The 224,987-nt window shown below is 36.3% G+C and overlaps 34 protein-coding genes, 3 long non-coding RNA genes, 1 other non-coding gene and 10 pseudogenes across 62 annotated transcripts; 34 read left to right on the top strand and 14 right to left on the bottom strand.

The window, feature by feature from the left end:
- Positions 1-7,887: 7,887 nt before the first annotated feature.
- On the bottom strand, positions 7,888-9,595 carry LOC148292571 (mogroside I-E synthase-like). The gene is made up of 2 exons (XM_088245373.1): positions 8,855-9,595; positions 7,888-8,742 (listed from the first exon to the last, which is right to left on the bottom strand). Exons 1-2 carry the CDS (start codon positions 9,512-9,514, stop codon positions 8,023-8,025), a joined length of 1,380 nt encoding a protein of 459 aa, XP_088101499.1. The 5' UTR covers positions 9,515-9,595; the 3' UTR covers positions 7,888-8,022.
- A 2,495-nt stretch (positions 9,596-12,090) lies between these two features.
- Positions 12,091-13,933, bottom strand: LOC110764605 (F-box protein SKIP22). The gene has a single exon (XM_021967612.2). It carries the CDS (start codon positions 13,786-13,788, stop codon positions 12,295-12,297), a length of 1,494 nt encoding a protein of 497 aa, XP_021823304.2. The 5' UTR covers positions 13,789-13,933; the 3' UTR covers positions 12,091-12,294.
- Positions 13,934-14,910: 977 nt separating this feature from the next.
- Positions 14,911-18,380, bottom strand: EGY3 (ethylene-dependent gravitropism-deficient and yellow-green-like 3). Its single transcript, XM_021967617.2, has 6 exons — positions 17,608-18,380; positions 17,117-17,314; positions 16,656-16,880; positions 16,155-16,393; positions 15,766-15,920; positions 14,911-15,465 (listed from the first exon to the last, which is right to left on the bottom strand). Exons 1-6 carry the CDS (start codon positions 18,187-18,189, stop codon positions 15,110-15,112), a joined length of 1,755 nt encoding a protein of 584 aa, XP_021823309.2. The 5' UTR covers positions 18,190-18,380; the 3' UTR covers positions 14,911-15,109.
- Positions 18,381-19,334: 954 nt separating this feature from the next.
- On the top strand, positions 19,335-31,222 carry LOC110764602 (pre-mRNA-processing protein 40B). 7 transcript variants are annotated; one of them, XM_021967610.2, is made up of 30 exons: positions 19,335-19,481; positions 19,994-20,101; positions 20,421-20,480; positions 21,233-21,298; positions 21,393-21,728; positions 21,804-21,965; positions 22,063-22,139; positions 22,270-22,339; positions 24,174-24,226; positions 24,330-24,387; positions 24,499-24,842; positions 24,945-25,017; positions 25,101-25,196; positions 25,335-25,403; positions 25,491-25,568; positions 25,928-26,014; positions 26,105-26,139; positions 26,227-26,332; positions 26,845-26,925; positions 27,011-27,103; positions 27,173-27,226; positions 27,316-27,432; positions 27,555-27,653; positions 27,947-27,994; positions 28,067-28,159; positions 28,979-29,086; positions 29,215-29,279; positions 29,721-29,823; positions 30,550-30,846; positions 30,939-31,222. In XM_021967610.2, the coding sequence occupies exons 3-30, from the start codon at positions 20,448-20,450 to the stop codon at positions 31,071-31,073; spliced, it is 3,036 nt and encodes a 1,011-aa protein (XP_021823302.2). In that variant the 5' UTR covers positions 19,335-19,481; positions 19,994-20,101; positions 20,421-20,447; the 3' UTR covers positions 31,074-31,222. The 7 variants fall into 7 exon arrangements, 6 of the variants coding, with proteins under 6 accessions (XP_021823302.2, XP_021823297.2, XP_021823300.2 ...); XM_021967605.2 differs by having other exon boundaries at positions 30,936-31,222; XM_021967608.2 differs by having other exon boundaries at positions 19,994-20,105; positions 30,936-31,222.
- A 2,512-nt stretch (positions 31,223-33,734) lies between these two features.
- LOC110764608 (phytosulfokines) lies at positions 33,735-34,337 on the top strand. The gene is made up of 2 exons (XM_021967616.2): positions 33,735-33,918; positions 34,052-34,337. Exons 1-2 carry the CDS (start codon positions 33,796-33,798, stop codon positions 34,181-34,183), a joined length of 255 nt encoding a protein of 84 aa, XP_021823308.1. The 5' UTR covers positions 33,735-33,795; the 3' UTR covers positions 34,184-34,337.
- A 3,818-nt stretch (positions 34,338-38,155) lies between these two features.
- LOC110764598 (IQ domain-containing protein IQM5-like) lies at positions 38,156-39,627 on the bottom strand. Its single transcript, XM_088245870.1, has 5 exons — positions 39,607-39,627; positions 39,185-39,406; positions 38,971-39,075; positions 38,592-38,870; positions 38,156-38,326 (listed from the first exon to the last, which is right to left on the bottom strand). Exons 1-5 carry the CDS (start codon positions 39,625-39,627, stop codon positions 38,156-38,158), a joined length of 798 nt encoding a protein of 265 aa, XP_088101996.1.
- A 7,616-nt stretch (positions 39,628-47,243) lies between these two features.
- LOC148292570 (uncharacterized) lies at positions 47,244-49,140 on the bottom strand. Its single transcript, XR_015826613.1, has 6 exons — positions 49,001-49,140; positions 48,803-48,881; positions 48,312-48,402; positions 47,992-48,036; positions 47,523-47,573; positions 47,244-47,407 (listed from the first exon to the last, which is right to left on the bottom strand). It is a non-coding gene; the product is annotated as an uncharacterized LOC148292570 (long non-coding RNA).
- A 1,121-nt stretch (positions 49,141-50,261) lies between these two features.
- LOC110764613 (uncharacterized) lies at positions 50,262-51,204 on the top strand. The gene has a single exon (XM_021967620.2). The coding sequence runs from the start codon at positions 50,429-50,431 to the stop codon at positions 50,909-50,911; it is 483 nt and encodes a 160-aa protein (XP_021823312.1). The 5' UTR covers positions 50,262-50,428; the 3' UTR covers positions 50,912-51,204.
- Positions 51,205-51,325: 121 nt separating this feature from the next.
- On the top strand, positions 51,326-53,209 carry LOC110764612 (non-functional pseudokinase ZED1-like). The gene is made up of 2 exons (XM_021967619.2): positions 51,326-51,726; positions 51,985-53,209. The coding sequence occupies exons 1-2, from the start codon at positions 51,704-51,706 to the stop codon at positions 53,045-53,047; spliced, it is 1,086 nt and encodes a 361-aa protein (XP_021823311.1). The 5' UTR covers positions 51,326-51,703; the 3' UTR covers positions 53,048-53,209.
- A 1,334-nt stretch (positions 53,210-54,543) lies between these two features.
- Positions 54,544-60,268, top strand: LOC110764610 (non-functional pseudokinase ZED1-like). Its single transcript, XM_021967618.2, has 3 exons — positions 54,544-55,294; positions 55,748-57,768; positions 59,570-60,268. Exons 1-2 carry the CDS (start codon positions 55,278-55,280, stop codon positions 56,772-56,774), a joined length of 1,044 nt encoding a protein of 347 aa, XP_021823310.1. The 5' UTR covers positions 54,544-55,277; the 3' UTR covers positions 56,775-57,768; positions 59,570-60,268.
- Positions 57,628-60,268, top strand: LOC110764594 (serine/threonine-protein kinase ZRK1-like). The gene is made up of 2 exons (XM_021967594.2): positions 57,628-57,768; positions 58,159-60,268. Exons 1-2 carry the CDS (start codon positions 57,650-57,652, stop codon positions 59,204-59,206), a joined length of 1,167 nt encoding a protein of 388 aa, XP_021823286.1. The 5' UTR covers positions 57,628-57,649; the 3' UTR covers positions 59,207-60,268.
- On the top strand, positions 60,221-61,413 carry LOC110764599 (non-functional pseudokinase ZED1-like). Its single transcript, XM_021967600.2, has 2 exons — positions 60,221-60,999; positions 61,330-61,413. The coding sequence occupies exons 1-2, from the start codon at positions 60,224-60,226 to the stop codon at positions 61,361-61,363; spliced, it is 810 nt and encodes a 269-aa protein (XP_021823292.2). The 5' UTR covers positions 60,221-60,223; the 3' UTR covers positions 61,364-61,413.
- Positions 61,406-64,224, top strand: LOC110764595 (uncharacterized; annotated as a pseudogene). The gene is made up of 9 exons (XR_015826601.1): positions 61,406-61,574; positions 61,668-61,741; positions 61,911-62,053; positions 62,155-62,201; positions 62,290-62,398; positions 62,515-62,576; positions 62,862-62,976; positions 63,574-63,738; positions 64,068-64,224. The product of XR_015826601.1 is annotated as an uncharacterized LOC110764595 (transcript).
- Positions 64,225-67,903: 3,679 nt separating this feature from the next.
- LOC148292569 (non-functional pseudokinase ZED1-like) lies at positions 67,904-72,919 on the top strand. The gene is made up of 2 exons (XM_088246172.1): positions 67,904-68,049; positions 71,904-72,919. Exons 1-2 carry the CDS (start codon positions 68,033-68,035, stop codon positions 72,700-72,702), a joined length of 816 nt encoding a protein of 271 aa, XP_088102298.1. The 5' UTR covers positions 67,904-68,032; the 3' UTR covers positions 72,703-72,919.
- Positions 72,920-73,510: 591 nt separating this feature from the next.
- On the top strand, positions 73,511-74,834 carry LOC110768105 (non-functional pseudokinase ZED1 pseudogene; annotated as a pseudogene).
- A 1,740-nt stretch (positions 74,835-76,574) lies between these two features.
- LOC110768103 (non-functional pseudokinase ZED1-like) lies at positions 76,575-78,519 on the top strand (annotated as a pseudogene). Its single transcript, XR_015826116.1, has 2 exons — positions 76,575-76,780; positions 77,127-78,519. The product of XR_015826116.1 is annotated as a non-functional pseudokinase ZED1-like (transcript).
- A 4,064-nt stretch (positions 78,520-82,583) lies between these two features.
- LOC110772822 (serine/threonine-protein kinase ZRK1-like) lies at positions 82,584-84,392 on the top strand. Its single transcript, XM_021977298.2, has 2 exons — positions 82,584-82,963; positions 83,278-84,392. The coding sequence occupies exons 1-2, from the start codon at positions 82,947-82,949 to the stop codon at positions 84,287-84,289; spliced, it is 1,029 nt and encodes a 342-aa protein (XP_021832990.2). The 5' UTR covers positions 82,584-82,946; the 3' UTR covers positions 84,290-84,392.
- A 323-nt stretch (positions 84,393-84,715) lies between these two features.
- Positions 84,716-87,329, top strand: LOC110768113 (uncharacterized). The gene is made up of 2 exons (XM_021971798.2): positions 84,716-86,125; positions 86,383-87,329. Exon 1 carries the CDS (start codon positions 84,847-84,849, stop codon positions 85,327-85,329), a length of 483 nt encoding a protein of 160 aa, XP_021827490.2. The 5' UTR covers positions 84,716-84,846; the 3' UTR covers positions 85,330-86,125; positions 86,383-87,329.
- LOC148292568 (serine/threonine-protein kinase ZRK1-like) lies at positions 86,390-87,424 on the top strand. Its single transcript, XM_088245869.1, has 2 exons — positions 86,390-86,825; positions 87,351-87,424. Exons 1-2 carry the CDS (start codon positions 86,390-86,392, stop codon positions 87,422-87,424), a joined length of 510 nt encoding a protein of 169 aa, XP_088101995.1.
- An 873-nt stretch (positions 87,425-88,297) lies between these two features.
- LOC110768112 (uncharacterized) lies at positions 88,298-90,696 on the top strand. The gene is made up of 8 exons (XM_088246310.1): positions 88,298-88,357; positions 88,455-88,528; positions 88,717-88,861; positions 88,963-89,007; positions 89,096-89,204; positions 89,321-89,382; positions 89,668-89,782; positions 90,375-90,696. The coding sequence occupies exons 2-8, from the start codon at positions 88,494-88,496 to the stop codon at positions 90,542-90,544; spliced, it is 681 nt and encodes a 226-aa protein (XP_088102436.1). The 5' UTR covers positions 88,298-88,357; positions 88,455-88,493; the 3' UTR covers positions 90,545-90,696.
- LOC148292567 (serine/threonine-protein kinase ZRK1-like) lies at positions 89,097-99,415 on the top strand (annotated as a pseudogene). Its single transcript, XR_015826599.1, has 3 exons — positions 89,097-89,204; positions 97,593-97,857; positions 98,311-99,415. The product of XR_015826599.1 is annotated as a serine/threonine-protein kinase ZRK1-like (transcript).
- LOC110768110 (serine/threonine-protein kinase ZRK1-like) lies at positions 90,904-93,504 on the top strand. The gene is made up of 2 exons (XM_088246305.1): positions 90,904-91,998; positions 92,405-93,504. Exons 1-2 carry the CDS (start codon positions 91,982-91,984, stop codon positions 93,420-93,422), a joined length of 1,035 nt encoding a protein of 344 aa, XP_088102431.1. The 5' UTR covers positions 90,904-91,981; the 3' UTR covers positions 93,423-93,504.
- LOC110768102 (serine/threonine-protein kinase ZRK1-like) lies at positions 94,018-95,273 on the top strand. Its single transcript, XM_088244927.1, has 2 exons — positions 94,018-94,034; positions 94,194-95,273. The coding sequence occupies exons 1-2, from the start codon at positions 94,018-94,020 to the stop codon at positions 95,233-95,235; spliced, it is 1,059 nt and encodes a 352-aa protein (XP_088101053.1). The 3' UTR covers positions 95,236-95,273.
- Positions 99,416-99,580: 165 nt separating the features above from the next.
- On the top strand, positions 99,581-104,694 carry LOC148292566 (uncharacterized). 3 transcript variants are annotated; one of them, XR_015826600.1, is made up of 10 exons: positions 99,581-99,842; positions 99,928-100,001; positions 100,190-100,332; positions 100,434-100,480; positions 100,569-100,677; positions 100,794-100,855; positions 101,141-101,255; positions 101,845-102,000; positions 102,330-102,450; positions 103,921-104,694. XR_015826600.1 is itself a non-coding variant. In XM_088246308.1 (9 exons), the coding sequence occupies exons 1-8, from the start codon at positions 99,663-99,665 to the stop codon at positions 101,985-101,987; spliced, it is 873 nt and encodes a 290-aa protein (XP_088102434.1). In that variant the 5' UTR covers positions 99,581-99,662; the 3' UTR covers positions 101,988-102,000; positions 102,330-102,486. The 3 variants fall into 3 exon arrangements, 2 of the variants coding, with proteins under 2 accessions (XP_088102434.1, XP_088102435.1); XM_088246308.1 differs by lacking the exon at positions 103,921-104,694 and having other exon boundaries at positions 102,330-102,486; XM_088246309.1 differs by lacking the exons at positions 102,330-102,450; positions 103,921-104,694 and having other exon boundaries at positions 99,658-99,798; positions 101,845-102,320.
- Positions 104,695-106,085: 1,391 nt separating this feature from the next.
- Positions 106,086-110,927, top strand: LOC148292565 (non-functional pseudokinase ZED1-like). The gene is made up of 2 exons (XM_088246217.1): positions 106,086-106,222; positions 110,076-110,927. The coding sequence occupies exons 1-2, from the start codon at positions 106,206-106,208 to the stop codon at positions 110,872-110,874; spliced, it is 816 nt and encodes a 271-aa protein (XP_088102343.1). The 5' UTR covers positions 106,086-106,205; the 3' UTR covers positions 110,875-110,927.
- Positions 110,928-113,142: 2,215 nt separating this feature from the next.
- Positions 113,143-115,101, top strand: LOC110768109 (serine/threonine-protein kinase ZRK1-like). The gene is made up of 2 exons (XM_021971794.2): positions 113,143-113,425; positions 113,835-115,101. Exons 1-2 carry the CDS (start codon positions 113,409-113,411, stop codon positions 114,874-114,876), a joined length of 1,059 nt encoding a protein of 352 aa, XP_021827486.1. The 5' UTR covers positions 113,143-113,408; the 3' UTR covers positions 114,877-115,101.
- Positions 115,102-116,596: 1,495 nt separating this feature from the next.
- LOC148292564 (uncharacterized) lies at positions 116,597-124,512 on the top strand. The gene is made up of 6 exons (XM_088245868.1): positions 116,597-117,709; positions 117,797-117,935; positions 118,041-118,114; positions 118,790-119,597; positions 119,886-120,137; positions 123,806-124,512. Exons 1-6 carry the CDS (start codon positions 116,597-116,599, stop codon positions 124,510-124,512), a joined length of 3,093 nt encoding a protein of 1,030 aa, XP_088101994.1.
- Positions 124,513-125,453: 941 nt separating this feature from the next.
- Positions 125,454-127,138, top strand: LOC148292563 (non-functional pseudokinase ZED1 pseudogene; annotated as a pseudogene).
- An 88-nt stretch (positions 127,139-127,226) lies between these two features.
- LOC110755671 (uncharacterized) lies at positions 127,227-129,720 on the top strand. 2 transcript variants are annotated; one of them, XM_088246306.1, is made up of 8 exons: positions 127,227-127,454; positions 127,556-127,629; positions 127,783-127,925; positions 128,027-128,073; positions 128,164-128,272; positions 128,389-128,450; positions 128,749-128,863; positions 129,456-129,720. In XM_088246306.1, the coding sequence occupies exons 1-8, from the start codon at positions 127,278-127,280 to the stop codon at positions 129,623-129,625; spliced, it is 897 nt and encodes a 298-aa protein (XP_088102432.1). In that variant the 5' UTR covers positions 127,227-127,277; the 3' UTR covers positions 129,626-129,720. The 2 variants fall into 2 exon arrangements, with proteins under 2 accessions (XP_088102432.1, XP_088102433.1); XM_088246307.1 differs by having other exon boundaries at positions 129,390-129,530.
- A 2,406-nt stretch (positions 129,721-132,126) lies between these two features.
- On the top strand, positions 132,127-132,712 carry LOC110768116 (uncharacterized). The gene has a single exon (XM_021971799.2). The coding sequence runs from the start codon at positions 132,283-132,285 to the stop codon at positions 132,481-132,483; it is 201 nt and encodes a 66-aa protein (XP_021827491.1). The 5' UTR covers positions 132,127-132,282; the 3' UTR covers positions 132,484-132,712.
- A 2,090-nt stretch (positions 132,713-134,802) lies between these two features.
- On the bottom strand, positions 134,803-137,638 carry LOC110768120 (F-box/FBD/LRR-repeat protein At1g13570-like). 2 transcript variants are annotated; one of them, XM_088246303.1, is made up of 6 exons: positions 137,459-137,638; positions 137,199-137,378; positions 136,943-137,030; positions 135,646-136,467; positions 135,383-135,538; positions 134,803-135,260 (listed from the first exon to the last, which is right to left on the bottom strand). In XM_088246303.1, the coding sequence occupies exons 3-6, from the start codon at positions 136,946-136,948 to the stop codon at positions 134,973-134,975; spliced, it is 1,272 nt and encodes a 423-aa protein (XP_088102429.1). In that variant the 5' UTR covers positions 136,949-137,030; positions 137,199-137,378; positions 137,459-137,638; the 3' UTR covers positions 134,803-134,972. The 2 variants fall into 2 exon arrangements, with proteins under 2 accessions (XP_088102429.1, XP_088102430.1); XM_088246304.1 differs by lacking the exon at positions 137,199-137,378.
- Positions 137,639-138,570: 932 nt separating this feature from the next.
- On the bottom strand, positions 138,571-140,112 carry LOC110768101 (F-box/FBD/LRR-repeat protein At1g13570-like; annotated as a pseudogene). The gene is made up of 3 exons (XR_015826364.1): positions 139,340-140,112; positions 139,073-139,227; positions 138,571-138,851 (listed from the first exon to the last, which is right to left on the bottom strand). The product of XR_015826364.1 is annotated as an F-box/FBD/LRR-repeat protein At1g13570-like (transcript).
- Positions 140,113-140,231: 119 nt separating this feature from the next.
- On the bottom strand, positions 140,232-145,205 carry LOC110768117 (F-box/FBD/LRR-repeat protein At1g13570-like; annotated as a pseudogene). Its single transcript, XR_015826405.1, has 6 exons — positions 145,071-145,205; positions 144,124-144,769; positions 141,474-141,646; positions 141,210-141,365; positions 141,037-141,069; positions 140,232-140,921 (listed from the first exon to the last, which is right to left on the bottom strand). The product of XR_015826405.1 is annotated as an F-box/FBD/LRR-repeat protein At1g13570-like (transcript).
- Positions 145,206-146,030: 825 nt separating this feature from the next.
- On the bottom strand, positions 146,031-149,443 carry LOC110768119 (F-box/FBD/LRR-repeat protein At1g13570-like). Of its 2 annotated transcripts, none has more exons than XM_088245226.1 (3): positions 148,634-149,443; positions 146,718-146,909; positions 146,031-146,475 (listed from the first exon to the last, which is right to left on the bottom strand). In XM_088245226.1, exons 1-3 carry the CDS (start codon positions 149,405-149,407, stop codon positions 146,200-146,202), a joined length of 1,242 nt encoding a protein of 413 aa, XP_088101352.1. In that variant the 5' UTR covers positions 149,408-149,443; the 3' UTR covers positions 146,031-146,199. The 2 variants fall into 2 exon arrangements, with proteins under 2 accessions (XP_088101352.1, XP_021827495.1); XM_021971803.2 differs by having other exon boundaries at positions 146,754-146,909.
- Positions 149,444-152,094: 2,651 nt separating this feature from the next.
- On the bottom strand, positions 152,095-155,014 carry LOC110768107 (F-box/FBD/LRR-repeat protein At1g13570). 3 transcript variants are annotated; one of them, XM_088245481.1, is made up of 6 exons: positions 154,814-154,951; positions 154,521-154,701; positions 153,108-153,926; positions 152,844-152,999; positions 152,671-152,703; positions 152,095-152,563 (listed from the first exon to the last, which is right to left on the bottom strand). In XM_088245481.1, exons 3-6 carry the CDS (start codon positions 153,885-153,887, stop codon positions 152,282-152,284), a joined length of 1,251 nt encoding a protein of 416 aa, XP_088101607.1. In that variant the 5' UTR covers positions 153,888-153,926; positions 154,521-154,701; positions 154,814-154,951; the 3' UTR covers positions 152,095-152,281. The 3 variants fall into 3 exon arrangements, with proteins under 3 accessions (XP_088101607.1, XP_021827483.2, XP_088101606.1); XM_021971791.2 differs by lacking the exon at positions 154,521-154,701 and having other exon boundaries at positions 154,814-155,014; XM_088245480.1 differs by lacking the exons at positions 154,521-154,701; positions 154,814-154,951 and adding an exon at positions 154,153-154,504.
- On the top strand, positions 154,894-156,007 carry LOC110768108 (uncharacterized). Its single transcript, XR_015826304.1, has 2 exons — positions 154,894-154,997; positions 155,103-156,007. It is a non-coding gene; the product is annotated as an uncharacterized LOC110768108 (long non-coding RNA).
- A 448-nt stretch (positions 156,008-156,455) lies between these two features.
- On the bottom strand, positions 156,456-158,508 carry LOC110768100 (F-box/FBD/LRR-repeat protein At1g13570 pseudogene; annotated as a pseudogene). Its single transcript, XR_015826303.1, has 3 exons — positions 157,297-158,508; positions 156,849-157,153; positions 156,456-156,682 (listed from the first exon to the last, which is right to left on the bottom strand). The product of XR_015826303.1 is annotated as an F-box/FBD/LRR-repeat protein At1g13570 pseudogene (transcript).
- Positions 158,509-160,073: 1,565 nt separating this feature from the next.
- LOC148292562 (uncharacterized) lies at positions 160,074-160,908 on the top strand. The gene has a single exon (XM_088245482.1). The coding sequence runs from the start codon at positions 160,184-160,186 to the stop codon at positions 160,718-160,720; it is 537 nt and encodes a 178-aa protein (XP_088101608.1). The 5' UTR covers positions 160,074-160,183; the 3' UTR covers positions 160,721-160,908.
- A 2,258-nt stretch (positions 160,909-163,166) lies between these two features.
- On the bottom strand, positions 163,167-166,641 carry LOC110768121 (F-box/FBD/LRR-repeat protein At1g13570-like; annotated as a pseudogene). Its single transcript, XR_015826363.1, has 4 exons — positions 166,575-166,641; positions 165,180-166,003; positions 164,906-165,061; positions 163,167-164,767 (listed from the first exon to the last, which is right to left on the bottom strand). The product of XR_015826363.1 is annotated as an F-box/FBD/LRR-repeat protein At1g13570-like (transcript).
- Positions 166,642-167,325: 684 nt separating this feature from the next.
- LOC110768118 (uncharacterized) lies at positions 167,326-168,250 on the top strand. The gene has a single exon (XM_021971801.2). It carries the CDS (start codon positions 167,423-167,425, stop codon positions 167,960-167,962), a length of 540 nt encoding a protein of 179 aa, XP_021827493.1. The 5' UTR covers positions 167,326-167,422; the 3' UTR covers positions 167,963-168,250.
- Positions 168,251-174,158: 5,908 nt separating this feature from the next.
- Positions 174,159-179,101, top strand: LOC110763700 (serine carboxypeptidase-like 17). The gene is made up of 14 exons (XM_021966546.2): positions 174,159-174,461; positions 174,614-174,759; positions 175,669-175,745; positions 175,863-175,985; positions 176,213-176,315; positions 176,408-176,445; positions 176,536-176,637; positions 176,869-176,955; positions 177,041-177,145; positions 177,505-177,576; positions 177,681-177,799; positions 178,355-178,468; positions 178,601-178,655; positions 178,740-179,101. Exons 1-14 carry the CDS (start codon positions 174,298-174,300, stop codon positions 178,821-178,823), a joined length of 1,389 nt encoding a protein of 462 aa, XP_021822238.1. The 5' UTR covers positions 174,159-174,297; the 3' UTR covers positions 178,824-179,101.
- A 1,097-nt stretch (positions 179,102-180,198) lies between these two features.
- Positions 180,199-180,848, bottom strand: LOC110763704 (uncharacterized). The gene is made up of 2 exons (XR_002527782.2): positions 180,686-180,848; positions 180,199-180,438 (listed from the first exon to the last, which is right to left on the bottom strand). It is a non-coding gene; the product is annotated as an uncharacterized LOC110763704 (long non-coding RNA).
- Positions 180,849-196,199: 15,351 nt separating this feature from the next.
- On the top strand, positions 196,200-200,262 carry LOC110763723 (serine carboxypeptidase-like 18). Its single transcript, XM_088245867.1, has 12 exons — positions 196,200-196,218; positions 196,440-196,516; positions 196,633-196,755; positions 196,867-196,969; positions 197,078-197,118; positions 198,053-198,154; positions 198,396-198,482; positions 198,693-198,839; positions 199,066-199,137; positions 199,568-199,701; positions 199,859-199,913; positions 200,179-200,262. The coding sequence occupies exons 1-12, from the start codon at positions 196,200-196,202 to the stop codon at positions 200,260-200,262; spliced, it is 1,044 nt and encodes a 347-aa protein (XP_088101993.1).
- LOC148292561 (U6 spliceosomal RNA) lies at positions 198,535-198,636 on the bottom strand. The gene has a single exon (XR_015827299.1). It is a non-coding gene; the product is annotated as a U6 spliceosomal RNA (small nuclear RNA).
- Positions 200,263-201,964: 1,702 nt separating the features above from the next.
- Positions 201,965-205,866, top strand: LOC110763695 (serine carboxypeptidase-like 17). 3 transcript variants are annotated; one of them, XM_021966539.2, is made up of 14 exons: positions 201,969-202,325; positions 202,442-202,587; positions 202,889-202,965; positions 203,047-203,169; positions 203,278-203,380; positions 203,561-203,598; positions 203,700-203,801; positions 203,979-204,065; positions 204,482-204,628; positions 204,724-204,795; positions 204,941-205,059; positions 205,240-205,353; positions 205,473-205,527; positions 205,626-205,866. In XM_021966539.2, the coding sequence occupies exons 1-14, from the start codon at positions 202,171-202,173 to the stop codon at positions 205,707-205,709; spliced, it is 1,422 nt and encodes a 473-aa protein (XP_021822231.1). In that variant the 5' UTR covers positions 201,969-202,170; the 3' UTR covers positions 205,710-205,866. The 3 variants fall into 3 exon arrangements, with proteins under 3 accessions (XP_088101211.1, XP_088101210.1, XP_021822231.1); XM_088245084.1 differs by having other exon boundaries at positions 201,967-202,325; positions 202,889-203,169; XM_088245085.1 differs by lacking the exon at positions 203,979-204,065 and having other exon boundaries at positions 201,965-202,325; positions 202,889-203,169.
- A 419-nt stretch (positions 205,867-206,285) lies between these two features.
- LOC110763698 (serine carboxypeptidase-like 7) lies at positions 206,286-210,675 on the top strand. Of its 2 annotated transcripts, none has more exons than XM_021966542.2 (14): positions 206,286-206,536; positions 207,027-207,175; positions 207,804-207,880; positions 207,980-208,102; positions 208,188-208,290; positions 208,454-208,491; positions 208,569-208,670; positions 209,197-209,283; positions 209,370-209,477; positions 209,555-209,626; positions 209,749-209,873; positions 210,047-210,160; positions 210,278-210,332; positions 210,425-210,675. In XM_021966542.2, the coding sequence occupies exons 1-14, from the start codon at positions 206,379-206,381 to the stop codon at positions 210,506-210,508; spliced, it is 1,395 nt and encodes a 464-aa protein (XP_021822234.1). In that variant the 5' UTR covers positions 206,286-206,378; the 3' UTR covers positions 210,509-210,675. The 2 variants fall into 2 exon arrangements, with proteins under 2 accessions (XP_021822234.1, XP_021822235.1); XM_021966543.2 differs by having other exon boundaries at positions 206,292-206,536; positions 209,373-209,477.
- Positions 210,676-211,002: 327 nt separating this feature from the next.
- LOC110763699 (serine carboxypeptidase-like 17) lies at positions 211,003-214,851 on the top strand. The gene is made up of 14 exons (XM_021966545.2): positions 211,003-211,428; positions 211,516-211,664; positions 212,241-212,317; positions 212,423-212,548; positions 212,661-212,763; positions 212,866-212,903; positions 212,978-213,079; positions 213,201-213,287; positions 213,378-213,509; positions 213,636-213,707; positions 213,820-213,944; positions 214,113-214,226; positions 214,320-214,374; positions 214,462-214,851. The coding sequence occupies exons 1-14, from the start codon at positions 211,304-211,306 to the stop codon at positions 214,543-214,545; spliced, it is 1,389 nt and encodes a 462-aa protein (XP_021822237.2). The 5' UTR covers positions 211,003-211,303; the 3' UTR covers positions 214,546-214,851.
- A 929-nt stretch (positions 214,852-215,780) lies between these two features.
- Positions 215,781-221,205, top strand: LOC110763702 (serine carboxypeptidase-like 14; annotated as a pseudogene). Its single transcript, XR_015826595.1, has 16 exons — positions 215,781-215,931; positions 216,094-216,196; positions 217,064-217,197; positions 217,463-217,611; positions 218,053-218,129; positions 218,213-218,335; positions 218,437-218,539; positions 218,656-218,693; positions 219,360-219,448; positions 219,649-219,735; positions 219,825-219,971; positions 220,192-220,263; positions 220,337-220,461; positions 220,606-220,719; positions 220,799-220,845; positions 220,946-221,205. The product of XR_015826595.1 is annotated as a serine carboxypeptidase-like 14 (transcript).
- The last annotated feature ends 3,782 nt before the right edge of the window (positions 221,206-224,987 follow it).

Genomic DNA, 224,987 nt, shown 5'->3' with positions numbered 1-224,987 from the left:
TTTGTTTGACAATCCTTTTAGCTATTATGGGTAGTTTTAAATTTGCTATCAATATATATGGTCCAATTCTTTTTATATAATTTTGTTCAAGACTTGTGACACCTAAAATCTCATAGCCGCCCCTACAGTGTAATATGAAGTGGAAAAGAAAGATGGGAAATTATTGTATAATCATCGTTTGGTTTTGAGGTCTTCTTATATACAGTGCATAAAAATGTAGAATAATTTCATATAATTCCACATATTTTTATATAATTTTGTTCAAGACTTATGAAACCTAAAATCTCATAGCCGCCCTTACAGTGTAATATAAAGTGGAAAAGAAAGACGGGAAATTATTGTATAATCACCGTTTGGTTTTGAGGTCTTCTTATACACAGTGCATAAAAATGTAGAATAATTTCATATAATAAGAGCTCTTGATTAATCTACATATTTTTTTGGGTTAATTATAATTAATAATTTGATAAACCACGGGTTTTTATTTTATTTTATGTTACTTGTTGAATTATTTGTTTGATGGCTATTGATGAGTAGTTTTAAATTTGCTATCAATATATATGGTCCAATTCTTTTTATATAATTTTGTTCAAGACTTGTGACACCTAAAATCTCAGAGCCGCCCTTATAGTGTAATATAAAGTGGAAAAGAAATATGGGAAATTATTGTATGATCACCATTTGGTCTTGAGGTCTTCTTATACATAGTGCATAATGTTGAGGCCCAAAAAATCTAGGGTTGGACCCAAATAAATTCTCGGCCCAGTGCGACACCTTATTAAGAAGAAACCCGGTTCGGAGCATGTGAAATTCGTCATGCACGCTTGCCCGAGCCACGATCCAAGTGCCATGCCAAATAAATGTGCAATCCGTCACGCTAAGAATTGAAATGAGCCTATAAAAGGCACTGGCTCTACAAGCCCATGCTAATTATCTCGTCAAGTATCATATCCCTTTTCAAAGGAGATAAAATTCAAGCACGCCAATCGACATGCCATGCCAAGCGAAAAATCATTATTTTACACCTAGACACGCTACAAGCTTAAGGGGGCTCAAGCCACGCAAATGCCTGGGGCTTACTGAGCGGGTTGTGGTATGAATGGTTACGAGCATTCACGAGGCCCATTGATGAGCCAAGAAGTGGAAGTTTTGGGCTACTTGGGACCACCAAAACTCAAGCTCATTTCTTGAGCCCAAACATATGGGTAAGCAAAAGAGAGAGAAAAATGACCCAACGCCTTAGGAGAATGTCCAATAGTCTGCAATACTTAGGAAAATCCTGCACCAGCTAAAACACCCAGTGCCTTGTCAAAAAAACAAAGCAAACAAGCTACTTCCAGCAACTTGACGAAACTATGAAGCCTTAGCAGGCCACTGGAAATAGAGTGCCAATGACCCAATACCTTAGAAGAAGCCCAGCCCAACGCCTTATAAAATATCTATAGCATCGTGTTCAACCTAGTCAAAGTTTTATGACAGAGTTAATGAGAAGCCATTGCAAGAACCAAAGGAAGTTCGTATGTGTATGAGGAATACCCATTGGACAAACGACTCTATCCATTCTCTTTTTCCTCTACGAGCTCTAATTTGAAAACCAAGGAAGAAAGCAAGTGGCGCCTCATCTCCATGGGGAGGTCCAGCCGCATAGAAAACTTTGGAACTCCAAAGAGCCTGTGACCCATGCGCTCTGGTTGAAGAGATTTCACCAAAAAGGAGTGAATGGAAAGAAGCAAAGGAAAAGTGGGAATGGAAGATCGATAGAATTAGGGTTCTAAATGCCTATAAAAGGGAGCTTCCTCTACCTAGCGAAACACCATCATCCAGAGCGCTACCAAGCTTTGTCAAGCGACTGGAAATTTACTCAAGACACCCCATTCTCTATTTCCATCTCTACCTCTCTTCCTTAGTCTTTCTCTTCAGATCTCTCTCCCCCTACCCTGAATATTTGTTTCCATAAGAAATTCAAGCTTTTGTCTCTCTCTCAGATTGCTAAACTTGTGAAGGCTTAGCTCCCATGCCACAAGCTCCTCAAGCCAAGCCATCCCATTGCTAATCTGTCACGTTTATTTGGTTGACTGGTGAAAGAATCCAAGGTGTTTTCTAAGGTTGTCACTACTCCTTTCAAAACTCTCTTGGAGCCCGGTCTTTGAACTCAGAAACAAGGGCAATCTCCTCCGCTCATCCTTTACAGCAGCCCAAGCCCATTCGTCTGGCTGCTGGAAGAAAAAAGACCCCAACACATAAAAATATAGAATAATTTCAAATTAAATAAGTAATGAAATAGCGTCAGGTAGGGGTGTGTATCGTTTCGAAACCAATGTAATTTAGCCCATTTGCATTCGATTCAATATATATTGAATTATGATTTTTTTTCAATCCAATCCAATCGAACTAGAGGTTTAAATCCAATATCCGATCCAATTGATATTGGATTGGATGATTGGTTTTCATAATTAAAAAACATAATAATGAAATATGAAATATTTATTGTTATGTTTAATCTAATCAAACATTTTAATATACATAAATGTAAAGTATAAATGAAATCCTAGAGAAAATTATTTTGATTCTATAATATATTAAATATAACTCCATCAAATGATTTAAAATGTTCATAACTTTCTCAATTACAAACAAAATAAGCATGAAACTAAGTAGATTGGATTGAATTTTCACAAGTAAATTCGTCATCCGATCCAATCATATTTGTTTCGGAAATCAGAGATCCAATCCAATTCGCCAAATTACCGAAACCAATTAAAATTGGATTAGATCGATCGATTTGGCCGGATTGAATTGAATCTTGCACAACCCAAGTCTCCTGGGCTGCATGTGCTGCTACATAGTCTCTGTTCTTCTTGATCTGATCTGGGTTGCCAGATCCCTAAATGTCACAAAAATTAAATTCTACGCCTCCTCCATCTCATCCCAATCCCACTTGGGCTACAACTTACAGGCCCAGTTTATATACAACTGAGAGATGTTGGTTTATAAGAAACAAAATTGTATTGACACCACAGAAAAAAAAGAGTATCCAAAGGATAATACGGCAAAGACAAACCAACCCAAAGAGAAAAATAAATCCTTGAAAGCAAGGCTGTCTTGTATTGTATGAGCAAAGAGATGGGCAAAGGCTGTGAGCCTGTGACAGAATTTGGCATAAGATTGCTACCAAGAAATAACAATTGGATTCTTTTCTTCCTAAACAATTGGAGGAGCCGAGCAGTCTTTTGGATGTTTAAGGTTGACAACACCATCATTATTAACAAGATTCCGCAGCTTCCTTACAAACACCACCTACTTTGGCGATGTCCACACCAGGCTGTGGCTCCAAAATCTTCATTTTGAGCTCCGGTGGGGCAGGCAAACCGGCCTTTGCGCAAAGAACAATCAGCGATGGCAATGTGATCCCATCCTTCACAATCTTCCAAAACTCAAAAACCTCTCTTTCTGAGACTAACCCATCTCTCTCATTCACATTTCTGTTTTCCCAAACAGCTCTGAAATTTCAACACAACCCCATTACCATTATTGCCACGATTTTGAGTTTCTTCTGCTCTCTTTCCCTCCCCTTGTCAAATTAAAGCTCTTTTGGGTGTTTAAGATTGAAGAACAAGGTAACAAAGAGATGTTTCAAGGGCTGTGACATAAGTTGAGACTAGAGAATAAGGGCGTTGGCAAGAAAAAAGCAATTGAGTTTTTGTTTTTTTGGTTGCTAAAACAGTTAGAGGTGAAATTTTTTGCCAACTAATGTTTGAGGTACAAGTGTTGGAGACTAGGACCAATAGATCACTCCATGAATTTAAAGTACAATATTGTTACATTTGAAGATATTTGGATAATTGAAGAACAGCTCTCTTCCTCTATAACACAATTTCTTAATTATTTTTTGGCAATTTTTTATTTAAAGAAGACAATGACAAAAACTAAACTCTCGAGTGTCTTGTAAAAGAAAAAGAAACGATAAATGTCAATTAACACTAATAATTCGGCTCTATCTAGGATGTCCAATGTTTAACAAAGACCGGACTATTATATGTTCTCAATCTAATTTTTAACTAAGATCGGACTATTGATATGTCATCAATGATACTATTATATGTTCTCAATCTAATTTTTAACTAAGATCGGACTATTGATATGTCATCAATGATGTGTCGATGTATACGAACAGTGTGGTCTTTAATAAAAGACAGAATTTTTGCCATTACTAAAGCTATAAATCGTCACTTTTGCAACACAAATTGTTTGGATGTGGTCTCCAAATCCAAGCTAAGTCAAGTGGTCTCCAAATCCATACTTCAGAAAAATGAAGGCAGGGGACACTACAATGGTTGGGTGATCTTCAATTTTGGATATGTTATAAGCAACACAATTTCGAGCAAATTTCGTGAAGCAATTACAATCATCCGAGGATCATATATTAAAATCAAATGCAGAAACCGAATCTGCAAAAACTCACCAGCCATGGATGAACACAAAATCTGCAAACCCGTTTTGAGGCATCAGGGAAATTCAGAAAAATCTACAAATTTCACAGACTTTAGTTCTCAAGTAGACGAACAATTTTCATAAAGGAAGTTTTCTGATCGAAGCTTCCGAAATATGACTTTTGGATTTCTGAATGATCGGTTCATAATTGTATATCATTTTGTACCATTCTAGCTTATGATTTGGTTATGTTATTGAGTTAAACTTGTGCTTTTAATTCATTTTCTATTTTGATAAGTCCATAATTTCATACACTTGCTTGCCTTATTTACTTAGTGATTTTGCTTAGTTTCTCTTTATTTTGAGTCACTTACCTATGTTTGTGTGTTTTGTAGGTTAAGATAACAAGAGATAACATTTGATGCAATCCATGCATGTTAAGGGCTGATTGGCATATGAGGAATATGAGCTTAAAGACAAACACATTTTGGCTACAACCCCTTTCCAGCCCAATTTCGTAGGTCAACGTCTTGGCCTTGGATCAGCATGCTATGGGGCTCGAATGAGGTGAAGATCTTCATGAAACTTGTTCCAATGGGTGTCTACTACAACATATCCAAATGTCAGCCCAATTGGACATTTGTGGAGTGCTCAGCCCGTCCAACACCCAACCATGCTCAGGAGGATTTGCAGCTGCCAGCTTTGAGCCTTGTCTCCTCCTTTAAGCCATGTGCCTCACCCATGCTGCAACTGACTTTGGATCCAACATAATGAGTGAAGTGGGGAGGCATTCCAGCTATGAAATTCTAAAGGAGCAAGTTGGTACATGCTGGAGTTATTATAGAGAAAGCATGTGCATGCATGTAAAGCAAAGAAATGAAATGAAGTCAATTCGAGTCTCTGTTCGGCTGCCAACTTGCAAGGCCCAAAACGCACACTTCTACTGCTCCGATGGGAATACATTCTTCATAGAAGTTGTTCCAATGGGTGTCTACTATAACATATCCAAATTTGAGCCCCATTGGATAAGTTTTTAAACCTCTGGTCTTCCTACACCAAGTCTGGTTCAGAAGACTCGTTTTTGTTCAACAACCAAAAGAAGACCACATGGGTTGGCAGCAAAAGGCAGCCACAATTGATCACCTTTGATCCCATGTGAAGAAAGCTTGAGGTGCAGCAAAAGAAGTATGGGATGAGATTGATTCCAACCACACTAACATAGACAAGATGAAGTGTGAGTTATGGGTTGTATTAAAAGAGGAATGGTGGTGTTGGATTTCATCATGTTGTTCCTCCCTCTTAGCCCTATAAATAGAGAAGCCTTCAAGCTTCAAAACACACCCCAAGGGGGGGAGCTCTCAAACACTTCTCCAGAGCTCCCTTTCCTTCTCTCCCTCAAATTCTCTTAGTTTCCTTTCAAGTTGTCAATTGTTGTAACAAAATGAGTTTACTAAATTTTCTTTCAAGTTTTCTTAGTTCCACTTTACTTTTATTGTAATGTACATTCTTTCTTAAGTATTCAAGTTTAATTAGTTTCCAAGTTTCAATTATGGTTTTTGTTCTTATTCATTATGCTTATAAGTTAATATGCTAGTTTGAATGATTGATCACCATTTAGGCTTGCATGTTAGCTATCTTGGTTTGAATTAAGAGTAGACACCATGCTTTAATTCGAATTGAACTATGGATAGGAAGAGTATGTATGGACATTCGACAACAGGGATTAGATACATACTTGGTTGTTTAAAATGTTCTTCTATGCTTAATGGGTTCCTAATGCTTAGTTTTAGGTTAGACAACAAATGATCAAATTAGGGAATTAGGAACACAAGGTTTTGACCACACACCATGGCTTAATCATACTTTAGCTAGAATCAATCCATTAATCTAATTGAACTTGGGAACTTATTTGCTTGAGTTATTTCATTCTTTCTTGTTTTATTTATTTTCTTTTTTCATTTCTATTTTGTGTAGGGGAAACAAATTGGATCATTCAATCACCAATCCTCGTGGGATCGACCTCGCACTTACATATGCTATACTACCAAACGGCTCGTGCACTTGCGAGTATCACAAGTTGAGGATGCAGTTGAAACCATTTTGGTGCAGCTGAATCGACGCAACACTGAACAGTACCCTCGGTTTTGGGTCTTGAAGAAGAAAATGAGGAAAAGAAATGCAGCCAGCACCAACTATATATATATTAGTGTAAACCAAAAAAGGAGGTTTTGAACTTGGCTGAAGGAGAGTTGGCCAAAAAAAATAGTGGCTGCGAAGATGGCCAAATAGTGGCTGCAAGGAGTTGGCCAAAGTGTTGGCTTGAGAAAGTTGGCCAAAGTATTGAGAAATTTGGCCAAAGTATTGGCTAGAGAAAGTTGGCCAAAGTATTGAGAAAGTTGGCCAAAGTGTTGGCTAGAGAAAGTTGGCCAAAGTATTGGCTAGAGAAAGTTGGCCAAAGTGTTGGCTGGAGAGAGAATTGGCCAAAGTGTTGGCTGAAAAGTTCTTTGTCTTGTTTTATTATATATATGCAGCTATCAACCATGTGGCCGATATCCAAATATTTGGAGTTCACATGCCACTTAATGTTGGTGGGAGTCTTAACCAAGTCAGAAGCTCCAAGTGCAAAACTTCTCACCAAATGTCAAATCAAGTCCAAAGCTCAGCCTACGGAACTAAGTTCAGAAGTTCCAGCAAATGTTTTCCTACAAGTGGCGGAGTTTAAAGACAGGAAGACATTAATATTGGGAAGATTTCCAAGACATCGGGTAGTTCATGCCTAGAGACAGGAGGACATTAATATTGGGAAGATTTCGAAGACATCGGGTAGTTCATGCCTAGAGCTCCGGAAGGCATTAACATCGGGAGGATTTTCAAGACAGAGTTAGTTGCATGGCCAAACCCATGAACTGAAGGAAGCTCTATAAATAGGTCAGCAGAAGAAGAGAAGAGGACCTCCGACTGAACACACAAAATCTATCTTTTTATCCTGTACTTTTCAATTCATAGTCTAGGATTTTATCTTTCAAGCTTTTCAGATTATCCAAGTTCTTCGTTTTCCTAATGTAAGCTTACTTTCTTGCAATTTAATTTCAATTGTCTTTACATTCAAGTTTAATTCAAGTCTTTATCGCTTTAATCTATTTAATCGCATTTACATTTCTGTCATTTCGTTTATTGCATTTACATTCATTGCACTTATCACAAAAATCCTAAAAATAGTTATACAAAGCTCAATCATCCTTGACCTCAAGGAAGAAAAAGAACCTAGACCAAGAGGAGGTTCCTTGCTTGGTCGATCAATCGTTTGATTAAAAGTCAGAAGCGCAAACACACTCACACGATCTTTCCATCCAAGCCATCAAGTGGCTTGGTAGTGGCACGCCTACGCATCTCAAGAGAAGAAGGACCAAAAACTCCTTCCATCAGCCTACTCGGCTGAAAAGAGGGAAACACAAATACGACGATGAAAAGAAATATTGATAAATTGACAACAGCTTGTTGACAAGATTTGGCATACAAATATTATTGGAACCACACATAGTGCTTAAAGCTGTTTTTACTTGTGTGGGCTTTTCTAACACATAGCTATCATCACTGAAACAGCTTTGAAATGAACTCATCAATGTTTTTGTCTGAACTTCCACCTTCATCCACTGCCTTTCTAGCCAACTCTTTCCATTTGAGGGCGTTGATTTTCATTTCTTTCCCTCTCTCTCCCTCCATTATTTCACTTATGCAATGTTCCACTACTTCTTCTCTCACCTTCCCTTTCTCATCAGATGGAGCTGTGATCCCTATTTTCCACACATCCATAATGAACTTGGCATTGGTTCTTTGGTCAGTCCATTGTGGCATTGCCAACATTGGAACCCCCAAACTCAAAGCCTCCAAAGTTGAGTTCCAACCACAATGTGTAACAAAGCATCCAACAGCCTCATGAACCAAAACCTCCATTTGGGAGCACCATGAGACCACCAAACCCTTCTCCGATGTCTCCTCGATGAACCCTTTTGGCACCTTAGCTGCTTCTGATGCTCTAACCACCCACAAGAAGTTACTTTTGCTCCTCCTCAAACCCCAAGCCAGCTCCTCCATTTGCTCATCGTCAAGTTTCGCTGCGCTGCCAAATGATACATAAGCAACAGACCCTTTTGGCCTTTCGTTAAGCCATTTGATGCAGGCATCATTGTCTGATTTAAAGAGGTTGACACCGTATTCTTTGTCATCTTCAAGTCGCTCATCTAAGTACTTGGATGGTATAGTAGGTCCAACGGTCCTCAATGGCCAAAACTTAGCCAGCCAATCCACCACCTAAGCAAAGAATTAATACCAATTAGTTTCATTGAAGCTTATAAAAATTAATCATATATCAAAGTTGAGAAAAAAAAGAAGGGAAAAAAAAAAAGCTTCCTTATGTACTCACTTGTTCTTCCAACTCATAAAATGTGTTGCAGAGGACCCAATCAGCTTTGTCAACATTGGAGAACTGACCCACAGCCACTCTGTAAAAAGCTGGGCAATACTCCAAATCGTATACAAACGATGGCAAGTCCAGAGGGTCAAGTGGTGGCAACCCGGGAAGGGAAATCAGAGACTGATCATCAGCAAGAGGAACTTTCAAAAGTCCTTTGTGGACATGGTAGTAGATGTTGCCAACAGCACAAGACTGGGTGAAGAAAGTAGCCCCAGCAATTCCAAACTTCCTCGCAACATCCAGAGGCCAAGGCATGAACGCATCATAAACAACACAATCAACTGGAGGCCCTGAGCTTGAAAGCTTCTCAAGTAGCTCAGCCAAAGTTTTTGACCCTTCTTTCCAAAAGCTCTCCAAATAGGCATCTATGCTTGCGTCTCCTTTCCCGGCTTCATCGTAGCCATCGGAGATGGTCTCCAGATCCAGCGCTATGCAGCTTGATGCTGACCCGTACATTGTCTTGTGGATATAGCGGGTAGTGACCAGTGTGACTTTAACTCCTTTGTGAGATAAAAGCTTGGCAAATTGGAGCATAGGATTAATATGGCCTTGGCTCGGATAGGGTAAGACCAAGCAATGAGCTTTGTAGGCTCTCTGACCTCTCTCCATTTCTCTGTTTACACTAAAATTATAAGGTAATTTGTGGAATTTGTGTGTTTAGGAAAAGTTGTGGTAGCAGAATATATACAAGAGGGGAAGATGAAGTGCGCAAACTTTCCATGAAACTACAGTTGTTGAATCCTCGTCAACCAAGTCATCTTTGCACATGGTCTGATGTGAAGTGAACCGAGACATTTCCTTACGTCTCTTTGTTGCATAGGTCCAAAAAATGAATGAGTTTTAAAAACTTATTCAAATAAAGCAAAAGGAAAACTACGGTTCCTATAAGCCCATCTAATATAAAATGGAAAGGGAAAGATGAGAAATTATTGTCTAATCATCCTTTTTTTTTTTGGTAAGCTGGGTGGGGACAAGCCCCCAAAGCAGAAGCAATTACAAAATAGAAACAAGACGCATCTTACAGACACCTAACAAGTCATCAAGTACAGTTGGAGTGATCCAAGCAGGGGGCTCGTCCAGTTCGCAGTAGTCTAAGTCCAAGTTATAGCTCCAGTTTGCCAGTCCATCAGCGACAGAGTTTTGTTCCCTATAGATGTGGTTGAGTTCAATATTCCCAATCTGCCTCATGAGGCTAAGACAACCAGAAAGTAAACCAGCAAGGGGGTTATCCTGAGGGAAGTCAGATTTCTTCAATAGATTAACAGCAACAGAGGAGTCCATCTCAATGGTGAGATGAGAGAGTCTTTTCTGTAGGGCCAATTTAATGCCAAAGAATAGCCCCCACAGTTCCGCTTCTAACACCTGGCCTGTTCCTAAGTTTATTGCAAAACCAGCAGTCCAATCTCCGTTTGAGTTTCTGATGACTCCCCCAGCACCAATAGTTCCTGAGGCAGTTCTCCTAGAACCATCAATGTTCAGTTTAAACCAACCATCTCTAGGAGGTACCCAAGACAGCATAAGATGCAATTTGGGAACCTTACTGGCGGTACAGGAGGCCTTGACCCACTCAGTAGCAGCAGTAATAATAGTTTCCTTTGGCAAAGAAGGCGCATCTTCGTTCGAGTTAAAAATGTGGATATTTCTCCATTTCCAGATAAACCAACAGGAGAAAACAAAAACAATATTCCAAGGCAAATTCCTATGCCAAAAGGCCCTGGAGCACAAATTATTTAAAATCCAAGTTTGAAGGTTCGTGGAGAAGAAAGAGATAGTCTGGTTAGGCTTCAAAAAGTAGCCCCAAACTTGTTTGGCCTTTGAACAGTCCCTGAGGATGTGGGTCACAGACTCAACCGTTTCACCGCAAGCCAGGCAGGCAGGATCACTAGCAAGGTGTCGTTTAACCCTCTGCTCATTAGTTAATATTTTTTCTTGGTAGGCCAGCCAAAAGAAATATTGCAGTTTAGGGGGGATTTTCATCTTCCACAGTACCTTCCACCAAGGATTACGCCAGTCAAGACCATTGAAGAGCAGATTGTAGGCAGAATTTACAGTGAAAGTCCCATCAGAAGTGCATCGCCAAATCTGGCGGTCCTGAAGGGTCCCACTAAAGCTCACAGAGAGACTGATAATTTTATGGACAATAGCCTCGGGTAGAGCATTGCGAAGCTTGTCCACATCCCACCAACCATCTTTGAAGAAGCTTGAAACAGTAGAGTCAACATCAGTGGGCGGTAGGACCGTCTCGTGGTGCATTAGGGGTGCCTCTGAAACCCAATTATCTTTCCAGAATTTCACTGTTTCACCTCTTCCAAGTCTCCACGTCTTGATCTTGACTCTTGAGTTCTTCTTATAAGTAGTGCATAAAAATATAAAATCATTTCAAATAAAATAAGTCACTGGCTGACCTGGGCTACATAGTCTCTGTTTTACCTGATCTGAGTGGGGTGCCAGATCCCCAAATGTTTTACTTGTCTTGGTTTTTTTCTTTTCTTTTTTTGGGGGGTCTAGCCCCAAGTTCACAAAAAATAAAAACAAGTATGGAGTTGCATGAAGGGTAGAAAAGTTGTGGCACCTCAGTTTGCTTAAATTGTACCTATAATTGCAGTTGCTCTCAATAGTCCTGTAAGGGCTGTGAGCCTGTGACAGAATTTGGGATAAGAGTGCAACCAAGAAATAACAATTGGATTCTTTTCTCCCTAAACAATTGGAGTTGTAAAAGTTTTCCAATTAAGGTTTGAATCTACAGGGGAGGAGACGAGCAATCTTTTGGATGTTTAAGGTTGTTAACGTGCTGATACTCCGGCAAAGTTGAACTACTCTTGCACTGAACACAATGCGAACGAACAAGAGTAACATATTATGGTATTAGAAGTTCAGGGAAATGTCTACTTTGCAACTAATTTGATATGAGAAGTTGTAAACCAATCAATCTATGACCATGACAGCCAAACGAAAGAAACAAACACAGTTGACAACACCATCTTTCTGATCTGCATTATTTTATTTAAACTCCCCAGCCAATTGAACTAAACAACAAGCAGCATGTGTATCGAACTAACCCAAACTCTTCATATATGAAAACCATGCCATCTCAGCGCACCAACAGATAACAGTAAGAAACTTAGACAATAAAGCAGTAGAGCAGCTTATATGCACATCAAGAATAGACAGACTCACACAAAAACTACGAAATCAAATTTAAATTATCTCCAAAAGAAAAAAGGCCATCGACACAAGTAACAACAATATACACATAAACAGAAACAAGAAACCAGCTATGACTGATGATGATTTAGTCTTTAATTCTAGCTGGATATCCACCAAGATGCTTATTATATATACTATGCATACGAAACATGAACCTGCAGCTTCAGTTCCAAGGCATCATACTAGCCAAGGAACCCTCCCAGATTGCAATTTGGTGAGAAATTACGGCGTGCTGGAAACCGACGGGGTGGTTGTAGAATAGGGTGTGGTTGTCCAGTAGGATCAAGGGCACCAAAGACCGGAAGGCGGTCATAATCTCCACCAATTATACCAGTAACTGGAGGTAAAAACAATGGGTTGGGGTCCCTCCTGATACGGTTGAAATAAGGCCTCTCATATGATCTCCAATGCCCTACTGCCTTCCTTTGTTGCTCCGCAGTCTCCCAACTTCTAGCAAACTTATGCTTCCAGTTAATCATTGTTCCTTCTCCTCCAGTACCACTACCAAACTCCTCAGCATACTTCTTCTTCCACAACTCATCTTTATTAGCAAGATTTCGCAGCTCCTTACAAACCCCACCCACTTTGGCAATGTCCACACCAGACAGTGGCTCCAAAATCTTCATTTTGAGCTCCGGTGGAAGGCGCATCAGGCTCGGTGGGGCGGGCAAACCGGCCTTTGCGCAAAGATCAATCAGCAATGGCAATGTGATCCCATCCTTCACAATCTTCCAAAACTCAAAAACCTCTCTTTCTGAGACTAACCCATCTCTCTCATTCACATTTCTGTTTTCCCAAACAGATTCAATGATGGGGGCAAATCTGCGTTCGTCCAAACATACCCGATAAAGCCCAGCCCCACCATTGGCCAAAGACCCATAAACATTAACAAAACGCCCCAAGCTCTGAAATTTCAACACAACCCCTTCAACTCCATTACCATTATTGCCACGATTTTTCAGAATCTCAGGCAAAGTATAGGAAAGCGACATCGTGATAGCTGTCCTTGGCCATTCATCAGGGAGATGAAACCGATTGGCCCCAATACCCGAAACGGAATCGAACCCGACGAAACCGGACTCCAAGACCGCAGCATTAACAGAAATCACCAATAGCTTGTGCTTGCTACGGTCTTCTCCCAACTCCTCCCTCAGTACCCTCTTCAAGAAAAAGGGCACCGAGTACTTTTTCAACCCTATCCCATCAGACCCATCATCAATTTCCATGCTTTCAGCACCAGAAGCCACTAGGGTTTCCGAATTCGAAACCAGAGACCTCTGTTCTTCAGCAATCGAATCACCCGCGGCAGACCCTTCGCCAATTAGGGTTTCAGGGTTTGGGAAATTCGAACCTTGAGGCACACCAGTGGTGAGGATTTGGTTATGGGATTGTACGGACGAATGTGAAATTGAATGCTGAGGTGGAGCCAGGGTTTGGGAGGAGGGGTCGAGGGTGTAGAAGATAAGATCACCGGAGGTGAGGCCGAGGGAGTGAAGCGAGTCGTCAGGAGAGGACGCGTGGAGCTCGTCGCGTCGGTTGAGGGAGAGGCGGAGAGAGGAAGGAGAGGCTGAGATCAATTGGGAGATGGTTTGCTTGAGCTGGTGGAGAGAGCAGAGATTGGGGACCTCGACTCGGAGGGTCTCTTTGGTTTCTATGGATCTCACTCTCAGTTTCATGGCTGCCTTTGTTTTGGTTGTGAGAATTCTCTATCTGCTTCTTTTGTTGCGAAATTGGAAGCTTTGAGTCGGCGTGGGAAGAAAGAAGAACGAATTTTTGCATGGACACAAGACTACTTTTTTTTATTTTACAGTTTCTTTATAAGTGTTATCCAACTTGTGTAACAGCCTTAACTTTTCAAATATGAGGCAAACACTCGACAACATTTATTAAACACGGGTGTTTTTTATATTGTCACACGGAAAGTTTTCCTTATATTTCAAATAAAAATAAACGAAACAAACAAAAACAAAATTGACCTGCACGACTACGACATACATAGTAATTGTGAATGATTCTCTGGTGTATGAGTATGACATTGTATAACCTGTGGCAAGGCATGTGTCACAACTGAAATTGGTATATAGCATGGTCTGATCTATAACATACAAGACAAGTGTAATTGGTGGTGTGTGATATAGTAGAATTTACGACATGTAGTTTGACTGTTAATTACTATCTTTCTATTTTCAAAGCCTCATATCTTTATTAAAATTGATAATGGGAAATGATTGGTGTGTGACGTGATAGAATTTACGACATGTATTATAATGGGAAATGATTGATTGGTTCTAGAATTCTATTCAATTATTTTTCGATGTAAACCTTAAATGCTAAAACCTAAGAGCATCCGCAATGGGCTCCTTAAACCACCTTCTTAGACAAATTTTAGGGAAGAATTGTAAAAATGCAACTCCAACCATGCTCCCTATCCACCTCCTAAAATAGGGAGTCCTCTAGGAGCTCCTAAATCTGAGGAGAGAGAAAGTACTCATAGTGGCTCCTTATAATTTAATGCTGCCTTATTTAATAAGTATTTCAAACCTTTATTTAATGCTAACTATTTTTTATTTTATTTTTTAATAGAGATGGACCAATCAAAAAAAAGTTATAGCATTTATGACTCTCCAAATTAGGGAGTATGGTTGGAGTTGAAATTTTTTAGAGAGCTCCTAAAATAGCTTTCTTATATTTTTAGCTAAATTTTAGCTAAGAAATAGAGAGCATCATTGCGGATGCTCTAAATCCAAAACGCTAAACCCTCAACCTCAAATGATATTGTTTTGGACATAAACACAACATTAGCACCAAAAAAAAAACATCAGGATTCATATTCATAAACGGATAAGGTAACTGAAATGAAACATTGAATATATACAATTCAAACCTAACTTGCATTATAGCTTGGAAGTATATACTGTTTCCCTTAGCATTTCTCTTCACGGTATTTATCAGTCAGAAGTGAGACTGTCAAAATACAGATTACAGTTATCGGCCTATTTACAAATCACCCCTGAAATATGGTGCACTGAAGAATGAGCTGGAGAACGTCCCTCCGCTGTTGGGGAAAAGCGTGAGGAAGCAGATGAGGCCAAGAACACAACCCCAAGCAAACCTGTCGTCTCCCAAGGGGGTGATTTCGTCTTTTGCAGGCATTTCTTCTCCACCCCGGAAGAAAGTTGCAAATAACCCCCATGCCAAGCAAAGGACACTTCCACTTAGGCCACCAATACCAAGTAAAAGTGATGTGGCAAAGGATAGCAGAGTAGCAGTGCCTCTTCCAAACATGGCTTGCGCAATGCGGCCTCCTTCGAGTCTTCCACATGGCAACAAGTTCAGAGAAGTCACCACCATGCCTGCCAAGAAATCTAGTCAATACCTTGTATACAGATTAGATACTAATATTTAAGCAAATACTGGATTTCGGCACAAAGTAATCATATAAACCTCTTTTTCCCTCAAAAAACAAATGTTCAATTATTTCACAGTTGTTCTGCAGAAACATTTGAGGTTAAAAGGCTAAAAGATCATACAAATTGTACAAAACAATTCTTTTATACCCCATAGCTCCACTTTTTTAGCCAACTCACAGTCGGTTGTTTGGGGAGAAGGACGACAGTAAACTGTAAATGGATTAAGAAGGCTGAGGAACTCACCTAGAAGTCCAGCAAAAGCAAGGGGATCAACAGGAACTCCAACACCTTCAACTGCATAGGGCAGCACATTTCCAAGGTCATCCGTATAAGGACCAATAACAAATTGGATAAAAGAAAGCAAGGGATTGTTATAGAAGAACTGAGGCCTTATATACCTGCCAACAAAAAAAGAAGAAATGATTGTTAAAACCAAATATTAAGTGTGGTATGACAGTTTAAAACAGTGATGCTAGAGTTTTTGTTGAAGAAATATTGCAATATACTGCTGAAACTATACTTAAAGTGAGCAACACCACCATTGGTATGCACAAAGAAGTATTGAGGATCTTTTCTAGGCATTTTAAAAGGCAATTTTTATGCTTCGGAGAAAGGGTCTGTGAAGAAATTACAATGCATTGTCACCCCCATTAAAGCTTCCATCAGCCACAAAAGCAGAAACCGTAAGCACCAGGGATGTAAGATATGCACTAGCTGTGCGTGCAACTGGAATGTCAAAAAGAGCTTTCTTATTTGGAAGCAGTGATTCATAGTTATTCATCACTCCCAAACACCCTGTCCAATTGGATGGCACAAGAAAAGATGGACTGAGTTTTACACCATGGCGAGCTGCTGTCACTCTAGTGGCTATCTGTGTAAAACAAACTTGTCAGAATGAAAAAGTGATAAGAAAATTGCATCACATACAACACGTAAAGAAATCAGGAATACATAATCTCATAACCATCACATCTGAACAAAGGAATGCAAAGTCTCCTCATAATAGGTATATCCAATTCTTATTTAAATAGCATCCTTTTCATGTTAGATTTACATCCTTGACAATTATGTGCCAGAGAATAATAGGAATTGCCTAGATTAATGATGCACAAGTCAAATGCAAAAAAAGATACCTCAGAAACGCCCAAAATGGATATGAAACCACCAAAGAGAGGCACAACATCAGCTAGGTAGTCATCCCATGTAGCATCAGGTTTGAGGAAGAAGCCACTCGTCAGAGCTATTGTTCCGAAAGTAGCAACGCACAAGGCTACTGCACTAACATAACCCAAAGGAGTGCTCAGGTTGGTTGACTCAAACTGTAGATCAATTTCCGCTTTGGGTTGCACCATACAGACCTTAAAGAATAAACATTGTAAAAAATCAGAAACAACAACAATTTTCTATTTCCCCTCAGGGTACTGGGCAAGTAAATAACAGGGAATCCATTAAGAAAGTTACAGAATTTTCAACTCCTAAACCTCCTAGAGCACAGACCATCAAACTAAGGATTTCAATCTCAATTTAACAGGCTAAGATCAATACAGGAAACAACTTAGCCTATAATTAATAGTCATAGAGTTGGTTTAAATACCTGTTTTCTGATGTCATTTGTGTTTTCTTCCATGAACCATAACACAACCTCCCTTCCTGCCGCGTCAGACAGTTTTTGCTCCAATTTGGGCATGACCTCTTCAATTGGTCTCCTCAAATTTCCAACAAAAATGCCCCCATCTCCAAATCTCCGAACATCAGTGGGAAAAAATGAATCAAATCCAAAACAACTTTTTAACTGCCACATGAAATAGACACAATAAGATGCAAAAGCTTGGTGCTTTTTGGCATAACTAATAAAATGCACCCTACAAAATGACTAAAGATATAAAAGATACCATACAATAAATGAATAGGTAGTAAATTATACTCTATATCAAGTCATCTTCTGGCATAAACAAGTATATTTAATCACATCCAAAGGTGCTTGCTTTTTCACTTATACTATAAAAAAAAATGAATCCCAGGCAAGGATTCTTTTCTAAAGAAAAGAACCATTCATGAAAACATAAACAGAAAGGAGAAAATTACCTTGTTAAGATCAATTGCCTTGAAGGCTTCTTCAGCTTTCTCCAGCCTCTCCTTCTCTCTAGTCAAACTATCACGCAGAATTTTATTAAAGAACCCTACAAGTGGGTTACCACTACTTTCCCTATCAAGATCCTTGAGCTTCCTATCTGCCCTCTTCTTCTCCAACTTTATTGCGGCTTCGATAGAGGGATTTCCCATGAACTTCTTGAACTCCTCATCTGTCTTCCAATCCATTTCTTGCTGTTTCTCCTTCTCCTCAGGCTCAGAGCCACTCTCCTTACCCGTTTCAACTTCTTCCGCTAGCAATTTACTCTTCTGGGTATCACTGTCATCACTTGGCTTCTCAGAAATTACAACAGCCGAAGAAGATGAAGAACTGGGTTCGTTTTCTTGATCATTTTTCATGGAAAATGAAAGACGACGTCTTTTTGAAGTGGGATTGGAGGACGGAGATAAAGAGAAGTACTGGGTCTTTTTACCAAATGGGATTTTGGTGAAAGATGAGACAACGGCTCTACTGTTGTTGGTCTTGGGAGGCCATGAAGAAGCGGAGTAACGTGAAGCAACAGAAACAGAAGCCATTGGAGAGCTTGGAGAATAGAGTGAGAGATGTGAAAGGCCATGGTGTGGTGGCTGGACATAAAAAGAGTGCTGGAAACAGAGAGAAGCCGGTCTAGAAAGTTGGAGAAGCTAGGAGAGGGGTCCTTCAGGACACCCGTCATGGGTGCTGAAGATTGTGACAAAAGGATGAGACCCCGTGAAAGCTCAGTGGGGACGTGGAGCTCCAATCGGCTTGTGGTTTTGGATTTTGATTGGAATTTACAGATAAATGGTGATCAGTGCAACCAATTAGCGTTTGTATGGTTTTTTTGTGCTCTGTTTTTCGGAATTTTAAGGAGGTTTGAATCTGAAATTTTATATTTTACTGATCTGATCACACGCCACTTCAGTTACAAATTGTGGACATCCTTTAGATTAAGTTTAAAATATTTGTGATTCAACTTTAAACTTTTTAAGTTTAATCAAGAATTTTAACTTTAATTACCAACTAACTCTTGTTCGTGGTACTTTTCTTTCTAATTTTAGAAAAGGTTAAAGTTCGAAAACAGGAAAAAAAAAATCAACTTTAATTGTATTAAAAAAGAATTTCAAATTTAATTAGAACCCTATTTGGTCTTTGCATTCAACTCAAATTCCTTCAGTTGCTCACGAAACCCCTTCTATATTTAATTAAATAATAGATAAGCTATTGTTGTTTTAAAATTCAAGTTGTTCATTTGACAATATTGCATCCAACACATTGTTGTTTAGTTAATGAAAATTTCCCTTAAAATATTTACTTTTTAGAGAAAGGGATAACGATACAGCAGGGTTAAAGGAAGTAAGGAAATGAGAAGGCGATCAAACCCGAGTACAAGAAAACATGCACATTGCATTAGTCAATTGCCTAACCCACGAATGCAGAATATTATTTTGATATACATCAAGATACAATTCACCTTATTATTTGAATACTCCAAAAGGGAAAAAAAATCACAATAGTACCTGTATTTACCATATCTTTGTTTTTGGGTGTATGTGAATTACAGAATTATTTTGACTACATATGGTAAAACATTATTTCTTACCCCTTTCATGGTCGGCAAACCCAACGGTCATCTAGTAGAGTGAGAAGTCTTGTTAAGTATACGACACACTTTGTTAATGTCCTTAAAAAACAAATAAAAGGTCCTATTAAGAAGGGTTTAATTAAAATTTAACGACGATATAAACCGCCCCATTGTAATTAAAGCTTCGAAAAAATAAACAGCGAAATCAAATTGAAGGCTTCAAGTTCTCACGTGTTTCACCGTCACAGCTTCTTCACTCAGCTGGTACGATTTTTCTCTCATTTTCATCTTAATTCTCAGTATCCTTTTCACTATCACGCGAAAATTTCAATACTATGTCCAAAGAATCAAACTTTTAATGCAGTTTCCAACATATATATTGCATGCATCTTCAACTTCAATTGTCCTCAGTGTGGTATGCAATTAATTAGGTCAGTTTTTGCTTCAATTGAGAATCTTAAATGTGAAATTAGGGCTTTAAATTTGATTTGGTTGACATTCTGGGTTAGTTTGGGATTGGGTAGTGGCACCGTCATAGCCTACATTTTGGCTTATGGAAAATATCGTGTATATATATCTATTCTGAGAATTTAAACTTGTCTGTTTGGGCAAGTTTTTCATATAAGTTTATATAAAGCTGTAGAAATAGTAATTGTCAGTAGTTCTATAATTTCTGAACAGAAACCTGAAAACAGGAAAATGGTTTACATAATTTTGACTACTTAGAATGAATTATTTAATTTTTTGGGTTACTCTGTTTTCTGTTTTGGTTGCAGATTTCATCCCTTCAATCTTGGTTGCAGATCACTCCTTTGTCTAATGCTTTTTAAATTTTGGTTGCGCATATGAACCGTCATAGAGGACTTTGAGCAATCAAATTATAAGTTGGTGCTGCCTCACCTTACCCTTCCTTTTCTTGTCTCATCTTTTCCTTGCATTGCCGCTTGAGTTGTCTTAATACCTCTCCTTAGCTGTGCTTGTTTTATGAACATGTTTCTAAATCTGCAACTCTCCATGCCATAAAAATTTAGGTTATATTTGCTTCGTAGACTAGATTTGATCATGTATTATCGTGTGTTTGTTGATGGAATCTATTTTTCCATTAAATGGAATTTTGATGTTACACTACTTGATTATAAAGCTTCCATCCTGACATGCTCTCTTGGATCTGTAAGATGCTAATGATGGTTGTTGACTTTGCAGTTGTTTTCAGAGGCATATCTTACTGAAATGGCCAATAACCCTCAGTTTTCAGGTCTACAGGTAATGTGTAAAGAAAACTGTATTTATATGTGTGTATCTTGTAAATCACTTATATTTAGAGATTTTTTTTAATGTTTTTCTATTTTCTTTGTACATGTTTTGCTTTAATCCTATTTTTCTCATCAATTTGATCTGAAGGGTTACATTTCTGGAGTCTTTTAGGCTATTACTTTTTATCTGCATTCCAAATAGATTAAGGAACTCATGGCGTCTTTGCTTCATGCATCAAGGCTTGTCTTTTATCTTCATAGGTTCTTATCCAGTGACCTGAATTGAACCTGGGCTTTGTAATTTAAGTTGACTTTTTTATTTTTTATCTTTAAACTATTTAATACTTTCCTTTTTGTTCTTTCTGTTTCTGGTTTTATAAGCGGTGAACTTTGTGGTATAAATAATTGACTAAGTTCATTATTTCTAATGTATTTAATATTTTGGTTTCCCTCCTTGCTTATTACCTTTTAGATGTTAGGGCTGTTCATTTTTCGGTTACCTTTCTATTTTCCAGCAACATGCAAGACCATTTGCACTTGAAAAAGGTGATGAGGCAATGTTTTCCTTTCTTATGGATCCATACCATCCATTATTTTAATGGTTATCCTTTCTCATGTATTTGACTTTTCCCTTCAAAAATATTTTACCTTTCAATAGTATGAAAGCTTCTGATTCCATAAAAAAAATTAAAAAATAGATGCTGGCCAATTATATTTTTATGCTTTGCTAATTATCTTCTCCTTTTTCTTTTTGTTGTATAGCCTCTTCGGCCTCCTATGGTTGGTTCTGTTGACCCTCCTCGAAGTTTGCCGCCCATGTCTTTTCAAGTAACACATTCCTTCTTAATGAATTTTTTTGTCACCTGTATATTTTTAATGATAACTAAAAACAGTCCCCTTCCAATTTAATTTTATGCTGCAGTTCCGGCCAGTAGTTCCAGCACCACATTCGCAGGAGTTCATTTCTGTGGCTTCTCAAAATTTTCAGCATGTTGGAAGGGGTGTTCCATTGATGAATGTTAGACTGCCTCCTCCAACTCACCAACCCCAGTTTTCGCAACCAATGCAGCAGTTACCTCCAAGATCTGGTCAGCCAGGTCATGGTATGCTGCCATCACAGGCCATTCCATTGCCAGTTAGTCAGCCCAACAGGAACTTTGCATCTGAATTGCCCCTACCTCAGCCTAATTCACAAGGTCCAAATAACGCCATGCCCAACTTAGGTGGCCCACGAACACCTCTCTCTTCATCATACACTGTAAGTCTCAGGAGTGCTGTTGGTTGACTTTTTATTTTACTTTAGGCCTTGAATTCATAAGTCGCACTTATGCAGTTTGCACCTTCTTCTTATGGTCAAATGCCAAGAAGTTTTAATGACTCCACCCAGTATCAGTCTATATCTCAATTGCATGCACCTAATGTTTCATCGGAGGGACAAGTTACACCTCTGCAGCACACCGGTGAACGGCCTGCTGTAATCACTTCCATTGCTCTGGTAAGAAGCCTCTTTTTTAAGCTCTGAGCCTATTTTCATGCTCCTCAGCTATCTATGCTGATTTCTTGGTAGCATTCATTATCTTTTAAAATTTCAGGAAACAGGTGTACGGCCTAACCCTGCAGGAGGGACCGTGGCAGAATGGAGAGAGCATACATCTGCTGAAGGAAGAAGGTGGTGATTCTTACTATTCCACCTAATTGTTTCTTAAGCTTCAGTTTGTTAGAACGTTGTACTTTAGTAGTTTTTATGGCTGATAATCTGTGCTAACCGAATATTGTTCTTTGATGTATGAACTATTCAGATTTTATTACAACAGGAGGACAGGATTATCTACTTGGGAGAAGCCTTTTGAATTGATGACACCACTGGAGGTTAGTCATGCACGTAACTTTCTTGTCCTGGTGCCCCTTTGTTAGTGATCATTTAACAGTTTTCATTTCCATGGAGTTGTGAGCTTGTCTGTGTTTCCTGGTTGGTGGTGTTCTGATTGGGTTAGATTTATCAAGTTCCCTGTTGTTCAAATGTCCGTTCTTTTTGTATCTTTTTGTTTTGGAAACATTGTTTATTTGTGTTGGTAACTGGAAAATCCTACATCTTTTGCTTGAAGAATCTTTAGTATGTACAGGATGCTTTTTTCTTCGAATTAATTGACAATATTTAGAATGTTAGGCTATTGACACATAATTAGTAAATTCGTTAAAATACACAAAATGAATCTCTCAACAATCATTATCTCATAACTTTCAATGAGTTCATGGAAATTGGCTTACCTAAGTTTATATATTCGATATACATGTTATGGTAATGCACTAAGATGTTTACTTGTTGTCATACTGCTAATATTATTCTTAATCATTTAACGTTTGATCCACTTCGAAGGTATTCTCTTTTGGTAACACTTCCAAGGTATTACGAGATTTGTTTTCTGCTGTTTTCTATTTGCATCAATCCTAGAAATAGTGTTAATGGTGTTTCAATTCGTTTAAGAGTTTTTTCATTTTTGTTTTCTTTGTTCATTTATGCATTGTGTGATTTCCATAGCTTTAAAGATGCTTACAGGTACATGGCGTGCCAATCTATTGAGAGGTAGGATATGCTGTGGGTCTTTGCTGCTTGCTCTACGTACTATATAGCTTGAATGTTAGTAAATCCTGTCATTTGTTTTACTTGATTTTACAATAACATTTGGGTGAAGTTGCATGTTTAATTCTTTAGTGCATACTATTTGAGATATTTGCATTTACACTGCTATAAGGAACTCGACAAAATCACCTCATAACTTACATCAGAAACATCTTTCTTCTCTACATACATGCATAGTGTTTTCAGTTTTAAATTTCTGGCTTTGATAGGTATCTCATCTCTTTATAATCGATTAAAACTTGTCTAATTTGTAGGGCAGAAATTGAGAGTTTTAAAATTTTACTTATTGTAGCTTGAAGGGTTTTGCCTCATATTATTTGGGGTTCATCTTTCAAGGCTTGCGCGTAATCTTTAGGGTCGTAGAGGACAAGAAAGTTGCAGTGCTTGATTCTTTGAATAGTTTTGGCAGCTATTATTATTGGGATTCCTAGTTAGAAGGGCCTTCAAGTAAGTTGCATGGTGGTTTAGTTTTTGCAAAGTTGCATTAGGTGAGGGTTTTAGGGGCAAGGGAGGGAATTATGGTTATTATTAGGAAGTTTTAGGTGAAATTCTTCCATTGATCTTAAGCAATTTTTTCTGCGTGCCTTCATGCTAGGATGGGTCACTAGAACAATGTTAGACTTAAGATCATATGATTTTCGAATTTCATCTTCTCCAGTGGCTCTTTCCCCTGACATGTGCTGCCTGTGAGAGAGAGAGAGAGAGAGAGAGAGGGAGAGAGAGAGAGAGAGAGAGAGTTTGACACAATTCACCATAAGAAATTCATTGTGCTGGATAGGAATAAAATTGATTGTGCCAAAATTGTTGTTAGGCAGGCGCTGTAGTGATATTAATGTTCTAGTTTTTCTGCCAGAACTTTGGTTTGTAATACTTGTCAATATTAGTTTTACTTTTATGTTCGACAATTCTTATTGTTCTATTTGTGCTTCTGGAGCTGGACTAAAATGTCACAGTTTTACTTTTCAACCTACCACGAGCTCCACTTTTCTCTATTATTCTAATTTGGGAGAAAGTATTGCTTAAGATAGAAATTCAACTTATTTAGTTTCTTCACTGGGACAGAGGGCAGATGCATCAACTAACTGGAAGGAATTCACCAGTCCTGATGGAAGAAAGTGAGTAATTGATATTGGTTCTGTAAAAATAGTCATCAATGCAAGTTTACAATTTTAAACTCGTTGGTACTTGTTTACTTCATCCTACATGTAAATGCTACAGGTATTACTACAACAAAGTCACAAAAGAATCAAGATGGATTATGCCTGAGGAACTGAAGGTTTTTCCCTGTTCCAACCCGTTTGCACCACCCATCTATGCCTCAAGTTTTTATAATCTTTCCCATTTTTAAAATTTTCTTATTATTCATCTGTGCAAATATTTCTTCAAGTTGGCTCGAGAGCTAGTAGAAAAGGCGCCTGTGAAGGAAATGCAACAAGAAATGCTTGTAAATCATCATGCCACAGTCACCGTTTCTCCCCCTGTAGCTGAAGCTGATACGCTAGTCAATGATGCCCAAGTAGCATCAAGTCCTGTTTCTGTGGCACCTGTTATTGCCACTGGTGATGGTGATGTTCAAACTGCTGCAGCATCAAGATCATCTACCTCACCTGTTGTGGCTTCTCCTGTAATAGAAAATCCCAATGGAGTTCAGACACCTGTTGTTGTACCATCTTCCGCTGTGTCAAGTGCTGAAGCTGCTGTTACAATCAACGATACTGTTGCAGAACCAATGTACTGTCATTTAACTGGTTTTAGGTGCTTTCATTTGCAATTGCAGGTGTTATGTTTAGTATGTATTCTGAAAATCTGAAATTTGTTGTGCTCATTTTGTAGGGAAAGTTCGAACAATTTATCAGCTCAGGATTTTGTTAGTTCTGCTGATGGAGTTCCGTTACAGGAGAATGAGGTATTTATTAGGTTTCTTCTGTAGTTGTGGTATTGAATTCTTGACGTGCTTTTCTAGAAACTTGATATAGCGAGGCCTTGCAGGAAGCTATGGATGATGTAACAGGAAAGAAAATTAATGATATTGCATCAGAAGAAAAACCAGTTGACCGGGAACCCATAAGTTATGAAAATAAATTGGTATGACCTAAAATTCTTACTTCAAGACATTGCGTCTCTTTCATTGTTAATTTCTCAAATTTCAACACATTGCAGTCTCTTTCATTGTTACTGTCCTGGCACTCCCTTTATTATTTTAACTTATATTTTCTTTTTTAGGAGGCTAAAGATGCATTTAAAGCACTCCTGGAGTCTACCAATATTGGTTCTGATTGGACTTGGGATCGGGTAATTTAATTATTTCATATAACTTCTCTTTTTTTATTTATTTGTTTTATATGGGAAAGTACCTGATATAACACTGAATATTATCAGGCCATGAGGGTGATAATTAATGACAAAAGATATGGTGCTCTGAAAACACTTGGAGAGCGTAAGCAAGCTTTTAATGAGGCAAGTCTTTACATTGTTGTGTGAATAAAAGAAATTATAGCATATACCTAATAATGGTTTCATGAGAGTGGGATTCTGAGAGGGAGATGTGGTGTTGTCTCAATCTACATCAATTTGGCATGAAGTAGCCCACTCTCAAACATTGGATCCATGCATTTGGTCTTTGGCAGACTGATGTTAATAATCATGACTACTGCCGTCTGGTATTCTTAATAACCCATCACTGTTAGAGCATATAATTTGTGTTTTTGAAAGCTGAAAATATTCTAGCAATTTGCTACACTTATATTGTTGTAGTTTCTTCTGATGATGATATCAATATGCCTATAAATAACCACTAAAATGAGATTATGTTTCAGTTCTTGGTACAAAGGAAAAAACAAGAGGCTGAGGAAAGACGTATCAAACAGAAAAAAGCACGGGAAGAATTCAAAAAAATGTTGGACGTAAGTTATATACTCCTTGAAAGATTCTTCTTTCTCTGAATAGAAATTTCCTTGCTTCCTTTTCTTATTTATGTCATGAAATCCTTGCAGGAATGCTCAGAGCTAACATCGTCCACAAGATGGGGGTTTGTTTTTCCTTATATCAATATTTGATATTCTGTTTATAATGTATGCAATGGTTGGTTAATGCTGATGGTTAAATTATTGTACAGAAAAGTAGAGAGCATATTTGAACACGATGAACGCTTCAAAGCTGTTGAACGAGATAGAGATCGCAGGGATATGTTTGAAAACTATGTAGAGGAACTCCAAAAGAAAGTAAGTTTCTGATATCTTGACTGTTCTCCCCTGTTTGTAACATTTCCATGCATGTTGCTGATATTTACACCCCTTAGTTAAAAAGATGTACATTGCATTGAGCAACTTTAAGCTGGGATTTTACTGAGGAATCCTTTCCTGATCTAACTATGGAACCTGAGTTTACCTCCATAACCTTATATTTGAGTCGACCTTCTCCAGTGTGCATATGAAGTCATGGATCTATTGAGTTTTGCTCATTTTAAAGCTTGTTTTTTAATGGCTATTCTTAGCTGACAATAAGAGCTTTACATAGACTGACCTCATAAATTAGGTGTTCCAACCTTAACCTTAACCATTTTTCTCTTTCATCCAAACTTCTTGACTATAACATCCTCATAGTGAAGGTAACAAATAACTTAATGCAGATGTAGTTTAGATTAGCATTTGATGCCCATTATCATTTGGTACTTTGAAGATCATGGATTTTAATTATATATGTTCTTACTGCTGTTAAACTGGATTTTGGTCAGGAACGAGCAAAGGCAATGGAGGAACGTAAGCACAATATAATGGAATACAGGCAATTCTTGGAATCTTGTGACTTCATCAAGGTTCTCTTTTAGCATGTTTCTTTTGTATTCATGGGTTTCTTTTGCCATCAAAACTTATACATCTTGGAATCACCTTCTCACTTAGGCAAGCAGCCAGTGGCGAAAAGTTCAAGATCGTTTAGAGGCTGATGAAAGATGTTCACGTCTTGAAAAAATTGATCGTTTGGAATTTTTCCAGGTAATTTCCTTATTTAGCTAGTGATACTTCAAACTGGACTTTGAAGCTTATTTTAAAATGTTGTCACAGGAATATCTGCGGGATCTAGAGAAGGAAGAGGAGGAGCAGAGGAGGATACAGAAGGTTCTTTATTGTTCGAATCTGTTGATATAGATCTTTGTGTTTATTTATAAATGGACAATTATTTTATCTGGGACTTTCTTGGGGCACAGGAAGAATTGAGAAAGACAGAGCGTAAAAACCGTGATGACTTCCGCAAATTGATGGAAGAGCATCTCGCTGCAGGCACTCTTACGGCCAAATCTCACTGGCGTGATTATTGCATGAAGGTTAAGAAACCTTTTTCTTTTGTACTTTTAAATGTTAATTTAGCTGATTCATGTTGTTCTCTAATGTACTTAACTCCCTGTTTTTCTTCTTTTCTTCTGTTTTTTTGCTTTTGTCCTTTTAGGTTAAAGACCTACCTACATATCTTGCAGTTGCATCAAACACCTCTGGTTCAACTCCGAAAGATTTGTTTGAAGATGTTGTTGAGGAACTACAGAAACAAGTACTTGAACTGTACCTTGCCATTTTGTACTTCTGATTTATATTAAATAGGTCTATAACTCTATCTTTGCAGTCCAAAGACCAACAATCTGTTGTCCTTTCCATATAAATTTATTGTGTTCAGGTTTCCAATGTTTTGGGTCCCTGTTTAAACTATGTAAAATTTGATTCTGTAATTACATTGCAATATAATTTTCTTCTTTCTTTTCCTGTAACAATATTTAATTTTTTCGTATTATTTTTAACATAAATTTTATACATTTTATGAACGATAAATCTGCCTGTTTTCTACAGTATCATGAGGACAAAACTCGAATCAAAGATGCCGTGAAGTTAGGAAAGGTTTGATTTGTCTGACTTTTCTTGTTTCCATTTTCTACTATTGTTAGATATCTAATGTGAGATTGTGTTTAGGTCATGCTTACATCAACCTGGAAGCTTGAAGACTTCAAAACTGTTATATCAAATGATATTGGCTCTCCACCCATATCAGATGCCAACTTAAAGGTACATATAGACTTCAAACAAAGATGATGACATTTGAACTCTAGAAGTCTTTAATGGACATCAGCTTTCACCTTGTGGTCATTGCTCTTAAGAATCATTTAAGTAAGCTTGATGAATCTCCTACAAATTATCTTGTGGTCCAACGATTTTGAATTTTTTTGGCATGAAAACTATGGAAACTTCCTTGGAACTGTTGCCACTACATGATTTTTAGGTAACAAGTATTTCTTTGTCAAAATTTCTAAATGGTTGTTCACGGAAAAGCCTACACTTCAGACAATGCGCTATTTTTTTCAGAAAATCCAAAGAAAGTATTGCAGAGAAGCTAGAACAAGGCTGCTAATTAACTGCATTTCCAACCTCAGATATAATTCCTTAGTCATGATGAAGCTACTATGTGCATTCTTAGTCTAAATTGATGCCATTGTTCCAAAGTTCCAGTCTTTGCCAGTCAAGTCGCCCCGGATATATGTTAGATGATGAACTGTGCAGTACTCTCTGGGATGAGGTAGTTATAACTTATAAGCATTCAAGAAGTTGCAATGAATAGGACACTAGGAAAACATCCTTGTGCAACCATATTTTTTTTTCATGTGTGATGTTTAAAGTGTCAATTAATGTAAGTGGCTTCACCAGGGAAGTTTCCATGTGGCAAGGAATGGGCTGATCTGTTGAAGGCTCTTTTCTGTTGATAAAATTCATTTATGGATTGGTTATTTTTATGTTTGGTTTTATCCTATACTGTAGCTTCTACATTAAGTTCTTTGTCATTGTACTATGTGTTACAATGATCTAGTGTGATTTTCAACTGCCTTGCAGCTAGTTTTTGATGAGTTATTGGAAAGAGTGAAGGAGAAGGAGGAGAAAGAAGCTAAAAAACGTAAACGTCTTGCAGATGACTTCTCTCATCTCTTATCTTCTATCAAGGTGTAGCATGCTGTGTGCCAACTTATGATATTATGATGTTCTCATTTTCCTAATGGTTTAGCAGTAACATAATTTTTCTCTATTTTGCTTAAATTTTTGTCATCTCTCTGATTCATTATTTGTTACAGGAGATAACTCCATCTTCTAAGTGGGAGGACTACAAATCACTTCTTGAAGGTAGTCAAGAGTGCAGGTATATTTTATTAATAACTTAAATCACCTTTGAATTATCTTTTCTGCTCATAATAATGTTATTTGTTGTTTTTCTTTTAATTTCATGTAGTGACTTCTGTTCCATAGAAGCATGATTTTATGACTCCTAAAGTATCTCTGACATTCACTTTTTGTGCCTGGAGTTTAATATCTGAGAGATCGCTACTGTCTGGCTGATGTTTAGGGCAGTAGTGGAGACACGTAGGCACTTGAGAAGTTTACATTATTTCTTACATTTTGGTATAAAAGAAAATTGTGGAAAATGAAGAAAACTTTAAAGGAACATAGAATTGAAATTTGAAAGTGAAGCTTAGAATAATTTATATTGAGCTGGACGAGTTTGTTTTAGTTTTCTTAGACTTTAACAAATAACATTGTTCTCTAACTGACTATTGCATGATTATTTTGGATGCTTGTGTAGTGCTATTGGTGAAGAGAGCTTCTGCAAGGAGATATTTGATAAGCATGTAATGCAACTGAAAGAACAAGCAAAAGAGAAAGAGAGAAAACGAAAGGAGGAAAAGGTACTAATTAGTTGGATCACAATTTTGTAAATCAGTTTCTATGTCTGATACATGAGCTATTATTCTCTTTTGAATGTGGAATATAACACCTGCAGGGTTTACATCTGGTATGCAGAGTACTTGTATTCATGTTTGAATTGTTGTTAAGCTTGCATTTGGCGTTGTTTTGACAGATTATAGTTGTATAAATAGAACTGAATAGTGAATACATATATGATTCTTTATGTTTATTTTTATACAAAGTATGATTATTTGCATGGCTAGACACACTTTTGTTGTCTAAACCATTTTTTAGATAACTTTATGATGAGTGTTTTTATTTCTAGAAGGGTGTTCACAAGGAATCCCAAAATTGTAAATGGAGGTTATGATTACATGATATAATAATATATGGCTAGATGCAATGTAATGATATGAGAGGATTATGTTCTCATTAATAGAACCTTTAGAGTTTAAATATGGGTTTGCTGAGTTGATTAATGTTTATTAGCTTAAATAAGGAGTTATAAAATAGCACAGGCTACTAATGAAGGAAAGTAAATAAAGTTAAAATAAGAGAGTAATAACTTAATGCTGTATCCTGTTGTATTGTTGATTACGTATGATTATTTTGAACTGAAAGCATGATACTTGCAAACTTCAGCCCCTTCTCATGTATTACTTGTCCATTAATATGAGACCTTGAATTTAACGCAATGAATTCCTATAATTTTCTACACCCTCTAGGAAAAGAAGGAAAAGGACAGAGATGATAGAGAAAGGAGACGGACGAAGCAGAGAAGAGAAAAAGAGGTAGAATATGAAAGAGAAAGAGAGGAACGCCTTAAGAAAGATGGTTTAGACAGTGAGATTGCTGATGTAACGGACATTCATGATTCCAAAGAGAAAAAGAGGTCCGGGAAAGATGATAATAAGAAACATAGGAAGCGCCATCATAGTGATGAAGATCATGCCAATGGAAATGAGAATGATCGGTCTAAAAGATCTCATGGATCTAGCAGTGACCACAAGAAATCAAGACGGGTATGTTGATAATAATTGTGACCTTTCATTTGATATATTATTTAAACACTGATATAAATTTTACCTCGTTTCCTATTGTTATTGCATAGCAGGCACCTGGTCATGAATCAGATACCGAAAGCAGACATAGAAGACATAAAAGAGATCACCGGAATGGTTCTCGTAGAAGTGGTGATCACGATGAGCTAGAAGATGGGGAATTTGGCGATGTTGGGGAAAGTCGGTAGTTGTTTCATCCTACAAATTGCTTATGCCCGTGTTTAAACTTTTTTCAATATTGCCAAAATATTTGTTTTCCATTGAACTTCTAGTGCTATGATATATATTTGTGGAAATATATATTTTCCTTTTCGTTTACTAAGAATTATCTGTATTATGCTGTACTGTTTCCACCTAGTTTTCCCCATTAACAGGCTTGCTTGTAGACTACTTTTCCAACCTCTCCCTAGCCTGAGAGTTCTTGAGTTGTTTCTTTTGCCTGCCCTTCCATTGTTGACACAATCATGCAGACGTTGCTTCTTTTTCTGCTAGAGCCTTTTGTTTCTCAGGGGGCTGAAAAGAATCACTTCCATTCTGTGGTTTTGCTCACAAATGGGAAGTTGAAGTTGGTCTGGGGGCTTCTCTTCAGCCTTCGAAGCGACGTGCTTCAAGTAAAAGAATGTTTCTAGTGACTGATAAACATATGACGGATATTTGTATGTTGTGTAACTCATCCATTGGACCAGGGAAAAACCTAGGAGACAAAAAAAACTTATGAATATTAGCTTTACTCACAAAGATGCAGCAAGCATGATTTCAAAGAATACAAATTGGGAAAATGATAGCTGCAACATGTCCCATGCAATTATGCCATGCATAGCATAGTAGTTTTGCTACTTATTTCAACAATGTACTAGAAGCGATTCTTCATACAATGGATCAGAAATTTGTCTAGTCAATGTTAATTCATTGTTTTTGACTTTTTTCGGAAGACTTTAGTAAAACCCATTACTTATGGTTTCTGCACTACTTTTCTAGGACGGTTCATAATTCACTCGCATATTGGAGAGCTTTTGTGAGCCACCAAAATTCAAAGTTAAGCTCATAACTAAATTATAATTTTCGCAAGAGACTTGTAGCTCAAGTAGTTAAGAGCAATTATTCTTGCACATGAGGTATTAGGTTCAATTCTCCTCTCCCCTAATATCGCTTGTATTTAAAAATAAAATTAAAAAGTTATAATTTCCACCTGCATACTTCATGACAGAGATGTTGAGGTCTGGATAGTGATCTAACAGCTTAGATTCGCCTAAAGCTAAAAGGCTGCTGCAAGCTTGAAAATATGACCAAAAGAAGCTTCTTTAATTACCACCAATTGTCATGCCTATTAGACTCTTTACTTTTCTCTTTATGCTTTCAATCCACCCAATCCCCAACCAACAGCCAACAAACTAATAATTAATGCCAAAAGAATGGTCTACATTTTTATTTGACAAAAATTGCCTACATTTTTTTAAGGAGACAATTTTTATTTGACTAAAAACCCCCCCCCATAATTTCTCATGGGTTCTATTCTATAGGCAAATGAGCATGCTGAGAGTTATCATAATAGTGCACATACATTTTGACTTCCACTTTTTAAGATAATCGATGAATACGTGTCAAATTATGATTTGTTCATCTCGACTTTTAAAAATCGAACATTTTTTGTTTCTTCCAATGGTATGCATGTCATATTAGTTTTTTTTTTCTTCTTCTTTTCAGTGTATTTTTACCTGTAATTAAATGGAAAAGTCTTTTTAATCCTTTAATTAAATATTCAGAAGGTGACAAAACAATGTCAGCTGGGAAGTTTCCTCCAGAATCCAGGTGACATTGGAGGGACAGGTACGCTAATTTTGGACTAATCCAATTTTGGCAATTTAGATTAAATGAAGACAAGATCCAAATTCTAGAGGCATTGTTTGCGTGTTTTTGGCTTTTGTCAACGCGTGAATGTTTAAACCGTGACACCCCGCGGAGAATATTTGTTTGTTCACATGCCAGGGTGCTACGCCAACACGGCATCACTTAGCTAAGCTTAGCTGACCGCACCGTACTAGGTATATTTACACTAAACGAGTTGGCCATGCCTATTATGAACATGGGGATTTAATAAATTCAACAATATTAATTACTTCTTTTGTTAGCCATGCGTAAATTACAGAAGAATTCGAAAAAATTTGAATAAACAATTAGCTATTAGTCTACTCAATATATATATTTTTAATTTTTTTAAAAATAGCAATCGGGGTAGTATAGGGACAAAAAATAAAGTTTTTAGGTAATGAACTAGGAATGGTAACAAGGCGAATTGGGTCTAAATTTGCAATTACTATTCCCATCCCTATGGAACAGGAACCATATTGGATAAGGGGGCCCTTGATAACTATTTTAATTTTCTTAATAAAATGATTAGAATTGTAATTTAGTATATGTAACGCAGAATCACATAAAACGCAACACATAATCATACAAAGCTTAAATGGGGAATAACGTTGGGGAGTGCTATCTTCATCCCTGCCTATTAAGGCTAGGCCAGGCAAGGTTAACGAGATTGGGAAAAATTGCTATACAAAATTGTGTTTGGTATAGATCGCTTCAATTTATTAGAAGAAATCTTAAATTCGAATATCCGGTTCTTACGAAAGAAAGAATAAAAAATTAATTGAGTCCACATAAAATCCACTTGCTTAAATACAAATCCACATTTGATCCACTTAAATCAATTGCGGCTAATAATCTTCTAGATATTCTCAAAGCAGTCAACGACTAGAAGGCTGTAGCGATCATCCAATTCATTTTAAAATTCTACATTTGCCCTTGTGATGACCAGCAGCTTCCTATATATACATAGTCTTCCACACAGTCCCATCCTCACAAACTACAAAAGCTCATCGTCTTAGAATCTGCAAAGTGCAAAGCAAAAACATGGCTTCCAAGCTCACCAGCCTCTGCTTCATAGCCTTCATCCTCTTCCTCTCATTAAGCTGCTCCACAGCTCGGCCGCTGCCTTCAGCTTCTGATGCCAACGCAATGAAAGCTCAAGATGAGGTAATTAATAATTAATCAACTAATTAAGCAATTTCAGCCCAAATCATATTATAAATAAACTAGTAACTTTGTGATGAAATATTTATGGGTTTTTGCTAATCTTTTGTTCTCTTTATGATATTTTTTTTTTCAGTTGAAGGATGTTGAAGTAGAAAAGGCCATGGTGGAGGAAAGCTGTGAGGGAGTTGGGGAAGAGGAGTGCCTCATGAGAAGAACGCTTGCGGCTCATATTGATTATATCTATACACAGAAGCACAACCCATAATTTCTTTTTTCTCTTCTTTCACTTTGTTGATTTTGCAATTCTTCTGTGATGATCATCTACTGTAGGAAGTTTTTCTGTGTACTACCAGACCAGTGTATAGATGATATATATATATATATATATAATAGAATGAATTTTGTGGAGAGTTCTTCAATTCTTGGTTCATTTTGTTTTCTTTACATAATTCTTACAAAATATTGATGATCGAGGATTAAAACTAAGAATAAACAACCCTTAATTTACCGATCATCACATACCGAAAGCTGATAATGTGACCCGTAAGCGTGATACATGCAATATTCTAAACTAATGATTCTTTCTTCCCAAATATGTTATAGCCAAACCAAACTTTGTTTGCGTGCGGGTACATATATAAAGGAGTGTATCTTAATCCACAACCAAATATGTTATAGCCAAACCAAACTTGTTTGCGGGTACATAAATAAGGAGTGTATCTTAATCCACATAATTAAATTTGGGGACATAATCATATTCTCGACCATTAATCAATCTAGAGATGAGAGCTACTAGATTGGTTTGTAGCATGCGCGCATAAACAAGGTTTGTATTTTAGTTGTATGTTGATCATAGGGCATTGACAAGATCAATCATGATGAGGTTCCTCTCAGAAGACTTTCATCATGTATATGCGTGCTTCCCCATATCTACTTTAGTTCTGCTACTTCTTCTTTGCCTACTCATTTAGGTGAAATATTATTGGAATTAAGCTGAATATATATATATATACAGAAATTCTTATATGTCCGGATGTTATTATCGTGCGGACGCCATATATTTGTATTACATCTCCTTGTCTTCTTGTATATTTACAATAATATATGTACGATAATAACTTGCGGACATCTAAATAAGAGAATAATATATATATTTGGTATTGGTAATTACATAGTGGAGCGTTATATGCTGAGTTATAAGGTGCAAAGTGGATCCCATCCTAGTATGATTTGGTGGGCAAAAGTTGTGACTTTGCATCGCATTGCCTGATAAAAAGTGCAAAGTACTCCCATATACTTTCCTGAATCCACTTCAAAAGTTCTCTTTATGTACATAGATTTGGACCGACTTCAGATTCTCAGTCTATATAAAACATATATTTTATAGTTTTAAGATCGACCTTATTGTAAGAAAAATGCATGCATCTTTCTTAGGGTTATGCAACAATGTATTTTAATAATTGGAACCGTTTATATTTTAGATTATCTTTGTAAAACATCATCCAAATCGAAAGCTTTTTTTCATCAAAAGTATGCACACAAAAAAAGAGCATAGTTTGTTAGATACAGAAACGAAAATGTGGTTAATCAAATAGTTAAACATGATGTTTTAGCTGAATTTTATTTTTCTTGGATTTTGATTACCGGTATTTTTTTTAAAAAAAAATTATAGAAAATTCTTAAACTTGAACTACATTACGGATGATTCGTGATGTGACTAGCTTCTCCATATACATACGTCTCATTTCTTCTTAGAGAGAGATTGTTATAAATGCTTTTAATAATTATTATTTTGACAATGCGATATTCTGAATTACTCTAAACCACTCAATCTAAATAGTGATTCATCAAACTCGGACACAATGGACCATGTACATTGTCACATCTAGCTGATCTAACCGTAATTTGCAAGACGTCTCCAAGTATTAGCTAAAGTGTGAATGGTGGCATGATGACTCAATCCATCATTAAGAGTCATTTAATCCCCCCCACACACACTAATGGCCTCTACTCTACCTCATTTCCATATGGTTGAAAAATAATGAAAGGTATGAATGCATTGAGTGTTACGTATATGATGTATGTGGCTACTTGTGGTTTAGACGGCAGCAACAAGGTGAGAGCCATTTCTACTTCTCTTTTTGTAGCCATTAATGGCCAACTATCCATAGATGCATTTATATATGCTTGGCCCTGCTCTTCGCTATCTTTCATATTTTTCTTCTCGCTCCACATATATGTCTGGATATAGCCTATAAGGTCAATGAAATCAATTGATTGGTCATTCTTTCGAGAGGCATTATTTATTAGTCAACGTTCAACTGCCTGCTGTGGCCGGCGTTCAGCTTGTGCAGTTGTGCTGATATAAATCAGTTCATTTGGCAGTATCCCAAGGATGCTGCTAGCAAAGAGCTAATAACTACAGCTAGCTACATAATTTTATTTGGCTTCAGACAAAAATTTGTGTCATGTCATGTGGCCTATTTTCATTTGTTTTCTCACGTTACCACAACCGACACTAGCCAGGTGTATGTGAGAGGTGATCCAGGTAACTCCAAAAAAAACGAAAACAAAAAAACAAAAAACTAATGCAAGCAAACCAAGAAGTTTATAACTATAACTTTGATCAAAATTAACAAATCCCAAGAAATGCTGTTGATCAACAAATCCTAAGAAATTAAATTGGGCCCCAAACAGGCTATACTTGCATAAATGAAACGGAATAACACTGTTTTTGTATGTTTGGTCAATCACACTATGTCAAGTGGAAAAGTTATCACTCGTGGCATAGCGTAATTGACAGAGGATAGCAAAACGGTGCTATCCCCGTTGCACACAAGTGTTTCTCCTAACCTTGGCGGGGCATGGTGGGTGGGTGGAGTTTAGCACAACAGCACTCCACAGATTCTATTGAGGACTTGAAGAAAGTATTTATGGTCTTCTCTTTGTCCTTCAGTCCAGAAAAATGAATGCTATTTAATTAAAGAACAAAGTTTCAACATTCAGGAATATTTTACAGACAAAACTTATCAGCAAAGCCAAGATCACTTCAGTCCATATAGAAGGAGAAGCAGCATATATCCATCAAAACTACAATCTTTTACAACAGAAACAGCCACATAACTAAAATTGAAATCTAAAACTCGCAACACCAAATGACTTAAATGCCAATGTCTACTCTGGTATATACGTTCAACCATCCCCTTATTTGGTCTTTGTTCAATCTCCGTGCTCATCACGGATCTCATTTCGATTCTCATGTAAGAAAGATGGCAGGCCTAAAGAGTACCAAAAAGCCTATGCTGGGAATGTCGATAATAGAACCACCACAACCGTCCCCACTGCCTCAATACCATAGTCTAAAATATCGATAATATCGACGAAATATTGAGGATATTATCGTTTTTTCGAGTCTCAGATATTTCGGAACATATCCATACACATATTGTATAAATATCGATAATATCGGAAAATATCGATGTCGATAATTTCGCTCATACTTCAGCAATATTTTGTCAAAATATAGCTATAATATCGCTAAATTATCGAAAATATTGATGTAATGAAAAAAAAAAAAAAACTCAAACACACAAAGGGGATTCAAACCCTTGCCATTTCACTCCTCCAACACCTTAACCACCATATTGCTTATGTTTTTGTGATAATATGCTAAAATATGTATATTTATATTGTTTTGAACAATTACATGCGAAACTATTTTGGGGGTTTATCATTTGATGACTACTCTTCACAATACACTTACCCTACACATAGAAATGATGAAGATAGTGAAAATTTTCAACCTCATAAGAACTCTGTGTGGTACTAAGTCACTCATGTATCTTACCATGCAATGTATAAAGTGTATATTGTAGTAAATCATTATATATAAATGATTATGGTGTGTTTAATCTTCTTTCATTAATTACTACATATTTTCTACACTCACAGTGTTTGTCTGCTCGCTATATAATCAACTTAAATCAGTTAACCTATCATGCAATGGATTTCCTTCTAATTTTTTGTGATAAACTAATACATAATTGACTGAATAAACATCCACCAAAGTTTCAATAAAATTTTTCAAGTTTTTCTTATAATTTCCATGGTTTTTATTCAATTTTTATCGATATCGATAATATCCCGATATTTCTATTGAAATTTCCGTGTTTTTGGACTACCGATATTTCCGATACCATCGATATTTTAGACCTTGCTCAATACAACTCTTTCCTTTTTACCCTTGTAAATGAGCTCCCAGATGCAAATGAGTACAGCTGCAATAGCCAATATCAATACCAAACAGTGCATATTGGGGCTTACTTGGGGAGGAAGCCTGGTCAAAAGCAAATGACAAAATCTCTAGGCAGAGGCCAGTGAGTAAGAAGGCCCACTCTACCGAAGTAGCCTACAAAAGAAACTAGTATTACGTCATAAAAGTTCACAGATATCTTGTAATAAATAAACGTTGGGGAACTATGGTTACGAAGGAATTAATTCAGTTAAAGTCAACAATCTTGTTCCAAATTTATAGATTTTTCAGATTTTTGTTGACTTTGTGAGACAAAATACAAAAAGAACAGGCAAGGATCAATTGACAGACGTGCTTTAAAGAAAATTACAACTTAATTCCAAAACCAAAACAAGAAATCAATGCAGTGGAAACAGGGTACCTTCGGGCTAAGCCTAGGTGAGACCCGGACCGTTGGCTTTGGTTGTGGTCGTGCTGATAGGCGGACTTGCTCAAGCGCTCGGAGTCGTAGCTCTGATGGGTATTCCCCTACCCACCCAATACGTGGACCAACACCAGTTGCCCACTTGCAGGACAAACACTTGAACAGGTCATTTATAGGTGCTTCTCCATTCGACTCCACGCTCTTATTCATCTCTGGCTCTAAGCACAACTTGTCAGGAATTTGGATTGACGCGTTCTCATCATCTGTTGCAAACATCTGTAAAAGACCAGATATAGAGAAGACAAATTTAGCTATTTTGTTCTACTTGTGTGCATAGTTAAAGTGCAAAATGAAGGCCAGAGCTGAATGTAACTACCTCGACATGGGTTAGGTCTACATGGTGCTCCTGCAGGAAGCTAATGAATTCCTTGAAATTGTCTTCAGTTGCGAGATAGAAGTAATCACTATATGGCCATATAGCCTGAACAATTAAAAGATGAGGTGATTTTAGCTCAAAAAATGGAACTGCAAAAGAATTATATACTAGCATTTGAGAAAACTAATGCACATGCATAATGAACGTTAAGAACCACATTGTGGGCAACTAATCTTCCAGTTGTAACTGCAGCCCCTCCAGATAGAAAACTTGAGTCATGAAAAGCACCTTTCCTTTTCTGCCCCACGTGTAAAGCCCTTGATGTGCTGAGCACAAACATCCACTTAGAGCCTTTTACTGTGTCAACAAGCATCCCTGATTGTCTGTGAACATGCTTTCCGTTCTCTACAGTCACTTCATATCCCTCCCGCTCTTTCTGAAATAGAAAGTGAATGAACATCAGTAAATACATTATGCATTAATTCTTCCCCTCATAGCTCTATATTAATTTTAGATCAATCTGAGAAGAGATTGGTAAGTTCATTGATTTTCAGTTTCTCGTTAAATAAACCCGACAGTGTTTGCGATATGGAACTCTATACAATGAATGCATTTTTGCAATTCTAGTTAAAGTACAATGTTGTTACTTTCATCCATTGGATGAAGATGAAGAAACACAAAAACACAAAGGAGAGAGCTATAAACAGAATTGAACTAGAATTTAGAAGTATATAAGCTCACAGCTTCAAGCCAGTACTGCAGGGCTAGTTTCTGAGCCTTCTGGTCCTTGGAAAAACCCTGTTGTGCTTGCAGACAAAAAAGACTTCGCTGTTAATTTGGAAGTTCTCCGTAAAACACATATAACTCTAGTCTGATTCCTACCACCAAAGTACTGGCAGCAGCCTTGTCCTAGCCCGTGCCGACCGTGACAAAGCAGCAAAGTCCAACCACCTAAAACAATTACACAAATGTGATGAACAAAGGCTAGTTGTACAGCAAAGAATGTAACATAGACTTAAGGTACAAACCATAGTTCGTCAGCCACAACAGCACAATCTGCAAGGCCTCGTCTAGTGCTGTAACTCCTACAGAATTTCTGAATCGTAGTTGCCGCAGCATCCAACTCACTAACTGCAGGCTCGTTTGTCCCAGATGCTTCAAGTTTTAGTTCTGTAGAGTTCAAATTTATGGTCATAGTGTCCGCAGCACCACATAGCTCTGTTCAGACTGACTAATATCACGGAAATTAACTACATTAACACTTAACAACTACAACGCATCAAGAATAATGGACCACATTGCATCATGAACATCAGAGACATAAATTAAGGAAATCAAATGTTAATTTCATAAGATGCTCAGGAAGATTATAAAAAAAAAGTATAGCCGGGCGGCTATACGCTTGTATCCTAATTTTTAAAAAAGAAATCGTATAGCCGATCGGCTATACTCGGTTTTCCTAATTTTTAGAAAAGAAATGGGTTTTAAATATTTTTTTTAAAGAAATAGTATAGCCGTTCGGCTATACCCGGAATTTTTCCTAATTTTTTTTAATGAAAAAGCGTATAGCCGCCCGGCTATACTCCATTCTCCTTAATTTTTGAAAAAGAAATACTATAGCCGAACGGCTATATTCGGTTAATCCTAATTTTTTTTAATAAAAATTTTTTTATAGCCGCCCGGCTATACTCGGTTTTTCCTAATGCTTTTTTAAAAAGAAATAGCGGCTATACTAGGTTTTTCTAATTTTCTTTTAAAAAGAAATAGTATAGCCGATCAGCTGTACTCGGAATTTTTCCTAATTGTTTAAAAAGAAAACGTATAGCTGTCCGGCTATACTCCCTGCTCCTTGAAAACAAATAGTATCGCCGCGCGGCTATACTTGTTTGTCTTATTTTTTTAAAAGAAATAGTATAGCCGCGCGGCCATACTCGGAATTTTCCCTAATTAAAAAGAGTATCGCCGCCCGGCTATACGCCTTTCTCCCTAATTTTTTAAAAGAAATAGTATCGCCGCGCGGCTATACCCGCTTTTTCCTCATTTTTTCAAAAGGAATAGTATAGCACGTATTTTTCATGATAATGCAAGTTTTTTTATAAAATTTTCAATAATACACACAAAATTCACGTATTATATGCATAATTCTCACATATTATTGAATACAAATAATATATATTAAAAAAAAAAGGTTTTGCACATTTACCAGTAGAAGAAAGGTTGGGCATCTGTTTGCACCAAAAATTGGATTTTTGCCTAAAATGGTAGATAATTTTCCATGGACATCAAAATGGCCAAAATATGGCTAGACATGCATTGCTGCAGTCAGATGGAGTGGGCCCAAAATTCAAATTCAGCGCTCAAATCAAGTTTCATCCTTCTCGAAAGTTGTTCATCTCTATGTCTACTGCAACATATCCAAATTTGGGTTTATTTGGACAAATGTGGAGTCCTAAGAGCTGAAAACACCAGATGCACAGCGCTAGCAAAAGCTTATAGCATCAATTCGGGCCTAATTTCAATGCTCTAATGAATTGTCTTTCTTCATGAAAGTTTTGCATTAGAACGTCTACCGTAAAATATCTAAATTTGGGATCATTTGGATAAATGTGGAATCCTCGCGACATCAAACATCAAAAGCATACCAGCAACAGCGAAAGCTGATAACAGTGGCAATTCGGGCCAGTTTCCAGTCCTCAAATGAACATTCGTTCTTCATGAAAGTTGTTCATTTGGATGTCTACTACGACATATCCGAATTTGGCTTCATTTGCACAAGTATTGAATCTTCAGAGCATTAATCATGATTTCTATTCGTGAGAGCAGTTTGTGACGACCAGTCTGGTGTAACCATGCTAAAACCAGATTTTCTATTGCTCAAAAGGAATTAAGTTCTTCATGAATGTTGTTCCTACTTATGTGGAGAACAACATATCCGAAATTGGCAGCAATTGGATCAACCTAGCATTCCCAGTTTATTACGCATCAAGGCATGTTCAGAGGAGAAACTCAGTGGCTGCAAATCAAGTTTCACTTTATCAATGGAGGGACTTCATCACCAGTGAGTTGATTCAGAGAAGAATAAAGTGAAGATGTGGTAGATGGAAACAATTTAATATTCTCTGTGATGAAGAATATTAAAACAAAGCCAAAGCCCAACATACACGTGAAAAGTCTACACCAAGGTTGAAAAAAGAATAAAATAATATGCAAGTGGGCTTAAAGAATGAATAAAGAAAGAAGTAGAGATTGTGGTCATTATCTCTACATTTCTTTTTGTCTTTTAGTCAGCTACTTTTGGTTACCAATCAATGGCAAGTGGACTAATACTTTGGATTTCTTTAAGTCTAATAGTGACAACTTCTGTCAAATCACATCAAAGCCTCTTAGCAACTTTTTTGGGTTTACTTGTATTTTCAGCAACCCACTCACCAAAACCAATGGCAAGTGGGGGCACCTTCTATAGTGCACCAGGTGCACCCATGCACCATTTGTACTTTATGATGCTCCCAGATTTTTTAAAAAATTGGTTACCGGTTATACAAGTTATCAAGTTTCCACTTTTTGAAAATGCAATTGCATAAGGGTCATGCAATTACGCCCTTCCTGTTTGGCAATTGGCATATGATAGGATAGTGATTTACAGTAGTTTGGATATGAGAGTACCTACCGGTTATACAAGTTATCAAGTTTCCACTTTTTGAAAATGCAATTGCATAAGGGTCATGCAATTATGCCCTTCCTGTTTGGCAATTGGCATATGATAGGATAGTGATTTACAGTAGTTTGGATATGAGAGTACCTACCGGTTATACAAGTTATCAAGTTTCCACTTTTTGAAAATGCAATTGCATATGGGTCATGCAATTATGCCCTTCCTGTTTGGCAATTGGCATATGATAGGATAGTGATTTACAGTAGTTTGGATATGAGAGTACCCTAACATTGTAAGAGGATCCTAAAACTTATAAGTTACAAAATTTGGGTAGCGGTTTACAAGTTTTTGAACCATGATTACAACATTAGGGTTCACCTAATCCATAATGTTGTAAATACTCATTTACAAGGATTAAGGATGCATTTTACAATTAAATGGAATATAACTGTCCAAAACCGAGTAAAACAAAACCTTAATATAGTAAAAGTTTGTGTTTACACGTATAAGGACTCAATTTACTTTCCTAATGTCCCTAGTTACCTTAATATTGTACTAGACGTCCTTCTCTTTGTAAATTACGATATTACAAGATTAAGGATGTGTTTTACAATGTTCTGGAACATAACTATCCATAAAAGAGTAATACAAGACCTTAGTATTGTAAACATCCGAGTTTACAAGTATAAGGACCCAATTTACCATCCGAATGTTCTCATTTACCCTAATATTGTACTACATGTCTTTATCTTTGTAAATTTCGATATTACAAGATTAAGGATGCATTTTACAATCACATGGAACATAACTGTCCAAAACCGAGTAAAACAAGACCTTAATATAGTAAACATTAGTGTTTACACGTATGAGAACTCAATTTACTTTCCTAATGTCGCTAGTTACCTTAATATTGTACTAGACGTCCTTTTCTTTGTAAATTACAATGTTACAAGATTAAGGATGGGTTTTACAATGCTCTAGAACATAACTATCCATAAAAGAGTAATACAAGACCTTAGTATTGTAAACATCCGAGTTTACAAGTATAAGGACCCAATTTACCATCTGAATGTTCCCATTTACCCTAATATTGTACTACATGTCTTTATCTTTGTAAATTACGATATTACAAGATTAAGGATGCATTTTACAATCATATGGAACATAACTGTCCAAAACCAAGTAAAACAAAACCTTAATATAGTAAATGTTTGTGTTTACACATATAAGGACTCAATTTACTTTCCTAATGTCCCTAGTTACCTTAATATTGTACTAGACGTCCTTCTCTTTGTAAATTACGATATTACAAGATTAAGAATGTGTTTTACAATGTTCTGGAACATAACTATCCATAAAAGAGTAATACAAGACCTTAGTATTGTAAACATCCGAGTTTACAAGTATAAGGACCCAATTTACCATCTGAATGTTCCCATTTACCCTAATATTGTACTACATGTCTTTATCTTTGTAAATTACGATATTACAAGATTAAGGATGCATTTTACAATCATATGGAACATAACTGTCCAAAACCAAGTAAAACAAGACCTTAATATAGTAAATGTTTGTGTTTACACATATAAGGACTCAATTTACTTTCCTAATGTCCCTAGTTACCTTAATATTGTACTAGACGTCCTTCTCTTTGTAAATTACGATATTACAAGATTAAGGATGAGTTTTACAATGTTCTGGAACATAACTATCCATAAAAGAGTAATACAAGACCTTAGTATTGTAAATATCCGAGTTTACAAGTATAAGGACCCAATTTACCATCCGAATGTTCCCATTTACCCTAATATTGTACTACATGTCTTTATCTTTGTAAATTTCGATATTACAAGATTAATGATGCATTTTACAATCACATGGAACATAACTGTCCAAAATCGAGTAAAACAAGACCTTAATATAGTAAACATTTGTGTTTACACGTATAAGGACTCAATTTACTTTCCTAATGTCCCTAGTTACCTTAATATTGTACTAGACGTCCTTCTCTTTGTAAATTACGATGTTACAAGATTAAGGATGGGTTTTACAATGCTCTAGAACATAACTATCCATAAAAGAGTAATAAAAGACCTTAGTATTGTAAACATCCGAGTTTACAAGTATAAGGACCCAATTTACCATCTGAATGTTCCCATTTACCATAATATTGTACTACATGTCTTTATCTTTGTAAATTACGATATTACAAGATTAAGGATGCATTTTACAATCATATGGAACATAACTGTCCAAAACCGAGTAAAACAAGACCTTAATATAGTAAACATTTGTGTTTACACGTATAAGGACTCAATCTACTTTTCTAATATCCCTAGTTACCTTAATATTGTACTAGACGTCATTCTCTTTGTAAATTACGATATTACAAGATTAAGGATGGGTTTTACAATGTTCTGGAACATAACTATCCATAAAAGAGTAATATAATACCTTAGTATTGTAAACATCCGAGTTTACAAGTATAAGGACCCAATTTACCATCCGAATGTTCCCATTTACCCTAATATTGTACTACATGTCTTTATCTTTATAAATTACGATATTACAAGATTAAAGGTGCATTTTACAATCATATGAAACATAACTGTCCTAAACAGAGTAATACGATACCTTAATAATGTAAACATTTGTGTTTACACATATAAGGACCCAATTTACTTTCCTAATGTCCCTAGTTACCTTAATATTGTACTAGATGTCTTTATCCTTGTAAATTACGATATTACAAGATTACGGATGGGTTTTACACTTCTATGGAACACAGCTGTCCAAAACAGAGTAATATGAGACCTTAATATTGTAAACATCCGTGTTTACAAGTATAAGGACCTAATTTAACTTCCGAATGTTCCACTTTACCTTAATATTGTACTACATGTCCTTTTTTTTGTAAATTACGATATTACACGATTAAGAATTGATTTTATAATATAATGGAACACAAATGTCCAACAGTGTAATACAAGTCCTTCCTATTGTAATATCGTAAATGGGAAGTGAAATCCTGTGGAAAACGAAGCCAAACGTTAAGAAAATAGGCATGCATGCACGTTTGCAATTTGAAACAGACAGTTTGTCAATTGCATTATACTTGTTCAATTTCGAACTCACTGTTTGTCAATTGCATTATGTTTATTCAATTTCCAATGCATTGTTTGTCAATTGAGTTATTTCCTTTTCCTCCTAGGCGACCCAATCTATCAGTGCCCTTTCCATCTTATGGTCACTTCCTTTCAAATTAACTCATTCAATCCATTCACATACAACAATACACGATCATATTTGACATCATTATATAATACGTTTATAGCATCAAACAAGTTACATAAGCTTTGGGGTTACAAAACTATTTTGAAAGGGAATTGAAATCCTGTGGAAAACCAAGCCAAAAGGGTTGAAAAAAGGCATGCATGCACGTTTGCAATTTCAAACTTACGGTTTGTCAATTGCATTCTTTTTGTTCAATTACAAACTAACTGTTTGTCAATTGTATTATGTTTGTTCAATTTTCAACTCACTGTTTTTTAATTGCGTTATGCTTGTTCAATTTCCAACTCACTGTTTGTCAATTGCATTATGCTTGTTTAGCAAATCAAAAACCCATTTACTTCTGCTTAGTTTCTTCCTGTGCTACATTAATTTCTGCTTAGTTTTTCTGGTTTTCTTTTCATAACATAATTACTTGATTTCATAGAGGGATACTTGATTTCATAGAGGGAAAATTACCCATAGAAATAGCTGGTTTTCTTTGAGCAGATCAATATAGCAAAATGTTATATTGCTGGTCTTTGGGAACTCAAGTGTGGACAAGGATAATAAAGCTATTAATTTTACCTTTGCAATGGCCACTTAAATACGTTTCAGCAACATCAACTCGTTTCCACTGGTTTTTTGTGAACCATGCAAAATGCCCAGCCACCGAGATTTAAGATCTTCTCAATTCATCTCCAGAATCAAGCGATTCACATGTAGGGGAAGAGAGGGAGAGATGAAAGAGAGAGTGCCGTTGGTGGGATTGCCTCAGCAGCAATTCACGATCTTCCCTTCTCCCTTTCTGTCGTTCTGTTTTTCTTTTCTTGTTTTCTTTTTCTTTTTCTATTTAATTTTTATTTTATTCACTTTTATCTACACCAACCCTTTTAACAGGTTACCAGCATTCAATGGTGTGGATTTAACCCTTATCTCCACTTACTCATCCAATGGCTGATATTTTGGGCGCTTGGATACACCACACCCATTGTAGAATTTTCCTATAAGTTCAATAGGTGTCACAGCCTTTGCACGATTGGAATGCAAATGAGAATTCTTTGTTTGTCAATTACAAAACTAAAATACAAATGGCACTATCTGTTTGTCAATGGCATTGACAAATCACATAATGTATTTACATTCTCAAAATTAAAAAGGCTGCCAATAACATAAAGAAAACAAATCAATAGTTTTTATAATTATTTATATTTCTCATAACCATGAGTTTAATGAAATATCCTACTAAGTACACATAATGGGAATGGATAACTTGTCCATCAAAAGCAATACATTAAAACTAAATGCCAAGTATTTAAGGTAAAAAAAATAAAACAAACTAAATGCCAAGTACAAGAAGGAAGAAAAAAAAAACTGAACTACAATCAAGATCTGAAGCCTAAATAACAACAGTAGAAATAGAGCAAAACAATTGAACTACAATCTACTACACTCCCATCTTCAATTCAGCCCATGCCTTACGTCACCAAGCCCATGCCTCTGTGACTCCTTGTACTGTCAAATGTTTCAAGAAAAAATACAAATGAGAAGAAAACAAAAAAGGGAATCACAGCATAACTTCACAAAAAAATTTGTAGCATTATATGTATCTTGCTAGTGAAGTCCTCACCTTCACGAGTTGAATAAAATGAGATTAGTAAAATGAAGATAGCTACTCCCGCTACAAAATAAGAGGAAATAAATTATATAGCGATATTTTACTACACATTGAACGAACCAGAAAGCAAATCAAAACACTCATGATGAAAAAGGGCTCGCGGGAACCATTGGACAAGGGAAACACAAAGTGCAGATTCATCTCCACGTCTCTATGTTCCCAAACAACTAGCAAGGATAGGACCTCCAACTTTGGGTGATAGCATAAGTCACCAAGACAAAATCAGCCATATAGCAATTACTAGCATGCTGACTTAATTCTTCAAATATCTATGCAACTAAGCCTACTAGACTGAATCAAATGTTTGTGTATTTCTAGTTGATCACGAAACAAAATTGCATCAACATGTTACTTTTTTGACTTTTTTCACAGCAACGTCATTCGTATGCAATCATATTTAAAGAAATGTTAGAACACCCACCAACAACATAGTCTTCAACATCCATACCAAAATTTGAATTGTTCACTGAAAAATCAGAACTAATTCATATTAGAAACTAAATATATTACTCTACAATTTAGACTAAATTATTTGAAGCACAAAAATAATACATTATAAGAAGTCATAGATCTCATGGGTTGTAATGGACACCAATTTGCTCCATTGCCATGGAGGACAATAAATGTCTCAATCCTATCTCAAGTTCTAGATCATTATTTTAACATTGAGATCTCAAGTAAACAGAGTACATAAAATTCCAAGTTATCAAACACAATACACACAGTTTACAAAATAGAAACCTGCAATATCTCTTCAAGGTTGAAATGGATGCTCCATCGTCTAGCATCTTCCTTCAAGAACCCAATGCTTTTGGTTTGAACAATATGCAGTCTCAAGGTCATCAATTTAAAGTCTCATATCATTATCAAGAATGAACAACTCTCAAGCTTCCAACCCTCAAATTCAAATAATAAAAAAAGTAAGAAAGTAGCAATGATATCTCTGAGAGGGAGAAAGGGGAGAGAAAAATTCGAAAGAGAAAAAAAAAAGAATTATAATTTCAAAAAATTACCAAATTCCTATATAAATCCAAAATATTACCAAAAAAAATAATAATAATAAGGACTTGCGATTCAATACCCAAATCATTAAACCCTAAATTAAAATAGGACATATAAATCATTTTGTTAGAAAGCCTAGACCATAATTCAAAGTTGAAATACTTTCTGCTCTGATGCGAATCATCTAAATTGCACAATTAGAAAGATAGGGAGAAAATTAGAGTTCTTACCTGCCATAGAGAGGTTGAGAGAAAGCCAGCCACGGAGATCCAGATGAGAGTGAGACAAAGAAATCATAACTGTGAAAACCTAAAAAAACAAAACAAAGAAAAACCAGCAATGAAGCAGCAGCAACAAGGAAGATACCCAGACCAAAAGCCCTAGAAAGGAGAATGAAATAAAAAAGGAGAAGAAGGAACATGACCTACCTGAGAGGAGAGGAGATGTGATCGCCGACATCGTCTCGTCGTCACAGAAGGAGGAGAAGAGCTATTGTAGAAGGAATAGAACTCGAAGATAAAGAAATGAGAAACCCAACCCAAAGTTGACTTGAAATGTCTCTGAATGAGAGAGCAAGTATTTTTGTATTTTTATTTTATTTTACCTACAGCAACCAATTTAACCGGTAACCAACAATCAACGCTTTGGATTACCCCACATGCCTCAATTACTCATCCAAAGGTCTATAATAAGTGGCGCATCAGTGCGCCAGGTGCACTGTAGAATTTTCCGGCAAGTGGGTACTTCAAATTGACTGCTGGTCCACTCAATTGACCTCCATTCTCTATAAATTGAAGGAGAAATCATCAGCAAAGACGCACAACTCAACCAACAAAAACCAGACTCAACGTCTATAAACCCAGCTCAAAAGCTTGAAACAGCCTTCCTTTTTCATTCTCTGAATTTCCCAGTTGACAACTCTTGAGGAATTTTCTTTATTTTGCTCTGCCAACTCTTGGTATGATATTTCCTTGTACAAGATTGAATAGAGAAATCTTCAATCTCCATCTTAATTTTATGTACCAGGTCTGAATAGAGACATCTTCAGGCCGTGTTGTTTATGTATTTCCTTTTTCTTTCAAGTTGTCTGAATAGAGAAATATTCTGATAAAACTTCAGTCATTTCCATTACCGTTCAATTTCAACTTCTGTCAGTTATCATTTTCGCACTAGATGAATATTGAAGTCCTCTTAATTGGGGCATAGAAAAAAACCTTGTATTGGGCCAGTTCCCCACCCAATCCACAATCAATTGATTAAAGTCAATATCGGTGCGCATTTTCCAGTCTTACCGTTTTCAGTCTGTTGGAGTTTTTCACTGCCAACAGTGGCACGCCTTCGCAATCGCAACAAGCAAACTCCACGGCCAAACACCACGCGAATGGCCGGCGGTTCCTTTTCGGGGTAAACAGCATCCTTGCAAAACCAACCATTTTGCTGCTCAATTGATATAAGTAGGTGTATTGGTTTAGTTTGTGTTTTCGAGTACAGGTTTTTTTCTTTTGCAAAACCAAAACTGAACAGCCAGCTCGAAAGAGGAAAAACGGAAGAAAGAGGTCACGGGTTTAACGGCGTTAATTCATGTTAAATTGTGGGACATATGTATATTTCTTTTTCTTTTTTCTTTTTTTGTCAAGAAAATTGTGATACACAAACTAATTTATAAAAGACCCAAAAAAATTTAGCCCAAATTAGCTGACAAGGCTCCATTGGCGCTAAAACGCATATTTTCCCGCCAAAAACCTAAAAGCCAACACAAAACCCAATACTGCAACAAACACCAAACCAGGAACAGAAAGGAAGAGTAGACAAAGAAAAAAGAAGAAGCAGAGCTGCAGAGAAGAGAATTTCCATCAATGAGCGAAGAGAAACAGTATTGGCTTCTGAAGACAGAGCCAGGAGAGTGGTCGTGGGAGGACCAAGCAGCCAATGGGGGCTTAACCAAGTGGGATGGTGTAAAAAACAAGCAAGCCCAGAAGCACCTCAAATCCATGAAACTCAGTGACCTCTGCTTCTTCTACCACTCCGGCGCCAAGGCCCGCCGTGTAGTCGGCGTTGTGACTGTTGTTCGGGAATGGTATTCAGACGGCGGCGATGATGGGATGGTGGATGTGAAGGCGGTTGGGGAGATGAGGAGGCCAGTGGACTTAAAGGAGATGAAGGGGGAGAAGGGGCTCAAGGGTTTTGCTCTGTTTAGGCAGCCGAGGCTGTCGGTTGTGCCGGTTCCTGAGGATGTGTGGATTAGGGTTTGTGATTTGGGAGGTGGGTATCAAGGTGATGGTATTGTTTTAGAGAGCCATGATAGTGATGGTGAATCTGGTGATGAAGAAGACGACTGATTTGGAGGGTTTTTTTGTGTGTTGTTTTTTGCACGGTAGGTGTTTGTGATAATGTCACAATGTCCTAAGTGACTTGTACTATTTTGGGTAGTGTCAATGGGAAATAGTACTTTTTAATTGATTGTACTTCATGGTTTTGTTTGGTCATGAAAAGGGAAAACTTGTACCTTGGCATGTAAATTGTAATTAGTATGCTTTTAACAAGCACAAAATGAATGTGAGCTACAGTTTGCTCATTTGGGTCTCTCATTGTGAAAATGTTAATGTTAAGCTCTCTAAATTTGAATATTCAACCTGCTCTCTAATTTTCTTCTGTAATTCATAGTTACCAAAAGAAAATTTGTAATGTTCTGTTATCATTTGTAATATCTATTTGGAAGGAGTTAGGGCAGATATGGTTGATGTGAAAAGCAGTTGGGGAAATGAGGAAGGCCGTGGAGGAGATGAAGTCTGAATGGATTTGCTCTGTTTATTCAGCCGAAGCTGGTGGTTGGCAATTTCAAGGCAAGTTCATTAAATTTTGCTAATTGTTTTCGTTTTCTTTTTGTCTGATAATGAAAGGGGAAAATAGTAATTTCCTTTAAACTTCTTTGGCCGGCCCCACTGCACGTTTATCATTCGATGGCATCGTTGACCTTGCAAAGCATAGCAATAAACTTCAGAACTCTACTCATTCTCAAATGAAAGCCATATCCATCCATCCATCTGCAGAAGAAAATCAAATTGACGGAGTGGACTGGGTGGAGAAATCGATCAATTACTGTTTACTTGGTGCAATCTAAAGCGGAAACAATGCCATCAAAACTCTTGCAATTGTAAGTTCAAGTTTTCATGGATAATATGTAGCTTCAATTTTAAACCTGATTGTAGATTTTAATTGTAAGTTCTAAAAGCTCAGATTATATCTCTTGGAATCTCATATGAAGTATGCAGAGTGTGTTAGCATGGTCTCACATCACATGCTTCCCTTAGGAGAGATTATTTCAATTTCATCATTTTATTTTCATTTTTAACCAATAAAAAAAATATATAGTTTCATTAATTTATTATATTACACGGATATATTCTATCAGGTTCTCAATGTTGCCATGCTTGGGAAAGGAGGGAAGAGATGCTGATATTGAGTCATCATACTACAAGAATCTGAGCAAATTATTAGAGGATCTCATTGCTTCTTGTGATGGTACATCTCTTCCTGTTCATTGTTACTCTGCTGATGACCTCATCAGGGCAACCAACAACTTCCACCCTTCTCGCATTGTACGAAAGGATTTAAACTGCACAATGTTCAGGGGATTTCTAAACGACCAGTTGATTATCATTGCCAGGTACTCCATTGGGAGCTTGTACCATGAGTCATGGGAGAATGAGGATGGTGTTAGGTCCCGGGCAATTCGCGACATTGTTGTTTCAATACATATGAGCAACCATGAGAATGTTTTGAAACTCTTGGGTTGCTGCTTAGAGTTCCCAGTACCTGCCCTGGTGCTTGAAAATGCAGCAAAAGGAGTTCTTGAAGGTGATGGAAGTTTAAGAGACAATGAAGATCAACCCTTAATATTACCATGGAAAATTAGACTGCGTATTGCAAAGCAGCTTGCTAGTGCAGTTACGTATCTCCATACCGCCCTTCCCAGTCCCGTAATTCATAGGGATCTAAAACCTGGTTGTATTTTCTTGGACCACGACTATGTTCCCAAACTCTCCAACTTCTCACTCTCCATAACCATTCCTCCTACGTATTCTGATGCTGAAGATGATCCAAAAGGGACAATTGGGTACGTTGACCCTGCATACATGAGGTCTGGCTGCGTCTCAAAAAAAACTGATGTGTATAGTTTTGGTGTGCTTTTACTTGTATTCTTGACGGGACGAAGAGCTTGGCTAATTAAACCGCAGGAAGGAGGGTATATTTCAGTTATTGATTATATGAAGTCACATGCTTACCAGCTTCAGGCAATTGTGGACCCTAAAATCTTAGAGGAGGTTGGGGGAAATGAGCAAGTAGAACAGCAGTTGCATGATTTCCTAGAACTGGCATTGTCATGCACTCAAGAAGAAATTGAAGGAAGGCCATATATGAGCAATGTGGCAAGGGAACTCATTCGAATCGACGAGTCTATTTTGCCCAGCTAGCTTCAATCCACTATATTTGTTATTAAAAAATATATATTGGATATGGGTTCAACAACATGACTATTGTTCGGAAGTTGATCTCTCTTTTCTGTTATTGTTGAACTCTGTATACCCTTTATTATGATTTTTGTTGTTGGTTGTTAATACATTACTATTATGTTCTTTTTCCTGTTAATTTGTAGCTAATATAAAAGCTGAGACTAGAATCTAGATCTCTCATGTGAGTATTGTAAAACAACTTGCTAATGCAGCTGAATATATCTTCATACCGCGTTTCTCAGGCCCATCAGCCATAGGGATCTGAGACCAACATACATTAATTTTATGTACTCTTTTCTAAATTGTTACAAAATTTAAATACTTTCCAAGCGATAGATGGTGAGAGGCTAATGCATTTTGCTTATTTGTTTTTGCTTTTGTGCTAAACCAATTTCAAGGCAAGTAAGTACAATTGAAGGAGTAAACTCATTGGAGCCAAAACACATTATTCCCCGCCAAGAAACCCAAAAGCCAGACACAAAAAACCCGATATTCCAACAAAAAATCAGAAACGGAAAAGAACAAGCAGGCATTTGACCAGAAAATCTGGCATGGTAGGTGTTTGTGATTATGTCACAATGACCCAGGTTCCTTGTATTTTGAATAGTGCTTCCTTTTTGGTTGTGTTTGATCATAAACAGGGAGGAAAGGGTATTTTGTAAGTATCTTTTTGGTTGTGTTTGATCATAAACCTGCAGCTACCTGGTTTGCTTTGTGTATATCTTTTGCATGCTCAACCACTTTCAACGTGGATTATTTATGTTGCATTTTTTGTTTTTTCAAGTCAATTGATGATTAGGGACAACGACTGGGAAAAGGGTGATGATATTTTTTAAGAAAATGATTGATGAGTGGTTTATTGAGATACAACTTGGTATGGTAAGATGGCTTGCAGTTTTCCAATTTGGTTAGGAAGTCGTCATGTAATCCTTAATAGTTAAAATTACTAAAATATCTATGCCACATGAGCAAGTTAACAATTTTATTGAGAAAATTGAAGGAATTGAGCAAAGTGAAACACAGAATAAAAGTATAGGGGGCATATTAACCCAATTATAAAGTCAGAGGATAAACTGAGGCTGTGGACACAGGATTTGATGATATATTAGAGATTGAAATTCGCGAGACACCGTGTGGCACCTACTTGATATATCAGAATACCCCTGATAACTTTTCTCATTATTTGACGATTTCTTGATGCTGCGTGTCTTTGTTCAAATCAAACGGTGATTGTATGGGGTTTGGAGGAAGGAATGAAAAATAGAAAACACAATGACTAGGAAAAGGGTGATGATACATTAAAAAAATATGAATAATGAATGGTTTCTTGATATACAACTTGTCTAGATGGCTTGCAGTTTGCAACTTGGTTGGTAAGTCGTCCTATAAGTCAAATATATGAGGGCGCATGTGATATTATTGTTGACCTTTCTACACATACCAATAAGGCTTCAAACCAATCTTCCTTCTCAAATGCAAATTTTCTGTAAAAGAAAATGAAACTAACGATATAAACAGCTGCTTGCACATGAGATTTGCACTGGACTAGGCGGAGGAATCAACAAATTGCTGTTTATATTGAGCAATCTGATTCCGATTTTGAGGGAACTTGGTGCTAGACAGCAAAAAGTGAAGAATGCCATCCAAAAACCTGTAAGTTCTGGGTGTTTTTTTTTCTTGTATATGGAAGGTGTTATGCCAGTGGCCAAGGTAAAATAACTTTAATGTTTATTTACTAATTATTTTAACCCTTAATAGTTAAAATTACTAAAATGTCTATGCCACATGCGCAAGTTAACAGTTTTATTGAGAAAATTGAAAGAATTGAGCAAAGTGAGACACAGAATAAAAGCATAGGGGACATATTAACCCAATTGCAAAGTCAGAGAATAAACTGAGATTTTTCATAAAGTTCATATGGCAAATCAATAAATAAGTCTAAGTAATTTAATTGTATAAAGTCATTGAAATCTGTTTAGTTTGGAAATCTATATAATTTCATATGTGACTGCCAAGTTGGTTGCCAACTGTGGACACAAGATTTGATGATATTATCATATTAGAGATTGAAACGAAGACACCGTGGCGTGTGGCACCCACTTGATATAAACTGCCCCATTGGGCGCAGCTTCCCCATCCGACCTTCCATGACCAAATCCCACCACTATTCTGAATCCAGTGAGGGGAAACAATGCCATCCAAAGTGTTGTAAGTTTTTTTTTTCTTTTGTAATTGTTTTATTTTCTCGGTGAGGATATTTGATGATGTATGAAAGGAAGCAAGCAAGCTAATCAAATTAAAATTACCATTTCTATTTCGACAACCTTATGTAAATGTAAATTTGAATCAACTTGAGGGAATTTTTTGGTAATCAAGATTTATGTTTTCCTTGAATGTTAGCCGCCATGTGAGGAAGTGGTAGGACAAGGATTCTTCCACACATCACAGGAAAAGGGAAGTTCATAACTATATGCATAAAAGCTGAGATTTGATCTCCTTGGATTTCATGTGAAGTTCTAAAGAGCAAAATGAAAGCAAAGTGTGGTTGTTCTGTATTTTCTTGAGAATTGGGATAGATTGAATATTTCCATTTCATCAATTTTATATTCCTTCTTTGTGCGTTTATGTACTCTTATATATATGTATGTATGTATGTATCAGGTTCTCATGGCTTCCATGCGTGAGAAAGGAGAAAAGAAAGAGATCATTCTTCAAGAATGGGAGCATTTTACTAGAGGATCTCATTGCTTCTTGTGATGGAAAATCTCATCCTATTCGTTATTACTCCGCTGCTGAGCTCGTCAAGGCTACCAACAACTTTGGTCCTTCTTGCATCGTAACAAAAGGTTTTCACTACCAAATGTTCAGGGGTATTCTAGACGACCGAACAGTTCTCATTAAGAAGTTCAGGAAGAGTGTCGACGAGGCTATTCGTGATATTATCATATCAATGCAGATGAGCACTCATAGAAATGCGTTGAAATTATTAGGCTGCTACTTAGAGTTTGATACACCAGCTCTGGTGCTTGAAAATGCAACAAAAGGAATTCTCCAGAGTGATGGAAGTTTAAGATGGGATAATGAAGAAGATGAATCCTTATTATTACCATGGAAAGCTAGATTATGCATTGCAAAGCAACTTGCTAGTGCACTTACATACCTCCATACCGCCTTTCCAAGGCCCATCATTCATGGGGACGTAAATCCCACCTGCATTTTCTTGGATGATGATTATGTTCCCAAACTCTCCAACTTTTCATTATCCATAACCATTCCTCCTGAGCAATTGTATGTTGAAGTAGATACCGTGAAAGGGACAATGGGGTACCTTGACCCTAACTACTCCGTGACTGGTAAAAGTTCAGAAAAAACTGATGTCTATAGCTTTGGTGTGCTTTTACTTGTATTCTTGACGGGACAAAGGGCTATACAGCCACGGGAAGGAGGAGATCAACATCAATATGCTGTGCAGTATGCTAGCTCACATGCTTTTGAAGACCAATTTCGGACAATTGTGGATCCTAAAATTTTAGAAGACGTAGGTGAAGGTGAGCAAGCACAACAGCAGTTGCATGATTTTCTAACAATGGCATTGTTATGCACCGAAGAAGAAAGTGATTTAAGGCCGGATGTGATCGATGTGGCCAAAAAACTTGTACAAATTGAGAAGTCTATGTTTCCCAGCTAGGTTTATCCACTACATAAGTTTAAAGGAGAGATTGTGAGGGTGTTGATGTGTTTTGCATGATGGATGGATGGGGTGTATGTTAATTGTACAGAATTTCCTATTTCCTTCTTGTTTCTTACTATGTAACTCTAAGTGCGTGACTACTTAGTAATTTTAAGTAAATTTCTTTGGTCGCCCATTGCGTTATGATCATCGATGGCATCCTTGACCTTGCAAAGCAGAGCATAGTTAGTAGGCTTTTAACAAGCACAAAATGTATGTGAGCTCTCCACTTTTGCCCATTTGGGTCTCTCATTGCAAGTGTTAATGTTAAGGTCTCTCTATCTTTGAGTATTCATCTGATTCAGAGTTCCGAACAATGATTTGTAATCGTTCTTTTATAATTGGAAATATCCACTAGGAGGAGTGAGGGCAGATATGGTTGATGTTAAGGCAGTGGAGGGATTTACTCTGTTTCTGATAATGTGTGGCTAAAAATTTGTAAATTGGGAGTTGGGACTGGTTGTATTGTGCATATTTTTTTGTGCTCTAGCAATTTCAAGGCAAGTTCTTCTTGTTTCTTTCCTTCTAAGTTATTGACTAATTGTGTTTATTTTTGTGTGTCTGAAAATGAAATGGGAAAATAGAAAATAGTAATTTCTTGTAAATTGCTTTGGTCGTCCCCACTACACGATGGCATCATGGACTTTGCAAACCATAGCACTAAACTTCAAAACTTTACTCATTTTCAAATGAAAGCCATATCCATCCATCCATCCATCAGCAGAAGAAAATCAAATTGACGGAGTGGACTCCGTGGAGACATCGATCAATTACTGTTTACTAAAGCCAGAAACATGCCATCAAAGCTCTTGCAATTGTAAGTTGTAGATTTCATGGATAATATGCGGAGAAATAATCAACAAGTTACTGCTTATTTAGTGCAATCTGATTCCAATTCTGAGGGGACTTGGTGCTGCAAAGCAAAAAAGAGAAAAATGTCATGGAAAGTCTTGTAAGTTCCCCTTTTTTTTTTAATGATTATGTATGGCTGTTTTTAATTTAGACCTGATTTGAGATATTCCTATAATTATTTTAATTCTTGCTTGCTTCTGATACTTCATATTATGCAACTAATCGAAATAATGTGTCCTTGCTTTTCAACAACATTATCTTAAATTTTAATTGATGTCGAAGATTTGATCTCGTACGCTAAATCAAAATTCTCATGAGGCTGAAGTCTAACAGTTCATTTGTAAGGAAAGAAAACTTTAGATTTGATCTCATAGACTTTCATGTGAAATTCAAATGCAAAAATGAAAGGAAAATGGGGTATATTCAAGTTATCCGGAAGGTGTTCTGTCATTGGCCAGATCCATTTCAACATTATATATATTTGTATCAGGTTCTCCCCGTTGGTTTCACGTTTGAGCAAGAAGGAAAGCGAGAGATCATTCTTGGACAATGGAAGCATGTTATTAGAGGATCTCATTGGTTCTTGTGATGGCAAATCTAATCCTATTCGTTGTTATTCTGCTGCTGAGCTCACGAGGGCTACCAACAACTTCGATCATTCTTGCATTATGGAAAACGTTTCACCATACTACCAAATGTTCAGGGGTATTCTAGACAACCGAACAATTATCATTAAGAAGTACATCACACAGGAATACATCAACAAGGATGAAGCTAGGTCTTGTGCTATTCGTGATATTATCATATCAATGCAGATGAGCACCCATAAGAATGCTTTGAAATTATTAGGTTGCTGCTTAGAGTTTTCTATCCCAGCTCTGGTGCATGAAAATGCAGCAAAAGGAGTTCTCAACAATCATGGAAGTTTAGGGACTAACGAAAATCAATCCATGTTACCATGGAAAACTAGATTGCATATTGCAAAGCAGCTTGCTAATGCACTTACATATCTCCATACCGCCTTTCCCAGACCCATCATTCATAGGGATCTGAGATCCACTTGCATTTTGTTGGATGATGACTATGTTCCCAAACTCTCCAACTTTTCATTATCCATAACCATTCCTCCTAAGCAATCCCATGTTGAAGATAGCGTGAAAGGGACATATGGGTACGCCGACCCAAACTTTATGGCGACTGGTTACATTACGGCAAAAAGTGATGTTTATAGCTTTGGTGTTCTTCTACTTGTATTCTTGACGCGACGAAGAGCTGCTTGTAAAAATCAGGCAGGAAAATTAGAACCTATTACTGAAGATCTGAAACTTCATCTTTCTAATGTCCGGATTCAAATTGAGACAATTGTGGACCCTAAAATCCTTGAGAATATAAGGGGAGATGACCAAGCACAACAGCAATTGCAGGATTTCCTAGAACTTGCATTGTCCTGCATCCAAACCCAAACTGAAGCAAGGCCCGATATGATTGATGTGGCCAAAGAACTCGTACGAATTGAGAACTCCATCTTGCCTTGCTAGCTACCTTAATTAAGTGACCTGTGCGACAATGTAGCAGTTTGTAGTCTGGGAAGCTCAGTCTTTCACCTGTTGAAGGGTTGATGCTGAGCTCTCTGTATTAGAAGAATGTCAATAATTATCATTATATGTGACGATTACAACACTTGAAGTTTATGTGGATTTCAAACAGCAAGGACCACCCTCTGATTAGATCTGTTGGAGTTTGATGTGAAGTTCAAAATGAATTTAATACAACTAAAACGAAAATGAGCTATTCAAGTTATATGGAGGGTGTTCATACATGCTCCTTCAACATTAATGGGATGTATTATTTTCGTTCTTTGTTCTTGTGTTTGACCTATATGTATATAAATCATGTATCAGGCTGTCATGGTTCCATGTTTGAGAGAGCATGCGGTTGCTTCCTGTGATGGCAAATTCAATCCTATTCGTACTTTTTCTAGTGTAGAGCTCATAAATACAACCAACGACTTGGATCCTTCTTGCATCATACATGAGTGTGGAAGCTACCAAATGTTCAGGGGTTTCTTAGAGGATCGATCAATTGTCGTTAAGAAATTCAGGGGAACGAGACTTTGGCAGTATGAAATTCGTGACATTGTCAGTTCAATGCAAATGAGCAAGCATAAGAATGTTTTGAAACTCTTGGTTTGTTGCAAAGTTCCCTATACCAGCTCCCGTACATGTGGAAATTCCGACTTCCCCGAACGACTATAAATGGCCCCATGGTCTACCCTTCAGTTGGACACAGCTGTCATGCATCTTCCCAATTTGATTAAACAAATGTTTATAGATTTGGACAAGCAAAATGAAATCTGCAGCATACAGACAGGGAGGAGATATCAACAAATTACTGTTTACTTTGGGGCAATCTGAGTCCAGTTCTAAGGGGCCAGTGTGCTAAACAGAGAAATTTCAAGTGTGCTAAACAGAGAAATATATGAAAGCTGAGATTTGATCTCTTTGGATTTCATGTAAAGTTCTAAAGAACAAAATGAAAGCAAAGTGTGGGTGCTAATGCTATGTCTTTTATTGGGAATTGGGATAGATTATTTGTTTTCATTTCATCGATTTCTTATTCATTCCTTTGTGCGTTGTGTGCGCTCTTGTGTGTGTATATATATATATGTCAGGTTCTCAATCATTCCATGTGTAAAGCGAAAGGAGGAAAAGGAGAAAAGAAAGAGATCATTGTTGAAGAATGGAAGCATGTTACTAAAGGATCTAATTGCTTCTTGTGATGGAAAATCTCATCCTATTCGTTGTTACTCTGCTGCTGAGCTCATCAGAGCTACCAACAACTTTGATCCTTCTTGCATTATTATAGATGGATTACCCTTCGCAGACTTGTACAGGGGTATTCTAGATGACCGAACAGTTATCATTGAGCAGCATTATGACGTCGACGATGCAATTCGTGATATTATCATATCAATGCAGATGAGCACCCATAAGAATTCCTTGAAATTATTAGGCTGCTGCTTAGAGTTCGATACACCAGCTCTGGTGTTTGAAAATGCAGGAAAAGGAGGTCTCAACTCTGATGGGAGTTTAGTAGTGGATAATGAATTATTACCATGGAAAACTAGATTGCGTATTGCAAAGCATCTTGCTAGTGCACTTACATACCTACATTCTGCCTTTCCAAGGCCCATCATTCATAGGAATGTAACATCCCGTTGCATTTTATTGGACGATGACTATGTTCCCAAACTCTTCGACTTTTCAAACTCCGTAACCATTCCTCCTGACCAATTGTATGTTCAAGAAGAGTCCGCAAGATGGACAATGGGGTACGTGGACCGTACTTACCGAACACATTATAAAAGTTAATCATATATATCCATAAGCTCAGTCTTTCACCTGTTAAAAGAGTTGATGCTATATTCTCTGTATTAGAAGTATATCCATAATTATCCTTATGTAATCAAATTATCTTATTATATGGATTTCAACCAGCAAGCAAGGACCACCCTCTAATTAGATCCGTTTGAGTTTCATGTCAAGTTCAAAATCGATTTAATACTACCAGTAGAACGAACTATTCAAATGTTTTTTTTCATGTCGTCTATGTCGTTCATATATGATTGTCGTTTACAAACAACATGGCATGCTTTTCCCAGACAACACCCACCAAAACAGAGCGGAGAACTTTGAAAAAGCACAGCTCAACTCCAAGCACTCTGAAATTGGTGGGAAATGCGAACCCTAACGCCAAAACGGCCTCGTTTTGCAAGGCTGTGGAGCTTGAATCCTTCGTCGCTCTCTATCAGAACCTTGAGCATTCTCTTCTTCTTCTTCAGATTACTCCAACCAGTCCCGCGGTGGCCTCCCTCGCTTCTTCTCCGAGCTTCTCCCTACTTCCAAGGCACTCTCTCTCTCTCTCTCTCTCTCTCTCTCTCACACATACTCACAGAGTAAATGTAGGCTCTTATTGTTTGTTCTCTTGATGATTATACAGGGAGGCATAGTTCGCGTACAAGGCGATGAGTTCTGGCACATGACCAAAGTTTTAAGATTGCGCACAAACGATAGGTACCTAACTCCTAATCAACTCCATCAATTTGATTTCATGTTAAATGAACGAATTGGAATTGGATTGCGTTGAATTTGGAACTATGAAAGGTTCAATTTTGTTTAGGAAATTGGGGTTTGTTGCATTACACTTGTGTATTTTAATGATTGTACACATAATGCATGCAAGGGTAGAGCTCTTCAATGGGAAAGGAGGTTTGATACAAGGTTTAATACAGAGCATCGACCGCTCTGGACTTGATTTTGTGGCATTGGAAGATCCAAAGTCAGTTCTTCCACAGAGCACACAATGGCATGTATTTGCAGCTTTTGGTGAGTTCTTTAGATTTCCAATTCCGGGGGAATGTTTTGTAAGAGTGGTTAAGGCATAGGGGAATATTGTTGTCACATATTAACATGTTGCCCCTGTCTAGGTACTTTAAAGGGTGGTCGAGCTGATTGGCTTGTTGAGAAATGCACGGTATAATTCATGTTTTTGTGATGACTATAGGGATAGTGCATAACCGCCATTGCTTCTGATTGTATTGTTTGTGTATTTGTTGTCTTAGGAGCTGGGGGCTAGTAGTTTAACTCCTCTGCTGACAGAACGGTCTCCTACTGTCTCAGAAAATCGACTGGGCAGGTTGCAGCGTGTCAATATGGCAGCAGCTAAACAATGTAAAAGAAGCTTCACCCTTATTCTAATATACATATAGTGCTGACAGACATGTCCTATAAAACTTTTGATTCGAAATAATAAAATTCAAATTTTTTGCCCATGAATATTTTCACAGGTCAACGGCTGCATGAAATGATCTTGAATCCTTCAAAGAATATTAATGGTCTTTTACCTCTTGTGAGTGCTTTCTTCCTATTTTGTTTCATTTCAAAGGTTGGTTTATTGATGTGTATTCTGGCCCGTTCTATAGTATAGGTCAATGACAAACTGTTCTTATTCTTTTAGTTTCGTTTGTACTTAAAATGTTACGTGCAATTTTCTCACGGCAGAGAGTTGTAGTTCCACATTAATAAAATGCTCTTTGACATATTTTTCTCATTGATGTTCATGCTGTTCAGGATATCAACTCTTCTTCCTTTGCATTGTTAATTTAAATTACATATATACAATTTTGTTTCATAGGTTGCAGAGTCAAAGCTAGCTTTTTTGGGAGTTGCAGAAGGTACTCCTCTTGTTAGTGCATTAACTTCGTCAGGAACGGAGTCCAGTGGATTGATTGTGGTTGGACCTGAAGGTGGTAAGTATGCATCCTGTAAATGTTTTCTTTTTATTACTTTTGCTGCATACCAATCACCGGGCATATAAATAAAACTTGAAAACCAGAAACTTTTCCACTTTTGAATTAGTTTTCTGGACAGCACCAAAATCCTGCATTTCTATCCCCAAATAATGAGATTTAGGGTGACAGATTGATGCGAAATTGGTTAGGCCAATTATGACTTTGACTTGATGAAGGGTTTTGGAAACAAATTGGAGGTTTGATTGGCGAACCAAAATTAATGAGAATTTTAATCTCAATTGAATATCAGGCAATTAGAAGGTATGCAGCAAATTGTAAACAAAATTGGTAAGAAGAAAAGTCTGGGTCAAACTATGAGTAAAATTTACCCAAATTTCTATTAAGGTTTATGTTGGAATAAACTACCAACAATTGTTTGTGCGCTCTGATTTTCCAGTATGTTTGGTGCTTGGTATTCAGTCCAGTATCTCATTATGTTCATCCTATGCCTCTTGTATACTCATAAATATATCATATATGCTTATGTAGTTTAGTTTGCAATACTGAGAGTACTACTCAGGATTGTGGATCTATTTTTCCATGTTCTTGCTTCAGACTTCACTGAGAAAGAGGTGAATGAATTGATGCAAGCTGGTGCTATCTCTGTTGGTCTTGGCCCACATCAATTACAGGTTGAAACTGCAACTGTGGCTCTTCTGGCAACTCTCATGTTGTGGTCTGATTCTCAAAAAACATGCGACACTTGATCTCACTCTCAAGGCAAGTGTTCTTTAGTCATCTCTTGGATAAGGCTGAACTACATTACTTTTTGTGTACCACTTACTTTTGGTCAATTGTAGACGACTGTTTGTTTCACCAATGCTGTTGTTGTTGACCATATGAAGGTTAATTTTAACTAGGGATTTGAGCACTGTAATTTAAGCCAATTTCTAGAGCACAATCACCATGTTACAGAGTTCTCTCAAATTAAACCTGTCTACAGAGCACTGTAATTTTAGCCAATTTTCAGACTGCTTCTAACCATATTGACATGGCTGTAGTTTTAAGTATTTTGAACTTAAAATTAAACATGTAGTACTTGGAAGCAGGGTAGGTGTTTCAGCTGCTGGAGGAATTCCCAAAAGAGTTAGTTGGTGCCGCCCCGAAAAAATTTGTTGGTTCAGGGCTAGTAGGAATTATGTATGGTGGATTTAGGTTGTGCACGAAAAAGTAAGTATCAAGATTACATCACTTGTTTGTGTTTCCTTTTCCTCTCCTCTTGCTTACAACGTCCTCTCATTTTCTCAGCAACTTTCCCAGTGTCATATCACGCCATTTTGTCCAATTATTTTGGATTAATGTTTATTTAATCTTCGAAAATAAAATTGAAATTTCAAACTTCTTGCTTGTTGAAGCAAGCAACAACTCCCAGTGCAGATTAGCATTTAAGAGGGCTCAGTGGATTAGCATTTAAGAAGGATGTGATGGGTTGGCTACCCTTTGAAACATCTACACAAGTATCATATTGCGACCAAAATTAGAAAATTTTAACAAGTAAGATGGTAAATGAATTAAAACCCCAAAAAAAAAAAAAAAAAAAAATCTAATCAACCTTGTTTCTGTAAGCCAGTTAGTCTCTGGTTTGCAAATTCTAAGGGAAAGCCAGTCAGTTAAGTCTTTAGACATATTATAACTGATTCTTGATCTCAAAACACACACATATTATAATACGAGTAGAATAAAAGTGTAACATGTACATCACGTGATGGTATTACGATAAAAGTTAATCGTATGCAATACAATTGAACCCAAGATTTCAACACGCGTGCACCACTCCCACTCTAGCATATCATAGTATAATACAGAATCAACTTTGGCTGCCTTGTCAAAAAGCATCTGATCTGATGCTTTACGTTGTGTAGTTCTTTCCACGCAAATCCTGAAGCAAAAATAAAACAGAAAATTTAGGCCTATATTACATTGTCAGTCGTATTGGGGCCATAAGCAATGAAGTCGTGCCTTCTCTCTCTCTCTCTCTCTCTCTCTCTCTCTCTCTCTCTCTCTCTTGTTATTTCTATCAAACTCTACAGTGTATGAATGGGGATTAATGGTTTGGGTTAAGAAGAGTAGTGGTTTTGGGTTTTTGTTTGGGCAGAGAATTCAAAATGTCAACTTCAGAAGTTAAAACATACAAGAAAGACAAGCCTGTGGTTGGTTGGTAGAGATATCATATGGATTTGTTTTGTAGTCCAAATTCTGGCGGACAGCCTTTCTCATTCATTAGGAAGAAGAGGGTGCCGTGCAGGTTGATGCGCACATGATTGAAAATGGATTGCTCCTCAAGACTTATATAACTAGAGTCCACGGTCAACAAAGGCCCCTTTCATGTCTCATTTTCCAGTCATAGCTTGCATCTTCTCTTCCATTTCCAATACTTATAATCACTCGAAAACTACACATATGATTTATTTAGTTGAATTTATAGATAGAACCTCCACTCAATGCAATTTTGGTGACGTTTAATCTTTACAATTATGATTAATTAACGACATATTGAATATGTTTTTACAATTCTATTAACAAATTAGAATAAATTTTCAAACAATGTCACGCATTGAAATGAGGAAGTATAAAAATAAGCTTGAAAAATGTTACTTTATCTTATTGTATTTGAAATTGTTCTTTTATCATTTGTAACATCCATTGGAAGGAGTGAGGGCAGAGATGGTTGATGTGAAGGCAGTTGGGGAAATAAGGAAGGCAGTGGAGAGGGGTTTGCTCTGTTTATTCAGCCGAAGCTGTTGGTTGTGTGGGGCTGTGTTGTGCATATTTTTGGTGCTCCAGCAATTTCAAGGCAAGTTCTTCTTGTTTCTTTCTTTGTAAGTTATTGACTAATTGTGTTTTGCTTTGTGTCTTATAATCAAAAGGGAAAAATAGTAATTTCATGTACATTGCTTTGGTCGGCCCCACTGGACATTGATCATTCGATGGCATCGTTGACTTAACCATAGCAATAAACTTCAAAACTATACTCATTCTCAAATGAATTTTTGTGGTAATTTTTCAGAATTTTTTCATTTGCTGATGTCATGCTGACATCATTGCCCGCGGACAGGAGTTTGGACTGATCTTACCTTGACCTTGTCCAGGCTTGGTAGACCCCATGTGTTGCCACGGCAAGAATTGACCAATGGAGCCAGTTTTGGAAGCCTAGGAGGCCTTTTGCCTGTCTGAGCTTACAGGCGGAAATGCTCTTAGTAGGTGCTTTCTTTGCTGTGTGTTAAAGTAGAAGAGCCACATAGAACTATTTCACTTAACTTTGCTACTAGTGTACCGGCAGCTACCTGGAAGTTTAGTGGAAGTTCATGTAGATTTTTCTCATTATTTGAGGTTTTCATGATATTGCAATTTTTCTTTCAAGTCAAACGGTGATTGTTTGGGGGGAAGGGAAGGAACACAGAAATGACAATGAGGAGGAAAAGGGTGATGACAAATACTTTTTAAGAGTACGAATGAATAATAAATGAGTGGTTTCTACACATTACAACTTGGAAATTCCAACTCCCCCAAATGGGGAAAAAAACTTGCCTGCACCGGGGATAGGGCTACAGTCCTATCCCCGGTGCAGGTAAGTCTCTCTCCCAAATGGGCCCCTTGATCTCCAAGCAAACACGTTATAAATCTGAAAACACTCGAGTGGACAGTGGAGTCAAGTCACCCTTCAATTCGGCGCAGCTACCATGCATCTTCCCTTGATTAAAATTAAGGCTTATTTACTGTTTTACCCCCTGAAATGGACTCTCAGTCTCACTTTACCCCCTTAAACTGAAATTTTCTCACTTAACCCCCTAAATCTCTAAAAATTGCTAAAATTTTCTCACTTTACCATTTCCGTTCATTTTCATTCACAAAACTGTTAAGTATGCTGACGTGGCATGGGTAGTCTAGTAATTTTAGTTTCTTATCTTCTCTCTCTTTTCTCTCTCTCTCTCTCTCTCCCTCTGCCTCTTTCTTCTCTCCCCTCCCCTCACCAAACCCAACCCTCACCCTAGATCTAACCCTCCATGAAATTACTCAACACACCCAAACCACCACCACTCAATTTTAAAAAAAAACTCCTTGACAACCACTCCCCATCTTCTCTCTTGGCAAAGATAGTGAGAGAGAGATATATATATATAAGATGAGGGAGGGTGGGGTACGAATGATGGAGGTGAGAGAAGAGAGAGGCAGAAGGAGGGAGGAGGGGTTGGGATGCAATAGAGGTGCACTGGGGGTTGGGTCTAGGGAGGGGAGGGGAGAGAAGAGAGAGGCAGATAGGAGAAAGAGAAGAGAGGAGGAGAGGGTTGGGTGCAATGGAGGTTGGGTTTGGGATGAGAGAGAAGAGAGAGGCAGAGGGACAGAGGGACATAGAAAAGAGAGAGGATAAGGAGCTAAAATTATTAGAGTGCCCATGCCACGTCAGTATACTTAATAGTTTTGTGGATGGAAATGGATAGTAAAGTGAGAAAATTTCAGGGGGTAAAACAATAAATAAGCCTAAAATTAAACAAATGTTTATAGATTTGGACAAGCAAAAAGAAAAAAAATATCTTTTTAAAACGCTAACGAGTCTAACCAAGTGGAAAAGAGCCTTCATTGGCAGATTAGTGGTATTATGTTCGAACTCTCATGACATTCATTGGCATACTAGTGGTATTAGGTTCGAACTCTCATGGCACATTGGTATAGTGTGTGAGAAACTTCTTTCTCCTTGTAGACTATATCTTGTATTTAAATTTTAAAAAAAATATTTCTAAAATAAATTAATAAACAAACAAATAAATTTAAAACGTTGGGTTTTTGGGTCCCACTGCATGTTATTCCTAGCAGTGCGTTGACCCTGCAAAGCTCACCAATAAACTTAGAAACTATTATATAATTCTCAAAGAACCTGAAACTAACGAGCTAAACTGGTGCTTGAGTACGAAATCTGCAGCATACAAGGAGGAGATATCAACAATTTGCTGTTTGCTTTGGGGGAATCTGAGTTAAGGGGCCTGGGTGCTAGACAGAGAAATTTCAAGTGTAAACAATGCCATTCAAATCCTTGTAAGTTTTTTTTTTCCCGGGTTTTAATCCTTTAACGAAAATATATAGCTTTCTTTTCCTTCAAGGTTTTTTTAGTAAGTTAAAATTTTCGTGCTGCTCCCAAAATTATTGTCTTTCTTTTAGTAAATTTGTCTTACCCCCTCCAAATTGAATTTTCCTTAACTTCAATCCATCACTTTTTGTTCTTATTAATAAAACTCACTTTTATAAGTAAAAACCCATGACTATGATCCACCTCATCAAGTTATCTTGTAAAGCTCATGATTTGATTTATTGTAATTTTCTGATTCCCAAAATACCCCTACGTATTTGCAATTGTTGTTTTCTCCATTGACTGTGCTTAATATACTTTGAACATATTTGCTGCAATTCAATGTCATTAATATTCAAATGGTGTCTTTTTTTAGATAGAAAAATGGTGTTTTAAATTGGCTTAAATTTAGGAATTTTTAAGGTAAGTTTTTTTCTCTTTAAAAAAAAAATAATGTTCAGTATCTAAAAAAGTAGCATTCAGGGCCTATTGAATTTATAAAGAAACATTAAAATACCTATCTCGTTTTAGCATAAAATAATATACCTATTATATAACTATTTTTTCCAACTTTAAAAAAAAATTATATACCTATTTTTTACATATCTTTTGTAAATATACCTATTTTTAATTTATAAAAAAATGTGCAGAAATTTCAATTACACAACATACCGATTTTCTGACAATTTTTTTTGTGTGTGTGTGTAAATAATGTACCTATTTTTAATTTATAAAAATATTTATAGAAATTTCAATTACAAAAGTAACGGATCCTCTTTTTATATAAATAAAGTACCTATATTATAATACATATGTATAATTTTTTTATAGGTACATTATTTATTGGACATGTAATTTAGGGATTTTTTGTTTGTTTATTTTAGGGATTGACGATGTGTAGACGGAATGCCAACCAAAATAAATGGGGTGATTGATATGCTATTAATAGGGAATATTAATTATAATTAAGGTAGATAATGACATGCTTGAAAATAAATTATAAATTAAGAGTGTTGCTATTTCCACTCACCTGTCCTATTTCCTCACCCACCTTATTTTCAAAATTTTAAAGACTAATTTACCCATTCATAAAATAATTTATAAGGATTATCTAATTTTTGACACTGTTGAGGCCCAAAAAATCCACGGCTTGGCCCAAATGAATTCCCGGCCCAGCACAATACCTTATTGAGGAAAAACCCGACTTGGAGCACACAAAAGTCCGCCATACACGAGTCACACTCCACGTGCCATGCCAAATAAATAATCCGTCATGCTAAGGATCAAGATTAAGATTATAAAGTGCATTAGCTCTACAAATCCATGCTAATTATCCCATCAAGCATAATGATTAAAAGCGTGCCAAGCGACATGCCATGCCAAGCGGGAAATTATTATCTCACACCCAATCACACTATAAGCTTAAGTGGGCCCAAGCCACTCAAATGCCCGGGGCTTGCTTGAGTGGGTTATGGTGTGGATGGTAACGAGTTGTCATGAGGCCCATCGATGGGTCCAGAAATGGAAGTCTCGGGTCGCTTGGGGGCCTCGGGATTTAAGCCCATTTTCTTAGGCCCAAATGTGGGTAAGCACAAGAGAGAAAATAACCCATTGTTTCAACTAGAGTAGCCCAACCAAAATAGCCCATTGCTCCAATTAGAATAAGCCAACCAAAAAGCCCAACATTTGATAGGATTATCTCATCCATTGGATAGATCATGTGGTTGTCTTAAAAAGCCCATATAATTAGAATAAAAAACAGCACAAGCCTTGGTACTCAGCTGGAAGACAATATCACGAGAGAGCTTAGGGAATCCACATGTGAAAGGGTTGCTGGGAGGCTAAGGAGCAAGTTTCAAGTGAAAGCCTTCAAGAGACCAAGGGATATTGGCACGCAGGGAGGGATGCCATCCCTTGAACCAGCATGCACACCCATTTTATTTCCTTCAGCAGATTTGGCCATGGAAAGAGGAAGAAAGAGGAGAAAGAAGATAGGTGAAAATGGAAGCTATCCTCTGAAGCAGCCGCGAGAAGAAGCATTGGGCTCCCAAAAATCTCTGATTTTGTGGGATTGGGCAGAGCTGATTTTGCCACCATGAGGTAAGTAAGGAGGAGAAGAAAGGGAGAGGAAAGCTTAGCTAGATTGGGAAGAAATCATTAGGGTTTCTTGGAGAAGAACCATTCCCAACAGCTATAAATAGGACCCCTTCTACCCAACACAACACAACCCATAACCTTCAGAGAGCAAGCTTTCTCTCTCACTTGCAAACTCAGTAATTTTCGTGCTATCCTTGCCCATTTCCCTTATTTCCCCTGTTTTGGTAGATTGATAGAAGCTTTGGCAGAGTCACTGTCAAGCTGCCGGAAACTGCTAAGGTCACCCAAAACTCTTCACCATCCTTCTCCCTCTTCATCAAACCTCCTTAGAACCCCTTTCTCCTTCCATTAGAACCTCTGTCTCTCATAAACACTCACAGCTCTCTCTAAGTGCTAAACCCATGATAATTCTTGCTCCCATGCCATAAGTCCCTCATGCCAAGTTAGAAGATTTATCTGTAATTTGTCGTTGTTTTCATTGGTGAAGGTAACCAAAGAGTTTCCTAAGGCGTCATCACCCTTTCGAGACATCTTTGGGGCTTAATTTTCGAACTCAGACACAAAGGGGACACTTGCATCAGATTGCTCTTTACAGCAGCCCAGCCCACTTGCTGACGGAAGAAAAAAGCCCCTACAGACACATGTCCATTAACTTAACCTATACAAACAATGTTAACTTTTAATAACTAAAAAATTCTTAAAACCAAAACCAAAAACCCAAGTGTATGTTAATAATGATCTAACATTGCAGACAACTCATCAATAGGAGTATAAATGGAAGACTGTCGTTTTTTTGTTTCAACAACTAAATAATTCTTCAATTTGTTTTGTTTCTAGAGATGCCAATACAGTGGCACACAGTCTTGCATATTTTGTTATTTCATCAAGGGTGATGATTTTTCCACTCCCTTTTATTTTTTTAAATACTTTTTAATATAAAAGAGAGTGTAAGTGGACAAAAGAGGAGTGGGAACATACAATTTCCAACAAAGGGAGTGTAAGTTAACAAAAGGGGAGTGGGAAAATCAGCTCCATTTCATCAATGGACATGTTCTTATGGGATAGGGACCCTCCTGCTTTCATCAAGAACTTGTTGGTTGAGGCTGTAATCGGTTTCAATTTTATTGAAATAAATACATCGTTCCCACTAAAAAATATAGAGAATTTGTTTAAATTAATAATTAACTGGTATTTTAGGAATAATGGTGGGTGGAAAGATAGGATTGTGTTTTTTCAAATTTACATGGTGGGTGGGGATATAGGACAGGGGGGTGACACATAATGTAATTTAGTTAATAATATTAGGACAAATCTATCTCACATGGCAACCTATTCTAAATTTGGGTTATAAAGATTTAAAAATAGGTGGGTATATGATTAGGATATAATAGTTGTAAGGGTCTATATCAGAAGAACTCTTTTTCTTTCCTTCCATACATAACAGGAAAGGAATGCTCACAACTGAGCATATATTATTATTGTTTTTCAGTTTGTAAGAAATATATGAAAGGTGAGATTTGATCTCTTTGGATTTCATGTAAAGTTCTAAAGAACAAAATGAAAAGAGTGGGTGCTATGCTATGTCTTTTCATTTTAGAATTGGGATTGCTTCTTGTGATGGAAAATCTAATCCTATTCGATGTTACTCTACTGCTGAGCTCATCAGAGCTACTAACAACTTTGATCCTTCTTGCATTATAGATGACTTACACTTCGACATGTACAGGGGTATTCTAGATAACCGAACAGTCATCATTAAGAAGTACAGACATAGGGACAGGGCTATTCGTGATATTATCATATCAATGCAGATGAGCACCCATAAGAATTCCTTGAAATTATTAGGCTGCTGCTTAGAGTTCGATACACCAACTTTGGTGCTTGAAAATGCAGGAAAAGGAGGTCTCAACTATGATGGGAGTTTAGTAGTGGATAATGAATTATTACCATGGAAAACTAGACTGCGTATTGCAAGGCAGCTTGCTAGTGCACTTACATACCTCCATACTGCCTTTCCAAGGCCCATCGTTCATAGGAGAGTAACATCTCGCTGCATTTTATTGGACGATGACTATGTTCCCAAACTCTTCGACTTTTCATTCTCCATAACCATTCCTCCTGACCAATTGTATGTTGAAGAAAATTTCTCAGCACGGACACCGGGGTACACGGACCCTACATACCTGAAGTATTGTCAAAGTTCAGAAAGAACTGATGTTTATAGCTTCGGTGTGCTTTTACTTGTATTCTTGACGCGAAGAGCTGCAATGACAAAACAGGGAGCAGAAATTGAACTCCTTACTACAGATTCGAAACTTGATGTTTCTGATGGACAGATTCAAATAGAGACAATTGCGGACCCTAAAATCCTTGAGGAAGTCGGGGGAGATGAGCAAGCACAACAGCAACTGCAGGATTTCCTAGCACTGGCATTGTTGTGCATCCAAGACCAAAGTGAAGCAAGGCCAGATATGATTGATGTGGCCAAAGAACTCGTACGAATTGAAAAGTCTATCTTGCCTTAGCTAGATATGATGCTTAATTTACTTATCCGCTGCATTTGTTATGCTAAGCTCAGTCTTTCACCTGTTCAAAGGGTTGATGCTATGCTAAGCTTTTTGTATTAGAAGAATATCCATAATTATCATTATCTAATTAAATTATCTGATTATAAATACTTAATTATGTGGATTTCAACCATCAAGCAAGGACCACCTTCTGATTGATTAGATCCGTTTGAGTTTCATGTCATGCTCAAAATCAATTTAAAACCAGTAAGACGAAAATGGGCTTTTCAAGTATTTTTTTTTGGTTGACGTCGTCCATGTCGTATATAGGGCTGAAGCCAAACCCAATTTTTTGTAAAACTTCGCCAGCCTATATAGCCCAGCCCATCCCTTAAAAAAATTAAAATAATTGCCATCTTATTCTTATATCCTACACCCAATCCAATTTTATCCTCCAACAGCCTTCTTTTCTCTCCAACCAAAAGCCAACCCGTGTGTCCCTTTGTCTGCTCATCTCCATGTGCCCACCTCGCTTCATTTTTATTTATTTTATTTTTCTTGTACACTACTTTTTCTTGTGATTTAATTATAAGATTATCAATTGTGGAAAATAACATAAGAACCTTTAAATTGGTGGAGCATGCATGCATGATACAAAATAAATAAATAAATCGATCACGCATGTGAAAAATAAAAATTTATTAAACAAATAAATAAGTAAAACATATTGGTTCTTCTTTGCATCCCACTGTATTTCTTAAACAAATAAAAATTGTTTACTTGGGGCAATCTGAGTCCAGTTTCTAAGGGGCCTGGGTGCTAAACAATGACATCCAAATCCTTGTAAGTTATGTTCTGTTTTTTTATAATTTTATTTTATTTTATGGGTTACATTGGTGAGAATAACCATGGCACCTAGATTATCGCTTGTATTAAAAATCAAAAGTTTATGTGATGTCTTTGGATTTCATGTGAAGTTCTAAAGAACAAAATGAAAGCAAACTGTCCATGTTCTGTATTTTTCTTGATTAATTATTTCCATTTCATCAATTTGTATTCATTCTTGTGCATTTGTGTTTTACCTATCTATGTATGTATTAGGTTCCCATTGTTTCCACGTTCAAGCAAGAACAAGAAGGAAAGAGAGAGATCATTCTTGGATAATGGAGGCATCTTACTAGAGAAGACCAGTGCTTCTTGTGATGGAAAATCTAATCCTATTCGCTCTTACTCGTCAGGGCTACCAACAACTTCGATCCTTCTCGCATCATACAAGATGATGGAGACTGCCAAATGTTCAAGGGTGTTCTAGACAACCGAACAATTATCATTAGGAAGTACATTATCCGTGAGAATGACAAGGACAATGATGAAGTTAGGTCTCGTGCTATTCGTGATATTAAGATATCAAGGCAGATGAGCTCCCATAAGAATGCTTTGAAATTATTAGGTTGCTGCTTAGAGTTCCCTCTACCAGCTCTGGTGCATGAAAATGCAGCGAAAGGAGTTCTCAGGGATGATGGAAGTTTAAGCGGGGCTAATGGAGGTCAATCCTTGTTACCATGGAAAACTAGACTGCGTATTGCGAAGCAGCTTGCTAATGCACTTACATATCTCCATACCGCCTTTTCTGAACCTATCATTCATATGAATCTGAGATCCACCTGCATTTTGTTGGATGATGACTATGTTCCCAAACTCTCCAACTTTTCATTCTCCGTAAGTGATTCTCCTAAGCAATCCCATGTCAAAGGCGATAACCAAATAAGGGCATCTGGGTACACTGACCCCGACTACCTTGCAACTGGCTACATTACCCAAAAAACCGATGTTTATAGCTTTGGTGTGCTTTTACTTGTACTCTTGACGCAAAGAGCTGCATCTAGCAATCAGGCAGGAGAACTGGACATTACTGCAAATCCGAAATTTCATGTTTCTGATGGCCAGACTCAAATTCAGACAATTGTGAATCCTAAAATATTGAAGGAGGTAGGGGAAGATGGGCATGCACAACAGCAATTGCAGGATTGTTTAGCACTTGCAGTGTCATGCATCCAAAACCAAAGTGAAGCAAGGCCAAAAATGATTCATGTGGCCAAAGAACTTGTACGAATTGAGAAGTCCATCTTCCCTTAGCTAGCTAGCTTAAATAATTTATCCATTACATTTGTTATGCCGTACCGAATTGTAGTTTGGAAGCTCAGTCCTTCATCTGGTGAGGGGTTGATGCTATTCTATCTGTATTAGAAGAATATCTACAATAATTACACTTATATAATTGAGTTATATTGTGAGAAATTATGAAGGTTTTCAAGCAAAGCACCTCTCTCTGACTTGATCCGTTTGAGTTTCACTTGTGAAGTTCAAAATGTTTTTAATACATACAATTCAACTTATCTGGAGGGTGTAGGAACATTAATGGGATATACTACTTTCTCCATGTGTGATCAATTTATTTCGTTCTTTGTGCTTGTGTTTGATGACCTGTACATATAAATACGTATCAGGCTCTCATTGATTCCATGATTCACAGAGGAGGAAAGACCGAGATCATTCTTGAAGAATGGAAGCATGCTATCCAAGGATCCCATCAGGATTCAGGCCATGCATCTTCTTATAGTATCAGCAAATTACTATTTTCCTTGGCATCATGCATCTTCTTAATTTGGTCTTGTATCCTCAAAGTGCATATATAATTACACCAATTTTACAGTTTTCTCTCAATTATAAACCCTGACCTCGTGATTTTTTCGGTTACTTGGTGTCGATTTCTGATAGTGTACAAAAGCAAGCATCCTATGCTAAATAGATTCAGGAAAAAACATTTCTTGAAAGCATCATTTGTAACTGAAAAAAAAAGGACAAAGAAAAAAGAAGATGACTCACACTAAAATTAGGGGAAATGAAGTCATCATTTCAAGCAATTCTCTCATCTCACATCTACTTTGTTTTTATCTTCTTTCTGACTATCTTCCTAATGCGTGTGGTCCTTTCTTGATATCCCAAATCGGCAAGGGAATAGAGGGGAAGGCAACCTATTTTCTTTCTATTAAAGGAATTGGGGGAAGCTTCCGTGCATCTTCTTCCCAACAAATACATAAAACGGACAATTTCAGTTACACTATATGAGGTTTGGTGTAATTGCAATCAGACCTTACATGTTTCTTTTATTTCATTTATACTCATTGTGTTACTTTCTTATATTAAAAATCTAAGTTTGACGGATGAAAAATAGAGATATATAAAAGTATTAGATTAATCTTTGAGATGTAAAATTAAATAAAATATCTAAAAATTTAATTAAAGAAACATTTAGAAAAGCAAGATCAAGAAATCTAAAATTTGGACTACTTTGTGCTAGAAGATTTGGTATCTCCAATATCATTATTAAAGGATCTTCTCGTGTTTTAGTTCGTCTACTACAACATCAACACATACCACCTTGGCGAATTTTCTCCTTAGTTTGCAATATTACAAGTTTGTCTCATCAAGTACAAGTTACACAATCACCATATCTTTCGTGAAATGTCAAGCTCTCAAATTTTTAAGAGCACAATCTATCGAGTACACACAAGTATCCCATAACCAACTGCCTAGCCCTTAGTCCCCCATTGATATCTTTAATTTTTTTCTCTTTTAAATGTGAAATAATGTTTATGACATTTTTTGTATCTGAAAAAGATAAATCTTTTTTATTATTTATTTTATTTTATTTTATTTTGTAAGATGCAAAGTTTGTCACAGATTTTAAAGTTAGGTGGTGTATGTGGAATTAATGAAATCTGTGGCATCTGTCCGTAATTACAGAAAACCGCAAGGACCGTGACGATACAAATTTTTGGGTTCCACTGCACGTTATTTCATAACGGGGCGTTGTGCTTGCAATTTCTCAGAGAGAATGAAAGTAAAGAGCTAAACTGCTACTTGAACACGAAATCTACAGTAGAGTGGGAGGAGATATCAACAAATTACTGGTGCTTGAGCACGAAATCTGCAGCAAATTACTGTTTACTTTGGGGCAATCCGAGTCCAGTTCTAAGGGGCCTGGGTGCTAAACAGAGAAATTTCAAGTGTAAACAATGGCATTCAAATCCTTGTAAGTTTTTTTTTCCCGGGTTTTAATCGTTTAACAAAAATATATAGCTTTCCTTTCCTTTAAGGATTTTTTAGTAAGTCAAAATTTTCGTGTGGTTCCTTTAAGGTTTTTTTTTTAGTAATTCTGTTGTAAATCGAAGTAATCCATGAATATAACGAAAGCGGCTGAGATTTGATCTCTTTGGATTTCATGTAAAATTGTAAAGAACAAAATGAAAGCAAAGTGTGGGTGCTTATGCTATGTCTTTTCTTGAGAATTGGGATAGTTTATTTGTTTTCATTTCATCGATTTCTTATTCATTCCTTTGTGCGTTGTGTGCGCTCTTGTGTGTGCATATATATGTCAGGTTCTCAATCATTCCATGTGTAAAGCGAAAGGAGGAAAAGGAGAAAAGAAAGAGATACTTCTTGAGGAATGGAAGCATCTTACTAGAGGATCTAATTGCTTCTTGTGATGGAAAATCTCATCCTATTCGTGGTTACTCTGTGGTTACTCTGCTACTGAGCTCGTCAGAGCTACCAACAACTTCGATCCTTCTTGCATTATAGATGGATCACCCTTCGCAAACATGTACAGGGGTATTCTAGATGACCGAACAGTTATCATTAAGTACCTAGGCTCGACATGTCAACATGAACATGGACATGGGTTCGACATGGCTATTCGTGATATTATCATATCAATGCAGATGAGCACCCATAAGAATTCCTTGAAATTATTAGGCTGCTGCTTAGAGTTCGATACACCAGCTTTGGTGTTTGAAAATGCAGGAAAAGGAGGTCTCAAGAGGGATGGAAGTTTAGTAGTGGATAATGAATTATTACCATGGAAAACTAGACTGCGTATTGCAAAGCAGCTTGCTAGTGCACTTACATACCTGCATACAGCCTTTCCAAGGCCCATCATTCATAGGAGTATAAAATCCCACTGCATTTTATTGGACGATGACTATGTTCCCAAACTCTTCGACTTTGCAGACTCCATAACCATTCCTCCTGACCAATTGTATGTTCAAGAAGATGTCGCAATAGGGATAAGGGGGTTCATGGACCCTTCTTACGTAAAGTCTCGTCAATGTTCAGAAAAAATTGATGTTTATTGCTTTGGTGTGCTTTTACTTGTATTCTTGATGCGACGAGAAGCTGCACATTGGAATGAGGCAGGAAATGTGTGGGAATACCTTACTGAAGATCCGAAACTTAATGTTTCTAATGGACAGATTCAAATAGAGACAATTGCGGACCCTAAAATCCTTGAGGAAGTCGGGGGAGATGAGCAAGCACAACAGCAACTGAAGGATTTCCTAGCACTGGCATTGTTGTGCATCCAAGACAAAATTGAAGCAAGGCCAGATATGATTGATGTGGCCAAAGAACTCGTACGAATTGAAAAGTCTATCTTGCCTTAGCTAGATATGATGCTTAATTAACTTATGTACTACTTTTGTTATGCTAAGCTCTCTGTATTAGAAGAATATCCATAATTATCCTTTTGTAATCAAATTATCTGATTATAAATACTTAATGGTTGTACTTCATGGTAGGTGTTTGTGATAATGTCACAATGTCCTAAGTGACTTGTACTATTTTGGGTAGTGTCAATGGGAAATAGTACGTACTTTTTAAGTGATTGTACTTCATGGTTTTGTTTGATCATGAAAAGGGAAAACTTGTACGCCCTGGCATGTAATTAGTAGGCTTTTAACAAGCACAAAATGAATGTGAGCTACACTTTGCTCATTTGGGTCTCTCATTGTTGTAGTGTTAATGTTAAGCTCTCTATATTTGAATATTCAACCCACTCTCTAATCTTCTTATGTAATTCATAGTTCCCAAAAGAAAATTTGTAATGTTCTGTTATCATTTGTAATATTCATTTGGAAGGAGTGAGGGAAGATATGGTTGATGTGAAAGGCAGTTGCGGAAATGAGGAAGGCAGCGGCGGAGATGAAGTCTGAATGGATTTGCTCTGTTTATTTAGCCGAAGCTGTTGGTTGGCAATTTCTAGGGAAGTTCATTAAATATTGCTAATTGTTTTCGTTTTTTTTTTTTTTTGTCTGATAATGAAAGGGGAAAATAGTAATTTCCTGTAAACTTCTTTGGCCGACTCCACTGTACGTTGATCATTCGATGGCATCGTTGACCTGGCAATAAACTTCAGAACTCTACTCATTCTCAAATGAAAGCCATATCCATCAGGCCATGCATCTTCTTATAGTTTCAGTTACTTTCCTTGGCATCATGCATCTTCTCAATTTGGTCTTGTATCCTCAATCAAAGTGCATGTATAATTACACCAATTTTACAGTTTTCTCTCAATTATAAACCTGACCTCGTGATTTTTTCAGTTACTTGGTGTCGATTTCTGATAGTGTACAAAAGCAAGCATCCTATGCTAAATAGATTAGTGTATATCATTGCTGCTCGACAATATTATATAAAGTGTTAATCAACCTCAGAGACTTCGACAGAGGCTCTCAATCGAAATTTTCATGTGGCTGAATCCCAAAAGTTGTTTTGTAAGGAAATGTTAGAATTTAGGAGGTGTGATGTGTGTTGCTCTGATACCACTGTTGGATTGTAGGGGAAACAAAGTGATTTTATTATACTTGGAGGAGAATAGTACATGGCTTGTGTAGGCTAATTGGCCTCCTTAGGATATTGGCTTATTGGCCACCACACTTGACTTAGATTAGTTTGGGCTATTTGGTCCTTACACTTTAATTGGTGAGCTTATTGGCTCTTAACATAGTTTAATTTGGGTAGCTCTTGGCTCCCTAATAGTTTGGGAGTCTTCTTGTTACACTCCAATTTGCTTTATTGCATTGCATGCCTATTTATAGGCAATCTTTGTTCTAGAAAGTTCTTCCATCTTTAACTCTCTTTGTCTTGTACTAGAATGTTCTTCAAGCTTGCTTTTGTTCCACCTCCTTATTCTTTTCTCCACAACTCTAGATTCTTCCAAGCTTTGCATGTGGTTGCTGACTTCCAATCAAGCTATAGCACTTTCTTCAAGCTTCGAGATTTCTCCATCTTTTGAAGTCTTGACTTCTCTAGAATTGTGTAGAATACAAATGGGCATTATTTTTTCAACACTCATCCTTAATGCGCATTTGTGTTTCTCCACGCATGCTTTGTATCCTTAGTTACGGAAGAGTCTTGTTCACATTATGCTCCTCCCGAAGATAGCATTGATGAAGCTCTAGTTAATGCTGCAGCTCTGTGCTCGTGTGGCACTTTTTTTCATGCTCTTGTGGCAGTTTCTCTATTCGTAGTTAGCTTGATAGTTCTTTGTCGGCAATTTTATTATTCTCAACGCCCAATTTTTTTAGTTTCAATCATTTGGGCTTCTTTTCTTCTTCTTTTTTTTCTTTTTCTGGGTGTCTTTTAACTTTTTGCACACCCCACATGGAGGAAAGTTTTTCCTCTCATGCCATTTCTTTTATTTGCTCTATCTCCTCCTCTAGAACTTTCTCTAGATATCCTTCCCCTTCTCTAGATTTCTCGAAACCTTGAATTGAGTATTGATAACACGTACCTTACTTTCTTTGCTTCCTTAGAATCGGCCCATGCGCCCATAGTTGATCGAACCTGCTTTGAAGTCGGCCCTTACTCCCAAAGCGATCGAACTAGCTCTGACGCCCAATGCGATCGAACCAGCTCTGATACCACTGTTGGTATGTAGGGGAAATGAAATGATTTTATTAGATTGGAGGAGAATAGTACATGACTAGATGTAGGCTAATTGGCCTTCTTCATATTGGCTTATTGGCCTCTTTAGCATATTGGCTATTTGGCCACCACACTTGATCTAGATTAGTTTTGGGCTATTTGGCCCTTCACTTAGATTGGTGAGCTTATTGGCTCTCAACATAGCTTCCTTTGGGTAGCTCTTGGCTCCCTTAGTTTGGGAGTTAATGGTTTACTCCACATTTCATTGTGGTTGCATGCCTATTTATAGGCATTCTCTTGTTCTAGAAGGTTCTTCCAACTTCAACCCTCTTTTGTTCCTTTTTCCAACCACAAGTGTGTGGCTTCATCTAGAATCTTCTACCATATTCATTTTGCTTTGTTGCCTTGCAACTTCTTTATTGTGAGCTCTTGACTTTTCTAGAATAATCTTTAAGGTTTGCATATGGCTGCTACCTTCCCATCAAGCTATAGCACTTTCTTCAAGCTTCTAGATTTCTCCATCTTTTGAAGTCTTGACTTCTCTAGAATTGTGTAGAATACAAATGGGCATTATTTTTTCAACAGGAAAAAACATTTCTAGAAAGCATCATTTGTAACTGGAAAAAAAAAATGGACAAAGAAAAAAGAAAAAAGAAGATGACTCACACTAAAATTAGGGAAAATGAAGTCATCATTTCAAGCAATTCTCTCATCGTCTACTTTGTTTTTATCTTCTTTCTGACTATCTTCCTAATGCGTGTGGTCCTTTCTTGATATCCCAAATCGGCATGGGAATAGAGGGGAAGGCAACCTATTTTCTTTCTATTAAAGGAATTGGGGGAAGCTTCCGTGCATCTTCTTCCCAACAAATACATAAAACGGACAATTTCAGTTACACTATATGAGGTTTGGTGTAATTGCAATCAGACCTTACAGGTTTTTTTATTTCATTTATACTCCTTATGTTACTTTCTTTTATTAAAAATCTAAGTTTGACGGATGAAAAATAGAGATATATAAAAGTATTAGATTAATCTTTGAAATGTAAAATTAAAGAAAAAAATCTAAAAATTTAATTAAAGAAACATTTTGAAAAACAAGATCAAGAAAATTCAATTGTGTGTCTTCCATCCACTACTTACCGAGGAATTGTTAAAATTTGGACTATTTTGTGCTAGAAAATTTGGTATCTCCAATATCATTATTGAAGGATCTTCTCGTGTTTTAGTTCGTCTGCTACAACATCAACACATACCACCTTGGCGAATTTTCTCCTTAGTTTAGTTTGCAATATTACTAGTTGTCTCATTAAGTACAAGTTATACAATCACCATATCTTTCGTGAACGCTCTCAAATTTTTAAGAGCCCAATCTAACGGGTACGCACAAGTATCCTAGAACCAACCGCCTAGCACCTACTCCCCCATTGATATCTTTAATTTTTTTCTCTTTTAAACGTGAAATAATGTTTATGACAATTTTTGTATCTGAAAAAGATAAATCATTTTTCTTTTTCTATTTTATTTTATTTGGTTTTGTTTTGTGAAATGCAAACGACGACATTAGGCCTTTGACTGCACGTTATTTCCTAGTATTCATAACCGGGCGTTGAGCTTGCAATTTCTTAGAGTAAAAGTAACCGGCCGTTGAACACGAAATGTACAGTAGAGTGGGAGGATATATCAACAAATTACTGTTTTCTTGGTGCTAAACAGAGAGATTTGAAGTCGAAAAAATGTCATTCATATTCTTGTAAGTTTTTCATTTTTTATTTTTATTTTTTCAGTTAACTTGAGGGGTTTTTATTTTCTTTTTTTTTCTTCTGTTGGCATGGTAGGTGTTTGTGATTTTGTCACAATGACCCAAGTTGCTTGTATTTTTAATAGGGCTTCCTGGAAGTTCAGTGGAAGTTCATGTGTTTGATCATGAAAGGTAATTGTTTGGGGGAAGAAAGGAACACGAAAAAGACAATGACGAGGCAAAGGGTGATGATATGTACTTTTTAAAAGTATGAATGAATAATTAATGAGTGGCTTCTAGACATTACAACTTGGAAATTCCAACTCCCCCGAACGATTATAAACGGCCCCATGATCTCCAAGCAAACGCGTTATAAATCTGAAAAGACTCAGTTGGACGCAGCTGCCATGCATCTTCCCAATTTGATTAAACAAATGTTTATAGATTTGGACAAGCAAAAAGAAACAAATATCTTTCTAAAATAAATTTAAAACGTTGGGTTTTTAGGTCCCACTGTATGTTATTCCTACCAATCATGATAGGGCATTGACTCCGCAAAGCTCATTAATAAACTTGGAAACTGTTATAGAATTCTCAGAGAAGCTGAAACTAACGAGCTAAACTGGTGCTTGAGCACGAAATCTGCAGCATACAGACAGGGAGGAGATATCAACAAATTACTGTTTATTTTGGGGCAATCCGAGTCCAGTTCTAAGGGGCCTGGGTGATAAACAGAGAAATTTCAAGTGTAAACAATGGCATCCAAAGCCTTGTAAGTCTTTTTTCCCTGGTTTTAATCCTTTAACAAAAATATATAGCTTTCCTTTCCTTCAAGGTTTTTTTAAGTAAGTCAAAATTGAGTATTATTATTGTTTCTCAGTTTGTAAATATATGAAAGCTGAGATTTGATCTCTTTGGATTTCATGTAAAATTCTAAAGAACAAAATGAAAGCAAAGTGTGGGTGCTAATGCTATGTCTTTTCTTGAGAATTGGGATAGATTAATTATTTTCATTTTATCGTTTTCTTATTCATTCCTTTGTGCATTGTGTGGGCTCTTTTGTGTGTATATATATATATATATCAGGTTCTCAATCATTCCACGTTTAAAGCGAAAGGAGGAAAGAAAGAGATCATTCTTGAAGAATGGAAGCATCTTACTAAAGGATCTTATTGCTTCTTGTGATGGAAAATCTCATCCTATTCGTTCTTACTCTGCTGCTGAGCTCATCAGAGCTACTAACAACTTTGATTTTTCTTTTGCAAGGGAATCTCACTTCGACATGTACAGGGGTATTCTAGATGACCGAACAGTTATCATTAAGAAGTACAAACGTTGGGGCAAGGTCGACAATATTGCAATTCGTGATATTATCATATCAATGCAGATGAGCACCCATAAGAATTCCTTGAAATTATTAGGCTGCTGCTTAGAGTTCGATAAACCGGCTTTGGTGTTTGAAAATGCAGGAAAAGGAGGTCTCAACTCTCATGGGAGTTTAGAAGTGGATAATGAATTATTACCATGGAAAACTAGACTGCGTATTGCAAAGCAACTTGCTAGTGCACTTACATACCTCCATACCACCTTTCCAAGGCCCATCATTCATAGGGACGTAAAACCCACCTGCATTTTCTTGGATGATGATTATGTTCCCAAACTCTCCAACTTTTCATTATCCATAACCATTCCTCCTGAGCAATTGTATGTTGAAGACCAGGTGGTAGGGACAAATGGGTACCTTGACCCTAACTACGGTTTGACTGGTAAAACTTCAGAAAAAACTGATGTCTATAGCTTTGGTGTGCTTTTACTTGTATTCTTGACGGGACAAAGGGCTATACAGCCACGGGGAGTAGATCAACATCTATATGCTGTGCAGTATGCTAGGTCACATGCTTTTGAAGACCAATTTCGGACAATTGTGGATCCTAAAATCTTAGAGGAGGTAGGTGAAGGTGTGCAAGCACAACAGCAGTTGCATGATTTTCTAACAATGGCATTGTTATGCATCGAAGAAGAAAGTGAATTAAGGCCGGATATGATCGATGTGGCCAAAAAGCTTGTACAAATTGAGAAGTCTATGTTTCCCAGCTAGGTTTATCCACTACATATGTTTAAAGGTGAGATTGTGAGGGTGTTGATGTGTTTTGCATGATGGATGGATGGGGGTGTATGTTAATTTTACAGAATTTCCTATTTCCTTCTTGTTTCTTACTATGTAACTGTAAGTAAATTTCTTTGGTCACCCATTGCGTTATGATCATCGATGGCATCCTTGACCTTGCAAGCAGAGCTTTTAAAAAGCACAAAATGTATGTGAGCTCTCCACTTTTGCCCATTTGGGTCTCTCTTTGTAAGTGTTAATGTTAAGCTCTCTCTATCTTTGAGTATTCATCTGATTCAGATTATGGCCCAAAATTAAAATAAGGTCCAAGCAATTAGCCCAAATCAGGTAACCAGTTAACTTATGAGTGAAAATCTTAGATGGTGATTGACAGATGACAACACTCTCTTGGCGCTAAAACACGTACTTTCCCCGCCAAAAGCCACAACACAAAACCCAATATTGCAACAGAAAACCAGGAACGGAAAGGAAAAGCAGACATTGACCAAAAAATTAAAAAGAAGAAGCAGTGAAGAAAATTTCCATCGATGGGCGAAGAGAAACACTACTGGCTTCTGAAGACGGAGCCAGGAGAGTGGTCGTGGGAGGACCAAGCAGCCAATGGGGGCGTAACCAAGTGGGATGGCGTCAAAAACAAGCAAGCCCAGAAGCACCTCAAGTCCGTGAAACTCGGTGACCTCTGCTTCTTCTACCACTCTGGCGCCAAGGCCCGCCGCGTAGTTGGCGTGGTCACGGTTGTTCGGGAATGGTATTCGGACGGCGGAGACGATGGCGTGGTTGATGTTAAGGCGGTTGGGGAGATGAGGAGGCCGGTGGACTTAAAGGAGATGAAGGGGGAGAAGGGGCTCAAGGGTTTTGCTCTGTTTAGGCAGCCGAGGCTGTCGGTGGTACCGGTTCCTGAGGATGTGTGGATTAGGGTTTGTGATTTGGGAGGTGGGTATCAAGGTGATGGTATTGTTTTAGAGAGCCATGATAGTGATGGTGAATCTGGTGAGGAAGAAGACGGTTGATTTGGAGGGTTTTTTGTGTGTTGTTTTTTGCATGGTAGGTGTTTGTGATTATGTCACAATGTCCTAAGTGACTTGTACTATTTTGGTAGTGTCAATGGGAAATAGTACTTTTTAAGTGATTGTACTTCATGGTTTTGTTTGATCATGAAAAGGGAAAACTTGTACCTTGGCGTGTAATTAGTAGGCTTTTAACAAGCACAAAATGAATGTGAGCTACACTTTGCTCATTTCTGTGTCTCATTGTTAAGCTCTCTATATTTGAATATTCAACCCACTCTCTAATCTTCTTCTGTAATTCATAGTTCCCAGAAGAAAATTTGTAATGTTCTGTTATCATTTGTAATATCCATTTGGAAGGAGTGAGGGCAGATATGGTTGATGTGAAAGGCAGTTGGGGAAATGAGGAAGGCAGTGGAGGAGATGAAGTCTGAATGGATTTGCTCTGTTTATTCAGCCGAAGCTTTTGGTTGGCAATTTCTAGGCAAGTTCATTAAATTTTGCTAATTGTTTTCGTTTTCTTTTTGTCTGATAATGAAAGGGGAAAATAGTAATTTCCTGTAAACTTCTTTGGCCGACTCCACTGTACGTTGATCATTCGATGGCATCGTTGACCTTGCAAAGCATAGCAATAAACTTCAGAACTCTACTCATTCTCAAATGAAAGCCATATCCATCCATCCATCCATCTGCAGAAGAAAATCAAATTGACGGAGTGGACTGGGTGGAGAAATCGATCAATTACTGTTTACTTGGTGCAATCCAAAGCAGAAACAATGCCATCAAAACTCTTGCAATTGTAAGTTCAATTTTTCATGGATAATATGTAGCTTCAATTTTAAACCTGATTGTAGATTTTAATTGTAAGTTCTAAAAGCTCAGATTATATCTCTTGGAATCTCATATGAAGTATGCAGAGTGTGTTAGCATAGTCTCACATCACATGCTTCCCTTTGGAGAGATTATTTCAATTTCATCATTTTATTTTCATTTTTGGCCATTGAAAAAACATATAGTTTAATTAATTTATTGTGTTACACGGATATATTCTATCAGGTTCTCAATGTTGCCATGCTTGGGAAAGGAGGGAAGAGATGCTGATATTGAGTCATCATACTACAAGAATCTGAGCAAATTATTAGAGGATCTCATTGCTTCTTGTGATGGTACATCTCATCCTGTTCATTGTTACTCTGCGGATGACCTCATCAGGGCAACCAACAACTTCCATCCGTCTTGCATTGTACGAAAGGATTTAAACTACACAATGTTCAGGGGATTTCTAAACGACCAGTTGATTATCATTGCCAGGTACTCCATTGGGAGCTTGCCCCATGACTCAGGGGGCAATGAGGATGATGTTAGGTCCCGGGCAATTCGCGACATTGTTGTTTCAATACATATGAGCAACCATGAGAATGTTTTGAAACTCTTGGGCTGCTGCTTAGAGTTCCCTCTACCCGCCCTGGTGCTTGAAAATGCAGAAGGAGTTCTTGAAGGTGACGGAAGTTTAAGAGACTGTCGGTGGTACCGGTTCCTGAGGATGTGTGGATTAGGGTTTGTGATTTGGGAGGTGGGTATCAAGGTGATGGTATTGTTTTAGAGAGCCATGATAGTGATGGTGAATCTGGTGAGGAAGAAGACGATTGATTTTGAGGGTTTTTTGTGTGTTGTTTTTTGCATGGTAGGTGTTTGTGATTATGTCACAATGTCCTAAGTGACTTGTACTATTTTGCGTAGTGTCAATGGGAAATAGTACTTTTTAAGTGATTGTCCTTCATGGTTTTGTTTGATCATGAAAAGGGAAAACTTGTACGCCCTGGCATGTAATTAGTAGGCTTTTAACAAGCACAAAATGAATGTGAGCTACACTTTGCTCATTTGGGTCTCTCATTGTTAAAGTGTTAATGTTAAGCTCTCTATATTTGAATATTCAACCCACTCTCTAATCTTCTTATGTAATTCATAGTTCCCAAAAGAAAATTTGTAATATTCTGTTATCATTTGTAATATCCATTTGGAAGGAGTGAGGGCTGATATGGTTGATGTGAAAGGCAGTTTGGGAAATGAGGAAGTCAGTGGAGGAGATGAAGTCTGAATGGATTTGCTCTGTTTATTCAGCCGAAGCTATATATATACATACACATAGCAGAAGTACAAATCAACCGAAGTTATATTTCAATTGGTAGGTGGGGTGGGGCAGTATTTGTGCTCTAGCAATTTCAAGGCAAGTTCTTCTTGACTAATTGTAAATTCATGTAAATTGCTTTGGTAGGCCCCAGTACACGCTATTCATTTGATGGCAATAAATTCAGAACTGTAATCATTCTCAAACGAAAGCCATATCCATCCATCCATCCACCCGCAGAAGAAAATCAAATTGACGCGGTGGACTCCGTAGCCAAAACAATGCCATCAAAACTCTGGCAATTGTAAGTTATTGCTTTCATGGATGATATGTAGCTGGCTTTAACATTAAATTTGATTCCCAGATTTTATTTCCTTAACTATTTTCGTTTAATTCGTTTTCTGCCAGTACCAGATTTTAATTCTTGGCCAATAAAAAACGGATATATATTTCATTAATTTAATGTGTGTATATATATTTATATCTTTAAGGTTGCCATGCTTGGGAAAGGTGGGAAGAGATTCTGATATTGAATAATTAATGAGTGGTTTCTAGACATATACAACTTGGAAATTCCAACTCCCCCGAATGACTATAAATGGCCCCATGATCTCCAAGCAAACGCGTTATAAATCTGAAAAGACTCGAGTGGAGTCAAGTCAACTCAACAGGTCTACCCTTCAGTTGGGCGCAGCTGCCATGCATCTTCCCAATTTGATTACATAAATTACTGGTGCTTGAGCACGAAATCGGCAGCATACAGGGAGGAGAAATCAACAAATTACTATTTACTTTGGGGCAATCTGAGTCCAGTTATAAGAGGCCTCGGTGCTAAACACAGAAATTTCAAGTGTAAACAATGGCCTCCCTCGCTTCTTCTCCGAGCTTCTCCCTACTTCCAAGGCACTCTCTCTCTCTCTCTCTCTCTCTCTCTCTCTCTCTCACTTACTCACAGAGTAAATGTAGGCTCTTATTGTTTGTTCTCTTGATGATTATACAGGGAGGCATAGTTCGCGTACAAGGCGATGAGTTCTGGCACATGACCAAAGTTTTAAGATTGCGCACAAACGAAAGGTACCTAAATCCTAGTCCTAATCAATTTCATCCATTTTAATTTCATGTTATCTGGACAAATTGGAATTGGATTGCGTTGAATTTGGAACCATTTATTATGAAAGGTTCAATTTTGTTTAGGAAATTGGGATTTGTTGCATTACACTACACTTGTGTATTTTAATGATTGTCCACATAATGCATGCAAGGGTAGAGCTCTTCAATGGGAAAGGAGGTTTGATACAAGGTTTAATACAGAGCGTCGACCGCTCTGGACTTGTTTTTGTGGCATTGGAAGATCCAAAGTCAGTTCTTCCACAGAGCACACAATGGCATGTATTTGCAGCTTTTGGTGAGTTCTTTAGATTTCCAATTCAGGGGGAATGTTTTGTAAGAGTGGTTAAGGCATAGGGGAATATTTTTGTCACATATTAACATGTTGCCCCTGTCTACGTACTTTAAAGGGTGGTCGAGCTGATTGGCTTGTTGAGAAATGCACGGTATAATTCATGTTTTTGTGATGACTATAGGGATAGTGCATAACCGCCATTGCTGCTAATTGTATTGTTTTTGTATTTGTTGTCTTAGGAGCTGGGGGCTAGTAGTTTAACTCCTCTGCTGACAGAACGGTCTCCTACTGTCTCAGAAAATCGACTGGACAGGTTGCAGCGTGTCAATATGGCAGCAGCTAAACAATGTAAAAGAAGCTTCACCCTTATTCTAATATACATATACTGCTGACAGACATGTCCTATAAAACTTTTGATTCGAAATAATAAAATTCAAATTTTTTGCCCATGAATATTTTCACAGGTCAACGGCTGCATGAAATGATCTTGAATCCTTCAAAGAATATTAATGGTCTTTTACCTCTCGTGAGTGCTTTCTTCCTATTTTGTTTCATTTCAAAGGTTGGTTTATTGATGTGTATTCTGGCCCGTTCTATAGTATAGGTCAATGACAAACTGTTCTTATTCTTTTAGTATCGTTTGTACTTAAAATGTTACGTGCAATTTTCTCCCAGCAGAGAGTTGTAGTTCCACATTAATAAAATGCTCTTTGACATATTTTTCTCATTGATGTTCATGCTGTTCAGGATATCAACTCTTCTTCCTTTGCATTGTTAATTTAAATTACATATATACAATTTTGTTTCATAGGTTGCACAGTCAAAGCTAGCTTTTTTGGCAGTTGCAGAAGGTACTCCTCTTGTTAGTGCATTAACTTCGTCAGGAACGGAGTCCAGTGGGTTGATTGTGGTTGGACCTGAAGGTGGTAAGTATGCATCCTGTAAATGTTTTCTTTTTATTACTTTTGCTGCATACCAATCACCGGGCATATAAATAAAACTTGAAAACCAGAAACTTTTCCACTTTTGAATTAGTTTTCTGGACAGCACCAAAATCCTGCATTTCTATCCCCAAATAATGAGATTTAGGGTGACAGATTGATGCGAAATTGGTTAGGCCAATTATGACTTTGACTTGATGAAGGGTTTTGGAAACAAATTGGAGGTTTGATTGGCGAACCAAAATTAATGAGAATTTTAATCTCAATTGAATATCAGGCAATTTGAAGGTATGCAGCAAATTGTAAACAAAATTGGTAAGAAGAAAAGTCTGGGTCAAACTATGAGTAAAATTTACCCAAATTTCTATTAAGGTTTATGTTGGAATAAACTACCAACAGTTGTTTGTGTGCTCTGATTTTCCCGTATGTTTGGTGCTTAGTATTCGTTCTCTCCTTAGGTTCATCCTATGCCTCTTGTTTACTCATAAATATATCATATATGCTTATGTAGTTTAGTTTTCAATACTGAGAGTACTACTCAGGATTGTGGATCTATTTTTCCATGTTCTTGCTTCAGACTTCACTGAGAAAGAGGTGAATGAATTGATGCAAGCTGGTGCTATCTCTGTTGGTCTTGGCCCACATCGATTACGGGTTGAAACTGCAACTGTGGCTCTTCTGGCAACTCTGATGTTGTGGTCTGATTCTCAAAAAACATGCGATACTTTATCTCACTCTCAAGGCTAGTGTTCTTTAGTCATCTCTTGGATAAGGCTGAACTACATTACTTTTTGTGTACCACTTACTTTTGGTCAATTGTAGATGACTGTTTGTTTCACCAATGCTGTTGTTGTTGACCATATGAAGGTTAATTTTAACGAGGGATTTGAGCACTGTAATTTAAGCCAATTTCTAGAGCACAATCATCATTTTACAGAGCTCTCTCAAATTAAACCTTTTTACAGAGCACCGTAATTTTAGCCAATTTTCAGACCGCTTTCTAACCATATTGACATGACGGTAGTTTTAAGTATTTTGAACTTAAAATTAAACACGTAGTACTTGGAAGCAGGGTAGGTGTTTCAGCCGCTGGGGGAATTCCCGAAAGATTTAGTTGGTGCCGCCCCGAAAAAATTTGTTGGTTCAGGGCTCGTAGGAAATGTCGGAACTTGAAAGAATGTATGGTGGATTTAGGTTGTGCACGAAAAAGCAAGTAAATAGCTGAAACAAAGATGTATCAAGATTACAGCACTTGTTTGTTTTCCCTTTTCCTCCGCTGGCTTACAACGTGCGTCCTCTCATTTTCTCATCAACTTTCCTACAATGTCATTTCTCGCCATTTTTGTCCAATTATTTTGGATTAATGATTAGAACTTATCCAAAAAACAACTGATTCTCAACTCTCATGAAGTATGGTCTGGTTCTCAAAAAACAATTGATCCTTAATCTCAAAAAACACACGTGTTATAATATGAGTAGAATAAGTGTAACATGTACATCACGTGATGATGTTACTGTTGGATAAAAGTTAATCGTATGCAATACAAGTTAACCAATGATTTCAGCACGCGTGCGATTCTAGATTGGGTAGTCAAACTCCCACTCAAACTATTTGATTGACTTGTAAATTGTGCCGACTAGAAAATCTGTGTGATTCATATAAGCAAATGAAGTCTCGTAGCATTTTTTTCTCTCTGTCTTCCTTTTTGTCATCATTTCTAATCAAAAGCTCCACAGTGTATGAATGAGGATTGATATAAGGTCCTCCATGTCAAAAAATGTCGCTAAGAAGAGTTGCCAAATTTGTTTGTGCAGAGAATTCAAAATGTCAACTTCAGAAGTTAAAACATACAAACAAGGATTTGTTTTGTAGTCTAAGTTCTGGCAGGCAGCCTTTCTCATTCACTAGGAAGAAGAGGGTGCCGTGCAGATTGATGCGCACGTGATTGTAGATTTTTCTCATTATTTGAGGCTTTCTTGATATTTGAATTTTTCTTTCAAGTCAAACGGTGATTGTTTGGAGGAAGGAAGGAACACGGAAAAGATATCAAATTACTGTTGCTTAAGCACCAAATCTGCAGCATACAGGGAGGAGATATCAACAAATTACTGTTTACTTTGGGACAATCTGAGTCCAGTTCTAAGAGGCCTCGGTGCTAAACACAGAAATTTCAAGTGTAAACAATGGCATCCAAATCCTTGTAAGTTTTTTTTTTCCCTGGTTTTAATCCTTTAACAAAAATATATAGCTTTCCTTTCCTTCAAGGATTTTTTAGTAAGTCAAAATTTTCGTGCGGCTAAAGCCCAAAATTCTGTTGTAAATCAAACTTCAAAGTAATCCATGAATATGACCAAATCGGCAGGACAAGTATTTTTTTTCTCTTCCATCCATAAAACTGAGTATTATTATTGTTTCTCAGTTTGTAACAAATATATGAAAGCTGAGATTTGATCTCTTTGGATTTCATGTGAAGTTCTAAAGAACAAAATGAATGTCTTTTCTTGAGAATTGGGATAGATTATTTACTTTCGTTTCATCGATTTCTTATTCATTCCCTTGTGCGTTGTGTGCGCTCGTGTGTGTCTATATATATATATATATATCAGGTTCTCAATCATTCCACGTGTAAAGCGAAAGGAGGAAAAGGAGGAAAGAAAGAGATCATTCTTGAAGAATGGAAGCATGTTACTAAAGGATCTTATTGCTTCTTGTGATGGAAAATCTCATCCTATTCGTTGTCACTCTGCTGCTGAGTTCATCAGAGCTACCAACAACTTTGATCGTTCTTGCATTATAGATGGATTACACTACGGGAAAAACATGTACAAGGGTATTCTAGACGACCGAACAGTTATCATTAAGCAGCATTATAGCATCGACGAGGCTATTCGTGATATTATCATATCAATGCAGATGAGCACCCATAAGAATTCCTTGAAATTATTAGGCTGCTGCTTAGAGTTCGATACACCGGCTTTGGTGTTTGAAAATGCAGGAAAAGGAGGTCTCAAATATGATGGGAGTTTAGTAGTGGATAATGAATTATTACCATGGAAAACTAGACTGCGTATTGCAAAGCAGCTTGCTAGTGCACTTACATACCTACATACTGCCTTTCCAAGGCCCATCGTTCATAGGAGTATAACATCCCACTGCATTTTATTGGACGATGACTATGTTCCCAAACTCTTGGACTTTTCATTCTCCATAACCATTCCTCCTGACCAATTCTATGTTCAAGAAAATTTCGCAAAAGGGACATTTGGGTACGCGGACCCTACTTACGCAAATTATTGTCAAAGTTCAGAAAAAACTGATGTTTATAGCTTTGGTGTGCTTTTACTTGTATTCTTGATGCGACGAGAAGCTGTGGATGGAAACTCAGGACATGAGGAACTTACTAAAGATCCGAAACTTAATGTTTCTGATGGACAGATTCAAATAGAGACAATTGCGGACCCTAAAATCCTTGAGGAAGTCAGGGGAGATGAGCAAGCACAACAGCAACTGAAGGATTTCCTAGCACTGGCATTGTTGTGCATCCAAGACCAAAGTGAAGCAAGGCCAGATATGATTGATGTGGCCAAAGAGCTTGTACGAATTGACAAGTCTATCTTGCCTTAACTAGCTAGCTATTCAAGTTTTATTTTGCAGTTTGCTGTTTGTAAGACGAAAATAGGCTATTCAAGTTTTATTTTGTTTTTTTTATGTCGTCCATGTCGTAGATAGGGCTAAAGCCTGACCCAATTTTTTGTAAAACTTCCCCAGTCTATATATATAGCCCAGCCCATCCCTTAAAAAAAAAAATTAACAAACACCCAATCCAAGAGCCAATTCGTGTGTCCCTTTGTCTGCTCATCTCCACGTGCCCACCTCTGTTTTTTCTTTTCTTTTTTTTCTTTTCTTTTTCTTTTGATTTAATTATAAGATTATTTCAAATTTTTGATTTATGACTTTAAGATTTTAAAATAAAATTGCGAAAAATAACATAAGAACCTATAAATTGGCGGAGCGTGCATGATACTAAATAAATAAAAAATCCAATCCCTCACGTGGGAAATAAAAATCTATCACATGCGCGTGCTAGTATTTAATAAACAAACAAATAAATAAGTAAAACATTGGTTCTTGTTTGCGTCCCACTGTATTTCCCAAACAAAAAAAAATCGTTTACTTGGGGCAATCTGAGTCCAGTTCTAAGGGGCCTGGTTGCTAAACAATGACATCCAAAGCCTTGTAAGTTATGTTCTGTCTTTGGATTTCATGTGAAGTTCTAAAGAACAAAATGAGAGCAAACTGTGGATGTTCTGTATTTTTCTTGATTAATTATTTCCATTTCATCAATTTGTATTCATTCTTGTGCGTTTGTGTTTTACCTATATATGTATGTATTAGGTTCTCATTGTTTCCACGTTCGAGCAAGAACAAGAAGGAAAGAGAGAGATCATTCTTGGATAATGGAAGCATCTTACTAGAGAATAACATTGCTTCTTGTGATGGAAAATCTAATCCTACTCGCTCTTACTTAGCTACTGAGCTCGTCAGGGCTACCAACAACTTCCATCTTTCTTGCATCATACAAGATGATGGAGACTGCCAAATGTTCAAGGGTGTTCTAGACAACCGAACAATTATCATTAGGAAGTACATTATCCGTGAGAATGACAAGGACAATGATGAAGTTAGGTCTCGTGCTATTCGTGATATTAAGATATCAAGGCAGATGAGCTCCCATAAGAATGCTTTGAAATTATTAGGTTACTGCTTAGAGTTCCCTCTACTCGCTCTGGTGCATGAAAATGCAGCAAAAGGAGTTCTCAGGGATGATGGAAGTTTAAGCGGGGCTAATGGAGGTCAATCCTTGTTACCATGGAAAACTAGACTGCGTATTGCGAAGCAGCTTGCTAATGCACTTACATATCTCCATACCGCCTTTTCTAGACCCATCATTCATAGGAATCTGAGATCCACCTGCATTTTGTTGGATGATGACTATGTTCCCAAACTCTCCAACTTTTCATTAAGTGATCCTCCTAAGCAATCCCATGTCAAAGGCGATAACAAAATAAGGGCATCTGGGTACACTGACCCCGACTACCTTGCAACTGGTTACATTACCGAAAAGACTGATGTTTATAGCTTTGGTGTGCTTCTACTTGTACTCTTGACGCAAAGAGCTGCATATAGCATTCAGGCAGGAGAACTGGACATTACTGCAAATCCGAAATTTCATGTTTCTGATGGCCAGACTAAAATTCAGAAAATTGTGGATCCTAAAATATTAAAGGAGGTAGGGGAAGATGGGCATGCACAACAGCAATTGCAGGATTGTTTAGCACTTGCAGTGTCATGCATCCAAAACCAAAGTGAAGCAAGGCCAAAAATGATTCATGTGGCCAAAGAACTTGTACGAATTGAGAAGTCCATCTTCCCTTAGCTAGCTCTAGCTTAAATAATTTATCCATTACATTTGTTATGCCGTACCGAATTGTAGTTTGGAAGCTCAGTCCTTCATCTGGTGAGGGGTTGATGCTATTCTATCTGTATTAGAAGAATATCTACAATAATTACACTTATATAATTGAGTTATATTGTGAGAAATTATGAAGGTTTTCAAGCAAAGCACCTCTCTCTGCCTGATTGCTATATGGAAGCATGCTATCCGAGGATCCCATCAGGCCATGCATCTTCTTATAGATTAAGGAAATTACTTTCCTTGGTATCATGCATCTTCTCAATTTGGTCTTGTATCCTCAAAGTGCATATATAATTACACCAATTTTACAGTTTTCTCTCAATTATAAACCCTGACCTCATGATTTTTTCGGTTATTTGGTGTCGATTTCTGATAGTGTACAAAAGCAAGCATCCTATGCTAAATAGATATATCATTGCTGCTCGACAATATTATATAAAGTGTTAATCAACCTCAGAGACTTCGACAGAGGCTCTCAATCGAAATTTTCATGTGGCTGAATCCCAAAAGTTGTTTTGTAAGGAAAAAACATTTCTTGAAAGCATCATTTGTAACTGAAAAAAAAAATGGACAAAGAAAAAAGAAGATGACTCACACTAAAATTAGGGAAAATGAAGTCATCATTTCAAGCAATTCTCTCATCTCTCATCTACTTTGTTTTTATCTTCTTTCTGACTATCTTCCTAATGCGTGTGGTCCTTTCTTGATATCCCAAATCGGCAAGGGAATAGAGGGGAAGGCAACCTATTTTCTTTCTATTAAAGGGATTGGGGGAAGCTTCCGTGCATCTTCTTCCCAACAAATACATAAAACGGACAATTTCAGTTACACTATACGAGGTTTGGTGTAATTGCAATCAGACCTTAAGGTTTCTTTTATTTCATTTATACTCCTTATGTTACTTTCTTTTATTAAAAATCTAAGTTTGACGGATGAAAAATAGAGATATATAAAAGTATTAGATTAATATTTGAGATGTAAAATTAAAGAAAAAACCTAAAATTTTAATTAAAGAAACATTTTGAAGAACAAGATCAAGAAAGTTCAATTGTGTGTCTTCCATCCGCTACTTACTGAGGAATTGTTAACATTTGGACTATTTTGTGCTAGAAGATTTGGTATCTCCAATATCATTATTGAAGGATCTTCTCGTGTTTTAGTTTGTCTGCTACAACATCTACACATACCACCTTGGCGAATTTTCTCCTTAGCTTGCAATATTACAAATTGTCTCATTAAGTACAAGTTACACAATCACCATATCTTTCGTGAACGCTCTCAAATTTTTAAGTGCCCAATCTAACGGGTACACACAAGTATCCTAGAACCAACCGCCTAGCACCTACTCCCCTATTGATATCTTTAATTTTTTTCTCTTTTAAATGTGAAAAAATGTTTATGACAATTTTTGTATCTGAAAAAGATAAATCTTTTTTCTTATTTTATTTTATTTTATTTTGTTTTGTAAGATGCAAACGACCGCATTTGGCCTTTGACTGTTTGTCATAGATTTTAAAGTTAGGTGGTGAATGTGGAATCAATGAAATCTGTGGCATCTGTCCGTAATTACACTAAACCTCAAGGACCGTGACAATACAAACTTTTGGGTTCCACTGCACGTTATTTCCTACTATTCATAACTGGGCGTTGAGCTTGCAATTTCTCAGAGAGAATGAGAGTAAAGAGCTAAACTGCTGCTAGAACATGAAATCTACAGTAGAGTGGGAGGAGATATCAACAACTTACTGTTTTCTTGGTGCTAAACAGAGAGATTTGAAGTCGAAAAAATGTCATTCATATTCTTGTAAGTTTTTAGCTTTTTAGTTTTATTTTTTCAGTTACCTTGAGGTTTTGTTTTTTTGTTTTTTTTTTTTTCTTTCTGTTGGCATGGTAGGTGTTTGTGATTTTGTCACAATAACCCAAGTTGCTTGTATTTTTAATAGGGCTTCCTGGAAGTTCAGTGGAAGTTCATGTGTTTGATCATGAAAGGTAATTGTTTGGGGGAAGAAAGGAACACGAAAAAGACAATGACGAGGCAAAGGGTGATGATATATACTTTTTAAACGTATGAATGAATAATTAATGAGTCGTTTCTAGACATTACAACCTGGAAATTCCAACTCCCCCGAACGACTATAAACGGCCCCATGATCTCCAAGCAAACGCGTTATAAATCTGAAAAGTCAACAGGTCTACCCTTCAGTTGGACGCAGCTGCCATGCATCTTCCCAATTTGATTAAACAAATGTTTATAGATTTGGACAAGCAAAAAGAAACAAATATCTTTCTAAAAAAAAATTAAAACGTTGGGTTTTTAGGTCCCGCTGTATGTTATTCTTACCAATCATGATAGGGCGTTGACCCCGCAAAGCTTATCAATAAACTTGGAAACTGTTATAGAATTCTCAGAGAAGCTGAAACTAACGAGCCAAACTGGTGCTTGAGCACGAAATCTGCAGCATACAGACAGGGAGGAGATATCAACAAATTACTGTTTACTTTGGGGCAATCTGAGTCCAGTTCTAAGGGGCCTGGGTGCTAAACATAGAAATTTCAAGTGTAAACAATGGCATCCAAAGCCTTGTAAGTTTTTTTTCCCGGGTTTTAATCCATTAACAAAAATATATAGCTTTCCTTTCCTTCAAGGTTTTTTCAGTAAGTTAAAATTTTCGTGTGGCTGAAGCCCAAAATTCTGTTGTAAATCAAAGTAATCCATGAATATGACGAAAGCGGCAGGACAAGTAATTTTTTTTTTCTTCCATCCATAAAACTGAGTATTATTGTTGTTTCTCAGTTTGTAAGAAATATATGAAAGCTGAGATTTGGTCTCTTTGGATTTCATGTAAAGTTCTAAAGAACAAAATGAAAGCAAAGTGTGGGTGCTAATGCTATGTTTTTTCTTGAGAATTGGGATAGATTATTTATTTCATTTCATCGATTTCTTATTCATTCCTTTGTGCGTTGTGTGCGCTCTTGTGTGCACGCATATATATATATATATATATATATATATATATATATATATATATATATCAGGTTCTCAATCATTCCACGTGTAAAGCGAAAGGAGGAAAGGAAGAGATCATTCTTGAAGAATGGAAGCATCTTACTAAAGGATCTAATTGCTTCTTGTGATGGAAAATCTCATCCTATTCGTTCTTACTCAGAGCTACCAACAACTTTGATCCTTCTTGCATTACAGATGGAAAATCTCATCTAGAATACCCCTACCCCTTCGCACACTTGTACAGGGGTATTCTAGATGACCGAACAGTTATCATTAAGCAGCATTATAAGGTCCACTTGGCTATTCGTGATATTATCATATCAATGCAGATGAGCAGCCATAAGAATTCCTTGAAATTATTAGGCTGCTGCTTAGAGTTCGATACACCAGCTTTGGTGTTTGAAAATGCAGGAAAAGGAGGTCTCAACTGGGATGGGAGTTTAGTAGTGGATAATGAATTACTACCATGGAAAACTAGACTACGTATTGCAAAGCAGATTGCTAGTGCACTTACATACCTCCATACTGCCTTTCCAAGGCCCATCATTCATAGTACTATAACACCCCACTGCATTTTATTGGACGATGACTATGTTCCCAAACTCTTCGAATTTTCACTCTCCAGAACCATTCCTCCTGACCAATTGTATGTTGAAGAAAATATCGGAGTAAAGGCATTCGGGTACATCGACCAGAAAAAACTGATGTTTATAGCTTTGGTGTGCTTTTACTTGTATTCTTGATGCGACGAGAAGCTGTGGATAGAAACTCAGGATATGAGCAACTTACTAAAGATCCGAAACTTAATGTTTCTGATGGACAGATTCAAATAGAGACAATTGCGGACCCTAAAATCCTTGAGGAAGTCAGGGGAGATAAGCAAGCACAACAGCAACTGAAGGATTTCCTAGCACTGGTATTGTTGTGCATCCAACTCAAAACTGAAGCAGGGCCAGATATGATTGATGTGGCCAAAGAACTCGTACGAATTGAAAAGTCTATCTTGCCTTAGTTCAGTCTTTCACCTGTTAAAAGAGTCGATGCTAAGCTCTCTGTATTAGAAGAATATCCATAATTATCCTTATGTAATCAAATTATCTGATTATAAATACTTAATTATGTGGATTTCAACCAGCAAGCAAGGACCACCCTCTTATTACATCCGTTTGAGTTTCATGTCAAGTTCCAAATCAATTTAATACTACCAGTAAAACGAACTATTCAAATGTTTTTTTTTTATGTCGTCCATGTCGTAGATATATGATTGTCGTTTACAAACAACATAGCATGCTTTTCCCAGACAACACCCACCAAAACAGAACAGAGCGGAGAACTTTGAAAAAGCACAGCTCAACTCCAAGTACTCTGAAATTGGTGGGAAATGCAAACCCTAACGCCAATACGGCCTCGTTTTGCAAGGCTGTGGAGCTTGAATCCTTCGTCGCTCTCTATCAGAACCTTGAGCCCTCGAGCATTCTCTTCTTCTTCTTCTTCAGATTACTCCAACCAGTCCCGCGGTGGCCTCCCTCGCTTCTTCTCCGAGCTTCTCCCTACTTCCAAGGCACTCTCTCTCTCTCTCTCTCTCTCTCTCTCTCTCATAGAGTAAATGTAGGCTCTTATTGTTTGTTCTCTTGATGATTATACAGGGAGGCATAGTTCGCGTACAAGGCGATGAGTTCTGGCACATGACCAAAGTTTTAAGATTGCGCACAAACGATAGGTACCTAAATCCTAGTCCTGATCAATTTCATCCATTTTAATTTCGTGTTATCTGGACAAATTGGAATTGGATTGCGTTGAATTTGGAACCATTTATTATGAAAGGTTCAATTTTGTTTAGGAAATTGGGATTTGTTGCATTACATTACACTTGTGTATTTTAATGATTGTCCACATAATGCATGCAAGGGTAGAGCTCTTCAATGGGAAAGGAGGTTTGATACAAGGTTTAATACAGAGCGTCGACCGCTCTGGACTTGATTTTGTGGCATTGGAAGATCCAAAGTCAGCTCTTCCACAGAGCACACAATGGCATGTATTTGCAGCTTTTGGTGAGTTCTTTAGATTTCCAATTCCGGGGGAATGTTTTGTAAGAGTGGTTACGGCATAGGGGAATATTGTTGTCACATATTAACATGTTGCCCCTGTTTAGGTACTTTAAAGGGTGGCCGAGCTGATTGGCTTGTTGAGAAATGCACGGTATAATTCATGTTTTTGTGATGACTATAGGGATAGTGCATAACCGCCATTGCTGCTAATTGTATTGTTTTTGTATTTGTTGTATTAGGAGCTGGGGGCTAGTAGTTTAACTCCTCTGCTGACTGAGCGGTCTCCTACTGTCTCAGAAAATCGACTGGACAGGTTGCAGCGTGTCAATATGGCAGCAGCTAAACAATGTAAAGGAAGCTTCACCCTTATTCTAATATACATGTAGTGCTGACAGACATGTCCTATAAAACTTTTGATTCGAAATAATAAAATTCAAATTTTTTGCCAATGAATATTTTCACAGGTCAACGGCTTCATGAAATGATCTTGAATACTCCAAAGAATATTAATGGTCTTTTACCTCTTGTGAGTGCTTTCTTCCTATTTTGTTTCATTTCAAAGGTTGGTTTATTGATGTGTATTCTGGCCCGTTCTATAGTATAGGTCAGTGACAAACTGTTCTTATTCTTTTAGTATCGTTTGTACTTAAAATGTTACGTGCAATTTTCTCGCGGCAGAGAGTTGTAGTTCCACATTAATAATATGCTCTTTGACATATTTTTCTCATTGATGTTCATGCTGTTCAGGATATCAACTCTTCTTCCTTTGCATTGTTAATTTAAATTACATATATACAATTTTGTTTCATAGGTTGCAGAGTCAAAGCTAGCATTTTTGGGAGTTGCAGAAGGTACTCCTCTTGTTAGTGCATTAACTTCGTCAGGAACGGAGTCCAGTGGGTTGATTGTGGTTGGACCTGAAGGTGGTAAGTATGCATCCTGTAAATGTTTTCTTTTTATTACTTTTGCTGCATACCAATCACCGGACATACAAATAAAACTTGAAAACCAGAAACTCTTCCACTTTTGAATTAGTTTTCTGTACAGCACCAAAATCCTGCATTTCTTCCCAAATAATGAGATTTAGAGTGACAGATTGATGCAAAATTGATTAGGCCATTATGACTTTGACTTGATGAAGGGTTTTGGAAACAAATTGGAGGTTTGATTGGCGAACCAAAATTAATAAGAATTTTAATATCAATTGAATATCAGGCAATTAGAAGGTATGCAGCAAATTGTAAACAAAACTGGTAAGAAGAAGAGTCTGGGTCAAACTATGAGTAAAATATACCCAAATTTCTATTAAGGTTTATGTTGGAATAAACTACCAACAATTGTTTGTGTGCTCTGATTTTCCAGTATGTTTGGTGCTTAGTATTCAGTCTCTCATTATGTTCATCCTATGCCTCTTGTATACTCATAAATATATCATATATGCTAATGTAGTTTAGTTTTCAATACTGAGAGTACTACTTAGGATTGTGGATCTATTTTTCCATGTTCTTGCTTCAGACTTCACTGAGAAAGAGGTGAATGAATTGATGCAAGCTGGTGCTATCTCTGTTGGTCTTGGCCCACATCGATTACGGGTTGAAACTGCAACTGTGGCTCTTCTGGCAACTCTCATGTTGTGGTCTGATTCTCAAAAAACATGATCTCACTCTCAAGGCAAGTGTTCTTTAGTCATCTCTTGGATAAGGCTGAACTACATTACTTTTTGTGTACCACTTACTTTTGGTCAATTGTAGACGACTGTTTGTTTCACCAATGCTGTTGTTGTTGACCATATGAAGGTTAATTTTAACTAGGGATTTGAGCACTGTAATTTAAGCCAATTTCTAGAGCACAATCACCATGTTACAGAGTTCTCTCAAATTAAACCTGTCTACAGAGCACTGTAATTTTAGCCAATTTTCAGACTGCTTCTAACCATATTGACATGGCTGTAGTTTTAAGTATTTTGAACTTAAAATTAAACATGTAGTACTTGGAAGCAGGGTAGGTGTTTCAGCTGCTGGAGGAATTCCCAAAAGAGTTAGTTGGTGCCGCCCCGAAAAAATTTGTTGGTTCAGGGCTAGTAGGAATTATGTATGGTGGATTTAGGTTGTGCACGAAAAAGTAAGTATCAAGATTACATCACTTGTTTGTGTTTCCTTTTCCTCTCCTCTGGCTTACAACGTCCTCTCATTTTCTCAGCAACTTTCCCAGCGTCATATCACACCATTTTGTCCAATTATTTTGGATTAATGTTTATTTAATCTTCGAAAATAAAATTGAAATTTCAAACTTCTTGCTTGTTGAAGCAAGCAACAACTCCCAGTGCAGATTAGCATTTAAGAGGGCTCAGTGGATTAGCATTTAAGAAGGATGTGATGGGTTGGCTACCCTTTGAAACATCTACACAAGTATCATATTGCGACCAAAATTAGAAAATTTTAACAAGTAAGATGGTAAATGAATTAAAACCAAAAATAAAAAATAAAAAAATCTAATCAACCTTGTTTTTGTAAGCCAGTTAGTCTCTGGTTTGCAAATTCCAAGGGAAAGCCAGTCAGTTAAGTCTTTAGACATATTATAACTGATTCTTGATCTCAAAACACACACATATTATAATACGAGTAGAATAAAAGTGTAACATGTACATCACGTGATGGTATTACGATAAAAGTTAATCGTATGCAATACAATTGAACCCAAGATTTCAACACGCGTGCACCACTCCCACTCTAGCATATCATAGTATAATACAGAATCAACTTTGGCTGCCTTGTCAAAAAGCATCTGATCTGATGCTTTACGTTGTGTAGTTCTTTCCACGCAAATCCTGAAGCAAAAATCAAACAGAAAATTTAGGCCTATATTACATTGTCAGTTGTATTGGGGCCATAAGCAATGAAGTCGTGCCTTCTCTCTCTCTCTCTCTCTCTCTCTCTCTCTCTCTCTTGTTATTTCTATCAAACTCTACAGTGTATGAATGGGGATTAATGGTTTTGGGTTAAGAAGAGTAGTGGTTTTGGGTTTTTGTTTGGGCAGAGAATTCAAAATGTCAACTTCTGAAGTTAAAACATACAAGAAAGACAAGCCTGTGGTTGGTTGGTAGAGATATCATATGGATTTGTTTTGTAGTCCAAATTCTGGCGGACAGCCTTTCTCATTCATTAGGAAGAAGAGGGTGCTGTGCAGGTTGATGCGCACATGAATGAAAATGGATTGCACCTCAAGACTTATATAACTAGAGTCCACGGTCAACAAAGGCCCCTTTCATGTCTCATTTTCCAGTCATAGCTTGCATCTTCTCTTCCATTTCCAATACTTATAATCACTCGAAAATTACACGTATGATTTATTTAGTTGAATTTATAGATAGAACCTCCACTCAATGCAATTTTGGTGACGTTTAATCTTTACAATTATGATTAATTAACGACATATTGAATATGTTTTTACAATTCTATTAACAAATTAGAATAAATTTTCAAACAATGTCACGCATTGAAATGAGGAAGTATAAAAATAAGCTTGAAAAATGTTACTTTATCTTATTGTATTTGAAATTGTTCTTTTATCATTTGTAACATCCATTGGAAGGAGTAAGGGCAGAGATGGTTGATGTGAAGGCAGTTGGGGAAATAAGGAAGGCAGTGGAGAGGGGTTTGCTCTGTTTATTCAGCCGAAGCAGTTGGTTGTGTGGGGCTGTGTTGTGCATATTTTTGGTGCTCCAGCAATTTCAAGGCAAGTTCTTCTTGTTTCTTTCTTTGTAAGTTATTGACTAATTGTGTTTTTCTTTGTGTCTGATAATGAAAAGGGAAAAATAGTAATTTCATGTACATTGCTTTGGTCGGCCCCACTGGACATTGATCATTCGATGGCATCGTTGACTTAACCATAGCAATAAACTTCAAAACTATACTCATTCTCAAATGAATTTTTTTGGTAATTTTTCAGAATTTTTTCATTTGCTGATGTCAGGCTGACATCATTGCCTGCGGACAGGAGTTTGAACTGATCTTACCTTGGACCTTGTCCAGGCTTGGTAGACCCCATGTGTTGCCACGGCAAGAATTGACCAATGGAGCCAGTTTTGGAAGCCTAGGAGGCCTTTTGCCTATCTGAGCTTACAGGCGGAAATGCTCTTAGTAGGTGCTTTCTTTGATGTGTGTTAAAGTAGAAGAGCCACATAGAACTATTTCACTTAACTTTGCTACTAGTGTACCGGCAGCTACCTGGAAGTTCAGTGGAAGTTCATGTAGATTTTTCTCATTATTTGAGGTTTTCATGATATCGCAATTTTTCTTTCAAGTCAAACGGTGATTGTTTGGGGGGAAGGAACACAGAAATGACAATGAGGAGGAAAAGGGTGATGACAAATACTTTTTAAGAGTACGAATGAATAATAAATGAGTGGTTTCTACACATTACAACTTGGAAATTCCAACTCCCCCAAATGGGCCCCTTAATCTCCAAGCAAACACGTTATAAATATGAAAACACTCGAGTGGACAGTGGAGTCAAGTCACCCTTCAATTCGGTGCAGCTACCATGCATCTTCCCACTTTGATTAAAATTAAGGCTTATTTATTGTTCTACCCCCTAAAATGGACTCTTGGTCTCACTTTACCCCCTTAAATTGAAATTTTTCCACTTAACCCCCTAAATCTCTAAAAATTGCTAAAATTTTCTCACTTTACCATTTCCGTCCATTTCCATTCACAAAACTGTTAAGTGTGCTGACATGGCATGGGCATTCTAGTAACTTTAGCTTCTTATCTTCTCTCTCTTCTCTCTCTCTCTCTCTCCCTCTGCCTTTTTCTTCTCTCCCCTCCCCTCGCCAAACCCAACCCTCACCCTAGACCTAACCCTCCATGAAATTACTCAACACACCCAAACCACCACCACTCAATTTTTTTAAAAAAACTCCTTGACAACCACTCCCCATCTTCTCTCTTGGCAAAGATAGTGAGAGAGAGAGATATATATATATATATAAGATGAGGGAGGGTGGGGTACAATGGAGGTGAGAGAAGAGAGAGGCAGAAGGAGGGAGGAGGGGTTGGGATGCAATAGAGGTGCACTGGGGGTTGGGTCTAGGGAGGGGAGGGGAGAGAAGAGAGAGGCAGATAGGAGAAAGAGAAGAGAGGAGGAGAGGGTAGGGTGCAATGGAGGTTGGGTTTGGGATGAGAGAGAAGAGAGAGGCAGAGGGACAGAGGGACATAGAAAAGAGAGAGGATAAGGAGCTAAAATTATTAGAGTGCCCATGCCACTTCAGTATACTTCACAGTTTTGTGGATGGAAATGGATAGTAAAGTGAGAAAATTTCAGGGGGTGAAACAATAAATAAGCCTAAAATTAAACAAATGTTTATAGATTTGGACAAGCAAAAAGAAAAAAAAATCTTTTTAAAATGTTAACGAGTCTAACCAAGTGGAAAAGAGCCTTCATTGGCAGATTAGTGGTATCATGTTCGAACTCGCATGATATTCATTGGCATACTAGTGGTATTAGGTTCGAACTCTCATGGCACATTGGTATAGTGTGTGAGAAACTTCTTTCTCCTTGTAGACTATATCTTGTATTTAAATTTTAAAAAAATATTTCTAAAATAAATTAATAAACAAACAAATAAATTTAAAACGTTGGGTTTTTGGGTCCCACTGCATGTTACTCGTACCAGTGCGTTGACCCTGCAAAGCTCACCAATAAACTTAGAAACTATTATATAATTCTCAAAGAACCTGAAACTAACGAGCTAAACTGGTGCTTGAGTACGAAATCTGCAGCATACAAGGAGGAGATATCAACAATTTGCTGTTTGCTTTGGGGGAATCTGAGTTAAGGGGCCTGGGTGCTAGACAGAGAAATTTCAAGTGTAAACAATGCCATTCAAAACCTTGTAAGTTTTTTTTTTCCCGGGTTTTAATCCTTTAACGAAAATATATAGCTTTCTTTTCCTTCAAGGTTTTTTTAGTAAGTCAAAATTTTCGTGCTGCTCCCAAATTATTGTCTTTCTTTTAGTAAATTTGTCTTACCCCTTCCAAATTGAATTTTCCTTAACTGCAATCCATCACTTTTTGTTCTTATTAATAAAACTCACTTTTATAAGTAAAAACTCATGACTAGGATCCACCTCATCAAGTTATCTTGTAAAACTCAGGATTTGATTTATTGTAATTTTCTGATTCCCAAAATACCCCGACGTATTTGCAATTGTTGTTTTCTCCATTGACTGTACTTAATATACTTTGAACATATTTGCTGCAATTCAATGTCATTAATATTCAAATGGTGTCTTTTTTTAGATAGAAAATTGGTGTTTTAAATTGGCTTAAATTTAGGAATTTTTAAGGTAAGTTTTTTTCTCTTTAAAAAAAAAAATAATGTTCAGTATCTAAAAAAGTCGCATTTAGGGCCTATTGAATTTATAAAGAAACATTAAAATACCTATCTCATTTTAGCATAAAATAATATACCTATTATATAACTATTTTTTCCAACTTTAAAAAAAAAAATTATATACCTATTTTTTACATATCTTTTGTAAATATACCTATTTTTAATTTATAAAAAAATGTGCAAAAATTTCAATTACACAACATACCGATTTTTTTTTTTTTGTGTGTGTGTAAATAATGTACCTATTTTTAATTTATAAATATATTTATAGAAATTTCAATTACAAAAGTAACGGATCCTCTTTTTTATATAAATAAAGTACCTATATTATATACATATGTATAATTTTTTTATAGGTACATTATTTATTGGACATGTAATTTAGGGATTTTTTGTTTGTTTATTTTAGGGATTGACGATGTGTAGAGGGAATGCCAACCAAAATAAATGGGGTGATTGATATGCTATTAATAGGGAGTATTAATTATAATTAAGGTAGTTAATGACATGCTTGAAAATAAATTATAAATTAAGAGTGTTGCTATTTCCACTCACCTGTCCTATTTCCTCACCCACCTTATTTTCAAAATTTTAAAGACTAATTTACCCATTCATAAAATGACTTCTAAGGACTATCTAATTTTTTGACACTGTTGAGGCCCAAAAAATCCACGGCTTGGCCCAAATGAATTCCCGGCCCAGCGCAATACCTTATTGAGGAAAAACTCGACTTGGAGCACACAAAAGTCCGCCATGCACGAGTCACACTCCACGTGCCATGCCAAATAAATAATCCGTCATGCTAAGGATCACGATTAAGATTATAAAGTGCATTAGCTCTGCACATCCATGCTAATTATCCCATCAAGCATAATGATTAAAAGCGTGCCAAGCGACAGGCCATGCTAAGCGGGAAATTATTATCTCACACCCAATCACACTACAAGCTTAAGTAGGCCCAAGCCACTCAAATGCTCAGGGCTTGCTTGAGTGGGTTATGGTGTGGATGGTAACGAGTTGTCATGGGGCCCATCGATGGGTCGAGAAATGGAAGTCTCGGGTTGCTTGGGGGCCTTGGGATTCAAGCCCATTTTCTTAGGCCCAAATGTGGGTAAGCACAAGAGAGAAAATAACCCATTGTTTCAACTAGAGTAGCCCAACCAAAATAGCCCATTGCTCCAATTAGAATAAGCCAACCAAAAAGCCCAACATTTGATAGGATTATCTCATCCATTGGATAGATCATGTGGTTGTCTTAAAAAGCCCATATAATTAGAATAAAAAACAGCACAAGCCTTGGTACTCAGCTGGAAGACAATATCACGAGAGAGCATGGGGAATCCACATGTGAAAGGGCTGCTGAGAAGCTAAGGAGCAAGTTCCAAGTGAAAGCCTTCAAGAGACCAAGGGATATTGGCACGCAGGGAGGGATGCCATCCCTTGAACCAGCATGCACACCCATTTTATTTCCTTCAGTAGATTTGGCCATGGAAAGAGGAAGAAAGAGGAGGAAGAAGATAGGTGAAAATGGAAGCTCTCCTCTGAAGCAGCCGCGGGAAGAAGTATTGGGCTCCCAAAAATCTCTGATTTTGTGGGATTGGGCAGAGCTAATTTTGCCACCATGAGGTAAGTCAAGAAGGAGGAGAAGAAAGGGAGAGGAAAGCTTAGCTAGATTGGAAAGAAACCATTAGGGTTTCTTGGAGAAGAACCATTCCCAGCAGCTATAAATAGGACCCCTTCTACCCAACACAACACAACCCACAACCTTCAGAGAGCAAGCTTTCTCTCTCACTTGCAAACTCAGTAATTTTCGTGCTATCTTTACCCATTTCCCTTATTTCCCCTGTTTTGGCAGATTGATAGAAGCTTTGACAGAGTCACTGTCAAGCTGCCAGAAACTGCTAAGGTCACCCAAAACTGTTCACCATTCTTCTCCCTCTTCATCAAACCTCCTTAGAACCCCTTTCTCCTTCCATTAGAACCTATGTCTCTCATAAGAACTCAGAGCTCTCTCTAAGTGCTAAACCCATGATAATTCTTGCTCCCATGCCATAAGTCCCTCATGCCAAGTTAGAAGATTTATCTGTAATTTGTCGTTGTTTTCATTGGTGAAGGTAACCAAAGAGTTTCCTAAGGCGTCATCACCCTTTCGAGACATCTTTGGGGCTTAATTTTCGAACTCAGACACAAAGGGGACACTTGCATCAGATTGCTCTTTACAGCAGCCCAGCCCACTTGCTGCCGGAAGAAAAAAGCCCCTACAGACACATGTCCATTAACTTAACCTATACAAACAATGTTAACTTTTAATAACTAAAAAATTCTTAAAACCAAAACCAAAAACCCAAGTGTATGTTAATAATGATCTAACATTGCAGACAACTCATCAATAGGAGTATAAATGGAAGACTGTCGTTTTTTTGTTTCAACAACTAAATAATTCTTCAATTTGTTTTGTTTCTAGAGATGCCAATACAGTGGCACACAGTCTTGCATATTTTGTTATTTCATCAAGGGTGATGATTTTTCCACTCCCTTTTATTTTTTTAAATACTTTTTAATATAAAAGAGAGTGTAAGTGGACAAAAGAGGAGTGGGAACATACAATTTCCAACAAAGGGAGTGTAAGTTAACAAAAGGGGAGTGGGAAAATCAGCTCCATTTCATCAATGGACATGTTCTTATGGGATAGGGACCCTCCTGCTTTCATCAAGAACTTGTTGGTTGAGGCTGTAATCGGTTTCAATTTTATTGAAATAAATACATCGTTCCCACTAAAAAATATAGAGAATTTGTTTAAATTAATAATTAACTGGTATTTTAGGAATAATGGTGGGTGGAAAGATAGGATTGTGTTTTTTCAAATTTACATGGTGGGTGGGGATATAGGACAGGGGGGTGACACATAATGTAATTTAGTTAATAATATTAGGACAAATCTATCTCACATGGCAACCTATTCTAAATTTGGGTTATAAAGATTTAAAAATAGGTGGGTATATGATTAGGATATAATAGTTGTAAGGGTCTATATCAGAAGAACTCTTTTTCTTTCCTTCCATACATAACAGGAAAGGAATGCTCACAACTGAGCATATATTATTATTGTTTTTCAGTTTGTAAGAAATATATGAAAGGTGAGATTTGATCTCTTTGGATTTCATGTAAAGTTCTAAAGAACAAAATGAAAAGAGTGGGTGCTATGCTATGTCTTTTCATTTTAGAATTGGGATTGCTTCTTGTGATGGAAAATCTAATCCTATTCGATGTTACTCTACTGCTGAGCTCATCAGAGCTACTAACAACTTTGATCCTTCTTGCATTATAGATGACTTACACTTCGACATGTACAGGGGTATTCTAGATAACCGAACAGTCATCATTAAGAAGTACAGACATAGGGACAGGGCTATTCGTGATATTATCATATCAATGCAGATGAGCACCCATAAGAATTCCTTGAAATTATTAGGCTGCTGCTTAGAGTTCGATACACCAACTTTGGTGCTTGAAAATGCAGGAAAAGGAGGTCTCAACTATGATGGGAGTTTAGTAGTGGATAATGAATTATTACCATGGAAAACTAGACTGCGTATTGCAAGGCAGCTTGCTAGTGCACTTACATACCTCCATACTGCCTTTCCAAGGCCCATCGTTCATAGGAGAGTAACATCTCGCTGCATTTTATTGGATGATGACTATGTTCCCAAACTCTTCGACTTTTCATTCTCCATAACCATTCCTCCTGACCAATTGTATGTTGAAGAAAATTTCTCAGCACGGACACCGGGGTACACGGACCCTAAATACCTGAAGTATTGTCAAAGTTCAGAAAGAACTGATGTTTATAGCTTCGGTGTGCTTTTACTTGTATTCTTGACGCGAAGAGCTGCAATGACAAAACAGGGAGCAGAAATTGAACTCCTTACTACAGATTCGAAACTTGATGTTTCTGATGGACAGATTCAAATAGAGACAATTGCGGACCCTAAAATCCTTGAGGAAGTCGGGGGAGATGAGCAAGCACAACAGCAACTGCAGGATTTCCTAGCACTGTCATTGTTGTGCATCCAAGACCAAAGTGAAGCAAGGCCAGATATGATTGATGTGGCCAAAGAACTCGTACGAATTGAAAAGTCTATCTTGCCTTAGCTAGATTATGATGCTTAATTTACTTATCCGCTGCATTTGTTATGCTAAGCTCAGTCTTTCACCTGTTCAATGGGTTGATGCTATGCTAAGCTTTTTGTATTAGAAGAATATCCATAATTATCATTATCTAATTAAATTATCTGATTATAAATACTTAATTATGTGGATTTCAACCATCAAGCAAGGACCACCTTCTGATTGATTAGATCCGTTTGAGTTTCATGTCATGTTCAAAATCAATTTAAAACCAGTAAGACGAAAATGGGCTTTTCAAGTATTTTTTTTTGGTTGACGTCGTCCATGTCGTATATAGGGCATCTGGGTACACTGACCCCGACTACCTTGCAACTGGTTACATTACCGAAAAGACTGATGTTTATAGCTTTGGTGTGCTTCTACTTGTACTCTTGACGCAAAGAGCTGCATATAGCATTCAGGCAGGAGAACTGGACATTACTGCAAATCCGAAATTTCATGTTTCTGATGGCCAGACTAAAATTCAGAAAATTGTGGATCCTAAAATATTAAAGGAGGTAGGGGAAGATGGGCATGCACAACAGCAATTGCAGGATTGTTTAGCACTTGCACTGTCATGCATCCAAAACCAAAGTGAAGCAAGGCCAAAAATGATTCATGTGGCCAAAGCACTTGTACGAATTGAGAAGTCCATCTTCCCTTAGCTAGCTAGCTTAAATAATTTATCCATTACATTTGTTATGCCGTACCGAATTGTAGTTTGGAAGCTCAGTCCTTCATCTGGTGAGGGGTTGATGCTATTCTATCTGTATTAGAAGAATATCTACAATAATTACACTTATATAATTGAGTTATATTGTGAGAAATTATGAAGGTTTTCAAGCAAAGCACCTCTCTCTGACTTGATCCGTTTGAGTTTCACTTGTGAAGTTCAAAATGTTTTTAATACATACAATTCAACTTATTATCTGGAGGGTGTAGGAACATTAATGGGATATACTACTTTCTCCATGTGTGATCAATTTATTTCGTTCTTTGTGCCTGTGTTTGATGACCTATACATATAAATACGTATCAGGCTCTCATTGATTCCATGATTCACAGAGGAGGAAAGACCGAGATCATTCTTGAAGAATGGAAGCATGCTAGCCGAGGATCTCACTAATGGAAGCATGCTATCCGAGGATCCCATCAGGATTCAGGCCATACATCTTCTTATAGTATCAGCAAATTACTATTTTCCTTGGCATCCAAGTAATTGCAGCTGCCATATGCATCTTCTCAATTTGGACAAAGAAAAAAGAAGAAGACTCACACTAAAATTAGGGAAAATGAAGTCATCATTTCAAGCAATTCTCTCATCTCACATCTACTTTGTTTTTATCTTCTTTCTGACTATCTTCCTAATGCGTGTGGTCCTTTCTTGATATCCCAAATCGGCAAGGGAATAGAGGGGAAGGCAACCTATTTTCTTTCTATTAAAGGGATTGGGGGAAGCTTCCGTGCATCTTCTTCCCAACAAATACATAAAACGGACAATTTCTGTTACACTATATGAGGTTTGGTGTAATTGCAATCAGACCTTACATGTTTCTTTTATTTCATTTATACTCCTTATGTTACTTTCTTTTATTAAAAATCTAAGTTTGACGGATGAAAAATAGAGATATATAAAAGTATTAGATTAATCTTTGAGATGTAAAATTAAAGAAAAAATCTAAAAATTTAATTAAAGAAACATTTTGAAAATCAAGATCAAGAAAATTCAATTGTGTGTCTTCCATCTGCTACTTACCGAGGAATTGTTAAAATTTGGACTATTTTGTGCTAGAAAATTTGGTATCTCCAATATCATTATTGAAGGATCTTCTCATGTTTTAGTTTGCTACTACTACATGAACGCATACCACCTAGGCGAATTTTCTCCTTAGTTTGCAATCTTACAAGTTTGTCTCATTAAGTACAAGTTACACAATCACTATATTTCACGCTCTCAAATTTTTAAGAGTCCAATCTACCGAGTATACACAAGTATCCCAGAACCAACCACCTAGCACCTATTTTCTCTTTTAAATGTGAAATAATGTTTATGGCAAGTTTTGTATCCAAAAAAGATAAATCATTTTTCTTATTTTGTTTTATTTTATTTGGCCTTTGATTGTTTGCCACAGATTTTAAAGTTAGGTGGTGTATGTGGAGTACGAACGAAGAATTAATGAGTGGTTTCTAGACATTACAACTTGGAAATTCCAACTCCCCCGAATGACTATAAATGGCCCCATGATCTCCTAGCAAACGCGTTATAAATCTGAAAAGACTCGAGTGGAGTCAAGGCAAGTCAACAGGTCTACCCTTCAGTTGGGCGCAGCTGCCATGCATCTTCCCAATTTGATTAAACAAATTACTGGTGCTTGAGCACGAAATCTGCAGCATACAGGGAGGATATATCAACAAATTACTGTTTACTTGAAATCTGCAGCAAAGAGGGAGGAGATATCAACAAATTACAGTTTACTTTGGGGCCTGTGTGCTAAACAGAGAAATTTCAAGTGTAAACAATGGCATCCAAAGCCTTGTAAGTTTTTTTTCCCGGGTTTTAATCCTCAAACAAAAATATATAGCTTTCCTTTCCTTCAGGGATTTTTTAGTAAGTCAAAATTTTCGTGCGGCTGAAGCCCAAAATTCTGTTGTAAATCAAAGTAATCCATGAATATGACGAAAGCGGCAGGACAAGTATTTTTTTTTCTTCCATCCATAAAACTGAGTATTATTATTGTTTCTCAGTTTGTAAGAAATATATGAAAGCTGAGATTTGATCTCTTTGGATTTCATGTAAAGTTCTAAAGAACAAAATGAAAGCAAAGTGTGGGTGCTATGCTATGTCTTTTCTTGAGAATCGGGATAGATTATTTATTTTCATTGCATCAATTTCTTATTCATTCCTTTGTGCGTTGTGTGCACTCTTGTGTGTGTCTATATATCAGGTTCTCAATCATTCGACGTGTAAAGCGAAAGGGGGAAAAGGGGGAAAAGGAGGAAAAGGAGGAAAGAAAGAGATCATTCTTGAAGAATGGAAGCATGTTACTAAAGGATCTAATTGCTTCTTGTGATGGAAAATCTCATCCTATTCGTTCTTACTCTGCTGCTGAGCTCATCAGAGCTACCAACAACTTTGATCCTTCTTGCTGGATAGATGGATTACACAACAAGATGTACAGGGGTATTCTAGATGACCGAACAGTTATCATTAGGAAGTACAGAGATTGGGACGACAGAGCTATTCGTGATATTATCATATCAATGCAGATGAGCACCCATAAGAATTCCTTGAAATTATTAGGCTGCTGCTTAGAGTTCGATACATCAGCTTTGGTGCTTGAAAATGCAGGAAAAGGAGGTCTCAACTATGATGGGAGTTTAGTAGTGGATAATGAATTATTACCATGGAAAACTAGACTGCGTATTGCAAAGCAGCTTGCTAGTGCACTTACATACCTACATACTGCCTTTCCAAGGCCCATCGTTCATAGGAGTATAACATCCACCCACATTTTATTGGACGATGACTATGTTCCCAAACTCTTCGACTTTTCATTCTCCATAACCATTCCTCCTAACCAATTGTATGTTCAAGAAAATTTCGCAACTTTTACAATGGGGTACCTGGACCCTGCTTACCGAGAGTCTTATCAAATTTCAGAAAAAAATGATGTTTATTGCTTTGGTGTGCTTTTACTTGTATTCTTAATGCGACGAGAAGCTGTATGTTGGACTGAGGAAGGAAATGTGGGTGAATACCTTACTGAAGATCCGAAACTTAACGTTTCTGATGGACATATTCAAATAGAGACAATTGCGGACCCTAAAATCCTTGAGGAAGTCGGGGGAGATGAGCAAGCACAACAGCAACTGCAGGATTTCCTAGCACTGGCATTGTTGTGCATCCAATACGAAAGTGAAGCAAGGCCAGATCTGATTGATGTGGCCAAAGAACTTGTAAGAATTGAGAAGTCTATCTTGCCTTAGTTCAGTCTTTCACTTGTTAAAAGAGTCGATGCTAAGCTCTCTGTATTAGAAGAATATCCATAATTATCCTTATGTAATCAAATTATCTGATTATAAATACTTAATTATGTGGATTTCAACCAGCAAGCAAGGACCACCCTCTTATTAGATCCGTTTGAGTTTCATGTCAAGTTCCAAATCAATTTAATACTACCAGTAAAACGAACTATTCAAATGTTTTTTTTATGTCGTCTATGTCGTAGATATAAGATTGTTGTTTACAAACAACATAGCATGCTTTTCCCATAAAACACCCACCAAAACAGAGCGGAGAACTTTGAAAAAGCACAGCTCAACTCCAAGCACTCTGAAATTGGTGGGAAATGCAAACCCTAACGCCAATACGGCCTCGTTTTGCAAGGCTGTGGAGCTTGAATCCTTCGTCTCTCTCTATCAGAACCTTGAGCCCTCGAGCATTCTCTTCTTCTTCTTCTTCAGATTACTCCAACCAATCCAGCGGTGGCCTCCCTCGCTTCTTCTCGGAGCTTCTCCCTACTTCCAAGGCACTCTCTCTCTCTCTCTCTCTCTCTCTCTCTCTCTCTCTCTCTCTCACTTACTCACAGAGTAAATGTAGGCTCTTATTGTTTGTTCTCTTGATGATTATACAGGGAGGCATAGTTCGCGTACAAGGCGATGAGTTCTGGCACATTTTGAAAAACAAGATCAAGAAAATTCAATTGTGTGTCTTCCATCCACTACTTACCGAGGAATTGTTAAAATTTGGACTATTTTGTGCTAGAAGATTTGGTATCTCCAATATCATTATTGAAGGATCTTCTCGTGTTTTAGTTCGTCTGCTACAACATCAACACATACCACCTTGGCGAATTTTCTCCTTAGTTTGCAATATTACAAGTTTGTCTCATCAAGTACAAGTTACACAATCACTATATCTTTCGTGAAATGTCACACTCTCTAATTTTTAAGAGCACAATCTATCGAGTACACACAAGTATCCCAGAACCAACCGCCTAGCCCCTAGTCCCCCATTGATATCTTTAATTCTTTTCTCTTTTAAATGTGAAATAATTTTTATGACATTTTTTGTATCTGAAAAAGATAAATCTTTTTTATTTTTTATTTTGTTTTGTTTTGTTTTGTAAGATGCAAACGACCGCATTTGGCCTTTGACTGTTTGTCATAGATTTTAAAGTTAGGCGGTGTATGTGGAATTAATTAAATCTGTGGCATCTGTCCGTAATTACACTAAACCTCAAGGACCGTGACAATACAAATTTTTGGGTTCCACTGCACGTTATTTTCTACTATTCATTATTAGATGACTATTGTCCTTAGGACTCTATCTTGTATTTACGTTTATCCCATGTGGGATTCCTCTTGCTTATCTGACTACATTGTATTCTTATCATACTTGATATAGGACTCTATCTGTAATACTATATAAATCAATACAATCTGCCCTCATGATAATTGAGGCTTTACCCCATACGTTGCAATTGACTTACAGTCTGAATTTTTTTCTTCTCTCTATATCTTTTCCCCATGGCCTCTTCTTCTGATTCCGCTGCTGCTTTTCCCTCTGTCTCTCAAGCTATTCATATCAAGCTTGATCGCAATAACTATCCCCTTTGGTTGGCTCAGATTCTCCCTCTCCTCAAGAGTCGCAATCTAATGTCCTTCGTCAACGGTGCTGCCGTCACTCCTTCTCCTTTTCTTACGGATGACAAGGGCAAGCTTACTGATGCCATTAATCCTTCTTATGATTCTTGGATTCAACAAGACCCAATTGGTTTTATCCTGGATCAATGGTTCTCTTAGTTCTACGGTTCTCGCCACCGTCACTCGTTTTACTACTGCTCGTTCTACTTGGGTGGCTCTTGAAAACAGATTCACCTCTCCAAATCAAAATCGGATTTTGCAGCTTCGTAGTGCACTCTTTCATACTGCTCGTGGTGATTCCTCCATTGCTGATTACTTGGACAAGGTCAATGCTATTGTCGACAACCTCCCTTTATCTGGTTCTCCTCTTCCTGACTCCGATCTTCTTGCTGTCATTATGAATAATGTTGGGCCCTTATATGAGTCTACTGTTGCATCTGCTCAAGCCCGTGAGACCCCTATTACCTATGTTGATCTTGAGGCTCTCTTGCTCTCTGCTGAACAACGCCATCTTGCGCTCCATGCTCCTGCCCGTGATGGTCCTGCCACTGCGATGGTTGCTGCCCATGGTCGTGCTCATTCTCGTGGTCGCGGTTGCGGTAGTGGCCGCTTTTCTTTTTGTGGCGGTCATTCTGGTGGTTCTGCTCCATGGTATGGTTCTTCCTCTGCGACTAGACATCCTGGGTTTCGCAGCTCTTCCTCTTCTCATGGTTCTGGTTGTGCTTCTTATTCTTCTCATGGTGGCTCCACTTCGCAGCCTGGTGTTTTGGGTCCTCCTCCTGCGGCTGCTGCTGGTTTTTCCTCACCTTCTCCTCCCTTTTCTGGTTCACGTATTCAGTGCCAAATTTGTGGACGTTATGGGCATTCTGCTTTGGATTGCTATAATCGTCTCAACTTGTCGTATGAAGGTCGGGTGCCTCCTCCACGCCTTACTGCCATGACTGCTCAACAATCCTCGTCTCCTCGTCCTCCTAATTGGGTTGTGGATACCGGGGCCAACTCTCATATTACCAATGATCTGAGTAACTTGTCTATTTCTCGAGAATATCATGGCCATGATTCTGTTGATGGTGTGCTTGGTGGAACAGGTTTGCCTATCACCCATATTGGCTCCTCTAGTCTTCCTCTTAACAACAATATTTTTTCTCTTACTGATATCCTTCACTGCCCTATTGTTTCTTGTAATTTGTTGTCCGTCAATAAATTTTCACGGGATAATAACTGTTTCTTCACGTTTTATCCCAATCATTTTTTGGTACAGGATTTGCAGACGGGGAAGACTCTTTTCAAGGGCACAAGTAATCTTGGTCTCTACTCTCTCCCATCTAGCATGTCATCTCATGGTCATATTGCATATCTTGGTGTTCGTGTTACTGGTCCTGTTTGGCATTCGCTCCTTGGTCATCCTTCGTCTCCTATTTTAAAATTTTTATTGTCTGCAAATAAGTTGTCTATTGATGGCACTAAGACTTTTAATAATTTTACTTGTCATTCTTGTCCTTTAGGAAAATGTGTTAAGCTACTGTTTCAATCTTCTTTGTCTGTTACGCATGCTCCTCTTGCACTCATTCACTCTGATGTATGGAGTTCGTCTAATAAATCAGTTTCAGGATTTCAATATTATGTTCTTTTCGTTGATAATTTTTCTCACTACTCATGGATATTTCCTATGCGCTTGAAATCTGAGGTTTTCTCTTTGTTTGTTAAATTTAAGACACTTGTTGAGAATTTATTTTCTACAAAAATTAAAGCTCTTCAAACTGATGGGGGTGGTGAATATACTAGTCGTATTTTTCATAATTTTTTGGTTACTCATGGTATTGACCATCGCATTTCTTGTCCCCATCACCCTGAACAAAATGGTTTGGCAGAATGGAAACATCGTCATATTGTTGACACTGGGCTTACCTTGTTGGCCCATGCTTCTATGCCTCTTGCCTATTGGGCTTAGGCCATGCATACTGATGTGTATTTAATTAATCGTCTTCCTTCTAAGGTTTTGGGTCTTCAGTCTCCATATCAAATTCTTTTTCATAAGGAACCTAACTTTGCTTTTCTTAAAATTTTTGGGTGTGCATGTTTTCCATATCTTCGACCTTACAATACTAATAAACTTCACTTTCGATCTGTTAAGTGTGTCTTTTTGGGCTATTCATTAGATCATAAAGGTTATTGTTGTTTAAACTTGACCACTAATAGAGTCTTTTTATCACGCCATGTTATTTTTGATGAACATTGCTTCCCCTTTCAAGAGACCAAGGGCTCTCATGCCTCAATTTCTTCTTCCTCTTTTGTGGATTCTGCACCACTTTTACAAATTTTTGGGTCTCTTCCAAACCAACAAGCTGCCTTGCAGCCCCATGGCCACAAAATTGTCACGCCCCCCTCTCCTAATCCATCCTCTCCCTTGCCAACCCACATATCCTCCAGCCCACACTTATCTTCTCCCTTGCCCAATGCCACCAATAATCCCACAGCCGTTGCCTCCCAAACAACCCAACCCTCTCCACCTAGTTCTCTCCAAGTTTACCGTCGCACCCCACATAGGACTGTCCTCACTTTTCCCTCTCCTGACCCAGAACCTGTTTTACCAAGTTCCTCAAGACACTCATCACCTTCGGCTACTTCTCGGGTAAGACCTTCTACTACTCATTCTATGGTGACTCGTGCTAAAATTAGTGTTCGTAAGCCCAATCCTAAATATGCAAATCATGCTTTCTTTGCCTCTACTAATGATCTTGTTGAGCCCACTTGTTTCAGTCAGGCTAATAAATTTCAGGAATGGCGCACCGCTATGGGAGAAGAATTTAATGCTCTTCAACGAGCCGGTACTTGGGTCCTTGTTCCTCCAAAGCCCACCTTGAATGTTTTGCCAAATAAGTGGGTGTTTCGCATCAAACGAAATTCCGATGGCTCTGTTCAACGTTACAAGGCCCGTTTACTGGCTAATGGTTTTCATCAGCAAGAAGGGTTGGATTATGGCGAGACGTTTAGCCCAGTTGTGAATCATTCCACCATCCATCTTATCTTAGCCTTATCTGTTCAATTTCAGTGGCCCATTCGTTAGTTGGACGTTCAGAATGCTTTCCTCCACGGCTATCTAGATGAGGAGGTTTATATGCGTCAGCCCACTGGGTTCATTGACCCCCAATTTCCTGACCATGTTTGTCATCTTAAGCGTTCTCTCTATGGGCTCAAACAAGCCCCTCGGGCCTGGTTTAAATGTTTCTCCACTCATTTGGAAGATTTGGGCTTCACTGCTTCCACGGCCGACTCTTCGTTATTCATCTATCTTAACGGATCCATTCGCGTTTATTTATTAATTTATGTTGATGACATTTTAATTACAGGCAATGACCCAACCCACATCTCCACACTCATTCAAGACTTGAGCCGTCTCTTCTCTATGAAGGACCTCGGGCATGTTCATTATTTTCTGGGCATGGAAATTCTTCGCACTCCTAATGGGCTTTCTCTCACTCAATCCAAGTATATAAAGGACTTGTTGACGCGCACAAAGATGCAGGACGCCAAGCATATTTCATGTCCTGTTGCTAGTGGATGTCGTCTTAGCCTCCATGATGGTGTTGTTGAAGATAAATGTGAACCTCCCAACACAATTTCACCACCACTATTTAGATAATAGGGTTTTATTATTTTAGGTTCGACCCATTCGAGATGCAAGTCTCTTAATTACAATCCCTCGCTTCAAGGGAAAACCCTTTGATTCCATCATAAAGAAACAGAACGTGTGTGTTTGGTTTTGCGGCTGCTCCCAAGTCCAACCTCAGGGTGCCTACGTATCCCTCGCGGGAATCAAGCCACATGTAGTTCAAAGAATTGCAATGAATGAATGACTCATTGCAAAAGGAAAAATTTGTATGAATTTGATTGAGAAAGTGTTTGAGTGAATTTAGCTGAATAAACCAGGGATTCGATTTTGATGTGTGTTTGGGGTGAATTTGGTTAAGAATAACCAGGGATTCTGTTTGGATTTGAGATTTGGGCGGTTGCATCTAGATTGAATCTCTAGATTGCCTGCGTACCCTTTTGAAGGGATCAAACCAACGTAGTTCGGAAAAGATTGTTTAATTTGCGTGGTTTTGTGCCACTTGGGATTTTGGTGTGGTTTTGTACCACTTGGGATTTTGGTGTGGTTTTGTACCACTTGGGATTTTGGCGTGGTTTTGTACCACATGGGATTTTGGCGTGGTTTTGGTACCACTTGGGATTTTGGCGTGGTTTCGTACCACTTGGGATTTGATGTGGATGCGGTTGCGTCTATTGGGATACTAGACTGCCTACGTACCCTTGATGGGATCAAACCGGCGTAGTTCCAAAATGATTTGTATGGAGATTTGATTGGTGGGAATTTGGTTGCGATTGCGTCTATTGGTATGCTAGACTGCCTACGTACTCTTGATGGGATCAAACCGGCATAGTTCGAAAAATATTGTATGGAAATTTTCATAGGTAGATGACCTATTTGGAAAATTGGAAATTAATGGGTAAGTGTGGCCCACTAATTGAGAATTTGTGTCTTTGAGACAATTTGGAGATTTTCATAAGTATATGACCTATGGGAAAAATTGGAAATTAATGGGTAAGTGTGGCCCACTAATTGAGAATTTGTGTCTTTGAGACAATTTGGAGATCTTCATAGGTATATGACCTATGGGAAAAATTGGAAATTAATGGGTAAGTGTGGCCTACTAATTGAGAATTTGTGTTTGAGAGATTTGAATTTAATCTCGATGGAATTTGCATGGGTTGATGACCCATGAGAAAATTCGGAATGGTTTTGTACCATTTTTCTTTTTGTCAATGTCCAAGAACAATAATGAGCAATTTTGATTAGCCCACTAATTTTCCAAAATTGACATTTGCATTTGGGATTTGGTGTGGTTTTGTACCACTTGGGTCTTCACTTGGCGATTTGGGAATTAATGGGACCCTTTTTATTTTATCCCATTAATCCATAATTTGTGAATTTGAGACTTTGTACCAATTATTCACCAATTGGAATTTTTTAATGACCAAGCCCGTTGTATTTGAGAATTGAGGCAGATAAACCTGAATGCCATAAGCATTTTATCGAGCCTTCGTGCCTTTGCTGCCATTTTGCTTAGCTTGGTGCTGCAAGTAGTGACCTTGCGTCTTCGTCCCTTGGAATACAAAGGAGCACAAGTGCCTGGACACTTTGCTTTCATTTGTTGCAGACACCAAAAGTGACGTGAGGGACTTGAAATAGCCTCGGTTTCAAACCTTCATATTGTCTTCCATCTGTGTGAAGCTCAATGCTTGTTTTATATTGTAAAACATATTCCTTGTGGCTTGATTTTCCCTTCCGCTTGTCCTTGGCATGGGGCCTTTTGCTTCTCCATGAAGCAAAAGAAAAGTATTGTATCTCCTCGATTTATCTTATTTTTCCATAGTTCTGCTCCTTCCTATTTAGAAGCTTGATAGCTTGAACTGTGGAGGATGAACTTAGAGAAATCTGCACTTCCCTTGGATTGGTTAGCTTGAGTTTGCACCCAAACTTTGTGTATTTAGATTGATGCAGCTGGCAGCTTTGGGTTTGTTAGCTTTTGTCAAACTTGCCAATTCCTTCTTGAGATATTTAGTCAAATACCCATTCTTAGCACTAAAACTATAAATAAACCCTACACCATTTAATTTCTATAAACAAACCCAAAAAATGACAATTAGCCTTATTGAATTTAATTTTGATTATTAAATTACTTTGATGCCCTATTGAGTGTTTTGGACTTTTTTATATGTTTTGGGGTTGGGTTTGTTTTAAGAAATCAATGGCAATTTTGCAATTTAAAAGAAGTTAAAAACCGTTTTGTTATTTTGTAAATGGACTTTGGGTGTGTTTCTAAAGTCCATTTCATATAGGGTATTTTTATAATTTGGGCTCCTATATTGGGTATAATAGTGAATCTCCCTTCTTTCTTCTCTGGTCTCTTGCATACGACTTGTTGGAGGGGATAAGAATTTGGCAAAAACACATGTTGCATCGAACCTTTTTTGTTTCTCCTTGTTTGTAACAATCAAAGAGAACCCAATATCAAATTTTCTTTGATAGCCAATCAGCCATATGGCCCGTTTTCTTCCCAGTCAAGAGAGAGGTCATTCGACATGTGGCCTTCCTTTTTAATTCTTTTTAACCTATAGGCTCTTCCCATTATTGTTTGTAACAAATCAATTTTGGGATGCCATATTTGAGAACGTCGCAGAGGCACAACGTCATGGACCACGCAAACCATCTCCCCAGCTGCAGAATTTTTCCTATTTGTATCCAAGATTGTTTTCGGGGTGCAAAACCCGATACTTTGATTTCAAGGTTTAATACCCAACGACGGACTTTGCATCCAAAGAATTTCTGGGTTTCTCACCCATGGATTTGTATTAAAATATTTTCGGGGTTACTCACCCATGGATTTGCATCCAAAATAAATTTCAGGATTTCTCACCTAATAATGGATTTCGTATCCAATGATATTTCGGGGTTTCTCACCCATGGATTTCTCATCCCAAATAAATTTCAGGGTTTCTCACCCAATAATGGATTTCGTATCCAATGATATTTCGGAGTTGCTCACCCATTGAATTTGATTTATGAGTTTGACCCCAAAACGGATTCATCATCCATAGAATTTGGTTAATGGGTTTTATACCCAAGCAAGGAGGACTACAGGAGGGGAGCCTTGATTGCCTCTGTCATGGCTCCATGTTGTGCTACCTTTGATATGGACAGTTGCATATGGAATTGCCTCTGTCATTTTGCTTCAGCACAGATGTGCTCAATTCTTCCCCAAGGCCTTGCGGCTTCCCTTTTTTTTTTTTTTTTGTCTGCCAGCCGTCCTTTTTTGTGGCCTTGTGAACCCCCCTTTTATTTCCATAGCCTTGCCTTTTGTAGGCTAGCCGCAAGCAATCACTTTTGTGATTGTGAAGGACTCTTCATGCAATAATCACTCCACCAAAATAGGAACCACCAAACTCTCTTGAGAGTTTTCATTGGTTGGTCAAACTCCTATTTTTTTTTTAACTCCTTTAGGAGCCTTTAGGAGATTTGCACATGGGATCAACCCACCTTTGAATTGTTTTATCCCTTGGCTTTGAGACTTGGAAAACCTATTGGATAATTGGCTTTACTTTTTTTTTTGGTTTTTTTGAAGCACTTATCAATTAGATAAGCTTGTTGGACGTGGGCTTAGCCAAACACAATCCAATTTTTTTTTTGTGAATTTTTTTGGTTCAACAGGTGTTCCATTAGATGATCCTTTTGAGTACCGAAGTGTCGTTGGTGCCTTGCAATATCTCACGCTCACACGCCCTGATATTGCGTTTGCTGTGAACCACGTCTGCCAATTTATGCACCAACCTACCTCTGCTCATTGGGTTGCTGTCAAAAGTATTCTTCGCTATCTTAATGGTACTTCCACTCATGGCTTGTCCTATAAACCTGGTTCCTTGTCTTTAATGGCTTATTCTGATGCGGACTATGCCGGTGATCCTGATGATCGTCGCTCCACGGGTGGCTACTGTTTGTATCTTGGGTCTAATTTAATTTTATGGAGTTCTAAAAAGCAAGGAGGTGTTTCTCACTCCAGCACCAAAGTCGAGTACCGCCAACTTGCTTATACTGCTGCTGCGATTTCTTGGTTCCGTGCACTATTTCGTGATCTGCAGCTTTCTCTTTCCTGTCCTAAACTTTGGTGTGACAACATTAGCGCCATCTCCTTGGCTTCCAATCCTGTCTTCCATGCGCGTACTCGTCATGTTGAAGTCGATTATCATTATGTTCGTGAAAAAGTTGTGCGGTTGGAGCTTGATGTTCGTTATCTTGCTACTCATGACCAAATTGCCGACATTTTTATGAAGGGGTTGTCTATTCCACGTTTCCAGTTGCTGACCTCCAAGCTTCCAGTGCGTTCCTCCCCTGTCAGCTTGCGGGGGTGTATTAGATGACTATTGTCCTTAGGACTCTATCTTGTATTTACGTTTATTCCATGTGGGATTCCTCTTGCTTATCTGATTACATTGTATTCTTATCATACTTGATATAGGACTTTATCTGTAATACTGTATAAATCAATACAATATGCCCTCATGATAATTGAGGCTTTACCCCATACGTTGCAATTCTTTCATTCATAATCGGGCGTTGTGCTTGCAATTTCTCAGAGAGAATGAGAGTAAAGAGCTAAACTGTTGCTAGAACACCAAATCTACAGCAGAGTGGGAGGAGATATCAACAAATTACTGTTTTCTTGGTGCTAAACAGAGATATTTGAAGTCGAAAAAATGTCATTCATATTCTTGTAAGATTTTAGCTTTTTAGTTTTATTTTTTCAGTTACCTTGAGGTTTTGTTTTGTTTTTTTTTCCTTCTGTTGGCCCAAGTTGCTTGTATTTTTAATAGGGCTTCCTGGAAGTTCATGTGTTTGATCATGAAAGGTAATTGTTTGGGGAAAGAAAGGAACACGAAAAAGACAATGACGAGGCAAAGGGTGATGATATATACTTTTTAAAAGCACTGTAGCACGCTGACGTCATCCAGCTCGCAGGCTGTCGCTTGGGCCCCCTCCCCCTTTGGGCCAGCCCAGGCTCGTGGACCCCACCACTTGCCCGAGCCAGCCTTCCTTGCTGGAACTTCGTTTTGGGCTCTTCCCCCCCCCCCCCCCTCCCCTCCCCCCCTCTCAAGTCAAGTCAACAGGTCTACCCTTCAGTTGGGGAGGGGATCCGTTGTTCCTATTTTTCATGTACCTTCGTGTCGTTTGTATAATTTGTTGACACGTGTCCACCCACTTAACCCCAATAATAACAATGTTAACTTTCAATAAAATAAAAATTAAAAGAAATTAAATCCTGAAAAAAAAAAACAAAACAAAACACGGCAGTCACAAAGTTCCCCACCCAAGTACCCAACCTCAACAGCCCCAAACCACGCTGGTTCCAGTCCCCTCACCTAAGCCACACACAACCTCCACCCTGTTGCCCACTTCTCTTCCACTACCACCTCCTCCTCTTCTTCCCGATCTCCCCTCAAATTTTGGTTTCATAATTGGAAGGGTTTCAATTTTGATGGTCTTAAAACTGAGTATTATTATTGTTTCTCAGTTTGTCAGAAATATATGAAAGCTGAGATTTGATCTCTTTTTTTTTTTTTTTGTTGAACAGATTTGATCTCTTTGGATTTCATGTAAAGTTCTAAAGAACAAAATGAAAGCAAAGTGTGGGTGCTATATGCTATGTCTTTTCTTGAGAATTGGGATAGATTATTTATTTTCATTGCATCAATTTCTTATTCATTCCTTTGTGCGTTGTGTGTGTCTATATATTAGGTTCTCAATCATTCCACGTGTAAAGCGAAAGGGGGAAAAGGGGGAAAAGGAGGAAAATGAGGAAAGAGAGAGATCATTCTTGAAGAATGGAAGCATCTTACTAAAGGATCTAATTGCTTCTTGTGATGGAAAATCTCATCCTATTCGTTCTTACTCTGCTGCTGAGCTCATCAGAGCTACCAACAACTTTGATCCTTCTTGCATTATAGATGAATTAGTATACTTCGACATGTACAGGGGTATTCTAGATGACGTTGGGTATCCTTCTTGCATTATCATTAGGAAGTACGGACGTTGGGTCGAGGTCGATGAGGCTATTCGTGATATTATCATATCAATGCAGATGAGCAGCCATAAGAATTCCTTGAAATTATTAGGCTGCTGCTTAGAGTTCGATGTACCAGCTTTGGTGTTTGAAAATGCAGGAAAAGGAGGTCTCAACGATGATGGGAGTTTAGTAATGGATAATGAATTATTACCATGGAAAACTAGACTGCGTATTGCAAAGCAACTTGCTAGTGCACTTACATACCTCCATATTGCCTTTCCAAGGCCCATCATTCATAGGAATGTAAAATCCACCTGCATTTTATTGGACGATGACTATGTTCCCAAACTCTTCGACTATTCAATCTCCAGAACCATTCCTCCTGACCAATTGTATGTTCAAGAAAATTTCTCATCAGGGACAGTGGGGTACATAGACCCTGCTTCCCGAATACATCATAAAAGTTCAGAAAAAACTGATGTTTATAGCTTTGGTGTGCTTTTACTTGTATTCTTGACAAGAAGAGATGCACATAAACGAGGAGCAGAAATTGAATTCCTTACTGCAGATCCGAAACTTAATGTTTCTAATGGACAGATTCAAATAGCGACAATTGCGGACCCTAAAATCCTTGAGGAAGTTAGGGGAGATGAGCAAGCACAACAGCAACTGCAGGATTTCCTAGCACTGGCATTGTTGTGCATCCAAGAGGAAACTGAAGCAAGGCCAGATATGATTGAGAAGTCTATCTTGCCTTAGTTCAGTCTTTTACCTGTTAAAAGAGTCGATGCTAAGCTCTCTGTATTAGAAGAATATCCATAATTATCCTTATGTAATCAAATTATCTGATTATAAATACTTAATTATGTGGATTTCAACCAGCAAGCAAGGACCACCCTCTTATTAGATCCGTTTGAGTTTCATGTCAAGTTCAAAATCAATTTAATACTACCAGTAAAACGAACTATTCAAATGTTTGTTTTTATGTCGTCCATGTCGTAGATATATGATTGTCGTTTACAAACAACATAGCATGCTTTTCCCAGACAACACCCACCAAAACAGAGCGGAGAACTTTGAAAAAGCACAGCTCAACTCCAAGCACTCTGAAATTGGTGGGAAATGCAAACCCTAACGCCAATACGGCCTCGTTTTGCAAGGCTGTGGAGCTTGAATCCTTCGTCGCTCTCTATCAGAACCTTGAGCCCTCGACCATTCTCTTCTTCTTCTTCAGATTACTCCAACCAGTCCCGCGGTGGCCTCCCTCGCTTCTTCTCCGAGCTTCTCCCTACTTCCAAGGCACTCTCTCTCTCTCTCTCTCTCTCTCTCTCTCTCTCTCTCTCACTTACTCACAGAGTAAATGTAGGCTCTTATTGTTTGTTCTCTTGATGATTATACAGGGAGGCATAGTTCGCGTACAAGGCGATGAGTTCTGGCACATGACCAAAGTTTTAAGATTGCGCACAAACGATAGGTACCTAAATCCTAATCAACTCCATCAATTTGATTTCATGTTAAATGAACAAATTGGAATTTAGAACTATGAAAGGTTCAATTTTGTTTAGGAAATTGGGGTTTGTTGCATTACCCTTGTGTATTTAATGATTGTCCGCATAATGCATGCAAGGGTAGAGCTCTTCAATGGGAAAGGAGGTTTGATACAAGGTTTAATACAGAGCGTCGACCGCTCTGGACTTGATTTTGTGGCATTGGAAGATCCAAAGTCAGTTCTTCCACAGAGCACACAATGGCATGTATTTGCAGCTTTTGGTGAGTTCTTTAGATTTCCAATTCCGGGGGAATGTTTTGTAAGAGTGGTTAAGGTATAGGGGAATATTGTTGTCACATATTAACATGTTGCCTCTGTTTAGGTACTTTAAAGGGTGGTCGAGCTGATTGGCTTGTTGAGAAATGCACGGTATAATTCATGTTTTTGTGATGACTTTATAGGGATAGTGCATAACCGCCATTGCTGCTAATTGTACTGTTTTTGTATTTGTTGTCTTAGGAGCTGGGGGCTAGTAGTTTAACTCCTCTGCTGACAGAACGGTCTCCTACTGTCTCAGAAAATCGTCTGGACAGGTTGCAGCGTGTCAATATGGCAGCAGCTAAACAATGTAAAAGAAGCTTCACCCTTATTCTAATATACATGTGGTGCTGACAGACATGTCCTATAAAACTTTTTATTCGAAATAATAAAATTCAAATTTTTTGCCCATGTCTATTTTCACAGGTCAACGGCTGCATGAAATGATCCTGAATCCTCCAAAGAATATTAATGGTCTTTTACCTCTTGTGAGTGCTTTCTTCCCATTTTGTTTCATTTTAAAGGTTGGTTTATTGATGTGTATTCTGGCCCGTTCTGTAGTATAGGTCAGTGACAAACTGTTCTTATTCTTTTAGTTTACAGATTTAGTATTGTTTGTACTTAAAATGTTACGTGCAATTGTCTTGCGGTAGAGAGTTGTAGTTCCGCATTAATAATATGCTCTTTGTCATCTTTTTCCCATTGATGTTCATGCTGTTCCGGATATCAACTCTTCTTCCTTTGCATTGTTAATTTAAATTACATATATACAATTTTGTTTCATAGGTTGCAGAGTCAAAGCTAGCTTTTTTGGCAGTTGCAGAAGGTACCCCTCTTGTTAGTGCATTAACTTCGTCAGGAACGGAGTCCAGTGGATTTATTGTGGTTGGACCTGAAGGTGGTAAGTATGCATCCTGTAAATGTTTTATTTTTATTACTTTTGCTGCTTACCAATCACCGGGCATATAAATAAAACTTGAAAACCAGAAACTTTTCTCCTTTTGAATTAGTTTACTGGACAGCACCAAAATCCTGCATTTATATCCGCAAATAATGGGATTTAGGGTGACAGATTGATGCAAAATTGATTAGGCCAATTATGACTTTGACTTGATGAAGGGTTTTGGAAACAAATTGGAGGTTTGATTGGCAAACCAAAATTAATAAGAATTTTAATATCAATTGAATATCAGGCAATTAGAAGGTATGCAGCAAATTGTTAACAAAATTGGTAAGAAGAAGAGTCTGGGTCAAACTAGGAGTAAAATTTACCCAAATTTCTATTAAGGTTTATGTTGGAATAAACTACCAACAATTGTTTGTGTGCTCTGATCTTCCAGAATGTTTGGTGCTTAGTATTCAGTCTCTCATTATGTTCATCCTATGCCTCTTGTATACTCATAAAAATATCATATATGCTAATGCAGTTTAGTTTTCAATACTGAGAGTACTACTTAGGATTGTGGATCTATTTTTCCATGTTCTTGCTTCAGACTTCACTGAGAAAGAGGTGAATGAATTGATGCAAGCTGGTGCTATCTCTGTTGGTCTTGGTCCACATCGATTACGGGTTGAAACTGCAACTGTGGCTCTTCTGGCAACTCTGATGTTGTGGTCTGATTCTCAAAAAACATGCGATACTTTATCTCACTCTCAAGGCTAGTGTTCTTTAGTCATCTCTTGGATAAGGTTGAACTACATTACTTTTTGTGTACCGCTTACTTTTGGTCAATTGTAGATGACTGAATGTTTCACCAATGCTGTTGTTGTTGAGCATATGAAGGTTAATTTTAACGAGGGATTTGAGCACTGTAATTTAAGCCAATTTCTAGAGCACAATCCCCATGTTACAGAGTTCTCTCAAATTAAACCTTTTTACAGAGCACCATAATTTTAGCCAATTTTCAGACCGCTTTCTAACCATATTGACATGGCTGTAGTTTTAAGTATTTTGAACTTAAAATTAAACATGTAGTACTTGGAAGCAGGGTAGGTGTTTCAGCCGCTGGTGGAATTCCCGAAAGAGTTAGTTGGTGCCGCCCCGAAAAAATTTGTTGGTTCAGGGCTCGCAGGAAATGTCGAAACTTGAAAGAATGTATGGTGGATTTAGGTTGTGCACGAAAAAGTAAGTAAATAGCTGAAACAAAGATGTATCAAGATTACAGCACTTGTTTGTTTTCCTTTTTCCTCAGCTGGCTTACAACGTGCGTCCTCTTATTTTCTCATCAACTTTCCTACAATGTCATTTCACGCCATTTTTGTCCAATTATTTTGGATTAATGATTAGAACTTTTCCAAAAAACAACTGATTCTCAACTCTCATGAAGTATGGTCTGGTTCTCAAAAAACAATTGATCCTTAATCTCAAAAAACACACGTGCTATAATACGAGTAGAATACGTGTAACATGTACATCACGTGATGGTGTTACTATTTGATAAAAGTTAATCGTATGCAATACAAGTTAACCCATGATTTCAACACGCGTGCAATTCTAGATTGGGTAGTCAAACTCCGACTCAAACTATTTGATTGACTTGTAAATTGTGTCGACTAGAAAATCTGTGTGATTCATGTAAGCAAATGAAGTCTCGTAGCATTTTTTCTCTCTCTCTCTCTCTTCCTTTTGTCATAATTTCTAATCAAAAGCTCCACAGTGTATGAATGAGGATTGATATAAGGTCCTCCATGTCAAAAATTTTGGCTAAGAAGAGTTGCCAAATTTGTTTGTGCAGAGAATTCAAAATGTCAACTTCAGAAGTTAAAACATACAAACAAGGATTTGTTTTGTAGTCTAAATTCTGGCAGGCGGCCTTTCTCATTCATTAGGAAGAAGAGGGTGCCGTGCAGGTTGATGTGCACATAATTGAAAATGGATTGCTCCTCAGACTTATATAACTAGAGTACACGGTCAACAACGGCCCTTTTCATGTCTCATTTCCCAGTCATAGCATGCATCTTCTCTTCCATTTCCAATACTTATAATCACTCGAAAACTACACGTATGATTTATTTAGTTGAATTTATAGATAGAACCTCCACTCAATGCAATTTTGGTGACGTTTAATCTTTACAATTATGATTAATTAACGACATATTGAATGAATGTTTTTACAATTCTATTAAAAATATATATATATATATAATTGCACGTCACACTCCAAATCGAACTGTAACCTATTCTAATCCGATTTTTTTTTTCTCTAATTCTTGAGTTCACACCTTTGACTAGTCTCATGGATTTAACACATATAAATGCTGTATTCATATCCTACCATAAAGTGGTAATTTGAGGAAGGCTTTGAACTTTTATTTATTTTTATAAAAAGAATGTGGAGGGTTTTGAATTGAGAATTTAATTGTAGATAAAAACTGTTCTCCGACGACTTTATGGACCAACTAATTTTTTCCTACGAAAAGCGTGCCACATTAAGTGCCCACGCTGCTGAGCTATTCTCTGAGACTCGGAGACTACAACGTTTCATACACTAAAGTACGAAAATAACCCCAGTTGATTGACTAAATAACACGACAACCACCATGTATAATTTAAATTTATGATTTTTTCATATTCCCATAGAAAAACGTTGCTGTGATCCTCTGAGTCTGACCGCACTCGTCATCAAATCATGGCAAATGAGATCGTTGGAAATGTGTCTCAGTCCATAATCTTTGACTTATATGTATTATAACAAATTAGAATAAGTTTCAAACTATGTCACGCATTGAAAATGAGCAAGTATAAAATTAAGATTAAAAAAATGTTACTTTGTCTTATTGTAGTTTTTTTTTTCTTCATTTCAAACTTGAATTCAATTTTAGAAAACCAGGTATGATACACAAAAGACAGGATTGAAATTGTATTTAAGTATGAACAAAGTGCGTGTTGTTTCGTTTGACAAAAGTGAAGAAAAAAAGAGAGAAAAATGTTGTCGAATTACGAATTCCAAAATGGGCTACGCCTCATGTACATATCACTCTCAAAACCAATCAACAAACGTAGTCTAAAAGGAGAGATGATGGAAAATGTTTCAAGTTTGAATTATTGAGAAAAATAAAGAAGAAGAGAAAGCAAGAATGGCAAATTGGTGATTATCTCTAAAACCAAGACCTTCTCAATTCCACCCATCAAACTTGACTAAATATAAACCTATAGTTTTGTACCAGAACACAAACACCAGTAAAACCCAAGAGCACAAAACGCATCCGAGCCAACAAGAAGATCTTCTCTTCTTCTCTAGATCTCCATTGGGTTCTCTCACTCATTATCAAAAGAGCACTATAATTAACTATTAATCATAATTAAGGGTCATAGTGAAGATGACGAACCAGTTGGAGAATCTGGTGGAGTCAATCAAATCAAAAGTACGAGCCCTGAAGAAAAACTCAAAGAAGAAGCCATACATAAAGATGGACAAGAGCTCAAGTGTCAAGGTAGAGATCCGCAGCAAAAAGGCTCGCAAGCTCATCGACAAAACCCTCAAGGCTGCCGATCGTCTTGGCAAGCGTCCCATTCCTTGATAAATTTATGTACATTTTCTGTCTGCCCATGTATTTATGTAAATCTGTAATGGCATAGCTAGCAAGGTAGGCTGATGGATGAAAAGGGTTTCTCTCTGCTTTCTTCATTTTCTCTTCTGTTGTTTTTCTTTTGGCTGCCGATTCTGTGTTTTGGGTCAAGCTTTGTAACCGCTTCGGAATATTGCCTTCAAAGCAACAATGAACAATCCTTTTTCTAGGTTTCTTCTTTTATGGGATGTAAGAACTTTTACATCTTTGTATGTGTAATGTTTTGTGAAAGTGGATTAAAACTAGAAACATGGTTGTTTTTCAGTAATGCTAATGTCTGAGTTCATTTGTACTTTAAGCTTTCAGCTCGAGTGTGAAAGATAATGTGAGTTGAAATGAATCCAAACAAGGAAAAACGCAAAAAAAAGAAAAGAAAAATAAATGGGAGGAGTGAATAATATTTCCATTACTGAAGCTTGGTTTGGATTTTGTAACCATGTATTAGGTCAATATATCCTAATTAATCCTCTTCTCTTGCCTTCAAAATATAATGAATACATATTACTGGCCATTTTTTGTCAAAACCAAATCGAACCAAACCAAAGAGATTTTTTTGTGTTGTTTTCTATTCCGAGGAAAAACCGAACCAAATCCGACTGTGCCCACTTCTAATATTACCCTAACCCCATTGAGTGAATCTATGAGGAAAACCATGTAGTCGAAAGAAGACAAAGAAAAACCCAACAAAATCACACGTGAGCAGTTTGCTCCACTAGAAAATCGATTTGGAAGGATGTTGTGGACATGAAATAAATAAAAATTCTTCCAATCGAGAAGAGATCATAAATCTTGCTTTGCTCTTAACAATGTTTACCTTGGCCAACACTGAAGCTACCTAACATTTTCAAACATTTAAAAAAATTTCAATATAGTTTTAACAAAACAAAACAAATAAATAAAAAATAAAAAAGAAAGGGAAAGTTCAACATAGGGATTCAAGCTTCCCAGAAATGATTGATTTGGGGTTATCATTAGAGAAGAGAGAAAGAGCAGTCTTTTCCATGGCCACAAAGTCAAACTGTTTTAATTTATTAGACCGACAAATGAATTTTGTTATGAGCCCCAACAAAGTCACATGTATCATTAAGTTAAAGCAACATATAACGACTTCTGATCAATTATTTATTTGTATGTCAAAGTCATAGGAATTCTGGTTCAAAAGATCATTAGATAATAACAACATGGCCAGGCGTGGTGTTATTTTTATATGCGGGATAGTATAATTATCATCTTGTTTGTCTAATTTAAAAGTACAATGAAATTTAAATATGGAATTTAAGGTTTATCATTATAAAAACAAGATGAGTTTTTAGGTCTAATGGTCCTTGAATTTTGACATGATTTACATTTTTGTCTCTCAATTTCCAAAATCGGTCCCGTGGTTCTTCAACTTCAGTTTTATTAGGACAAATGCCACACCCACTCCCCCACCGCTGCGACTCTCTCCACACCAATCGAGGAAGGATATATTTCCCTTCCCCCAATATAACAAAGTCATCCGATACCGAGCCAATTATTTCACCACCTCGGCAACAACTGATGACGCTCCCACAAACCACACCCCAAAGGCGGAAGCACCTAGGGACCAGTGCAGTCTCAGGCCTCCACTCAACTTTTTTTTTATAAAATTTTTAAATGTAATATATTTTGCTGTTATTGAATAATCTATATTAATTAATATGTTTATAGCTCTTATTATGATATATTTACCCTTTTACAAAATTCGATAAAAACCTAACCCCATTTCCTCCTTTCATGGAGAATACACAAGCACTAGAGCAGACTCCAATGGGTGGGATACTAAACAGATAGCTTATGTCTCTTGCAGGAATCCTTGGCGAGAAATTTCGAAAGGGTATAATTCTTTCTTTAAATGCTGCAAATTTTCTGCTGGAAATGGGGAGAAAATCATATTTTGGGAGGACCTTTTGGGCATCGGGTTCAGGGCAGTTCGAGGATTATCACTACTCTATCATCTTGAGAGTCATGGCGGCAGTCTTAAGATGATTTTACCTAGTTTTGTTTTCTTCTTATAGTTTTATTTTCAGACTTAGTAGGCTAGATTCTCTTTATTTTAGATGTTCTGGAGCTTTCCTATTATTGTTTGATCGAGGATTTCTCCCTCTTGATTATCAATACAAACGTTTCGATTCAAAAAAAAAATATATATATATATATATATATATATATATCACACAGAGTGGATAAGTTATGTGTTTTGTGCCAATGAAGAGAGCAAGAAAGTCTTCTTAGCCAAGAAAACACAAGAGAGAGTAAGAAAGTTTTGATGCAAAATGGCCAAAACCTGTCTCAACAAAGGGAGAGCCAGTATGGGACACGGTTCAGAAGAACAAACACACATGCATCAGAAAGAAAAAAGAAAAAGAAAAGAAAGACATGCCCAAAAATACAATTCAGCGCTGCCGAAATTCATTGATGAATCATGGTTCCAAATAGACTATCTCTGAATGCACCGAGGCACGCCTAAACCGAATCAACCTTTTTAAGAGCTCCAAAGAATCCACGACAGAAGCAGCTGGCTTAACAGTCAATATCTCTAGCAATGGTGAACTTGAGAGCAGAAATTTAATGAAATCTAGTTCAGCTTCCGAACCAGAGAAGCTAGTTATTTTCACTAGTCGCAGTTGGGTAAATGACCAATTCTGATTGGCATCTAACCAAGACTTCACTTCTACATTAACAGCCTGGTCCTGATTCTCATGGTTGGCCTACACAATGTCTATAGTATCAGAATCAAGAAACTACGACAAAACAGCTCTCCAAACCAACATTTTCTAGAGTATGGTTGATTTGAAAATTTTAAATCAACAAAAGAATATTGAAAACTCACCATAATTTCTAGTTCTTGTAGAGCAGGGGAGCTTCTCAGAAGGCATTGAGCAGCTAAAACTTCACATGGATCACTGAAGTAAATGTCTATAGAAAGAAAACTCAGATATAGACAAGGTTTGGGCAGCTTTCCAGGCAAGGCACCAACAGCCAAATACTGGAGCAGAATGGATGCAAAAAGCAGCAGACTCGATGAAAATTCTCCAATTCCCATGTTCATGTAAGAGATCATAAATGAAAGTGTGAAACCATAGAATTTATTACCTGTAAAAAGTAACCCTGAATTGTGAGCCTTCGAATATGAGGCAGGTGAACAAAGAACTTGATCAAATGGCAATAACTGGCAGGAGCCTGTCTACGGTCATAATCAAAGTCCAAATAAATGTAAACTTCAGCAAGACTCAATGTATTCTCTAGAGTAACATGCTCAAAAAGGCCTTCAAAGTGAAAGAATTTGAGATTTGGTGCATGAATCTTGACTTGGGTGAAACCACAACAATTTGTCAAAGTCAATCTCTCAAGCAGAGGACAGGAAACAATCACATTATCAAACACATCTTGGGCCATAGTAACTTCATCGATACATAGGCTCTTCAAGCTCCTGAAGCCTTTGCATGTGGAAGGAGGTTTTAGTGAACAATTATATAAATCCAAATGAACCATATCTTGACAAGAAAACAAACATGAAGGTATCTTGTAGGGATCCCCTTTCCAAATTTGAAGTATGAGCTCATTGACAGAATTTCTTGATAGATGACGAATCCATCGATCAATCTCACTTGTGGCTGGAAGATCTGGACGAGAAAGCTTGAATGTGTGTATGGGGCCAATGTGAAGTAAGAGGACTTGATCAACAATGTTCTCAAAGGTTTTATGGTTTTGAGTTGAGAAACACTGATCATCAAAAACAAGATGTGGAAGCATAGCCGACTGGAACCTCCATTTGCTTGATAAAATACTAGTCTTCACTGCCTCCTTAATAGGCAAAAATGACAAAATTTTTCCTATAACATCACTTGGCAAGTTGCTAATTCTGTCCAGTTCCATATTTCTTTTCGTACATGACTTGGATAGTTTCCCCCGCTTCTAAGATATTCACACAGTAAAACAAAAGTCACTAATCTAATACAATGGCCACTGCTGTCAAGATCATTTAGACTATGACCTTGTGTGTTAGAGTGTGTAGAGACGAGATAGTAAGCAAACAAAGTTTAAATTTCCACTTTCAAAAGTAATATCCAAATTTCATTCATCAGTCATTAACAAAAGAAGTGCTTCTACGTTCTGTTTCTAGAACTAAAATCCAAGCCTAAATACTCACAGTACATGGTATTAACACAAGGAAAATGCGTAAGCCTTGTAAGAGCCAAGCATACAGACCCATGAACTAATGCCCATTTCAAAGGGATTGCTTTTAGGCTTAAGAATTAACCCTAACTCAGAAAAGAGAGACGATTTCCTTTCCTAATTCCAATCGACAATGAGAACAACAACCCAAATCCACAAGCATAGAAAACTTCAGAGCTATTTCATTAATAAAAAAACCCTCAGCGAAACTTACCGCCATATTCACTTTGTGGCAGCAAAATTCCTCCTGGGTGAATGAAATGAAGAACTTCACTCCACTTTAATCACTCCTCGAAAATTACCTGCATTTCAAGAACAATCAATCGGATAAACACCAGTGTGGTGTCAGCCAAGGGCCCTCCAATGCCTAAATCAGAAAAATTATCTCATTTTTCATGAAAGTTGCAGGAGGGTTTTAGGGTTTAGAGTTGGTCCTCTTCCCAAGGTTTTTGAATTAGATTCGGAATTACCTTTTTGGTGTGTGACCCTTGACCATAACTAGGGAAAATATCTTGTTGCCATCTTTTGAATAATTAAGGGAGATTTCAAAGGAATTATCCCTTTTCTCTAGGAGATGGATGAGATCATGGAGATTGAGTGCAAGAGTGCAAGAGTGCAATCAGGGTTCTTTGATGATTTTAGACAACACCCTGTGGATTGAATGAAAAACACCCATGGCCCTTCTATGAGAGACTGAAAGAGGGCATAAAAAAAAAAAAACTTTCAGAACCTTGGGTTGTGCGAAGGAAGAAAGCTGCAGTGTTTGGTGACCGTAGACGTCTCCAGCGATGCTTGATGCGCGATATTAACGTCAATATCAAACGATCGTTAGTTCCTCTTCCCTTTGAGTAGTGTTATCCAGCTGTTTTTATATTAACATCATTTTTGGTTCATAAACATTGGTTATACAGCCAACTATTTTTCTGTAAAAAATGAACCCAGCTATTCCTCTCCCAAAAAAAATATATATATCCAACTATTTTGTCGCATGTTATTATAAAAATATAATAAAAAAGAAAATACTTGGCTCATTCTAAAGTATTCATTTTTTCTTATAGTATATATATATATATATATATATATATATGTATGTATAAAAATAAATAAATCTTTTTAAGGGCTTTGTTTGAAATGGTCTCCAAACTTATGCCAAGTTCCATTTTGGTCCTCCAATTAAATTTTTCACATCAATGGTCCTTCAATTCTGTCTTTCATGTTAAATTAGTCCCATTGCTAAATAACATCAAGTTTTATATCAAGTTGAGGGGTAAAATAGTCAATTTAAGCACTAATGCTCTCTCAAACGACCAGTTATGGAATGAACATTTCCCTTCATAAGTTGTTATTATCTATCCCAATTTAGAAAAATACAACAAATTCGCAGCAACCGAAGCTTAGGATCACAATTTGAGGGAAAGAGTCATGGTTTTATGGAGGGAAATTTTGCAAATTTGACGTTTGACACAAAAGAGAGAGTTGGAGGGCCACTTGAGTGAAAATTTAGTTGGAGGATCAAAATGGAACTCGGGCATATATTTAGGGATTATTTCTGTCAAAAACCCTTTATTTTTATGATTCTAATGTTATTTCTGCATATATACCAAATTGTTTTTTGGGTGAGGAATAAGGTGATTCTTAAAGTAAGGACAAAGTTTCTTCAAATCTAACTCTAAAATTTGAAGTTGTTCTTGTAATTTTTCAGTTCATCGTCTTTTTCAAGCTCTTTTGTATGAGGAAGAAAGTTTTGATACAAAATGGTCAAAACCTGTCCCAACAAAGATAATTACAAAGCGTGCTGCCAAAGTCCAGAAAAACAAACAGACATGCCTCCTAAACACCTGCCCAAACCTACACTTCAGCAAGCAAGTCTTGTTAGCTGTCGGAATTCATTTATGAATCATTCATGGGTCCAAATAGATTATCTCTGAATGCACCGAGGCACGCTTAAACCGGATCAACTTTTTTAAGTGCTCCGAAGAATCATCGACGGAAGCGGCTGGCTTAACAGTCAATTTTTCACGCAATGGTGAACTTAAGAGCAGAAATTTAATGAAATCTAGTTCAGCTTCCAAACCAGAGAAGCTAGTTATTTTCACTAGTCGCAGTTGGGTAAATGGGCAATTCTGACTGGCAACTAACTAAGACTTGACTTCTACATGAACAGCCTGGTCCTGGTTCTCATGGTAGGCCTACACAAGGTCTATAGCATCAGAATCAAGAAATTACGACAAAACAGCTCTCCGGTCCAAACCAACATTTTCGAGACTAGGGTTGATTTGAAAATTTTAAATCAGCTAAAGAACATTGCATGATGAATCCATACAATATAAAAAAAACAACTCACCGCAACTTCTAGTTCTTGAAGAGCAGGGGAGCTTCTCAGAAGGCATTGAGCCGTTGAAGACTCCTCCGGAACAGTGAAGTAATGCTTATAGAAAGAAAAGTAAGATATAGGCATGGTTTGGGGAGCTTTCCAGGCAAGGAACCAACGGCCAAATACTGGAGCAGAATGGTTGCAAAAAGCAGCAGACTCAATAAAAATTTATCCAATTTCCCATGTTCATGTAAATGATCATAGTAAATGAAAGTATGAAACCACACAATTTATTACCAGTAAAAAGCAATTCTGAATTTTGAGCCTTCGAATATGAGGCAGGTGAACAAAGAACTTGATCAAATGGCTATAACTGCCAGGAGCCCGATTATGTTAATAACGGCTGTCCAAATCAACGTAAACTTCAGCAAGACTCAAAAGTATTCTCAAGAGTAACATGCTCAAAAAGGCCTTCGAAGTGGAAAATTTTGAGATTTGGTGCGAATCTTGACATGGGTGAAGCCACAGCATGTTGTCAAAGTCAATCTCTCAAGCAGAGGAGAGGAAACAATCAGATTATCAAACACATCTTAGGCCATTGTAGCGTCATTCATACAAAGGCTCCTCAAACTCCTGAAGCCTTTGAATGTGGAAGGAGCTCCTCCATATTTCTTTCTGAACATATGACTTGGAGGGATTCCTCTGCTTCACATAGTAAACAAAAGTGAATAAACTAAGACAATGGCCTGGGCAAAAAAGTTTAAATTTCTACTTTCAAAAGCAATATCCAAATTTCATTCAGTCACTTACAAAAAAAGCACTTCCATACTCACAGTATATCAGGTTGAAGGCAGAGGAGGGGTTCCTCTGCTTCTAAGATATTCACATAGTAAACAAAAGTCATTAATCTAATACAATGGCCAGTGCTGTCAAGATCATTCAAAAGTAATATCCCAATTTCAGTGACTTACAAAAAAAGCACTTTTATGTTTTGTTTTTACCAGTAAGATCCAAGTCATACCATTGTCAGAAAAAATATGGCAGCTTGTTTAAATTAGCCATACCATTGTAACTTCTTAGTTCATTGTCTTGTTTCAAGCTCTTTTGAGATAGTGTTTGTATAGCTAGTGAAGGATTAATTTCTGGATTTGGATGTAAAAACGTAAACCATTTCTCTCTATGGACTACATTGCTAATTTGTTCCCCTTCATTGCCAATTGATTGTTGGAAATTTGACGAAAGTGTCCAAGACATGACTTTAATGAAACATTGTTTGTTCAGATAAATGACATGGCATTCGTCACAAAGACTTGTAAGTTGAAGCCAACTGCCTTGACCCATGTTCATCTCTTGAAGCAATTCCTCTTGCTTATACAACATGTGATAGGTATTCTCCTCGTCTCCTCATTGAGTAGAAGTAGACCCACTTCAGATGCCTTAAATTTAAACATATGCCTCCACAAAGATAATTGTAAGTATGAGACATTGTTCAGTGACATAGGCAGACATACACCATAAAGACTTGTGCCCAACAGTCCAAACCCACATTCATTTATTCAAGCAAGTCCTCTCATCTTAGCTGCCAAAGTTCAAATCAGGGGTCCAAGAAGATTATCTCTGAATGCACTGAGGCACGCCCTAATCGGAGCAACTGTTTAACGAGCTCCCAAGAATCATCGGCATAAGTAGGCTTAACAATAATCTTCTCAAGCACAGGAGAATTTAAAAGCAGAAATCTGATGAAATCTAACTGAGCTTTGACATTATAGATGTAGGATATTTTGACAAATCTCAGTTGGGAGAATGGGCAAATCCAGTTGCCATATAAGGAGTTCACTTCTGTCACTTCTGACAAAGCAGCTTGATGCTCATGGTCGCCCTACACGATATATAGGCATCAGAATCTCTCTAAACTACAATTTTCAGAGTAGAGTTGGTTTGACATTTTAAATTCAACAGAAGAAATTTGCTTGCAGCAATAGAATAAAACTCACGGATAATTCTAGTAATACGAGAGCAGGGTCAACCTACACACAAATATATAGGCATCAGAATGTTGATCAACCTACTGAAAAATAGCTCTAAACTACAATTTTCAGAGTAGAATTGGTTTGACATTTTAAATTCAACAGAAGAAATTTGCATCCATCAATACAATAAAACTCACTGAAAGTTCTAGTTCTTGGACGGCAGGGGAGCTTCTCAGAAGACATAGGATAGTTAATATCTCCACCGGATCATAAAAGTCTACCCATATAGAAAGAAATTTCAAATATAGACATGGTTTAGGAAGCTTTGCTGACAAGGCACCAACAGCCAAACTCTAGAGCAGAAATCATCGAGAAAACATCAGACTCAATGAACATGCTCATATTTCCACGGACATGTAAATGATAATTTAATGAAAGTATGACACCAGAAAATCCGTTACCTGTAAAAAGAATCCCTGAATTTTTAGCCTTTGAATATGAGGCAGGTGAACCATAAACTTGACAAAATTGCTAGAACTGTCACAACCCCATATTTGGCCAACATTGGTGTGCGTAGAAACACACACATCAATAAGATTTAGGGTATTCTAAAAAATAAGATCCCCAAAATCACCTTTTTTTTTTTTTTTTGAATAGAAACAATTTGTATTCAAAATAGAAAGGAACAGAACACATACAAACGAGCCAAGCCAAAACAAACACAAGGCCTAGCTACCCAGGAAACAAAAACAAGCAAAACAGAGGAAAACCCCCCCCTAGGAGACAACCGCCAGCATATTGCGCATAATAATAGGGTAGGGAATATCCTTGAAAACGTGGGAAGTAGAAGCCCAAAGGGCAGCCCAAAACTTCACCCTATCCCATAACTCACCTACTCCCACTCCCTTATAATCCTCGAAGATTCTCCGATTCCGTTTCAGCCAAAGGTTCCAGATCACAGCCTGCATTAGACTACCCCAGAGAATTTTAGCTTTCTTTCCCTTTCCCAGCCCATCGAATTTAATGGAGAAAAGATCAAAGCAACCTTTTGGAATTACCCACACCATATTGACTTCCTTCAGTAATGTCTCCCACAAATTAATGGAGAAAGGGCAATGGAGGAGAAGGTGGTCCACACTCTCCCCTGCCATATTGCAGAGAACACACCAGTGAGGGCTAAGACACATGAAAGGACGATGTTTTTGTAGTATATCACCTGTATTAAGTTTTCCCAACACCGCTTGCCACACAAAAATCTTAACTTTCGGAGGGGTCTTGGCCTTCCAAATTTGATTGTAAGGAGAGAAAGCCTCTCCTCCACCGTCAATCTGAATATGAGAATAAAAGGAATGACAGGAGAAAATACCGGAAGAGTCAAGTTTCCATCTTCTCATATCCAGTCTAGAAGTGACCAACCTCACCCCTTCCAATAAGTCCAGCAAACTAGTCACCTCCCCGAATTCTAGTTCATTAAGATTCCTCCTAAAACCAAAATCCCAGCTAGGAGGGAACCCACCAGATTCCACAAAAGAGAAGATACAGTGATTATGCTTACTGGATAGGTTGAAAAGTCTCAGGAACGCCTCTTTCAAAACACCTCCTCGACTCCAATCATCCTCCCAGAATCTGATCCGAACACCACTACCCACTACGAAGACACAGCCTTGAAGAAACAGGTTATAGCCACTAGAGATGTCTCTCCACGGGCTACGACTAGAACCGCGAATCGCAGGTTTAGCATCCCAACCATTTGCATCCAAACCATAAATACTTCTGATCACTTTATGCCATAGGGCGTTAGGTTCATTGGGAAAACGCCACAACCACTTTGCCCGCAAAGCCACACTCCTATCCTTCAGCGAACCCACCCCCAAACCTCCAGCGTATTTAGCTTTGCCCACAACCTCCCAACACACAGCGTGGTTATTTTTCCCATCCAAACCTTCCCACAAGAAGTCCCTCATCAGCTTCTCAATTCTATTAGCTACTCCAATGGGAATCCTAAAAAGGGACATGTAGTAGATAGGAATGCTGCTCAATACTGCCTGAATCATAGTAAGTCTTCCCCCTTTGGATAAACAGGCTTTCTTCCATTTTTGTAATCTGTTCTCCACCTTATCTACAACGGGATCCCAGAACTTGATCGCCCTTGGGTTCCCCCCGAGAGGCAGACCAAGATACGTCATAGGCCATGCCCCCACATCGCAACCCCAATCCCCTGCCAACTCATTCAACATCCCTTCCTCGATATTAATACCAACTAAGGAGCATTTCAATTTGTTGATTTTCATACCTGATGTGTAACAAAACAGATCCAAAATCTGAAGGAGATTATTCCAATACTCAACATTGTCCTCTACGAAGAAGATGGTGTCGTCGGCGAACTGAAGGTGGGAGACCTCCACCATCTCATGACCCGAGAAAAAACCATGAAACTGATCAACAGCCTGAGCTTTCTCAATAATTCTGCTTAACACGTCAATCACCATGGTGAACAGGAAAGGGGAGAGAGGATCACCTTGTCTCAATCCCCTGGTGGCTCTAAATTTACCTCTGGGTCTTCCATTGATCATCACCGAGAAATTAGCAGACTCTAGACAACCCCGGATCCAACTTCTCCACCTTACCCCAAAGCCCTTCCTATTCATGACCTCATCTACAAATCTCCATTCCACATGATCATAGGCTTTCTCAAAGTCAATTTTGAACACCAATCCGGACTTGTTTAGCTTCCGAGTTTCCTCCACCACCTCATTGGCAATCAGGGTAGCATCCAAAATCTGCCTATCTCTCACGAAGGCTCCCTGAGAGCTAGAAATAGTGCTGCCCAACACTTCCCGCAATCTAGAAGCCAAAACTTTCGACACTATTTTGTACAAACTTGTCACCAAACTGATAGGCCGGAAATCTCTAACTTTAATAGAATCCTTCTTTTTGGGAATGAGGCAAATAAATGTCTCATTCGTGATTGCATTGATTATACCACTGTTGAAGAAGTCCACCATGACATTCATGAGATCCTGTCTTATAATCTCCCAGCAAGACTGGAACAGACACATGGAAAAACCGTTAGGACCAGGCGATTTATCTGCCCCACAATCAAAAACACACCTTCAACAGCAAGGAATTGGAGATTCGGCGCATCAATCTTGAGATGGGCGAAATTGAATTCTATCAAAGTCAACCTTTCAAGCAGAGGACAGCAAGCAATCAGATTTTCGAACACATCTTGAGCCAGGATAACATGGGAAATAACAAGGCTTTTCAAATTCCTGAAGCCTTTGAATGTTGGTGGAAGTTTTAGCACACATCTAAGTAACTCTAAATGGATCATATTCTGGCAAGAAAACAAATATGAAGGAATTCTGTAGCGGTACCCTCCCCAAATTTCAAGTATGAACTCTTCGATAGAGTTTCTTGATAGATGAAGAATCCATCGATCAACATCCCAATTGGCTAGACGACCTCGATGAGAAAGCCTAAACTTGTGAATGGGGCCAATGTGACCTAAGAGTACATGATCAACAATGTCCACAAAGGTTATATGCTTTTGAGTTGAGACACACCGATCATCAAACAAAAGATGACGAAGCATAGCCGATTTGTATCTCCAGTTGCTTGATAAAACACTTGTCCTCACTGCTTCTCTGATGGGCAAATGTGACAAAATTTGTTCTATAACATCACTTGGTAAGTTGCTAATTCTATCCAACTCCATCTTCGATTTCAAACGGGACTTGGGTGGTTCTCTTTGCTCCTGACATAATCAAGTAGTTGAAAACATCACTGATCTAATGCAATGGCCAGTGGTGCACAGAGGAAGAAGAGATCAAATATCTATTCTCACACACAACTAAGGAATTGTAACAATTTGCAGTTTTAGATTCAGTTTTGCTACGAAAATGCAAGTCAATACTCGCAGTGCAAACTAAAAAGGTGTGAGTTTTCACTTAACAATGAGAAAAACACAATTCATAAGCAAAGCAAAACTTCACGTAAATTGCAAAAGACTGTAAATTGCACGAAATTAGGAAATGAAACATATGAAAAAACCTTACCATATTCACTTCGCTTTGGTCCAGAAAAATGGAGATGGTGAGCCAATTAAGGTTTGCTAGGGATCGGAGGGCAAGAGAGAACCAATTTGGGTTTCAAATCCGGACTGTGAGAATACGACTCGTCACACGCACAAGGCATTACTAGTGGTACTGGCTGAAACGGCGCCGTATAGCATACCTTCATTCCCGTCTTCTCTATATGTGTAATTATCATGTACGTGTAAAAACGTTCTATTTTATTCTCTATTTCATTTTTCCTGAAGTTCCCTTCTTCTTTTTTAAACCTAACCTTTTCTCTATCATAAATATTCATTTTACTAGATTTTTGGTATATCAATTTTTGAACATCAACATGTGTAGCTAGCAAGTGAGATTTTGGTTTCTGGATTTTGGTATAAAAATGCAACTCATTTCTCTCTATGGACTCCATTGCTAATTTGTCTCCCTTCATTGCCTATTGATTATTAGAAATTTGATGCAAACGTTTAATACATGATTTTATTAAACATTGTTCATATAAATGACATGGAGTTCATCACAAAAAGTCGACTTGTAAGTTGTAGCCAACTGTCTTAACCCATGTTTACAATTGTAAGACCTGTAAGTTGTCTTCTCATAAAGTAGTGAATTGCCTTTGCTCCAGGAAGATCCATTTTTGACAACATCTTAATTGCTTATGAACTATTCAATGACTTTAAAAGGAAATTAAAAAGGATCTCTTAGTTGCTAATTCATCTCTTAGTGTAAAAATGTAAATCATTTCTTTCTATGCACAAATATGATGATATCATGGACGAATGGGCAATTAGTTTCCCAAGCATACTCGTATTTTTTTACTGCTATAAGAGTTTGTTTTAATTCATTCTTTCCGTGTGGGAGTTCGTTCTGTCCTGCAAACTTGTTTCAAAAAGAATTAAATTGGCAAACGAGCTCAGATAAATCTAATTCATAATCCCCAAGCGACTTAAATTTAAACAACATATGCCTCCACAAAGATGATTGCGAGTATGAAACATCTTCAGAAACATAGGCAGACATACAATATAAAGATTTGTGCCCAACAGTCCCAACCCACATTCATGTCTTCAAGCAAGTCCTCTTGTCTTAGCTGCCAAAGTTCACTGATGAATCATGGGTCCAAGTAGATTATCTCTGAATGCACTGAGGCACGCCCTAACCGGAGCAACTGTACACCGAGCTCCCAAGAATCATCGGGAGAAGAAGGCTTAACAATCATCTTCTCGAGCACAGGAGAATTTAAAAGCAGAAACTTGATGAAATCTAATTCAGGTTTGCAGTCATAGATGTAGGATATTTTAACAAGCCGCAGTTGGGTGAATGCGAAAACCCGGTTACCATATAAAGATTTGACTTCTGACCAAGCAGCCTGACTCTCTTGATCGGTCTACACAAGATATATAGGCATCATAATCAATCTAAACTACAGTTTTCAGAGTAGAGTTGGTTTGACATTTTAAATTCAACGGAAGAAATTTGCATGCATCAATAAAATAAAACTCACAGGCCATACTAGTACTCCGACAGCAGGGTCGACCTACACATAAATATATAGGCATCAGAATGTTGAAAAAAGCTCTCTAAACTATAATTTTCAAAGAAGAACTGGTTTGACATTTTAAATTCAACAGAAGAAATTTGCATGCTCAATAGAATAAAACTTACAGAAATTTCAAGTTGTTGGACAGCAGGGGAGCTTCTCATGAGGCGTAGGACTGTTAAAATTTGCATCGGATCATTGAAGTTTACCCATATAGAAAGAAATTTCAAATATGGACATGGTTTAGGAAGCTTTGCTGACAAGGCACCAACAGCCAAAATCTAGAACATAAATCATCGAGAAAACATCAGACTCAATGAACATGCTCATATTTCCACGGTCATGTAAATGATTATTTAATGAAAGTATGTGTTCGTACCACTTTTACAAAAATCAAAGGAGATAGTATCGTATAGTAGTGTAGCTCGGAAGTCCGAGTGTCGTATCCACAGAGAGCAGTGTAAAGAAAATAACAGAGATGAAAAAGAACAAGTGTGATTGAGAGGTAGAATTATGCAAGATTTGATTTGGAGAAAATTTAATTGATTAAAACACTAAGGCATTGGGTTTCCACTTTTAACATAAGCATGCAACTCTTAATAATTTGATCCACAAAATATTTTCCATTGTAGTTGTTCAAAATAATTAAAGCTCTTTTTAATTTCCTTTAGAAGTATTCTAAGCATAACTTGTACCATTGGCAACAAACTATCAAAAAATAATCTTCATCAAAATTCTATTAATCTTTAGTAATTCTCTTCTCTTTTAAAAGCATGAAAGTTTTTACTACACTATGGGAAAAACATGATTGAACCCATGAAATAGATTATCAAACATTCATCAATTAATTAAAAAGAAAACTACAAATTCCATTTGAACAAAAACTACAAATTCACATTAAAGCTTAAGTTTGGATCAAACTAATAAAAATTACACACTTATATTAAAAGTTTCCTCCCTAGCCCTAGCTAGGGAGTTAGTTCCCCATAATAAAATAAAACTAAAAACAGAATTTAAGACTTAGAAATATGGAGGGAAAAGAGAAAAAGCTCAAGATTGTGGAGCTTGGTGTAGTTTTACAATGCCGTAGCTCCATCTATTTATAGGAGGATGGGAGCAATATTCATGATTTTAATATGTCTTCCACTTGCCATCAAACCAATTGCCAAGTTGCTTCCTTTAATTAATTCATTGTGATGATGACTCCTTATCTAAATTCTTCAAAACTTTCTTCCACTTGAACACTTTGTCATGCATTTCCATACTTTCCTTCTTCTCATTGTCGGGTATCACTCTTGAATTTCTCCACACCACTCTCCACTTGTTTCTTTACTCCAAGCTTTTATCATTTCAAATAAGTACCCATCATTTTCAAATATATTCCTTAATCTTGGCCTAGTTCCTTGACTTTGGTTTTCACAAAGATCTTTGAGTCTTCTTATCAATTGCTCCACTTGCTCATCTATCGTATCTTCTCATAAAAACTGCAGCAACTTTCCTCAAATTGTAGCTAGATAACAACTCAAGCATCATCATTCTTCTTTGCATTCATTGGTTGCAAGTAGTCAATTTGAACTTCTCCTTCATTGTTTATTCATTCTTTCTTTATTTCTTCAATGATGGAAGCTTTGCATGCATGTCCTAGAGTATATTCATGCAATTGATTGCTTCTTCTTTTCATTTGTTTTATCTTCAATTGCATTTGCTGCTGCACAAGTTGTCTCGAGCAAATTTCCTTGGCTTTGGCTGCACATATTTCTTCTCATCCTTTACTTTCTTCTTGCAACACATTACTTACTTCTTTTCCTCAACATGCTATTGGTGGAAGACACTTAATATCTACAAACAACCACTCATTAAATATAAAAACAAAGATTGGAAAGAAACAATAAAAATACTTTAATAGATTTATATAAAACAAAAGAAAATACTAACCAATATAAATTTAAGGATAAAACTTGTATTAATTTTGTGCTCATCAGTATGACACCAGGAAATTCATTACCTCTAAAGAGAATCCCACAATATCAAGCTTCTGAATATGCGGCAGGTGAACCAAAAACTTGACCAAATTGCTAGACCTGTCCGAAACCCATCTTCGGCCAACTTCAGAATCAATGCAAACATCCACAAGATTTAAGGTATTCTCGAAAATGACATCCTCAAAATCACCTTGAACATAAAGGAATTGGAGATTTGGAGCATCGATCTTGAGAATGGGGAAAGGGAAGTCTAGTAAAGTCAACCTTTCAAGCAGAGGACAGCAAGCAATCAGATTTTGGAACCCAACTTGGGCCAAGGTAACACGCTGAAAAACAAGGCTTTTCAAATTCCTGAAGCCTTTGAATGTTGATGGAGGTTTTAGCACACATCCAAGTAACACTATATGGATCATATCTTGACAAGAAAACAAACATGAAGGAATTGTATAGTTGAACCCTTGCCGAATCTCAAGTATGAACTCTTTTATAGAGTTTCTTGATAGATGAAGAATCCATCGATCAATATCCCAAGTGGCTACACCACCTACATGAGAAAGCTTAAACTTGTGAATAGGGCCAATGTGACCTAGGAGTACATGATCAACAATGTTCACAAAGCTTATATGCTCTTGTGTTGAGACACACTGATCATCAAACACAAGATGAGGAAGCATAGCCGATCTGTATCTCCACTTTCTTGATAAAACACTTGTCCTCACTGCCTCTCTAACCGACAAATGTGACAAAAGTTTTGCTATAACATCACTTGGTAAGTTGCTAATTCTGTCCAACTCCATCTCCAATTTTAAACGGGATTTAGGTGGTTCTCTTTGCCCCAGAAAAATTCAAGTAGTTGAAAACATTACTGATGTCAACTTAACAACACTGCCATAAAGGAAGCGGTTTTGCCTAATTCCCTTTCTCTTAACAAAGAGAAAAACAGTCTCACATAATTTATCAACTAGAAAATGCCTCAGTTGAAACCTTATCAATTGACTGGGAATGGAAAATAATGCAGATTGCACGAAATTAGGGGGGAAGAAGAGCCTTACCGTATTCACTTCGCTTTGGTTTAGGAGCGAATCCAAAACCAAAGGAGGCAATTAGGGTTTGGTATTGAGTGAGAGAGTGAGAGAGAGAACCAATTGGGTTTGAAATCTGGTGAAGTTGGAGACTCCAAACGGCGTCTTCATAATCATTCCCGCCTCTTTCTGTGTGCATATTATTTTGTAATTTTGTACTCGTGCGTCAATTACTAATGACGGCCTTACACGTGGACTACCGTTTTCAAGAAGCTAAAGACCTTGGCTCTTATTTTAATTTCCTATTGTACCCTTCTCTTCTGAACCCAATATAGCCCAATAAGAAAGAAAACAAACCGACACATCTCCTCCGAGAATTTTGGTAGAGGAGATGGGCCTAATTTGCTATATGGCTTAATTTGATTCTTGGCAGAGCTCCTGCAAATTGGTTTTTGTAATTTTTCTATATGGAGATGGGCCTAATTTTTACATGGAACTAGCCGAGACTTTATCTTTTAATTGTTGAATCAGGCTAATTAATTTGATTTAACGACTAATCAATTTGATCCAACAATTAAGAGATAGAGCCTCATCTAAGGGCCATATATAATGCCCTCACTATAGAGTTCTTGATGACATAAATTAGTAGAATGGGTTTCTGGAGTCTTCCTCTACATTTTTTTTGGGGTCAATCCCTCCTCCCACCTTCATTTCTGGTATTGGTAAAATGACTACTCTCAGACTTTGTTGGGAGAGGTCCCCGTTTTGCGCCCGACAGTACCTCGAGGGTTAGTCCCCGAAATCGCGCGGGGATACCTTGGTTTTCACCCAAAAAAAAAATAACTACTCTCTCTATTGTGTGCTTTTGATGAGAGAGAAAAAGAAACATATGTCTTTTGGTCTTTCCTTCGCTGTTATCAAAATTGCTTAAGGGTACAAACGGAAATGAAAATAATAATAATAGGACTTTAGCTTCTTGAAAATAGTAGCCCACATGTCAGACAGTCATTCGCTAAAAGAGCACATGCAATAATTTACACATGTTTTGTTTTGAGTGCTGCTATTTCCATCCACTTCTTTTATTTTCCCATATGCAAGAATTAACTCCCTATCCCCGTTTGGTTCATGGGAAAGGAGGATTGGGGATGAGAAATTAATTGTTTTCCCATATTTGGTAAGTCCAAGCATGAGAAATCATTGCCTTGCACATGGGAAAGTAGGGGGAAAGTAAAGCCCTGCTCCCCCCTTGGGTTTTGTTTTCCTCCTCATAGGAAAGTTTGGGAAAATGAGCCAATATTAAATACATATTTTTCATGACCATATTGTCCCCATTAATAATTTAGAATTACAATATAACATTAAATGCATTCTTTTTTTATTTGATTTCATATGGGTATAATTGGAAAATTAAACAAATTTTATTTTACATTCCTATACAAACCAAACATGTAAAAGGAAATAAAGTGGTATTTCTTAGTTACTTTCCTAGGATTACCAAACATAGGAAAGGAATCTCCATTTCCCATCCCTTGGGAAATGACATGGGAAGTGATTTCCCCTCAAATCTGTTCCGTAAACCAAACGGGACTTAAATGTATCATATGTTGACAAGAAAACAAACATGAAGGAATTGTATTGTTGAACCCTTGCCGAATCTCAAGTATGAACTCTTTGATAGAGTTTCTTGATAGACGAAGAATCCATCGATCAATATCCCAAGTGGCTAGACAACCTAGAGGAGAAAGCTTAAAATTGTGAATGGGGCCAATGTGACCTTGGAGAACATGATCAACAATGTTCGAAAAGGTTATATGCTCTCGTGATGAGACACACTGATCATCAAACAGAAGATGAGGAAGCATAGCCGATCTGTATCTCCACTTGCTTGATAAAACACTTGTCCTCACTGCCTCTCTAACCCACAAATGTGACAAAAGTTTTGCTAGAACATCACTTTGTAAGCTGCTAATTCTGTCCAACTCCATCTCCAATTTTAAACGGGATTTAGGTGGTTCTCTTTGCCCCTGAAAAATTCAAGTAGTTGAAAACATCCCGGATCTAATGCAATGGCCAGTGGCATAGAGAGGGGGAAGAGATAGTAAGAAACAAAGTTCAAACATCTATTCTCTCAACTGAAGGAATTGTAACCACATTTCATTTTCACAGGGGGATCTTTGTATTAATTTTTTAGCTCGTCATCTTCTGTCAAGCTCTTTTGAGATGGTGGGTTTGTATAGCGAATGAGAGATTATTTCTGGATTTGGACGTAAAAATGCAAACCCATGGATATAATATAAGTTGAGGAAAGTGTTTGGGAAAGCAATTAGTTTCCGTAGCATATGCTCCTTGTATTTTCACTGTTACAATAAGTTTGCTTCAATTAATTCTTTCCCTGTGAGACTTTGTTCTGCCCTGCAAACTTTGTTTCAATAAGGATGTAAATTGGCAAATGAACTCAGATATATCTAATTCCTAATCCCCAAGCGAATTAACTTTAAACACCATATGCCTCCACAGAGAGAATTGCGAGTATGAGACATCTAGTTAAGATACATAGGCAGGCATATATCAAAAAGACTTGTTCCCAACAGTCCAAAACCACATTCATTTCTTCAAGCAAGTCCTCCTGTCTTAGCTGCTACAGTTCCTTCATGAATTTTGGTCCAAGAAGATTATCTCTGAAAGCACTGAGGCACGCCCTAACCGGAGAAACTGTTTCATGAGCTCCAGAGAATCATTGGCATCGTTAGGTGTAACAATCATCTTCTTGAGCACAGGAGAATTTAAAAGCAGAAATCTGACAAAATCTAATGCATTTTTGACATCACAGATGTTGGATATTTTGACAACTCGCAGTTGGGTGAATGGGCAAATCCAGTTGCCATATAAAGAGTTCACTTCTGACAAAGCAGCCTGAACCTCTTGGTGGGCCTACACAAGATATATACGCATCAGAATCTCTCTAAACATAGTAGAGTTGGTTTGACATTTTAAATTCAATAAAAGAAATTTGCATGCATTAATAGAATAAAACTCACATAAAAATCTAGTTCTTCAAGAGCAGAGCCGGCCTACACAAGATATATAAGCATAAGAATGTTGATCACCTAGTGTAAAACAGCTATCTAAACTACAATTTTCAGAGTAGAATTGGATTGACATTTTAAATTCAACAGAAGAAATTTGCATGCATCAACAGAATAAAACTCACAGAAATTTCTAGTTCTTGGACAGCAGGGGAGCTTCTCAGGAGGCATAGGACAGTTAAAACCTCCGCCGGATCATTAAAGTTCACCATTATAGAAAGAAATTTCAAATATAGGCATAGCTTAGGAAGCTTTGGTGACAAAGAACCAACGACCAAATTCTAGACCAGAAATCATCAAGAAAACATCAGAACCAACGAACATGCTCATATTTCCACGGTCATGTAAATGATTATTTAATAAAAGTAGGACACCAGAAAATCTGTTACCTGTAAAAAATATCCCCCACCCTTTAGCCTCTGGATAAGAGGCAGTTGAACCAAAAACTTGACCAAATTGCTATTGTCACAAACCCATGTTCTTCCGCCAACACGACGGTAGATAGAAATGCAAACATCAGTCAGATTTAAGGTATTCTCAAAAGTAACATCCTCAAAAAAACCTTCGACATAAAGGAATTGGAGATTTGGTGCATCAATCTTGAGATGGGTGAACTTGGGTCTTAACAAAGTCAACTTTTCAAGCAGAGGACAGCAAGCAATTAGATTTTGGAACACATCTTGGGCCAGGGTAACACGCTCAATAACAAGGCTTTTCAAATTCCTGAAGCCTTTGAATGTTGGTGGAGGTTTTAGCACACATAAAAGTAACTCTAAATGGATAATATCTTGACAAGAAAACAAATATGAAGGAATTCTGTAGCGGCAAAGTCCCGAATTTCTAAGTATGACTTCTTTGATAGAGTTTCTTGATAGATGAAGAATCCATCGATCAATATCCCAATTGGCTAGACCACCTCGATGAGAAAGCCTAAACTTGTGAATGGGGCCAATGTGACCTAAGAGTACATGATCAACAATGTCCACAAAGGTTATATGCTTTTGAGTTGAGACACACCGATCATCAAACACAAGATGACGAAGCATAGCCAATCTGTATCTCCAGTTACTTGATAAAACACTTGTCCTTGCTGCCTCTCTAATGGGCAAACGTGACAAAATTTTTTCTATAACATCACTTGGTAAGTCGCTAAATCTGTCCAACTCCATCTCCAATTTCAAACGGGACTTGGGTGGTTCTCTTTGCTCCTGACATGTTCAAGTAGTTGAAAACATCACTGATCTAATGCAATGGATAGTGGAGTAGAGAGAGCGAATCAATAACAAGCAACAAAGTTCAAATATCTATTGTCACAAGTTCACAACTAAGGAATTGTAACCACATTTCACATGGAGATACGTAACAAGTCGCAGTATATGGTTATTATACAAACTACAAATTTGTGAGCTTCCTTAGTTTAGTACGGTAGAGTACCATTTCAGTTGGAAGTTGGAACATTGGATTGTAGCGGGTCAAGCTCACTGCCATAAAGGAAGATTACCATGTGCAAAAATCTCTACTTTCCATAACCAACACAACAAATAGAGCTACTATCTTCAAGTCGGGCAGAGGGTAGATTAAAAAAGAAAATGCTGAGTTTAGCCAGAAGTAGAGCAGTAGTACAATTTCCCACGGGCAAATGAGTTGCTGTGAAGTGAATATTAAGGATTTGAAAGGAAAAGAGGTTTTGCCTAATTCCCCTTCACTGAACAAAACAATGAGAAAAACACATTCCACAAGCAAAACAAAACTTCACATACTTTTTTTTTAATGAACAAAAGTTTAGGGGAGGGAGAGGCTACCCCACATCCAAGGCCAGGGCAAACCCTAGACCTTTACCGGGAAGGAATTACGCAAAGGCCCCTACGCCACGCAGCTATCTGTACGGATTTACAGAGGAATTTTACAGATTACCCACTAAACACAGGACTGCTGGCAGTGAGACTCGAACTGAGTCAACCCGTGTTGGCAAAACTTCACATACTTTATCAATAAGAAAATTGACCAAACAATCATTTAGAAAGTGCCTCAGTTGAAACCTTATCAATTGACTGGGAATGCAAATTGCACGAAATTAGGGCGAAAAAAACCTTACCATATTCACTTCGCTTTGGTCCAGAGAAATAGAGATAGAGGAACGCATCCACCCACCAAAGGAGCGAATTAGGGTTTGCTGCTTGGGGATGAGAGAGTGAGAGAAAGCCAATTGGGGTTTCAAATGTGGTGAATTTCGACACACCGGATTACTTGGTACTACAGGCCCAAACGGCGTCGTCCTGGTAAACATTCATTCCCGCCTCTTTATATTTGCATATATTATTTTGTACATATGAAAACCTATTTTATGCTCTCTCTCTCTTTTTTTTTTCTTTTTTTTTTGGAAGTACCCTTTGCTCAGATTTTAATTTATCATATTGAAGATAAGGCTAGAAGAAGTCTCTATAGCCCGTTGAGACAAGTGAACAACTGATCAATTCTTTGTCATTTCTAGTCCAGGTATTGTTTCTCCAATCAAAACAATTTAGATGCTATATTAGTCGTGTACATGCATGAATTACTAATAGTGTAATTTATATCTATATGAGAAATTAGCTAAAATACCCATTCTTCACAACTTTTGTTCCAAAATAGCCAAAGCCCTATATTTTATGACTTGTAAATGTCAAATACGCAGCCAACGGAATCTAGCTCAGTGAAAAAGAACTTTGACTTGCAAACTAGTAGTCTCATGTTGAAATATCATTAAAATAATAGTTAGTTTGTTTGTCAAACAACAGAGTTGATCACATTAGAATTGGATTAATTTACTTTCGGCTTTTTAGGAGCTATGGTCCCTGACTTTAGCTTTAGTCCCGAAACTTTCAAAATGGCTTCCACGGTCCCTCAACTTCACTTTCGTTTGTAGCAAAGATCTTGGATTTACTACTGTCACTTCTTTCCGTCAAAATGAGGGGTGTATTGGTCCTTTTAGGTGGGTTTTAGTTCCCACCAACGTGAATATCCTCTTCCCTCTTTCTTCCATGGCATCCTCTAGTCCTTATTAATTTTTAGATTTAAACTTTTCCCTTCTTGATCGCACTTGGGATTGGGAGAGATGTCTTTCGCACTTGGGATTGTCACATTGTTTTTTATTTTGAAGATTTTCTTGTAATTTTTTAGTTTGTCTTCTTCTTTCAAGCGCTTTTGAGATGGTGGGTTTGTGTAGCTAGCTAGTGAAGGATTGGATTCTGGATTTGGATGTAAAAATGTAAACCATTTCTCTCTATGGACTCCACTGCTAATTTGTTTCCCCTTCATTGCCAATCGATTTTTGGAAATTTTATGAAAATGTCCAAGACATTACTTTAATTAAACATTTTTCAGATAAAAACGACTTGGCATTAGAAATCACTTTAAAAGAAATCATGTTTCCTAAATGAACCCAATTATTTTGAACATCTTAGAATCCAACTATTTTTGCTTTTGTTGTTTGAAAAAGGCTTAGAATCCAACTATTTTTCCAAGTTATTTTGCCAGCTTTTACACATGAGGTGAGATCCACATGAATATAAGAAGTTGGGGAAAGTAGAGTGTTTGGGAAAGCAATTAGTTTCTGAAGCTTATTCCTTGTAATTCATCTTTCCCTGTGAGACTTTGTGCTTCCCTGCTTACTATGTTTCAATAAGGATGTAAATTGGCAAACGAGATTAGATAAATCTAATTCATAATCGCCAAGCGACTTAAATTTAAACAACATATGCCTCAACAAAGATAATTGAAAGTAATAATGATACATCGTTCAGAAACATAGGCAGGCATAAACCAAAAAGACTTGTGCCAAACAGTCCAAAACCGCATTCATTTCTTCAATCAAGTCCTCTTATCTTAGCTGCCAAACTTCACTGATGAATCATTGGTCAAGAAGATTATCTCTGAATGCATTGAGGCACCCCCTAACCGGGTTCAACCAGCACCATCCCTGACTCTGTCGCATGTAAGATAAATAAATTATTTCAATTCAAATATTTATATAAAATCTAATGAAAAGACACTTACATTCAATTTTAATGAAAAATTCAAAATCTTTAAAGAACAAAAATAAAATTAAAAAAATGAGCCGCCCCTGGACAATGTGCCCAGGGCGGTCGCACCTCCGACTCTTGGCCGGCACTAGGTCCAAGAAGATAATCTCGGAATGCACTGAGGCATGCCCTAACCGGAGCACCTGTTTAACGAGCTCCTGAGAACCATGGTCATAAGCAGGCGCAATAATCATCTTCTCGAGCACAGGAGAATTTAAAAGCAGAAATCTGACAAAATCTAATGCATTTTTTACACCCCCAAGGTTTGATAATTTAACAAGTCGCAGTTGGGTGAATGGGCAAATCCAGTTTCCATATAAAGAGTTCACTTCTGACAAAGCAGCCTCACCCTCTCCCTTTCCTCGTCCGTAGAGCTACACGAGATATAATATAGGCATCAGAATCTGAATCAACTACAGAAACACAGCTCTCTAAACAACAATTTTCAGAGTAGAATTGGCTTGAAATTTTAAATTCAACTGAAGAAATTTGCAAGCATCAATAGAATAAAACTCACACAAATTTCTAGTTCTTGGACAGCAGGGGAGCTTCTCAGGAGGTATAGAGCAGTTAAAATCTCCACCGGATCACAAAAGTTTACGGTTATATAAAGAAAATTCAGATGTAGACATGGTTCAGGTAGCTTGGCTGACAAGGCACCAGCAGCCAAAATCTAGAGCAGAAATCATCAAGAAAACATCCGACTCAATGAACATGCTCAAATTTCCATTGCCATGTAAATGATCGTTTAATGAAAGTATGACACCAGAAAATCCGTTACCTGTAAAAAATATCCCTGAATTTTTAGCCTCTGAATACGAGGCAGGTGAACTAAAAACTTGCCCAAATTGCTGCCAGAACGGTCACAAACCCTTCTTTGATCGTCATTGGCGTCCGTATAAATGCGAACATCAGCAAGATTTAAGGTATTCTCAAAAATAACATCCTGACAACCACGAACAACATCAAGGAATTGGAGATTTGGTGCATCAATCTTAAGACAGGCGAAATCGAGCTTTGCCAAAGCCAAACTTTGAAGTAGAGGACAACAAGCAATCAGATTCTGGAACACATCTTGGGACAGGGTAAGATATCCAAGAGCAAGGCATTTCAAATCCCTGAAGCCTTTGAATAATGTTAGCGGAGGTTTTAGCTCACAATTAACTAACCGCAAATGGATCATATCTTTACAGGAAAACATATGTGAAGGAATACTATAGGATAGGAGTACCCTTTCCAAATTCTAAGTTTGAACTCTTTGACGGAGTTTCTTGATAGATGATGAATCCATCGATCAATATCCCGACTGGCTACACCATGTAAATAAGAAAGCTCAAACTTGTGAATGGGGCCAATGTGACCTTGGAGTACATGATCAACAATGTTCACAAAGCTTATATGCTTTTGAGTTGAGACACACTGTTTATCGAACACAAGATGACGAATCGTAGCCCATCTGTATCTCCAGTTTCTTGATAAAATACTTGTCCTCACTGCATCTCTAATGGGCAAATGTGACAAAATTTGTTCTATAACATCACTTGGTAAGTTGCTAATTATGTCCAACTCCATCTACGATTTCGAACTGGACTTGGGTGGTTCTCTTTACTCCTGACACATTCAAACACATCACAGATAATAAGCAAAAAATTTCAAATATCTATTCTGCTATTAACAGCAAAGTTCACAGATATTTCATAATCAAAAACCCTCAGCGACAGCGTTACTAACTGACCGGAATGAAAAAAAAAAATGCAAAAACAACTTACCAAATGAGTTTGCTTTTCGAAGTTTGCCCCTTATCATTTGTTTGGTTCATAAGTTGTGTATATATACAATCAAATTGCTAGTATGAATATCCTATAATTATCTCTACAACTAAACGATAAATACAATATAGATACAGCTTATATCTATTGCTGATGTAAATGATAAACACAAAATTCCTCAAGAGATAGAGTCTTCTACGTATACAAGTTACAACACAATAGAGGTAGAGTCCATCGATACAATGAGTCATACTTCTATTAGAAATGTGGTACACAAAGTGATCTAAAATTGTGATACATTTAAAATTATCAAACTCACCCAAATGAACACACGCATGTCTGCGAGAATTGAATTATGAATTTCTCAATCAATATGGACAAGTAAACCACTCAAAATTCTTGGTCATTTTCCAGTCCATGAATTTGATTCATAAATATTTATTTCATTAGATTTTTCCTATAAGGTAAGGCTATTAGAATATCTATGGCCGGCACTAAATCGGATTAACCTTAAATATTAAAACAACCCAAGTGAGCACTTGTCTGTGTGAAATTGAATAATGAATTTCCCAATCGATAGAGACAGGTGAATCCAATCAACCCAATTTAGATGCAAAGTTAGTCAACATAGTCGTCCACTCTTGCATTAAAGTATATTGATAATAAATATGAAAGGGATAACAGCCTTAATTCCCAACTAAAATTTCCTTATTACTTAAAGTTAGTTTCAATACTATCTCAAATTATAAAACCACTGGGAATTCTAACTCGAACCAAAATACCTACAAAAAGGAATCAAATTTTGCCTTAAAACTTAAAACGCTGAGTTAACTTACGAAATAATGTTATTCGCATAAAAAGACGGGTCATGAACTTTAATCGGAACTTGAAATTCAAACTTACAGCGATTGGATTTTGCTATTTATGGGCTTACACATGTTAAGTTGTTCCTCGATCATCCCGACTAACTGTTCTACTTCATTTACATATTCAATAATGACTTTTAAATGATAAATACGCAAATAATAAGCTCTGTTCTTTGTTATTAACAAAGGTGAGAAATTTCGAACTTAAGTCACTTCTAACAATGGAAAACATAAATATTGTTAGAGCAACAGCTAATTGGTCCCTAGTAATTAGAATTGAATTGTTTTACTTCATATACGTGGTTTATGGATGATATACCCAAAAGAAAATTGTGAGAGTAGTAGTAGAAAACGAACCCAAAAGAGAAAAGGGTCAGCCCCCAACTTCGGAAGGGTCAACTTCACCATCACCAATAAATCATCCTTCAATTACTATATTGTATGCTTTTGTCACACTGTTCGATTTTGGTCCACTCTGGTGTATATTATATGCTTTTGAACCCTTCACATGTCCCATTTGAATTTAAATTTTTTGATATAGTCCACACGTCACAATTAATGATTTTTTCTTCTCTCTCGGCTTGCCGTTCCAATTTGACTGCTTCCAATGCCTACTTCCAAGAAACAAGTCCAAATCCCAAGTCCCCCCACACCTTTATAAACCCACAAACATATCTGCCTCATCAGCTCACAATTCCAAAGCTTCCCATTTCTTTTCTTGTTCGATTTCAACCCATAAACAACATACAACATCTATTTCATCAAAACCATGAGGAGGACCGCTAGCAAAGCAAAGAAGCAAAGCAAGTTGATGTACATTATTTGTGCACCCATTAGAACTCTGACCAAGGCCAGGAACTTTTACATGAGGGGGCTTGAGGATTATGCTGGCAAGGTGGGTTATGGTGGTGGTGGTGTGAGTGGCTACACTGCCTCACAAGTTCCACGCTTGCCCAAGAGCTTCAGTGTCAATTCCTCGAGCTCTAGCGACGATGAAGACTTGAGGCAGCTTCTCAGGACGGCGTCGTCAAGGAAGAGCAATGCAGAGAAAGAAAGCAATGTGAAGTCAGAAGGTAATTCAGATATGCATGGAAGACCAATTGTTAGACAAGCAGCTCAACCCATTGGTAGACAACAAACTGTGAATGGGATGGGGATGAGGAGTTACAGTGTTGGGTTGAAGATGGGAAGAATTGATGAGGAGATGGCTTGTTCTTTTGAGGAGGATGAAGCGAATGTGAAGGCTGATTTCTATCCAAGAAGTAGAAGTTATGCTGTCAAGAGACGAAGTGGTGGGTTTGCATAATAAGTGGACGACTTGATTTCTTGATTTTTTTGGTGTGAAAAAATGTATGTATTGAAAAGAGTTGAACCAATTCTCTCTTTAGTCCACTCTATTGTTTACTTTGGTTCCTTCATTACCAATTGATATTTGGAAATTTAGATATAAAAAAATGTCAAAAATTGTCTCATCAAAGATAATTGGCAGTGTTATAGACTTTGTTCAGAAAAACATACATACATCACAAATACTTGAATCAAACCCACATTTCTGCAATAAAGTCCTGTGTTAGCTGCAGAAATTGATGCACGATCATGGGTCCAAGTAGATTATCTCAGCACACAATGAGGCACGCCTAAACCGGCGCAACTTTTTTAAAAGTTCGGAAGAACCGTTGTAAGTGCCAAAACATGAGAAGTTAGGATATGAAAATATAAGAGAATATGAAAATGAGAGAAGATAATTTTCTGGTTTTCAACTTGTATTCAGTTTTCATTGATTCTTCTTTTTATTACAAGCAAGCATATTTATACAAGTGGAAGTACAAGTAAGACAAAATACCTTGAGCTCCCAACCTTTGAATTCCCAAGGTCAAGCCTACCAAATTAGGCAACCAAACCATTCTTCCCTAAATTAAGGTAGGCTCCTAACCTAATTCTACCAATCCCATTAATGACTAAACTAACTAATTCATTAATGAGCTAGTAGACTAATTCAACATATGACAAATGCTAACACTCCCCCTCAAGTTGGTGCATAGATATCACCAATGCCCAACTTGCCAAGAGAGTTGTGGAAAGCTATAACAAGAGACTTCCTTCATTAATATGTCTGCATCGAGCTTCTTCTTAATAAAATGTCGATCCACTTCAACATGCCCCCTCACGTGGGACCACTACATGGTGGGCCACACGTGGAGCAAAGGCCACATTGAAGTTAATCATTTCGGTCTGTCGGTGGCAACACCAAATCCAAGTGCAGCCGGTTGGTCGGTAGATCACATAAACCATGCGAATAAGGCAAAGGCAAAGCAAAGAACACAGAAACCCTGTGAACACGGTAAGAACACAGAAACCCTGTGAACACGGCAAAGGTAAGGTAAAGGACACAGAAACCCTGTGAACACGGCAAAGATAAGGTAAAGGACACAGAAACCCTGTGAACACGGCAAGGACACAACCAAACCCTAAAATAGGGAAAGGCACGTCAAGGTAAAACCAAACCCTAAACAAAATAGGGTGTGGCAAGGTAAAGCCAAACCCTAAAAAATAGGATAAGGCAAGGGTACGGAAAGTCAAAAGCAAAGACAGGGTCAACGGGCATGACCACATCGGAAACACACCAGTAAAGGTAAGAACACGGTAGAAGCAACAACAACACTGTCCTCAACAAGAGACAACAACACTGGTAGCAGCAAGAGCAACACTGGTACCAGCAAGAGCAATATAAGGCACTGGCACCAGCAAGACAAGGCAGGGCAGACAACTGTGGCAGTAGCAACAGCAGAGGCAACTTCTCTTCACTCCCCCTCTCCCCCTGAAGAGAAAGGGTCGATGGAGCCATATGATCAGTGGCACTGGCACCAGTGAGAGAAATCTAAGACACTGGCACCAGCAAGTGCAATATAGTAGGCAGCAACAATAATACTAGCAGCGTCACAAATACTTCCACTATTACAGACACAACTTCTCTTCACTCCTTCTCTCCCCCTGAAGAAAAGAGGTTGTCAGAACCATAAGCAGTGGCACTTGTGAAACAGAAGCTGACTGAAGCTCAGATGTAGAAGAATCAATCATGGCAGATAGGTAACTGAATTGTAGGCAGCGGAATAGATGAGCAGCAGTGTCACTCCCCCTCAAATCCGACGACGTATGAGAGTCGAGATTTGGAGAAAGCAACACCGGTAATGACAATAAAGTTGCAGCACCCAAATAAAGTTGCATCTATCTCCCCCTCAAATCTGACACTGGTAGAGGGTCGAGATTTGAAAGAAAGAAAATGAAATAATAGTAAAGAGATTCAAACATGGCAGTCTCGTGGCAGAAACAAATGCAAGGAAAGGTGGAATGGAGATGGGCAGCCGACAACTGGAGGAAAGGAATAAAAGATGGAGAAGAGTCTGCAACAACCCAAAAAGAAAGAAGAAATAAAAATGAAGAGAAGAGGTGGCAATTTTTTTTTCTTTTTCATATATATATTTAATGGAGAAATGAGTAGGCAGAGAAACTTTACCCACACAAATATGATGTGCATGAGAACAAAGGGATGAGGAGAGAACACCCTTCACGTGGGTAACAGAGGGGGAAGAAATATACCCCAAAAAATGGTATGGAAATAGAGTGGAAGAAATAATTTAAGGAAATAAAAGGGAATAAAATAAGAAGTATGGGATTGGTGGTGAGAAAAGAAACCATAAAAAAGAGAATAGTAGTATTAAGAAAATGGAATGTTTGGGAACAAGCAAGACACCTATCACGTGGGCACAAGAGGAAATGATGAAGAAAGGCAATATGTGATAAGAAACAAACAAACAAAAAAGGAACCCACCAAAAAAAAGAGACAAAAAAGTGCTATTTAATAATATATAGAACCTTTGTAAAAGAAAGAGGAGAAACATAAGGGAGCACAAGTTTTTGTTAAACAAAGGGAAGTTCAGAGAAAGAAAAAAGTGAGGGTGCACGTGAGAGAGTTGTGGGCAGTCAGAAGAAGTGGTGTGAGGTGTGAGAAAACAATTTTAAAATATAAAGAGAAGTGAAACCCATTTATCAAGTGGGAAAAAGCCATACTGGAACGAAAAAACAAGTGAAAGAAATTGTGTCAAAAGGAACATCACATGTGGCAACAGAGGGCAGGCAGGCAGGCGTCCAAAGTGTGCAGCAGAGAAGAGAGCAAGTATTTTGCTCAGAAAAATGGAGAGATACAGAGATACAGAGAGAGAGATAGGGATATGAGGAGATAGACAGAGAGTTGAGCAGAGCTGCATGAGCGATACAGGCAAGCTAAGGAGCCGGGACAGTGCCGGCAATACAAAGAGAGAGTCAGCACATGTGCAAGAGAGCAACAACACCAGTTAAGGGACCAACGACAGAGAAGCACGGTAGGACAGAGACAAAGGCCGGCTGGAGAAGGCTCGGCGAGCGGTGACGAGGCTCACGGAGGAAGGCGACGGCTCGGTGAGCGGTGACAAAGCTCACGGAGGACAGGGATCATGGTGATCAAGGGACGTACTGCCCACCAAAGGAAACAGATCAGGCCATCATGGCCCAGGGGCTTATTGCTCATACAGATGACAGAGAGGAAATTTAGCAGAAACAAGGTAATGACAATTTTTATTTTTATTTTAATACTGGAAGGGAAAGAAAATGAAGGAAAAAAAAATGCAGTGACAAAAGAAGCTGCGAAAAAGGCTAAGGTAGAAAGAAAAATATGTTGATTATAGAGGAGAGGAGAAACAAGAGAATTTATAGTAACATGAAGATACGCCAACGACTCTCAATTTGGTAGAGGATCTTAAGGATTAGCCATTAGGCTCTGATACCATGCCAAAACATGAGAAGTTAGGATATGAAAATATAAGAGAATATGAAAATGAGAGAAGATAATTTTCTGGTTTTCAACTTGTATTCAGTTTTCATTGATTCTTCTTTTTATTACAAGCAAGCATATTTATACAAGTGGAAGTACAAGTAAGACAAAATACCTTGAGCTCCCAACCTTTGAATTCCCAAGGTCAAGCCTACCAAATTAGGCAACCAAACCATTCTTCCCTAAATTAAGGTAGGCTCCTAACCTAATTCTACCAATCCCATTAATGACTAAACTAACTAATTCATTAATGAGCTAGTAGACTAATTCAACATATGACAAATGCTAACAGTAAGAAGCTGGCTTAACAGTCATCCTCTCAAGCACAGGGGAACTTAGAAGCAGAAATCTGATGAAGTCTAGCTCATGTTTGCCACCATACATGCTTATCATTTTCACACGTTGGAGTTCAGTGAATTGGCAATTCTGATTGTCATCTAACCGAGAGTTCACTTCTCCCACAACATCCCGATCTTCGTGGTGAGCCTAAACAAGATATATAACATCAGAATCATGAACTTCTAGGAAAACAGCTCTGTAATCTACAATATCATGGAGTGCAGTTGTTTTGAGAGTGTGAATTCAACAGAGCAACATTGCAGGGGTTGATAGAACGAAACTCACAAAAATTTCAAGTTCTTGTAGGGCAGGGGAGCTTCTCAGAATGCAAAGAGCTGCTAAAATCCCCTTTAGAGCCTTAAAGCGGATGCTAATAGAAAGAAACTTCAGACATAGGCATGGTTGAGGCAGCTTTCCTGGCAAGGGACGAACAGCCAAATACTGGAGACGCAAAGATGCATAAAACAGCAGACTCAATGAATAAGCTCCAAATTCCCATAGCAGTGTATATGGTCTTTAAATTAAGTGTGTGAAATCACAAAAACACACTACCAATTACCTTTAAAAAGTTTCTTCCAAATGTGAGCCTTCGAATATGAGGAAAGTGAACAAAAAATTGGACTAAATTGCTGTCAGGAACCTGTCTTAAGTCATCATTGATTGCTAAAGTAAAGGAAACATCAGCAAGATTTAAGGTATTCTCAAGATTAACCATCTCAAAAACAACTTCATCAACCTCAACCTCAACCTCAAGTAATTCTAGTTTCGGTGCATCCATCTTGAGATGACATAAACCATCGCAGTTTAGCAAACGCAATGTCTTAAACAGAGGACAGCAAACAATCAAATTCTTAAACACATCTTGGGCCAAGGTAACATTCTCCATGCAAAGACTCTTCAAACTTCTAAAGCCTTTGAATGTTGATGGAGGCCGTAGCAAGCACCTATATAAGTCTAAATGAGTCATATCTTGACAGGAGAAGAAACATGAAGGCATCTCCTAGAGATGTCTTTTCCAATTTTCAAGTGTGAACTCTTTGATAGAGTTTCTTGATAGATGAAGAATCCATCGTTCAAAATCACTGTTTGCTAGAAAATCATCGGGACGAGAAAGCAGGAAACTGCATATGGGGCCAATGTGAAGTAAGAGTACTTGATCAACAATGTTTGCAAAGGTTGTCTGCTTCACAGTTGATAAAGACAGACTATCGAACTTAAGATGTGGAAGCATAGCCGATTTGTATCTCCACTTGCTTGATAAGATACTTGTCCTCGCTGCGTCCCTAATTGGCAAAAGTAACAAAAAATTTTCTATAACATCACTTGGTAAGTTGCTAATTTTATCCGTCTTGATCTCCACTTTCGAACGCAACTTGGGTGGTTCTGTTTGGTTCTGAGAACTGTGACCCTTCTGTGTTTGAGAGAGAGAGAGAGAGAGAGAGAGAGCAAACAGAGTTTAAATATTTCTACTCTCATAGAATTACCAAATATTATAAGAAGAACAATGCATGAACCATCCAAAAGGCAATGTTCAGCAATTTCCAAAAGGCAAATGAATTTTTGTGAAGTGAAATAAAGACTTGAAAGGAAGGTTTTGCTAGTTCATTTTATTAACACAATCCACAAGCAAAGCCAAAAAAACTTACCATTTCACTTCACTTTTGTCCAGAAATACATAACTTCTTTCCCGCCAGATCTTATCCGAATTTTTTTGTGTTAATTAATTTAGTTATTTGACTACTCTAAACTTTTTTTTGGTCAATAACTACTCTAAACTTGAAAGCTAAGAATTGAATCAATGTGTACGGCTATGCACCAAATTAATTTTATATATGAACCCCACGGAACCCAAGTGTCAATTGAGCTCTTTTTTTTTATATAGAACAATGTAATCTTAAATTGAACTGAACTAAACCACAATTAGTTTAGTTTGATTCGATTTTATATCACTTACTATTATGTTTCAACCATTTAATATCAAAAACTAAAATCCATAAGGGTGCATTCGAATTTGACGTCATCCCTCCAAATCAAAGCCAATTTGAACGAAGATTTAGTCAACTTAGTCATGCATTCGTACATTAATTACTAGTGATGTAATGTATGGACCCCTATTCTATGACTTCTAATTATTATAAGAAATTCTTTGTTTAGAGAAAAATAATAATTATATTCATAAACTAGGCATAAAAATCATCAACTACAAGAGCAAATAGAAATTATTGACCCCAATGACAAATGCGTGGGCGAACAATAAACTCGCATATCTTTCGATTGATCTAATCTGATAGACGAAAGAGGTTCTTTGTTTTTACCTAATAGAAAATGTTGTGGTAGAAAAGAAAAAAAAAAGGGGGTAAATAAAACAAAAGATTGGTAAACTTTGTATGACCCGCTCAAATACGCCCCAACTTTGGGAAGGGTCATATCCTATTATTTATTAAGTTAATATATTATATGCTTTTGTCACGTTGTTTTTGGTTGAGGTATTATAAATTAATATTTACATGTTTGAACATTTCACATGTCCTATATGATTTAAGAATTTTGATATGGTCCAAAGTCCACACGTCGCAATTAATGATTTTTCTTTTCTTCTCTCTCGGCTTGCCGTCCGATTTAGACTGCTTCTGATGTTACTTCCAAGAAACAAGTCCAAAACCCAAATCCCCCACACCTTTATAAAATCACCAACTCTCCCTCATCAGCTCACAGTTTCAACATTTTTCAAGTCTCCTTTCTTGTTCTAAAATCTCTGTCCAAACCCAATATTCAAAAACCGTTCACATCAAATTTTTTACAATGAGGAGCAACGCTAAGAAGCAAAGCAAGTTGATGTACATTATTTGTGCACCCATTAGGACCTTGACCAAGGCCAGGAACTTTTACATGAGGAGCTTGGAAGATTGTGCTGGCAAGGTAGGTTATGGTGGTGGTGGAGTGAGTGGCTACACTGCCTCTCAAGTTCCACGCTTGCCCAAGAGCTTCAGTGTCAATTCCTCGAGCTCTAGCGACGATGAGGACTTGAGGCAGCTTCTCAGAACGGCGTCGTCGAAGAATTCGAAGAGGAATGATGTAGAGAAGAAGAACAATAATAAACCTGCAGGTGATTTAGATGTGCATCGAAGACCAGTTGTGAGACAAGCAGCTCAACCCATTGGGAGACAACAAACTATGAATGGGATGGGGATGAGGAGTTATAGTGTAGGGTTGAAGATGGGAAGGATTGATGAGGAGATGGCTTGTTCTTTTGAGGAAGATGAAGTGAATGTTGTGAAGGCTGATTTGTATCCAAGAAGTAGAAGTTATGCTGTTAAGAGAAGAAGTGGTGGGTTTGCATAATTGACGGAAGTGGTGAAGTGAAAAAATTTCAATTTCAAAAGTAAAGTGAGACTGAGTGCTCGTTTCAAGAAGTAAAACAGTAATTAAGCTTAATTAATATTAGTGAAGGATTTGATTTCTTGATTCTTTGGATGTAAAAAAAAAGTATACATAGGAAAGAGTTGGTGTGAGAGAGATTGAACCATTTCTCAATTCCTCTATCAACTCCCATTTTTTTATTTTGTTCCTTTCATATAGGCATTGATATTTGGAAATTTAATTGAAGTTTACTCTTTCATTTTCTTTCAACTTTATTATATCAGATTGATTTGCCATGATGAAAAGTCAATAATTATCTTTTGGTTTTACTGGGCTGACCCATAGGCCCTTAGCTGGACCCAAAAATTAAGGCCCAAATTAAACCAGCCCTCTTCGTCCAAACCATAATAACTGTGTACAATTTGGATTTGATGCACAAACATTGTATTGAAAACCCAAAAATGAAACTAAAGCCAAGATGAAACAAAGGTTCTAACAAATCAGCGACTGTTTTAAGCTCTATCCCCATAAAATAAAGGCTTTTTATCACAAATGGTCCTTCAGGTTTACAAAATTATCACGAATCGTCCTTTAGGTTTTTTTGTGACACTAATAGTCCTTTAGGTTGTAATACACCCATCAAAATGGTCCTTCTGTTAGTTTATGTTAAAACTGAAGTTAATCTGTTAAAATTGAAGTTAAATGCACATGCTCAGCCTGTTTTTTGAAATAATAATCTCATCATTCCACCCAACTTTCGACCAAACCCAACTGTCAGAACCCATTCCCTCCATTTCCTCATGGTCCTTCCATTTTGGCGCCCCTGTACTATATAACCAATAAAAAAAGTAGACTTTTGAAGAAATTGAAACAATCCAAGCTCAAGAGAAAGACCAACAATTGAGAACTCCAGAGAAAGACCAAACTCATGGATCAATTTGAAAATAGAAGTCCTGCAAATTCATTATCCATGGCACATCAAATACAGAGTCCTCAAAAAACCAGTGCATCACATCGAAGACATCAATCTTGAGCAAGTCCTAACACAATATATCAAAATGAACTTCCCAAATCCTAACACAAGACATCGAAATGAACTTCCCATACAATACATCAAAATGAAGTTCCAAGTCCTAACTCAAACTCTCCATGGTCTTCCTCTTTTTGCTGGAGACTAAAGTCTTTTTTGCTGGGTTTGTGGTGTCGTGCCTTGGTTTGATGAAGAAGGTTGTGAAAGAGGAGGCTGTGAACCCACTGTAGGTACCGATGAATTCTCTTTTTTGCTGGGTTTGAATTCTCTTGTCTTTTAAAGGTATCAAGGTTGTCATCATTCCAATCAATAAACAAACCATCCCAATTCAAAGATTGGGCCACATGAATCTCTTGCACCAATGGTATTTCGTTATCAACAGTGTTCATAGGCATACGAGGTTGACTTGCTGGTTGCTGTCTAACTACATACAAAGGCATATTTCTACTCTTAGGCATGGCTGCAACCATCTTCAACACATGCTCATCATTTTCTAAGATTTTAAAATCCTCATTGTCCACCTTGTAAAAAAAAACTAACTCATTCCTTTCATATCCTAATTGTTCTACAATCCTCACAAGCTCAATCCATCACATTTTATCTCCATCTACGTGGTCAAGAAACACAACCTCCCCTCCTACATATTCATCAATGCCTCCCCCTTTAATCAGTTTGCCTCCATGGTGAATCTCAAGACTAAATTTATCAGGATCTGCCAAGAAGAAATATTAATCAATGCCAAAAGCCTTCTTTTAACTTAATTATCTTTTTTTTTTTTATATCAGCATCACATACCTAAAAAAAATTAGGTAAAATACAGACCTAACAATTAAGTAATAAATAATAGGGCTTCTTAGATCTAGGTCCAAAACGATTAGCTATAATTGGGTTTAGTCCTCGCGGTTTTAGTTTTAGATGTAGGTCCTTTGACATTTATTACTTTTTTTGTTGTGTCAATTTTACCCTTTGAGGTAAATAAGGAAAACACATTGAAAATCTAAATTTAATACATTATTTCCTTGTAATTGAATTCCATAATTTAAATTTTGAATTCTTTCCTTGATAATATTCCTAATATATGGATAAAATACAATTTAATCAATACAAAGTAAAGACCCACAAATTATACCAATCGATCAGACAAGCACCCACATTAGATTATATACCTGACATACAGGTAAATAGTGTTATTATTAGTAACGAAAAATACTTAGTGATAAATCATGTTACCTATAAGTTAGGAACATAAATTTGAAGACTACCTATAAGTCAGATAAAAAAATAGACAAAATAAAATTGTATGTTACCTAAAAAAGAGGTAGATAAAATACTATTACACATTGTCGAAAATAGGAAAAAACATATATATACCTATGCAATAGGCAATAGATAATATGACATATTATACCTATGCAATGGACAATAGGACAATATATCTATACCATAGGATAATATATCTACATCATAGGCTGAACAAACCTCAAAACATCTTACCTAAATGTAAGGTGGAAAAATAAACAAGGAGAATATTAAATTACCTATAACTTAGGTGCATAAAAACATAGGTCGGACAATATATGCTACCTATATCTCCGGTACATAAAAAACCACCATAAGGTAAGTAATCTAAGATAATGGAGTGGCGGACTCGAGAAGACATATATATAGGGTTTCTAGGTTTCTTTAGGAGAGTTAAAAACACCAGGGAGTGGCGGACTCGAGAAGACGGCTGGTTTTCTCCGCGGTGGCTGTAGTTTATTCTGTATGATACGAGACAGTTGTTGGAAAGGATTGAAGAAGGCAGTGTGGTGTGCGGATAGGGGAGGAACTCGGTTGGCTAGAAAAGAAAGAAATAATGGAGTGTTAAAAACGTAGAAAACCTATATATATGTCAATGTCCAACATTTAAAAAAGAAAAAAAAAGGTCTTCCTAATTAGGTGCTTTACTTACCATAAATTTAGTAATTTATTATAAAACCACCATAAAATTTGCTTGCAATTAATAACTTCATTATTACGTTTTACGTTTTATCTCATTAAGGTAAGTAATCTAAGATAATGGGCAATATTGGAACAAAAAATTATTTTAAATATATAAAATAAAAAGATTACATCAGACAATATTTAAAAAGGAATGTAATCCTATGTGGCACAAAAGTCAAAGGACTTGTATCAAAGTCACCAAATTCAAGGATTAAACCCAACTTCTAGATGAGAAATTGGATCTATATCAACTTTTCTATAAATAATACATAACTGAACTACCATTAAACAAAGTAGAAGATACACGACATATTTCAATAATTCTCAAACCAAATAAAACAAACATGGTCCACACCAAAGATAAAGCCAAACTGAAAAACATAAGATATCATTGACAAATATAAAAAGTTTAAAAATATTGCACAATCAAAATACAACCACATGTTTCACAAAACAAAACAACCACATTTGCAGACAAGCTGTAGTGTACACTTTAACAAAGATTAAAAAACTAACCTGTATACTTTGGCTGTTTCCCCCCTTTCGAAAGAACTCATCGGGCTCATCCATCTAGTCACTTTTGTAAAAAGAATAATGCGTGTTTGACTCTTACGAACCCAGATATTCCTTTTGCAGACCAACTTTATCAATTAAATACCCAAAAAAAACCCTAATAATACCAACTGGAACCCCAAATAGAGAGGAGGGCCCGAGGAGGAAATGGAGGGAAAAGGTTATATAGTGCAGTTTAGAGCGCCAAAATGGAGGACCGATGAAGAAATGGAGGGAAATGGTTCTGTCAGTTGGGTTTGGTCGAAGGTTGAGTGGAATGATGCGATTATCATTTCAAAAAGCAGGCTGAGCACGTGAGTTTAACGTAAGTTTTAACAGAAACTAACGGAAGGACCATTTTGATGGGTGTATTATAACCTGAAGGACTATTAGTGTCACAAAAAAACCTAAAGGACGATTCGTGATAATTTTGTAAACCTGAATGACCATTTATGATAAAAAGCCTAAAATAAAATATGAATCTGCAACGTGCTCCATTGCCTGCACTCTCTCTCACTGGAGACGGACTTCGATGAAACAGGAATATCACTACTTTTTTTATTCCCAGCCAATAATGCTATAATACTGACGAGTGTGGGTGATATTAAATTCTTCTACTCATTTGTTGGCCAAATCTGTCTATTTGTTACATGTCCTGTTGCAAATTAATGGGTTCAATTTATCTTTCAGTACTATGATTGTTACTTTGGTTTTTCTTTTTTGGGTCTATAGGCCCATTGAAATAAAACTTTTCAGATTACGCTGGGACAATATTCCCCAGACTTCAATTATTTTGCTTTCGGTGTCACTAATAAATTTAGCACCAAAAAATTCATGGTCAGAAATGCTCTCAAGCCTCTATCCGTATTCAATGTATATTGTACACCTCTCATACATACTGACGTATTCAAACTTACGGTAGAATCAATTGCTGAACTACTCTCACTGAAAAAAAAACTCCAAAGAAAAAGATATCAAACAAAACAGTACGAAAAACTGAAGATCTTTTCGTTTTCTTCTTTCTTCAATCATAACCAAAGGTTGAATGAGATGTTGGTCCATAATTAATGTGGGTGTCTGTGAAGAGAGAGGTAGGTTGGGGAAGGGGAAGGTGGTGATGCTGAATGATAGAAGGGCAAAATAGGAAAACAACATATTGTTTGAACGTGAATTAATACTCTGTCGTCATTATGATATATATGCACATAAATGAATGGATGGTTAACGATGATTAATTCGGTTAATTAACACATGGCAGACATAAATAGGTGGTGAGGTGAGGTGTGAAGTATATGCGTATTTTCTAGCATATCCTAATTAAGTTAATACATTTGAATTAGTCCCTAGTGGCAGACCCAAGTTTAGTACTCTAGAAAAATATTATTGTGTTTGTTATTGTGTGGTATTAAAATAGGGTCACGTAGTACAATTAGTCCATATTATAATATAAATTGACGATAAGATTTATATTTCTCGTTTTTATAGTATAATATGATTAAATATCCGCTTATATTGTAACACATATATAAATCCAACCATAACACAGGACACGTGTTAATTAGTTGGCTTGATCATCATTATGTCGCTACCTCACCGACTGCCGTTTGACTTGGAAGATGAGATGATTATCCGAATGAATAACCTGTATTTTTTGGGCTACTATAATGACTTAGTAGGAAGAGTGATTATGTGTGGCTTGATCCATTAGAAGTGTTTGGGATCGAGGATAACGTTGATGAGCTTATCCTCTGCGTATCCTCTGCAATCGATATGATAACAACGTGGATCGAGGATAACGTTGACTGAGCTTATCCTCTGCGTATCCTCTGCAATCGATATGATAACAACGTCCTCTGCTTAATCAAATATATTATTACTTGCGTGATAACTTCTTGCATTTAGGTATATGAGAATCAATCCGTCCGACAACATATTCCTTGTGTTTCACATGTTCTCTTATCTGTCTGTCACTAAAATAAATGGTAAACGGCAGCTACAGAGGTGTGATAGCCAAGTAATATCATCATCTGCGCAGAGGTGCTATACCCCCAAAATGTTCTTTTCTGTCACTTCTGCTGCAGAGCTGTAGAAGTGGAGAAAGACCAAGTAATATTCAATTGGCCTATGCCCATCCCATGTTTGTATAGACGTGTACGTAAAAGCCGTTATTCGTTGTCAACCTGGTCTAGCTCCATTCATTAGTAATTTGTAGACTAATAGTTTCAAGTTCGAACCCAAATAGTAATATTGAGAAACCTCCCTTCCTAACTTTGAAAAAAAAGAAATTCTCTTATATGTCTGTAAACAACAGTTTGTAGATTCCACACCCATCATTTATTATTGGTGAGAAACTCTGATGCAACAGGGATAATACTTTTTGCTATTCCCAACTAAAAAGACAATGACACGTAAAATAATTTTTTTCATTTATCCTTGTATTATTGATCAAAAATAGCACACAAGAAAGTTTTTTTTTCCTATTATTGGGACTGATGGGAAGTGACAGTACATGGGCATATTGCGGGGTCCGTGACTATTGTCGTTTTATTATCATGCGTTGGTGGAAAATAGACTTTAGGTTTTGCTCTTATGATAGACATCGAACCAAATCGGATATAACATGCAAGTACATTTTAGTCTAAGTAAACCATTTGGGCTATGCGAGACATGACCGTTGGTTCAGATCCTTAAACAGTACATGCGCTTTTAGAGTGCATAGTTTCCTATAGAAGAAAGGAAACAAGAAAGGACAATGACCAAAACCAACAGAAGCCTCACGATCTGCATTAGATTATTGTGGCTCTGGGAAAAATCACTTTTGCTGCTACTGCTGCTTCCCAACTTTTGTTCAACGCAGACAATCATCAAGAACTTGCCAGGATTTTCTGGTGACCTCCCATTCAAGCTTGAAACTGGGTAAGTTTCATTTCTGGTCAATGTATTTATGTGTGTACTTAGTTTGTGTTGATGAGCATGAAATAATTAAGTGGGTAATTAAGGAAAAATGATTGGGATGAGTTTAATGATAATGGATTTAAATTGTTAATTTGTGTCTAAAATCTCTCAAGGTACGTTGGGGTAGGTAATAAGGATGAGCTGCAGCTGTTCTACTATTTCATTGAGTCAGAAAGGAGCCCAGAAAATGATCCTCTGCTGCTTTGGATCACCGGAGGCCCTCGATGCTCCAGTTTTTCTGGCCTCGTTTATGAAAATGGTTTGTATCTCATTCTACACTAATAATTTAAGAATAATGTTAGGCTTACCACATTTTTGTATCATATTGTGCTCCACCTCTATGAAACTCACCAATATAATAGGGCCAACCTCTATGAAACAATCTGAATTTGGCCTAATCCGATTTGATTTAATATAAATATATTTATTTTATGTACTAAATATATATGCACATGTAACAATATTGTGAACTTCTTGTAAATAATACGAATATTTTTCAACTTTTATGTAAAATAATTCGGATCAAGTTATCAAATTAGATATCCGATTATCCAACAAATCAGATATGGATCTAGTTGTGAATGATCTATTGGATTATTGAATTGGATCAGGTTGTTGTTTTTTTCTTATCAGATCAGATCAGATATAGGATGATCTGATCCATCTCCGATGAATTTAGAGCTTGTTACAAATCAATTTGAGCTGGTCCACGAATGCATCGGTTGGTGTAATAGGGAAAGATGGCCCTGATAAGTAAGTTGTTCAATGGTTACAGGTCCAATAGCTTTCAGTTTTACAAGTATAACAAAGGATCCAGTAGAACTTGTCCATACTCATGGACAAAGGTCTGGAATTTCCATCTCCAGTTTTGGTTATGTGACCGATTGATGCATATGGTTATGCCTCTGATGATGGCAATATTGAAAGTGCATGCATATTTTTGTTTTCAGCTAGCTTCACTTTTTCGATATAAAATTAAATATTGTCAAACTAAAAGTTATGCATGTCTAAAAATTCTTGGTTCCACCCTTATTAGGAATTATTTTGAGCAATATCCATAAATGACATGATTGCTTGACTATCCATCTTAATCATACCATCTCCGATTCGCTCCATTGCCATTCATAGCTTGACTTGACATGATAAGTAAGTTGTTCATTCATTACAGGTCCAATATCTTTCAGTTTTACAAGTATAACAAAGCATCCAGTAGAACTTGTTTTGAATCCATACTCATGGACAAAGGTCTGGAATTTCCATCTCTTGCTTTAACTTTCCTACATATGAATGGTCATGGTGACCAATTGATGCATATGGTTATGCTTCTGAAGATATATTGAAAGTGCGCATTTTTCTTTTTAGTTAGCAAACATAATATTTCTAGACGCTCCTGCCGGGACTGGTTTCTCATACTCCACAACAGCAGATGGCTACAACACTAGTGACACCATTCATGCAAAACGAGCTTCTGAGTTTCTTCAAAGGGTGAGCCAAGTTTGCACAAAAAATTTGTTCAATAAAATTCATAATTTGGGAACTCTTACTGGTTGACAACTTTCATCACAAAACTTAATTTTACACTACTAATGGTTTTCTGATTTCCGTATCACCCCCCTTCCTTATATTTTTCTGGTCACACTATATATATGGCGAGGGGAAAAAACATGAGAATACTAATATGAAGTGTTCTTGCTCCTTAAAATCATCTCCAGTGGCTTTTGACTCATCCCAAGTTTCTTGCAAATCCACTCTACATTTCTGGTGATTCGTACTCAGGGAAGATTGTTCCGATCATTGTTCAAGAGATAACTAATGGTAATTTACATATGCATTGCTGGTGATTCATACTCAGCCAAGATTGTTCTGAGCATTATGGAGGGTTGTTGTCGTTGTTGTTGTTGTTGTAGGTATTGAAGCTGGAATCGCGCCATCTTTGAATCTCAAAGTATGATTCCAAATAGATACCTTATTACACTTTCAAATTCATGACATTAATATTGTTTCAGAAGTTAGTTTTTCTTTTCAATGCATCCAGGGATACGTAATTGGCAATCCAGTTACAAATCGAAAAGAGGAATTGAATTCGCAAATTGAATTCGCTCATCGCATGACGCTTATATCAACTAGAATGTTTGAGGTATGTATATCGCACTTGGTTTCGTTTCAGAGATCAACTTTTCCTTGCAACTTCTGAGCAAAATCATCTAATTAAATTTTGAATATAACTTATAATTATATGAAAAACAAAGGAAGCTCTTGATTGATACTACTTATGCAAGATGGACTTTTTGCTCAACTTTTTCATACTTCAATAAGATAATATATTTAAATTTTGAATTTTACTATTGCTTAATTTATGTTTTTGAAGTCGACCAAAAGGAATTGCAAGGGGGAATACGTAGATGTGGATCCAAATAATGAGCTTTGCCTCAACAATCTTCAAGCTTTCGAGGAGGTATGTGCTAGGTAGATGTTCAATATGGTCCAAAATGCATGTTTTTATCTTCGATTTTAAAACGGTGTGCTTAATGCATTTTCAGTGCATTAGCAGACTTGAGGAGAGTCATATATTGGCACCTGCATGCGCTCCTGGTATCGATGATGACAATTTCTTAAGCTTTCCCTTTCCTGAACAACTATGTCGGGTAATGTTGCTTCTCTCAAATTCAATGTATATTGACAAGGGTGGATTGCCTTTTGCGTCCTTATATAGTTTGAATGAAATTTCACTTTAGTCCATGGCCTTTGAAAAATGCTGAAATAATGTTATAAAGCTATGTAATTGGTTAGAAATATCAGAAAAACCGAGCTATATTTTGGCCCCTTCAAAAGGTCAGCTTCGTCACTGACCTCCGATGCCACTAGATCATATGAGAATGTGAAGAAATGTCCTAGATTGGAATGTTTAGAAACCTAGCAAGAGCTTATAAGGAGTTGGACTAACCTAAAATTGACGTGTTTTATTACTACTAGATGATATATGTGAAATTTTTTGGTTTTGTAGGTAGAGAGGCAACGGTACTCTGAGGTTTGGGCAAATGATATGAATGTTCGTAAAGCTCTCAACATTCGGGAGGTATACATATATACATATATACATATATATGTTGCTTGCAATTAAACAGAATATATAACACTTGCCACTATTAAAAAAAATGACAATTTTACTATGAGAAATAGGGAACAAAAGCCGAATGGGCAAGATGCAATAGCTCAATACCTTACATAAAAGATGTCCGAAGTAGTGTTGACTATCATCGAAACCTCATGCAAAAATCCCTCCGGGCTTTTGTCTACAGGTAAGATTATAACATTAAATTGTTTATATCATTCTTTTGAACTTTTGAGGGTTCACAGCAGTTTTTCTTTTGTAAAAAATATGGTATGAGAAATTATGAATTAGGAAAGTGATGGAAACTTTGATGGAAAACGATGAGAAAAGGATGGGGAAAAGCATAGGTGAAGAAAGATGCATGAAAGGAAAACTATATTGAAATTGTTTTTAGTTTTTATTTTTATTTTTATACAAGCAATAATCTATTTTAAACTAATCTAAACTAGGATGGGGGATTTGAACTTGGGTGCAGAGTGGGGAGCACATCCGCTCTAATTTTTAATTTTGATTCTTTGTATCATTGCATATATGATATACATATATCATTTTATTTTTCTATATCCTCTTATTTTTCCTTCTTGACTTTTGAGAACTAACAGTCTCATTTTTATTGTTAATGAGAATATTATAGTATTGATTTATCTTGTAGTTGCATAAATAAAACCCACAACAACCAAATGCATTAACAAATCTACCTTTTCCCACAAAATAATTACAAGTTTTATGGCATCTTCTGCAGTGGGGATCATGACTTGAAAGTTCCCCATGTAAGTACAGAGGCATGGATAGAATCCTTGAGCTTGCCAATTGTTGATGACTGGAAAGCATGGTTCTCTAACAATCAAGTTGCAGGGTTTGTATTATCTATCTCAGTTTTTATTGTTTTTCATGATTTATTTTTTTTCTTCAGATTTACGTTTCTTCCAGTTAGAAGTTTTAGTATCCAATTAACTTCTATTTTTGTTCTCTTTATTCATTATTCCAGATACAGAGTTGGCTATTCGAATGGAGAGTATCATTTGACATATGCCACCATAAAGGCATGATATATATAGAACGTCCTTCTCTTACATTAATATAATCTTGGGAAATGCGCTCAAATAACTCCATTTGCAATTGTGCAGGGAGGAGGTCATACAGGTCCCGAGTTTAATCCCAGAGAAAGCTTTGATATGATCGAAAGGTGGCTAGAGCATTCTCCTCTTTGATCTATTTTACTACTATGTCAAGATTAATATAAAGGATGTTGAATTATGAGTACTCTCTTTTAATTAAGTCGAATAATAAACATATATGCGGGGTCTGTATTGCTCCAAAGGGTGAATAAGTCTACTTTGTAGTAGACCTGTCAATGGATCAGATTATGATCTAAATCCGATCTGAATTTGGTGTAATTAATAGGAGATGGATTGGACTTCTCAATCAAATTACAATCCGAATCCAAATAATCCGATTATAAATGGATCCGAATATGAATTATAGTGATCCAATCCGATATAATAATCTAATCCGACAACTTAGTATGAAGTACAATGTAGTTTTCTATGCTTTATATTAATATTTTATATGTGTAAATGAATAATTTTAGTTTTATATGCACTAAGAATACACTTAAAAGTCATTTTTATGATTTAAAAAAATCGAAATTTGATATAAAAAGTAGATAAATACATTAAAATAACAAGGTTACTAATGAAATTTTGATTTTTTGTACATCTCAAAATAAATCCGATAATAATCCGATCCGAATCCGATGCGTAACGGATAAGGATTGATAGGTGCAATTTGATAGTCCGAATCTGATAATCCGATTATAAATGAATTCTTTTATCTGATTCAAATCCGATTCGTTTACAGATATACTTTGTAGTAGTTAAATTACTTTTGTTGATCTACTCGGTGAGAGGATCCATTCAATTGGCTACACTTGGTTTATCGAGAAATTTGTCCAGTTTGTTTAGTTTCGACTATATTTAAAAATTAATACATGATTATGTGCATGATAATTTTCTAAAAAAGGGTGATGAGTTTTCTTCCCTACAAAGGGTCATGACTTTTCAGCACTTTATTTTCATTGAGTCAAAAAATAAATATTTGTAATTCTTTCATTTTACCTTAATTGTAACTCTGTTTTTCACTTACCTTTTTTTTGGGCTTAGCAAATAAGCAATTAATATTAATAAAGTACTAGCCTCTTTGCACACGCTTCCGCGTGTGCGAGAGGCTTTTTTTTAATCACGCGCGCTATGCACGACTTACAAAGTTTCGTTTTAATTTTTTTGCAATTGTATTTTGCTAGATGCCTATATCAACAATTTTAATTTTTTTATTAGCTTGGGTAAAAAGCATTTTCCTGTTTTTAATTTTTAGTTTGAATTGTCCTTAAAAATTCTTTTTTTCAATAATTTGGTAACATATGTTGTATTGTATTCATTGATAACCTTCATAAAAATAAATCAATTATCATAGTTGATCATATTGAAAAATTTGAAACAAATGCAAGAACGAATTTAAATTCCTCTTTGTATTTATTGATAACAATTATCATAGTTAATCATTGAACCGAATTTGGTATAGATGCAATTGAATAAGTCTTTATTTAAAACAAAACTCGTTACACCAAAATATAGTAATTGAAGCTAGTATTGCAACCATTGAAAAAGGAAAACAGAAAACAAAAAATAAAAAAATAAAAAAATCATGACAATTAAATTATGATCCTGAAATCCTTTTAGCTGCTGCTTGTACATGAACCTCCTCCTGCAGCAATTTTATGCTCTCTTACTACTATCTTCTTTGGAAGCCTCATGTAGCAAATTGGATCTGCATTTACGCAAAAAAAAAAAGAAAAAAAAAGAAAAAAAAAAGAGAAGAAGACGAAAACAACTAAAAAACTTAATATGAAGCAAGATATTAAGAATACTAAAACAATCCATCAAAACAATAGACTTATGTTTCGGAATAAGTCTATCGCAGTGTGTCATTATGGATGTGTTATTATCAGCTGCAGAAAAAGGCAATTATGTCACTCGAAACAAAAAACAAAAAAACAAAGGTATGAATGAGGTACCTTTGGACTTGTCCACGAAGAAGAGCGACTTTGGTTCACTGCTCGAAGAAGTCATGATCGGTGCTTAGGTTGACTCACCATGATGCTTCCCTTTTGTTCTGCTTTCATGTTACTCTTGAACTCCCTCCAACTCTGATCCTCATTTTGCTTTTAATTCCTGTATAAAAAAATAATCCCGTGAGGAAAAAAGAAGAAGAAAAAATCAAAGTATAATCTTATTCGTAACATAAAAAATAGAAGTTGATGCCTGAACTGGACACTTTACATCAATATGAAACTGAATCTGGATCTAAAATGACCTGCACACTTAACAAAAAATAAACATAAAGAAAGAAGAAACTAATAGTGATAGTGTAAACAAATAACAAATGTAAACCAACACCCAATTCCAGTCAGAAACAACCCACCTGCGTCTGTTTTTCACTTACCTTTTTTTTGGGCTGAGCAAATAAGCAATTAATATTAATAAAGTATAAACTAATGCAACTATGATTTATTTATTTTTAAAAATATAGTATAGCCGCGCGGACAACGGTTTTTTTAATAAACGTGTAGCCTGCGGCTATACTTGTTTTTACATGTGGCGCTAGGCGGGTTTTTTTATATATATATAAATAGTTAAGCCGCACGGCTTTACTACGGTTTTTTTAAAAAAATAGTATAGCCCCGCTGTTATACTTATTTCGACACGTGGGCCAGGCCTTTCTGTTTTCTATAAATAGTATAGCCGCGCGGCTTGACTACGGTTTCTTTTTCAAAACAAGTACAGCCGTGCGGCTATATATGTTTTCACACAGCCGCATGGGTTTACTACGGTTTTTTTTTTAAAAGTATTTCCGCACGGCGTTACTGGAGTGTATATATATATATATATATATAGTATAGCCGAGCGGCTCTATGGGATCCTTTTTTTAAATATAATTTTCTTTTATCGATAAGAGTAATTTAGATCATTATCTATTACTATTAGGCCATTACCCGAGTCTCTATTGTCCCCTTTTAATTTTTTACTTTCCCAACGTTATTACTCGTATAAAAATTTTAGCATTTTCACATTTAGTACTTGTATTATACACGTACGTACATATTTTTCAATAATACATCCGTTTTCTGTACACGTTTTAAAGACTCGGTAAAATGTATATTTTTGAGAAAGCAAATATACAATACTCGTATTGTACACATACATACGTATTTTTCATGTTTAATACACGTGTTTTTTACAAAAAAAATTCAATAATACACACAAAATTCACTTATTATACACATAATTTTCACATATTAATGCAAACATGTTTGAGTTGAAATTAGTGTTACATTGGAACACTAGAGTTCCTTGGAGCTCTTTATAAGACTTGCTCTTGGAAATAGAATAGTTTATTAATTATTTATTTATTGAAATTATTTTTAAAATTCAAATATCAAAATCACAAACCACAACAGAAACATATAAATAAGTTTCGAAGGGGAAAAGAAAAAGAGAAAATGATCGTCAGTACTTCTAACAACTACGTCAATTTCAGTGTCACATTATTGTGGCTCTGGCTAGCAATTTTTCTAGTGCACCTGCAACTTACCAACTATGGTGCGTCGCAGACAACCGTCAAGAACATTCCAGGCCTCTCCGGTGCCGTCCCCTTGAAGCTTGAAACTGGGTAACTACCATAATATATATATATATATATATTTTTATTTATTTATGAGCTGAATAGATTTTTGTTGATGATAATGCGTTGTGTTGGGTTGTTCAATTCCAAGGTACGTTGGGGTGGGCAATTTTGGATGAGCTGCAACTGTTCCCCTTAGTATGTACATTCAATAATCTCATCCTGCAATGTGGTTTGATGACCGGAACTATCTATCTTCTGTGAAAATAACCCAAATCAGAAATCGCTTAGTCATCTACTTGTTATCAACTAATTAAACATTGAATTATAGCAATATGCATAATTTAATGGGAGATTCACTATTACACCCAATATAGGAGTCTAAATTATAAAAATACCCTATATGAAATGGACTTTAGAAACACACCCAAAGCCCATTTACAACATAACAAAAAAGACTTTTAATTTCTTTTAAATTACAAAACTGCCATTAATTTCTCAAAACAAACCCAACCCCAAAACATATAAAAAAAGCCCAAAACACTCAATAGGACATCAAAGTAATTTAATAATCAAAATTCAATTCAATAATGCCAAATGTCATTTTTTGGGTTTGTTTATAGAAATTAAATAGTGTAGGATTTATTTATAGTTTTAGTGCTAAGATTGGTTATTTGACTAAATATCTCTAATTGTAATTATCAAGTATGCGCCCTAACCATTACAACATTTTCAAAATATAAATTAGTAAATAACAAAACATTACGAAAGTAGTAATTAAGCAGGGATGAACTGCAGGTTGGTTGGTTAGTTGATTGGTATCTAATATGAAAAATGGGTATCTGATAACTTGTTTTAATTATTCTAGGTCCAATACATTTCAGATTTCAGATTTCAGATTTGTTTTAACCCAGTGACACAGGAAAAAGAGGATGGAAATTCGAGAATTAAATTTGCTCATCAAATGGCGCTTATATCAGATAGAATGGCGCTTATATCAAATTTGCTCATTAAATTAATAATTATGTAAGTTTATTAGCTAAACTGCAGCTTTGAAAATTCAATGATTGCTTTATGTTTTCAAAGTCAACAGAAAGGAACTGCAAGGGTAACTATGTTGATGTAGATCCAAACAACCTTCCATGCCTCTACAGTATGCAAATTTACAAGGAGGTGAGAAGATTCCTTGTGGTTAATTAATTTATTAGCATGCTTTATATGTCTTTGATTTTACAAGTCGCTTATTTTGAATTTATATATGCAGTGCACTGAGAGACTTGATATAGAACATATATTCGCACCATTCTGCCCATCAGAGGACTATTATAAATTATTTACCACATTACAAACCACCACCCACTGGGAATCTATTGACGAAAACTTCATAGATTTTCCCTTTCCCAACCAAATGTGTCGGGTAATCTCTCCTCCCTATCAGACACTCTCACACACTTCAAATCATTATTATATCATATTAAACACCTCAGTGAATTCTATACGAATTATATTCTTCTGTACGTAGGTCAAGCGCATTGCGTTTCACACTAATACATAATCATCTAATAAATTTTTGTTTTGTAGAAAGATAGAATTCAGTACTGCATATATATAGTTTGGGGAAATAATATATTTTGAAGTGGCGAATCTGCTTTTGGAGTTGTGCAAACGATTGGTAGAAATGGAAATTAAACAGCACATGCGCTTTTAGAGTACATAGAAGAAAGGAAAAAAGAAAGACAATGAGCAGATCCAACAGAAGCCTCACGATCTGCATTAGATTATTGTCGCTGTGGAGAAAAGCACTTTTGCTGCTACTGCTGCTTCCCAACCTTTTTTTTTTTTTTTTTTTTGAAAATTAGCGATAATATTGAATAAGACAAAGGTTACATGAGATCGGCAAGCAAATCCTTCTGAATAAAATCAGGAGGCTGCTCCCAAAAGCAAACTTGCTGAGTTGAAAGTGCAAAACGAGCGATACAGTGTGCTACTTTGTTGCCTTCTCTAAGAAACGAAAGTCCACAAAATCATTCGAAAAATAATTAATTACTATTTACCAAGTAATTTATAAAATCAGTAAAATATTTAAATATGCGTTAAAGAAATAATAATTAAAGCACAATCACTAATTAAAGTAATTAAAAAAAGGCTAAGGTATTAATTAATTAGATGCATTAAATTCAAGAAGTTGGCCACAAAACAAAAGTGAAGAAACTCATTTTATATTTTTAAAACTCAAAAAAAAAAAAGCCAAACAACCTCTCCCGACGAAATTACCTCTACCGACGACAGTTCGTCGCAAGAAACCTAATCCGACAAACTTTTGCCGGCAAAGAACTATGCCGACGAAATTTCGTCGGGAGAGGTTTTAAAAAAAATAAATAAATATAAACTTAGTATCTTTAAGTCAATAAATTTTTATTTTTTCAAAATTTCTTCCCAGTAATTAATTTAATTACTTTCATTAGTAATTATTTTGTAACTATTATTTCTCAAGTGAATAATTAGTATTAAATATTTTAATTAATGGCATAAATGATATTACTAAATAAATAGTATTTAGACAAGTCTAGAGCATTATCTATTACGCTTAGGCCAATACCAAGGTATAGCTACTGTCCCCTTTTGATTTTTTACTTTTCCGGAGTTATTACCCGTATAAAGAATTTAGCATTTTCCCATTTAATACTCGTATTATACACGTACATACGTATTTTTCAACTAATACTTCTGTTTTTTGTATACGTCTTTAAGAGTCGGTATAATGAAAGCAAACGTATAATACACGTATTTTAATGATTATTTAATATCAAAGAACAAAAAACGAAAGTCCACAAAATAATTCGAAAAACAATTAATTACTATTTACCAAGTAATTTACGAAATCAGTAAAATATTTAAATATTCGCAACAGAAATAATAATTAAAGCATAATCACAAATTCAAGTAATTAAAAAAAGGATAAGGTATTAATTAATTAGATGCATTAAATTCAAGAAGTTGGCCAAAAAACAAAAGTCAAGAAACTCATTTTATATTTTTAAAACTCAAAAAAAAAAAAAACCCAAACAACCTCTCCCGACGAAATTACCTCTACCGACGACATTTCGTCGCGAGAAACCTAATCCGACAAACTTTTGCCGACAAAGACCTATGCCGACCAAATTTCGTCGGGAGAGGTTTTAAAAAAATAAATAAATATAAACTTAGTATCTTTAAGTCAATAAATTTTTATTTTTTCAAAATTTCTCCCCAGTAATTAATTTAATTACTTTCATTAGTAATTATTTTCTAACTATTATTTCTCTAGTGAATAATTAGTATTCAATATTTTAATTAATGGCATAAATGATATTACTAAATAAATAGTATTTAGACTAGTCTAGAGCATTATCTATTATGTTTAGGCCATTACCAAGGTATAGCTATTGTCCCCTTTTGATTTTTAACTTTTCCGGAGTTATTACTCGTATAAAGAATTTAGCATTTTCCCATTTAATACTCTTATTATACACGTACATACGTATTTTTCAAATAATACTTCTATTTTTCATATATGTCATTAAGAGTCGGTATAATGAAAGCAAACGTATAATACACGTATTTTAATGATTATTTAATATCAAACAACAAAAAACGAAAGTCCACAAAATAATTCAAAAAACAATTAATTACTATTTACCAAGTAATTTACGAAATCAGTAAAATATTTAAATATTCGCTAAAGAAATAATAATTAAAGCATAATCACTAATTAATGTAATTAAAAAAAGGTTAAGGTATTAATTAATTAGATGCATTAAATTCAAGAAGTTGGCCAAAAAACAAAAGTGAAGAAACTCATTTTATAATTTTAGAACTCAAAAAAAAAAAAAAAGCCAAACAACCTCTCCCGACGAAATTACCTCTACCGACGAGATTTCGTCGCGAGAAACCTAATCCGACAAACCTTTGCCGGCAAAGACTTATGCCGACGAAATTTCGTCGGGAGAGGTTTTAAAAAAAATAAATAAACATAAACTTAGTATCTTTAAGTCAATAAATTTTTATTTTTTCAAAATTTCTTCCTAGTAATTAATTTAATTACTTTCATTAGTAATTATTTTGTAACTATTATTTCTCAAGTGAATAATTAGTATTAAATATTTTAATTAATGGCATAAATGATATTACTAAATAAATAGTATTTAGACAAGTCTAGAGCATTATCTATTACGCTTAGGCCAATACCAAGGTATAGCTACTGTCCCCTTTTGATTTTTTTCTTTTCCAGAGTTATTACCCGTATAAAGAATTTAGCATTTTCCCATTTGATACTCGTATTATACACGTACATATGTATTTTTCAAATAATACTTCTGTTTTTCGTATACGTCTTTAAGAGTCGTATAATGAAAGCAAACGTATAATACACGTATTTTAATGATTATTTAATATCAAAGAACAAAAAACGAAAGTCCACAAAATAATTTGAAAAACAATTAATTACTGTTTACCAAGTAATTTATGAAATTAGTAAAATATTTAAATATTCACTAAAGAAATAATAATTAAAGCATAATCAATAATTTAAGTAATTAAAAAAAGGATAAGGTATTAATTAATTAGATGAATTAAATTCAAGAAATTGGCCAAAAAAACAAAAGTGAAGAAACTCATTTTATATTTTTAAAACTCAAAAAAAAAAAAGCCAAACAACCTCTCCCAACGAAATTACCTCTACCGACGAAATGTCGTTGCGAGAAACCTAATCCGACAAAGACCTATGCCGACAAAATTTAGTCGGGAGAGGTTGTAAAAAAATTAATAAATATAAACTTATTATCTTTAAGTCAATAAATTTTTATTTTTTCAAAAATTTCTCCCCAGTAATTAATTTAATTACTTTCTTTAGTAATTATTTTCTAACTATTAATTCTCTAGTGAATATTTAGTATTAAATATTTTAATTAATGGCATACATGATATTACTAAATAAATAGTATTTAGACTAGTCTAGAGCATTATCTATTACGTTTAGGCCATTACCGAGGTATAGCTATTGTCCCCTTTTGATTTTTTACTTTTCCGGAGCTATTAACCGTATAAAGAATTTAGCATTTTCCCATTTAATACTCGTATTATACATGCACATACGTATTTTTTAAATAATACTTCTATTTTTCATATACGTCTTTAGGAATTGGTATAATGAAAGCAAACGTATAATACACATATTTTAATGATTATTTAATATCAAAGAACAAAAAACGAAAGTCCACAAAATAATTCGAAAAACAATTAATTACTATTTACCAAGTAATTTACGAAATCAGTAAAATATTTAAATATTCGCAAAAGAAATAATAATTAAAGCATAATCACTAATTAATGTAATTAAAAAAAGGTTAAGGTATTAATTAATTAGATGCATTAAATTCAAGAAGTTGGCCAAAAAACAAAAGTCAAGAAACTCATTTTATAATTTTAGAACTCAAAAAAAAAAAAAAAACCCAAACAACCTCTCCCGACGAAATTACCTCTACCGACAACATTTCGTCGCGAGAAACCTAATCCGACAAACTTTTGCCGACAAAGACCTATGCCGACGAAATTTCGTCGGGAGAGATTTTAAAAAAATAAATAACTATAAACTTAGTATCTTTAAGTCAATAAATTTTTATTTTTTCAAAATTTCTCCACCGTAATTAATTTAATTACTTTCATTAGTAATTATTTTCTAACTACTATTTCTCTAGTGAATAATTAGTGTTAAATATTTTAATTAATGGCATAAATGATATTACTGAATAAATAGTATTTAGACTTGTCTAGAGCATTATCTATTACGTTTAGGCCATTACCAAGGTATAGCTATTGTCCCCTTTTGATTTTTTACTTTTCCAGAGTTATTACCCGTATAAAGAATTTATCATTTTCCCATTTGATACTCGTATTATACACGTACATATGTATTTTTCAAATAATACTTCTGTTTTTCGTATACGTCTTTAAGAGTCGTATAATGAAAGCAAACGTATAATACACGTATTTTAATGATTATTTAATATCAAAGAACAAAAAACGAAAGTCCACAAAATAATTTGAAAAACAATTAATTACTATTTACCAAGTAATTTATGAAATTAGTAAAATATTTAAATATTCACTAAAGAAATAATAATTAAAGCATAATCAATAATTTAAGTAATTAAAAAAAGGATAAGGTATTAATTAATTAGATGAATTAAATTCAAGAAATTGGCCAAAAAAACAAAAGTGAAGAAACTCATTTTATAATTTTAGAACTCAAAAAAAAAAAAAAAAAAGCCACACAACCTCTCCCGACGAAATTACCTCTACCGACGACATTTCGTCGCGAGAAACCTAATCCGACAAACCTTTGCCGGCAAAGACTTATGCCGACGAAATTTCGTCGGGAGAGGTTTTAAAAAAAATAAATAAATATAAACTTAGTATCTTTAAGTCAATAAATTTTTATTTTTTCAAAATTTCTTCCCAGTAATTAATTTAATTACTTTCATCAGTAATTATTTTCTAACTATTATTTCTCAAGTGAATGATTAGTATTAAATATTTTAATTAATGGCATAAATGATATTACTAAATAAATAGTATTTAGACAAGTCTACAGCATTATCTATTACGCTTAGGCCAATACCAAGGTATAGCTACTGTCCCCTTTTGATTTTTTACTTTTCCGGAGTTATTACCCATATAAAGAATTTAGCATTTTCCCATTTAATACTCATATTATACACGTACATACGTATTTTTCAACTAATACTTTTGTTTTTTGTATACGTCTTTAAGAGTCGGTATAATGAAAGCAAACGTATAATACACGTATTTTAATGATTATTTAATATCAAAGAACAAAAAACCAAAGTCCACAAAATAATTTGAAAAACAATTAATTACTATTTACCAAGTAATTTACGAAATCAGTAAAATATTTAAATATTCGCAACAGAAATAATAATTAAAGCATAATCACTAATTCAAGTAATTAAAAAAAGGCTAAGGTATTAATTAATTAGATGCATTAAATTCAAGAAGTTGGCCAAAAAACAAAAGTGAAGAAAGTCATTTTATATTTTTAAAACTCAAAAAAAAAAAAACCCAAACAACCTCTCCCGACGAAATTACCTCTACCGACGACATTTCGTCCCGAGAAACCTAATCCGACAAACTTTTGCCGACAAAGACCTATGCCGACTAAATTTCGTCGGGAGAGGTTTTAAAAAAATAAATAAATATAAACTTAGTATCTTTAAGTCAATAAATTTTTATTTTTTCAAAATTTCTCCACCGTAATTAATTTAATTACTTTCATTAGTAATTATTTTCTAACTACTATTTCTCTAGTGAATAATTAGTGTTAAATATTTTAATTAATGGCATAAATGATATTACTGAATAAATAGTATTTAGACTAGTCTAGAGCATTATCTATTACGTTTAGGCCATTACCAAGGTATAGCTATTGTCCCCTTTTGATTTTTTACTTTTCTGGAGTTATTACCCGTATAAAGAATTTAGCATTTTCCCATTTAATACTCGTATTATACACGTACATACGTATTTTTCAAATAATACTTCTATTTTTCATATACATCTTTAAGAGTTAGTATAATGAAAGCAAACGTATAATACACGTATTTTAATGATTATTTAATATCAAAGAACAAAAAACGAAAGTCCACAAAATAATTCGAAAAATAATTAATTACTATTTACCAAGTAATTTTCGAAATTAGTAAAATATTTAAATATTCGCTAAAGAAATAATAATTAAAGCATAATCACTAATTAAAGTAATTAAAAAAAGGCTAAGGTATTAATTAATTAGATGCATTAAATTCAATAAATTGGCCAAAAAACAAAAGTGAAGAAACTCATTTTATATTTTTAAAACTCAAAAAAAAAAAAAAGCCAAACAACCTCTCCCGACGAAATTACCTCTACCGACGAAATTTCGTCGGGACAGGTTTTAAAAAAATAAATAAATATAAACTTAGTATCTTTAAGTCAATAAATTTTTATTTTTTCAAAATTTCTCCCTAGTAATAAATTTAATTACTTTCGTTAGTAATTATTTTCTAACTATTATTTCTCTAGCGAATAATTAGTATTAAATATTTTAATTAATGGCATAAATGATATTACTGAATAAATAGTATTTAGACTAGTCTAGAGCATTATCTATTACGTTTAGGCCATTACCAAGGTATAGCTATTGTCCCCTTTTGATTTTTTACTTTTCTGGAGTTATTACCTGTATAAAGAATTTTGCATTTTCCCATTTAATACTCGTATTATACACGTACATACGTATTTTTCAAATAATACTTCTATTTTTCATATACGTCTTTAAGAGTTAGTATAATGAAAGCAAACGTATAATACACGTATTTTAATGATTATTTAATATCAAAGAACAAAAATCGAAAGTCCACAAAATAATTCGAAAAATAATTAATTACTATTTACCAAGTAATTTACGAAATTAGTAAAATATTTAAATATTCACTAAAGAAATAATAATTAAAGCATATTCACTAATTAATGTAATTAAAAAAAGGCTAAGGTATTAATTAATTAGATGCATTAAATTCAAGAAGTTGGCAAAAAACAAAAGTGAAGAAACTCATTTTATATTTTTAAAACTCAAAAAAAAAAAAAAGCCAAACAACCTCTCCCGACGAAATTACCTCTACCGACGAAATTTCATCGGGAGAGGTTTTAAAAAAATAAATAAATATAAACTTAGTATCTTTAAGTCAATAAATTTTTATTTTTTCAAAATTTCTCCCCAGTAATAAATTTAATTACTTTCGTTAGTAATTATTTTCTAACTATTATTTCTCTTGTGAATAATTAGTATTAAATATTTTAATTAATGGCATAAATGATATTACTGAATAAATAGTATTTAGACTAGTCTAGAGCATTATCTATTACGTTTAGGCCATTACCAAGGTATAGCTATTGTCCCCTTTTGATTTTTTACTTTTCTGGAGTTATTACCCGTATAAAGAATTTAGCATTTTCCCATTTAATACTCGTATTATACACGTACATATGTATTTTTCAAATAATACTTCTATTTTTCATATACATCTTTAAGAGTTAGTATAATGAAAGCAAACGTATAATACACGTATTTTAATGATTATTTAATATCAAAGAACAAAAAACGAAAGTCCACAAAATAATTCGAAAAATAATTAATTACTATTTACCAAGTAATTTTCGAAATTAGTAAAATATTTAAATATTCGCTAAAGAAATAATAATTAAAGCATAATCACTAATTAAAGTAATTAAAAAAAGGCTAAGGTATTAATTAATTAGATGCATTAAATTCAATAAATTGGCCAAAAAACAAAAGTGAAGAAACTCATTTTATATTTTTAAAACTCAAAAAAAAAAAAAAGCCAAACAACCTCTCCCGACGAAATTACCTCTACCGACGAAATTTCGTCGGGAGAGGTTTTAAAAAAATAAATAAATAAAAACTTAGTATCTTTAAGTCAATAAATTTTTATTTTTTCAAAATTTCTCCCTAGTAATAAATTTAATTACTTTCGTTAGTAATTATTTTCTAACTATTATTTCTCTAGCGAATAATTAGTATTAAATATTTTAATTAATGGCATAAATGATATTACTGAATAAATAGTATTTAGACTAGTCTAGAGCATTATCTATTACGTTTAGGCCATTACCAAGGTATAGCTATTGTCCCCTTTTGATTTTTTACTTTTCTGGAGTTATTACCTGTATAAAGAATTTTGCATTTTCCCATTTAATACTCGTATTATACACGTACATACGTATTTTTCAAATAATACTTCTATTTTTCATATACGTCTTTAAGAGTTAGTATAATGAAAGCAAACGTATAATACACGTATTTTAATGATTATTTAATATCAAAGAACAAAAATCGAAAGTCCACAAAATAATTCGAAAAATAATTAATTACTATTTACCAAGTAATTTACGAAATTAGTAAAATATTTAAATATTCACTAAAGAAATAATAATTAAAGCATATTCACTAATTAATGTAATTAAAAAAAGGCTAAGGTATTAATTAATTAGATGCATTAAATTCAAGAAGTTGGCAAAAAACAAAAGTGAAGAAACTCATTTTATATTTTTAAAACTCAAAAAAAAAAAAAAGCCAAACAACCTCTCCCGACGAAATTACCTCTACCGACGAAATTTCGTCGGGAGAGGTTTTAAAAAAATAAATAAATATAAACTTAGTATCTTTAAGTCAATAAATTTTTATTTTTTCAAAATTTCTCCCCAGTAATAAATTTAATTACTTTCGTTAGTAATTATTTTCTAACTATTATTTCTCTTGTGAATAATTAGTATTAAATATTTTAATTAATGGCATAAATGATATTACTGAATAAATAGTATTTAGACTAGTCTAGAGCATTATCTATTACGTTTAGGCCATTACCAAGGTATAGCTATTGTCCCCTTTTGATTTTTTACTTTTCTGGAGTTATTACCCGTATAAAGAATTTAGCATTTTCCCATTTAATACTCGTATTATACACGTACATATGTATTTTTCAAATAATACTTCTATTTTTCATATACATCTTTAAGAGTTAGTATAATGAAAGCAAACGTATAATACACGTATTTTAATGATTATTTAATATCAAAGAACAAAAAACGAAAGTCCACAAAATAATTCGAAAAATAATTAATTACTATTTACCAAGTAATTTTCGAAATTAGTAAAATATTTAAATATTCGCTAAAGAAATAATAATTAAAGCATAATCACTAATTAAAGTAATTAAAAAAAGGCTAAGGTATTAATTAATTAGATGCATTAAATTCAATAAATTGGCCAAAAAACAAAAGTGAAGAAACTCATTTTATATTTTTAAAACTCAAAAAAAAAAAAAAGCCAAACAACCTCTCCCGACGAAATTACCTCTACCGACGAAATTTCGTCGGGAGAGGTTTTAAAAAAATAAATAAATATAAACTTAGTATCTTTAAGTCAATAAATTTTTATTTTTTCAAAATTTCTCCCTAGTAATAAATTTAATTACTTTCGTTAGTAATTATTTTCTAACTATTATTTCTCTAGCGAATAATTAGTATTAAATATTTTAATTAATGGCATAAATGATATTACTGAATAAATAGTATTTAGACTAGTCTAGAGCATTATCTATTACGTTTAGGCCATTACCAAGGTATAGCTATTGTCCCCTTTTGATTTTTTACTTTTCTGGAGTTATTACCTGTATAAAGAATTTTGCATTTTCCCATTTAATACTCGTATTATACACGTACATACGTATTTTTCAAATAATACTTCTATTTTTCATATACGTCTTTAAGAGTTAGTATAATGAAAGCAAACGTATAATACACGTATTTTAATGATTATTTAATATCAAAGAACAAAAATCGAAAGTCCACAAAATAATTCGAAAAATAATTAATTACTATTTACCAAGTAATTTACGAAATTAGTAAAATATTTAAATATTCACTAAAGAAATAATAATTAAAGCATATTCACTAATTAATGTAATTAAAAAAAGGCTAAGGTATTAATTAATTAGATGCATTAAATTCAAGAAGTTGGCAAAAAACAAAAGTGAAGAAACTCATTTTATATTTTTAAAACTCAAAAAAAAAAAAAAGCCAAACAACCTCTCCCGACGAAACTACCTCTACCGACGAAATTTCGTCGGGAGAGGTTTTAAAAAAATAAATAAATATAAACTTAGTATCTTTAAGTCAATAAATTTTTATTTTTTCAAAATTTCTCCCCAGTAATAAATTTAATTACTTTCGTTAGTAATTATTTTCTAACTATTATTTCTCTTGTGAATAATTAGTATTAAATATTTTAATTAATGGCATAAATGATATTACTGAATAAATAGTATTTAGACTAGTCTAGAGCATTATCTATTACGTTTAGGCCATTACCAAGGTATAGCTATTGTCCCCTTTTGATTTTTTACTTTTCTGGAGTTATTACCCGTATAAAGAATTTAGCATTTTCCCATTTAATACTCGTATTATACACGTACATACGTATTTTTCAAATAATACTTCTATTTTTCATATACATCTTTAAGAGTTAGTATAATGAAAGCAAACGTATAATACACGTATTTTAATGATTATTTAATATCAAAGAACAAAAAACGAAAGTCCACAAAATAATTCGAAAAATAATTAATTACTATTTACCAAGTAATTTTCGAAATTAGTAAAATATTTAAATATTCACTAAAGAAATAATAATTAAAGCATATTCACTAATTAATGTAATTAAAAAAAGGCTAAGGTATTAATTAATTAGATGCATTAAATTCAAGAAGTTGGCAAAAAACAAAAGTGAAGAAACTCATTTTATATTTTTAAAACTCAAAAAAAAAAAACAGCCAAACAACCTCTCCCGACGAAATTACCTCTACCGACGACATGTCGTCGCGAGAAACCTAATCCGGCAAACTTTTGCCGGCAAATACCTATGCCGACGAAATTTCGTCGGGAGAGGTTTTAAAAAAATAAATAAATATAAACTTAGTATCTTTAAGTCAATAAATTTTTATTTTTTCAAAATTTCTTCCCAGTAATTAATTTAATAACTTTCATTAGTAATTATTTTCTGACTATTATATCTCTAGTGAATAATTAGTATTAAATATTTTAATTACTGGCATAAATGATATTACTGAATAAATAGTATTTAGACTAGTCTAGAGCATTATCTATTACGTTTAGGCCATTAACAAGGTATAGCTATTGTCCCCTTTCGATTTTTTACTTTTCCGGAGTTATTACCCGTATAAAGAATTTAGCATTTTCCCATTTAATACTCGTATTATTCATGTACATACGTATTTTTCAAATAATACTTCCGTTTTTCATATACGTCTTTAAGAGTCGGTATAATGAAAGCAAACGTATAATACATGTATTTTAATGATTTTTTAATATCAAAGAATAAAAAACGAAAGTCCACAAAATAATTTGAAAAACAATTAATTACTATTTACCAAGTAATTTACGAAATTAGTAAAATATTTAAATATTCACTAAAGAAATAATAATTAAAGCATAATCACTAATTAATGTAATTAAAAAAAGGCTAAGGTATTAATTATTTAGATGCATTAAATTCAAGAAGTTGGCCAAAAAACAAAAGTGAAGAAACTCATTTTATATTTTTAAAACTCAAAAAAAAGAAGCCAAACAACCTCTCCCGACGAAATTACCTCTACCGACGATTTCGTCGTGGGAAACCTAATCCGACAAACTTTTGCCTGCAAAGACCTATGCCGACGAAATTTCGTCGGGATAGGTTTTAAATAAATAAATAAATAAAAACTTAGTATCTTTAAGTCAATAAATTTTTATTTTTTCAAAATTTCTTCCCAGTAATTAATTTAATTACTTTCATTAGTAATTATTTTCTAACTATTATATCTCTAGTGAATAATTAGTATTAAATATTTTAATTAATGGCATAAATGATATTACTAAATAAATAGTATTTAGACTAGTCTAGTGGATAATCTGTTACGTTTAGGCCATTAACAAGGTATAGGTATTGTCCTCTTTTGATTTTTTACTTTTCCGGAGTTATTACTCGTATAAAGAATTTAGCATTTTCCCATTTAATACTCGTATTATACACGTACATACGTATTTTTCAAATAATACTTCTGTTTTTCGTATACGTCTTTAAGAGTCGGTATAATGAAAGCAAACGTATAATACACGTATTTTAATGATTATTTAATATCAAAGAACAAAAAACGAAAGTCCACAAAATAATTCGAAAAACAATAGTTAGAGAAATAATAGTTATTTATTTTTGCAAACAAGATTTTTCGTAAATGAAGCTTCACTTTTTCGGTATAAAATTAAATGTCAAACTAAAAGTTATCCATGTCTAAAAATTCTTGGTTCCGCCCTTATTAGGAATTATTTTGAGCAATATCCATAAATGACATGATTGCTTGACTGTCCATCTTAACGGGGATGGAATGGAAATGACATATATACCATCCCCGATTTGCTCTATTGCCATTCATTTCTTGACTTGACATGATAAGTAAGTTGTTCATTCATTACAGGTCCAATATCTTTCAGTTTTACAAGTATAACAGAGGATCCAGTAGAACTTGTTTTGAATCCGTACTCATGGACAACGGTCTGGAATTTCCATCTCTTGCTTTTACTTTCCTATATATGAATGGTCATGTGACCAATTGATGCATATGGTTATGCTTCTGAAGATATATTGAAAGTGCGCATTTTTCTTTTTAGTTAGCAAACATAATATTTTTAGACGCTCCAGCCGGGACTGGTTTCTCATACTCCACAACAGCAGTTGGCTACAACACTAGTGACACCATTCATGCAAAACGAGCTTCTGAGTTTCTTCATAAGGTGAGCCAAGTTTGCACAAAGAATTTGTTCAATAATTTGGGTACTTATATTGGTTGCCAATTTTCATCAATTTATGAACCTTTCTTTCTTGTTCCTTAAAATCATGTCCAGTGGCTTTCGACTCATCGCAAGTTTCTTGCAAATCCACTCTACATTTCTGGTGATTCGTACTCGGGCAAGATTATTCCGATCATTGTTCAAGAGATAATTAATGGTAATTTACATATGCGTTGCTGGTGATTGAATTCATACCCAGGCAAGTTATTGATTGGAGTATTGGGCAGGGATGTTTTTGTATATCTAATCCTGTTTTTGGTTGTAGGTATTGAAGCTGGAACAGAGCTACCTTTGAATAATCTCAAAGTACTTAAATTGACATCTCAATTAGATACCTTACTATACTTTCAAGGCTAAATTATTGAAATGCCCCCTGTAACTCAATTTCAATCTTAGTTTCCCCCCTGAAACTCTAAGTGTCTCACTTTCCCCCTTGAAACTCCATATATTGTCTCACTTTGCCTATATTCCATCCAGCCCTAACAGAAATCGTCAAATCTTAACCCCCCAAAAACAACCTTCCCTTACAAATTCAGATACTCTCTGAATCTCCAACTACACTCAGACTTATTTGCAAAACCAAACCCCTCTCCAAACTCCAAGAAACGAAGAACAACCTCCAACAATGGTGGCAACCCAACTCCTTCTCTCTCTCATCGTCCTCTCAGTTCTCTCTCTCTCTCCTCTGCCCTCCCCACCCAAACCCTCGTCAACGCCGCCGAAATCCTCTCAGATTTCGGCTACACCTCCATGGCTCTGACCCTCGACCTCGCCTCTCAAACCCTCCTCCTCTCCCAGTCTCCTTCTCTCACCATCTTCGCCCCCACCGACGCCGCCTTCTCTCACTCCGGTCAACCACCGCTGAACCCCCTGCAATTCCACATCATCCCCCTTTATTTCTCTCTCCGATCCCTCAAGTCCCTGCCTTTCAGCGCCAATACCACAACTTTACTCTCTGACCGCTCTCTCTCCGTCACCACTTTGGCCTATGACCCCAGAGTCTCACTCAACAACATCCCCATCACTGTTTCCCCATCATTGTTTCCCCAATTTTTGACTTTTGCTAGGGCTGGATGGAATATAGGCAAAGTGAGACAATATATGGAGTTTTCAGGGGGGAAAGTGAGACACTTAGAGTTTCAAGGGGGAAATTGAGTTACAGGGGGCATTTCAATAATTTAGCCTACTTTCAAATTTCATGACATTGTCCAGAATTTAGTTTTCTTTCAAATGGATTCAGGGATACGTAATCGGCGATCCAGTTACAAATGAAAAAGAGGGTTTGAATTCGAGAATTGAATTTGCCCATCGCATGGCGCTTATATCAAATAGAATGTATGAGGTATATACGTCGCTCTTGGTTTTGTTTCATAGTAACTTCTGAGGAAATCATCTAAATTTTTAATACAACTTATGATTATGAAGAACAAAGGAAGGTCTTGATTGATACTAATTATGCAAGTCGTACATTTTAAGGGTTGTGGGCATTATGGCCAACTATATATATATCAACTTTTTCATACTTGAATATAAGATAGTAGATTTAAAATTTAAATATCACTATTGCTTTATGTTTTTTGAAGTCTACCAAAAGGAATTGCAAGGGGGAATACGTAGACGTGGATCCGAACAATCAACTCTGCCTCAACAATCTTCAAGCTTTCAAGGAGGTATGGGCATGATGTAGTTATGATTCAAATGTAGTACAAGATGCTTGGTTTTTTTTTTCGGAACCATTTCTCATTTTATGCACGTCATCCTTGCGCAGGGTCATGTTAATCTTCTATGTAGCGTTCCAATTTTATCAGATGTTCTTGAAGGAACACAAGATGCATGTTTTCATCTTCGATTTTAAAATGGTTTGTTTAATGTATTTGCAGTGCACTAGCAGACTTGACGATAGTCATATATTGGCACCTGCATGCGTTCCTCGTATCAATCACAACGAACAAACCACATTTGGGTGGGACTGGGACTCTGTTGATGATAATTTCTTAAGCTTTCCCTTTCCTGAAAGTTTGTGTCGGGTAATGTCCCTTCTCTCAAATTCAATATATATTGGTTTGCATTTTCCATCCTTGTATAGTTTGCACTTTAGTCCATGGCCTTCAAAAAAATGTTGAAATCTTATAAAGCTTTGTAATTGGATAGAAATACAGATCAGCTCCGCAATTCATCTTAAATGTCACTAGACCAAATATTCATCATTTAAATTTGACGTGTCTTAAGACACGTCAAATTTTGATTTTGTAGGTGGATAGGCTTCGGTATTCTGTGGTTTGGGCAAATGATATGAAAGTTCGTAAAGCTCTTAACATTCGGGAGGTATTTTTTTTTATAACACTTGTGACCAGTTGATTTTAAAATGTATATATTAATTTAACAATTTTACAATGACAAATAGGGAACAAAAGGTGAATGGGTTTTTTTTTTTTTTTTGGTCAATAAGGTGAATGAGTAAGATGCAATAGAACAACACCTTACATAAAAGATGTTCAACGTGCTGTTGAATATCATCGAAATCTTAGCCAAAAATCCCTTCGGGCTTTTGTCTACAGGTAAGATTATAATATGGAAAAAAAGTTATTTTAGTTTACGTAGTTTGCCGATTTTACCATTTTATTTTTGTAGTTTTTTATGTCAATTTTATCCCTCTAGGTGTAAATTCAAGCAATTCGAAAACACGTTACATATTTTGTCAAAATCCTTTCAATACAAATGAATTATCTACCTTTTATTACCAATTAATTACAAGTTTTATGGCATCTTCTGCAGTGGGGATCATGACTTGAGCGTTCCCTATGTAAGTACAGAAGCATGGATAGAATCCTTGAGCTTGCCAATTGATGATGATTGGAAACCATGGTTCTCTAACAATCAAGTTGCAGGGTTTGTATTATATCTATCTCAGTTTTTATTGTTTTCATGATTTTTATTTCAGATTAAATTTTTATTATTTTTATTATTATTTTTTCTCCGGTTACAAGTTTCACTATCCAAACTAACTTCTACTTTTGTTATCTTTATTCATTTGTGAATTTTACAGATACACTGTTAGGTATTCGAATGGAGAGTATCATTTGACATATGCGACTATAAAGGCAAGAAATGTTCTTTATCTTACATTAGCATAATCAAGGGAAATGCTCTCAAATAACCCTATTATTGTAGAAGTATTATCAACGCGGTCTATATATCATAAATAAAGTATCAATATTCTGTCGATATTTTCAATATTGCGATTTGCTACAATAATAGTGCAATTCAAGAACATTGCTAATGTACTAGTGTTATTTGAGATCGTTTAATTATAATCACAACTAATAAATACTTATCTAACAAATTACTCCATTTGCAATTGTGCAGGGAGGAGGTCATACAGCTCCGGAGTTTAATCCAAGAGAATGCTTTGATATGATCAAACGGTGGCTAGAGCATTCTCCTCTTTAATATAATTAGTATGTCAAGATTAATGGATAGGATGTTGAATTATGAGTACTTTCTTGATTTGATTTAATAAGTGGTTAATTTATTTTTGTGGGTAATATTCAATTTCTTCCCTAGTATTAAAAGTGTTAGACCCAAAAGTCATATCATACTATGCGGGGGGGTTTTTTATTGGGGTCAAAATAGTGCAAGTGACTTGTAGTTTAAATGATTGAGTAATCATTCATGTATTTGAAGTATTTATAAGCTTATAAGAAGTTGGGCTACTCCCCCTTATCATCGATTGATGTTGGAGTGGATTATTAACTTCCTTCATGGTATCAGAGCAGGTTTACCTATATGTGAAAATCCAGAAACCACACGTGCTTCAAGTCACTCAATATATTTTGTCCACGTTTTAGAGTTGAAAATTAGCCACAAGTACTAGAGTGTGTGAGAATATGAAGATGAAAATGTCATGCAAGAGCTTATAAGGAGTTACTAATTTCTCCATTGCCAATCAACTTGAGTATCAAATTATGAAGTTGCTGCCATTATATATATGTCTCAAGCATATGTTCAATGACCAGAATATAACTCATATAGTTGGGTCCACAAATTTAAAGCCCTTACAAAATTAGAGGACACTCATCAAAACGGATAAACATAATAATCAGCTAAAAACAAAACCCAATATTACGTAATAAAAAAGATAAATCCAAATGCATAGACAGCTTTTTTTTTTTTGTTCGTTCGTCAAAAGAGAAAGCCCTTTGTTTTTTTGGCACCGACGGTTGAATGATGTCATTTCGGTGCCCACAAGTTTCTCTTTTGTTGTTTTTTACCCTTTTTCTTTTTCGAAGTTGACAAAATCACAAACTACAACAAATTATTGGTGACACCTCCACAACACAAACATATAATATAACAACTACGTCAATTTCAGTGTCACATTATTGTGGCTCTGGCAAGCAATTTTTCTAGTGCACCTGCAACTTACCAACTATGGTGCGTCGCAGACAATCGTCAAGAACATTCCAGGCCTCTCCGGTGACGTCCCCTTCAAGCTTGAAACTGGGTAACTATCATAATATATATATTTATGAGCTGAATAGATTTTTGTTGATGATAATGCGTTGTGTTGGGTTGTTCAATTCCAAGGTACGTTGGGGTGGGCAATCTGGATGAGCTGCAACTGTTCCCCTTAGTACGTAGATTCAATAATCTCATCTTGCAATGTGGTTTGATGACTGGAACTATCCATCTTCTGTGAAAATAACCCAAATCGGAAATCGCTTAGTCATCTACTTGGTATCAACTAATTAAACATTGAATTATAGCAAATATGCATAATTTTAATTATCAAGTATGCGCCATGACCATTACAACATTTTCAAAAGCGTATAGCCGCGTGGCTATACTCGGGATTTTTTTTTAAAAACAAAATAGTATAGCCGCGCGGCTAGACTTATTTTGACACGTGGGCACCTAGGCGCTGGCCGGCTCTTTTTTGTTTTCTATAAATAGTATAGCCGTGCGGCTATACGATTTAAAAAAATATAAAAAATCCCTAGTATAGCCGCGCGGTTATACTAGGCCCAGAAAACTTATTAACCCAAAATTCAAATACCCAAAGGATTAATTTAATTTCCTAAGAAAACTAAGCCCAATTAGCCAATATTTTATCATGGTATTTGAAATATCCAAATTGAAAGCAACTGGTTCTATTCTATCGAGGAGGGACATCATATTATTTTCCTTTGCAAATAGCACTTCTGGTTCTGGATCCTTTTCTTTTCTCTTTTTGTTTTTTTCTAATGTGTTTTTTTTTCTTGGACTGTTCCTACCTCAATATATGAGAATATGAGGGGGTCAAACGCAGACAATATCCTCATCTTCCACTAGAAAAAAAAGAAAAGAAAAAAAACGAGAATGATTAGTTGCAGCAGAAGCATCTATTTCACAATCTGGGTGTGTCAGGCATTTTTTCTGCTGCTGGTGCTGCTTACCAACTATGGTGCGTCGCAGACAATCGTCAGGAACTTGCCAGGCTTTTCTGGTGACCTCCCCTTCAAGCTTGAAACAGGGTACTTAATTATTTGATTAATAATATATCTGAACTCTGTGCCATCTTCTTTTTATACTTTTAATTATATGTTTTGTAGTTTTGAATTATGGGTTTTAATTTGTGTCTAATTTCAAGCTACGTGGGTGTGGGCAATTCTGAAGAACTGCAAATGTTCTACTATTTCACTGAGTCAGAAAGCAGCCCAGAAAATGATCCTCTGCTTCTTTGGATGACCGGAGGCCCCAGATGTTCTTCTTTCTATGGCCTCATATATGAAATTGGTAACTTGTTAATTTCCAATTCTCATGAGATTAAAGTTCAAAACTTTCACTGAGAAAATACTTTTTCATCGCATCATGTATACTTGGTCTCTATCTTTTTTTGTTTTGAGTACAAAGCGATAGTCTAAACTACATGGGAGGGGAATTTCTCACACACACACAACTATGATGTTGTGGGGATTCGAACCTGATACCTCTGATCTCTATCTTTAATTGTTGGGACGGAAGTAAATTTCAATTTCATCAGTAGGCAAAGACAAAATTATGGCTCTGATTTTAACTTTTTTAAATATTATTCTAGGTCCAATATCTTTCCAATTTAATGATTTGTCCAAGGACCCATTGAAACTTGTTCTGAATCCATACTCATGGACCAAGGTGTGGAATTTTCTGTCTCTGGGTTTTAGTTTCCCAATTGATGGTGAAAATTTAAAAATTGGTCCTATAATTTATTTTCAGGTAGCAAACATAATATTTCTAGATGCCCCTGCTGCTACTGGTTATTCATACTCCACAACTCTGGAAGGGTTAATCAGTAGTGACACCCTGCATGCTACAAGAGCTTATCAGTTTCTCCAGGAAGTGAGTCAAGATTTACACACACAAATTTGGAGATAAGATTAATTAGAACAAGATTCAAAACTTGGTTATTTATGATTATTGTTATATTGATTCAAATTTCCTATGCAGTGGCTTGTGGCTCATCCCCAGTTTCTTTCGAATCCTCTCTACATTTCTGGAGATTCTTTCACGGGCAAGATTGTTCCCATCATTGTTCAGCATATAACACAAGGTAACTTTCACAAATTATGACAAATGAAGTTCTCAAATTGCATATTAATTCAACCATTGCGCCAAAAATTGCAATTGCATATGCAATAGAACTCTTCTTGAGCACAAAAGTTTTTCGATGTTGAAACTCGAAAGTCTTAAGGAGGCATGAGTTTGTATCTCTGTTGTTGTTGTCCTGTAGGTATTGAAGCTGGGATGGAGCCAGCTTTGAATCTCAAAGTACTAAATTGACATCCTGGTTGAATGTACCTTGTTATAGAGCTGTCATTTGTTCATGACATCATTGTGCTGGAATTTAACTTCTGGTTTAATGGATTCAGGGATACATAATTGGCAATCCATCTACAAATGCTAAAGAGGATATTAATTCGAGAATTGAATATGCTCATCGTTTGGCACTTATATCAGATAGAGTATATGAGGTGTGTATGTTGCTCTTGGTTTTCTTTTAGGTGCTGGATGTTCCTTGTAAGATTTTTGTGGGTATTGGTCAACTATATACACCAAGATGTTTTAGTGGATATCTCTCTTATTCTTATAAGAGTCAAATGAAAAATAGAAGTTTTTAAGTTTTACTGTTTTCTTCTTCTTCTTTCAAGTCATCAAAAAGGAATTGCAAGGGCGAGTATGTAGATGTAGATCCAAAAAATCAGTTGTGCCTCAACAGTCTCCAAGCTTTCAAGGAGGTATGTAGTATCAGCATCGTCAATTGGCATTCCGGGTGCTAGCTGCTAAGTTCACCAAATTTTGTTCAGCAGCATAATGATGTGCCAGTGTTTTACTGATTTAAATCTGGGCTCACTCTGAGGATCATTTACTCTCAACAAGTAGGATATTGATATGTACACTGAAGCATCATTTGGTGAATAGGGTACTTTTCAAAAGGGCCCCTATTTATGAGAGAAATTTATACATATATGATATGTTTTGTTGGTGAATTGCACAATCTTGATTCACAATCTGACGACGTAACATACATGCATATTCAGATATATAACAAAACATCATTACTCTCTATAATATATGGTGTGTATACATACACACGCACACTACATGTTTTTGTTCTCTGTTTTATGAAGTCCCTTGATTATTGAGTATGCAGTGCACTAGGAGACTTGATACAGAACATATACTGGCACCTTTCTGCGGAAAGGACTATTATAACGAGTGGACAATATTAAAGACGAACGACAGGGAGTCTATGGATGATGTTTTCCTAGATTTTCCCTCCCCTCTCCAACTGTGTCGGGTATCTCTCTTTCTCTCTCTCTCTCTCTCTCTCTCTCTCTCAAAGACAGAGAAGTATTAAAGAGTAACAAATTTACTAGCTGAAGGGTTTTGTAGGAAGACAGAATTCGCTACGCAGTTCTTTGGCAAAATGATATAAATGTTCGCAAAGCTCTCAACATCCGGGAGGTATATAATTTATACATATAAATTAATAAATGTTACTTCTAATTAATTATATATATTTTTTGGATTTACTTCAAATTAATCAAACAGAATATATGAAACTGTGGCCAATTTCGAAAAAAATTACATTTACCATGATCACAAACAGGGAACAAAAGGAGAATGGGCTAAATGCAATAAAACCACACCTTACACGTTTGATGTACCAAGTAGTGTTGACTACCATCGAAACCTCAGCCAAAAGCCCCTTCGTGCTATAGTTTACAGGTACAAATTTAAATTGTTCAATTTGATTCTTCATGTTTCACCTCTCCTTTTAAATTAATCTAATTTCAACCAACCTTGAAGAATCAAGCCTAGAATTAGCCAGTAGCTAGTCACACAAAAACTAAATAAACATCTCGTACTTTTCTCATAATTTCGTGTGTTTATATGGTGTATCTGCAGTGGTGATCATGACATAACCATTCCATATATAAGTACACTGGCCTGGATTGAATCCTTGAACTTGACACTTGAGGATGATTGGAAACCATGGTTCTCTGATCATCAAGTTGCAGGGTTTGTAGTTGTTTTCATGATTTTTTCGGGTTTGGATTTTTATTTTTGGGGTTAGGAATTTCAATGTTTAATACTAACTTTGATCTGTTGTTCTCTTTTTTCATTGATTCATTTTACAGATACACAATGTACTATTCAAACAACGAGTATAATTTGACATATGCGACTATAAAGGCATGAGTGATGGCTTCCAAGTTTATTGATCTTCTCTTTGAAGTAAGTCTAATAATCACTTATGATGTAATAAATAATTCCCCGTTGCAAATTTGCAGGGAGGAGGGCATACAGCTCCAGAGTACAATCCTAAGGAATGCTTTGATATGATCAATAGGTGGCTGGCGCATTCTCCTCTTTAACCTAGTGTACTAAATTAGAAAAATTACTGCCATTATACATATGTAATGTTTCACAGTAACTAAAAGTACATGATCACTTATCTAAGTATAATTTTAATCTACAACCTTCAACACAAATACGCGAAAGTGTATGAAAGTTGAGGTGGCATTATTTGCATGGGTGAACCTTGTTTAGCGACATTGCCCTCTAAGAATCAATCAGGTGTGAGATTTTATCTCAAAATGTCGGTCTATCAAATTATTTCATCACAAATCTCTATTTTTGTTGGGAAAATTTTAGTGACATACATTATGCATATGGTAGTTGGACACCACATTAATGTGCTTTTAAGAAATTGAAAGCAACCACTTCGTGGACAACTAACCCATCAATAAAAGTTATTTCCGTAAATAAAAATAAAAACTTACAACTCATAAGCATGTATAGCAAATCCAACCCAGAACAGTAGAGCCGAGAAATATCAAAGGGACAAAAGTAATTAATAAATGGAAAAGAAAAGGGACAAATTATAAGGGGGTCCTTGTATCATAATCGATCATGAAAGTTTCACCAAATTTATTAATGTTATCGGACCCCACGTAGAGTCACTTCATAGTTTCAAGAACACACCAAACTTTCTGCTATAGCTATTCATGGCTAACTATTCCCGCTGCTGAAGCCTAATATATATGCTGAATATTACAGAAGCTTGCTACATAAGCATGGCCATGTTGCCACAAGCACTACTTCTTCTGGTCCTTTTTCACAATGGTGTTGCATCAAGCTCGTCCATCGTTAGCACCCTACCGGGATTTTCCGGAGACCTCCCCTTCAAACTTGAAACTGGGTTGGTATTTTTGAACTTCATCTTCCATACTCTATAACTACATTTTATTCTTGTCTGTGCTAGATTATATATGGATTGGACCCACAAATTTTTAATCATTAAATTGAAGAACTTTTAATAGTTACCGTTGTTTCTTGTCTGAATACTTATACAAAGATTAATTTGAGACTCTTTCAATTTTGTTATCATCTCTCTGCTCTCTCTTTGTAATATTCCTTTTTCTTCATAAATTATTATATCCTTTATATATCTACACTAATGTAGCTATATGTTTATATTCATAGTAATGTACCTAATTTAATGACCAAAATCGAAAAATAATATAACTATATGACTTAATAGATAAATAATTTTATCTAAAGATGACATTTGCCAAATATCATTCAATTTAGTGACACTTTGTCTCCACTTTGTTGGAAACGAAAACAATGTCACTTCTATTAAACATTAGTATGAAAGATCTCAACTGACATTACATATGGCTTAAAAGGTATGTGGGAGTGGGCGACTTAGATGATGTGCAGCTATTTTACTACTTCATTGAGTCCGAAGGGAGCCCCGAGCATGACCCTCTGGTGCTTTGGCTCACCGGTGGTCCTGCTTGTTCCGGTTTTCATACATTTGTTTACGTAAATATCGGTATGTACATTTTTTTTTTCACTCTATGAATATTTTTGGAGGATATAGCGTTTGACCAAATACTAACGAGTTGGTTTTATTTTTTATTTTGGATAAAAAAGAGAAACTTCATTGACTGATAATATCATCAAATACAAACACTGAAGGGAAAAAAGCAAAAAAAAAAAGAGGAGCATGACAGTGGCCTCGTTAAAACTTTGCCTTAAAAAACCCTCTAATGACTTGGTTAATACGGTGCTAACCACTTATTTGGCCTATTCTACAATTTGATCCATGATAATTTAGAGCAATGCTACCTTGGTTTTTTTTGGGTCTAAAGTAATGCTAAATGTACTATATTTATTGATCATGAATTAAGTTCATTATTATATTTCTCAGCGATATGGTCCGTGATATTGCTTTATCTTGTAATGAGATATGTTATTGGATGGAAGAGGGGCCTAGCTGGCTTCACTCTTACCTTTAGAATGATTTGCGTTCCTTACATTCTATTGATGAATAAAGTCGTTGGCCTTTAACTTTTTTTTTTTTTTTTTTTTAAAGGTGAAATTTTCGTGTAAGTAGTTTTATTCGGAAACTAATTAACTCTTACAGACAGCTTTAATATGTACTTGAGACTTTGTTGTAGGTCCACTATCATTTGACTACGCAGAATCCTTTGGCAAAGAGCCTAAATTAAAGTTGAATCCATACTCATGGACAAAGGTGGGAAACTTCAGTTGCCTTACACATGTTTGTGTTTTTGTCTGTGAGATCAATAGCTACAGCTTTAAATCATTCAAGCCAACAACCTAAACGTTTCAGGTTGCCAGTATAATATTCTTAGATGCACCTGTGGGCACAGGATTCTCATATGCAACAACTTGGGAAGGATACAATGTTAGTGACACATCACATGCCGCACAAACATATCAGTTTCTAAGAAAGGTGTGTGAGGAGGATACGCTAAAAGGGTTGCGAGCCCATTTAATTTCTAGTTAATTTAATTAATTAAATAATTGTTGTTTTGCAGTGGCTTATAGATCACCCCAAGTTCCTCAATAATCCACTCTATATAGGTGGAGAGTCTTATTCAGGCATAGTCGTCCCTGTTGTAGTTCAGGAAATATCTGATGGTAATTGATCCTCTTAAGTACATTTATTATATACTTTGGTCAGCTTGATCAGTTACCCAAAAAAAAAAAAAAAGATCAGCTACCAAATGAGTACATGAGGCATAGTTTGTAATTAGTTTCGGTTGGTGAGGTGCGGTTGTTTTTATTTGTTATGCTTCTGCAGGTAATGACGAAGGAGATGAGCCACCAATGAATCTCAAAGTACATGTTTTGCTTTAGATTTTGAATCATTTCTATTCCTTTGTAGTCAACTAATTCATAGTTGTCTTGGATCCAAGGGATATGTGCTTGGCAACCCAGCGGTAGATAATTTACGTGGAAATAATCTCAAAGTACCATTTTGCCACCTAAAAGCACTAATATCAGATAGCCTATACCAGGTGAGTACACTTTGGTTTTGTTTGTTTAGGTTTCATATGCATGTAATGTAAGGATTGGATTGTTGTGGCGCTTCGCATCATTTTGAACTATTGTGTCATACATCCCTGTGAGCTTGCTATAAATTGTTGGCATAATGCCTGACATCTTAAGTTTTAACATGGTATTAGAGCCTTCTGTGCAAGTGATGCTGAGTTTGGTCCCTGTTCTTCATTTCATTGTTGGTTTGTAAGGTGCAGGGTGTGCTGGACTTATATGTTTGTCTTTCTCTGCTATTAGTTTGCCTCTTCACGTGCAGGGCATCTTGCACGTGAGGGAGTATGTAAGCTTGATATACATTAATTGTTGATACATTCCTTCACAACTGAAGCTTTCGGGGCTAGTGATTGTCTAACAATGTCATCAAAAACCTTTTCCTTAAGTTACACATACATCTATGTAATGTTCTTGCATATACACCCAAGCTAATTTCTTCCTACAAAGATGTTATTGTCTTTCTTATGCTGGTGCTTCTTAAACTTTTCCAAGTCAACTAAACGAAACTGCAAGGGCCAGTATATCAATGTGGATCCAAAGAATAAGTTATGTCTGGATGATTTGGAACTTATCAGAGAGGTGAGTGCAAAGAAAGTCACGGTTTTCATATCATTTTTTAGTAATATGAGATATATCAAAAGGTACTGACTTTACATTTGAATCAGCAGTGTGTCAACGACATAAACCCTTCACAGATATTGGAACCAAAATGTCATAGGGACTCCGGAAATCTCCTCTGTTCTTTTTCTCAACTTCCCAGGCAATGGTGTAGGGTGAGTCTCTATATCTCTGCACATACCAGCAATATATACCTGCTCTATATGCTGTAGCTAATTCATATGCTTTGCAGGAAGACAATTATATCCTCTCTGATGTTTGGGCAAACGATAAAATGGTTCAAAATGCTCTCCACATTCGGCCGGTAATTAATTAGTTAAATTCTAATCTTACTAAAAAAAGAGTTAGTTAAGTCCAGAGATACAGTACGAGCAAGCATTCAAAGTAGTTTAATTTCAAGCTTTGTTTTTAAAATGACAACATCAGGGAAGCATTAAGGAATGGGTGAGATGCAATAAGAGCATACAAGCTTCATTTATACATGATGTTTCCTCTACTGTTGTTTATCATGAGAACCTCATAAAACAAGGCTATAGAGTTCTGGTGTACAGGTAATATTATCCAGGACAAAGGACCTAACCAGAAAATTTTATTTGTGTCTTATCCATGGACTAAAAAATTTCAGTGGAAAATTCAAGTACGCTACTCCAAACATAGGTTTAATCTTTCAACAGAACCTCACACAATCTATTGACTCCAATTAGTTGATTTTATCTGTCAACAGTGGTGACCAGGACATGAATATTCCATATTTGGGAACTATTTCTTGGATAGAATCTCTGAACGCGACTGTTACTAGTCCTTGGAAACCATGGCTTGTTAATGAACAAGTTGCAGGGTTGGTTTCTAACTCAGTTTCTTTTCTAAACTTTTTTTTTTCTTCTGTTTAAGTTTGAATCTAGTCACAAAATTATATTCCAATTTTTTCTTACACCGTATATATTTTCTTCCCCAGATACAGAGTGCAGTATACAAATCAAAAGCACGAGCTGACATTTACAACTATAAAGGCAAGAAACAATGAACCAATTTTGTTTTTGGTTTTTTTTTCCATACTACACTTTGCTTCAGAAGAATTGGACTAAATTATCTCTTTGAGCAGGGAGGGGGTCACGCCGCGCCGGAGTACAAACCTGAGGAATGTCTTGCAATGGCTAGCCGGTGGTTCGGATACTACCCTCTGTAGTCAGTATTGTGATTTACCAATCAATCCATTGAAAGATAATAATTTATATATTTGGAGTGATATTATTTCTCCCTGGAAACATTTTCATCATTCCCATTGGTGTATTTTGGCATAAGCAAGCTACAATTTTCACCCCAAAGTTCATTAGTTAATGTTGTATCAGTAAATCCCTTCATCAGTACTTCCTTTTGATTCAGTGAAACAAAACAGATGCAATTAGCTTTTATATTTACATGTATATATTAGGGTCGATGTTTCTCTTCTAATTCTACATATATATACCAATTTATGACTCCTTACTTAACCATCGTGTCGGTTTACATACATGACTCTAATCTAGCCACGCTATCAAAGTACAATCTCTACCTTGATGATATTCAAGTCATTCTCCAAATTTAATTTTGCCTCAAAAAGTTGGTGAGTGCTTTAAGAAATTGAAAGCACCAACTTACTACCTTTTTCAAATTGGTGTTGCATAAAGCTGGTTCATCATCAACACCCTACCCGGCTTATCTGGTGACCTAGAACAATTGAAGAGCTGAGAAACATCAAGGGGACCAAAGTAATAAATGGAAAAGAAAGAATAAATTATTGAGGGGGGGTTCCTTTTCTCCCTTGCCTGATCGATAAACAATCAGGAAAGTTTCACCAATTGATTAATTAATGTCGTAGGACCCCATGACAGTCGCTTGATAAAGTTTCAAGAACACACCAATCTGTCTGCCATTCATATCATCCCCCTTCAAGCTAACCTGACTAGTTTTACATATTCACATTGGAGATAAGGGAAGGAGCATGGCCATGTTGCCACAAGCACTTCTTCTGGTCCTTCTTTTTCACACTGGTGTTGCATCAAGCTCGTCCATCATCAACAACCTACCGGGCTTTTTCGGTGACCTCCCCTTCAAACTAGAAACTGGGTTGGTATTTTCATTAACTTATATCGTTTTATACATATCAATATGAAAGATCCCACCAGTTAAGATTATGGCTTGAATTATATAAAGGTACGTGGGAGTCGGCGACTTAGATGAAGTGCAGCTATTTTATTACTTCGCTGAGTCCGAGGGGAGTCCTGAGCATGACCCTCTTATGCTTTGGCTCAGTGGAGGTCCTGGTTGTTCTGGTTTTCATGCCTTTGTATACGGAAGTGTAGGTATGTATGTATATATGTACATATGTTTTTTTTTTCTTCACTATTTGGATTGTTTTAGAAGATACAACATAATACGACGCTATCCACTTATTTGACCAATATGCTCTACAATGTGGTCCATGATCAAACTGTTGAGTTTTTAGATTCACCCAAACCCCTGATTCTTATTGTTCAATTTTTATTTGTAGTTGTTTGTGTTAATGTTTCCAAAATATATGAACTTGTTTGGTTTATTAATTTTACTTGAAGAAGAAGATGCTAACATAGCATAAGCAAAACAAAAATATAAAAATAAAATTAGACCACCTTTATAAAAAAAATTTGGTTCCGCCTTAGACATGTACTAAATTTACTGTTACAAAGTTGATTATCGTATTTCTCAACAAGATGAGACCCACTTGGGACATCAATCCAAATAACAAATGAAGAAAAAAAAAATGAAGAGTCATTGTATAAGATAAGTGGTTTTATTCAAAAATCCTGCAAACATTTTAATTAATTGAGATTAATGTTGACACTTCAGAAAAGTCATTGTACAGCCTCTTTATTTAATATGTACTTGGAACTTTGTTGTAGGTTCACTGTCATTTGACTATACAGAGTCCAGTTACAACAAGCCAAAATTGAAGTTGAATCCATACTCATATACCAAGGTGCGGGCGGGACTTGAATTGCCTTCTAGGTGTTTGTGTTATTGTCTCTGTGAACCAACAACTAGCTTTCAGTTATAACTTTTGAGAACAACCGGAAACTTTCAGGTTGCCAACGTAATATTTTTAGATGCACCTGTGGGCACAGGATTCTCATATGCAAAAACTTGGAAAGGATACACCAATATGAGTGCCACGTCTTATGCCGCGCAAACATATCAGTTTCTTAAAAAGGTGTGAGAGGAACACTAAAATGGTTTGCATTGCCATCTTAATTTCTAGTGATTACATTAATTAATAAGTTAATTAACTAAATGTTGTTTATTCATTCACTGTTGTGGAGCAGTGGTTTCTGGATCACCCCAAGTTCCTCAACAATCCACTCTATATTGGTGCAGAGTCTTATTCAGGCATTGTTCTTCCAATTGTAGTTAAGGAAATATCAGATGGTAATTGATCCTCCTACATTTATTATACTTTGGTCAGCTCAGCTGCTTGCTCAGCTTCCAAATGGGCTCATGAGGCATTGTTTAAATGTTGTTCTTTTGCAGGTAATGAAGAAGGAGATGAGCCACCAATGAATCTCAAGGTACATGTTCTGCCATTAGATTTTGATTAGTTTCTGTTCCATTCTGCTAACACTATATATATACCGAAATGCAGGGATATGTGCTTGGCAACGCAGGGTGTGACTCAAAAAAAGATATGAGCTATACTGTACCATTTTCCCACCTAAAAGCCCTAATATCAGATGAACTATACCAGGTGATCATACCCCTTGGTTTTTTTCTTAGGTTGCAACTTGCATATAGAGATCCAACTAATTTCTGCTACAAAGATATTATTGTCTTTCTTATACATTCTGGTGATTTTAAACTTTCTCAAGTCAACTAAAAGAAATTGCAACGAAAATTATACTGATGTGGATCCAAGCAATGAGTTATGCCTGGATGATATGGAACTTGTAAATGAGGTCAGTGGAAAGAAAGGTCATGGTTTTTTTTTTTAAATTGGTAAATGTGAGATATATCAAGATGTATTGACTTTACATTTGAATCAGCAGTGTGTCAAAGACATAAACCCAGCACATATATTGGAACCCAAATGCACTTACTCATCCCCAAACCATCTCAGCAATAAGCACTCTGTAAATCTTCTCCTTCCTTTTTCTCAACTTCCCAGGCAATGGTGTCGGGTGAGTTTCTATATCTCACAAATACACATGCATACCAGCAATAACTGATCTTTATGCTGTAGGTTACTCATATGCCTTTGTTGAACTCTACCTAACTAAGCATATCTGCTTTGCTTTTGATGGCAGAAAGACAATTATATCTTCTCTGAGGTTTGGGCGAATGATAAAGCGGTTCAAAATGCCCTCCACATTCGGGAGGTAACTAGTTAGTTAAACTCTAATTTCACCCAAAAAAACAAAATTTGTAGACTCTAAATATACAGTAGTTTAATTTGCTGCTGAAGCTTCATTCTTTAAATGACAACATCAGGGAAGCATTAAGGAATGGGTGAGATGCAATAAGAGCTTATCAGCTTCATACATACATGATGTTTCCTCTAGTCTTGTTTATCATGAGTACCTCATAAAAAAAGGCTATAGGGTTCTGGTTTACAGGTAATTTTGTACAATATGCATGTTTATCAATTCCTGTTTGTCTATTATCCATCATGGACTTAAAAATAGGATGCAAAGTTCAAGTACATGATTTCAAACAAAGGTTTAATCCTCTGTCAATAGAATCTCACAAAATTGTTGACTACAATTAATTTTATCTGTTAACAGTGGTGACCAGGACATGATGGTTCCATATTTGGGAACTATTGATTGGATAGAATCTCTAAACTTGAATGTCACTTTTCCTTGGAAACCTTGGCTCGTCAACGGACAAGTTGCAGGGTTAATTTCTAACTCAGTTTATTTTTTACTTCCTTAAAGCTTCTCTTCTATTTAAGTTGTTTCTTAAGTTACACAGCATATTTTTGTCCCCAGATACAGAGTGCAGTATACATATGAAAAGTACCACTTGACATTTACAACTATAAAGGCAAGAAGCAATGAACCATCATGAACTTTGTTTTTCCATACTACAATTTGCTTGAGCAAAAGCTGACTAAATTTTCTCTTTGAGCAGGGAGCAGGTCACGTAGCTCCGGAGTACAAACCCGAAGAATGTCTTGCTATGGTTCGCAGGTGGTTCGCATACGACCCTCTGTAGTCAGTAGTTGAGATTACCAATCTTTTGAAGGATGATTTTAGTTATTCGAGTGATATTTTCTACCTGGAAACGTTTTCATCATTCGCACTGGTGTCATCGTAAAATAAGCAAGTTACAATTTGCAACCCCAATAATTCATTAATTTATGTTGTAAATCCCTTCATCAATAATATATTTCTTTAGATTCAGTGAAATAATAGAATACTGGAACAGAATGAGGAACCTAAACCTAAAGCACACCTTATAGCAGATATGTTTATAGTTCTTGAATGTCATTGAATCTCATGCAACAAATCATTCTCTGGATGACCCTTTGTAAAGTCTAACTTTTGAACAACAATCTACGGTGTGTGCGTTTAAAGAAATCCTGAAAACTTGTCTTCCCTATTTCTGTTCTGTTCTCTTTCGTCTTAGCCTGCATTTTCTTTTGCTTTAAAACAAACTTGTCTTCTCTCGAGTTTAGACTATCGCTTGTACTAAAACAACCTTTGTGATGTTGGCTGAGCAAAGAGTAAGCATCATACCTCTCTCTTGCAAAGCATTAAAACCGTTGTGATTAATTCCTCTGCAAAGCCAACATCACAACTATTTTTTATTTTTTATTTTTCCTGTTAAAATTTCTAATCTCTTAAGCATCACTCAGTTTTTTAAACTCCAGTACTGGCTTCATTTTCTTTGCCTCTCTTTTTATAGAAATCTTGCATACACAAGTTGAGGAATTTGAAAGGGACAGAAGCTAAAAGGAAAATAAAATTCCCAAAATATTGAAACATATTCATATTATTACTAGGCTAAACAACAAACAAAGGACAATTGAATTAAGAGGGTCTCCTTGGCTGATGATCACGAGGATTCACCGAACGTTCAGACTATCCAGTCACTTCATGGCTCATGAAAAAAACCAAATTCCTTAAATTATAGCACGTTTCCTGAATTCACAGGAGAGTGATAAAGCCATCCTCCATATATGCATGTGATGAAATGCCTAGCAGCAAGTACATCATCATCACCATGTTGCCACAAGCACTTCTTCTGGTGATCCTTATGAACATTAATGTTGCATCGACTTCCAATATCATCAAAACCCTGCCCGGCTTTCGCGGTGACCTCCCCTTCAAACTTGAAACTGGGTTGGTATTTTTGTTCTATATCTACTGTTTTCTACTTATATATATAAACTTGTGCTTACGTTACATTAATATTATGAGTTATGGGTTAAATTATATAAAGGTACGTGTGAGTGGGCAGGATGGATGATGTGCAGCTATTTTACTACTTCTAGACGCACCGGTGGGCACAGGATTCTCATATGCAAAAAATTGGGAGGGATATAGCAATCTGAGTGACACATTATCAGCGGCACAAACAGCTGAATTTCTTAGAAAGGTGAGGAGGATACACTTGCCTACACGGTGAATGTTTAGTTCATGCTCATCTTTCAAAAGATTAGGAATGGCTTCAAAAATTGACATGATTGGCTGTTGGAATTTAACCCTCCTTTCTTCCATCTAGCTTAGCTACATTGTTGTTTTCAATGTTGTGGTGCAGTGGCTTATGGATCATCCCAAGTTCTACAATAATCCACTTTATATTGCCGGAGATTCTTATTCCGGCATAATTGTTCCTATTGTTGTTAAGGAAATATCAGATGGTAAGTTGGTAACCCTCTTAAATTTGACCTTTTTGTCAGTTTCTTCAGTTACCAAGAATTGAGAGAAGGGTCAATCATCCAACCTTTATTTCAGTCTCACCTGCAAATAATATTGAACATTTCATTCGTCACCTCTAATTGCTCAATATATATAGCAGATGGACAAATAAAGCAAAATTTTAGTTTCATGAGGTATTGATTTTAATTTATAGTTCTATTTTTATGTAGGTAATCATAATGAACATGTGCCACCAATGAATCTCAAAGTACAATTTCTGCCATTTGATTTTGAATGAGTTCTGTTGTGTTGTAGTTAATTAATTCCTGATTATATTGGCTGAAGGGATATGTGCTTGGCAATCCAGTGACAGATTATATCTTCCCTTATATTTGGGCCATAATGCATGGCTGAAGGGATAGACATAACACGTGTGATAAAGTGATGGGAAATGATGACACCCGACGTTTGCTGGTCAAAGCCATAAATGCTCACCTAAAATATCTCTCCAACATGCTCAATGATCTCTACCGTGATTGGTGGATGATATTTGCATATTGTTTGTCCATATCTCATGGGAGACCAACTTCGCCTATGGATGGGTGAAAATGAAACGTAACTACGAGAACGAAAATGCAACAAAAATATTACAGGCATGAAAGCGAAAATTCAGATAAACTCCAAATACTAACGTTGCAACTTGGTTTAGGGCAAGATCACGTGTGCCTAACAAGTTTGTTAAGGAAATCATTTATTACTCACCTAACATTCTCTCCAATCACTTCGTATTAGTACTTCAAAAAATAATAATATTGTACTTAGTAAAAGACATTTATAGCCTGTTAATCCCAGTGTACGTACTGTTACAGCCCAACCTCACCATGTTTCCGCAAACACTTCTTCTGCTCCTCCTCCTTCATTGTTGTCACATTGTTGCTTCATCATCCATCATCAACACCCTACCGGGTTTTTCCGGCGACCTCCCCTTCAAACTTGAAACCGGGTTGGTATTTCTTTGTTTTTGTTTTTGTTTAATCGGGGTCTTGTTTTCGCATCTATATAGAGGTGTCCTTATGTGTTCTCCTCTCTCAGTTTAGTTGTTCATCTCTTTCATGCTTTGCTGTGAATGAAAGGATATTTCTATGGTATATGGTACTAATTAATTAATTATTTTTTTTGGGTTCCCTGTATGAATTATTACTCTATATCAATTAATACGTACCAATTGCAATAATGAGAATGAAAATTATGATTTAAACGATATAAAGGTACGTTGGGGTGGGCAATTTGGATGATATTCAGTTGTTTTATTTCTTCATTGAGTCGGAGAGAAGTCCCAAGGAAGATCCTTTACTGCTTTGGCTCAGCGGAGGTCCTGGCTGCTCTTCTTTTACTGCCATGGTATATGACAGTATAGGTACATTATTATCTCAACTCTTCATATCATATCCTCCACTTATATTATATGATCAACAATTCTCATTCACAGTCTGACAACAAATCAACAAATTACTCCTTATATTGCTGAACCGGGAATTCCCCTCCGGAATTATTTTGAAACCGTACAAAACCATTAGTTGGATTTTGACTGGAAGGTAGCTATCTATAAGTCAGTGTACAGTAACATCAAAGAATTAATGGTCGTTATCATATAACAATTTGATAACCTCAACTGTTTTTCTTTTTTCCTTTTTGGATTGGAACAAGACATCGTTGATCTCCATCCAACATGCACAAAGAATTTGTGATCATCCTATAAAAGATATCAATTGACTTTGCATGTGATAATATATTAACGAAACTTATTGCTTTGAATTGTTTTTATATATGCCCTGAGTAAATTTATTTATTTTGCTAGGTCCATTAATTTTCAACTACGCAAATTCTAGTGGGAACGAACCAACGTTTTTGTTGAATCCATACTCATGGACAAAGGTAAGATAAGAGATAAACCTACTGCTAATTAATTTATGATTTGTCAATAACTTGACCCCGAATGCATATTGAAAAATGTTCAGATTGCCAACGTGATATTTTTGGATCAACCCGTTGGTACTGGATATTCCTATGCAAAAAGTTGGGAAGAATACCGGACCGGTGATACATTATCATGTACTCAGACCTATGAATTTCTAAGGAAGGTGAAAATTTGGCAAAGTAATTTACAAAGGTTTGAAAATTACATTGTTAAATCTCATTAATTAATTTATTAATTGTTGTGATGTATATAATGGTGCTGCAGTGGCTTAAAGATCACCCTCAATTTCTGAAAAATCCACTATATATTGCTGGTGATTCATATTCAGGCATAACCGTTCCCATCGTTGCTCAACAAGTATCCAACGGTAATTTTTGTTGGAAATGAAAACCTTTTCAGTTGTTTCACTAAATGATTATCAAACGAGTTCTAAATTTATTTGACCTAAATTATGAGAAGTCTCCTAAATCTGAACTGTTGTAGGTAACGAAGCCGGCCATGAACCGCCAATGAATCTCAAAGTAAGAATTCAATCTGATTTTAAATTTGGGATACTTGTCTTCCCTTTCAGTCCTCGTTAGCCCTTCTCCTTTTGTGTGCGTTCGTTTGGGCTCTTATGGTTGTTTTCTGCTCATTTGATTTTAGCTTGTAATCCTAATATAGCTCATTACAATCTTTCTTTCTTCTTCTTTTTCTGCTTTCTGTAATGAACTTGTGCTTTTTGTGCTGCCTTTCGGTCTTTGTCCTTGGTTCTTAACTATTTTATTACGAGACCAATACGAGACCAGTGGAAAAGGGTTTTGACTTACATATCAGTAGTCTCAGATTCGAACTCTCATACCACCTTGAAAGTTTGTGTGAGAAAACTCACCTCCTCCTTCCTAACTTTGGAAAGAAAAAAAAAATTCATTTTAATGTGTGATTGGAGTAATATATTTTCTTACCAAACCTCGTAATTATGAGCCCTTAGTACAAAATGTAATGATTATAATGTATGAGTAAAATGTGACATTCATACTAAGGTTCAAATTCTTCCTCCGTCAATATAATTTGGATCAGGAGAAGAAAAAGAAAAGTACATTCAAACATATAATTTTTTTCCTTTTGGGGCGAGTATTTACCACATTTTTAGTATCAAGTAAACAAACATTGTATTGGATAACTAAATGTTGTTTGATTGAACTCAGGGTTACGTGCTTGGCAACCAACATATGACGTGAACTCACGAATTAAATATGCTCATCGCATGGCACTTATATCCAATGAACTCTATGAGGTATAAATATGTTTTCTTGTTTATTTGTTGATTTTCTTAAATTTTGAAGAAAGAAGAGCGAGAGTTGTATTTCTATGGCCAATGTGTGCCACCAAAAAAAATAAAAGTGCTCAATTAATTTTCGTACAAATCATGTAGCAAAAAAATAAAATTAATGCTTAATTTGAGAGCTAATCTCTTCGTATTATATATGTATATAGTCAACTAAAACAAATTGCAAGGGCGAGTATTTTCAAGTAGATCCAAGCAATGCACCTTGTGTGGAAAACCTCCAAGAAGTCAATGAGGTGAGAATTACTACAATGTCCTTGGTTTGCGTTTATTATATATTAAAGTGTGATACTGAATATCGATTTACCACTTAACAAATTTGCAGTGCATCCAAAAGTTAAATCTTGCACAAATATTGGAGCCAAAGTGTAGTACTCTGTCTCCAAAACCAAAAAGATTCAAATGGGATCAAAACTTTGCTGAAGAGGACTCGTTAGATGTGCTGCATTATTCTACGTAATCATGGTGTCGTGTAAATTTCTGGCTTACTTACTCTCGCACAATATATACTCCTATAAATTTAGGTCAAATTGTCCTTATAATTTGACTCGTTTTTCCCTTTGACTTTGGAAATTTTAGTCCTATAATTAGTTCGGTTAGCAATCGAGTCAAATTACATTAATTAGTCATATATTTATACGTTTACATGACTGAACTATGTTTCATGTTAATACCTTAGTACTTGGTTGCAGAGTTATAACTATATCTTCTGCTTCATTTGGGCTAATGACAAAACTGTCCAAAATGCTCTAAACGTTAGAGAGGTATGTTATAATTTTGAGAATTACAATATATAATTAATTTCGCTTAAGCACTTTTGCCATTACAACCTAACAGGGAACAATAAAGGGTTGGGAAAGATGCAATCAGAGCATAGATAGCAATTATGCATATGATGTTAGAACTAGTATTGACTATCATCGAAATCTCACCAAGACAAACCTTAGAGCACTGGTTTACAGGTACACTAATTAATATTCTAAATTTTCTCCATTTCCAAATTTTGTCTACCCGTAAAAATCCACACCCGTTTGTGCAAATAAACCGATGAATTACTGTCTGAAATATATCAAAGTTAATTTGTAGATTTATTTTTTTTGGTACAGTGGTGATCATGACATGATTATTCCATATGCGGGCACTCGAGAATGGATAAAATCTCTAAATTTGAGTGTTGATTACAAATGGAGACCATGGTTTGTTAATGGCCAAGTTGCAGGGTTGGTTGCTTGCTACAATCAATTTTCATAATGTCACTGCAATTTCTTATTAAAGTAATTAAATTATCTTTTTTCTAAGGTACACCGATGCATATACAATGAAAGCGTACAGTTTGACATTTGTTACTGTAAAGGCAAGAACTGAAAATCCTGCTTAATTTTTCTCAATTAGGTTTCTGAAAGAAAAAAAGATAACTAAAATAATGGAAATTAAGTTTTGTTTGACCTGTACAGGGAGGTGGCCACTCAGCTCCAGAATACAAGCCTATGGAATGTCTTGCCATGGTTGATAGGTGGTTTTCATATTACTATGTTTAATTAGCTCTTTCATGTTGCTAGCTGGTACTGCTTTGGTGAATAAATTTCCAAGAATATTGTCAATTGGATATGAAACTGTGAATGTCACTTTTGTGTAACACATGTTCTTGATGTATAATCTTTAGTACGGCGGACGATCGAGCAAATTTTTTTGTATTATATTATATATGCCACACAATATAATTTTTTTAGCAATTTGCCACCCAAAACTTCACTTTTGGGACATCAGGACATGATGGTTCCATATTCGTTGTTAATGTTTTATGTAATAAACAAACCAAAAATGATCGAAAAAATTCATCATCTGGATGATCCTTTGTGAAGTCTTAACAACAATCAAAGAGGGGGAACATATATACATGTGATGAAATGCCTAGCAGCAAGTACATCATCATCACCATGTTACCACAAGCACTTCTTCTGGTGATCCTTATGAACATTAATGTGTGGAAGTAATAAAAATACATATTAAAATAGGTATACTTTTAATTTTGTTGTTGAACACATTTTCATTTTGATAATATCAATTTTCTTGTTGCATTTAATATGTATTTGTGTCATGTTAAAATTTATTTGAAATTAGTCAATGGTATGAACTAGTGTAGTTTATATGATTTAATATATACTTTCATTTCTATATAAAAGCTATAAAAACTTTAAGTATCAAAAAAATAAAAAAAATAGTTCATTAGATTTTACCCTAAACATTTTAGTTAGCCTACCCGTTGAAAAATTCCTAGTTCTACTCTTGACTCTATTAATGTTCTCCTGAGCTTAACATATATATTAAATTGTGAAACAAATGCATTAAATGAAAGTTCTATGAGTTCAACTAAATAAATCATACGTGTAGTTAGTGATTATAAGTATTGGACATGAAAGAGAAAATGAATGCTATGAGTGGGAGAGATGGGACATGAAAAGGCTCTTTGTTGACCTTGGACTCGAGTTAGATAAGTCCGAGGAGCAATCCAGTTTCAAGAATGTGCGCATCAAACCTGCACGGCACCCACTTCTCCTAATCAATGAGAAAGGCTGCCTGCCAGAATTTGGACCACAAAACAAATTCATACGATATCTCTAACAACCAATCACAAGCTTGTCTTTGTTTGTATATATGTTTTAACTTCTTATGAAGTTGACATTTTGAATCCTCTGCACAAAACAAAACCCAAAACGTGTTGACATATATATATGGAGGACCCATTAATCCCCATTCATACAATGTGTAGTTTGATTAGAAATGACAAGGGAAAACGTTGACACAGAGAGAGAGAGAGAGAAGCCACGACTTCATTGCTTAGATGAATCACACATATAGTCTAGTCGATACATTTACAAGTCAAATCAAATAATAATAATCAATATAGCTAGGGTGTGCTTATGTTTGATTAGAGTTGAATATGGTGAGTATGGTGTACTTCTTAAGCTTGAGAAGCCCTAGCAGCTCTCTCCTTCTGTGAGTCCATAGAAGGGGAGGAGGAAGAAGTGTCATTGCCCTCCTCCCCTCTTGTCTCTTTGCTTTTTTCTTTTGGGTTAGTGAATAAGTCCATTGAGGCATTTTAAATAAAAACACCATTTGTGGTGATTTCTTCTGAGCCATGCTCAGATTGAAGTTCCCCATCACCCCTTTGTTCTCAAACTATTTATAGATATAAGGAAGATATCACTTACATTGAACCAAATCCTCCTATTTCTTATAGATACTTATAGAATAATGCTACTCTTACCACATTTGTATACCACCTTATGTCGCTACCTCTATCCCGATGAGCCGAAACCAAGGCTCTTATTTTCTATTGAGTAATAGTACGAGTAAGTCTTGAATGAGCCCCTCGAAAGGTTGATGCAAATAAACGGATTTTTGTTCTACGTCTTCGAGCTATATACCCTCGTTTAATTCTGGTCATTGAATAAATGAAACTTTGATGAATAACTAATCGATTGTGGACAGCCACATCAAATAAAATTATTTAACATTTCTTTTCTTTTATGATTTATTCGAGTATTTGTTTTTCTAACTTTCTTAATTAAAATATACTTCATTGATTTAATTGATGTGGCATATGATATGGACATGCCACATCATGTGGTATAGAAATGTGAGATAAAAATGTAGTAAGTGTAGCATTATACTCTTATTATAAATGAATAAACCTCCCCGAGCATGAATTCTATTCCCATGGTCCATATATGTAAGTGCTAATCTTGGTGCATTATTCATTTTCAAATTATCATTTCTTGACACAATGCTTGTCTATTAACAGTGGTGATCATGACATGGGTTTTCCATATGTGGGTACTATGGCTTGGATAAAATCTCTGAACTTTGACTCTTGACAGTCGTTGGAAGCCATGGTTCGTCGACAGATAGGTTGCAGGGTTGATATCTATCTCAGCTTCGTTCTTACTTTTTATCTTTTCATCATGTTAATCTTTCTTCTGTTTAAGTTGAGTTTAGTCAGAAACTCATCAGATTACAACTATCTCATAGTTGTGCCTCTTTTGTTCGCTTTAGATACTCAGATAAAAAGAACCAGTTGACATATATACAACTTTAAAGGCAAGAAGCCAAGACCCATCATGAACTATTAAATTATTCCACACTGCAATTTGCTTGACTAAAAGCTGAGACTAAATTTTCTGAATTTTCAGGGAGCTCCACACTACAAACCTGAAGAATGTCATGCTATGATTAGTCGGTGGTTCGCATACTATCCGCTGTAGTCAGAATTTCTGTTGGTGTATCCCAAAATTAATAAGCTAACTGGGTTCACAGCAAAAGTTCATTTGTTGATGTTGGATTGGTAAAGCCTTTCCTCTGTGTCTGTTTGAGTCAATTCTTCAAAGATTGTCATAAAATCATAAATCAAATATCAGTTTTATTTATGAGATAGCTATAAACACACAGACCTCATGTTGTTTGAGTCAATTCCTCTGTGTACTATAAACACACCAGTAGTTAATATATATATTCATCTGGATGATCCTTTGTTAATGTGTTATGTAGTAAACAAACCAAAAACCATGCTAAAAAAACACCATCTGGGTGATCCTTTGTGAAGTCTTACCCTTTGAACAACAATCAAAGAGAGGAGCAGAGAAGACTAAGTAGGTTGACTAATGGGTGGCTGACCATTAGTTGGATCCAAAAATATTACTGCCATGGCCAGTCGTTCAATTCCGTGACATGCAAGCAATGCGGATGCCACCAAAAAAATATATTGTGGTCTTAAATACAACTCCGATTTTCTGCCTCCACGGAATGTTGGTTTAAAGAATCTTGAAACTTGCGATCCCCTGTTTCTTTTCCCTTATTATCTTCTTAGCCTGCATTTTCTTTTTCTTCGAAATCAACCACGTCATACTGGTTGAGCTGAGAGCAAGCACCATACGTCTCTCTGGCAAAGCAATAAAATCGTTCAGATTAAGTCCTCTGTATAACCACATAATAAAATCATGAATTTTTCAATGGGTGGGCTAGCTAAAGTCATTAGCTAAACATCTATGATCATTTTTTTAAATGTATTTATAGTTTATATAGTTATTTTCGAAATAAAAGTATAGTTATATTTTTTTTTATGTATCATATAAACCATGCTAGTTCATAGCTCTATTGACTAATTCACAATATTTTTTTTCTCTTGATACAATTGATATTGCGGAGGATCCAAATCCTCTGCTCTAATTTTCTCCTCCATGATCTGCTTTACTTTTATTCTCTATACGCCACCTCATTAAAATTTAATCTAAGGAATTTAAAAGTTGACACATCATCCTAAAACAAAAACCCAATTTATTCCTAATTAAAAAAGAATAAAAACCCCTAACACCCAACTAACAGTAGTTAACGTCCAACTGTTTTTTTTCCTCCTTATTCACGTTCTGTTCTGTTCTTTTTATTTTTTATTTTTATCTCTTTCTGTCATTTTCTCCTGTTTTTTCTCTCG

This window comes from Prunus avium, chromosome 8 (genome assembly GCF_965620075.1).
Source record: "Prunus avium chromosome 8, drPruAviu1.hap1.1, whole genome shotgun sequence".
Classification (NCBI taxonomy): Eukaryota; Viridiplantae; Streptophyta; class Magnoliopsida; order Rosales; family Rosaceae; genus Prunus; species Prunus avium.
The sequence above is the reverse complement of the archived record's forward strand: the minus strand, read 5'-3'. Positions and strand labels throughout refer to the sequence as shown.

Bases quoted from the DNA above. Each gene is read 5' to 3' on its own strand.
- LOC148292571 (XM_088245373.1), bottom strand. From the start codon at position 9,514: ATGGAGAGAGGTCAGAGAGCCTACAAAGCTCATTGCTTGGTCTTACCC. The intron at 8,743-8,854 runs GTGAGTACATAA...TTCTTTGCTTAG, and splicing joins TTTATGAGTTGGAAGAACAA to GTGGTGGATTGGCTGGCTAA.
- LOC110764605 (XM_021967612.2), bottom strand. From the start codon at position 13,788: ATGAAACTGAGAGTGAGATCCATAGAAACCAAAGAGACCCTCCGAGTC.
- EGY3 (XM_021967617.2), bottom strand. From the start codon at position 18,189: ATGGCTTCTGTTTCTGTTGCTTCACGTTACTCCGCTTCTTCATGGCCT. The intron at 17,315-17,607 runs GTAATTTTCTCC...TTCATGTGGCAG, and splicing joins AGGCAATTGATCTTAACAAG to TTAAAAAGTTGTTTTGGATT. The intron at 16,881-17,116 runs GTATTTAAACCA...TTATTCTTTAAG, and splicing joins CAAATGACATCAGAAAACAG to GTCTGTATGGTGCAACCCAA.
- LOC110764602 (XM_021967605.2), top strand. From the start codon at position 20,448: ATGGCCAATAACCCTCAGTTTTCAGGTCTACAG. The intron at 25,018-25,100 runs GTATTTATTAGG...GAGGCCTTGCAG, and splicing joins TTCCGTTACAGGAGAATGAG to GAAGCTATGGATGATGTAAC. The intron at 26,140-26,226 runs GTTTGTTTTTCC...ATTATTGTACAG, and splicing joins ACATCGTCCACAAGATGGGG to AAAAGTAGAGAGCATATTTG.
- LOC110764608 (XM_021967616.2), top strand. From the start codon at position 33,796: ATGGCTTCCAAGCTCACCAGCCTCTGCTTCATAGCCTTCATCCTCTTC. The intron at 33,919-34,051 runs GTAATTAATAAT...TTTTTTTTTCAG, and splicing joins CAATGAAAGCTCAAGATGAG to TTGAAGGATGTTGAAGTAGA.
- LOC110764598 (XM_088245870.1), bottom strand. From the start codon at position 39,627: ATGGATGAAAGTAACAACATT. The intron at 38,871-38,970 runs GTAGTTACATTC...GGTCTTTTACAG, and splicing joins TAGACCTAACCCATGTCGAG to ATGTTTGCAACAGATGATGA. The intron at 38,327-38,591 runs GTACCCTGTTTC...TTTCTTTTGTAG, and splicing joins CACCTAGGCTTAGCCCGAAG to GCTACTTCGGTAGAGTGGGC.
- LOC110764613 (XM_021967620.2), top strand. From the start codon at position 50,429: ATGAGCGAAGAGAAACAGTATTGGCTTCTGAAGACAGAGCCAGGAGAG.
- LOC110764612 (XM_021967619.2), top strand. From the start codon at position 51,704: ATGCCATCAAAACTCTTGCAATT. The intron at 51,727-51,984 runs GTAAGTTCAAGT...ATATTCTATCAG, and splicing joins CCATCAAAACTCTTGCAATT to GTTCTCAATGTTGCCATGCT.
- LOC110764594 (XM_021967594.2), top strand. From the start codon at position 57,650: ATGGATAATATGCGGAGAAATAATCAACAAGTTACTGCTTATTTAGTG. The intron at 57,769-58,158 runs GTAAGTTCCCCT...TATTTGTATCAG, and splicing joins AAAATGTCATGGAAAGTCTT to GTTCTCCCCGTTGGTTTCAC.
- LOC110764599 (XM_021967600.2), top strand. From the start codon at position 60,224: ATGCTATGTCTTTTATTGGGAATTGGGATAGATTATTTGTTTTCATTT. The intron at 61,000-61,329 runs GTACGTGGACCG...TGCTTTTCCCAG, and splicing joins TCCGCAAGATGGACAATGGG to ACAACACCCACCAAAACAGA.
- LOC110768113 (XM_021971798.2), top strand. From the start codon at position 84,847: ATGGGCGAAGAGAAACACTACTGGCTTCTGAAGACGGAGCCAGGAGAG.
- LOC148292568 (XM_088245869.1), top strand. From the start codon at position 86,390: ATGTTGCCATGCTTGGGAAAGGAGGGAAGAGATGCTGATATTGAGTCA. The intron at 86,826-87,350 runs GTGACGGAAGTT...TCCATTTGGAAG, and splicing joins TGCAGAAGGAGTTCTTGAAG to GAGTGAGGGCTGATATGGTT.
- LOC110768112 (XM_088246310.1), top strand. From the start codon at position 88,494: ATGACCAAAGTTTTAAGATTGCGCACAAACGAAAG. The intron at 88,862-88,962 runs GAGTTCTTTAGA...CCCTGTCTACGT, and splicing joins ATGTATTTGCAGCTTTTGGT to ACTTTAAAGGGTGGTCGAGC. The intron at 89,205-89,320 runs GTAAAAGAAGCT...ATATTTTCACAG, and splicing joins TATGGCAGCAGCTAAACAAT to GTCAACGGCTGCATGAAATG.
- LOC148292566 (XM_088246308.1), top strand. From the start codon at position 99,663: ATGCAAACCCTAACGCCAATACGGCCTCGTTTTGCAAGGCTGTGGAGC. The intron at 99,843-99,927 runs GCACTCTCTCTC...ATGATTATACAG, and splicing joins AGCTTCTCCCTACTTCCAAG to GGAGGCATAGTTCGCGTACA. The intron at 100,856-101,140 runs GTGAGTGCTTTC...TTTGTTTCATAG, and splicing joins TTAATGGTCTTTTACCTCTT to GTTGCAGAGTCAAAGCTAGC.
- LOC148292564 (XM_088245868.1), top strand. From the start codon at position 116,597: ATGACAAGGGCAAGCTTACTGATGCCATTAATCCTTCTTATGATTCTT. The intron at 118,115-118,789 runs GTATGGAGTTCG...CCCTTTCAAGAG, and splicing joins TTGCACTCATTCACTCTGAT to ACCAAGGGCTCTCATGCCTC. The intron at 119,598-119,885 runs GTTAGTTGGACG...TTTTAATTACAG, and splicing joins TCAATTTCAGTGGCCCATTC to GCAATGACCCAACCCACATC.
- LOC110755671 (XM_088246306.1), top strand. From the start codon at position 127,278: ATGCAAACCCTAACGCCAATACGGCCTCGTTTTGCAAGGCTGTGGAGC. The intron at 127,455-127,555 runs GCACTCTCTCTC...ATGATTATACAG, and splicing joins AGCTTCTCCCTACTTCCAAG to GGAGGCATAGTTCGCGTACA. The intron at 128,864-129,455 runs GTAAGTATGCAT...TTCTTGCTTCAG, and splicing joins TGTGGTTGGACCTGAAGGTG to ACTTCACTGAGAAAGAGGTG.
- LOC110768116 (XM_021971799.2), top strand. From the start codon at position 132,283: ATGACGAACCAGTTGGAGAATCTGGTGGAGTCAATCAAATCAAAAGTA.
- LOC110768120 (XM_088246303.1), bottom strand. The intron at 135,539-135,645 runs GTAATAAATTCT...ATTCTGCTCCAG, and splicing joins TTCAGGGTTACTTTTTACAG to TATTTGGCTGTTGGTGCCTT. The intron at 135,261-135,382 runs GTGAGTTTTCAA...GACATTGTGTAG, and splicing joins TACAAGAACTAGAAATTATG to GCCAACCATGAGAATCAGGA.
- LOC110768119 (XM_088245226.1), bottom strand. From the start codon at position 149,407: ATGGAGTTGGACAGAATTAGCAACTTACCAAGTGATGTTATAGCAAAA. The intron at 146,910-148,633 runs GTAATGAATTTC...TTTATGTTCTAG, and splicing joins TTGTGGGATTCTCTTTAGAG to ATTTTGGCTGTTGGTGCCTT. The intron at 146,476-146,717 runs GTTGAATTTAAA...TATCTTGTGTAG, and splicing joins TGAGCATGCAAATTTCTTCT to ACCGATCAAGAGAGTCAGGC.
- LOC110768107 (XM_021971791.2), bottom strand. From the start codon at position 155,005: ATGTTTACCAGGACGACGCCGTTTGGGCCTGTAGTACCAAGTAATCCG. The intron at 153,927-154,813 runs GTAAGGTTTTTT...TGAACATGTCAG, and splicing joins ACCAAAGCGAAGTGAATATG to GAGCAAAGAGAACCACCCAA. The intron at 152,564-152,670 runs GTGAGTTTTATT...TATCTTGTGTAG, and splicing joins TTGAAGAACTAGATTTTTAT to GCCCACCAAGAGGTTCAGGC.
- LOC148292562 (XM_088245482.1), top strand. From the start codon at position 160,184: ATGAGGAGGACCGCTAGCAAAGCAAAGAAGCAAAGCAAGTTGATGTAC.
- LOC110768118 (XM_021971801.2), top strand. From the start codon at position 167,423: ATGAGGAGCAACGCTAAGAAGCAAAGCAAGTTGATGTACATTATTTGT.
- LOC110763700 (XM_021966546.2), top strand. From the start codon at position 174,298: ATGACCAAAACCAACAGAAGCCTCACGATCTGCATTAGATTATTGTGG. The intron at 175,986-176,212 runs GTGAGCCAAGTT...AATCATCTCCAG, and splicing joins CTTCTGAGTTTCTTCAAAGG to TGGCTTTTGACTCATCCCAA. The intron at 177,577-177,680 runs GTATACATATAT...TATGAGAAATAG, and splicing joins AAGCTCTCAACATTCGGGAG to GGAACAAAAGCCGAATGGGC.
- LOC110763723 (XM_088245867.1), top strand. The intron at 199,138-199,567 runs GTATTTTTTTTT...ATTAATTACAAG, and splicing joins AAGCTCTTAACATTCGGGAG to TTTTATGGCATCTTCTGCAG. The intron at 199,914-200,178 runs GCAAGAAATGTT...GCAATTGTGCAG, and splicing joins TGACATATGCGACTATAAAG to GGAGGAGGTCATACAGCTCC.
- LOC110763695 (XM_088245084.1), top strand. From the start codon at position 202,171: ATGATTAGTTGCAGCAGAAGCATCTATTTCACAATCTGGGTGTGTCAG. The intron at 202,588-202,888 runs GTAACTTGTTAA...ATATTATTCTAG, and splicing joins TGGCCTCATATATGAAATTG to GTCCAATATCTTTCCAATTT. The intron at 205,354-205,472 runs GTTTGTAGTTGT...TTCATTTTACAG, and splicing joins TCTGATCATCAAGTTGCAGG to ATACACAATGTACTATTCAA.
- LOC110763698 (XM_021966542.2), top strand. From the start codon at position 206,379: ATGCTGAATATTACAGAAGCTTGCTACATAAGCATGGCCATGTTGCCA. The intron at 206,537-207,026 runs GTTGGTATTTTT...ATGGCTTAAAAG, and splicing joins CCCTTCAAACTTGAAACTGG to GTATGTGGGAGTGGGCGACT. The intron at 207,881-207,979 runs GTGGGAAACTTC...TAAACGTTTCAG, and splicing joins ATCCATACTCATGGACAAAG to GTTGCCAGTATAATATTCTT.
- LOC110763699 (XM_021966545.2), top strand. From the start codon at position 211,304: ATGGCCATGTTGCCACAAGCACTTCTTCTGGTCCTTCTTTTTCACACT. The intron at 213,080-213,200 runs GTGATCATACCC...AACTTTCTCAAG, and splicing joins TATCAGATGAACTATACCAG to TCAACTAAAAGAAATTGCAA. The intron at 213,510-213,635 runs GTGAGTTTCTAT...TTTTGATGGCAG, and splicing joins TTCCCAGGCAATGGTGTCGG to AAAGACAATTATATCTTCTC.